Raw genomic sequence first — 288,358 nt, 5'->3', positions numbered from 1 at the left:
GGCAGGATGAAAACATCTACATCGACCATGATCCTTTGCTAGTTACGGCCCACTTTCACCATGATCCTTAGCGATTTTTGGTGCCATTCAGCCTCATTCAGCAATATGGCGTGTTTCAAATTCATATACCTCATGCGCCATTGGGAGTTTTCCATAGGAATACGTGGAGGGCGTCAGCTCTATCACTATATGGTTTTAATGTCTATGGATATGGGTCCAGCTCAAAATGTCATTTTTGACACAACATAGTGGCCCTCGATCAATTTCCATTAAGAACACTGCAGTCCCCTATTCCTTCCTGGTGAGTGAGCCAAAAGGAGTCCTAATCAGATGCATCAGTTCCTGTGCACATGCTCTCCTGTGTAGGCCTTTGTGGCTTGAATGATGATCAGCATTATTTTATTCAGGTATATAGACTATTAAATAATACTGTGATGAGCCATTGTTTAGGACCTGCAGGAACAGAAACATCATTACAGTATGTTAGATGGTGGTGATTGTCATGTGTCTATTTCTATATCTCAGTGAGCACATTATTTAATCACTCCTACAAAATACTGTCCCATTGTGCGAGATGTTAGATATTCGTCTTAATCCAACATAAACCTCATATCACAATGATGAGAGCATGCAGCCTCCCTGTGTTTTTCATTATAACAGCCTGTAATTGGCTTGTCAGCAGCGATGTTCACACCCAGAGGAAATACATCCTCAGAGAGAACAGAACAGTGTGTATCCTCCATGGTCAACCTTACTGGATGTGGTCCATTGTGTCCTGATGATTTTCGTCTGTGGGTTAGCACATGCCTCAAGACCCTGATGGATAAATAAAAAGCTCAATTGTGTTTTTCAATAGGATCATTAAAATGTGAATTATCCATATTATGCTTGATGTGTACGGTCAGTCAACAGGGTTTCCTAGCTTGTGTCTAAAACTGGGGATAACCATGTGACATAGTGATAATGACTCATACACACCAACTAAAACTATAGCTACTGCAACACAAATTACCCACAAAAGATACATAACACATTCTGCATCCATTTAGAGGATGTATGCCATTTAGCAGACACTTTTATCCAAAGCAACTTACCTACACATGCTATATGGGCGGGGACCAGGCATGCATACATTTTTTTTGGTGGTCCCGGGACTCGAACCCACTATCTTTTTGTTGCAAGCAAGCTCTACCAACTGAGCTACAGAGGACCACATTGTAAGCACTGTCTGAACTCTTCTCTTGGTTTGATAGATTTGTATTTTATTATTGTTAATTGATTGCTTCTATTGTGTTACTAATTGTGTGATTCTGTGATTATGGCTCAACTACATGAAATAACCGCTGCCTCACAGTGACACCATGTGCTGTTTTTTAACAAACCATCATTCTAATTAAGTGTTGATTTATGTTAATTTTATGCATCACTAAAACAATGTTGATGCATATACATATACCTCATTCATTTTAAATAAGGAAACAGCAACAGAAGGTGTATTCGGGTGATGGTGTGGTTCATCAACGACTTTGTTTCTAATTACCTTTCCTCGCATATTGTGTTTTAATTCTGCCTCCCAACTGAAGCCAAAGGTCTGTTTCTGAAATAGGCAGACAGAAAGAAGAAGTCAGGATCACTATCTGAGGGAAAAATCTCAGCACTACATTTTTCAGAGTACCATGGCAACCGGGCAGTCAAAAGAATTTTGATGAGAGCAGCAGGGAAGGAGATGCTGATGACAAGGGAGACAATTTGTTACCCCAATTGAAACAGCAACAGAGCCTGATTTCATACATAAGTATTTTGCCATAGTTCTTATCTGGACTAACAAAAACACTGATGTCTTCTCCTTTTATCCTATTGCAATAGTCCCTCTGTCAACGAAGTCTGCATCATCTTGATTTCCCTTAGATGAAGTACTCAGTTCAGGTTGCTGTTGCATCAAGTACACTGAGACAGCAACTGAAGCATTAGCATAGCGATGGAAGGTGGATACTGAGATGTGATTGGCATTGCTGCAGCATGAAAACCTGCACATGCTACTGTGAATGGGCGGGACCAGGCAGTGCTTTTTGAGAAACTCAATTTCACATCGCATTGGGGGGAAGTGGCAATCAGCATAATGGTCCAGCTGTCTATCTTGGGCAGCCCTTCTTTTACCCATCCAATCTCACTGCTCAGTGCTCGGCAAACAGGACGTTGTCTTGACAAAAATAATCACACACAACATTGAGATCCAGAGACCGTCTGTCAGCACAGAGCCGGCTGAACAAATATCACACACAACATTGAGATCCAGAGACCGTCTGTCAGCACAGAGCCGGCTGAACAAATATCACACACAACATTGAGATCCAGAGACCGTCTGTCAGCACAGAGCCGGCTGAACAAATATCACACACAACATTGAGATCCAGAGACCGTCTGTCAGCACAGAGCCGGCTGAACAAATATCACACACAACATTGAGATCCAGAGACCGTCTGTCAGCACAGAGCCGGCTGAACAAATATCACACACAACATTGAGATCCAGAGACCGTCTGTCAGCACAGAGCCGGCTGAACAAATATCACACACAACATTGAGATCCAGAGACCGTCTGTCAGCACAGAGCCGGCTGAACAAATATCACACACAACATTGAGATCCAGAGACCGTCTGTCAGCACAGAGCCGGCTGAACAAATATCACACACAACATTGAGATCCAGAGACCGTCTGTCAGCACAGAGCCGGCTGAACAAATATCACACACAACATTGAGATCCAGAGACCGTCTGTCAGCACAGAGCCGGCTGAACAAATATCACACACAACATTGAGATCCAGAGACCGTCTGTCAGCACAGAGCCGGCTGAACAAATATCACACACAACATTGAGATCCAGAGACCGTCTGTCAGCACAGAGCCGGCTGAACAAATATCACACACAACATTGAGATCCAGAGACCGTCTGTCAGCACAGAGCCGGCTGAACAAATATCACACACAACATTGAGATCCAGAGACCGTCTGTCAGCACAGAGCCGGCTGAACAAATATCACACACAACATTGAGATCCAGAGACCGTCTGTCAGCACAGAGCCGGCTGAACAAATATCACACACAACATTGAGATCCAGAGACCGTCTGTCAGCACAGAGCCGGCTGAACAAATATCACACACAACATTGAGATCCAGAGACCGTCTGTCAGCACAGAGCCGGCTGAACAAATATCACACACACCCACGGTTAATTTAAACATCTTTTACACAAGTCAGTAGTACACAACCCTCTGCTGAATATTATCAGTTGATGACTTCTTCAGTGGAAACACAAGCTTACTAAAAGTCCCCCTCCATAAAGATTTTGACAGGAAACAGCATTAGCATTTGTCAACATTGATGAACAGTTGTTTCATGTGTCATGTCTATAACAATTTAATTTGCATTGAAGTTAACATACTGATACCATATGGATTGAAGGTGGCATCAATATGTACGCCTGATGATACGTGAAGAGAGTGTAGGGCGCATACCTACTGTATTACCATGTCATCCCATCACTTTCATACCTGCAGTAACATTTCTTCAAGATCATCAAAATACAGCGCATTTCTGCATTTACTTGGCTGCACCACCCACAGTGAAAACAGGTCTTCTACGGTTGTATGTAATTGTAACAGTTGAAGCTAACAGTTCTAATATTTAAATTATGTTACACCCTCTAGTTAAGTGCTTATTATCTGCTAACTCAAAATTCTGAGAAAGCTAATTTAAGGTCAGAGCAGAAAAGCGAGAGGAAATCCACATCTTAATGAAATGTAATCTCATAAAAATTCCAAAATCCAAATGGCATTAAGGCTCAGAGAGGCGCTACTAATAAGTGAGCTACGTAACTTTCTTCCCTAAAATCTCAGATTGAGCTTGAGGGTGAGAGAAAGGTTACAGGTGTAGGATCTTAATTTGATGCAGGAAATGTAAAACTTGTAGTGCATTTGAGGTTTAAAAAGGCTTCTGAAGTTTGGAATTTTCACGTTTTAATTTCAGACTTAATTTTCCCTTACGAAAAATGTATCAACCCCTACAAAAATGTCCATTAATTATAATCCACATAATAATTCAAATTTCTTGCTACTGCAGGATTATTCTCCTGCTGTAGCAAACTGGCTCAAATGAAGATCCTATATCTGTAGTTGATTAGATAACTGCGGGGGATACCTATATACTGAGCTGGTGGAGGTGAGCTTTAAGGTTCCTGTTGCTGGTTTTATGGACCAGTAGAATAGATGATTGTTAGGGTTCAGTGGCTGAATGGAATAGAGGGGAGCAATGTGAAGGTACAGGAGGATGCTGGCTAACACAGGGGAATGCTACAGTGACAGAGGGCCCTACCTGGGAGCAGAGCAGCCCTGATCTCTTCCACCCCGGGACCCAGGCGGCCAGTCAGGGTCAGGGATGACTCTCTGATGGAGGAGTGTGTTATCAGTGCGGGCAGGCAGGCTAAATCACTGGTTGAGCAAAGGTTACAGCCACTAGTCTGTTCCTCTGCCTAGGAGGGCAAGTGGGTAAGTGACAAAGCAGACTGAATCACAGGGGAAAAGCTCAGGGGTGAAGGACGGGTGGAGGAGGGTGGGGGATGGTGACTTTATCCCCCCTGGGCCAAGGCTGTGGTTTATGCATTACTAACGCTCAATGATGCAATGCAAAATCAAATCAAGCAAGTGTATAATGAGACGAGTAATCTGTGAACAGCAACAAGCTTCCTGTGGTTGATTGTGGGAGTGTAAACAATTATGAAAGACATGAAATCTGTTGAAATCTAAATCCTGGCAAAAACAACTCCTTGTTTTTCAAGCTTGGTATTGGAGTCATAACTCAGTATATTCTTGTGCTCATCGTGTGTACAGAAATAGAGGTGCCAGTGAACCATTTTCACCTTCTCACAGTCATTTGTAAACATTACAAGAGTGGTAACCGAGCACATTTATTATTTTTACACTGAGCTTGTATGGAGAACTACAGGAGTACTACAGTATGGAGAACTACAGGAGTACTACAGATTTTGAAAGGACATTTGTCTTGTTTCAACTGGCTTATAGACAGCGCTCTCTTAAACTACTACTCTAGTAATTGCCTGGTAATACATTAGACTATGCATGGTTCCATTAGTTCAGCTGTTCAAATAGAGAGACAAGCTGTTTCAGAGGCCTTTACACCATCACTGCTATGGAAATACTAGTCAGTCATAAAACTTACCCTGCTTCACACACCCAGAAAATAGTGGTTTCTTGGGATCTTTCTGTCTTTTAACTGCCCGGCACAATCTCATACTCAATTCGCGCAAATATGTACAAAAGTATTTTATGCATGATGGACAATGGTGTTCTACATGGCCTTTTTTTGTGTCCCACATTTATTTAGATATTTAAAAAAACATGTTAACAACCCAATATTGTTAATCAACCAGGTTATCACAGAAAAAATGATAATAGTAACCGTACATTGTTGTTTTTTAAATTAACGCCAGTACTGTTTTCTATGCTTATTTTCACTTAATATTTCAGGATAATAGTGCACTGGTAGTCAGCAAAGCCTTTTTTCATGTAGGCAACAGCAGGCCAACACGATTTTCTTCATAAAGCATTTCATATTTCGTGGAGCCTACATTACACAATTTTCTTCATAATCTATTTAATACAAGACTCCACTTTTTAATTTACATTACACAATTTCTTTCATCATGCATTTTATACAAGTATGTGTCGAATTTTATGAGGGTTGCCAGATAGGAGAAAAAATATCGTTTTTTTTTGTGTGTGTTATCGATGAAGGTATTTGATTGGGAAATGGAGATACATTTTTAGGATGGGAAATTATAATACACACCATAATACACACACCCGTACACAAACACTTACACACATATACACGCACCCACTTTCTTTTATACTCATGTTATAGCCTACTCTTGACTTTTTTATGAATTATTTTTAACAAAATATTTGTATCTAGTTGTCATGTATTCATTATCTTTAACTGGTTAAATGTTTGTAGTTTGTATGTTTCAGTAATGAATACTATGGTTAAATAGTCGTAAAGCTCTGCTTGATTTGGCTTTTGGTATATTTTACATTTTTATACATATTCTGTATTTCCACTGAAGAAAGCAATAATTAACCAACACACTACTGTAATTAAATGAACACTACCTGTATTAAAACGGAAATTGCTCTTCGTAAATAAATGGTGAGAAATGCTCAGTCTGAAGCCATTCGACTATGGGTTTCACAGCCCTATAATAATTAAACAAGTTCTATCAGCTTAAAAATGGTTTATTTACAACCTCAGGGGTATAACATGTTGGGCAAAGTGGTACAGGAGAGTCTGACATATAACCCCTAACTTGAGTTCAGTTTTAGCCAATGAGAACCAAGAGGGGCCTAGCTTGATCCTTTATGACTGGGAAAGGACTTGATTCTAGGCCATATAAAATCCTACATCCATCTCATTAGATCAGAACAGGATGGATCAACATATTACTGGTTTACATCCTAAAAAAAGGCTAGTTGTGTTTTGCTGCGTAACACACTTACATTATCTGTCTACCCATATGATGTGGATCATTGAAAGGTTATTAGATGTATAAGCTTCAGTAACAAAATAACACCATGGTTGTAATAACACTTCATACAGATTGTTTGTAAATGTGTAGAATGTGTTTGTTTTGGGTCCACGCTGATATGTTAACTAATTAGAAAGTCAGAGGATTTTGTTCTGAATAACTGGTCAGGGTTCAGCACTTTCCATTCAGCTTCAGACAACTTTGATGTAAGGCTTGATCACACCTGTAGTGACTACTTCTATCCGTCATGTCCATTGTTGCTTATCCATTGTTCACTAGATATATTAATGTAATTACACCCAACACAATGTTGAAAAACAGAATGCTTCCAACCACTAGTTCACATAACTAGACATGAGCTAGGCATGATCCCAACACTTCTACCAATGTAGCGGAAGAAAGTGAAAGCTGCAACAGGGACTCTAACCAGAGCTCATACGTAGCAAAGTGAGCTCTAACGGCCGTTGACATGAAAGCCCAGTCGGCCTCTGGGCAGAGGCAGTAGGCCTACAATGCTGTCATATGCCTTGTTACAACAGCCTAAGTATATAACATGATTGATATGACCGTAATAATTATCATGAAATGGCCTTGGAAGTGCCATAAATGTAAGCCAACGTAATTCATTATTGTACATTAACCTGTTTAACTGCATTGATATGGCTTAATTGATCATAGTCCAGACTTGTTATAGTTGCAAATAACATGCAGTTGCTCCAGAGGAATTTAAACCAAACAGATTTCTTTTTCCACACATATATTAATGAATTAATTTCCCATCATGGAAATGTATTCCCATTCCCCAATCAAATACCTTCATGGATAAAACAAAAAAACAGACAAATATAGCTAATTACTCCAATCTGGCAACCCTTATAAAATCTGTCATAGCACCAGTATCCCAAAGTATTAAGGCAAAAACTACTATTATATTACGTTTTTTTTCTAAATTAAATTAGGCAAGTCAGTTAAGAACAAATTCTTATTTACAATGACGACCTAGGAACAGTGGGCTAACTGCCTTGTTCAGGGGCAGAAGGACAGATTTTTACCTCATCAGCTCGGGGATTCGATCTAGCAACTTTTCTAACCACTAGGCTACCTGCCCCTGTTGATCACCTATTTCGATGACAACCTGGTTGATTAACAGTATTGGGATGTTAACATGCTTGTTTTTTTATATAAATAAATGTGGGACTCAAAAAAAGGCAGTGTAGGACACCATTGCCCAAAATGCATTGCTCCAATAACTTTGAAAAGATTGTTCCCGATGTTGCCCCCCAAACATATTTTCCTATGAATTAAGTCTCACAAAAATGTGACTTTTCATACGAATGAAGTAGCAAGCCATTTGGGGTATTTTTACACTAATTAATCGACACACAATCTTATGAAATACGTTTTGTACATAATATGAACACGAATAATATTGCACGATTGTGTTGAAATGTCATATACGTTTATGAAACGTCATCTTATCCCGTCTGACAGGGATCATACTGCAGCGTTTTCTTGATGTTGCTAGTTATGCAAAATACAAAAGAGGAGTTGGTGCAGTTGTTAGCAGAAAGAGAGAAAGTGCTCCCTCTCTCGTTATACAGTAGAGCAGCGCGTGCAAAACGTTCCCTGACTGACAATGAAAATAGGCTTCACACTGTGCTGCTTTTGACAGTCCTTTGTCGAGGAATCCCGAGTTGGACAGCGGTGCTTCAGGTCACACAGCTGTTGTTGCTCTTTCCGCAGTGCAGCGGAGCGTGTACACAGGAAGAGGCAGTGCGCTAAATAGCTGGGAGAGGCGGAGCCACCCTGTGCCCTGTGGGCCTCCGCAGCAACTTCAGTAGATAACAGTCAGCCCAATCAGACATGTTTTGGCCCGTGGCACTTTTCCTTTCCACCACCGTGATTATTACCACAGCCGGGATCCAGCCCCTCCGCTTTAATACCCCATTAATTTCCCCTGGCGCCCATCATTCAATATTCAATAGCTACTGTTCTGCGGCTCCAACTGTGGATCAAGCTGTTGAGGTTGCCTCCCTCCGTTCCTCCGTCCAATATCATCATCAATGCTCAGACAGGCATCTCGACAAAGGTGGAACACAAGCTGCTCTTTCAGAACGGGAACATAACCTGCTGTAGTTGGGAATATAGATATAGAGAGTCACGATACTTCATGTTTTGAAAAAAGGGATTTCTTTATTTGATCAAGTTAATGAACATGTCCAATTTTGAAGAGATTTCTGAACTGTGGAGAGAAACACTGTGGGGATATACAATTAATCTTTGATTGTGTTGGTTTTATTCTATACACAATAATCTATTTCACACAGTGTGAGAGATTCTAACAATGCACTAAATGTTCTATTCAACCGCCTAACAGCATACGCTGAAAAATGGAAATTAGCACCAATGAATTAACTTTCAAATGGATTGAAAAGACAATCAAAATATGTTTTATTTATAATTCAGTAAACCAATATAACTGTAGTAAGAAAGTGTTAACAGTTTAGAAAATGACTTGATAGAAAGACTAAGTCATAGGAAGGCCAGATAAGAAATAAGATAACTAACTAGACTTTCAGGAAGAAGTGAGAACCAACTGACAGGCCAGGTCATCTTCTGATAATGCTTTCTCTCTCTGTGACTAATGTGAGGTCAGAGAGAAGACCAGAGTCACTGGAGCTTCATCCTAGAGTGGCAGTAACAATTTAAGGTGACACTTACTGTCTGACCAGCGGTAATGGCTGCCTGCCCTCCAATGCCAGCATTCAACTTGCCTGTTAGTGTGACTGGTTGTTCTCAAGGGTGACTGGGTGAACACACTATAGAGTAATGACGTTAGGAGATTATGCCAGAGACATTGTCTAAATTGCTTTAAGTGTCAATTCTTGACGTCACATGGCAGCAGAATGAGACTGTAATGGAAAATATATTGTATTAGCCGAAAGTACAATGTCACGTTTTAATGCATTCTCCTCACTGTACTGTAGACTGAGTCCCTGTACTGTAGACTGAGTCCATGTACTGTAGACTGAGTCCCTGTACTGTAGACTGAGTCCCTGTACTGTAGACGGAGTCCCTGTACTGTAGACTGAGTCCCTGTACTGTATACTGAGTCCCTGTACTGTATACTGTGTCCCTGTACTGTAGACTGAGTCCCTGTACTGTAGACTGAGTCCCTGTACTGTAGACTGAGTCCCTGTACTGTAGACTGAGTCCCTGTACTGTAGACTGAGTCCCTGTACTGTAGACTGAGTCCCTGTACTGTAGACTGTGAACAGAACAGGACATGTGTATATAAAAGGAGATTTGGGTCAGGATGAAAAGCCATTCTCAATATGACATACTAGGCTGTTTGTGTGAACCTCAACTGGTTTATTCAAGATGTTTGAAGTACAGATGAAGTGCAGCCTTGGTACCATCTCAGGTCTAAAACATGCGCTTTCTCATTGCCTTCTCAACGTATAAATTCACATAACGTCTTTGCATTTCCTTACCATTACTTATACATGTATTATGTGCAATGCTAAGATCAAAGTTTCGATTTTTGGAGATTAATGAATTCAAGTCTGGTTTTATTAGGACATACAGTAGATTCACACGCTGCAACTTTGTTCTCTTTATGGCATGACTCAGTTGATGTTCCTCCTCCCAGTCCATGGATACTTCTGCAGGGGAGAGCTGTTCCTCCTCCCAGTCCATGGATACTTCTGCAGGGGAGAGCTGTTCCTCCTCCCAGTCCATGGATACTTCTGCAGGGGAGAGCTGTTCCTCCTCCCAGTCCATGGATACTTCTGCAGGGGAGAGCTGTTCCTCCTCCCAGTCCATGGATACTTCTGCAGGGGAGAGCTGTTCCTCCTCCCAGTCCATGAATACTTCTGCAGGGGAGAGCTGTTCCTCCTCCCAGTCCATGGATACTTCTGCAGGGGAGAGCTGTTCCTCCTCCCAGTCCATGGATACTTCTGCAGGGGAGAGCTTCACATACTGTCAAGATTACAGGCTCAAGGTCTAGCTCCTGCTGTGAGTTCATGAATTCCACAACTCTTCTTGAAGAACTAAATCATTATTTCTGAACTCTCACCATGGGCAGAATATTAGAGGGGAACAAAATGTGTTTACTTCAAGCAACAATAGAGAGCCCATGCTCAGAGATAGAAAAAATGAGCCATGCTACTGGAGGTACTCTGTGAGTAGAAATAAACTGAATGAAAGAGTACAGCACAGTCTGACCACACATACAGGCAGGCTAATGCTACAATATAGATCCCTTGGTTAGGGTCCAGGAGCATAATACATGTGTCTTCAAATTTAATCTACACTCACTATGCCCATTCAACAACAATCTCCAGATATTCTCTGATATTACAAACAGGCATATCTACACAGACATACACTACTGTACATGAAATATTCTGCTTTTACAAAACGTGATGCTGTTTTCAAATGAAACACAATACCTTGCTCTTGTTAAAGCTTTTAGAATTGAAATATTCTGCTCGAACCAGCCACCCTCGAAGCATCGTTACCCATCGCTCCACAAAAGCCGCGGCCCTTGTAGAGCAAGGGGAACTACTACTTCAAGGTCTCAGAGCGAGTGACGTCACCGATTGAAACGCAATTAGCGCACACCCCGCTAACTAGCTAGCCATTTCACATCGGTTACAATAGAAATATGGCATTTTTTGCCATTCATTGTTATGGAAGTCTGTGGTAATAACGTTACTTCCACAGCAAATGGAACAATACAATTACATTTACAGGCTGGCATTGTTCTGTGAAAATAAACAATTCTTGGCCTTTATAGATGTACTGTGCACTCACAGGCTGGCTTCTTTGTGCCATTGTCAGGTTCACTCTCTTACCTTAAATGAAACACTTTGTCTAAAACACTCTCTCTAAATTGAAATTCTTATCAATGTTCCTGCTGCTCTACTGAAAGATGAATAGATATTGGAGATTCTCATTTCCATGATTACTTGTTAACCCTCAATGAATTTGGTGTTGCGTTTGATGTTGTCAGTTGCCACAGTGGAAATTGCCACAGAGAAAGTTCAAGAGAAAAGGTATTAAAGTCGCTCCGCATGTTTTTATGTGACAGTATAGAGAACTAGCATTTCCAGTAGTGTCCTCTCGCTACCCTTACTAACAGCTGATCTGTGAGTCAAAATGTGTTTTTGTCTTCTACTCGGGTGTAACTTTTGAAATCTGTCTAGTGATTATTCCGTTGATTTAATTGTCCTCCTTTAATGAAAATCTCTCCCAGCTCATTACCAGACTACACATTAGTTATACTTCAACAGAGACACAAAAACGTGCTAAGGCTGATGAAACAGTCAACATGGAAAAGAAAAGCCTTAGGGACTTGTGGGTTTATTTGTATTACTAATGTACTACAACTACAGCTACATATAGATCTGCTTTCTATTACCGTAAGCTGCCACCCACATTCAGAACCAAAACAAGATACTGTACCTGATCATAGGGACTTAACTCCAGATGCTTGCAAGTATAACTGACAAATATGAATTGATGTCAATGGAAGAATTACACAATGGCTCGAGTTAAGCATACAGTACATATTTCAATTTAGGATTCTGACCTAACGCAGATCTAGAGGTACTGTGTATGTCATGGCATGTGTCCCTACATGTCCAGTGTGCTCTTAGATAGAGAGCACTGTATGTGAATATTGCTCTGAAAGCTTTAGAATAGATAACCAGGCGATAGACATGGACTTAGAGGTGACATGGGATGATCCTCAGTATTTTATAGCAGCTTTAAAAACAAAGTGGCGGATGCAGAGATGTCGTCAAGATACTTTCGATAGAGCTGAAGGAATTATTTGTTTTTGACAGAAGAGTACTCATCAGAGAACAAACAGCTGGTGGTATGGATGCTTGTGCTTGGCAGGTAATGGATTCAACGCCTGGGAAATTAAATGGAGACACTCACTAAAATCACACGACAGTCTTAAAATACATTTCTACCCTACTTTAAAAAAGAGTTATATTGAGAATTGTTACCATGGTTTGAAAATAAAATCTGGTTGAAAGAACAGCTATGTAGAGAACAAAGGCATATTCCTGATTATGTTACTTCACACTCACAGTCAAGGACATCTGAGTGCATCCAGCGTCATGCTTCCTCTTATTGGCCGACTCAGACTCAACCTTGCACTCTGTTGCTACCCACCTTCTAGCAGCCATTATCAGGTGGGGTAATGACAGACATAAAAGTTGTGACATACACGGCTCCATGTGGCCATGCTTTGACAGACCTGTGATCCATGGAGCAAAAAGCCTGAATGTTGAAGTAGGAGGGAAGGACTGAAGTAGCGATGGAGCGATGCCGCTGGGCATCCCTGGTATTTCTTTATTCACCTATAGTGAGGCTACAGACAGATGCTTGTTCAGTCAGAGAGGAGGTAGAGAGGTGGTAGAGAGAGGAAGTGGAGGTACAGCCCTCTCAGAGTCTGACACAGCGCCTCCAGCTCCCTCCTTGATTGCCTGACATTCTTTATCAACAGTCAAGTATTTATGTTTCCTTGGCAACAGCTTCCCGCTGATACAAAGAATCAGACCTCACCTTGAAAGTTTAGAGAGGCTGGCAGTCTCTTCTGTTTTCTGACGCGTGCAACTGCAGCCTTCGCTTGCCTAGGGAAGTCTGAAGTTGTCATGTCCAATCTTATGTAAGTAAGGTGCTTCCCTTACTGTTCTTCCTCCTCGTTTAGATCATTAACTGCTCTGTTTCTTTTGCTTATTACTTCTGATGGCAGTTGTATGCCTCTGCTTGTATACGGATTAGGTTCACAGTCTGGGAGGCCTGAAACTACATCATGATAGACTTGGAAGAGGTCTGTATGTCTATAGTCTTGACTGTATCCTTGCCATCAGTATTGTTGGGCCTCTGATGTACTGTGAAGAATGTTTTGGGGACATGTACATTTTAGTAATTTGTCAGACTCTCTTATCCATAGCGACTCATGAGTGCATACATTTTCATAATGGTCCCCCGTGGGAATCAAACCAACAACCCTGACATTGCAAGCGCCATGCTCAACCAACTGAGCTACATGGGACTACAAAACAAGATACTGTACCTGATATCCACAGACCAGACTGTTCCAATACCCACAGGCCAGACTGTTCCAATACCCACAGGCCAGACTGTTCTAATACCCACAGGCCAGACTGTTCCAATACCCACAGGCCAGACTGTTCCAATACCCACAGGCAGACTGTTCCAATACCCACAGGCCAGACTGTTCCAATACCCACAGGCCAGACTGTTTCAATACCCACAGGCCAGACTGTTTCAATACCCACAGGCCAGACTGTTCCAATACCCACAGGCCAGACTGTTCCAATACCCACAGGCCAGACTGTTCCAATACCCACAGGCCAGACTGTTCCAATACCCACAGGCCAGACTGTTCCAATACCCACAGGCCAGACTGTTCCAATACCCACAGGCCAGACTGTTCCAATACCCACAGGCCAGACTGTTCCAATACCCACAGGCCAGACTGTTCCAATACCCACAGGCCAGACTGTTCTAATACCCACAGGCCAGACTGTTCCAATACCCACAGGCCAGACTGTTCCAATACCCACAGGCAGACTGTTCCAATACCCACAGGCCAGACTGTTCCAATACCCACAGGCCAGACTGTTTCAATACCCACAGGCCAGACTGTTTCAATACCCACAGGCCAGACTGTTCCAATACCCACAGGCCAGACTGTTCCAATACCCACAGGCCAGACTGTTCCAATACCCACAGGCCAGACTGTTCCAATACCCACAGGCCAGACTGTTCCAATACCCACAGGCCAGACTGTTCCAATACCCACAGGCCAGACTGTTCCAATACCCACAGGCCAGACTGTTCCAATACCCACAGGCCAGACTGTTCCAATACCCACAGGCCAGACTGTTCCAATACCCACAGGCCAGACTGGACTCATGCACTTCAGAGCTGCAAATGGAGCTACGCTACTTTAACCTGAGCTATGCATGTGCATAGCATCAACCAGATGTCTCCCATCCTGTCCTTCATTTCACACACATGTTCTCAAGGTGTAAATGTAACTACCAGTGTGAGTATAGATGGGTATAACCAAACCCACGCTCTATACAGCACAAATCAAATATGCTGTGCTAGAGTGATACTTGCCAGATTGTTAGGAATCAACCTCAATAATTTGAGTCATTGTATGGGTATAAATAACATATTATTGCAACAGATTTGACAAAAATAATTTGGACTTGTCCCACATTTATTTGACACAAGGCTTTTCAGTACATCCTGTACAATAAATGTAGACGTCATACTCTTGGATAAAGAATACAGCAATGTCTTATCCTTGTCCCAAAATAATTTGAGACATTACGCCTTTCAATACATATTATAGAATTACACTTCATACCCTTTGAAAAAGGATATCCTGCCTGATAGTACCATGGTAACGATTTGTAGAATATTCCTCCTCACATGTTCCTACTCATATGTTTGTAGTCCCTCACCATCTATTTCACCAGAGCACAGTTCATTTCAGTTTACTTCACCACTAGGTACATGTGACATGAACCCCATTCAGCAAACAGCAAGAGACAGTCTGTGCCTGCCTTAATATCACAAAAGTATTTTGAGATGTCCGAAAGATGACAGCAGTTTCATGGTATGAATAATTTACCTTTCCACAATCTAAAATATGTTTGATCATGGAAAGGTGTTAGAGGGGATACCTGTGTGTTACAATATGCAGTATTGATTAAAAAAATCATGAATGGTTTTCAGGGGACACAGGAAAATCATCTAAATGAGTGGTGTCGCCCTCTCTGTACTCAGGTTGCTCCATACTTCTGATGCTGCCACATGGCCTCTCAATTATTCACATTGGAAAGGTTAGCGCATGTCAAACATTATCAGGAGAAGCGACCTCACTATTGCCAAAAGAAGACTGAAACTCAGAGGTAGCTTAGAGGTCTAGCTGATTATCATGGGTCAGAAGCTTTTTAGTATTCACTTGAACAGACAGCCAAATGTGTTCATCCACATTTCAGCTGCACTCATGTTCATGGCATCACTCAAGAAAGATGATGGAGACTTTCCATAAATAAGCATTTGCATAAATGAGTTATGTTTTGTAACACTGGGTTAGGTTTACTAAGGAACTGCATGTTTGTTTGTAAAAAGGTTTAAATGCAGACACTCATCCCCATGTAAAACCAAGGCTTATTTGCCAACAAAGCGCATTTCTCAAATTAGCTACTGTCAGGAAAATAAAACGCTCTGTGTTCTCTGCAAATAATTCCCTCCAAAGCCAAGTCCAAAATGCCAAGGTCATTGTCCTGGTTATTTGCCATTCACCACCCCCAATTCAATGTGTAATTGCATAGATATAAGAGAGAGATAAACATAGGAATTTGGATCAGGGTCACATTGTAATTAGTGAATGTTCCTAATTATAATCGTTGCTTTGATTTGAACTAATAAGGGTTGGTAAGTATTACTACTCAGCATCTTTGGTTAGTCAATCTACCATGGTGTTAGACTGTAGGCCTATTTGTATAGATACTGTAACCCATCATTTCCTATGCACATGTAACGATTCTCGTTGGTGGAAGGAGAGGAGGACCAAAATGCAGCGTGGTAAGTGTTTGTCATAATTTAATAGGAAAACTGAACACTACACAAAATAACAAAGAGAAAACGAAACAGTTCTGCCAGGTGAACAGACACTAAACAGAAATTAAACACCCACAACCAAAATGGGGAAAACAGGCTACCTAAGTATGATTCTCAATCAGAGACAACGAACGACACCTGCCTCTGATTGAGAACCATACTAGGCCAAACACATAGAAATATAACATAGAAAAAAGGACATAGACTTCGCACCCCAACTCACGCCCTGACCAACCTAAAAGAAAGACAAAAAAAAAGGAACTAAGGTCAGAACGTGACAGTACCCCCCACCCCCCAAAGGTGCGGACTCCGGCCACAAAACCTGAATCTATAGGGGAGGGTCTGGGTGGGCGTCTGTCCACAGTGGCGGCTCTGGCGCGGGATGTGGACCCCACTCCACCATAGTCGTTGCCCGCTTAAGTGGCGCCTTTGGAGCGGCGACCCTCGCCGCCAACCTCGAACTGGGGACCCTTGCAACGGGCCCCGAATAGATGGAAGACTCCGGCAGCGCCGGAGTGAAGGGCGACTCCGGCAGCGCCGGAGTGAAGGGCGACTCCTGACTGACGGGCGGCTCTGGCAGCTCCGGACAGGAGGGAGACTCTGGCAGCTCCGGACAGGAGGGAGACTCTGGCAGCTGCGGACAGGAGGGAGACTCTGGCAGCTGCGGACAGGAGGGAGACTCTGGCAGCTCCGGACAGGAGGGAGACTCTGGCAGCTCCGGACAGGAGGGAGACTCTGGCAGCTCCGGACAGGAGGGAGACTCTGGCAGCTCCGGACAGGAGGGAGACTCTGGCAGCTCCGGACAGGAGAGAGACTCTGGCAGCTCCGGACAGGAGGGAGACTCTGGCAGCTCCGGACAGGAGGGAGACTCGGGCAGCTCCGGACAGGAGGGAGGCTCTGGCAGCTCCGGACAGGAGGGAGGCTCTGGCAGCTCCAGACAGGAGGGAGGCTCTGGCAGCTCCAGACAGGAGGGAGACTCTGGCATCTCCGGACAGGAGGGAGAACCTGGAGGGAGGAGACGGAGAGACAGCCTGGTGCGTGGGGCTGCCACAGGACCCACCAGGCTGGGGAGACCTACAGGAGGCCTGGTGCGTGGAGGAGGCACCGGATGGACCGGACTGTAGGGGAGCACTGGAGCTCTGGTGCGCAGCCTTGGCACCACTCCTCCAGGCTGAAAGACCACTTTAGCCCGGACCCTCCAGAGTGCAGGCACAGGTTGAACCGAGCTGTGGGTGAGCACTGGAGATCTGGTGCATAGTACTCGCACCTCTCCCTTAGGCCCAATGCCCACATTCACCCGGCACGGGCGGAGCGCAGGCATAGGACGCACTGCACCCTCCCAGCGCCCCGGAGACACAGCATGCAGAGCCGGCACAGGATACCCTGGGCCGAAACGGCGTACCGAAGACCAGACACGCTGAGCCGGCACAACACACCCTGGCTGGATGCCCACTCTCACATGGCACTTGCGGGGGGGCTGGCCTATAGCGCTCTGGGCTATGAGCGCGTACTGGCGACACCGTGCGCTCCACCGCATAACACAGTGCCTGACCAGTACAATGCTGCTTTCGCTAAGCAGGAGTGGGCTCAGGTCTCCAACCTGACTCTGCCACACTCTCCGTGTGCCTCCCCCCAAAACATTTTGGGGCTGTCTCTCGTGCCTGTCGCACTGCCGTGCTACCTCCTCATATCGCCGCCGCTCAGCTTTCACTGCCTCCAGTTCTTCTTTGGGGCGGCGTTATTCCCCAGCCTGTGCCCAGGGTCCCTTGCCGTCCAAAATCTCCTCCCAAGTCCAGGAGTCCAGAACCCTCTGCTCGAGGTTACCACGCTGCTTGGTCCTTTTTTGGTGGGTGTTTCTATAACGATTCTCGTTGGTGGAAGGAGAAGAGGACCAAAATGCAGCGTGGTAAATGTTCGTCATAATTTAATTGAAAGCTGAACACTACACAAAATAACAACGAAGAGAAAACGAAACAGTTTTGCCAGGTGAACAGACACTAAACAGAAATTAAACACCCACAACCAAAATGGGGAAAACAGGCTACCGAAGTATGATTCTCAATCAGAGACAACGAACGACACCTGCATCTGATTGAGAACCATACTAGGCCAAACACATAGAAATATAATAACATAGAAAAAGGACATAGACTACCCACCCCAACTCACGCCCTGACCAACCTAACAGAAAGACATAAAAAAGGAACTAAGGTCAGAACGTGACAGCACATTTACATACAATTGTTTGGATAAACTGGATAAGAGATATTTTTGTTTCACCTCATCTCGAAGGTGGTGGGGGTTGATATATCTATTATTAGAGATAGTACCCACTGAGCACAGATGTCAATTCAACATCTATTCCACATTGGTTCAACGCAATTTCATTAAAATGACGTGGAAACAACTTTGATTCAACCTCTGTGTGCCCAGTGGGTAGACTGGGGCTCTTTGAGGTTCCAGCTCTGCAGTGCCTGGCTGTTGAAAAGCTCTTTGTTTGAAAAGTGGTGGCGGAGGGATGGTGGTGAGAAGCTACAGGAGAAGAGTCACTGTCAGGGCCAGGGTAAGCCAACGCCCTTCTGTCACTAGTAGACGGGATTCCCATTCGAGGAGAGATTTGTCAAGGCGTCATTGATTTGGTGCTGTGGTTCAGAGGGTGACATGCAGAACATGCTGAAACAAGCATCTCTACAGCCCCACAGAGCAACACCAATATTTCACCCTGAACTCTTTCCAATAGCGATTTAACACCACAAAACATAAACACACTTGATTTAATACGGTTAAAAAATGCAATTACAATTATTGATAGTCAACATCCCTTATCTGTTTATGGTCCACCAATGTGTATTAATAAAGCTATCCCTTATTTGACACAGTGTGATTTACTAGCCAGTGATGATTGATGTTATGCTACATTTAGTTTCTGCCAAATAAAAATGCATTACTGAGGGAGTGTGCCAAGAACTTCAAGGTGCTCTTGATTTTTTAATTAGGTAAACAGCGTGAAATATGAAAGAACTCAAGTCTTTGTATACCAACAAAAAGTGGGATAAAACTGTATGTACTTGACAACATGAACAGTTTCTTCACCAAGCTGAAAAAAGAAAATGTATGAACAAAAAGCAAGCGTGAAACACAAACCTATTGACAGAATCCATTTCCTGTTGCAGTGCACTTCAGCTTATCAAATTGTTGGATCACAGTAGATTCAGAGTTTTCTCTCCTCATGCACCAAAACAGAAAATAACCATGACTCCAGTTCTAGTGTTTGTCCTCGCATTGTGTTCTATTTCCTGTGCGGGGGAAAGAATGCAGAGGTGTGTTCTGTCTCAGTTGAGGATTATTAAATGGCTTCAACTGAGAAGAAAAGGCATTTAGGAAGTCACAGAAGGAAATGTCTTCTTTTATTTCATCGCTCAGCAGATTATCATGTTCAAATTGAATGTATTTTCATTCCAATTGTAAACAAAGCACTTATGCATATAATTTCAAATGGGGAGCTTCTGGAGTGCTGATATTCAAAAGATTATCAACTAGATGATAGATGTGCCTGTAAACAGAGCATTAGTTGTTTTATTAGCAAACGCAGCTGCATGTATTATTACATACAGCATCTAGCTGGAACATTGTTCCATGTCTGCATTTCCCAAGAATGATTATGTTTCACAGCTAACAAACCTGTACATGAAAACAATACATCTAACAATGAAACAAGACGTTATGTTTTTCAGAGACATTCCTAGCCATTGTAAATGTATTGCAACAGCACTCCATCAATTTAGGAGAAGGCTCCCGGTGAAGTCCACAATTAGTATACATATGCAGTTTTTTAGACCCCAAGGACTGATATGCATGAGAAGGGCAATTAAATATGAATATGTGGACAATTAAAATAAATTGTACTAATTGCATCCATCAACAATCCTCTCTTAGCTCTTTATGAAGAGCTATATTAACAATGGATTTATATGCTCAGCTCAGTTGCAGGCCAATAGTGGTCTAATAATTTTTTTCATTGGCACTTGAGCGCTCTAATACACATTCCTTTATCATGTGAGAATTAGAATGACAATTTTGAACACTGATGACATGACTATTTCATTTCCTGCTGTGTGCAGGCAGAACTCCCTCCTCTATTGCCTATTAGTGGATCCATGCACCTGTACCATTCAGCCAAATTGACTGAGTATGACAAACCATATCTGCTAACCCAGAATTGATTCCTTTGAATGGCCCGCTGTTATCATAAACAAATGTTTACAGCAACACCATTATCTTCCTAAGGAAATGTAGTTGGATTTGTTGAGTCGTTATGTGAAAATCATCAAATCTAAATAATTGTTGAGGGCCTGCAGAGCTGCCAGCATGGAGGAGATCAGCTCTTCACTCCCCATCTTCTTATGCCGTAGCAGTTCAAACAGGCATGGTAATTTCAGCACCTCAGACAGCAACTGGGAGATTCAGCACCACGGACAGCAGCCAGTTAATGGCCAAGCAGGGCTTTGAGGATGAAAGAGGAGGAGCAGATTGTAGAGCTTAATGAAACACACCTGGAGCTCATCAAGGCTGACCTTTATCAACTGTCTTAGTGTCTCCGCCCTGAATGGGAATAATTTGGCTGAAATGAACATGTGTGTCCTGTGTGTTAATGTATCCTCATTGTGTTAATGTGTCCTTATTGTCTTAGATACTAACAGTCCAAACCAGTCAGACTATGGACAGGAAGGCTCCTTTAAAATATGTTGACCTATGAGCAACTCAATCTGCCCCTCACTTTTATGAGCTGATGATGTAGAACATTTTTCAACTTCTTTTTTAAATGTATTTCTAATTTATTTTTCTTAAATCAAAATGAATTACCCTGTGAGGGGTGCGTCATGCACCAGCAGCGCTGTGGATTTCATGCCTTAAGGCTGCAGGTCCAATACCACATCGGACCCTGTTATCACAGAGGACATTAATCCCCTGAACTTCACTGCCTCAACTCTCGCCTCCGACAAATGAGGGAATGGCTGATAAGGATGTGATGTCCTTAGAGAATCCTGTTTCCTTCCTTCACTGTGAGGTCTTGCTGCCATTTGCACACACCAATAGCTTGGCCCTGACCTTTCCTGTGAATGTGGTTGTCTGTGTCACTTCTCTTAAATGTCACTGAGTATCTGCTTCCATCCTGCATCCTGACAGCAGCCAGCCAAAGGGAGGTGTTTTCCATTAGCTCTAACTTTCAGACTGGTGGTGCAGCCAGAAAGACAAGTAGGTATCACAGCTGTCAGAAAAACTGTGGAACCTCTTCCTCCACACATACACTTTTCAGTTTCCACTTCCACTTTTAGTTAGAAGTCGTAAACTTCACACCATGTCTGAAATAAACCCCAGTTCACAAAATATATGTGGGGGGAAACATGAGGGAGCAAAACAGGGTACAAAAAACACATTTCTGTCAATTAAAAACCCATCTAAACCGAAGCCTAGTTTGTTGGTGTGTCTTTTTCTCTGATGTTAGTGTGATTGCAGTGTCCAGGAAGGACTGATGGAGTGGCTTTGTCCAGGAAGGTGAAATTGAATCTCTTGTGCCTTGACTCAGGAATTGCCTTGCAGCACTCCAGCTAGTAGTTACCACTTCACACTCCACAGGTCAGCCAAATTGCTCGGCACCCAGTGTAAGTTAGTATAGCCTATAAAAACAAATAACCATAAAGACGGGAAGCTATTGATACACAGCATTGTATTGCTTATGTAAAAGAAGAGTATATTCACTCAAATACTCTCCTGTGTTTTCTGTGCCTGTGGAAGCCCTGTGCCAATTGTTCTATCCAGATCTCTGCTATGATATGGGTTAATTTTCTACTCAGAGAGACCCGACTTACACAAAACACTACAGGTCCATTTTAGCCCTTAACCTATCAAGTGCCTGCTGCTGGGCCATCAAGTGGAGAACAATCTGCAGTCCCCAGTGTGAGTGTAGTAGCATAAATCAAATACAAGAAAATGTTCCTCAATATGAGTTGTCCCACTTCATTTTGGTTTGCGATATTGAACCTTATTTCCTATATCAGTAGGTGTCTCTGGTGGTACATTCCTGGAGAGGGATATATGGTCAGTTTCTTCAGCATCTCTGAGAGGTCTGAGCTGGGGAGTTCCTTGCCTTCTAATCCAGGGCCCAGAGGGAGAAAGACAGGAATGAACCAGACAGAGTGCGGCACACTGAATGGATACTAAAGTGGACTCAAATGTGGGGCACAAAAACTGTTAACAGCCCAGACACTTGGTTCAGTGCAGCATGTCATAGTTCTGTACCCACGGCTGCATTTTTATTTCCCAGTGGCCTCAATTTGTCAGAAGGGATTGTGTAAGTGTCAGGAGTGAGGTAGCCCAGCAGTGTGACAGAATCCCTGGATAAACAGCTGCAATGAAACTATTCTCATACCCACCCTCCTCTACTTAGAAGAGAATAATCAGTGTCAAATATTGCATAGTCTACCCCTTTCCCTCCCCGTCTCTGGCTACATCTGCTCCAGGGTGTTCGTGTGTCATGTCCAGCATGTAAATAGAAAACAACATTTCCATCTGTCTGGTAAACTAACAGGGTTAGTCATCCCCTCAGATCACAAATACAGGCGGGGGTTTTCCAGATGAGTTCAGATGGTATATTCTGATTTGTGTTTTGTATGCTGAATAGTCTGGAACTTTACCTCAGAATTCATTCATTTAAATTGAAATGTATTAATGTATCCCTGCTTAAAAATATCTGGGCATCTGGATAATTGGCGGTCTCTCTTTAAAAAGCATATTGATGAGTTAATGAAGAATAAAAATAGGCTTCTTATATACTAGAAATACAGTGCATTCGGAAAGGATTCAGACTCATTATAAAATGGATTAAATAAAAAGCAATCAACACACAATACCCCATTATCGAAAACAGGAATACCTTATTTACACAAGTATTCAGACCCTTTGCTATGAGATTCGAAATTGAGCTCAGCTCCATTGATCATGATCATGAGATGATTATACAACTTCATTTGAGTCTACCTGTGGTAAATGAAATTGATTGGACATGATTTAGAAAGGCACACACCTGTCTATATAAGGTACCACAGTTGACAGTGCATGTCAGAGCAAAAACCAAGCCATGAGGTCGAAGGAATTGTCTGTACAGTTCCGAGACAGGATTGTGTCGAGGCACAGATCTGGAGAAGGGTTCCAAAAAATGTCTGCAGCATTTAAGGCCCCCAAGAACACAGTGGCCTCCATCATTCTTAAATGGACGAAGTTTGGAACCATCATGACTCTACCTAGAGCACACTGAGCAATCGTGGGAGAAGGGCCTTGGTCATGGAAGTGACCAAGAAACTGATGGTCACTCTGACAGAGCTCCAGAGTTCCTCTGTGGAGATGGGAGAGCCTTCCAGAAGAACAACCATCTCTGCAGCACTCCACCAATCAGGCCTTTATGGTAGAGTGGCCAGACTGTCACGTTCTGACCTTTATTTCCGTTGTTTTGTATTTATTTATTATGGTCAGGGCGTGAGTTGGGGTGGGTAGTCTGTTTGTTTTTCTATGTTTTGGGGCATTTCTATGTTTTCGGCCTAGTATGGTTCTCAATCAGAGGCAGGTGTCATTAGTTGTCTCTGATTGAGAATCATACTTAGGTAGCCTGGGTTGCACTGTTTGTTTGTGGGTGATTGTCTATGTTGATGGCTTGTTTCAGCACAGTCCATATGATTAGCTTCACGGTTGTTATTTTGTTTACTGGTTTTGTATAGTGTTCAGTGTTCACTACTTTCTTTATTAAAGATTGACCATGGACACTTACCACGCCGCGTATTGGTCCTCAGATCCATCTCGCCTCTCCTCTTCAGATGAAGAGGAGGACGACCGTGACACAGACGGAAGCCACTCCTCAGTAAAAGGCACATAACATCCCTCTTGGAGTTTGCCAAAAGGCAACTAAAAGACTCTCAGACCATGAGAAACAAGATTCTCTGGTCTGGTGAAGCCAAGATTGACACTTTGGCCTGAATGTTAAGCGTCACATCTGGAGGAAACCTGGCACCATCACTACGGTGAAGCATGGTGGTGGCAGCATCATGCTGTGGGGATGTTTTTCAGCGGCAGGGACTCAGAGATTAGTCTGGATCGAGGGAAAGATGAACAGAGAAAAGTACAGAGAGATCCTTGATGAAAACCTGATCTAGAGCGCTCAGGACCTCAGACTGGGTTGAAGGTACACCTTCCAACAGGACAACGACCCAAAGCACACAGCCAAGATAAAGCAGGAGAGGCTTCAGGGCAAGTCTTTGAATGTCCTTTAGTGGCCCAGCCAGAGCCTGGACTTCAACCCGATCGAACATCTCTGGAGAGACCTGAAAATAGCTGTGCAGCAACCCTCCCCATCCAACCTGACAGAGCTTGAGAGAATCTGCAGAGAAGAATGGGAGAAACTCCCCAAATACATGTGTGCCAAACTTGTATCGTCATACCCAAAAATGCTCAAGGCTGTAATTGCTGCCAAAGGTGTTTCAATAAAGTTTGGAGTAAAGGTTCTGAATACTTATGTAAATGTGACATTTCAGTTTTTTATTGTTAATACATTTTCAAACATTTCAACCTGTTTTTGCTTTGTCATTATGGGGTATTGTGTGTAGATTGACGAGGGGGAAAAAAACAATTGAATCTATTTTAGAGTAAGGTGGTAACGTAAAAAATGTCAAGGGGTCTGAATACTTTCCGAATTAACTGTAGGTCCTACCTCTAACTTAATAGTAGAAAGCAGGTCATTCAATCAATGTTCCTACCGGTCCTAGACCATGGCGACATCATCTACATGAATTTAGCTGCCACTTCATTAAAGCCATTAGATGCAGTTCACCATACCTCACTTTATTTCATTACAGAAGAAAGGTTCAAAACACATCACTGCATCATCCTTTACCAGAAAAAACACAGGGCCTCTTTGAAGTCACATAGATGACAAATACAGGCCTTGCATATCAAATGGCAATTTCACAGAAAATGATTTCATTGGAATGTTTATAGAAAGCCACATTCTGAGTCCTTCTTGCATCCAACAATGTGCGTGTGTCTATATTCAGAGCTGCAACAATACATTTATATGCTGATAAGTAGTTTATTCTAAAAGGCTATGGAATGCTTTTGATGTTGCTTTGATCTTCAACGCGTTGCTATGAAATCAAGTAGGTGAGATAAATTGGTCAACAAAGTACAAGCTGCCAATAGAATCACACAATCAAATGCGAGAGAAAGCAAAGAATGAAAACAGATTGCACTGTTATATTTTATCACATAGTCATACTGTATGACATGACATCTCTAGATGGACAATTCTTCAGGAGATGGCTTTGCTGTGGTGACATGAGAATACCCAATGCACCCCATTACAACCCCATGTTAAATCTACTGAATGTCCTGTACAGTATATCGGTTGATCAGGAAATGTGTGAACAATAACTAAGAAGAGACAGCTATGTGGTGAGAGATGACTGCACTGCAAAGAGGCAGGGATGACTGCATTGCAGATATGACAGTAGCCCTCTTTATACAGAAGTTATTATTCAAAGTAATCAGCCACCCTGCTGCAGGTAATCAATGCAGACAGGAGCATATGGCCATCCCTCTGATTTGTTTTCTGTCGGGATACAACCTGCATTACAAACCCACCACCAGTCAATGCTTGGCAGATACCTCACACACAAGTGATTGCTTTTGGGAGTCTGACACTTGTAATGACAAGCAGGAATCCATTTGATTCTGCTCATTTGAGAAAAGTTTAGGAGGCAAATGGTCATTTTTTCTCATCAAGAGAGAGGTAATTTTCAGTGTTGTGGAATCAAATCTATTTCTGATTACCCAGGCTGTGTTTAAGAGGAGTATCATGTTTCCATGGGACACTGCCAATGGTGCAGGTTTCTTAGACAGATTTTTCAAAACCTACTGTCTCATTAAGTCAGGCTCCCTTTCCGAAAGTTGTTTAAACACCAATCTGGGTACACTTTGCACTCTATGCTTACATACAGTGGTGGGAAAAGGACCCAATTGTCATACTTGAGTTAAAGTAAAAATACTTTCATATACAAATTGGGTACTCGCTGAAAAAGGTTTGAATGCCTCTGGTCTAGGGGATATCTGTGTGGCATGCCATAAACTGCATTAACAGTTAGTAGTCTTGGTGGTCTTCCTGAACAGTAAGATGTATTATCATTAAGCAGCCTGACCCATGACGACCAACCCCGGTGGCAGCTGACGTATAAACACTAAGCAGATAAAAACAAGACCTGACCGCAGTTTGCAGCCATTCTTGCAGTGGTGGAAAAAGTACCCAATTGTCATACTTGAGTAAAAGCAAAGTTACTTTAATAGAAAATGACTCAAGTAAAAGTGAAAGTCACCCAGTAAAATACTACTTCAGTAAAAGTCTAAAAGTATTTGGTTTTAAATATACATAAGTATCAAAAGTAAAATTAATTACTCAAATATACTTAAGTATCAAAAGTAAAAGTGTAAATAATTTCACATTCCTTTTATTAAACAAACCAGACGACACAAATTGTAACATTACATTTTTTTACAGATAGCCTGTGGCACACTCCAAAACTCAGACATCATTTACAAACGAAGCTTGTTTAGAGTCCACCAGATCAGAGGATAGTGTTTACCAGGGATGACCAGGGGTGTAGGGATGACCAGGGGTGTTCTCTTGATAAGTGTTTGAATTCCTGCCCTACTAAGCATTCAAAATACTTTAAGATGTCAGGGAAAATGTATGGAGTAAAAAGTACATTATTTTCTTTAGGAATGCAGTGAAGTAAAAGGAAAAGTTGTCAAAAATAAGTAGTACTTGAAAGTATTTTTATATAAGTACTTTACACCACTGTTACACCCTGATCTGTTTCACCTGTCCTTGTGACTGTCTTGACCCCCCTCCAGGAGTTGCCCATCTTCCCCATTATCTCCTATGTATTTATACCTGTGTTCTCTGTTTGTCTGTTGCCAGTTCGTCTTGTATGTCAAGTCAACCAGCGTTTTTATGTCTCAGCTCCTGCTTTTCCCAGCCTCTCTTTTTCTCGCCCTCCTGGTTTTGACCCTTGCCTGTCCTGACTCTGAGCCCGCCTGCCTGGCCATCCTGCCTGCCCCTGAGCCTGCCTGCCGTCCGGTACCGTTGCCCCACCTCTGGTTTACTGACCCCTGCCTACCTTGACCTGTCTATTGCCTGCCCCTGTTGCATTATTAAACCATTGTTAATTCGACATTGTCTGCATCTGGGTCTTACCTTCATACCTGAAAACCACAGCTTACAGTGCCTTGCGAAAGTATTCGGCCCCCTTGAACTTTGCGACCTTTTGCCACATTTCAGGCTTCAAACATAAAGATATAAAACTGTATTTTTTTGTGAAGAATCAACAACAAGTGGGACACAATCATGAAGTGGAACGACATTTATTGGATATTTCAAACGTTTTAAACAAATCAAAAACTGAAAAATTGGGCGTGCAAAATTATTCAGCCCCTTTACTTTCAGTGCAGCAAACTCTCTCCAGAAGTTCAGTGAGGATCTCTGAATGATCCAATGTTGACCTAAATGACTAATGATGATAAATACAATCCACCTGTGTGTAATCAAGTCTCCGTATAAATGCACCTGCACTGTGATAGTCTCAGAGGAAAGCATCATCAAGAACAAGGAACACACCAGGCAGGTCCGAGATACTGTTGTGAAGAAGTTTAAAGCCGGATTTGGATACAAAAAGATTTCCCAAGCTTTAAACATCCCAAGGAGCACTGTGCAAGCGATAATATTGAAATGGAAGGAGTATCAGACCACTGCAAATCTACCAAGACCTGGCCGTCCCTCTAAACTTTCAGCTCATACAAGGAGAAGACTGATCAGAGATGCAGCCAAGAGGCCCATGATCACTCTGGATGAACTGCAGAGATCTACAGCTGAGGTGGGAGACTCTGTCCATAGGACAACAATCAGTCGTATATTGCACAAATCTGGCCTTTATGGAAGAGTGGCAAGAAGAAAGCCATTTCTTAAAGATAGCCATAAAAAGTGTCGTTTAAAGTTTGCCACAAGCCACCTGGGAGACACACCAAACATGTGGAAGAAGGTGCTCTGGTCAGATGAAACCAAAATTGAACTTTTTGACAACAATGCAAAACGTTATGTTTGGCGTAAAAGCAACACAGCTGAACACACCATCCCCACTGTCAAACATGGTGGTGGCAGCATCATGGTTTGGGCCTGCTTTTCTTCAGCAGGGACAGGGAAGATGGTTAAAATTGATGGGAAGATGGATGGAGCCAAATACAGGACCATTCTGGAAGAAAACCTGATGGAGTCTGCAAAAGACCTGAGACTGGGACGGAGATTTGTCTTCCAACAAGACAATGATCCAAAACATAAAGCAAAATCTACAATGGAATGGTTCAAAAATAAACATATCCAGGTGTTAGAATGGCCAAGTCAAAGTCCAGACCTGAATCCAATCGAGAATCTGTGGAAAGAACTGAAAACTGCTGTTCACAAATGCTCTCCATTCAACCTCACTGAGCTCGAGCTGTTTTGCAAGGAGGAATGGGAAAAAATGTCAGTCTCTCGATGTGCAAAACTGATAGAGACATACCCCAAGCGACTTACAGCTGTAATCGCAGCAAAAGGTGGCGCTACAAAGTATTAACTTTGAAATATCCAACAAATGTCGTTCCACTTCATGATTGTGTCCCACTTGTTGTTGATTCTTCACAAAAAAATACAGTGTTATATCTTTATGTTTGAAGCCTGAAATGTGGCAAAAGGTCGCAAAGTTCAAGGGGGCCGAATACTTTCGCAAGGCACTGTATATATTATTAAAATTGATGTTTATTTCCTCTGTTATTTCCCATATTTAAATATAAATCATTGGATGTTTCTTTACATTAACACCAGATTTGAGGTGAAACTACGCAAGAAAGAGGAGATAAAAGCTCCTTTTGAACCGTGGAGATATCTGCCATGATATGTTTCCTGTTTGATAACTTTTAAGCTCTCTCAGAATTTCTCCTCTGTTGGCACTGAGACAAGTTCTAATGAATTCAAAATAATTTAATGAGTTAGAGGAATATTGGTATTGTATTTTTTTATCAAGGACAGTATATTCTGTCTAGACAAGGACAGAAGGCACACACGCTCAATGTTTAATGTTTATACTGTGGAAAGAGCGAGAGAGCACAGAGAGACAGAAAGAGCGAGATGGTGAGAGAAAGAGAGAGAGAGAGAGGTTAAAGAAAGAGAGTGTGAGCAAGAGACGGTGAAAGAGAGGTAAAAGAGAGAGGGTGAGAGAGAGAGCTAGTGAGAGAAAGAGAGAGAAAGAGAGAGAGAGAGAGAGAGCGAGAGAGTGAGGAGAAGAGAGAGAGGGGGTTACGAGAGCAAGAGGGTGAGAGAGAGAGCTAGTGAGAGAAAGAGAGAGAACGAGAGAGAGAGAGAGAGAGAGAGAAGGAGAGGAGAGAGAGGGGGTTACGAGAGCAAGAGGGTGAGAGAGGGAGATTGTGTGAGAGAGAAAGAGAGAGAGAGGGTAAGAGAGTGATAGAGAGAAGAGATAGAGGGGGTATGAGAGCAAGTGTGAGAGAGATGGTGTGAGAGAGAGACAGAGAGAGGGATAGATGGAGAGAGGGTAAGAGAGAGAGAGAGAGAGAGAGAAAGAGAGAGAGAGAGACAGAGAGAGGGAAAGATGGAGAGAGGGTAAGAGAGAGAGAGAGAGAGAGAGGGAGGGTTAGAGAAAGAGAGAGAGAGAGAGACAGAGAGAGGGAAAGATGGAGAGAGGGTAAGAGAGAGAGAGAGAGAGGGAGGGAGGGTTAGAGAGAGAGAGAGAGAGACAGAGAGAGGGAAAGATGGAGAGAGGGTAAGAGAGAGAGAGAGAGAGGGAGGGAGGGTTAGAAAGAGAGAGAGAGAGAGAGAGAAAGAGGGAGGGTGAGAGAGAGAGAGAGAGAGGGTTAGAGAGAGAGAGAGAGAGAGAGAGAGAGAGAGAGAGAGAGAGAGAGAGAGAGAGAGAGAGAGAGGGTTAGAGAGAGAGAGAGGGAGGGATGGTTAGAGAGAGAGAGAGAGAGGGACGATTAGAGAGAGAGAGAGAGAGAGAGAGAGAGAGAGAGAGAGAGAGAGAGAGAGAGAGAGAGAGCAGGGGGGGTTAAATGAGAGCGAGAGGTATAACAGTGAATGTAGAAGCCTAATTTTCCTATTGAAATACTCAAATGAAGGTTCTTTCCACCGTAAGTAATTGTCAAATCTTTAACAACAGAGCACTTGATTTTATTTTCAGCTGTTGAGTCACTGAGTAAAACTGTCTGATTGAGGACTAGATAAACACACTTTGAGGGCGTTTTGATGTATTTATGACAATAATCCAATTTTATTAAGGTCAGAGCAGTCTCATGTTGTCTTGATGGCTTTCAGCCCTGTCAAAACACAAATACATCCCTGTGTGCCTGATTTTACACCAACCCACATAGAAATAGCTTTTGGGTCATCTTTCTATGAATACGATATGAGATGACAGCGTTTTAAGACTGTTTGTGTGCTTTGATCTTGGTGTGTTCAACTGGTTTTAATGAAAACACCTGCCCAAAAACACATATGGGGAGATTAAGAGTGAGCTTGTTATCTTTGCTTGCCACGTTTGCTTCTTTTTCAGCAGCAGAATGTCAATGCAGAAGCAGACAGTGTCAAAGTGTTCCCTCTGCCAGGAGAACAGAGGCATCATTCATTTGTCGTAGAAACGCTGCCAGTTTACCCACATTAAGGGCTCCCTTACGTAGCCTATATAAAGGAGTACTGTATATATAAACTAGGTAGCTTCTTCTGTAGTAATTCATGCAGGGGTATATACAGTGGAAACTATGTTGCGTCTTCTGTTGTGATTAAACAGGTTTTGAATATTCATCTCTGCAATAGGAGAAAAAAAATAGATGAGCAGGAAATTAAAAAAAAGGGAATGAAACTAGCCTAACAGATAAAACGGCATACTGATGTAATCATTGTCGACAGCAAAGAAATTGTTACCAGTCTGATGAAGAGAAATGGGGTCACACCATGCAGTCACAATATAAATCGAAAGACTTACAGGTTGTGGTGAAATATTTTTAAAGAATTGATGGTTTGTTGATCATGTGTTTTTAGGTCTGAAACCACTTCTAATAGTGAAAGGTAGGTCTGGTTTATAATCTCCCTTGACTAAAAGTATTCTACTGACCCTTGCTACCAGAGATGTCAAAGAAGACAATGGTTGATGAATGACACTACTTCTCTGCTAGCCACCTTTGACTATTCAGTATATTTCAAATAAACAATGTGGCAGTATTGATGTGTATGTCCAGCACACACACAGGTAGGCTGCAAATCCCAAATCAAATTTCAGTGTGACAAACAAAATATGATCTTATCATCAGAAAAAGGTAATACCAGTCTGCTACTACTGTGGATTCCACACAAGGGCTTAAGGAGGTTAGAATGACACCAAAGATAATTCGTTCTCTTGACAAGATACCCACATAATGGATTTCTTAATGAAAAATCACTGTCTGCTATGAAGAAAATAGGTGTGTATCTGTATACGTGCTCTGAGACTTTGCAAGAAAACATGAACTATTGAGTCGCCAGCGCAACATTATTTTGCTGCAGGAGACAGTGATTTATATGTAATTATAAACTGGGTGGTTTGAGCCCTGAATGTTGATTGGCTGACAGCCGTTGTATATCAGACCGTAAACCACGGGTATGACAAAACATAATTTCTTTACTGCTCTAATTCTGTTGGTTACCAGTTTCAAATAGCAAAAAAGGCACACTGGGGGTTTGTAGTATATGGCCAATATACCACGGCTAAGGGCTCTATCCTGTCACTTCGCATTGCATCGTGCTTAAGAACAGCCCTTAGCCGTGATATATTGGCCATATACCACACCCCCTCAGCCCTTATTGCTTAATTAGACTTGCTGGTTTGTTAAACAGTTAGGCTAATTTTGGTGTGTAGTTTTAGAAGTACCTGCCAAACACATTGGTATTGTCAAATCAAACCAAATCAAATTGTATTTATCACATGCACCGAATACAACAGGTGTTGTAGACCTTACTGTGAAATGCTTACTTACAAGCACTCAATGCAAATAGTCTGGGTAGCTATTTGATTAGCTGTTCAGGAGTCTTATGTCTTGGGGGTAGGAGCTGTTAAGAAGCCTTTTGGACCTAGACTTGGCGCTCCGGTAGCGCTTGCGGTGCGGTAGCAGAGAGAACAGTCTATGACTAGGGTGGCTGGAGTCTTTGGCAATTTTTAGGGCCTTCTTCTGACACCGCCTGGTATAGAAGCTCTGGAGGTCCTGGATGGCAGGAAGCTTGACCCCAGTGATGTACTGGGTTGTACGCAATACCCTCTGTAGTGCCATGCGGTCGGAAGCTGAGCAGTTGCCATACCAGGCGGTGATGCAACCAGTACAACTTTTTGAGGATCTGAGGACCAATGCCAAATCTTTTCAGTCTCCTGGGGGGGAATATGCGTTGTCGTGTCCTCTTCACGACTGTCTTAGTGTGTTTGGACCATGATAGTTTGTTGTTGATGTGGACACCAAGGAACTTGAAGATCTCAACCTGCTAAAGCTCCGTCGATGAGAATGGGGTGTGCTCGGCTCTCCTTTTTCCTGTAGTCCATAATAATTTCCTTTATCTTGATCACGTTGAGGGACAGGTTGTTTGCCTGGCACCACACTGCCAGGTCTCTGACCTCCTCCATATAGGCTGTCTCATCATTGTGGACGATCAGGCCTACCACTGTTGTGTTGTCGGCAAACTTAATGATGGTGTTGGGTCATGCTTGGCCACGCAGTCATGGGTGAACAGGGAGTACAGGAGGGGACTGAGCACCCACCCCTGTGGGGCCCCTGTGTTGAGGATCAGCAGGGCAGATGCGTTGTTACCTACCCTTACCACCTGGAGGCGGCCCATCAGGAAGGCCAGGATCGAGTTGCAGAAGGTGGTGTTTTGTCCCAGGGTCCTTAGATTAGTGATGAGTTTTGAGGGCAATATGGTGTTGAACGCTGAGCTGTAGTCAATGAATAGCATTCTCACGTAGGTGTTCCTTTTGTCCAGGGGGGAAAGTGCAGTATTGAGTGCAATATAGATTGTGTCATCTGTGGGTCTGTTGGGGCAGTATGGAAATTGTAGTGGGTCTAGGATTTCTTGGATAATGGTGTTGATATGAGCCATGACCAGCTTTTCAAAGCACTTCATGGCTACAGACGTGAGTGCTACGGGTCAGAAGTAATTTAGGGAGGTTACCTTGGTGTTCTTTGGCACAGGGACTATGGTGGTCTGCTTGAAACATGTTGGCATTACAGACATAGTCAGGGAAAGGTTGAAAATGTCAGTGACACTTGCCAGCTGGTCAGCGCATGCTCGGAGTACACGTCCCGGTAATCCATCTGGCCCTGAGGCCTTGTGAATGTTGACCTGTTTTAAGGTCTTACTCACATTGGCTACGGACAGCGTGATCAAACAGTCATCTGGAACAGCTGGCTCTCATGCATGCTTCAGTGTTGCTTGCCTCGAAGTGTGCATAGAAGTCATAGCTCATCTGCTATGCTTGTGTCACTGGGCAGCTCGCGACTGAGCTTCCCTTTGTAGTCCGTAATAGTTTGCAAGCCCTGCCACATCCAACGAGCGTCGGAGCCGGTGTAGTAGGATTCAATCTTAGTCCTGTATTGACGCTTTGCCTGTTTGGCTCATCGGAAGGCATAGCGGGATTTCTTATAAGCATCTGAGTTAGAGTACTGCTCCTTGAAGTGGCAGCTCTACCCTTTAGCTCAGTGCGGATGTTGCCTGTAATCCTGTAATGGCTTCTGGTTGGGGTATGTACGTAAGGTCACTGTGGGGATGACGTCATCAATGCACTTATTGATAAAGCCGGTGACTGATGTGGTGTACTCCTCAATGCCATTGTAAGAATCCAGTCAACTCTGTCAGCTGTATGTTATTAATTTGTTATTGTTATTAATGTTATTAAATGTCCCGTTGGTAGGATAGTCTTGATCGGAGCTCATCCAGTTTATTATCCAATGACTGCACATTGGCTAATAGGACTGATGGTAGAGGTGGGTTATTTACAAGGCACCTCAACCTACGTCCCCTCTGTCTCTGTCTCTTCTTTATGCGAATGACAGGGATTTGGGCCTTGTCCAGTGCCTGAAGTAAATACTTCGCATCTGACTTCTTGATGAAAAAATATTTGTCCAGTACGAGGTGAGTTCTGATATCCAGAAGCTCTTTTCGGTCATAAGAGACATTATGTAGAAAATAAGTTACAAATAACACACAAAAAATACACCCAATAGCACAATTGGTTAGGAGCCCATAAAGCGGCAGCCATCTCCTACCCACATTGCCATTGTCCTACCCACACTGAATTTACAGTAGTAAACAGTCAGCTATCTGGTGTGCGCAACCTGTCAATCTTTCTGTCTCTTCAAGCTACACTGATGCTAATACTATCTCAGTGACCCCTGCCAATACCTCACTATATGATCTTGTGATTTTCAGGGCTGATACTGAACGCGGTGGTTTATGCCAGCATTCATTTAAGGAGTATGAGATCAAAGAGGCTCTCTTCCTCACCCCTCATTCCCCTTAACTCCCTGTCACTACTTTCATCAAATCCTCAGCACCACTACTTGTACAAGCTTGTGTAAACTCCATTCCTACAGCGCGATGCGGGCGAAATTGTTAGCTCGCTTCAACAGCTGCACTTGATACATTTGCATTTGAATGTGCATGGTTTGAAAGGGTTTTAAAGAGATTTGGCAGCAAGACATCTCCCTCCAGCTCTGGTTGTTTTGAACGACTGAGAAAACAGCGGTGAGCAGTGTGTCTAACTGTGTGTCTAACAAGTGTGGTTACACTTTTATCTAATTTAGGAAAGGTCATAGAGGAGGTGAGTGGTTTTACAAGTCAAACAACTTTCAATCTGAACATCTTACCAGTAAACGTCCACATGCCCAACAGGTGTAGGCTACATTTGAAAAACCATGGACAACAAGGAATGTACTGTATTACTATAGATCAGGTTAACTTTTTGTCATGATCAAGTAAAAAAAACTCACTAAATATGTTATTTATTTAAGGCAGAGTGTTGTCCCAAAAAATTCCTTACCATGTAAACCAATAAAGCAATAGACTCTGTTATGTTTTAAAAGGGTCTGTACAACCTTTTATTCTCAACCCGTTTCGACACTGTGCTCTATCTAATGAACATTTACCCCTGAGAAACAGTAAACCAGTTTAAGTTGCGCTGCTTACTTGCTTGACTAGTTATGACAGGGGTATTACTACTATCTGCTGGCCAAAGTCCAATACACTGCAACAAAACAGTAGGAAAATGAGGACATCGCCACAAACCATGTTAGTTTATTGGTTGGGATCCTCTAAAATGACATATAGAGTTATTAATGTGATGCTGTAATGCCACATGCATACAGCTGTTTCTGCCATCTCACCACTTTATCTTATTAGCAGAACATGAGTAGTACATGTAGCCTACATGTGATTGGCATTTGTGAAGCGTTATTCAGAAACAAAATATGATACATGTTAATTTAGTGTAACATTTACTTGGACAAAATCTGGTGTCCAATTAAAATATTTAATGACATGACAAATTGCCCTGTAGCGCTGATTAGATATGAAACATCATTTAAATTGCATAACATAATGAAATGTCCTATTGACCAAAAAATATTCTAACCTCAAAGAGGTATACCCACATTTTGAATAGCAATTGGATTCAGCAGGATAGCCAAGAGTTTGTTTATGGTGAGACTATTTTGTAGACTCCCAATTTTGTAGCATATCATGTATCATATTTCTTACGGCTAAAATGATTGTTGACATTCATGTAGACAAATCTGAATTCAATTAGCGTATCTAAATTGCATTTATTTGTGTCCAATCCGGTGGCAGGCATCTACTTAGATTGGAAAAAGGTACAATACAAAATGCTATCCCTTAGCATTTGGGTGCCAAAATTGCAGTACTTATTGTCCACAAGTGTGATATGGAAGTATTCCCTCTGTCTAGGGGTCGCTGGGGAACTGCGGTGGTGTCCCCCCCCAGAAATGTATGATAATAATCAAATCAAATTTATTTATATAGCCCTTTGTACATCAGCTGATATCGCAAAGTGCTGTACAGAAACCCAGCCTAAAACCCCAAACAGCAAGCAATGCAGGTGTAGAAGCAATAAAAAAAATGTTTTGCCAAAAGGCACCTAAAGGACTCTCAGATCATGAGAAGTAAGATTCTCTGGTCTGCCAAGTGTCACGCATGGAGGAAACCTGTCACCATCCCTACTGTGAAGCATGGTGGTGGTAGCATCATGCTATGGGGTTGTTTTTCAGCCACAGGGAAGACTAGTCAGGATTGAGCGAAAGATTAACGGAGCAAAGTACAGAGAGATCCTTAATGAAAACCTGCTCCAGAGCACTCAGGATTTCAGACTGGGGCGAAGGTTCACCTTCCAACAGGACAACAACCTTAAGCACACAGCCAAGATAACTTCAGGCCAGAGCCTGGACTTGAACCAGATCGAACAAGCACGTAGCGTCATACCCAAGAAGACTTGAGGCTACAATCACTGCCAAAGGTGCTTCAACAAAGAACTGAGTAAAGGGTTTGAATACTTATGTAAATGTGACATTTCATTTTATTATTATATTTTTTATGTCTAAAAACCTGTTTTTGCTTTGTCATTCTGGGATATTGTGTGTAGATTGGTGAGAATACATTTTAAAAATCAATTTTAGAATAATGCTGTAATGTAAAGAAATGTGGAAAAAGTCAAGCGGTCTGAATACTTTCTGAATGAACTGTGTATATAATTACTAAGAGTAGATATTATTGTATGGGACAATATACAAAATTGTATTTATTGGTTTCTTTTCATTTTTAAAGAGAGGAAAATACAATTAATTGAAGGTTACTTGTTGATGTAAAAATCTACATTTACTGATATTAAGATTGTGTCATTGTATTTGGGTTGGAGGTTGGGGTCGCGAGAAATTCTTTGGGAAAAAATGGGGTCCCCAGAAATTCTGATGGAAATAAGATTGGGTCCCCACTGAAAAAGTTTGAATGCCTCTGGTCTAGGGGATATCTGTGTTTAACAGTTAGCATTCTTAGTGCTCTTCTTGAATAGTAAGATGTATTATCATTAAGCAGCCTGTCCCAGAGGCCATGCTGTGGTCTTCAAATGACGGCCAGCCCTGGCGGGAGCTGACGTATATCCACTAAGCAGATAAAAACAAGACCTGACATCTAATACACTATACATGAGCATATTGACCGCAGTTTGCAGCCGCTTGTGCAGTGGTGGAAAAAGTACCCAATTGTCATACTTGAGTAAAAGCAAAGCTACTTTAATAGAAAATGACTCAAGTAAAAGTGAAAGGCACCCAGTAAAATACTGCTTGAGTAAAAGTCTAAAAATATTTGGTTTTAAGTATACTTAAGTATCAAAAGTAAATGTAATTGCTAAACTATACTTAAGTGACTGTATTAAAAGTAAAATTATAAATCATTTCAAATAATCTATAAAAGCAAACCAGATGGCAGATGGTAACATTACATTTTCATGTTCTTTTTAATTTACGGGTAGACAGGAGCACACTACAACACTCAGACATCATTTACAAATTAAGCATGTGTGTTTAGTGAGCCGTCTGATCACAGGCAACAGGGATGACCAGGGATGTTCTCTTGATAAGTGTGTGAATTGTACCATTTTCCTGTCCCACTAAGTATTCAATATGTTAAGAGTACTTTTGAGTGTCCGGGAAAATGTATGGAGTAAAAAGTACATGATTTTATTCAGGAATATAGTGAAGTAAAAGTAAAAGTTGTCAAAAATATAAATAGTATTTTACAGAACTGTGTTTGTGTGTGAGCCCTAGTGAATTGAGAAAAGACGAACATCCTCCTTGTAACTGTTACATCTTGTTCGTATACAACAGAAGAACAGTATAGACGGTGGTTCTCAAATACTTGTGAAAACAATGTTATAAATTACAGTACCTGTGGCCATCTAACAATGGCATGGACACTGGAAAACAATTGTTTTCTATTAGCATATCTATACAGTACAAAACACTAGCGGCCAAGTACCGGGTCAGTATATTAACTTTTTTTTAAAATTATTATTATTTTTTTATTTGAATTTTACCCCTTGCTCCATGTCACGTCCTGGCCTTAGTATTCTGTGTTTTCTTTATTATGTTGGTTAGGCCAGGGTGTGACATGATTTATGTGTCTTGTTTTGTCTAGGGGTTTTGTAGTCTATGGGGTTGTGTTCAGTTGAGTGTTCTAGGCAAGTCTATGGTTGCCTGGAGTGGTTCTCAATCAGAGGCAGGTGTTATTCGTTGTCTCTGATTGGGAACCATATTTAGGCAGCCATATTCTTTAGGTATCTTATGGGTGATTGTTCCTGTCTCTGTGTTTTGCACCAGTTAGGACTGGTTCGGTTTTTCCATGTTTTCTTGTTTTGTATAGTGTTCAGGTTTTCATATTTTATTAAAGATGATTAACAATAACCACGCTGCATTTTGGTCCTCCTCTCCTTCCCAGGAAGAAACCTGTTCCACTCCAACAGTCCAGTAATATCTAACAAGTAATATCTAATAAGTAATATCTAATAATTTCACAACATATACCCAATACACACAAATCTAAGTAAAGGAATGGAATTAAGAATATATAAATATATGGATGAGAAATGTCAGAGCAGCATAAACTAAGATACAGTAGATAGTATAGAATACAGTATATACATATGAGATGAGTAATACAATATATGTAAACATTATTAAAGTGTAAAGTAGGGTTCCTTATTAAGCAGATGGTGCACATTGTACACTTTTTGATCTCCCTGAAGACAGCCATTATGGAAGATAATATAGCCATTTATTGTGTTTTGGGGTGAAGGCTAAATGCAGTAACTGACTATTCTGCATGGCATTGAGCAAAACGCAGATGTACTTTTACATTTGATGAAGTGTAATTGGGGTGTGCATTAGGTCTAGACCTACTATGAATGAAATGAATGGTAGAACACTTTGTTGTTGTCTTCACCTTCAGTGTGTTTGATACCTTGCACAATATATATGTGTTCCTTTTAATGCTCCAAGCTACGTATCTTTTCCGCGGATCGTCTACAACCAAGTACTGTAGATATCAGCATACTGGCACAATATACAAATGGTCAGAAGCAGTAAAATAATAACAGCCAAACTAAAACATGAACTGGGATTGGTTATTTAGAATCAACAAAAATGGCCCAAGTTTGACTTTCATAGGCCTTACTTTCCCCACCCTGAACTCACTTATTATTGGGTGTCCTGTAAACCTCAACCTTTAGAAATGTCAGATGTGTCCTGCAGGCCACTGTAAAATAAGATTTTAGTGGCCATGGTTGGCGGTCAGTGCCGTTTATGATAAGGGAGGACGATTATGTTTTTCATGGGCATGGCCTTATTTCTATTACAGCATGTTGGATGACTGTGGTTCATATTCCATTCACCCAGTTCAAAGTAACAGCTATAGGTTTAGGCTACTACTTGATACTAAAAATGTTCCCTATACCCATCATGAGTTTGCTACAACCTAGCCTATTAATGAAAGTTTACAATGTAGGTGCACACAGGTCGAGAGATCAATTTGAGGTGACAGACAGTGACACATTCAATACCGCCTTTCAAACTCTTGCCTGCAACTAGCTTATCTAGGGTGTAATCATTAGTCCAACATTTGCAAACAAGAGTTTATATTGGACAAATTCAGGTATTTATATTCCTGTTTAGTTTGCTTCCGTTTAAGAAACGTTTTTAAACAGAATCGGCGGAATGAATACACCCCTGATCATAGCAGCCATGTTGTATTCATTCTAGTCTCTATGCACTCTCCTCCTCTCACCTTTTCCCTTCGCCTGTGGACTTCAATGAAGAACACATCAGCTGTATGTGATCAGGCCAAAATAACTTTCCAAGCCAAACGATGTCATAACCGCTACACACAGCCTACATCGTTGTTCCCATATTAGCTAAAGTAACGTCATAGTCAACATAGCTAATAGAACTAATGCAATAGTAAACATGCTACAATCATGCAGTAACGTTACAGTGTATAGTCAGTAAGCAGTTACACTGACGGGCCCAGGTGGCAACAAATTAATAAAACTAAAAGCTTACCTTAACTTGGAAGAGTTCCAGTGTTGTGTTGGATAGTCATAGCCAGCTAGCTAACATGTTTGAGCCGGGTGTTTGAGTAACTAAGCTAGCTAGCTGCATTTTTTAGCTAAGTAAGCAAAACTGAAAGTGAAAAGAATGACAGAATCTCTCTCTCTTGCTTCCCCTTCATTTTTGAAGAAATTAATTTGTTGAAAACTTTCAGTACTAGATAAATCCTCTGATCCTTTGATTGGGTGGACAACATGTCAGTTCATGCTGCAAGAGCTCTGATAGTTTGGAGGACGTCCTCCGGAAGTTGTCATAATTACTGTGTAAGTCTATGGAAGGGGGTGAGAACCAAGAGCCTCCTAGGTGTTGTATTAAAGTCAATGTACCAAGAGGAAGATGGAAGATAACTGCCCTCCGGCTACACCATGGTGCTACCCTACAGAGTGCTGCTGAGGCTACTTTAGACCATCATTTCAAAACAGTGTGTTTTAATAAATTATTTGGTGACGTGAATATATTTAGAATAGTTTTATCTACAAAGGATCACTTTTCAATGTTTTACCATTTCTATTTTTAGGAAATTCACTGAGGAGGATGGTCCTCCCTTTCCTCCTCTGAGGAGCCTCCATATGGTTGCAGCTGTAGCCTACCAAACACATGCAGCCAAATATTTTCCCGCAATTTGGGTCATCTTAACAAATGAGCACAGGGAATATACGTATTTTTCTAGTGTTCCGGTTGCCATCCAAGTAATATCTATTGTTGTTAGCACAGCAGTCTCTCTTCATATGCATAGAAGCATCATTACATTTAACAAGTGCCTTTCTTCCAAAAACACCCCCTTCTTTAAGTCTTAATGAACATTTGTCATTGATGATTTGTATGTGTAATATACTTAGCTAGCTGTTGTACTAGCGCAGTAACTCAACATCTAGTCAATTTTAAATTATGCAGTGGTTCCAAAGATGTCAGTCCATTACAAACCACCCTACCATGTCTCCTTGAATGTCTATTTTCAATAAGTTTCTCATCGCTGAGGCTTTTGTGCCTCCTTAATGTTGCTTCCTTAGGTGTCGTGATTCACAGTCAACTGCAAACAGAAATGTGTCCGCCCAGGGCTGTGGTTGTTAGAGCCACACAGTCTTTTCCAGACCATTGTGATATGGTCACTGTTTGAGGTCTTTGAGACTCCCTTATGCTGCTGTCCTATCATCACCAAACCTGAAGGCATGTTGCTGCCTACAAATTGATGATTGTTGGTCACATTTGGAAACAGGAAACAATAGCGGTAGGGACAAGAGGATGGTTCGTGGTACAACTAGGGTGTAATGACCCGCAGAACATGTATCATCCTTGACTTTATTTATTCCCTTGGCCTTCCTCCCTGGACTGTGGTAATGGTGTATGGACCATGGCTTATCTAGTCTGAGAAATAGGAGCAGGTCACTGCAGCAGGGGTTAAAGATAGCTGGGTTAGTGAGGCTGGATTCTCTGCTATGGTGGGGCAGGATGCTTGTGCTAACCAAGGGAGAATGACTGCCCCCTCTCATTGAAGCCACGAAGTTCAAGGATGATCGCACACATTGTTTTCAGCAAACAGGATCCCCCATTATAGTGAAGGGGAAAGAGGCAATATTTATGGTTAATCTTTTATGGTTAATCTTTGTGTAAAGACAATCGTGGTAATTGCTTTAATTGAACAAGATGTAGAGTACCAGTCAAAAGTTTGGACACACTTACTCATTCAAGGGTTTTTCTTTTTTTTACTATTTTTTACATTATACAATAATAGTGAAGACATCAAAACTATGAAATAACACATATGGAATCATGTAGTAACCAAAAACGTGTTAAACAAATCAATTTGATTTTCTTTGAGATTCTTCAAAGTAGCAACCCTTTGCCTTGAAGACAGCTTTGCACACTCTTGGCATTCTCTCAACCAGCTTCATGAGGTAGTCATCTGGAATGCGTTTCAATTAACAGGTGTGCCTTGTTAAAAGTTCATTTGTGGAATTTCTTTCCTTCTTAATGCGTTTGAGCCAATCAGCTGTGTTGTGACAAGGTAGGGGTGGTATACAGAAAAAGAACATCTCAAATAAGCAAAGAGAAACAGTAGATCATTACTTTAAGACAGATATTGTATATTGTGAACTTCGAAAGTTTCTTCAGGTGCAGTCACAAAAAAACATCAAGCGCTATGATGAAACTGTCTCTCATGAGGACCACCACAGAAAGGAAGACCCAGAGTTACATCTGCTGCAGAGGATAAGTTCATTAGAGTTACCAGCCTCAGAAAGTAACAGACACATCTCAACATCAACTGTTCAGAGGAGACTGTGTGAATCAGGCCTTCATGGTCGAATTGCTGCAAAGAAACCACTACTAAAGAACACCAATAAGAAGAAGAGAATTGCTTTCGCCAAGAAATACGAGCAATGGACATTAGACTGGTGGAAATCTGTCATTTGGTCTGATTTTTGGTTCCAACGTCATGTCTTTGTGAGATGTTGAGTGTGTGAAGGATGATCTCCGCATGTGTAGTTCCTACCGTGAAGCAAGGAGGAGGATGTGTGATGGTGTGGGGGGGTGATTTGCTGGTGACACGGTCTGTGATCTATTTAGAATTCAAGGCACACTTAACCAGCATGGCTACCACATCATTCTACAGCAATACACCATCCCATCTGGTTTGCATTTAGTGGGAGTTTCATTTGTTTTTCAACAGGACAATGACCCAACACACCTCCAGGCGGTGTAAGGACTATTTTACAAAGAAGGAGAGTAATGGAGTGCTTCATCAGATGACCTGGCCTCCACAATCACCCGACCTCAACCCAATTGAGATGATTTGGGATGAGTTGGACTGCAGACAACAGGAAAAGTAGCCAACAAGTGCTCAGCACATGTGGGAAATCTCTGAAGACTTTTGGAAAAGCATTCCAGGTAAAGCTGGTTGAGAGAATGCCAAGAGTGTGCAAAGCTGTCATCAAGTCAAGTGTGGCTACTTTGAAGAATCTATAATATAAAATATAAATATATTTTGATTTGTTTAACACTTTTTTGGTTACTACAGTACATGATTCCATATGTGTTATTTCATAGTGTTGATGTCTTCACTATTATTCTATAATGTAGAAAATAGTATAAAAAATAAAAACCCTTGAATGAGTAGGTGTGTCCAAACTTTTGACTGGTACTCTATGCCTATCAGTTAATTAGGTCAGATAGGAGCGTTGTGCTGTGAGTTCTTGTGATACTTGTTTTTTAAAGCTGATTTAGCTTTTTGCATGAGTGATTTCAGATGGAAGGGAGTTCCATTTGAGATATCACTCTTGTAGACCGAAGAAGCACCCATAAAAATAGGATATTCAAAGTCCAGTGTATGGGCTTAGAGCAAGTTATTGAATAGCTAATGAATATTTATAATTGTATTTATTTATAACTACCTTGTAAATAATGTATCAGTAGTAATTGTAATGACATTTATTTAAACTTATAACATTTCAATCCAGTAACGAGCCTATCATTGCATTTATGTAGAATAATTGATAATAGTTCAAAGTTGGACATTTTCAAAGCTAATTGGTACAAATGACTATAAAAAAGGATTTACATTTCAGCATTTTTCAAATGATAAAGCTGATGGATCTTAATATATTTTTGATTGGAGCGAGAGAATATTCTATATCATTAATGTAATTATCTTCCATTGTCTTCCAACCAGACATCCCTTTCTTTGCACTTTGCCATCGAGTTGTCTGCTTGCTTTATTTGTATTTTTTAAATGGGCTCTTTGTTTCTATAAAATCCTCTGGTGATGCAGGACAGAGGGAATGAGGCTTTGAATTAGTGGCTATAAATCTGCTTGAAAGTAATACCTGTAGAACAGACATTGCAACAGCTGCAACTTGTTTACCTATGATTGACATTAAAGCAGTGAGGCGGGGCAGCTTTGACAGACTGTAAAGAGTCACTTGAGATGTTGCATTTGGTGATGCACATTTCTGATTGAAGACCTCAGTAATCCCAGTGGCAGAGAGGAGCCACCAGTGCAGCCCTGTTATTTCTATCTAAATCATTGATCTCACGCTCTCAATGCACCTCCTCTGGAAGATCACCAGATTAGTGGGTTCAAGCGTATTGTCCAAGGGAATTTGGTTTCTGTTGCATCAAAGTGGGGCTACATAAATAATGCATGCTTTAAGCAGGACTCTTTAATGAGTCCCATTGCTAAGGACACCCTAATTGTAAAAAAAGACCCAAACTAGATGTGCTTATGAAAGATAAATGATGTGGGCTTAATCTCATTTTAGGGTATCAATGGTGAAAACAAACAAAGAAATAGCTAAACAATATTCCCATAACACACAAATAAGTTCCACAGTCATGGGAATATAACTAGCATGTAAATCTACAACAAAGTTAATATAACTAGTCTCATACAAAGCTACAACAAGGTTATTATAACTAGTCTCATACAAAACTAGAACAAGGTTATTGTAACTAGTCTATTACAAAGCTAAAATAAGGTTAATATAACTAGTCTCATACAAAGCTAAAACAAGGTTAATATATCTAGTGTCATACCAAACTAAAACAAGGTTAATATAACTAGTGTCATACAAAGTCAGAACAAGGTTAATATAACTAGTATATTACAAAGCTAATACAAGGTTAATATAACTAGTCTCATACAAAGTTAATATAACTAGTCTCATACAAGGTTAATATAACTAGTGTCATACAAAACTAGAACAAGGCTGAAAATACCAGTGTAGCCAGCTTCATAAAACTTTTTATCCATTCAGATTTGAAGAATGAAGTGTCATGACCTATTCTGTAATGATGTCACCAATTTGTGTTGTCCTAGAATAGAAGAAACAATGTGTGCACGGCAGGTTGTCACCGCCACTGTCCCTATTGTCATGTCTCCTAGAGGAAGCCACAGAGGAAAAATGTTACATACAGCACACAGTTTAAAGGAATATTGCCAGGAAGTCATTTCCAGCCATAATAAACTTTTCCAATGAAGTGGAGAGGACGGTGCTGATGCTGCATCATTGTAAAACTAATGTTCAGAATGCATAACATCTTCGAAACCAGCAATCGGGATCTGACTGATCATATAGCCGCTGTACGAAAGTGCCTTGGAAGTTCTCTACTAACTAAATCAGGCTGGTGCTTTTGATCCCTCAGCCGGAGACATGCCTTCTGCCCTAGCAGCAGGCCATGCTGTGTGAGTGAACAGAATACAGAGGAAAGCCCTGAAGTACCACATACTAAAGAGATAGACTATTTTAGTAGCACTCAAGACCTCTTCACTATTTCAGTATGATGATGAGGGGCCTTTAGGGCATGCTGACTAAGTATCCCAGAAGTCAGAGGATTTGTCTTTGTCACCCCACAGGTTAACGCCAGCCAATTAATTTCCTTGGTGCAGGAAGTTATATTTGCCACAACAATGACAAGAGCTGAAACAAAAGAGTTATGTATAATCACTTTAATGAAAGTATTAAGGAGGAGTGACAAGAGCTCTGGAGCTGCGGACTGAGTGTTGCCTCTCTGACTCACCAATGCAAACCAATGGATGTTGGGTGGTAAAGGGCTGTGACTCCCTGCAGCCAGTGATGGGCTAAAATGACATAATAAAAATACAATGACAAAATACAAATACCATAAAGACCAATGTATCAAAATATATATAGATATTTAATTCAAATACATGTATTTTGTATTTTAAAATACAGAAATACATTTGCGAGTAGCTGACCCGAACAGCAACAACATTCTCAGAAACAATTAAAGAAATGTTTTACTTGCTATGAGTGTGATATGTTGTTGTTTATCTACCTTAGTTAAATAAGTCACTCTGGATAAGAATGTCTGCTAAATGACCCAAAATGTATACTGATCAAAGATATGAACGCAACAAAATTGTTGGCACCCATTTTTCATGAGTTGAAACAAAAGATCCCAGAAATGTTCCATACGCACAAAAAGCTTATTTCTCTCAAATTTTGTGCTAAAATGTGTTTACTTCCCTGTTAGTGAGCATTTCTCCTTTTCCAAGATAATCCATCCACCTGACAGGGGTGGCATATCAAGAAGCTGATTAAACAGCATGATCATTAAATAATTGGGGCGACAGGTAGCCTAGTGGTTAGAGTGTTGGGCCAGTAACCGAAAGACTGCTAGATCAAATCCCTGAACTGACAAGTCTGTTGTTCTGCCCCTGAACAAGGCAGTTAACCTGATGTCATTGTAAATAAGAATTTGTTCTTAACTGACTTGCCTAGTTAAATAGAACATTTTAAAAAAACAGGTGCACCTTGTGCTGGGGAAAATATAAGGCCACTCCTGAAATGTACAGTTTTGTCACACAACACAATGCCACAGATGGCTCAAGTTTTAAAGGGGGAAGTGCAATTGGCATGCTGACTGCAGGAATGTCCAACAGAGCTGTTGCCAGATAAATGGATGTTAATTTCTCTACCATAAGCCGCCTCCAGCGTCGCTTTAGAGAATTTGGCAGTACATCCAACCGGCCATGTGTAACCACACCAGCTCAGGACCTTCACATCCAGCTTATTTACCTGCGGGATCTTCTGAGGAGGGATTCTGTATTTAATAAAGCCCTTCTGGGGAAGAAATATAATGTTCTAATTAGCTGGGCCTGGCTGCCCAGTGGGTGGACCTGGCTCCCAAGCGGGTGGGCCTATACCCTCCCAGGCTCACCAATGGCTGCACCCCTGCCCAGTCATATGAAATCCATAATTTAGGGCCTAATGAATTTATTTCAATTGAATGATTTCCTTATGAACTGTAACTCAGTAAAATCTTTTAAATTGTTGCATGTTACGTTTATATTTTTGTTCAGTATATATGTGAAAATCAACATGCCAAAATGGACTGCAAAGCACACTGTGTAATATCATTAGCCTTATTTCTGGGCAGAGTAAATTATAATAATACTTAGCATGCTTTGAAATTGTTCATTTGTACATTTTTAACAACAAAAAATGTATAAAAATATGGAAATGCTCTTTTACCAAATAGGGCTATATTCTGTATACCAACCGTACCTTGTCACAACACAACTGATTGGCTCAAACACATTAAAGAAAGACATTCCACAAATATTTTTTTTTACAAGGCACACCTGTTAATTGAAACGCATTCCAGGTGACTACCTCATGAAGCTGGTTGAGAGAATGCCTAGAGTGTGCAAAGCTGTCATCAAAGCAAAGGTTGGCAACTTTGAAGAATGTAAAATCTAAAACACACACAACAACTCAACAAAAAAGAAACGTCCCTTTTTCAGGACCCTGTCTTTCAAAGATAATTCGTAAAAATCTAAATAACTTCACAGATCTTCATTGAAAAGGGTTTAAACACTGTTTCCCATGCTTGTTCAATGAACCATAAACCATTCATGAACATGCACCTGTGGATCGGTCCTTAAGTCGCACATTTGTTTTGTTTTATTTCACCTTTATTTAACCAGGTAGGCCAGTTGAGAACAAGTTCTCATTTACAACTGTGACCTGGCCAAGATAAAGCAAAGCAGTTCGACACATACAACAACACAGAGTTACACATGGAGTAAAACAAACATACAGTCAATAATACAGTAGAAACAAGTCTATATACGATGTGAGCAAATGAGGTGAGATAAGGGAGGTAAAGGCCAAAAAAGGCCATGGTGGCAAGGTAAATACAATATAGCAAGTAAAACACTGGAATGGTAGTTTTGCAGTGGAAGAATGTGCAAAGTAGAAATAAAAATAATGGGGTGCAAAGGAGCAAAATAAATATGCCATGTCTACTGCTGTCTTGACTAGTTCTTATTGTTTTATTTCACTTGTGACGACCCTCCCACTCTGTCTGCCGTATTCTGTCTTTGTTCTTGTTTCCTTATTAGGATGCCGGTGGGCGGAGTTGGGAGGGTCGTCAGCTTCATGGGAAACACCTGGGCCAGGTGTCTCCCAGGATAAATAGACCTCTTCCACATTCATGGAGGAGACTCTCTCCATGCAGACACCTTTGTAGATTGTGTTGTGGTTCTTGGTGGCCGTTTGTTTGTTTGCTTTGGAACCTTTCAACACCCTGCATTATCACATTCATGCATGCAAAACACTCACTTACACTACTGATTACACACACCATTGTATATTTTCCTTAGTTGCTTTAGTTAATAAAGATATATTTTGTTACTCCTTATCTCCAAGTTGTCTCCCTTTGTTACGGGCTTGGAGCCGGTTCGTGACACACTGTAAAGCCCTCAATCCCGCTAAAAATGCCTTAGCCCTTTTGTTCCACCCCACACACATGCAGAGACCTCACCTGGCTTAACTGGTGCCTCCAGAGACGAAACCTCTCATCACTCAACTCCCTGGTTTACCTCTACTGTACTCACATCCTACCATACCATTGTCTGTACATTATGCCCTGAATCTATTCTACAACACCCAGAAATCTGCTCCTTTTAATCTCTGTCCCAACGCACTAGACGACCAGTTCTTATGGCCTTTAGCCGTACCCTTATCCTACTCCTCCTCTGCTGCACTGGTGATGTAGAGGTTAACCCAGGCCCTGTAGCCCCCAGCTCCACTCCTATTCCCCAGGCGCTATCATTTGTTGACTTCTGTAACTGTTTTATTCACTGCTTTAGCATACTGCGCCAACCCTGATGTCCTAGCCATGTCTAAATCCTGGCTTAGGAAGGCCACCAACAATTCTGAAATTTCCATTCCCAACTACAACATTTTCAGCCAAGATAGAACTGCCAAAAGGGGTTGGAGTTAGCCTGCAGAGTTCTGTCATGCTATCCAGGTCTGTGCCCAAACAGTTCCAGCTTCTACTTTTAAAAATCCACCTTTCCAAAAAGTCTCTCACTGTTGCCGCTTGTTATAGAACCCCCAGCTGTGCCCTGGTCACCATATGTGAATTAATTGCCCCCCATTTATCTTCAGAGTTTGTACTGTTAGGTGACCTAAACTGGGATATGCTTCACACCCCGACCGTCCTACAATCTAAGCTAGATGCCCTCAATCTCTCACAAATTATCAAGGAACCTACCAGGTACAACCCTAAATCTATAAACAATTGCACCCTCATAGATATCATCCTGACCAATCTGCCCTCTAAATACATCTCTGCTGTCTTCAACCAGGATCGCAGTGATCACTGCCTCATTGCCTGCATCTGTAATGGGTCCGTGGTCAAAAAAAACTCCTGTCAAATGTTCCCTAAAACACTTCAGCAAACAGGCCTTTCTAATCGACCTGGCCTGGGTATCCTGGAAGGATATTGACCACATTCCATCAGAGGATGCCTGGTTATTCTTTAAAAGTGCTTTCCTCACCAACTTAAATAAGTATGCCCCATTCAAAAAAATGTAGAACTAAGAGCAGCTATAGCCCTTGGTTCACTCCAGACTTGACTGCCCTTGACCAGCACAAAAACATCTTGTGGCGTACTGCATTAACATCGAATAGCCCCCACAATATGCAACTTGTCAGGGAAGTTAGGAACCAATATACACAGGCAGTTAGGAGAGCAAAGGCTAGCTTTTTCAAACAGAAATTTGCATCCTGTAGCACAAACTCCAAAATGTTCTGGGACACTAAAGTTCATGGAGAAGGAGAGCACCTCCTCCCAGCTGCCCACTGCATTGAGGCTAGAAAACACTTTCACCACTGATAAATCTATCATAATCGAGAATTTCAATAATTATTTTTCTACAGCTGGCCATGCTTTTCATCTGGCTACCCCTACCCCGGTCAACAGCTCTGCACCCCGTACAGCAATTTGCCCAAGCCCCCCCATTTCTCCATCACCCAAATCCAGATAGCTGATGTTCTGAAAGAGCTGCAAAATCTGGACCCCTACGAATCAGCTGGGCAAGACAATCTGGACCCTCTCTTTCTAAAATTATCCACCGCAATTATTGCAACCCCTATTTACTAGCCTGTTCAACCTCTCGTATCGTCTGAGATTCCTAAAGATTGGAAAGCTGCCGCGGTCATCCCAACTCTTCAAAGGGGGAGACACTCTAGACCCAAACTGTTACAGACCTATATCTATCCTACCCTGCCTTTCTAAAGTCTTCGAAAGCCAAAATTAGCTCAGACAATTTCGACACCCACATACCTTCTACGCTATACAAACTGGTTTCCGAGCTGGTCATGACTGCACCTCAGCCACATTCAAGGTCATAAGCGATATCATGACCTCCATCGATAAAAGACAATACTGTGCAGCCATCTTCATCAACCTGGCCAAGGCTTCCTACTCTGTCAATCACCGCATTCTTATCGGCAGACTCAACAGCCTTGGTTTCTCAAATGGCTGCCTCGCCTGGTTCACCAACTACTTCTCAGATTGAGTTTAGTGTGTCAAATTGGAGGGCCTGTTGTCCGGATCTCTGGCACTGTCTATGAGGATACCACAGGGTTCAATTCTTGGGCCGACTATTTTCTCTGTATACATCAATGATGTCGCTCTTGCTGCTGGTGATTCTCTGATCCACCTCTACGCAGACAACACCATTCTGTATACGTCTGGCCCTTCGTTGGATCCTGTGTTAACAAACGGCCCAGACGAGCTTCAATGCCATTCAACTCTCCTTCCGTGGCCTCCAACTGCTCTTAAATGCTAGTAAAACTAAATGCATGCTCTTCAACCGATCGCTGCCCGCACCTGCCCGACCGTCTAGCATCACTACTCTGGACGGTTCTGACCTAGAATATGTGGACAACTACAAATACCTAGGTGTCTGGTTAGACTGTAAACTCTCCTTCCAGACTCACATTAAGCATCTACAATCAAAAATTAAATATAGAGTCGGCTTCCTATTTCGCAACAAAGCATCCTTCACACATGCTGCCAAACATACCCTTGTAAAACTGACTATCCTACCGATCCTTGACTTCGGCGATGTCATTTACAAAATAGCCTCTAACACTCTACTCGGCAAATTGGATGTAGTCTATTACAGTGCCATCCGTTTTGTCACCAAAGCCCCATATACTTACCACCTGTCACGGCAGATTTCCTCCTCTTCGTCTGAAGAGGAGTAAGGATCGGACCAAGATGCGGCGTGGTAAGTGTTCGTCATTTTAATGGAAAAACTGAACACTACAAAACAACAACGTGACAACCGTGACGCCAATGCACTGTGCTAACGTGCAACATAACATAGACAATCACCCACAACCCACAATGACAAAACAGGCTTCCTAAATATGGTTCCCAATCAGAGACAATGACTAACACCTGCCTCTGATTGAGAACCATATCAGGCCAAACACAGAAACAGACAAACTAGACATACAACATAGAATGACCACTCAGATCACACCCTGACAAAACAAAACATATAACCATACAAAACAAACTATGGTCAGGGCGTGACACCACCACCTGTATGCTTCGTTGGCTGGCCCTCGCTTCATATTCGTCGCCAAACCCACTGGCTCCAGGTCATCTATAAGTTTTTGCTAGGTAAAGCCCAGCCTTATGTCAGCTCACTGGTCACCATAACAGCACCCACCCGTTACATGCGCTCCAGCAGGTATATTTCACTGGTCATCCCCAAAGCCAACTCCTCCTTTGGCTGCCTTTCCTTCCAGTTCTCTGCTGCCAATGACTGGAACAAATTGTAAAAATCACTGAAGCTGGAGTCTTATATCTCCCTCACAAACTTTAAGCATCAGTTGTTAGAGCAGCTTACCAATCATTGCACCTGTACACAGCCCATCTGTAAATAGCCCACCCAACTACCTCATCCCCATATTGTTTTTTTCTCCTTTGCACTCCAGTATCTCTACTTGCACATTCATCTTCTGCACATATATCACTCCAGTGTTTAATTGCTAAATTGTAATAATTTTGCAGCTATGGCCTATTTATTGCCTTACCTCCCTAATCTTACTACATTTGCACACACTGTATATAGATTTTTCTATTGTGTTATTGACTGTACATTTTGTTTATCCCATGTGTAACTCTGTGTTGTTTGTGTCGCACTGCTTTTCTTTATCTTGGCCAGGTCGGAGTTGTAAATGAGAACTTGATCTCAACTGGCCTACCTGGTTAAATAAAGGTGAGAAAAAAATAAAAAATAATAAATAAATGTAAAAAAATATATATATATATATTGACATTAGAGAGAGGCATAAAGCAATCACAGATGTTGATCAGGAGACCAAAGACAACAACGGGTAAATGGCGATGAAAGGGCAGAGCAGGTCAGTTAGATACATACAGGACCTGAGTACGAGGCTGGGGCCGACAGGTAAACAAAATGAGGTACCGTGTTATTGAAACAGTCCAGGGGGCATCAGCTGTGTAGCCGAGTGATCATAGGGTCAAAAGAGCAGCAATAGGTGAGTCAGGGTGCCGTTGGTAGGCACTACTACGCTAGGCGAGCAGGGGACACAGCGTTCAGAAAAGCTAGCAGACTGGGGCTAGTAGATGGTTGTTCAGCGAACAGAATAGCATGTTGAAACCACATCGGGCGATCACATCTTCAGTCCAGTCATAATGGATCGGCTGGGTCTCCGTGTCGACAAGAAAGGGTCCAGGCCAATTGGCAAAGGAGGTATTGTAGCTCTAGAATTAGCTGATATATGGGCCTAGCTCGAGGCTAGCTGGTGCTTGCTTCATACGGTAGGCAATTAAGGTCACAGTTCTGAAAACCTAGGACACTAAAGAGGCCTTTCTACTGACAAATACCAAAAGAAAGAAATGCTGCAAGGAGGCATGTGGACTGCAGATGTGACCAGGGCAATAAATTGCAATGTCCGTATTGTGAGACGCCTAAGACAGCACTACAGGGAGACTGAACGGATATCGTCCTCGAGTGGCAGACCACGTATAACAACACCTGCACAGGATTGGTACATCTGAACATCACAGCTGCGGGACAGGTACAGGATGGCAACAACCACTGCCCGAGTTACACCAGGAACGCACAACCCCTCCATCAGTGCTCAGGCTGTCCGCAATAGGCTGAGAGAGGCTGGACTGAGGGCTTGAAAGCCAGCATCCTGGAGTCGCCTCTTCACTGTTGACTTTGAGACTGCTGTTGTGCGGGTACTATTTAATTAAGCTGCCAGCTGAGGACTTGTGAGGAGTATGTTTCTCAAACTAGACACTCTAATGTACTCTTGCTCAGTTGTGCACCGGGGCCTACCACTCCTCTTTCTTTTCTGGTTAGAGACAGTTTGCGCTGTTCTGTGAAGGGAGTAGTACACAGCGTTGTATGAGATCCTCAGTTTTATGCAATTTCTCGCATGAAATAGCCTTCATTTCTCAGAACAAGAATAGACTGACGAGTTTCAGAAGGAAGTCCTTTGTTTCTGTCCATTTTGAGCCTGTATTCGAACCCACAAATGATGATGCTCCAGATACTCAACTAGTCTAAAGAAGGCCAGTTTTATTGCTTATTTAATCAGAACAACAGTTTGAGCTGTGCTAACATAAAAACATAATTGCAAAAGGGTTTTGTAATGATCAATTAGCCGTTTAAAATTATACATTCGATTAGCTAACACAACATGCCATTGGAACACAGGAGTGATGGTTGCTGATAATGCTGCTAATGTAGATATTCCATTAAAACCAGCCGTTTCCAGCTACAATAGTCAATTACAACATTAACAATGTCTACCCTGTATTTCTGATCAATTTGGTGTTATTTTAATGGACAAAAAATGTGCTTTTCTTTCAGAAACAAGGACATTTCTAAGTGACCCCAAACTTTTGAACGGTAGTGTATATTATTTGTTGTTGTAGCTAAACAGGTGTGGCTCAATGCTGTTTGATGTTCAATGAACAGCAGAGCAGAACCTCTGAAAAATGCAAGTGCATTTTCAAAAATAAAGTTATTTACTAACTATATGCTTTGAGGAAAGGATGTAATTAAATAAGAATAATTCATGGTTGTTAATTTACTACTTATTAAGCCTTTATAAAGCCAGACAGACAATTCCATTGTCATGCATTAGACCGGCCATTAAATCTCCTAAATGTATCTCAAAGCAAACCAAATGTACCTCAAAGTAAATCAAATTTACCCCAAAGCTCATGTCTTCTACGTGAAACTAATGAACAGTGACCTCATGTAATTGTGCAGGTGAAAATGAATGGCTGGCCTCCCGGGTGGCGCAGTGGTTAAGGGCGCTGTACTGCAGCGCCCTCAGAGTCCTGGGTTCGCGCCCAGGCTCTGTCGTAACCGGCCGCGACCGGGAGGTCCGTGGGGCGACGCACAATTGGCCTAGCGTCGCCCGGGTTAGGGAGGGCTTGGTCGGTAGGGGTGTCCTTGTCTCATCGCGCACCAGCGACTCCTGTGGCGGGCTGGGCGCAGTGTACGCTAGCCAAGGTGGCCAGGTGCACAGTGTTTCCTCCGGTGCATTGGTGCCCCACATTTCTAGCAAAACATTTTTTTAAATAAATTGTTTTGGGGGGCTCCCCTGTCTTGCATGTTATTTTTGGCAGTACGTGTCACATATCAGTGTCAAAACAATGCAAAAAAACAATATATACAATTGAGTTAATAAAGCCACATACAAACAGTAAAAGTTAGGCAGCTCCAAAATGCAGGTGTTTCAGCCTAGTTCAGTGCTTTCTGTGGTGTTGGGGCAAGCCAGCAGAAAATATGGAGCGTAGCGCTGTGATTGGCTCAGTGTTCTTTCACTCATGGGGACACTATTTCACCGCCAAGTGAAAATTTAAGCCCTTTGGGTGCTGCCAAAGAGTTACATTAGAAGCACCCATCCAAGAAGGCTCAAGGTCACTGGCCACAGATATAATGACGTCAAATCTATGACCTGAAGATCACTGACATCATGATGATTCAAACTTTTTTGAATCAGTTCCCAGTTGTCTTGAAAGCACCATAAATCCAGAGAATGCCAGACTTTGATGACAAAATTTGCCCACGAAGGACCGCCGTGCCACCTTCCTGTCCAAGTGAGCACAGAGTCCAACAATGTCTGGTATCCAACAATGTCTGGTATGAATTTTAAAGCTCTACCCTTAGACTTTGTGGTGAAATAGTATCCCTATGAGTGACAGAACACTGAGCCAATCACAGCGCTGCGCTCCATATTTTCTGCTGCCTGATGAGCCGGCTGAGGCATGACGTGGGATCAGAGCCTGCCGAGCCAACTGAGGCAAGGAAACCTCTCTAGCCAGCTAAGACGTGGAAGCCCGACGAGCCAGCTGAGGAAACCTCTCTAGCCAGCTAAGACGTGGAAGCCCGACGAGCCAGCTGAGGCACCCCCGGTTCCTCCGGCAGTGGCACCTAGACCCGTCATCACCAACAAAAACTAAAACTCCCTGATGGTTCAAATTGTGGTGTCAGCATTCTATAAGGACAGATGCTGGGAGACGAGAAGCAAGTACAGGGAGTGAACATTTCATAAATACGGACATGAAACAGAACACAGACAGTGTCTGGAGAGGCGAAACAAAAACAACATTAGTGCTGACACGGGGAACAAACTGAGGAACACACAGATATAGAAGGGGCAATCAACAAAGTGAAGGATTCCAGGTGAGTCCAATATTGCGCTGATGCTCATAATGAGGGTGACAGGTGTGCGTAATGATGGGCAGTCTGGCGCCCTTGAGCATCAGGGAGGGAGAGAAAGAGCAGGCGTGACAGTTATAGTGTAATTAATGTATTATTTAGTGTTGTGCTGTGGCTTAGCTGACATGCATTCCACACATTTTTTTTGGGCCCGCAAGATTTACATGCTAAAATCACCACTGATTGTGGAGTAACTACAATGTTGTTGATCCATCCTCAATTTCCTCCTATCACAGCCATAAAGTCCCCATGGTAAAATCCTTAAGCCATTTCCTTCCTCTCCGGCAAATGAGTTAGGAAGGGGGCCTGTACCTTTGCAGTGACTGGGTATATTGATACACCATCCAAAGTGTAATTAATAACTTCACCATGCTCAAAAGGATATTCAATGTCTGTTTTTCCCCCCATCTACCAATAGGTGCCCTTTTTTGCAAGACATTGGAAAACCTCACTGGTCTTTGTGGTTGAATCTGTGTTTAAAATGCACTGCTCGACTGAGGGACCCTACAGATAATTGTATGTGTGGCGTACATAAATTAAAATCATTCAAAAATCATGTTAAACACTAGTATTGTACACAGAGTGAGTCCATGCAACTTATTATGTGACTTGTTAAGCAAATGTTTACTCCGGAACTTATTTAGGCTTGCCATTACAAAGGGGTTGATTACTTATTGACTCAAGACATTTCAGCTTTTCATTATGTATTAATTTGTAAAAATTGTACTCCAATTCAATCCATTTTAAATTCAGGTGGAAAAAGTCAAGGGGTGTGAATACTTCTCTGAAGGCACTGTAATTACACCGAATCATTCAATTTGGCATGAACGCCATCATTTATACCTGCAATTGGGGCTCATTTGTTACATTTCTGCCCGTGAGCATAAATTTGTGCTCTAATGCTGATTGTTTATTTAATTTAGAGCTATTGTAAGACAGGCAAATAAGAACCGAGCAGCATTCACTCTCCCCTGCTGACCCAATCAACCATCAGTGGGGTCCCCCACCGTTCTCTAATTCCCCCTGCCACGACTACACATCTCTCAAATCGTCAGAGGGCAACTATTGTCAGGATTACAACGTCACAGCTACTGTATGTGAAACCAGTGGGTGGTGCGACGGACGTCGCTGTGGTCTCCAAGCTCCCAGGAGATATGATGATGTTGCGACAACATATTCATCATCAAGTCTGTGTGTGGGAGAAGTAGTGACCTTTAAAAACACAATGTTGTCTACAATGTTGTCTGGCAAACTCTGCCAAGCTACAACAGAACAAGCGGGAGTCCATCTCTTATCAACTCATAGAGTAAGTCCTTTGCGTTAGTGAATGCTCTCTCTCTCACACTCTGAGCTGCATAATGGGACTAAGGGATTAATGCCACAATGCAGTACCAATAAATCCATCTAGGTCTTCACTAATGTAACCGCTCCATCCCCAGCAGCACAATGATCTGCCCTAAACATTCATATTCATAAGCCTTTAATAACTGATCTAAAAGGTTCATCACATTATAATTAATCCCAAGAGTAAATACAAGAGTAAATACATCCCAACTGCAGTATATGCATTTGAAGTTACCGAGATGTCCAGTGAACCTACAAACATTGGATTCAAACAGCTGAATCTAATGTGTATGACAAAATGGACAAAGCCAAACATATGACGTTTTAGCACAAATCGACAATACATGTTTTAGTTCCACAGTGATATTTTTCCCAGTTTGCTCTGAACTATAAACATGAATAAATTGAATCACTCCACCTGCCTGCCCTGGAAACTGCATGGAGCCCATTTCATTTGCAATGGCCTCCCACGATTTCCCATTTAATTGAAAATAATTAATGAACAATTGAGTTCCCTGCTGACAGGATATACTGTACACTTTGAAAGGGCAACCCAAGAATGAATTTTAGACCAGGAACTTGACTTGGGTTGCCTGAGCTTTCACTGGTAATAAGAGGGAAATCAACCAGTGTTGGGATGCACTGCATTTAATCAGTGGACTTGAAGAGGTGGTTGTTTTGAGTCGCAGTTGAAAGGCCGAGAGTTAATTTGAATAGACACACATAGGCCAAACTAATGGCTTTCCTGCTTCATTACCTTAGTCTGCTCTTGCAGTGCTGAAGGAGTATAATTCAATAAATCTCTCTCACACACATCTATTCTCAATCACTCTCACTATCCAAAAGGAACTGTTTTTTTAATCTGGTGTTGGTGCATTACAGAAATGGTATTTCTAAAAGCCATTCCAATTTGATTCCCAGATTTAAACTGTGGGCTGGCTATCATTGTGGTGTGAATAATCTCCTGCACCGTTCATTTACCCAGTCATGACTGGAATCTGATATGTTAAAATGAGAGTTCCTCTTGGGGAAGTGCTGAAGATAACAGGATGATTCATAGCCTTTCAAAGGAGGTCACAGCTTCCTGTGCTTTTCTGACAGGAATTTGGGATCGCCTCTACTCTGGCAGTCAGGGGCTGAAAGCCAAGCTTCCTGGTTGGAATGCAAAATGAGCTATGGATGCAGAGCAAAGCATGTCCTCACAACTCCTAATCCTACACTCATTTTGCAATTCACCATTTCAGAATGTTGTCTATTTTTTGAATAAGAATGGAAAAGCACCTTTTTGAGAAATAAGATCCCAAATCCCTACCTGTGAAAGGTTTCTCCTTCTACCCTCCTAAGCAGAGAAAGCAATTTACAAAAGGTAAAAATAGCTTGCCTGCAGGACGCCAAGGTGTCTTTGTGCATGAAATGTCAAGATAACGAGCACTGAAATGTCACAATCAGAGCCAAAGTTTATACCATTATACATTTAAAATGAAATAAAAACCATTGCAGTTACAACATTTACTGCACTGGTCATCTGAAACACACGTGACAACAGAAAGGGGACTACAAATATATTCATAAACATCTGGATTACTGTGGTTCGCACCAAAAACAGGATGCTAACAGAAAACAGGAAGGAACATTGGAAGATGTAGCAAATTCACTGAGAAGAAAACAACGATACATAAAGGTTAAATACATTCTCTTCCCTCCATTCACCCTGTTTCTAATTATTGAGCAAGAGCGTGAAAGAGCAGTGCTCCTGATTGCAGCTGCTTGGTGCTGCAGCGAGAAGCACATCTTCTGTTGTTAATAATATTGAAAGTGACCAAAGCTACAAGGTCCTCAACTGTGTTTCTGTGGAGACAATGGCTTCCACTGTTGAGAACTGATTCTAAGTTCAACATGTCCATTTTACAGACACGCTCCCTTTCTGTCTAAATTAAACTGTATCTTAATTCCAGCATCATTGCACAAGACAGTTGGCAGGCAGTGAAATGGCATATTGTCAGTGTGCATGTTTATGAACTGATCTGTGAGTCACATCATCATGATATTGTTCATTAAAGCTACACTTAATGAGAACAAGTGTTTGATATACACCTAGTGTAGAAAACATTAGGAACACCCTCCTAATATTGAGTTGCACCCCATTTTGCCCTCAGAACAGCCAAATGTTCGTCGGGGCATGGACTCTACAAGGTTTTTAAAGTGTTCCACAGGGATGCTGGCCCATGTTGACTCCAATGCTTCCCCACAGTTGTGTCAAGTTGGCTGGATGTCCTTTGGGTGGTGTACCATTCTTGATACACAGGAAACTGTTGAGCATAAAGTACCTAGCAGCGTTGCAGTTCTTGACACACCGAAACCGGTGTGCCATGCACCTACTACCATACCCTGTTGAAAAGCACTTAAATATTTTGTCTTGCCCATTCAACCTATGAATGGAACACATACACAATCCGTCTCAATTGTCTCAAGGCTTAAAAATCCTTCTTTAACCTGTCTCCTACCCTTCATATACACTGATTGGTTGATTTAACAAGTGACATAAGGGATCATAGCATTTCAGCTGGATTCACCTGGTCATTAGGTCTATGAGGTGGTCCTAATGTTGTTCACTCAGTGTACAGTACTGTAGTGTGGGGATACTGTATATGCATTAAACATTTTCAACCACAAACAATGGGTCACAGGAAGATGTCACAGGAAGGTCAAAAAGATCATCAAGGGGCCTCCCGGGTGGCGCAGTGGTTAAGGGCGCTGTACTGGGTTCGCGCCCAGGCTCTGTCGTAACCGGCCGCGACCGGGAGGTCCGTGGGGCGACGCACAATTGGCCTAGCGTCGCCCGGGTCATCGCGCACCAGCGACTCCTGTGGCGGGCTGGGCGCAGTGTACGCTAGCCAAGGTGGCCAGGTGCACGGTGTTTCCTCCGGCGCATTAGTGCGGCTGGCTTCCGGGTTGGATGTGCGCTGTGTTAAAGAAGCAGCGGCTTGGTTGGTTGTGTATCGGAGGACGCATGACTTTCAACCTTTGTTTCTCCCGAGCCCGTACGGGAGTTGTAGCGATGAGACAAGATAGTAGCTACTACAACAATTGGATACTACGAAAAAGGGGTAAAATTATATGTTGTGAAATTATTAGATATTACTTGTTAGATATTACTGCAATGTGGGAGCTTAAAACACAAGCATTTCGCTACACCCGTAATCTGCTAAACACGTGAGTGTGACCAATATGTTTGATTTGATTTTGATGGGGGTTTTTTGGACCATAAAGATATTTTGGATTTGTTATAAGAGGAAAGATTGTAGAAGAGAGATTTATATTTACGTGGCTCATACTTTTCACTTTTATAATGGAAGAAGACAAACAAAGTATATTGTTTACTTTGAGTCTGGTTTGTTTTCTATTTCCAGGTGAATCAAGGAGAGCTTTAACAGTTCTACATAGTGGATTATAGCCTATTCATCAAGGAGAGCTTTAACAGTTCTACATAGTGGATTATAGCCTATTCATCAAGGAGAGCTTTAACAGTTCTACATAGTGGATTATAGCCTATTTATCAAGGAGAGCGATGTTACTAATTAGTTCTGGAGATTGAGCTGCACTTTCTCTGAAGTACCATATCACAGCATCATTAATTAGCACATTCAAATCACTTCCTTAAGATACTGTCATAATCCACACGTTACATGCTAGATGTTATATGAATTGATAAAGTCATACAAAAACCCAACAGTCAAAGTAAAATAATAACACTGCTAGGAGTCCTTGGCTCTAACATAAATATGTCATTTGTGGCAAATGCATTTCTGGGCTATGTCTGGCGTTCTTTGCTATGCCTTTCCATCAAAAGTGTGCGCCATCCGCTGGCTCTTACACGCCTCCCATTGTGGCAACAAGGATTTGCCACTGCAGGAGAGAGGGAGGGGTTATGAGACAGGCAGGAAACTCTCTGCCATGAAGATACAGTATGCCACAGGGAAAACAGAAGTACAAAGAATAAGTAATGCACTGGAAATATACTGTAAATACAACATACTGTTTCTTTGTGGTGTAAGGACATACAAAAGCCCTAAGCAAACAAGAAAATATTGGATGACAAAAAATAAGCTGTGTGCATGTACTAAGTTAAAGCTTGTATACAGGGAAATATCTACAGTAGGATACTGTGGGCTTATCACTGATAGTGGTATCCAATATATTCACCAAATGCTTTTCTCAGGGAACACAAGTTACCCAATTCAGCAATATTTCAAAACTGTTATGAGTACTGCTTTAACAACACAAGTAAGTGTATTTATTTGGTGAAAGGAAAAAAAATATTTGAAAAAGTCCTGTAGTTTTGATGATTCATAATGCAATCCATACTCAAGGCTGAATTTCAGTGGGATTCATTCACAGGAGGCAGCAGAGGGGAGGACGGCTCATAATAACAGCTGGATTGAAGTCAATGGAATGGTATCAAACACATAGAAACCATGTGTTTAAGGTGTTCAATGCCATTCCATTTATTCCATTCCAGCCATTACTATGAGCCCATTCTCCCCAATTCAGGTGCCACCGGCCTCCTGTGGCATTAATTTAGTAACAGTGAAAGAACTTGTCAGCTGCAGAGTTTCCTCTGCCAGCACAACTCCTGCTTGCTCGCTGAAATGTATTCCTACTCCCTGGGTGGACAAGAGGAATCTCTCGTCAAGCCTTATCCATCCGGCATGAATCTGGAATCAGTTGGATACACCCTCCTCTGAATTCATGTCCTAGATACAGAGTGGATGATTCTCATGATTATATTCCTGCTCAGGACCCAACACATACAGACACAGACAACATTACCACCCCTGAAAGACTCATACCCCATTTCACAGATTTTTATGATTCTGAACCACATATTATTTGGGAACATATTGTCTTCAGGTGTTGTGAACATTCCAAGCGTGTTCTCCACCCCCGATTTCTTATTCTACAGATTAGGCTGAGAGGGAAAATGTTCTCCCTCAAAGGAAGAAGGGAAAGACCCAAACAGACTAAGTATGTGTGGCCAATCAACTTTGTGCCTTGCTGTGCCTTGTGTCCCTCTGGGCACGTTGATCCAGGTGCAGTGAAGTCCTCCTTCTCCCCCGGCGCCTGTAATACCTGCATGATGAGAGCCAGGGCGCTGGCAGCTGCAGCAGTCACACTCCCCCCACAGCACCCCACCTCCAACCACCGTCCAATCTACTGCGCACACACACAGTCTGCTGAAGCTCTTTAGAGCCACCTACTGCATTCCTGACTGTACAGCAGTGTTACTACTGCTTCTCTGCTCTGTGGGTTGTACTGAGAGTGATGTTTAGAACAACATGAGAGATTGCAATCGTAGGAGTTGATTGAGGCATCTAATAAACACTATGGCAGATGGGATGATTCTAATTAGACTGAAGCTAAACATAGTATGGTGACTAATTTTAGACCCAGTCATAAACCAAAAAGTGTTACTTTCCTTACTCATTTGAAAGTCCAATTTTGTGTATTTTGGGTACAAAGGCAATTGTTACCGTGTCTGGGAGGATTGCTGATTCTGGGAAACTCAATGAAAGTATTCCCAGTTTCCCACAACAACATCTAAACCTAATCAACCAGAACAGCACTCTTTGTTCAGCACTCTAAATCCAATTAAGGTTGTTTGGACAGATATCTGAATAAAAAAATGTACCATGCAAAAACATAGTTGGTACTCAGCCAAACAAGATTGCTTTCCATTGGGATAACTATGCTCTTCTTCACAGCAGCACAGTGAGCAATCATCCCTCCCTAATAGCATGATGTGATACTGTAGTTCCCACTGTGGAAACTGATTATATCAATCACACATCATAAAAACACTTGGTGGAAAATGTAACAAGTCAGAGGAAGGGCAAAGACAGTAAGACATACAGGACTTGGAGATCAACTCATGGGCCAGTTCTAAGATTATGCCTTAGTGGGCAGTCAGAAATGTTTTGGCTGTTTCAAAGCTTGCTTACTGCAATTGTATATGTTTAACATTAACTCAGGCATAATCCATTGGGTGGGCAACATGACATTTTTGGTGGGCATTGCCCAACCCTGCAGCCCCCTATAGCCAACGGTTATCACCTCTAGAGGAGAGCTACAGAGAGAGTACTCAAGAAAGAAAATCTAAAGTTGAATGTTGAATGAGTTTACTGTACGCATATGAAGCTGGAGGAATCTCTAGCCAGGCAAAGGCATTCATGTTCACATCCACTGTTACATTCCAACACTACACTTTAATAGTTATATGTGCCCAAGAATGGTTTTGTGGGTTAAATGTGTCCTCCAACATAGAAAACATTTTAACATTAGACTTATGGAAATATACAAGGCCATCCCACTGAGCAAAAACTGGTTGAATCAACATAGTTTCCACGTCATGTCTACAAAAAAAAATCTGTGATGTTGAATCAATGTGGAAAACTGACTGGATTTGAAAAAAGCCATAAACATGAGGGAATTTTGTCATTTTTTTCACCCAACTTTTAACCTAAATCCAATTACATTATATATTTTTTGTGGTTTTAACATTAGTTGACAACAACCAAATATACAATCAAAACTAGTCGTTGAAATGAAGTCTGTGCCCAGTGGGATGGCTCCCTAACACTGTGCATTTTGAGTGCTGCCATGGAACTTTTCCTAAAGTATGGTGACATCCTCCTTAGTGGATAAAAGGTTCAATACAAACAGTAGCATAAAAAATAAACACTCTAGATTAAATCAAAGCTTCCATCTGAAGACATACCACAGTGATGATTCCTAAGATGACTGCTGACAGAAGTGATCCATTCTCCATGCTCACTCAATATCAGGACAGCTGTCCACTGTACGGCTGTCCACTGTACTCTCCACTGTATTATTGCACACTGCACACATCAATTAGCACAGAGGCCTCTCTTTGTGTGTTTCCATTAATACCAAATTGTGTTCACACAAAGTGGTCAATCACTTCACTGCATAGGTAAATTATGCAATTAATCCATGAATGGGTCCCCAAAATAACCGTCAAATGAAAATCCTTGCATTACATGCTTTTTGTTCTCCGTGTCTTGTTTGGGAACATTTACAAAGGCATTCATTTCTTTAATTTGCCTAGTTAAAAAAGGTTAAATAAATACAAAAATGTATTTCTTTAATTAATCCATGAATGGGTCCTCCATTCAATTAATTTACTAAAGGGATAGTTTCTATTTATATATGCAAATACAATTTCCTGTCTGTCACATTAGAGGTCTGCTTTATTGAATTCTTCCAGATCTGCTTTTAGTCCCAGCAGAAGGGATGTGTAAATGTACAAATAACTGTATCATTTCATCAGCCTTCCAGGCGCAAGCATCATCGACAGAGAGATGGCATAAATTCAACAGCTTGGTAAGGTTTTCAGGTCATGTGAGGACAAGGCACTAAAAAGGGAGTTTTATTTTCTGATAATACAATGCTCCCTTTGATATAGCCACTACTGAAACATGATATTGAGATTACTTCGCAATACAAAATGGAGGCCTTCTGAAAATCACCATCATGCTGGAATGTGTATATTGGACCAGGCTACAGCAATAGCCTCAAAGCACAAGGCACAATGACTCAATAATCAAAACGTAAGGGTAGCCTAAATGTGCTTCCATCATCATTACTCTGATTCCAACACAGGCTCAGTGGTAGGCTGAGAAGATCAATAGACCAAAGCTAGACAGAGATAGAGCTCTTCTCAGTAGGTGCTGCTTCATGTTCTGTTCTCAGCACTGTTCTCAGCTCTTCTCAGTAGGTGCTGCTTCATGTTCTGTTCTCAGCACTGTTTTCAGCTCTTCAGTAGGTGCTGCTTCATGTTCTGCTCTATTATCGTCACTCACTGTCTGTTTGCTCTAACACTGACAAACGGCTTCAACTCGCATGCAATTGGATTCATTTTGTGTTAGGCATTCAGCAATGGCTTCAATTGTTCTCTAATTTGATAGGAAGTAACACAACGGTAAAATCTCACATGGATAGAAGCTTGAGACATTTACCTGCCTTACACCCCATAGTTTTAGTTTACCTCTGAAAACTATAGGCTATACAGGAAAGTATTGGATTATTCAAGTAATTAGGACGAGTCAAAAATTCCCTTTCAAGTACCTTTCTTTCGCCTTCAAAGGAATGACACAAAATATATAAAAAATTAATTTGCAAATGGTTTATACCACCAGCTAGGTCCTCAGCAGCTTGCCAGCAGGTTGCCATCCACATTATCTACTAGAAGTCACATCTGTTCGTCTCCAGTACCCTACATTTGGCAATGGTAATTCATTGACCCATTATTAGACCTGTATGTGTTCCATATTGTCACCAAACCAGCCTTGATTCTGTTCACTTCAACCCAAAGAATTGATACACCTCTACACACATGGTGTATCATTACCATGAATCCGAAGTTTATTGTGAGCAGAGAAAAATGGGTGAATGTGCATCAGAATTGAAATAACATAGTATCCACAGAGTTTAAGACATTGGTCTTATATTGTAAATTATAAATAGATAAAACAGGTAGCTAGGTATACAGTGAATGCAGTAGGTAGGTATATGTTAATAGAGCGAAATGGAAGAAAATGGAGTGAGTCAACTGGTTGTCCACTGAGTGAGGCCTGCCTCCATAGTGTTTAGTTAGTAGCCTAGTTGTGGTTCACTTCCACCAGAAGGTCTTTGTTATTCCCACCAGGTGTCCATCCTCCGTACCCTCACCCTCTGCTTGTAATGGTACTCCTTCAGGTGTTTCTTCAGGGTGTTGGGGATGGGCAGCACGTTGATGCCGTCGTAGGTGGTGCAGCTGCTGATCACCGCCCTGCACACGTGCTGCAGGCTGAAGGGCAGGGTGCGGTGGATGGGGTTGGACAGCAGAGGCTCGAAGAACATGCAAGAGTTGGGGTCCTTGTAGTGCTCCAGCAGCCCCGTGACGGTGGGCGCATGGAAAACACTGGGGTCGTGCACGTCGAAGCTGAAGTTGTGGTTCCACTGCTCGATGCGGGCGTGCAGCGAGCGGCCATAGCGGCGGAAGCTGACGGAGAAGAGGTAGTCTTCCTGGGCTGAGTCGCGGAGCAGGAAGGCGCCCTCTGGCTTACCCTCCAGCAGTGTCTCGGCCTCATAGCGGTCCATCACACCCCAGTAGCAGGGTAAGTTAGTGATCTGCAGCAGGTCAGGCACCAGACAGTGGATGTAGTCGATCTGGGTGTGGATGCGATAGCCGTCCTGAGTAGGGGGACCCTCAGCCTGGGGCACAACAATTTTGGTTGGCTGGAGGCTGGCTGTGACCTCAGGGTCAACCATGGGGTCAGGCACAGAAGCAACTTCACAGACAGGGACCAAGGCAGATGCTGAGGCAGAAGAGGAGGAGGCCACGGCCACCACCTCATCCAGAGTGTCCAGACAGCTCTGCAGCAAGAGCTGGTGCTGCTGTTGCCTCTGGAGAAGCAGCTGCTGTTGCTGGTGAATGGTAGCTCTGTCATCCCCTGCAAGCTCATTCATACCATGGGCCAGTTTGGGCCCCAGCTTGTACAGAGGGTTGATCTGGGCCGTCACCTCAAACGTGTGGATCTCTGCGTTGGGCGGCGGCTCCACGCCTTGCTCGATGCTGATGCGCCTGCGCTCTCGTAACCGGTCATCCACATCCTCCACCACGGCGGCCAAGTTTGAGGCCGAGGCACTAGCGCTGACCACCAAGGTGTCCACTACGGGAGGTGTGGAGATGGGGGCTGTGTGCTGCTTGATAAGGTACCACTTCTGAGCCAGCTCGGTGCCTGCAGCGAAGGGACAGTCATCCAGCATGAGTTCAGTAAGGTGGATCTTGCGGCGCGAGGAGGACCCAGCCCCGGCAGCAGCAGCTTGTGGCATAAAGACATGCTGAGTGGAACTGGACGACGGAGTGTTGGTCTTTATGGGGAAACACTGCCCCATGGCATCCTGGATCTTTTGGCGGAGTGTGCGACTGCCACCTGCCCCCCTGCCCTCAGCCTCACTGGTTGGTGGCTCAGCTGTCCCCAGTGCCAGCCTGGCTGTCCCCCTGTCCTGGCTGAGTGAAGTGACCCCCTCCAGGCCCTGCCATCTCCTGCCCTCCTTCAGTGGAGAGGAGGAACAGCGGTCCCTGGGCTCCAGACCAGTCAGCAGGTCCCCATACTCAAACCCATCGCTGACAGGCCGCTCCCCAGCTTGCTCATGGGACGTCTGGCCTTTCTTTTTTCCTCTTCCTCCCTTTTGCCCCCCGCCGGCATCTCTTCTCTCCTCAGACCGGCTCTGTCTCACCTTGGGACGGGCGCCCCGCTCCCTGTCTTTCCCACGATCACCCGACTCCTTTGGTTCAGACATGACAGGTTAATTATGGGCTGGAATAATGGTAGTTGCAGTCGGGGTCAGCTGCAGGGAAAAGGTGATTTGTGGCTGTAGTCAGTTCTCAGCAGCAAGCCCTCCCATTCAGAATCTTCCCAAAGGCTGTCAATAACATGTCCCATGAATCACTGTCACAGTCACTTGGGGCTACAAGAGAAACAAAAAACAGAATTTCTCTTAGCTGCAGCAATTAGGGGTAAACGATCATATGTACATTAAAAATAACTAAGGCCTATAAGCAAGATTTTTTAAAAGCAATCCTAGAAAAAAATTTGATCACACTAGACTTGTCAACTGATTTTTACAAGAAATGTATTTTTTTTTTAAAACTAGGATAAAACTCATAAAATGTCTTTAAATTAACAAAACATGATGTCAAACAGTGAAAAGGTATTTTTGCTGCACCCTGACAGCAAAGACTATCGGTTGGTACAGTCAATAAACTATATTCATTGTCAATAACCCATCTAGTAGATCAGGGGTTCTCAAAGTGGGGTCCGGGACCAGATCTGAAATGAATATTACTCACAGATTAAATTCATTTTGGCCAAGGATCAGTGGAATAAGTTGAGGGTGTAATATTTTTTGCTTTGTAATTTCACTCCACTATTACTGTAGATAAAGTACAAGGTCATTTCCTGGAATTACAGTACAGCTCCTTTAATCTATAATTTACGCTGGGCAACATGGGCCTGGAAGGCTCACAGGGATATTGGTATCCACAGTACTCCACCATTTAAAAAAAAATCAACTTAACACTTCTTGTATTCCCCTTACAATGTTTTTGAAAAATGTTTTTGAACATAAACGCACTAGAATACCTCACAATCAAATGCCGACCGTCCCAAGAGAATTCTCTTCGGTTATAGCCACAGCTGTGTATATTCCCCCTCAAGCCAATACCGTGACAGCCTTCAAGGAACTACACTGGACTTTGTGCTAACAAGAAACCACAAATCCTGAGGCCGCATATATTGTAGCTGGGGATTTTAACAAATCAAATTGAAGGAAAACGCTACCGATGTTCTATCAACACATTGTCTGTAGTAATCGCACTTCAAAAGCTACAGACCATTGTTACTCTACCTTCCAGGATGGCTACAAGGCCCTCCCCCGCCCTCCTGTCGGCAAATCAGATGAGGACTTGTGGGAGAAAGATGTACATATAGGAAGAAACATAATACTGTACCACAAGAGAAAGATAGAGTGCATTTGCCATTCTGGTAAAATGCATTGTCTATTGTATAGGACAGGAAGCCAAAGTAAGGCCATAAGAGCATAGGACAGCTGGACATACCAAGGTCAGAGGGACATACAAATGAGGGGGTCAGCCAAATGACCAACTGATGGACTATAGACATAGGACATATATTTTTAGGACATGAAGAGAAGAGACACATAGTCTACTAGTCCTAATAAGGACAGACATACCAAAGACCACACCAAGCTGAACTTAAGGGGCCCATAGGATAAGATGGGCATGTATTATTTTTGGGACATGAAGAGGTCCTGTCACCATTATAACTTGACTGAAAGCAGATATGGGCGTTGTTGGGCATGAACAAGCAGGAAGCACAGATTGAAAGATAATGGTGGCAGATGGACTGAGGGAAGTAACTTAATTTGCATGTGGGATGGACTCATATGTTGTATGTGTATAAATCAGAGCCAGTGCTCTGGAAAAGTGTGTGTTCCGTGGACCATCTAGGCTTCTGATATGTTTGTATTAAAAGCCTATATTGAATTCACAAGTTCTTGTAAGTGTTCAATTTTGTTACGATTCTCCACGACAGACTCCATTCTGCTCCTCCCTTCCTAAAGGCAGAAACTCCAACAGGAAGTACCCGTGCTAAGGTCTATCACAGCTCATCTGACCAATCGAAATCCACACTTCAATATTGTTTTGATCACACGGCTGGGATACGTTCCGGGTTGCCTCTGAGAATTACATTGACACTGAGTTCATCAGGAAGTGTATAGGGGATGTTGTTCCCACTGTGACTATTAAAACCTACCCAAACCAAAAACCGTATATAGATGGCAGCATTCACGCAAATGCGAACCGCTGCATTTAACCACGGCAAGGTGCTGGGAATATGGTTGAATACAAACAGTGTAGTTATCCCCTCTGTAAGGCAATCACGCGGATAACACAGTGCCACCGACGCAACCCACTCCCAAGGACTGTGGGCTTTCGTTCTACGTGGCCGACATGAGTAAGACATTTAAGCGTTAACCCTTGCAAGGCTCACGGCCCAGACGGCATCCCTAGCCACGTCCTCAGAGCATGCGCAGACCAGCTGGCTGGTGTGTTTACGGACATATTCAATCTCTCCCTATCGCAGTCTGCTGTCCCCACTTGCTTTAAGATGTCCACCATTGTTCCTGTTCCCAAGAAAGCAAAGGTAACTGAACTAAATGACTATCGCATTGTGGCACTCACATCTGTCATCATGAAGTGCTTTGAGAGACTAGCTAAGGATAATTTGACCTCCACTTTACCTGACACCCTAGACCCACTGCAATTTGCACCCCAATAGAGCCACAGATGATGCAATCACCATCGTACTGCACACTGCCCTATCCCATCTGGACAAGACAAATACCTATGTAAAAATGCTGTTCTTTGACTATAGCTCAGCCTTCAACACCAATGTACCCTCCAAGCTCATCATTAAGCTCGGGCCCTGGGTCTGACCCCCGCCCTGTGCAACTGGGTCCTGGACTTCCTGCTCCCAGGTGGTAAAGGTAGGATACAACACCTCCACTATGCTGATCCTGATCAAGTTTGCAGACGACAACAGCAGTAGCCCGATTATCAACAATGATGAGACAGCCTACAGGGAGGAGGTAAGGGCCCTGACGGAGTGGAGCCAGGAAAACAACCTCTCCCTCAACAAAACAAAGGAGCTGATCGTGGGAGCGAGCAGAGGGAGCACACCCCTATCCAGATCGATACGACCGCAGTGGAGAAGTTGAAACGCTTCAAGCTCCTTTGTGTACACATCACTGACAACCTGAAATGGTCCACCCACACAGAGAGTGTGATGAAGAAGGTACAATAGTGCTTCGTCAACCTTAGGAGGCTGAAGAAATTCAGCTTGGCTCCTAAGACCCTCACAAACTTTAATAGATGCAGAATTGAGAGCATCCTGTCGGGCTGTATCACCGCCTGGTACGGCAACTGCATCGCCCTGCAACCACAGGGCTCTCCAGAGGGTGGTGTGGTCTGCCCAACGCATCCCCGGGGGCACACTCCCTGCCCTCTAGGACACCTACAGCACCCGGTATCACAGGAAGGCCACAAAGATCATCAAGGACATCAACCACCGAGCCACGGCCTGTTCACCCCGCTACCATCCAAAGACGAGGTCCATATAGGTGCATCAAAGCTGAGACAGAAGCTGTTTTTCAGTCTCTCCGTCTCAAGGCCATCAGACTGTTAAATAGCCATCACTAGCCAGCTGCCTCCCGATTACTCAACACTGCACCTTAGAGGCTGCTGCCCTATGTACATAGACATGGAATCACTTATCACTTTAATAAGGTTTACATACTGTTTAACTAATTTCATATGTCTATACTGTATTTTAGTCAATGCCACTCTGACATTGCTCATCCTAATATTTATATATTTCTTAATTCTATTATTTAACTTTTAGATGTATGTGTATTGTTAGATACTACTACACTGCTGGAGCTAGGAGCAGAAGCATTTCGCTACACCTGCAATAACATCTGCTAAATATGTGTATGTGACCAATAAAATGTTCATTGTAAATTTTGCCATGAGACTTCCTCCTGGCAAAATGTGTAGAATTGCTGTATTTGAGGTTTAAAGCTGCAACAACAAAAAGTCGCTCCGCTGCGTGACAAAATATGTAGAATTGCAGAAAATGTGCTTTAAGCCTAGAAAATGTGTTTAATTTAAAAAAAATACAACTGCTAAAAAAGTTCCTTCCAGGGGGGGGAGACTTGGTTCATCCGAACATGCAATGCCAAAGTCAAAGTAAATCTCATTGTATGCTATTTTTTCTCACTCCAATTGTGTTCTGATTATGTGGCGGTTCCTGATGAATTTGCTATGACAAATGGGATTCCTGGCTCCAAAATGCTTGAGAACCCAGGTAGATAACGGACTTACTCCCTTCCTTCCTTCCTTCCTTGATAACGGAGATGACGCAAGAGTTATTTTATAGCTGGATGCGATTGAAGCGGTGCCCCTGGCTAGCCAGTTAACGTTAGCTAGCTAAATGGCTATGTAGCATTAGCCTAGCATCTTCTGAAACGTCTCAGGAATCACTATTTTCTTTAGCAAGATGCGTTAGCTTACTTAAACCTTAGACAAAAACAATATATATTTGTTTCATAACAAAAACCCTTTGTCAATGTGCTAAAAACGAACTAAAATAGTTCATGATAACGGAAGCAAGTTTGCTAGTTGAGCTAACAGAAGGCAACATCAAGGGGAAAAAAAGGTTCACTCAAAAGTATTACAAAGGAATGTTCGTGAAGTCTACTTATTTGACCGTACTGTTATACTGCAATGAAAATGTTATGTCATTTTGATCAGATCAATTTACTTACCATAAAAACTTCGTTGTTGTTCTCTCCAAAAGCTAGTGAATAAAACCAGGAAAAGTTCACAACCCGGAAGTAAAAACAAAAATCAAAGTAACTATGTAATCTATAACACAGGACATTTCAAAGCAAACGTATTGAAAATGGATTGGTGTATTATCCAGACGAAATGTATGAATGTACATGCAGTTCATTTATTGTAGTTTGTAAATATTGACTTACTGAGTCTCCTGAAAGTGTTGACTAACTGACTAGGCATGTAGTGTACTGGAATGGAATGTACTGATGGCACCATTACATGCAAAACATACACACTTGTAATCCATACTCATAGGTATGATAAATCAGAATGACCTATGATAAGGCTGTATGTAACTGTTGCAAAGTTTCTTATATAATACAGTTGAAGTCAGAAGTTTACATACACCTTAGCCAAATACATTTTAAACTCAGTTTTCACAATTAATGACATTTAATCCTAGTAAAAATTCAGTTTTAGGTCAGCTAGGATCACCACTTTATTTTAAGAATGTGAAATGTCAGAATAATAGAGAGAATTATTTATTTCAGCTTTTGTTTCTTTCATCACATTCCCAGTGGGTCAGAAGTTTACATACACTCAATTCGTATTTGGTAGCAGTGATCATTGATCAAATGTTTCGGGTAGCATTCCACAAGCTTCCACACGCTTTTCTATAGGATTGAGGTCAGAGCTTTGTGATAGCCACCCCAATACCTTGACTTTGTTGTCCTTAAGTCATTTTGCCACAACTTTGAAAGTATGCTCGAGGTCATTGTCCATTTGGAAGACCCGTTGGCGACCAAGCTTTAACTTCCTGACCAATGTCTTGAGATGTTGCTTCAATATATCCACATACTTTTCTTTCCACATGATGCCATCTATTTTGTGAAGTGCACCCACAACATGCTGCCATCCCCATGCTTCACGGTTGGGAGGGTGTTCTTCAGCTTGCAAGCCTCCCCCTTTTTCCTCCAAACATAACGATGGTCATTATGACCAAACAGTTTTATTTTTGTTTCATCAGACCGGAGGACATTTCTCCAAAAAGTACAATCTTCGTCCCCGTGTACAGTTTCAAACCGTAGTCTGGCTTTTTTATGGCGGTTTTGGAGCAGTGGCTTCTTCCTTGCTGAGCGGCCTCTCAGGTTGTCAATATAGGACTCGTTTTACTGTGGATATAGATACTTTTGTATCTGCTTCCTCCAGCATCTTCACAAGATCCTCTGCTGTTGTTCTGTGATTTATTTGCACTTTTCGCACCGAAGTACATTCATCTCTAGGACAGAACGCATTTCCTTCCTGAGCGGTATGATGGCTGCGTGGTCCCATGGTGTTTATACTTGCAAACTATTGTTTGTACAGATGAATATGGTACCTTCAAGCGTTTGGAAATTGCTCCCAAGGATGAACCAGACTTGTGGTCTCCTTTTTTTTCCTGAGGTCTTGGCTGATTTCCATTGATATAGTTTAAGAAATTTGTGGAGTGGTTGAAAATTGAATTTTAATGACTCTGACCTAAGTGTATGTAAACTTCCGACTTCAACTGTGTATGTAATAAATAAATACACACAATACTGTGAATAAAAGAAAACACTGATGATACCACAAACATGAGTCACGTAGCAAAAAAATGTAACTCCTTTATTTGGACTGTCTATCTGATCAATGCTCTATTTCAGATTATTCAAACAATGTGTGACAGTAAAAAAGTAGAGTGTGTAAGCATGGGATGCAAAATGTTCATTCATAAAACATTAGAAAAATGTTTGGGGAGTCCGAATTAAATATAAATTGTACAAGACAGAGATGCAAAAAAAAAAGCCTACAACGTACTGCTTATTTATTATGCCAGGCAGGGACATTGACCACGTCTGACAGACCACTGGAGAGAAGGAGTCTCATGTATGACAGGCTGGCTATGTACCTCATAATTCTGCGTGGCATGTGAAAATAAAGCCAGACTCATGAAGTGCACTTTCTAACCCATTTCACTGGAATGTAAACATGGGGGTAAACAAATTTCATGGCCAGTTGTTAGTGTTAGGCTAGACTCAAACTCACATATTATGGCTCAGATTGGCCATTTCATCCCTCTCTGCATCCTAAACCCCTGGCATGAACAGACTCAATTTAGCCTGGCCTAAAGAACTAAGCCTTTTCTACAAGTGGACTGGCTACCTCCTAAATGGAGGACTTACTTCGGGTGCCATTGTATGCATTGAGAGAAATTACAACCTGAGCCATATTACATGTAATGCTAGTATGAATGTATTATCAGTTTAATAGCTTAGATTGAGATCATTGGTTGCCTATCTGAATCTGAAATTTGTGAACATTTTTTTAAACCATTCGACTCTCTTAATGAGCATGAATCTATTCATAAAGTCAGATCTATCCAAGAGCCAGCTTAGAGGAAAACCATGACAACTAGGACACTACTCTGGCTCAATAGCCAATCAGAGAGAGAGAGGAAGCTGTCACTGCAATTCAGGTGATATCAACGGTCTATCAGCCTGCTGCATCTGACAGTTCAAACACAAGGCCAGGCAATATCAGTCTTCTCGTCATTCAAAAACTTCAGGAGCACAGAGCAGAGGGTACAACAACATACCCTCATACAGGTCTCACTCACTAGACACTAGTATCTAGTCTAGTGAGAATGATGATTACAGCAAGTAGATAAGCAGCTGAGGGGGTAAAAGGCATCTGTCATTCTCTACCCAGCTAGCTCACGTGTTAGAAGGCTTAGCTACGCGCTTTAGGCCTTACATATTGAGGAGACAGTATATTAATGAGCACTGAAGTGCCAACAGTCATTTTCAGACCCATCATTACACATCACAGAACATGAAATGGGCACTCCCAGAGGGAGGTAAACAGTGCTATTAGGAGGTATCAACATTGAACAGTCCCATCATCTCTGCTCTCTGGAGGATTTGTAGACATTGAGCACTACTGTGACTGTGCAACACTGCCCTCTCTCAATATCTACAACAATCGTTCAATTAGTGTGGGGGAAAACATGCAATTATAGGAAAAAAGGACAAGATATAAATATTAAGGGAGGGTAGTAAAAAAAAAAAGTGGAAAAGTCAAGCTTGTAAATAACCATGTTTACTAAACAAATAGACCAGCCATGGCTCTGCAGAAATAAAATGTGAATGGATATCCCTGCCTCGTGATGCAACCAAAAGGTGATCCAAACTTTAAGACCATATACATACATGCACCTCCGCTCTGCCACATTCAAAGACAGAGGTTGTATAGGAGTTTCTGATTCAACACTGATACCACAAAATAAATGTTAGGGTTTTACAATTGGAACACAAAGAGATCCAAACAGGACATATTTCAAGCACCTTAAAAAGTTAGCCAGAATAGATTCCCACCCTACGCTTTCTTACAGTTGCACCGGGGTCGGACAGGCTTCCTGTTTAGATTAAGACACCGCGGAGCCGGTGTGAGATGTTGCTTGGAAAACGTACCTCAATCCAGGGATGAGAAATGCGTTGTACACCGAATTGTCCCATTATCCCAACTGTTACACCGAGAATATTGAACAACTGCTAGTTTCATCCTCGTGGTAGGTAGCAGAAGCCACAGCAGCCAGTTTGGAATGGCAGTGTCAGCCAATCAGCTCCATTGTTGTTCAACGCGACATGCCAGTCCATAATGGCTGTTGTGGCTACGGAGGGCGAAAACGGCAGTTTACTTAAAAACTAGCAGTCGTTCAATATTCTAGATGTAACATTTGAGATAATGAGCCAATTCGGAGTACAAACGCATTTCTCATCCCTGGATTGAGGTACGTTTTCCGAGCCATAGATGTCTTAATCTGTCATCTTAAACTATAAGTAAGCGTAGGGTCAAATCTATTCTGGCTACTTAAAAATTATGATTCATCAAATCTCTACACTGGCCATGTTGAGGAGAGGGCAGGGTGAGGGGGTGGGTACTGGTTCATTCTGAGAGGCAGAGACAGCGCTTCCTTTGCATTTTTCAGAGCCAATCATAAATGGGACCTCAGGGTAGAAACGGAATTCATTAAGGTTCCTCACACAGCATAACATAGTGAGGTAACTACTTGAAAACAGATGTACCAACAGCTCCCCTCTTGGAATTGTTTTTTTTCTCCATTTTCTTTACCAATGCAATTTCTCACTCAGGCCCCACATAGAACAAACCTCATCAGCCCTTATTCAACCCTGTGGGGTTTGCCTCGGCGCTTAACTTGCAAATGAGATGCATCATCATTTTTGTAGTAGGGAACAAAATATCAATGCAGACAAGTTCCAGCCGACACGTTACCTTCAAACAATTACCATGTATACTGTCGCATTGGCCACTCCAAAAATCATTCTAACATAGGGATTCACACAGAGCCCTTCTCTTTGGCCTAGTAGAGGTGGAGAGGTGTCAGAGCCAGTAATACCCATGTTGGGGGTAAACCCATGCTGGGTACGTGAGGGGAATGAGCCAGGGTGTTGGGTGTTTCTACGTATAGGGCCTAACTAGCTCTGGCTGTAGCTGAGTAAGGTGGTTGTGTAGACTGCTGTAGATGTGTTTTAGGATCAGAACAGCGCTACAGGCTGGTCGTGTGTGATTAATCACTGTTCTAGTTCCCAATTCCACAGAGTGTGTGGGAGGCCAAGTGCCTTACTCCTGGTCGGGAGACCCTGGCGGTACAGTTACAGTATCTGGGGGTGAGAGGCGTGGCTCTGCGTGTTTCTGGGAGGAAAAGGGGAGAAACCTGTAATATAGAACACCCTTAAGACAGCACCAATCCTCCATTTTCCTCTCAAAGCTCAACAATCTGAGCCTCATTCTGCTCGTTTTAATGTCACAGTCCTGCAGAAGGCATTGAGCATGTTGCACAAGTAACCTCTTCTCCCTCCTGTAATATAATAGTCATCTGTATTCCATTTATAATAAACTTACTTAAGTATAATAAAGTAGAAAAATATCAGAGAACATTTACAGTTGTCGTTTTGTAGTGACCATTTTGCTTTGTTTTTTAAGCATATATTTTTGTGCTGGGCAAGAGAAACTGAACAGGCCTCAGTTGAAGTGAAGTGTCGGTTTGGTTTCTTCTTTTCACTGCTTTTATTTTCAAATTGTTGATGTTCGGTCAATTCCATCTACAGGAAGGAGGATTGGGAAGAAATGTATAATAGATACAAAATGTATTATTTTTTCATTTTGATTTCATATCGTAACTTTATTTCACTCTCTGCCAAATACAAACTATTCAACAAGATCAGAAAATTCCAATGAACCTAAATGTGGTTTTAAATATCAGTGTCATAACACTTCCAAGAAGTTGGATGTGGGAGTGTAAGACGTGTGTTTCGACTCACCTCCTAAGGCATGCTCTGTCATACTGAGGCACAGTGACTCCAGCGTGGGGTTGATCTCCAGGTCTGCACCTGGAACTTGGCATTCTGGGAGACGAGACACAGGTCACTCAGTTACCCCGCTTGTGTGTGTACTATATCTGGACCATAAATCACTTTTTTTTTTTTACTGACAGATGCATTAGATATGGAGCCGTGTGAATGCGGTTTGTAGGGCGATGTGTGTGGGATGTGTAAGCTGCCGTAAAATTGGGTTTAGAAGGCTGTGTGGGTGAAATGCATAAAGACCATGTATGATTGGGTTTGGAAGGAGATATCGCTGGGATATAAAAGGAAATGTGAATGAAGGTTGTAGTGACACATGCATGTGTATGTGTAAAAAGACAATGGGAATAGAGATTGAAGCAAGGTGTGACTAGTATGTGTAAAAGACAGTAGGAATAGAGATTGAAGCAAGGTGTGACTAGTATGTGTAAAAGACAGTAGGAATAGAGATTGAAGCAAGGTTTGACTAGTATGTGTAAAAGACAGTAGGAATAGAGATTGAAGCAAGGTGTGACTAGTATGTGTAAAAGACAGTAGGAATAGAGATTGAAGCAAGGTGTGACTAGTATGTGTAAAAGACAGTAGGAATAGAGATTGAAGCAAGGTGTGACTAGTATGTGTAAAAGACAGTAGGAATAGAGATTGAAGCAAGGTGTGACTAGTATGTGTAAAAGACAGTAGGAATAGAGATTGAAGCAAGGTGTGACTAGTATGTGTAAAAAGACAGTAGGAATAGAGATTGAAGCAAGGTGTGGATGGTATGTGTAAAAAGACAGTAGGAATAGAGATTGAAGCAAGGTGTGGATGGTATGTGTAAGACATTGTATATGATGTTTAGAAGAGGTTGTGGTAATGTTTGGGAAGGGGGTGCTATAGGATCCTACCGTGCTGCTGGAACAGGAGCATGGTTTGCGGGGAGGTGTGGACAGGGAGTGAGTGGGTTCGTTGCACGGAGCTGCGACTCTGGCTTGGCATGCTGTTGCTGCCCCCAGGGTTGGCAAACCACAGGTTCTACAGGGACAACAGAACGTCTCTTTTTATTTTTTTTTATTTTACCTTTATTTAACCAGGTAGGCTAGTTGAGAACAAGTTCTCATTTGCAACTGCGACCTGGCCAAGATAAGGCATAGCAGTGTGAACAGACAACACAGAGTTACACATGGAGTAAACAATTAACAAGTCAATAACACAGTAGAAAAAAGGGGAGTCTATATATACATTGTGTGCAAAAGGCATGAGAAGGTAGGCAAATAATTACAATTATGCAGATTAACACTGGAGTGATAAATGATCAGATGGTTATGTACAGGTAGAGATATTGGTGTGCAAAAGAGCAGAAAAATAAATAAAAACAGTATGGGGATGAGGTAGGTGAAAATGGGTGGGCTATTTACCAATAGACTATGTACAGCTGCAGCGATCGGTTAGCTGCTCAGATAGCAGATGTTTGAAGTTGGTGAGGGAGATAAAAGTCTCCAACTTCAGCGATTTTTGCAATTCGTTCCAGTCACAGGCAGCAGAGAACTGGAACGAAAGGCGGCCAAACGAGGTGTTGGCTTTAGGGATGATCAGTGAGATACACCTGCTGGAGCGCGTGCTACGGATGGGTGTTGCCATCGTAACCAGTGAACTGAGATAAGGCGGAGCTTTACCTAGCATGGACTTGTAGATGACCTGGAGCCAGTGGGTCTGGCGACGAATATGTAGCGAGGGCCAGCCGACTAGAGCATACAAGTCGCAGTGGTGGGTGGTATAAGGTGCTTTAGTGACAAAACGGATGGCACTGTGATAAACTGCATCCAGTTTGCTGAGTAGAGTGTTGGAAGCAATTTTGTAGATGACATCGCCGAAGTCGAGGATCGGTAGGATAGTCAGTTTTACTAGGGTAAGTTTGGCGGCGTGAGTGAAGGAGGCTTTGTTGCGGAATAGAAAGCCGACTCTTGATTTGATTTTCGATTGGAGATGTTTGATATGGGTCTGGAAGGAGAGTTTAGAGTCTAGCCAGACACCTAGGTACTTATAGATGTCCACATATTCAAGGTCGGAACCATCCAGGGTGGTGATGCTGGTCAGGCGTGCGGGTGCAGGCAGCAAACGGTTGAAAAGTATGCATTTGGTTTTACTAGCGTTTAAGAGCAGTTGGAGGCCACGGAAGGAGTGCTGTATGGCATTGAAGCTCGTTTGGAGGTTAGATAGCACAGTGTCCAAGGACGGGCCGGAAGTATATAGAATGGTGTCGTCTGCGTAGAGGTGGATCAGGGAATCGCCCGCAGCATGAGAAACATCATTGATATATACAGAGAAAAGAGTCGGCCCGAGAATTGAACCCTGTGGCACCCCCATAGAGACTGCCAGAGGACCGGACAGCATGCCCTCCGATTTGACACACTGAACTCTGTCTGCAAAGTAATTGGTGAACCAGGCAAGGCAGTCATCCGAAAAACCGAGGCTACTGAGTCTGCCGATAAGAATACGGTGATTGACAGAGTCGAAAGCCTTGGCAAGGTCTATGAAGACGGCTGCACAGTACTGTCTTTTATCGATGGCGGTTATGATATCGTTTAGTACCTTGAGCGTGGCTGAGGTACACCCGTGACCGGCTCGGAAACCAGATTGCACAGCGGAGAAGGTACGGTGGGATTCAAGATGGTCAGTGACCTGTTTGTTGACTTGGCTTTCGAAGACCTTAGATAGGCAGGGCAGGATGGATATAGGTCTGTAACAGTTTGGGTCCAGGGTGTCGCCCCCTTTGAAGAGGGGGATGACTGCGGCAGCTTTCCAATCCTTGGGGATCTCAGACGATATGAAAGAGAGGTTGAACAGGCTGGTAATAGGGGTTGCGACAATGGCGGCGGATAGTTTCAGGAATAGAGGGTCCAGATTGTCAAGCCCAGCTGATTTGTACGGGTCCAGGTTTTGCAGCTCTTTCAGAACATCTGCTATCTGGATTTGGGTAAAGGAGAACCTGGAGAGGCTTGGGCGAGTAGCTGCGGGGGGGGGGGGGGAGCTGTTGGCCGAGGTTGGAGTAGCCAGGCGGAAGGCATGGCCAGCCGTTGAGAAATGCTTGTTGAAGTTTTCGATAATCATGGATTTATCGGTGGTGACCGTGTTACCTAGCCTCAGTGCAGTGGGCAGCTGGGAGGAGGTGCTCTTGTTCTCCATGGACTTCAGTGTCCCAGAACTTTTTGGAGTTGGAGCTACAGGATGCAAACTTCTGCCTGAAGAAGTTGGCTTTAGCTTTCCTGACTGACTGTGTGTATTGGTTCCTGACTTCCCTGAACAGTTGCATATCGCGGGGACTATTCGATGTTAGTGCAGTCCGCCACAGGATGTTTTTGTGCTGGTCGAGGGCAGTCAGGTCTGGAGTGAACCAGGGGCTATATCTGTTCTTAGTTCTGCATTTTTTGAACGGAGCATGCTTATCTAAAATGGTGAGGAAGTTACTTTTAAAGAAAGACCAGGCATCCTCAACTGACGGGATGAGGTCAATGTCCTTCCAGGATACCCGGGCCAGGTCGATTAGAAAGGCCTGCTCACAGAAGTGTTTTAGGGAGCGTTTGACAGTGATGAGGGGTGGTCGTTTGACTGCGGCTCCGTAGCGGATACAGGCAATGAGGCAGTGATCGCTGAGATCCTGGTTGAAGACAGCGGAGGTGTATTTGGAGGGCCAGTTGGTCAGGATGACGTCAATGAGGGTGCCCTTGTTTACAGAGTTAGGGTTGTACCTGGTGGGTTCCTTGATGATTTGAGTGAGATTGAGGGCATCTAGCTTAGATTGTAGGACTGCCGGGGTGTTAAGCATATCCCAGTTTAGGTCACCTAACAGAACAAACTCTGAAGCTAGATGGGGGGCGATCAATTCACAAATGGTGTCCAGGGCACAGCTGGGAGCTGAGGGGGGTCGGTAGCAGGCGGCAACAGTGAGAGACTTATTTCTGGAGAGAGTAATTTTCAAAATTAGTAGTTCAAACTGTTTGGGTATGGACCTGGAAAGTATGACATTACTTTGCAGGCTATCTCTGCAGTAGACTGCAACTCCTCCCCCTTTGGCAGTTCTATCTTGACGGAAGATGTTATAGTTGGGTATGGAAATCTCAGAATTTTTGGTGGCCTTCCTGAGCCAGGATTCAGACACGGCAAGGACATCAGGGTTAGCAGAGTGTGCTAGAGCAGTGAGTAAGACAAACTTAGGGAGGAGGCTTCTGATGTTGACATGCATGAAACCAAGGCTTTTTCGATCACACAAACATTCGATCTCTCAACACAAACATGCCACTCATCCTATATGTTCTACACCGTGTTAGTCTTCCCAGCACGATGACTACAAAGAGACTCTTCCAGCTATGATAATGAACCAATGCATATCAAAATGCAGTGCCTAACCCAAGTGTTTCCCTGGGTATTGCATTGATTAAACTGTCAGCACTTTCTGTGGTTGCACTTGTTAATCTGTCAAAACAAATGTTGTCTAAGGAAAGTTCATCACCCTGTGGGTATAATAACGTGTAGATCAATAGAATAATGTTACATCTAATGTTGGCTAACTAGCTATAGCCCTCAATGAAAAAGACTTCTTAGAAAATAATTTATCTTGTGAATGAATCTGACTTTCCTATAAATGAAGATCAGTGGGTGTATCCCATGCCAACAGGCTATATGACATATGATCCCATCCTATGACTGACCTGTCTGCCCTGGCCTGGCAGTGTGGGGCTGGTGAGGGTGTGGCGTGGGGAGGCAACCCCAATGCCAACTGGACTCAGGAGCCCCATGCGCCCGGCAGGGAGGCCACGAGGGGGCATCTGGAATGCCCTCTGCCCCCTACGTGCCAGACCCCCAGCACTCACAGAGCCTGCTGTGGGGAGGGAGTTGGAACCATATGCCCAGCTAGAGGAGGCAGAGAGAAAAGTCATAAGACAGAGCCCTGGGGGAAATCCAGCTAGAGGAGGCAGAGAGAAAAGTCATAAGACAGAGCCCTGGGGGAAATCCAGCTAGAGGAGGCAGAGAGAGAGAACCTGGACAAACTGCATACTAAAGTAGCAGAGAGAGAGAGAACCTGGACAAACTGCATACTAAAGTAGCAGAGAGAGCATGGCACAAAAACTCAGCTGCCATGACAGGAGAGTGATAGATTAAAAGGAGAAAAGAAGTTCAGTGGTCTTACCCTTTCTGTCGGTACACAGGCATGTCCAGCATGGCTTTCCTTGGGAACAAGCGGAGCAGCTTGAGAACCTGCTGCTTCCAGGAGACCAGCCTCTTCCTCTGAGTCTCTGTGAAAGCCTGAGAGACGGAGACAAGAGAAAACGGTAAGAGACAGACAGAGATAGTGATAGAGAGAGGGTGAGCGAGAGAGAGGTAAAAGAGGGAGAGGTAAGAGAGTGAGCGGTAGAGAGAGCACATAGCAGCAAAAAACACAAAACAAAAAACCCATTCCATTACCTTCTTAGTGCAGTGAAAGTTATCTTTACAACATACCGTTGAGAGTAGCATTACGTGTTGTTACACGTTGTTTGCCGCCTTGTCACATTTTAAACTACCAGCTGGCTGAATGTGACAAAGTTTAAATGTATTTATTTTCTAGATGTGGTTTTGCGCAGTCTCACCTCATGTGTCAGACATTTCTCAATGAGCTGCAGGTAACAGCTGATATTCTCCTCGTCCGGCCTGGACACCAGTAGCTGAGTGCACACTGCAACACATGGACAGGAGGTTCACACAATGCAACACAACACCCACACACACAAACCCTCCAACACTAATTCCAAACAAAACACACATCTCACACCCACAACAACCAAGAGCAACATTTGTCCAAATGGAAAGTATTCAGACTCCTTGACTTTTTCCACATTTTGTTACGTTACAGCCTTATTCTAAAATGTTTTTTCCCCCTCAATCTAAACAAAATACCCCATAATGACAAAGCAAAAACAGGTTTAGAAATCTTAGCAAAATTATGAAGACACACACCCTCCCACAAAAAAATATTACCTTTACATACAGTTGAAGTAGGAAGTTTTTCCAACCACTCCACAAATGTATTGTTAACGAACTATAGTTTCGATTAGGACATCTACTTTATGCATGACACAAGTCATTTTTCAAACAATTGTTTACAGACAGATTATTTCACTATCACAATTCCAGTGGGTCAGAAGTTTACATACACTAAGTTGACTGTGCCTTTAAAAGCTTCTGATAGGCTAATCGACATCATTTGAGACAATTGGAGGTGAACTTGTGGATGCATTTCAAGGCCTACCATCAAACTCAGTGCCTCTTTGCTTGACATCATGGGAAAATCAAAAGAAATCAGCCAAGACCTCAGAAAAAACATTGTAGACCTCCACAAGTCTGGTTCATCCTTGGGAGCAATTTCCAAACGCCTGAAGGTACCATGTTCATCTGTACAAACAATAGTACGCAAGTATAAACACCATGGGATCACGCAGCCGTCACACCGCTCAGGAAGGAGATGCGTTCTGTCTCCTAGAGATGAACGTACGTTGGTGCGAAAAATGCACATCAATCCCAGAACAACAGCAAAGGACCTTGTGACGATGCTGGAGGGAACCGGTACAAAAGTATCTATATCTGACAGAACCTGAAAGGCCGCTCAGCAAGGAAGAAGCCACTGCTCCAAAACCGCCATAAAAAAGCCAGACTACGGTTTGAAACTGCACATGGGGACGAAGATTGTACTTTTTGGAGAAATGTCCTCTGGTCTGATGAAACAAAAATGGAACTGTTTGGTATTAATGACCATTGTTATGTTTGGAGGAAAAGGGGGAGACTTGCAAGCCGAGGAACACCCTCCCAACCGTGAAGCACAGGGGTGACAGCATCATGTTGTGGGGGTGCTTTGCTCCAGGAGGGACTGGTACACATCACAAAATAGATGGCATCATGAGGAAAGAAAATATGTGGATTTGTTGAAGAAACACCTCAAGACATGACTCAGGAAGTTAAAGATTGGTCGCAAATAGGTCTTCCAAATGGACAATGATCCCAAGCATACTCACAAAGTTATGGCAAAATGGCTTAAGGACAACAAAGTCAAGGTATTGGGGTGGCCATCACAAAGCCCTGACCTCAATCCTATAGAAGATTTGTGGGCAGAACTGAAAAAGCATGTGCGAGCAAGGAGCCCTACAAACCTGACTCTGTTACACCAGCTCTTGTCAGGAGGAATGGGCCAAAATTCACCCAACTTATTGTGGGAAGCTTGTGGAATGCTACCCGAAACATTTGATCAAAGTTAAACTATTTAAAGGCAATGCTACCAAATACTAATTGAGCGTATGTAAACTTCTGACCGACTGGGAATGTGATGAAAGAAATAAAAACTGAAATAAATAATTCTCTCTACTATTATTCTGACATTTCACATTCTTAAAATAAAGTGGTGTTCCTAGCTGACCTAAGACAAGGAATTTTTACTAGGATTAAATGTCAGGAATTCTGAAAAACTGAGTTTAAATGTATTTGGCCAAGGTGTATGTAAACTTCCGACTTCAACTGTAAGTAGTCAGACCCTTTCCTCAGTACTTTGTTGAAGCACCTTTGGCAGCGATTACAGCCTCGAGTCTTCTTGGGTATGACTCTACAAGCTTGGCACACCTGTATTTGGGGAGTTTCTTCCATTCTTCTCTGCAGATGCTCTCAAGCTCTGTCAGGTTGGATGGGAAGCGTCGCTGCAAAGCTATTTTCTCCAGAGATGTTCGAGTCCGGGCTCTGGCTGGGCCACTCAACGACATTCAGAGACTTGTCCCGAAGCCACTCCTGCGTTGTCTTGGCTGTGTGCTTAGGGTTGTTGTCCTGTTGGAAGGTGAACCTTCGCCCCAAGTATGAGGTCTTGAGCGCTCTGGAGCAAGTTTTCATCAAGGATCTCTGTACTTTGCACCGTTCCTTTTCCCCCCTCAATCCTGACTAGACTCCCAGTCGTTGCCGCTGAAAAACATCCCCACAGCATGATGCTGCCACCACCATGCTTCACCATAGGGATTGTGCCTGGTTTCCTCCAGATGTGACACGTGGCATTCAGGACAAAGAGTTCAATCTTGGTTTCATCAGACCAGAGAATCTTGTTTGTCATGGTCAGAGTCTTTTAGGTGCCTTTTGGCAAACTCAAAGCAGGCTGTCATGTGCCTTTTACTGAGGAGTGTCTTCCGTATGGCCACTCTACCATAAAGGCCTGATTGGTGGAGTGGTGCAGAGATGGTTGTCCTTTTGGAAATTTCTCCCATCTCCACAGAGGAGCTCTGTCAGACTGACCATCAGGTTCTTGGTCACCTCCCTGACCAAGGCCCTTCTCTCCCAATTGCTCAGTTTGGCCAGGCTGCCAGCTCTAGGAAGAGTCTTGGTTGTTCTATACTTCTTCCATTTAAGAATGATGGAAGCCAATGTGTTCTTGGGGACCGTTAATGCTGCAGACATTTTTTGGAACCCTTCTCCAGATCTGTCCCTCAAAACAATCCTGTCTCAGAGCTCTACGGACAATTCCTCCAACTTCATGGCTTAGTTTTTGCTCTGACATGCACTCTCAACTGTGGGACCTTATATAGACAGGTGTGTGCCTTTCCAAATCATGTTCAATCAATTCAATTTACCATAGGTCGACTCCAATCAAGCTGTAGAAACATCTCAAGGAAGATCAATGGCAACAGGATGCACCTGAGCTCAACTTCGAGTCTCATAACAAAGGGTCTGAATACTTATGTAAATAAGGTGTATGTTTCTTTATTTTTAATATAGTTGCTAAAACGTATAAAACCTATTTTCGCTTTGGGCTATTGTGTGTAGATTGATGAGGAACATTTTTATTTAATCAATTTTAGAATAAGGATGTAACGTAACAAAATGTGGAACAGTCAAGGGGTCTGAATACTTTCTGAATGCACTGTACAGTCGTGGGAAAAGATTTGAGAATGACACAAATATTAATTTTCACAAAGTCTGCTGCCTCAGTTTGTATGATGGCAATTTGCATATACTCCAGAATGTTATGAGTGATCAGATTAATTGCAATTCATTATAAAGTCCCTCTTTGCCATGCAAATTAACTGAATCCCCAAAAAACATTTCCACTGCATTTCAGCCCTGCCACACATCATGTCAGTGATTCTCTCGTTAACACAGGTGTGAGTGTTGACGAGGCCAAGGCTGGAGATCACTCTGTCATGCTGATTGAGTTCGAATAACAGAATGGAAGCTTCAAAAGGAGGGTGGTGCTTGGAATCATTATTATTCCTCTGTCAACCATGGTTATCTGCAAGGAAACACATGTTGTCATCATTTCTTTGAACAAAAAGGGCTTCACAGGCAAGGATATTGCTGCCAGTAAGATTGCACCTAAATCAACCATTTATCAGATCATCAACAACTTCAAGGAGAGCGGTTCAATTGTTGTGAAGGCTTCAGGGCACCCAAGAAAGTCCAGCAAGCGCCAGGACCGTCTCCTAAATTTGATTCAGCTGCGGGATCGGGGCACCACCATCACCACCAGAGCATGCTCAGGAGTGGCAGCAGGCAGATGTGAGTGCATCTGCAGGCACAGTGAGGCGAAGACTTTTGGAGGATGGCCTAGTGTCAAAAATGGCAGCAAAGAATCCACTTCTCTCCAGGAAAAACATCAGGGACAGACTGATATTCTGCAAAAGGTACAGGGATTGGACTGCTGAGGACTGGGGTAAAGTAATTTTCTCTGATGAATCCCCTTTCCGATTGTTTGGGGCAGCCGGAAAAATGCTTGTCCGGAGAAGACAAGGTGAACACTACCATCAGTCCTGTGTCATGCCAACAGTATCCTGAGCATCCGGAGATCATTCATGTGTGAGGTTGCTTCTCAGCCAAGGGAGTGGGCTCACTCACAATTTTGCCTAAGAACACAGCCATGAATAAAGAATGGTAACAACACATACTCCGAGAGCAACTTCTCCCAACCATCCAGGAAGTTTGGTGACGAACAATGCCTTTTCCAGCATGATGGAGCACCTTGCCATAAGGCATAAGTGATAACTAAGTGGCTCGGGGAACAAAACATCGATATTTTGGGTCCATGGCCAGGAAACTCCCCAGACCATAATCCCATTGAGAACTTGTGGTCAATCTTCAAGAGGCGGGTGGAAAAACAAAAACCCACAAATTCTGACAAACTCCAAGCATCGATTATGCAAGAATGGGCTGCCATCAGTCAGGATGTGGCCCAGAAGTTCATTGACAGCATGCCAGGGCGGATTGCAGAGGTCTTGAAAAAGAAGGGTCAACACTGCAAATATTGACTCTTTGCATCATCTTCATGTAATTGTCAATAAAAGCCTTTGACACTTATGAAATGCTTGTAATTATACTTCAGTATTCCATAGTAACATCTGACAAAAGACACTGAAGCAGCAAACTTTGTGGAAATGAATATGTGTCATTCTCAAAACTTTTGGCCATGACTGTCCACGTACTCAGCCCTGTAAAAGCCTTTTTCCTCTCTTACCTTTACCCATGACACGCGTGAACTGCCCAGCAATGTCGCCGTCTGAGATGGGTGTGGCTGAGGACTCTCCGTCACAGGGAGGGGGGTTGTGGGGCTGGAAGCCCTCCTGGGCCAGGTCCTTGTCCTCCCCAGGGTTGGTGTGGTCTGAGGGGGATCCACTCCCCTCCATATCTCTGTGGGAAACATTGGGAGGGCTGTAGCTGTAGACCTTGATAGGGGTGGTGATAATCTGCTGTAGTTCCTGTAGGGCGTTACGCAGGTTGCCCCCCTCCAATATATCCTGTTGGATCAATCATAGCATTATCTTATTAGCAAAGCGGTCTTGAAGTGTGACAGGAAATTTTCACGGAACTTGCTGGTTAACTTTTAATTGAAAGAAAATGTGAGTCGTATCATATCTAAAATATTGGTGATAATTCTCCATATAAGCCACAGGGATCCAAATGGAAACTAACAGTTAAGTTGTTCAGAACAGCATGCCTATCATGAGATAAAAGTGAATCTGAACTGCTTTTAAAATAATAGTGATGACAGTATGTGATTTACCTTCTCTAAAGACTTGAGAACGCTTGGCCTCTCCCGTAGCTTCTGGACACTCAGGGCTATCTTGTGCCGCGCACCTTTGGTCACATTCTGGAAGACGACGAAGAGTTAACAAAAGGAGGAATCATTGCTCACAGAAACATGGACATCCAGATATCCAGTTACTAAATAACACTTCTGATCACCATCTGTTTCATTAAAGCTATGGAGCAGAGCCAAGACGTTTATCTGTGCTGGGGAGGCTGTGTATAACTGTATAACTCTATGCAGCGATGATTAATTTCATGGCTCATTGAGGTATCACTATGCTGGACAAAAAGTGGGCCGTATCTATTCAACACTGATGAGGAGGGCAGGGGAAAGAGAGGACTAACGAGAGAAGCTGACCAACCTGTGACAAACGATGACAAACCTGTGACTCCAGGTGGTGCTCTGTCAGAATCATCATCTCCTCATAAGTCATCTGGGAGAAAAGTGCTGCGTACTTATGAAGACGGAGGCTCTTCAGCCACATGGGCACATCTGAAACAGAAAGTACAAAAACAACATGCTCAGAAGTTATTCTTCTCCTGCTGAGTCCTTGTAACTCTAGTCCATGAACAATGAGAAAGATAGAACTCTAACGAATATTATTCAACAGGTGGGTCTAATCCTGAATGCTGATTGGTTAAAACAGCATTCCAGGCAGTGTCTATTCCACAAGTCACCACCGGCTAAAATCTATGACATCAAAATGCCGATTTACTCTGTTCCACCTGACTAATCCAATGTGTCATCAGCCCAGCCAGGCAACTTAGAAACTTGATCTCCACTATAAAAAGTATCAAGACCTTATCTCACATTTCTTTAAGACTAACGTAGTTTTCCACAGCGGAGATTTGTAGAAACATTGCTGTCTGTCTCTCCGACATTTACGACATTGTTTCAATATTCAAATTGAATCTCCTGTTGTCCCATAGTAATGAACGAGTCGGGAGTCGACGAGACAGACAGGCAGAGTTTCTCAGCCAGTCGAAATGATGAATTAGCTGGCATCATTTTTATGGATATATACAAAAGAATGTCAATTGAAAAAAGGTAAAACAAAACACAGCTAATTTGCAGTCTTTTCAGCTTCAGCTTGAAGTGATGGTGTTACTGTAGCTGTGTTGTTAGCTAGCTCCTCTGAACAGTGTCCTGACGAGTAAGCACATTTTCTATGCCAGGTGAAATTGTGCCTCATTAGCTCATTGTTATGGATACAGTGCATTGCGAAAGTATTCGGCCCCCTTGAACTTTGCGACCTTTTGCCACATTTCAGGCTTCAAACATAAAGATATAAAACATAAAGATATAAAAATCAACAACAAGTGGGACACAATCATGAAGTGGAACGACATTTATTGGATATTTCAAACTTTTTTAACAAATCAAAAACTGCAAAATTGGGCGTGCAAAATTATTCAGCCCCTTTACTTTCAGTGCAGCAAACTCTCTCCAGAAGTTCAGTGAGGATCTCTGAATGATCCAATGTTGACCTAAATGACTAATGATGATAAATACAATCCACCTGTGTGTAATCAAGTCTCCGTATAAATGCACCTGCACTGTGATAGTCTCAGTGGTCCGTTAAAAGCGCAGAGAGCATCATGAAGAACAAGGAACACACCAGACAGGTCCGAGATACTGTTGTGAAGAAGTTTAAAGCCGGATTTGGATACAAAAAGATTTCCCAAGCTTTAAACATCCCAAGGAGCACTGTGCAAGCGATAATATTGAAATGGAAGGAGTATCAGACCACTGCAAATCTACCAAGACCTGGCCGTCCCTCTAAACTTTCAGCTCATACAAGGAGAAGACTGATCAGAGATGCAGCCAAGAGGCCCATGATCACTCTGGATGAACTGCAGAGATCTACAGCTGAGGTGGGAGACTCTGTCCATAGGACAACAATCAGTCGTATATTGCACAAATCTGGCCTTTATGGAAGAGTGGCAAGAAGAAAGCCATTTCTTAAAGATATCCATAAAAAGTGTTGTTTAAAGTTTGCCACAAGCCACCTGGGAGACACACCAAACATGTGGAAGAAGGTGCTCTGGTCAGATGAAACCAAAATTGAACTTTTTGGCAACAATGCAAAACGTTATGTTTGGCGTAAAAGCAACACAGCTCATCACCCTGAACACACCATCCCCACTGTCAAACATGGTGGTGGCAACATCATGGTTTGGGCCTGCTTTTCTTCAGCAGGGACAGGGAAGATGGTTAAAATTGATGGGAAGATGGATGGAGCCAAATACAGGACCATTCTGGAAGAAAACCTGATGGAGTCTGCAAAAGACCTGAGACTGGGACGGAGATCCAAAACATAAAGCAAAATCTACAATGGAATGGTTCAAAAATAAACATATCCAGGTGTTAGAATGGCCAAGTCAAAGTCCAGACCTGAATCCAATCGAGAATCTGTGGAAAGAACTGAAAACTGCTGTTCACAAATGCTCTCCATCCAACCTCACTGAGCTCGAGCTGTTTTGCAAGGAGGAATGGGAAAAAATGTCAGTCTCTCGATGTGCAAAACTGATAGAGACATACCGCAAGCGACTTACAGCTGTAATCGCAGCAAAAGGTGGCGCTACAAAGTATTAACTTAAGGGGGCTGAATAATTTTGCACGCCCAATTTTGCAGTTTTTGATTTGTTAAAAAAAGTTTGAAATATCCAATAAATGTCGTTCCACTTCATGATTGTGTCCCACTTGTTGTTGATTCTTCACAAAAAAAATACAGTTTTATATCTTTATGTTTGAAGCCTGAAATGTGGCAAAAGTTTGCAAAGGCACTGTATATCCAAATAAATGGCACTATTAAACAGCTTAAACAAATGCAAATACTTTGCTGTTATTCTGGCTGACTATGTTAGCCGTAGTTGGCTAGCTAGCAAGCAAGGGATAAATACGTTGCCAGCCAGTATGGCAATGGAACATTTAGAACGAACGACTGGGTCGCGTCCATTGATACAGAACAAAAAGACTGAATGACTGGGTCGCGTCTTCAGCAACCATAGATTTGTGTCGGGACTATATATTGTGGAAGGATGAAATAGTATGAATAAATTAATCAAAATAATGTTTTTCATGAAAATATGTCACTCATTATTTGAATCAACTTGAGACACTCATTATTTGAATATGTTGGTAACACGTTGTATAAAAGTGATAATGCCCTCAAAGCCGGTGTTTGGAGACTAACAACACCTGTGCCAATATATCCTCCAAACACCGGCTTCTCAGGTATTATCACTTAAATAGATACTGCTCTGGAATGCTTGACGTATCCGTGCAGTGCATGTCAACATAAACACTTTAGATGTATTAGTTGGAGAACGCTGTCCTACTTCATTTTCATGGACATCTGGAGCACACGCAAACAAAAAAAACTGAAACATGAGAGGAGACCAAAAAAATAACATCCCACTGACTGGGCAATTCAACCATCGCTAAGTGCAGTAGCCATTGGCATGTCATGGCTTTTGTTGTTGGTATTTCACTCTGGCAATGTGACCGACCCTGGCCTGTTGTTGGCTTTGAACCCCTGGCGTATTATGGTTGACCTGACCTTTCATGCCACTGCCATCCTCCTGGAAGGTGTTTCTGGAGCCCTGGTCCTCAGTCTGCTCGCTGCCTGAGGATGCCACACTACTCTGGGGGGACAGGGGGGCATGGTCAAAGGCCTGTCGCCCCCCCAGGTCATCCTGGCTCAGCCAATCTGCGCCACAGACCTGGGAATTGGAGGGGATTAGGGACGAGGACCTCTTCAGAGGACTGGGCTGGCCCATCTGACCCATGCCTGGCAGGGGACACAGTAGGGTCAGGATGTTAGAGACAATCACAGTAAACCATCCCTTTAATGAAGGCTAGGCCTAAACAGAGAGATTCTTTAGATGTGACAATCATTACAAAGATCACAGACTAAATAGTTGATTAATAGCATGATTACATAACCACATGAAGAAAAAGTTGTATTGTATCTCGGTTATGTTTAGCATATTCCTATTCACCCCAACAACACGTCCTTGCTCTCCCTCAGTCTGTCTTGGTAAGAGATGTGAACCACTGACCTGCGTTGTTGCTATTTATGGGTGAGGGCATCCCACCCTGGAAAGACATGTGTCCGTTCTGCCCTGCAGGGGAGGAGCTAGAGGAGGGGGGCTTGTCCAGCCAGCCATGGCCAGGGTCCAGGACCTCTGCTGAGCCCGGCCACTCATCTGAGCCCTGGCGGGGGTGGTAGGGGCCAGAGGGGGGCCGGGAGGGTGCAGGGTAGCCGCTGGAGAGGTGCTCCTCCAGGTGGTTGAGCCACATGGCCAACGAGGTGCGGTCGTCCAGGGTGGTGGCCGGGTGGATGAGGGCGTAGGACAGCAGCTGTCTACTCTCTTCCACAAACAGACTGCTCTCGATGGTGTGGCTCAGCACCTTCTGCAGCAGCTTCATGTACTCACACTTGGCCTCGCTGTTGCGGGGCTGCAGCAGGGGCAGGTGGGACAGCAGCAGGGACACCGCCTTTTCCATGGGTTCCAGGTGCCACTGGCTCACAATGTCTGGAGAGGTGAAGGACAGAGGGGCAATTGTTTACAAGTAAAATACATTTTTACAGGTTGTAGGTCTTTTTGTTACATGGTTTTTACACCATAAGATAGGGTATACCGGTAATACAATATGACTAATCCAATAGGGTTTCAAATGTGTTCTTCAGAAATCTGCAGTTATTAGCTACCTGCATTGTTGGCCTCAGCCTCCAGGATGTGGATCTCAGTGCAGTCTGCCAGCCAGTGCTCCAGGCAGATGTGCAGGAAGCGGGCCTGGGTACGAGATGCTCTCTTCAGCAGGGACAACAGCGCCACCGTCTGCTCACACTCGTTCCAGCCCTTGAACCAGTCCGTCAGGATGCCCACCTGGTCTCGGAACATCATGGCGCGTTGCCAACAGGAAGGGGGGCAGGAATATGTGGGTGGAGGTTAGGGGGAAGACTGCTTGCTCACACACAGGTTCACTCTGGCCCCGCTCAGTGGCTGCTTTTACACAACAGTCCTGGGATCCCCTCAAAGTGGAGAGAGGGGCCCTCACATGGTTCAGATGCAGGAGATGGGGGTGCTGAGGGGAGGGCTGGGAGAGGGTGTGTTAAATCCAGCTGGCTGTGTCTTAGACAGGAGGGTTCTCTCTCAGGTGCATCAGTATCAGCATCATCCAAATCCTAACAAATCAACGGAAAGGAAAACTACATAAGATACACTGAACAAAAATATAAACATGTAAAATGTTGGTCCCATGTTTCATGAGCTTTAATAAAGATCCCAGAAATTGTTCATACTCACAAAAAGAGTATTTCTCTCAGATTGTGCACACATTTGTTTACATTCCTGTTAATGAGCATTTGTCCTTTGCCAAGATAATCCACCCACCTGACCGGTGTGGCATATAAAGAATCTGATTAAACAGCATGATCATTACACTGGTGCACCTTGTGCTGGGGACAATGAAAGGCCACTAAAAATGTGCAGTTGTCACAACACAATGCCACAGATGTCTCAAGTTGATTGACATGCAGACTGCAGGAATGTCTACCAGAGCTGTTGGTGCCAGAGAATTTAATGTTCATTTCTCTATCATAAGCCACCTCCAACGTTGTTTTAGAGAATTTGGCAGTACGTCCAACCAGCCTCACAACTGCAGCCCACATGTATGGTGTCTTGTGGGCAAGCGGTTTGCTGTCAACATTGTGAACAGAGTGCCTCATGGTGGCGGTGGGGTTATGGTATAGGCTGGCATTAGCTACGGACAACGAACACAATGCTAAAAAAAAAAATACAGTAATGAGATCCTGAGGCCCATTTTTTAAAAGGTATCTGTGACCAACAGATGCCCATCTAAATTCAGTCATGTGAAATCCATATATTAGAGCCTAGTAATTGTATTTCAATTGACTGATTTCCTCATATGAACTGTAACTCAGTAAAATCTTAGAAATTGCATGTTGCGTTTCTATTTTTGTTCAGTATAATTTAACTAGGAATTTGATGCTAGTACTGAACCCTGATCATGACGATGAAATCCCAATACCAGAAATGCTGTTCATGCAATAAATTGAACTAACCAATATTAACATGGTGGCATGACTACTATAGACCACAGGCTTATGCAGGACAGTCTGGGCAGTCTACAGTTGTGGACAGGTGTCTTTTATACTGATAACAAGTTCAAACAGGTGCCATTAATACAGTTAACGGGTGGAGGACAGAGGAGCCTCTTAAAGAAGAAGTTACAGATCTGTGAGAGCCAGAAATCTTGCTTGTTTGTAGGTGACCAAATACTTATTTTCCACCATAATTTGCAAATACATTTATTAAAAATCCTACAATGTGATTTTCTGGATTTTTTTCTTCTCATTTTGTCTGTCATAGTTGAAGTGTACCTATGATGAACATTACAGGCCTCTCATCTTTTTAAGTGGGAGAACTTGCACAATTGGTGGCTGACTAAATACTTTTTTGCCCCACTATGTTTTTTTTATTATTCAGTACATGAGAATTTTTGCGCAAATGTGAGTGCACTAATGTGAGTGCACTCATGTGCACTAAGTCATCACGCACAGCCTTTCATCCACAAGTCAGTTTTGATGGAAACAAACTGGTGGGAAAAAGTGCATATTTTTTATGCATAATTTATAATATTCACATGAAAATCTGTCACAAATTGGATGGAAGCCTAGCTACTGTTCACTTTAAAATGTATGTCAAACAAAAAACAATGATTGCAAAGTAAAACAAAACATACACAATGACTACTTTAACAATTTCAACAGAAAATGTTACTAAAACACAATTACTTGACGAATAGAATGACGGCACAAACAGTCATTATGTTAACAAATGTTGCATATGCACTATTCTTCATCAAAAGAAACTGCGGCCCTCTCGTGACAGCGAAGATTAAAAAAAAAAAGAAAGAAGTTGAAAAGTACATTTCCTGCAATTCTGTACATTTTTCCATGGGGCATAGAGAAAAAGATGCCATTTCAAAGCAAGTTTGTTGCAATCCTACACATTTTGCCATGCGGCACAAAGAAGGTTTAGCAATTTTATAACTTGTGTCATGCAATTCTACTTATTATGCCCTAGGGCAGAGAGAAAAATGAGCAGTTTTACAACTAACTCACTGCAATTCTAAACATGTTGCCATAGGGTGGAGGCAAATGTTTGCTGTTTTTAATATGATAACTAATGGGCCCTACCCCGGTCGGTATTTCGACAACGCTTACTACAAGTTTAGATAGCTAGCCACTAGACTAATTTACCAATCTAAAAACATTTTGTTGACATGGGCGGGCTAATTGAGTGACTGCTGATGCACAACCAAATTTCAAAATTGCACCTTGTGAATTATATTATTCTTCCAACAGTAAGTTGAGACCCCGACTGAGTAACTAATTGTATTTTATTATTTTAATTGGTCTGCAGGCCTACAAACAGGGGGGGCCATGCGCACCAGTTGCCCATCCCTGATCTAGGCTACACGTGAGCCAACAGCTCGCAGAAGGCGCTATTAGCTAGAGTGCACGTGCCAATACCAGAGTGGGCACATGCTATATAAAGCATAACAAATTTGTGAGGAAAATAATCAGTAAAGTTGAAAATATGATGGAAACACATTTATCTTGTATTTTTTATTCCTTACATGAAAAAAAATAACTTTTGTGGTAAAATTATGTGCACTACCTCATCACGTACTGCTTTCAAATTGACAACAAGTCAATTTGATGGAAACATCTGGTAAAATGTGCATAGTTTTTAATGCTCATTTTAGAATATTCACATGAAACTTTTGCCAATTGGATGGAAACCTAGCTAGTGTCACTCTGTTACCGTGGAATTGCCAGAGTAAAGATGGTCTCTGTACAACATGCTAATATTTAGGCCAGCTAATCATAATGCAGGATAATCAGCTTCATGGTGCAGTGAAAGTAGAGCACATTATTGCCAGCATCATCACTTCAGCATCAACACAGAGAACTTCCATGCAGTATGCATGCACATTTCTATTGACCATTCAGCCAACATATGTGAATGTTTGATAAAGCCAACATCTAGGCCTAACTGCCCAGTCAATGCATGAGTTTGTTTGACTTGAAGCAAAAAACAAAGACTACATTATCTCCTTGCAATCTACATGACTGTTATATAGTCTTAGAACAATAAATACTAAGTGATGACTTGCAATAGAGCTTGTTACAGGGTAAAGTAATGGTGTCACAGGTTGCCAATAGGCCATGGCATGATCAATCAAATCTGAAACAGTCATCCAACCATCCCAGTATTGCAATACCACCTTAAATTGTGGGTATAGAACTTGCAATGCCTAGTTGTTATGTTTCATTTACATAAATAGAACTAGCCTGGTCTAATAGGCTAGACTTAACATAGTAAACTTAAATCCGGGCACTCAAACTACCATAATATGTTATGTTTGGTATGGTTACACCATACAGATGTTAACGTATGGTAAAAACGAAAGTAGGGTGGTTGTCGTGGGGTGGGCGTATAACGAGAACGTCTAGCAACCCAAAGGTTACAAGTTGGAATCTCTTCTCTGACAACTTTTTAGCTACTTTGTAACTACTTAGCTAACCCTTCCCCTAACCTTAACCCTTTAACTAACTCCTAAACCCTAGCTAACGTTAGCCACCTAACCAGAATTCATAAGATATTGTACGTTTTTGCAAATTCGTAAAATATATACGAATTGTAATTCGTAACGTATCATACGAAATGGATGTTAGACATCCACAAATTAATACATACCATACGAAACGTGACATATCATACTAAATGGAGTGTCTCGGATTTACGTACAGAATAATACGTACGAATAAGCGTTGAGACCAGCCAGCATCCTATAGATATTTGTCCGTTTTAAAAAACAGAACGTAACGTTAGTAGCTAAATTCTGGCCAGGATGGTCTGTATTAGTAGTAACTTGCTAACAAATATAAGGGGTATGTTATTCTAACTAGGCTAACGTTCGCGTAAGACAGTCCAGAAACAAGGGCCTGTCTACAGAGCTAACGTTACTCATCTACGTTAGCTAGTTTGTTGGTAGACGTAGCAAGTTTGCCAGTAACTATGTCAAACGTAGCTAGCTAACGTCAACTAGCAGCCTTACCTATGCAAGTTAGCTTGCTAGCTACGTTTGACCAGGTCATACGTGTAGCTAGCTAAGCTAGTTGGTCAGAAAACGTAAAAACAAACCTGTGTGACAACGGTGACGTTTCCAGGGTACGGCTTTTGCCAGGGTGTATTTGATGGGCTGGGGGGCAGTCAGCTAGCTAAAAAACTAGCACCAGGCCTTCACCGTGTAAATTGATGGGGGATTCAGGAATGGTAACGTTACTGTTTTTCAGTAGCGACGTTGCTGTTGGAATGTCTCTCTATTTTTCATCTCGTAAAACGACATTTGAGTCCTCGCGTTGCAAAGGTCCTCCATGGTCCATTTAGAAAAAAACACGTCAGATTACTTACATTATATCCACATCCCATTCTCCAACCTCTAGCGGTTGGTTTGTTTACCTTCTTTGTAAATTGTCACTTGTTAGCTAAAGTAGCAGGCAGCTATTGCTTCATTTATAAACGCTGGATGAGACGAAGATTTCGATCCAACAGTTGTCGTTGGTTGCTTTGAAAATAATGATTTTCTGATTATTTCAAAGATAACATTTAAAACAGTCTAGCTATGTACAACATGTTTATTTGAACACAGATAAATAGGGAAAGTACGCTTGGCTCAATCTAGCTAGCCAACTTCGATTCAGATTTGACGCAACGTCGGAGACCAACGTAATGGCGTTTGGGCGGGGTAAACACAGAGAAAAGTCCTCCATCTAGTGGATTAAACGCAAACACCCACACCACTACTAAACTGAAGTTGATCAATATGATCACATAGTATACATTATATTGACCAGATACTCAAGTGGCCACTCTAACAATGGAAATAAATAAAATGGAAGGCAGTCGGGAGGAGGCAAGATCAGGTGGGACGATTCTAGCCAATGAGAGTGCAGACGCGTGTGAACAACAGGCACAACTCCGATATAAAGTGTTTTTTCTCTAAATTGCCGGCATATTACGTGTCCTACTTATTTCAGTACAGTTGTAACAACCTAAGCATTACGAAACTTCTATTCGATCAAATAAGCCACACGTAGCAAATAATCCATGCAATGTTTGTTGCCCAAATTCAACATCCTCATGACCTCCATACAAAAACACCACCTGCGGGAGAAGAGAGATTTTGGGCCCATTATCCCTCTCGCTTCTTCTCTTCCTCTTTGATATGCTGCATAGCTGCTGTCAAACCAAGCACCCCGCACATTCAAAAAGAGAATATCACTTTGTTATTTTATCTTGTTGCAACACTAAATATTTTGGTTATTTTTGTATTTAACTAGGCAAGTCAGTTAAGAACACATTTTTGTTCAGAGGTAGAACGGCAGACTTTTACCTTGTCAGCTAAGGATATAGAAACCTTCTGATTACAAGCCCAATGCTCTAACCACTAGGCTACCTGCCGCCCTGTATACAACATTGTATTATTAAAAAGGCACAATTTGCTGTCGGGTACAGCGACAAAGGATTGCAGATAGAACTAACGATATCCCTAACAAGAAGGCTAGATCTGACACAGTGCGGTGAGGGGGTACTGGGGATGCTCATATGTGTACATGTCTGCCCTCCCCTACTGTATGTGCTATTATATAAAAGGAGGATCTTGAGAGTAAGACAGCATCCTGTCACAAGCAGTTGGCAGAGAAGTAACAACCTCAACAAGAAGACAATACTTTTGCAGACAAGAAACCAAAACAAGACCTCTTCTAGAATGGTATGGGAGACCGTTTATTTTTTACAATATTGCACTTTACCTGGAAAATGTATTTTGGCATGGGCGGTGATGTCCTAGTTTATGTTGTAAAGGTTTTTAGGCTGGCGTAAATGTATTTTTGCTACTTCCCTCCCTTACCCCATACCATCTTGACACAGGAAGCTGTGTCGTTCCATGATGCAACAAAAGCACTTCCTGGTCTCAATATGTCACTTTAAGATTTTGTTATGAGCTATGCGTTCATGGAATCTTGCACTTAAGATATCAAAACAAGTTGCTCTAAAACCTCTTTCTCTGGTTCCCTCCCTCCCTTCCTCTTTCTCTCTCCCCTGTCCCCATTCTCTCTCTCTCTCACTGAGTGAAATATGACAGAACTTTCAATGATGTAGCCTGACAGTAGCAATATGACCAACATATACAATTACAATGTGTCAAAACTTCCCACGGTTGATGAACTTGTTTCACATTTACATTCTAGTCAAGCTCTTTGGTTGTGTGCGAGGTGGATGAGAGTCTGAAAGAAAAACTGAAGAAGTTCAGATTTCGAAAAGAGACCAACAATGCAGCCATCTTGAGTGAGTAAGACTTAATCGAAAGCGTGTTCCAATTGTCCTGTTTCACCTAATTAAAAAAAACAAACATAATAAACCCAGAAACAGAAAAACATATGTTAAAGACTCAATATAGAATGATGATCCTATTCCCTCAGTGAAAATTGACATGGCAAAACAGCTTGTGATCCTGGAGGAAGAGTATGAGGCAAGTCACAATGTCTACCTGAGATGTTGAATATCCCATACTGAGTTAATAATTACTCAAATCCATCCACGCCTTTATCAATACCAGTTCAACTCAAAACATGCTCTCACATTTTAGGACATCTCCCTGGATGAACTGAGGAATGAACTTCCAGAGCGGCAGCCAAGATATCCTTTTGTAACATGTCAGAGTGATACAGCAGAAATCTATTAACCTCATATTCACCAGCACTGCCAGTGTTGAGTTGTATCATTGACCAGTGATTGGATCTCCTTGACAATATAGTGTACATTCATTGTTTACAGCTACAAATACATCCATACAGATGGCAGGGTGTCCTACCCGCTGTGTTTCATATTCTCAAGTCCAGTGGGTGAGTAAACCACCCTAATTCAGTGAACAGCCAATTAAGTGAAGAATTAGCATTACTGTACTGCAACATCCCTTTGAACAATAACTTTTTAAAGGTAGTAAAGGTTGATAATTGAAAGTAGAAATGAGATTCAGTGTTTATATGGAGATGAAAAAGGTTCAGTGGACAGACATCTGTAGCTTTATGCACCCTTATGCACCCTCCTCATCTCGACAGGGTGCAAGCCTGAGCAGCAAATGATGTACGCAGGAAGCAAGAACCAACTAGTCTCCGCAGCAGAGCTCACAAAGGTCAGGACTATTGTCCGTTTCGAGTATTGACTGATAATAATGATCTGAACATAAGTCCAACACTAAACTCACAAAATGGAGAAGTTATAATAGAACATGTTCAGAAAATAAGCATGTTAAGCCTGATCCTCCTACCCCTTTTTTCTCAATAGGTTTTTGAGACGCGAAACATAGATGACTTGTCTGAAGAGTGGCTGATAAACAAACTGTCTTTCTTTCGCTGAACAGTGTTCATGTTGGCAAAAGTGCAACATGAACTTCATTACCAGTTTGCAATAAATTGCTTTTATTGTCACTTGTGTTATTGCATTCTTATTCCTTAGCTATACTCAAACCATTACTACTAGTAGCCTGGTTGCCAGTTTCTGCTCTCTTAACAACTCCTCGTGGAATGGTCATGCCAATGAGTGAGAAGGAGTTGCTGATAGGCCAAACAGATCTAGGACCAGGCTACATTATTACTACATCAGAAGGAAAATGTTTCAAGGAATACAAGTTAATCTAAAAACAGGGGACTTTGGAGAGGGTAACTGTTAGCAGTATAAGAAGCATACAGGCATAAATGTTGTGAAGTCAGCTACTACCATTTATTTACAATGTCTAAATGTTAAGAAGTTTCCATCACAACTGAACTTATTCAGGTTCATTGTAATAGTTTGAGGGGGAAACAAGAAATGGGCAGAAAAATAAATGTTCTTTTGAAAACATTTTAAAAAACAACAACTTTTCCTTACAAAACTAGCTCACATTTTATTGGCTGCTCCAATTACATTTATAATGCATTGAATGCTCAAATGCTGAGGACAAAAAAAAACATTTAATAGATTTATGCACAAGAAAAGTCTACAGAATGATGTATTTTTTTTAGTTCTGCTTCACACCACTAAGTGCCTCATATTGAGTGAGACAAAAAAAATAAAAGAAACCCAGGCTTAAAAGAACAAACTAAATATGTTGTTGGTAGGAAATAATTGTATTCAATGAAGCATGTCCTGTACACAAAACTACTAAGATAGTGGCTCCAACTATATCTATGAGCAAAAGTCTGACATTTGAGTAACTGGCACTTACAAGTACCCAAAAGCCTTGTAGTAGTCTTTTAGAGATTGTGTCTCTCCTAAAAAAAAAGTAGCAGACCAACTCTCAACAGGAATGAGATGCTGGCCTCTGTAAAGACAGGGCTGTTCTGCGGGTGGGACTCGTGAGACTGGGCTGGCTGGAGCTCGGGGGTAAGGCATGGAGTGCCAGCGTTGTCACAGTAAGAAGGCCTCTTATTCACTGTCACTGCCATCGCTGGAATCTGAGGCCTGCTCACTGCCACTCCCGCTCTGGGCACGGCCACCCTCTGAGTGGTCACTACCGCTACTGTGGGCCGGAGACACGCTCCTACTCCTCTCCCTATGGCTCTCCTTCTCCTCCTCGCTCCCACTGCCCTCCTCCCCACTGCTCCGGGCTGCTCCATTCTTGGGCTCGTTATCATCGTTATCACTGTCGTCATCACTACCGAAGATCTCCACCTCATCCGCCAGCTTGACCTCCTCCTCGCCACTCTCACTGCCGCTACCACTGGCCTTCCTCCTCCGTTTCGCTCCCTCCTCGTCATCATTCTCAGCTCCACTCCGCTTCCCATCCTCATCCTCCCTGTCAGAGTCACTGTCAGAGTTGTCTGCCTCACTCTCGCTGCCTTTCTCCTTCTCATCACCTGGGGTGGAGACAAACAGATACAGACAATTAGTTCATATGGATCTAAGAAGCAGTCGTAAACAGAGACTCTTCAGACACAGTAGTAATCATTGGGGAGGACAGAGACTGACCAGAGTCCTGCAGTTTACCCAAGTCCATGTCCTCTTCTTCATCCTCTGGTTCATGGTTCTCCAGCTGAGCCTTACGCGCATCCTAATGGACAAAGACAGATGTTGTTATTACTCTAATTATTTCGATGTTTGCAAATGTACACTTTTCTGCTGATGTCCAGCACTACCTGTTCATCTCTATCAGCGTTGAGGTCCACGTATTAAGTAAACACAGTAGTTTCCACAGATTTAAAGTAATGCTCAGTGTAGAAAACAGAAGTAAAAACAGAAGTAAACCCCCCCAAAGGAGGGCCTGACTAGCAGTTTCACCTGTGCTTCCAGCTCCTTGTCGTTCATGTCTCTGTGCTTACACACCAGCACAGCGTTTGTAGTAGACTGGGCTCCAGCCTTAGCTCTCCTCTTACTCAGCCTCACTCTGCAATCCAGGACAACACAGTCAGAACAACAACCTTCACAGGTGGTGTCCTCAGGCCAAAACAAACTAACTAAACCCACCCTAGAAAATACAAATCTACCAGAATGCGATTCTCTCTTCCAAGAGAAACCCATGTCACCTCTTGTTACAGTAAACCCAACAGACCCCCACTTTGAGAACCCCCATTCCAGCCAGTGGTTACCTGGTCTCCAGCTCATTGTAGTAGACTCCATCTCCGTCTCTGAAGATAAAGAAGTAGTTCTCCTCATAGCCCTTGCTGGCTTTGTTCTTCACGTTCCAATTGTACTCCCTGGCTATCTTATAGTCATACCTAGAACACACAAAGAAACCATCCTCATCACATCTAGTTCAATGTTACAGTAAGTGTGTTTCAGAGATTCCAACACCATAAAGGTTCTGTACTTGGACAAGGTGAACCAAGTAGGTGTGAGGGAGTAGACAATGACAACGTGAAAACTATACCAATAATATTCAGTTAACATATCAGTAGAATTGTTGGTGTCCCGTCTACTCAAGTGTGTAAATGCTTGTTGGATGACTCACAGATCATCAGGCATGTAGTCCAGCTCCTCATCCACGTCTCTCTTGCGCTTGCGAATTGTTTCCTCATTGGGCAGGAAGTAGGCCACAAACTGGTTTCCTTCCTCATCCATCATACCTCTGCAGGTCACAACAATAAACAATTCAGAACATTATGTAAATTGTCATAGCGCAGGATGGTCACAGAAAATCACAGACACACACACACAATGTGGCAATGTTTTCTCCTCACCTAATCATGGCCTGTGACATCATCTCCACACCCTGGGGTGCTGACATGTCTTTAGGCGCAGGATCAGAGTCGAAGATTACCTGAGCACACGGGTTGATCCACATCTGGGGAGCAGAGAACAGAACATACAAATGCTTACTCTTTACCACAACACACTAGGGCAAGACAACAACAGTTAAACACATCCAGCTCGAAACAGATACAGGAACCAATGACTCCCCAGGAACAAAGACAATGGGCATAATCCAGATAGGTAGCCAAGACCAGTACAATGATACTGTGTGTCCGGATGAGTGCTATGGATGCTCACCTTGAAGTCAGGGAACACAGGCATCACCTCCACAGGAGTGACTCTGGGTTTACTGTAGTGCTGGGCAATCTGGGGGAAGAGGAGGAACACAGCGTGTGATGTACAGATACTAGGATCTTAATTTGATCACTTTTGTTGCTGAGAATTTTCCTGTTATATTATACAGCTACATTAACAGTGTACCACTTTTCATGTAGCCACATTTTGACCAGCTAATAGCCTATCCACCAATCAAGCAACATTATGGACTAAACATTAAAATCCTGTTGCTGCACAATTATTTTGCTGTGACAATTTAGGTACAAATAAGATCCGACATTAACTTTGTTTGTGATGGAATTAATCATATTAGAAGGAGCATACAATGAACTGTGTCATCTCTGTGTAGCTGGACATTGACTTTGAAGTTGTTACTGAAAGACCTATTTGGACTGAATATCGCACAGTAAATTGTGCAGAGCCAAACACGGGGCACTCTCACCGGTTTCTGTGCATCCTCAAAGGTCTTTTCAATAGCAGCAATCTGGCTGTCCCTATCCTTGTATATCTCCTCCTCTGTGAACTGCTGTTTGACAGACACACCGATCCTAAGGACAGAACACATAGGTCATAGAAGGGGTGGGACAAACAGAAAACATTACAAGATGGGAAGTGTGAATGCTGAATGTGGTGGTTAGCTAGCCTGTTAGGTCACACTTACTTGACTTCCACTTTCTCATTGGAGACACCATATCTGTTGAACTCTGTAGAGATGTACTCAGTTTTCCTCATCCACGGGACCACCTTGGCGTGCTGCTGAGATCTACAGGAAAACAAACAAAGAGCTCATAACACAGATTCCAAGTCATTCTTAACATTTTAGTTGAATTTTGTCACACAGATACTGTATTGACTGGTACACAGTCTGTATCCAAACCTTTTCGAGCTGGATGGAGCTGTGATGTCTTCCTCCAATAACTTCTCATCAGCTGGATCAAGAAGAACTAGAAAAATAAGGATGGGACGATTCCAATTCAGTACTACACAAGCTTCAAGTAACCACCACAAAAATATACTGACTGTGTGGTATAACTGTGTATGTCGTTCAGAAACGTACTGCTGGGGTCGACACGGTAGGTGTCTGGGTTAATGAGGTCGATGGTGACACCAAGGTCAGGCTCAGTCAGCAGCTCATGTTTGTGTTGCTTCTCTAACGATGTAGCCTTGTACTGCACAAACCTGTCAACACCAGACAGAGCAACATCCAGTCACATCAGAGTCAGCGGCAGATCGGTATTTATGTGAGAAGGCTTAGAAAAGAAAAGCTGCACACTGTGGTTCCAACAACAATACATTTAATATACATAGCAACATCGGGACTGACCTTTATAGCAGAAGGAACTTGGTAGGAACAAGGGTGTTTACCTGTGCTGGTCAAATGGATATGTGATGAATTTGGGATCAAATGGGATGTCAGGCAGGCTATTGCAGTACTTTACCCGACAGACCACGCCAGACCTGGGAGAATGGTTGGGACAAACATGGAAGCACAAATTTAAAAAAAATGTACAGAGAAGAAGTAGTCATCATCATGTTCTATCAACCACTGATGCCACATATCCTCATAACCACCTAATGGTCATATGGGTTTTGATCTGTCAATGACGGGGCAGGTGGCAGGCAGGCAGCCTAGAGGTTAGAGCAGTAACCGAAAGGTTGCTGGATCGAATCCCCAAGCTGACAAGGTAAAAATCTGTCGTTCTGCCCCTGAACAAGGCAGTTAACCCACTGTTCCCCGGTAGGCAGTCATTGCAAATAAGAATTTGTTCTTAACTGACTTGCCTAGTTAAATAAAGGTTAAAAGAATAGAGATCTCCAACCCTATTTGCATTTTTTAAAAACACTTATTGAATTGTAACTGATTCTGTTTTGTTGAAACATCAAACTGCAAGCATACCTCTCTGGAACAGTTCTGTGTGATGAACTCCTAGACATGTTGATAGAAAAAGCAAGTGTTGTTAGCTACACACTGAGCTGAGACTGAATAAATAGGAAGTAACACAGCCCCCATTTCAATAGTAACAGTCAGAACATATGTAAATTATGATGTTCGCTAACTAGCCATGCCGTCAGTAGCTAGTTTGCGGCAAAGCAAATACATCGGAGAAAATATTTACCTGTGACCGTCTGAGTCTCGCTGGGCTTGTGTCTGTATAGTTGGAGCCATTCTCTTAAAATAATGATCACGACTGGAAACACAGCTTCACGTAAATTCAAACAACCGATCAAGTAACTCCTTACTAAAACACTTTACCTGAAAGAATAAGAACCTCCGTTGACTACCTAGCTATTTACTCCAAAGTAGTCAGAGCTTGCGCTCTTTTTGCTTTTCTGTCTTGGCTGGCGGCATCTTACTACTAGTAGGACCCCTAATATTTTCATGGGTAGCTTCGGAGCGGCCTGAATGTAATTGCGTAGCAAATCTACCGTCATGTATTTGCTATATATCGTATGTGGATTTGTGGTAGGCAGTTGTACCTTAAACCGGTCAGTATCAATTTAAACGATTCTACGTCGGAAAGCAAGCTACAAAAATAAAATATCATCGCCCTCTACTGTATTGGAATATAAAATGGAGAAATTACATACTGACAACCAATCTGTAGCATAAAACTGTTTGAAATAGAAGTGCAACAAGCTTGGAAAATGCTAGAATTTATTCTGTCTTCGGATGCAAAGAAATAAAAACAAACGTACCATTGATGTCACTTTCCTAAACAAGAAGTCGACATTAAAGACAATACTTGTTTTAGGCTATGCCTGACATTACAGAAGGACAATCGTTCAATTAAGACAATTGACATGTTATGAACAGGTACAAATCGAAATGTGGAATTAATCTATGGATTCTAATAATTTTCCTCATTTGCTATTAGAGCATTCATTACATTTTTATTGAGGTGTGAGCTTTACAACAGCAACAAAAAACAAGGAAACCCAGATCTATGGTCTTCATCAAAAAAGCTACATTCAACATTTTAGTTTGAGCGCAAATTTCAAAACTTGCAAAATACTGATGAGTGCAAATTATATTTTCATAATGTTGTAACAGTTCCAAGAGTAAAGCTTTTCATTAAATGTGTGTGTCATGTCAATAATGTTAGTGTTCTACATCACAAAACAATCCAGTGACACTGTCATGTAAGTGCCCAGACTGAAGCGGATTATGTATATAGACAGATTTGTGAAAACAAACAAACGTGTACAACCATGATAATGTGCAAGTCTGCCGAAATCCACAAAAATGACATTGACTAAGGACTAAATCACAGTTAAAAAACTTTTTTCAAAGCATCTGCCAAGTGTTGTTCACATTTTTTGACCTATATCACATATTAACACAGACAATAGAAATAGAACATGTGTATGATGGTTCATGCTTTGGTGGGGAACACTTAGCAGCCTTACTATGCATCATTTCCAGTTACTGCAGGACCCCCTCCCTGGTTCTTCCTGCCAAGCTGCAGGAAGCTAGCTCTACCCATATCCAACAACAATCCAACTGCATTCAATGCAGTTTGTTCATGTTGACAAAGACCATGCGCTATATCTAAGAGGGAACCAGTAGCAGGGAGGTAGAAAACGACTACTTGTTCTCATTATTTTATAGGAGTGGCTCAAACATACAGCTCCCAACATTTTATATCTGGAGAGATCCATCCAACAATCCATGATGTGCTGTTCCTCATATTCTTTCCCTATCTCAGGTCTGCATCTGTCCAGAGGGATCCACTCTGTGGAAAGAGAACAATGGAGACTTTATTCATGAAAGTGTCAAAAAACTTGACCAGATCATGCCTATTCACTTGTCAGTATCTGTAAACACATTCTTGTGACATGCTACATGGTAATAACTATTAACAACGGTATAGTTTCCCATTTTAGATACAAGTTATAGTACTGCATTTAATCTGATCACATCTAAGAACAGATAGAAATCAAAATTAGGACTCACCTGCTCAACATGTACAGCATTTGGCCAGGGTCATCTGCAAATACCCTGAAGTAACACAATGAGAAAGGAAGGTCTGTTTGATACTTCATCTGGATATTTGTAAGACGATTGAAAATCAGCAAGTTGCCTGTGTGTAAAATATGATTAGATACTCATACCCATCTCCCCAGTGATAAAATGCCTGGTCCTGGTAGAAAATACATAGGAATAGCCACACGCTTATGGTCTCCACCCAAAATATTACAAAAAGGAACCATAGTGAGGAGACAAGCAGCTCACACACCATCCTGGGGCTTCTACATTGAGACAGAGCAGAGAGGAGAGTTAAACCATAGGGGAACATACCAACACTACAGTCCTATGCAGACAAATAGGTAAGGTACTGGTGGCAGCAACATGAGAACTGCTAGTCCTGAAGAAAGATAACAATATTAAGCAATGCCAATTTTAGATCTGGATTGCAAACACGGTTTGTTTTTTGGTTGAAAGCAAGGACATTTCAGGGATTATCAACACTAGCACATTAACTCAAGCCCATACCAAACAAGCAGTACGTTGGTCTTTGCAAACTAGCAGATGTCCTAGCTAAGTAGGGAGGAACGTTGATCAGCTGTGTTCAGTGAGAGGGTAGCTAGCTGCTAGCTAACTCAATCTTGGTGACATGCATCATTGCCAGCTAACAAAAAATATTGGAAATAAAGTATCTTACCTTTAATCGTGATGGGAGCAGAGTTAATGGTATCCAAGTCCGTGAATATCAATAACATTCATGGAGGCAAGATGTTTAGCTAAACTTGGTTGGTCTAGCTAGCTAACGTTAGCTATACGCAATGCTACATACAGCTAGATAGCAATTAGCACCAGCTAACTGAGGTTTTGTATTGTTGGCAAGCTAGAACACTTAGCTAGCTTGCTTAATAACTTATTTGGGAAGTTAATATCATTTTACTTGATCAAATATAACATTGCATCGCTATTTAGCCAGCTAACATGCATGTTTTCAATGTTCACGGGCAGCTTTGCCTGCATGCACCAGCAAAGTTACTGCGTTACCAGTGAGTTATTTCCGGTGTTGTGCCGAAAAGCCCCCCCTCGCGTTTTAGGCAGCGTTTCATGTATTTTTTTTTATGACGGTTTGATCGCGGGGAGGCACTAGTAATGTCTGCAGTTTTCGGTTTGGCTATTTGTTTCAAGTGTATTAGTCTATAAATAAATCTCTTTGCCAAAATTCGTCTTATTCGACGAGTAGTTCTGAAATGTTTATTGCTTGCCTACAAACTGATTTGTTGGAAAGGTGGCATCCTATGATGGTGCTACGTTTAAAGTTACGGCGTTATTCAATAAGGCCATTCTACTGCCAATGTTTGTCTATGGAGATTGCATGGCGGTGTGGTCAATTTTATACACCTGTCAGCAACGGGTGTGGCTGAAATAACCAAATCCACTCATTTGAAGGTGTCCACATACCTTTGTATATATAGTGTATATATATATATAATATATAAATTCAAAAATTATGGAATTAAAATGCAATGTCTGTTGGCACTGAAATTGTGCCATACATATTCCAAATTTGGCAAATGACAGTACAGGTAGTGGAATGTAATAACTGAACAAAGAATGGCAACCAGGCTCAATGATTCTGTACAAAGTGAACATTTTCTAACACAATGTTCAAATTTCTTCTGCTCCAAATTGAAAAGACAGGACACAAATTATATACTAAAATTACTTTATTACAGCTGATTTCTGTTCAATATCCCTCTGCCAGCACAATAGTCATTATAATACAAACAAAATAGTAGATTTGATCCTAGTTTTATTCTTCTGTTTCATGAATCTTTTTACACATTTCAATTAACTTTTTTGTATATTGTTTTGGTGAAAATGTATGTATAATCTTCATAATCTTTCAGACATTCAATAACAGGTTTCACAATTTATACATTTTAATACAGGTTATATATGAGTTGTAGTGGTAATGCTGTGCCAAGGAAGAATACTGATATCCTCATAGAAATGGATCCTCTGTTTTCATAAGTAGCCTATCACCACTCAATCTTTTCAAGCCTCTACATTGACCATCTGACCAGAACCAAATAGCTCACATCATGCTATTTTTAAAATGTCATGCCATCAGGCCAAGCCAAAGGGAACTCTGGAGATGAAACAATGCAGTGGTGGGCTTGGCAGCTCTGGGATGGCACAGTGTTTGACCAGAGGGAGGACCTCCATTTTTATTTAGCTGACACCATCAATGCTAAATTATAATTAAAAGCATTATCCAGGTTGGTGGAGAAGCCTTGTACATCATTAAAACAAATATGAATACAAATATCTAAGTAGTCTCCCTCACAAAAATAAAATACAAAATAAAACATGAACAAAAATGTGTGATGGGTTGGCAATCGATCTCATATGAGATGAGGTTTCATTGGCGGTTAGTGCTATCCGGGGTCCTTGGGACATCCCTACCCTGAACCCTAAGTATTTGAAAATGTCAACTCCAATGGGGTAGGGACATCCCAAGGACCATGGATAGCAAGGACCTTTCATTGGCCTGACATGTGAATTAACCATTGACCTAAGAAACTGTTGACCTGAACATGGGCTAGGTCCCAATAATCAGAAATACCTTTTTTCCCCTGACCACTGATCATAGAAGACTTGGTCGGTATAAGCATTATAGTGGTAAATTAACCTATTGAGGCGTTTCAACTCTCTGTGGTTACAAATGAAAGGAAACATGAGGTGGAAGGTTTTGGAGAGTATTGGGACACACTCACAGCCCTATGTACTGTAACATAATGAAACCCATGCCTGCTTTTTGGAAAGGACAGTTGGATATGATTCTGAGGCAGATATTGGAGAATTGTATTGGGGGATTAGAGTCTGCAACCATTTAAAACAAACTTCTCCTGCATCTCTTTGTGCCCGTAAAATCAAACAAGTTTTTGCCGCACAATTGAAGCATCACATTCAACAAGAACAAACATCAGAATAGGTACTAATCTGGTGGATGTGAATGTAGAGAGGGTGGAGTAGAAGGAAACACAGGAAGTACAGACTTACTGCAATGACAGGCGTCATGAAGGGTGCAATGACTAACAAAGTGTGTGACAGTAAAGGAAAATGACAGTGTAGGCTATGCATGCACAGGAAGCAGTAAGAGTCAGTGTACACACAACCAAGCTCACTTTTCATCAGTTACTTTTACAGACCCTCATACCAATCTCAACGTTGTTTAATATTTGGTTAGTGTCTGTCAAGTTAAATAATGTTAGTCTTATAGATTTTAAAAAAAAAAATGTTCTTCGTCACAAAGCAAGTTTAGTTAAAACATTTAATCTCTTAAATTGTAGATATACACAATATGAACATTTCACCCCACTTTAATTTCCTAAGATATCTGCAACATTAGGTATTTTAGAGCCTTGTGGCATCCTCAATATATATGTTTTTAAAGTGTTTTAGATTTCCATAGAGATAGTTACCCTCATAGTAATTGCAGACTTGGTGATTGAGGGAATGGAGGGTGAGAAAATAAAGAGGGGAACCACAATGGCATAAACTCACCCATGAAAGAAGCAGTTTCATGGGTGAGAGAATGAGCTTACAGATAGAACCCACTGTGGGTGTCCAAGGAAATAACTACATAAGTGCTTTGCCACCTTTAAAAGATGGAATCCGCATTAGGGGAAACAGTGCCACTGTCTGCCCCAGCACCTTGGTTATTAATTTGTGGACGAAACTGAGAGGTGCGTTGAGCAGTGTGGTAAAAAAATATAGAGCGTGCATTGATGTCCGATAGGAAAAAAAATAGTGTTCGTTGTTTGCAGTAACTTCGGTTGTTGTAACATCCCAAATGGAAGTGGCAGTTTTACCATTAAGGATTCCAGCTTTAACCACTTTTTAACCACTCACCAACATAAGTGTAGAATGATCATTTAGTGTGAGTGTTATATTTACATGCAGAACACCAGTAACTAACAAGTATATGCGCTTCATTTACCTGCCATTGTTACTTTTAGGGTGATGAGATGGTCTCTTTTTTCCTGATTGCAGAGTTTTTAGTGTTGCTCAAGTTGTGGACCATTATCATTTTAAACACTGACAACATTACATTAACCAGCTCCCACAACATGTTCTCCTTGCCAAGCCTGCTGTCATGGTCAAAAACAGCCATTACATTGAGATTAAATCTTTCCCTTTCAAACACATTCTGAAATCATATATATTTGTCCTACTTATGGAAGCTATGCTCTACTGTGCCCACTTACGTCGTTAAACCTGGCCTGCAACATTTAGTGCAAAAGGTGTTTTTTAAACAAGCATACAATAGAAGTCCTTTAACTATCCCTGTCACCATACACCATAATCTGGTTCGTTCTTGTCCAACATGAATCCTCCATAGCGCCATAGAAATAGGTCTATATACTGGTATGACTCTGCTAACTCACTTGTAATTAACCCCAGGTATTCAAATCCTCACTACGTATCTGACTTTAAGGTAAACTATTAGCTAAACTTTTCAACTTCCCCACCTCAACCACATAATACAGACACAAAATATTCATCCCTCATGTTGCTGTGCCTAAAATAAAGTCAAACTACCATGTGTTTTACTGTATACATTGTATGTACTGTATAAAGTGCTTTGACAAGGCAGCAGTATTTAAAGGCACTAAAATAAAATCAACTGATAAATGTCAGGGTTCTTAAAGGTATTACAGAGTCTTGGCTCTTGTATCAGACAATCATGTAGCCCATCATTAATTATACTGATCCCCTCCTCGATCATTCAGCCAACTAAGATGGAACTCACAATCTGTCATCCTCCGCACAGCAGACACCCAGAACCAGCCCTCAAGTACCTGTATGCATGATATTATCACCTTTAGAACTTCTGTTCAATTGATCACTTCACAAAACTCCTGATATCGACATCCTTTTCAGAGGTACATGAGGATAGATGTTAGGATCCTCTCTTCCTGAATTACATAATTTTTATTGAATGATGCGAAATGTAATACAAACTTGGTTAACTATTTAATCAATCTGAGCTGAACTAAAACATAAAAAAATATGCCAGTTTTACACTGAGAATAAATGATCAGTATCAGGGCATACAAAGGCACCATCTTACTGAGTATTAACATTCATATACACTTTTAGCTATTAGCTAAGCCTATAGTTTATTATGGATCTGCCATGTCCCTCTGGTTTTGGCTGATGTAGTAATGCTATGAGAGACACCGACCCACTTGGAAACTCTAAACAACAGTGAAGATTTGGATCTACTGTAGGTGTGCTATTATGGCCTAAGGAGCGGTTGAAGACTGCAACCTAGTGGCCAATGCCACACACTACAGTAGTACAGAACAGCTGAATGTGGCCATAGTTGAAGCTATGGTTAGCCTGGACCCCTAGCATTGCATTCGAAACAGACAAATACAAAGAATAGCATCTAAAAACATTCATATTCTGCTTTAGTGTTCTTATTGGCAAATGGATTAATTAGCAGCTTAAACTCCCACAGGGAGGCATAAAATAAAATGCAGATCACTAAATGTTGGCAAAATGCTCATTGATATAAAAAGGTTCACTGTCTGTTACTGCTTCTTCAATATATTAAATGTAAACATTTAAATCTTTCAAACTGCAAGTCTAAGTGTGAAATTCACAACAAAAATCCTACCTCGATGATATGACATTGCTAAAAACACAAACTTCTCTTGCTCTTACCAGCTGCAATTACAAAAAAACTATTATCTTCCTTTCTTAATAAAAAAAAGGACAAATAATAACAGCCAAAATATAATTGATCTAATTCTACAAAATCCTCAGATTCTTGTATGTAAAAACGTTTAAAAAATCCTATTCACAAAATTTCACCACATTCCTGCAACAGGGGTTGATAGTAAATAAGTTGTGAGATGTTTAATAACAACTGCCTGGATTAAAAGTAGGCTTGGATACAACAACAAAAGCGAGTTTCATGGAAGCTGGCCAAAATACAAGCCAACAACATTGTGTCCCAGTGTCCCTCACAATCTCAAACCTAAAAGATAATGTAAAACCAACTTTCATTTGTTTCAGGTATTGTCAAGCAGCTCTATACGGTATCTGAGCAGTTTATTAAACCTCTCCCTGTTAAAACATTTTAGAATCTTCAGATTTGGAAAAAGAAACAATCTCTGCGATTTAAAATGACCATAAAAGCAGGCTAGCATAAGGAGAGTAAACAAATAAATAATAATAAAGTAACTGGATAGATAGATGGGCCAATATATTATCAAATTTGGAGCAGGGGCATTTCCTGGGCTGTCTTAGTTTGCTGTGATTGGTAGACACTAAGCAACTTTTAAATTAAAAGCAGTTGGCAGATGTCAATAGGCTTTTTGACAGTGGTCTCAGTGGTGCAAAAGGAGAGCAGTGGCTATGGATAACACATATATGTACATGAAAATGATTTCTAAGAGAGAGAACACTAAATAATAAGTATTTAGTGTTGACACTGAATGGTTTCTATAGAAACAGAAGAACTGATCTGTATGTGTGCTAATAAACTGATGTGTAGAGGGGGTGTGCCTCTTTCAGCCCTTTTGACCTGAGCAACATTTATTTCCACACGCATTCACATCTGTACACAGGACAGGAGAGGAATAGGAGAGAGGGGATGAGAAATGTGTGAAAGAGAGGTGGAGGTGTAGTAGAGCTCAGCCCATACTGTCCCACTCTGCTCTGTGGACTTGGCAGCATCCTACTCTGACTCTGGGACTGGGAGTCTATGTGTAGGACAGGTGCGACCCGTTGGATATCTGAGAGTTGACGCTGGTGCTCCTGCTCATAGCCTGCTCACTGCGCCCCCCTGAGGCTGTCCTGCTCAGTGCCTGGGGGCTGTTCTGCACACCTCCACTGCCTCTGGCCCCCAGGGGCACTGCCGAGGGGTGGCCCCACGGCTGAGGACCCCCACCCCCCTGCATGCCTTGGCCCCAGGCTTGCTGCATGGGGGACCCTCCTTGACCAGAGTGATAGTGGTGTTGGTGATGGCTGCCTTGGTGCCCTGACCCTCCACTGCCCCAGTGTGGCCCTTGAGAGCCCCCAGAATGGTGCTGTGTCTGGGGGTGGGCCCAGCTGCCTGGGGCCCCTGGGAAGCTGTGGCTAAAGGCCTCTGGGGAGAGGTTGGACAGCACCATGTTGTTGAAGCCTAGACGCATGCTCTCTGAGTCGAACGCTTCGATCTCCCTGGCCTGGCGCTCCAGCAGGCTACGGATCCTCTCCGAACGCTCGTTCTGAAGGGCCAGCATCTCCTCCTCAATCTGAAGATACACACGTACACACAGCTGCTCAGTATCATAATATTTTCATGTAAAAATAGCACTGGTTTAGCAATGATAAGAGCGCAAACTGGAGCTTGACATTAAATAAAGCCTAAATTTCAATTGAAGCTTTTTGCCACTAATACACCATTACTACATCCCAAATGGCACCCTATCCACTTAAAATGCACTACTTTTGACCACAGTGCACTATACAGGGAATAGAGTGCCATTTGTGACGCACCCATGTAAAAAAAAAATCCCAGTATGGAAGATCAGACCTTCTGCTCCAGTAGGGCCCTCCGGAGCGACACTCTCTGCTCAAGGTCCTTCCGCTCACGGTCGTGCTGGGCATCCGTCTGCATCTTGATCTTGCTCTGGTAGGCGTTGAGTAGCTCCAGCTCCTGCTGCAGCTGCATCCTCAGCACCTGGCACTGAGCCTCCTGAGCCTCATCCAGACGCAGCTAGAGACGAGGGGTGCCAGACAGGGGGTCAGCACAATGTTAAAGTGATACTTCGGGATTTTGGCAATGAGGCCCTTATCTACTTCCCCAGAGTCAGATGAACTTGTGGATACCATTTTTATGCCTCTGTGTCCAGTATGAAGGAAGATAGAGGTAGTTTCGCTAACGAGGATTAGCACAATGACTGGAAGCCTATGGTATCTGCTAGTGTGCTAGTTAGCAACTTCCTTCAAACTACAAGCAGAGACATAAAAATGTTATCCATGAGTTCATATGACTCTGGGGAAGTAGATAAAGGACCTCATTGCCAAAAGGCCCATCATCAGTAGTCAGATTTTTAAAAACATATCCCTCTCCTGCCTCCCTCCCTGCAGTGTTTTCAAGGTCTCTGTGTGACTCACAGCCTGTGTGGAGAGCATCTCGTTGATAGAGTGGTCGTACTGCTCAGCCAGGATGGCCAGCTTGCGGGTCTGCTCCTCCTTTAGACGCTTCAGGACAGCCTTGTGGTCAGACTTTGGTGTGCTCTCCAGTAGGTGGTTTCTCAAGGCCTTGTACTGTCTGGTCTGGATCTTACATGTGTCTTGGAACTGTTTCTTAATCTGGAGCTCTTTGGACTGGGACAGAGGAAGAGAGGACAAACAGAACAGTGAGGGTCAGGTCTGGAGCTCTTTGGACTGGGACAGAGGGAGGAGGAAGAGAGGACAAACAGAACAGAGAGGGGTCAGGTCTGGAGCTCTTTGGACTGGGACAGAGGGAGGAGGAAGAGAGGACAAACAGAACAGTGAGGGTCAGGTCTGGAACTCTTTGGACTGGGACAGAGGGAGGAGGAAGAGAGGACAAACAGAACAGTGAGGGGTCAGGTCTGGAGCTCTTTGGACTGGGACAGAGGAGGGAGGAAGAGAGGACAAACAGAACAGTGAGGGGTCAGGTCTGGAGCTCTTTGGACTGGGACAGAGGAGGGAGGAAGAGAGGACAAACAGAACAGTGAGGGGTCAGGTCTGGAGCTCTTTGGACTGGGACAGAGGGAGGAAGAGAGGACAAACAGAACAGTGAGGGGTCAGGTCTGGAACTCTTTGGACTGGGACAGAGGGAGGAGGAAGAGAGGACAAACAGAACAGTGAGGGGTCAGGTCTGGAGCTCTTTGGACTGGGACAGAGGGAGGAGGAAGAGAGGACAAACAGAACAGTGAGGGGTCAGGTCTGGAACTCTTTGGACTGGGACAGAGGGAGGAGGAAGAGAGGACAGACTGGGACAGACAAACAGAACAGAGAGGTCAGGTCTGGAGCTCTTTGGACTGGGACAGAGGGAGGAGGAAGAGAGGACAAACAGAACAGTGAGGGGTCAGGTCTGGAGCTCTTTGGACTGGGACAGAGGGAGGAGGAAGAGAGGACAAACAGAACAGTGAGGGGTCAGGTCTGGAGCTCTTTGGACTGGGACAGAGGGAGGAGGAAGAGAGGACAAACAGAACAGTGAGGGGTCAGGTCTGGAGCTCTTTGGACTGGGACAGAGGGAGGAGGAAGAGAGGACAAACAGAACAGTGAGGGTCAGGTCTGGAACTCTTTGGACTGGTACAGAGGGAGGACAAACAGAACAGAGAGGGGTCAGGTCTGGAGCTCTTTGGACTGGGACAGAGGAGGGAGGACAAACAGAACATTGAGGGGTCAGGTCTGGAGCTCTTTGGACGGGGACAGAGGAGGGAGGACAAACAGAACATTGAGGGGTCAGGTCTGGAGCTCTTTGGACTGGGACAGAGGAGGGAGGACAAACAGAACATTGAGGGGTCAGGTCTGGAGCTCTTTGGACTGGGACAGAGGAGGGAGGACAAACAGAACATTGAGGGGTCAGGTCTGGAGCTCTTTGGACGGGGACAGAGGAGGGAGGACAAACAGAACATTGAGGGGTCAGGTCTGGAGCTCTTTGGACTGGGACAGAGGAGGGAGGACAAACAGAACATTGAGGGGTCAGGTCTGGAGCTCTTTGGACAGGGACAGAGGAGGGAGGACACAACAGAACATTGAGGGGTCAGGTCTGGAGCTCTTTGGACTGGGACACATGAGTGAGGACAAACAGAACATTGAGGGGTCAGGTCTGGAGCTCTTTGGACTGGGACAGAGGAGGGAGGACAAACAGAACATTGAGGGGTCAGGTCTGGAGCTCTTTGGACGGGGACAGAGGAGGGAGGACAAACAGAACATTGAGGGGTCAGGTCTGGAGCTCTTTGGACTGGGACAGAGGAGGGAGGACAAACAGAACATTGAGGGGTCAGGTCTGGAGCTCTTTGGACTGGGACACAGGAGTGAGGACAAACAGAACAGTGAGGGGTCAGGTTCCTACATAACGGTTGTTAACAGTAACAGAAAACAACAATTTGTCTGTTAGTATACAATGTGTGCTCACCTTGAGGCTCTTGGGCTGCTGTCGGACCTCCATGACGTGTTTGCGTCGGAGCTCTCTCTCCCTCCTCTTGTTGTATTCCTGCTGGTTGGTGAGTTCTGTCTGGTGCTGCAGGCGGATCAGCTCAGCCCTCATCTTCTGGATGGTGTTGACCTGGCGGAACTCCAGCTCCTGCATGGACTCATGGTGCCGCAGCAGCATGGCATGCTCCAGGTCCTTCTGCGTCTGACGCTTATTCAGCTCCTACACACAGACGGACAGGCAGGGAGGAGAAACCATACGTTAGGAGAAAACTGCATTCTATAAGACAAAGGGCAGTATTCGAAAGGAATGTTTGAACTATGTATAGAAGTAGGAAAATGAGCAGAACACACAGCTGAGCCATGGTTACAAAACAGGCAATGGGACCCTCTTTTGAGGAGAGAGAGAGAAACAAGGGACTGTATGAATGAGGAGAGCTGAGTGATTACAGCTGACCTCTCTCACTAGGTCCTGCTCCACGTTGTGGCGAGCGATGAGGATCCTCCTCTTGAAGCGTCGACACTCCAGCTCTAGGTATTGTCTCTGTCTCCTCAGCAGGTTGGCCTCCTCCTCAGCCTGGAAGTGCTGGAAGTTCTCCTTCTGCTTGGAGAGCCACTCCTGCTTCTCCTTCTTAGGGGTCGACTGGTTCTCATTCAACTCCTGGGGGAAGAACAAGGGCGGACATTAGTTTAGTTCAACTGTCGTACCCCATCAGTAGCCAAAATAGAAGCTTGTTTTTCCAATGTTTGCAAACAACGTAAATGTAAACAACACTGTATAGCCTCAAAACATGGTTAAAACTATCATTTAGATATCATGGATGGTCAATCTATTTTTCTACGGCTGGCCATGCTTTCCACCTGGCTACCCCTACCCCGGTCAACAGCACTGCACCCCCCCCAGCAACTCGCCCAAGCCTTCCCCATTTTCCTTCTCCCAAATCCAGTCAGCTGATGTTCTGAAAGAGCTGCAAAATCTGGACCCCTACAAATCAGCCGGGCTAGACAATCTTTTCTTTCTAAAATTATCTGCCGAAATTGTTGCGATCCCTATTACTAGCCTGTTAAACCTCTCTTTCGCGTTGTCTGAGATTCCCAAAGATTGGAAAGCAACTGCGGTCATCCCCCTCTTCAAAGGGGGGGACACTCTTGATCCAAACTGCTACAAACCTATATCTATCCTACCCTGCCTTTCTAAGGTCTTCGAAAGCCAAGTCAACAAACAGATTACAGACCATTTCGAATCTCACCATACCCTCTCTGCTATGCAATCTGGTTTCAGAGCTGGTCATGGGTGCACCTCAGCCACGCTCAAGGTCCTAAACGATATCTTAACCGACATCGATAAGAAACATTACTGTGCAGTCGTATTCATTGATCTGGCCAAGGCTTTCGACTCTGTCAATCACCACATCCTCATCGGCAGACTCGACAGCCTTGGTTTCTCAAATGATTTCCTCGCCTGGTTCACCAACTACTTCTCAGATTGAGTTCAGTGTGTCAAATCGGAGGGTCTGTTGTCCGGACCTCTGGTAGTCTCTATGGGGGTGCCACAGGGTTCAATTCTTGGACCGACTCTCTTCTCTATATACATCAATGATGTCGCTCTTGCTGCTGGTGAGTCTCTGATCCACCTTTACGCAGACGACACCATTCTGTATACTTCTGGCCCTTCTTTGGACACTGTGTTAACTAACCTCCAGACAAGCTTCAATACCATACAACTCTCCTTCCGTGGCCTCCAATTGCTCTTAAATACAAGTAAAACTAAATGCATGCTCTTCAACCGATCGCTGCTTGCACCTGCCCGCCTGTCCAACATCACTACTCTGGACAGCTCTGACTTAGAATACAAATACCTAGGTGTCTGGTTAGACTGTAAACTCTCCTTCCAGACCCACATCAAACATCTCCAATACAAAGTTAAATCTAGAATTGGCTTCCTATTTCGCAACAAAGCATCCTTCACTCATGCTGCCAAACATACCCTTGTAAAACTGACCATCCTACCAATCCTCGACTTCAGCGATGTCATTTACAAAATAGCCTCCAATACCCTACTCAACAAATTGGATAGTCTATCACAGTGCCATCCGTTTTGTCACCAAAGCCCCATATACTACCCACCATTGCGACCTGTACGCTCTCGTTGGCTGGCCCTCGCTTCATACTCGTCGACCAAACCCACTGGCTCCATGTCATCTACAAGACCCTGCCAGGTAAAGTCCCCCCTTATCTCAGCTCGCTGGTCACCATAGAATCACCCACCTGTAGCACGCGCTCCAGCAGGTATATCTCTCTGGTCACCCCCAAAACCAATTCTTTCTTTGGCCGCATCTACTTCCAGGTCTCTGATGCCAATGACTGGAACGAACTACAAAAATATCTGAAACTGGAAACACTTATCTCCCTCACTAGCTTTAAACACCAGCTGTCAGAGCAGCTCACAGATTACTGCACCTGTACATAGCCCATCTATAATTTAGCCCAAACAACTACCTCTTCCCCTACTGTATTTATTTTATTTTGCAACCCATTATTTTTATTTCTACTTTGCACATTCTTCCACTGCAAATCTACAATTCCAGTGTTTTACTTGCTATATTGTAATTACTTCGCGACCATGGCCTATTTATTGCCTTTACCTCCCTTATCTCACCTCATTTGCTCACATTGTATATAGACTTGTTTCTACTGTATTATTGACTGTATGTTTGTTTTACTCCATGTGTAACTCTGTGTTGTTGTATGTGTCGAACTGCTTTGCTTTATCTTGGCCAGGTCGCAATTGTAAATGAGAACTTGTTTTCAACTTGCCTACCTGGTTAAATAAAGGTGAAATAAATAAAAAATAAAATAAAGTCCTTGTATCCATAACTCTGTCTATGAACTTAAGTGTGGTTACAATTTTTCCAGCCACATCCCTCATCCTCAGTGGGAGTATGCTTTGTTATCGTTTCAACTGCGGATTGCCGCTTTAAGCAAGTCGACATGGGAGCTTGCTGTCCATATTTGCACATTTTCTGTAGAGGTTTGTCATTCATTGAGTCTGTCTGACATACTGAGAGGAGTATCTAGGCAAGCAATGGTGCATATCGTGTTTTTTCTTGAAATGATATATCAATGATTGAAGCCTTTGTATAATGTGTGTTCATCTGTATGACCGCGTGTGATTCTCTACCTCTTTGAGCTGCTCCTTGCGGAGTTTGTACTCTCGTTTCTGGGACTCTAGGAAGCTGTTGAGCTCTTTCTTCTGCTGGCTCTGGATGTGCTGCTGGAACTTCTTCTCATCATTGGAAAAGGTCTTCGCCTGCAGAGACACAAAAATTAAACACTTGAACATTTCAAACAAGAATATTTAACAGAGACCTAGGGAACAGTAGTAGAATCTAGACAGAGTATGAATTATGAAGTAAGTATGGCGTAAGTGAGCAAACGACCGTACATCTTTCTCCATGGCGGCCTGGTGCTTCTTAATGAGTTTCTCCATCTCCTGGGCAAAGCTGTTCCTCTGGTTCTCCAGCTCTTTGTCCAGACGGAGCCGGTGTTCGTCCATCTCAGCCTTCAGCTTGTTCTCCAGGGCCATCAGGTGCTTCTGGTGCTGCCTCCTCATCCTCTTATAGCCTGACATCTGCTCTCTCAGCTCACTGTCCTGCTCGTGCTCCTTCATCTGACGGGTCACCTGGGGGAAACATAGGGCTTATCATAGAACTCTAGGTTCAGCTTATTATCTCCTACAGGAGCAGACACTTAAAAAAACAGCTGAATTGGGCCTTTATCTCAATATCAAATTATTTCTGGGTAACAATTAAGTACCTTACCGTGATTGTTTTCAATTAAAATACTCAAAAAGAAAAAGAAACAGTTTCTTAGCAAAGATCAATTTCTCAAGCAAGAATTTTGCTAGGACTGTCTGGGAGGGGTCTGAGTGGGGAGAGGAAAAATAAAAACTAGCTGTTATTGGCAGAGGGGTTTGGAACTCTTTCTTATTGGTCTATTAATCAATTTACCACCTGGTGATGTCACCAGGCATGCCAAAACTCCATCCCACCAAAACAGGCAGAAATTTCAGGCAGTCTTTTCAAACAGCTCTTACACTAAAAGGGCATTATAATAATTATTACAATTCTACAGTATTATTCCATCTTCATAGGAAAAATCATGCTTTTGACTGCACTTGGCCTTTAAGGGTCCATTTTAAAATCATGTTATCTACAGTATCATTGTATTTCTAGGGCTCTTACCAGGGAGGCTGTGCGTATTGTGGCAAAGTGCTCGCGGTTGCGGTGGTGTTTTGGCCGTGGAGTGTGTGCAGGGGGAGACTGGGGCTCAGTGGGCGGCCGGCTGTTAGGTTCCGACTCTTCGCGATAAGTCGTCTCCTCCTCCTGAAGAAACAAATACAACACACCACATTAACAGCATAAAAATACTGCTTACAAATAATCTGTGAAAGGTACCAGCAAACACTATGTCTTGTATATCACTGAATCATCTCACTATTATTAACGCAGTGTCCAGTTATCCTGCGAGCAATGTTCCCTCTAAGATCCCCTGGGACTGCAGTGCAGAAAAAATATCAGCCTGCACCGAGAAGCACAAGAGTGAACTTCACTCAACTTTCTGGTGTTTCCCTTTAGTTAACACTATCAACGTTTCCCTCTATTGTGCGAAATGTGATCAAATCAACGCAACATTAGCCACTTTCAACGCAACATTCCCGAAACAAAACAAACTATGCAAGAGATACTCTACACAGACCGGTGCACCATAACCAATCAGAGCTACAGTATCCCTATTTGCAAATAATTTGTATTTAACCTTTATTTAACTAGGCAAGTCAGTTAAGAACAAATTCTTATTTACAATGATGGCCTACCCCGGCCAAACCCTCCCCTAACCCGGATGACGCTGGGCCAATTGTGCGCCGCCCTATGGGACTACCGATCACGGCCGGTTGTGATGCCAGGGTCTGTATTGACGCCTCTAGCACTGAGCCACTTGGGAGTTAAAGTGGCAGTGTTGTATTTTGAGACCGGCTTGAATAAGATAAGCAGCCAATAGACAGAGGGTAGCATAATTTGTCTGAATCTCTAATAATAGTATGAGAATAATAATGCATTTTATTTTAAAAAGTGATTCTTGCATCAAACAACATTTTCAGTTACCTCCTTGTGTGAAGGACAAGTGGATAAACAGGTTGTCAATCCCTACCTGTTTTTTTCATAAATCTCATGGAATGTAGGCCTACATTGAACACCACACATCGGCTGCTACTGTAGGCTGAATGATGGAACAGCTATTTCCATGTTAAAATGTTATAAGATGCATTTTCTCGACTGTTTTTTAATGGCAGGCCACTCTGATAGGCCTACATTATGATAAACAGCCACAGTAGCCTAATTGGTCACTATCATGACTGTAACTTAATGCGGGTACAGCCTCAGTGTTCACAGTAAACGTGTACCAGAAGTTGCACAGAATTTTCACAACGTTCAAGTTTGCGTTCAGCAGACCAGAAATGTGTTTAGTACCCCAGATAAATTGAGGGAACATTGCCTGCGGCTCTAAGATCATCTCTACCCACCGGTTTGAGGTGAATGACGGAGCTGTTGGACATGACCGTGTGGTCTCCCTCCATCATGTCCAGTTCACTCTTGTCATCTCCGGCGTCGGTCAAGCTGTTGACAGAGCTGCTCTGAGAGCTGGCGCTGATCGACATACTGGGGATAGACTGGTTACTGCCAACGCTGCTCACTGTGCCTGTCCTGCCACTGTTCTCCGGTTCCTGGGGACAACACCATAACAACAGCAAGACACAGGTGAGTGAAATACTTTCTGAATGACAGTGCGTCAACTACAGCAGGTTATGAGCAGAAGATAAACAAACTGAATATTGAGAAAATCTTTAAGACCCACCAGGTCTACCTTAATATAATAATTAACTGTAATATTATAAGGTTAAGAGTGCATTTAGAGAAACTTCTATTGAACAATTTACTTGTTTTAAACACAACTGAAGAGTTACCTATTCAAGCAGATTTTTAATGTTTGATCGCTTAAAGTGGTTTGATGTTTTGTGACTGTTTTTTCCTGTTTTTTCTTCTTTTTGTTGATGAATTTTGTTTGTCTCTTGTTTTCTACCTTATTGAGTGTGGGAAATACACTTTTACAAATTAAATCTAATTATTATTAATATTATTATTATCCTACCTAGGCTTTTTTCAAAAGAGTACGATGGTTCTGGTATAAACCATGCTCTCAAACTAAGCTCCACAGGAGAGCAGAGCCAGATTGGGCGACTGACCTCCTCGTCTCCGTCCTGTGCCTCGGCTGCAGGGCCGTTGTGAGCCTCCTGGAAGAGGATCTTCTTCATCTTGCGGTACTGCAGGTTGTCCAACTCCCGCACCGCAACCTTGGTCCTCAGGATCAGGTCCATCAGGACAGAGTCGGGCCGCTCGCGCTGCACAAACGCATGCTAAAAAAGAGGGAGGCAGAGGGACAATCATTTTCTTTTGAGTTGAGGGTGGGTATGATTCATGTTAATTTAAGGTAAACTCAAAATCAAGTGAACAGAGCTCTGTATCTGTCTTGACATTGGTAGATCATGATAATCATAAATAAGATAGACACACTATACAATGAATTCGGGAAGTATTTAGACCGCTTTCCCACATTGTGTTACATTACAGCCTTATTCTAAAATTGATTAAATATATATTTTTCTCATCAATCTACACACAAAGCCCCATAATGACAAAGAAAAAACAGGGTAAGATATTGTTGCAAATGTATTACAAATAAAAAATAAAACATTGCATTTACATAAGAATTCAGACCCTTTATGCAGTGCTTTGGTGAAGCAGCTTTGGAAGCTATTACAGCCTTGAGTCTGCTTGGGTATTACACGACAAGCTTGGCACACCTGTATTTTGGGAGTTTCTCTCATTCTTCTCTGCAGAGCCTCTCAAGCTCTACCAGGTTGGATGGATGGCGTTGATGCACAGCTATTTTCAGGTCTCTCCAGAGATGTTCAATCGGGTTCAAGTCCAGGCTCTGGCTGGACCACTCAAGGACATTCAGAGACGTGTCCCGAAGTCACTCCTGCGTTGTCTTGGCTGTGTGCTTAGGGTCGTTGTCCTGGCTGTGTGCTTAGGGTCGTTGTCCTGTTGGAAGGTGAACCTTCGCCCCCAGTCTGAGGTCCTGAGCGCTCTGGAGCAGGTTTTCACCAAAAATCTCTCTGTACTTTGCTCCGTTCATCTTTCCAAACATCCCCACAGCATGATGCTGCCACCACCATGCTTCACCGTAGGGATGGTGCCAGGTTTCCTCCAGAAGTAACGCTTGGAATTCAGGCCAAAGTTCCATTTTGGTTTCATCAGAACAGAGAATCTTGTTTCTCATGGTCAGCGGGCTGTCATGTGCCTGAGGAGTGTCATTTTACTGAGGAGTGGTTTCCATCTGGGCACTCTAACATAAAGGCCTGATTGGTGGAGTGATGCAGAGATGGTTGTACTTCTGGAATGTTGTTCTATCTCCAAAGAAGAATTCTGGAGCTCTGTTATAGTGACCATTCAGTTCTTGGGGACAAATCAAGTTGTAGTAACATCAAGGATAAAACATTTTAAACCTATATTTAACTAGGCAAGTCAGTTAAGAACAATTTCTTATTTACAATGACGGCCTAGGAACAGTGGGTTAACTGCCTTGTTCAGGGGCAGAACGACAGAATCTTACCTTGTCAGCTCGGGGATTCGATCTCGGGGATTCAATCTAGTAACCTTTTGGTTACTGGTCCGATGCTCTAACCACTAGGCTACCTGCCGCCCCAAATGATCAATGGAAATGCACCGGAGTTCAGTTTCTAGACTCAATGGGTCGAAATATACACATTCATGTACATACTTCCTCAATTGGGCCGACCAACCAGTGCTCCCGCACAGTGGCAAACCGGGCTATCTGCATTGTGTCCCACCCACCAACCCCTCTTTTACGCAACTGCTACTCTCTGTTCATCAAATATGCATAGTCCCTTTAACCATATCTACATGTACATACTACCTCAATCAGCCTGACTAACCGGTGTCTGTATGTAGCCTCGCTACTTTTATAGCCTCACTACTGTATAGAGCCTGTCTTTTTACTGTTGTTTTATTTCTTTACCTACCTATTGTTCACTGAATACTTTTTTTTGCACGAATGGTTAAAGCCTGTAAGTAAGCATTTCCCTGTAAGGTCTATTCAGCGCACGTGACAAAAAAACTTTGATTTGATATGATAAACTGATTTGATTTCTGTTTTTAATTTTGTATAAGTTAGTAAAAATGGCGAAAAAAAAAACAGTTTTCACTTCGTCATTGTGGGGTATTGTATATAGACTGATGAGGGAAAAAAACAATTGAATCTATTTCAGAATAAGGCTGTAACGTAACAAAATTTGGAAAACGTCATGGGGTCTGAATAGTTTCCGAATGCACTGTATAAACAAAAGTATGCGGACACCCCTTCAAATTAGTGGATTTTGCCATTTCAGACACTCGTTGCTGGTGTATAAAATCGAGCACACAGCCATGCAATATTCATAGACAAACATTGGCAATAGAATGGCCTCACTGAAGAGCTCAGTGACTTTCAACATGGCACCAACATAGGATGCAACCTTTCCAACAAGTCAGTTCGTAAAATGTCTGCCCTGCTAGAGCAGCTCCGGTCAACTATAAGTGCAGGTATTGTGAAGTGGAAACGTCTAGAAGCAACAACAACTCAACCGCGAAGTGGTAAGCCACACAAGCTCACACAACGGGACTGCCAGGACTAGCGAGTAAAAATTGTCTGTCATTGGTTGCAACACTCAATACCGAGTTCTAAACTGCCTCTGGAAGCAACGTCAGCACGATAACTGTTCATTGGTAGCTTCATGAAATGTGTTTCCATGACGAAACAGCTGCACACAAGCCCAACATCCCCCATATGCAATGCCAAGCGTCGGCTGAAGTGGCGTAAAGCTCACCGCCATTGGACTCTGGAGCAGTGGAAACGCTTTCTTTGTCAGTCCGACTGACAAATCTGGGTTTGGCAGATGCCAGGAGAACGCTACCAGCCCCAATGCATAGTGCCAACTGTAAAGTCTGGTGGAGGAGGAATAATTGTTTCGGCTATGTTCCTTAGTTCCAACGAAGGAAAATCTTAACGCTACAGCATACAATGACATTCTAGACCATTCTGTGCTTCCAACTTTGTGGAAACAGTTTGGGTAAGGCCGTTACCTGTTTCAGCATGACAATGCCCCTGTGCACAATGCGAGGTCCATACAGAAATGGTTTGTCGAGATCGGTGTGGAAGTACTTGACTGGCCTGCACAGAGCCCTAACTTCAACCCCATCAAACACCTTTGGGATGAATTGGAATACCGACTGCAAGCCAGGCCTAATCGCCCAACATCAGTGCCCAACCTCACTAATGCTCTTGTGGCTGAATAGAAGCAAGTCCCTGCAGCAATGTTCCAACATCTTGTTGAAAGCCTTCCCAGAAGAGTGGAGGCTGTTAAAGCAGCAAAGGGGGGACCAACTCCATATTAATGTCCATGATTTTTAGAATGACGAGCATTCGGAGGTCTTACATTTAAAAGTTCCTCAGAGTTGGGCCTGTCTTGGGGGAATTTCTGAAGGCAAGAATCTACAAAGTTTCGGAAGTAATCCGTCCTGAAGTGAGAGATGGGGGAAAAGAGGGAAGAGTTAGTTTCGTTCTCACCATGACACACTTTAAAAGCGGACAAATTCCTTCTCCTAAAAGAATCAACTCTGATGAAGCTACATGACGTACCATTCACTTGACTGCAGTGTGGGGCTTTCATTCTGCGCTATGTGATACAAGGCACTCATCGCATTCATATTGAACAGTGGAGGTTTTCTCTCAGCTAGAAAAAAAGATCAGAGAAAACAATAGGTTACCAGGATCCACTAACAGCCAAACATAACAAGGAGGACAGTGGGGAGGAGAAGAACTAGGAAGACAGACAACCTAGCACAGGTATTATTTCAACCAGTATGAAAAAATGAAAAATAGGTATACTTTCTTTACTGGCCAGATATTGGTTTGAGATATGGAATGAACAAAGGAGAACATTAAAACAACAGGAGAGCTAGAGTTGAACCAGAGCAGAGTACAGACTAAGGAGTTTACCTAATTCAATGCAAGTTATCCCCAAAGACCAGATGTCAATCTTCCCATCATATTGACCCTCGTCCATAGCCAGGATTACCTCTGGGGCCATCCTGAGGAAACATACCCATTTTAATGACCGTTACACCGCTTTTGATTTGATGGAAAATATTGAATGAGACTATAGAGGGTGCCCCATTTCGAAATTCTTCCCCATGTTTCAAACACCATCCATTTCTCTTGTACATTGGAATTCTGCCACTCACCAATATGGCGTCCCCACAAAAGAGTTGGCTGGAGAGACAATGGAGGCAGAACCAAAATCTGCAAGTTTTACCTGGCCAGGCTCTGTCAGCAAGACGTTCCCTGCCTTAATATCTCTGTCAGACAGACAAACAGAGGAGAGCGATTATGGCATTAGAGCTTTGTTCCACTGGCACAGGCACACTCCCCCCTAAGGGCACAAAGAGGTCAGTCTAGCACATCCACATATACAGCTACTAGCACTACTCACCGGTGAATCATGTTGTGGGAATGAAGGTAAGCCAACCCCTGTAGAGCACCGTGGGTAATCGCTGCTATTTCCATTTCTTGTAGAGGTTTCTTGTGAACTACAGAAGATGTAGAGATAGAGGGGATGAGAGTGCTGCAAATCATGGCGAAAACCACAAAGAAGAACTCATCTTATAAATCATCACTGTGTCATAAAAACTCCCATCTTACCTTCCAGGACATCAGAGGCAGAGCCTAGACAGTATTCCATCACCAGCTACAGAGACAGAAAGAGAGAGTGTTATACAGGGTTAACTAATGTACCTGTTTCAGAGTATTCACCATAGCATTTTGACCTATTGTTTATATTTTCCATTCAGATAACACTCTTACCCAGGCAGTGTGCTCTCGCAGATAGCATCCCTTATACTCTATGCTGTTTGGGTGCTGTATTCTCTGCAGAAACTTCACCTCCTTGATTATGTCTTGCCATTTCTGTAAGGTAAAACAGTGGAACGATTACATCATGCTTGCGTAACAAGCTCTAAAAGGGCCAATCTGCAGTTGAAGCAATTAGCATTCACCCATCCTCTTGTTTTGGTAAAAAGCTGAGGGATGCGCCTGGAGAAATGTACTGACCATCCAAGATATCACATTTATAGTTTTAAGAATGTTTTGACGCTATACAGTTTGTTTACAATTACGATGCTTACAAATACTGGAGTAAAACAAGGTTATATTTGGGGTTCTGATGGGGTACGACAGTTAAACTAAGCTCATTAAGTATTTATAAAAGTTATATTCTTCAAGAATCAATAGGTATATCATTTATAAGTCCAAAAATGGATCTAGCAACTGCAGATTGCCCCTTTAAACAATAAGGACAGAGATGCAGGCTGGAACTATGTGTTCTACATGGAACTTTAGTTACTTCCCTTTGAGTTCCAGTCTACTTCTTTGGGTTAATGAATTACCCAATCCAGTCATTTTGCCAGATTCAAATCTGATTATCAACTGTTTTTAGACTGCGCTTCAAGGAACAGGCCACTGATTTGCAATTCCACTACTTTAAGCATATAAGCTAGATGCTTTAACTGCTGAGAAACACAACAAATCCCCTTGAAGACCAAAATGTAGAGAAACTATAGGCCTAAAGCTCCAACCTCAATGAGGAAAGGATCTTGAAGGAATAGGCCTTGTTAGATTAGATGCTATTGAGCCTTTTCACTGTAAACCAATATTGAGACAACAAACAAAACATCTGTAACAGCCCTACACTGTCTCAACTCATTGAAGTTGGGTAACCTTTAAAACGAGTCAACCGTTTCCTGAGAACACGTTGTGTCATCACACCACTGATTAAATCAAATGTCATGGGATTAATAGATCATATTGTTTGTACTCCATGCCTACATTGTCACACAATTATCTGATTTACATATTTTTGAGCTAACTGTGTATTTTTTTGAAAAAATAATGCTATTTGCAAGTAAGTGAGAGATGCTAACTAACAAAACTAGAATTATGAAAGGTGCTGTAACAAAGTAAGCTTAACCTGGTAACTGATAACAAGTGTGACATTTTTGGCTGAATCTGTTGTGTTATAACTAGTGTTGTGACGATACCATGTGGAGAAAAAAATCTGTGGCCTAGCATCCCGTTTCCCCCTGTACCCCAGCCCCTTGTTCACGTTTTCACTGAAATGCACACTTCTACTCAATACAACACATATTGAATTTAATGTCACACTTTCAGTGTATAATAGAATACTGCATAGACTGGCTGATTTGCTCATATTTGCAAAGGCCTACCTGTGATTTGTCTGGAGGAAGGAATACAAATGCATAATGATCTGCATGTAACTGTGTCAGTAAGGGGAAAACACTGCATAATGATCTGCATGTCACTGTGTCAGTAAGGGGAAAACACTGCATAATGATCTGCATGTCACTGTGTCAGTAAGGGGAAAACACTGCATAATGATCTGCATGTCACTGTGTCAGTAAGGGGAAAACACTGCATAATGATCTGCATGTCACTGTGTCAGTAAGGGGAAAACACTGCATAATGATCTGCATGTCACTTTGTAAGTAAGGGGAAAACACTGCATAATGATCTGCTTGTTATTGTGTCAGTAAGGGGAAAACACTGCATAATGATCTGCTTGTCACTGTGTCAGTAAGGGGAAAACACTGCATAATGATCTGCTTGTTATTGTGTCAGTAAGGGGAAACCCTGCATAATGATCTGTTTGTTATTGTGTCAGTAAGGGGAAAACACTGTATAATGATCTGCTTGTTATTGTGTCAGTAAGGGGAAAACACTGCATAATGATCTGCATGTCACTGTGTCAGTAAGGGGAAAACACTGCATAATGATCTGCATGTCACTGTGTAAGTAAGGGGAAAACACTGCATAATGATCTGCTTGTTATTGTGTCAGTAAGGGGAAAACACTGCATAATGATCTGCTTGTTATTGTGTCAGTAAGGGGAAAACACTGCATAATGATCTGCTTGTCACTGTGTCAGTAAGGGGAAAACACTGCATAATGATCTGCATGTCACTGTGTCAGTAAGGGGAAAACACTGCATAATGATCTGCTTGTCACTGTGTCAGTAAGGGGAAAACACTGCATAATGATCTGCTTGTCACTGTGTCAGTAAGGGGAAAACACTGCATAATGATCTGCTTGTTATTGTGTCAGTAAGGGGAAAACACTGCATAATGATCTGCTTGTCACTGTGTCAGTAAGGGGAAAACACTGCATAATGATCTGCTTGTCACTGTGTCAGTAAGGGGAAAACACTGCATAATGATCTGCTTGTTATTGTGTCAGTAAGGGGAAAACACTGCATAATGATCTGCTTGTTATTGTGTCAGTAAGGGGAAAACACTGCATAATGATCTGCTTGTCACTGTGTCAGTAAGGGGAAAACACTGCATAATGATCTGCTTGTCACTGTGTCAGTAAGGGGAAAACACTGCATAATGATCTGCATGTCACTGTGTCAGTAAGGGGAAAACACTGCATAATGATCTGCTTGTCACTGTGTCAGTAAGGGGAAAACACTGCATAATGATCTGCTTGTCACTGTGTCAGTAAGGGGAAAACACTGCATAATGATCTGCTTGTTATTGTGTCAGTAAGGGGAAAACACTGCATAATGATCTGCTTGTTATTGTGTCAGTAAGGGGAAAACACTGCATAATGATCTGCTTGTCACTGTGTCAGTAAGGGGAAAACACTGCATAATGATCTGCTTGTCACTGTGTCAGTAAGGGGAAAACCCTGCATAATGATCTGCTTGTTATTGTGTCAGTAAGGGGAAACCCTGCATAATGATCTGCTTGTTATTGTGTCAGTAAGGGGAAAACACTGCATAATGATCTGCTTGTTATTATGTCAGTAAGGGGAAACCACTGCATAATGATCTGCATGTCACTGTGTCAGTAAGGGGAAAACACTGCATAATGATCTGCATGTCACTTTGTAAGTAAGGGGAAAACACTGCATAATGATCTGCTTGTTATTGTGTCAGTAAGGGGAAAACACTGCATAATGATCTGCTTGTTATTGTGTCAGTAAGGGGAAAACACTGCATAATGATCTGCTTGTCACTGTGTCAGTAAGGGGAAAACACTGCATAATGATCTGCTTGTCACTGTGTCAGTAAGGGGAAAACACTGCATAATGATCTGCATGTCACTGTGTCAGTAAGGGGAAAACACTGCATAATGATCTGCTTGTCACTGTGTCAGTAAGGGGAAAACACTGCATAATGATCTGCATGTCACTGTGTCAATAAGGGGAAATCCTGCATAATGATCTGCTCGTCACTGTGTAAGTAAGGGGAAAACACTGCATAATGATCTGCTCGTCACTGTAAGTAAGGGGGAAACACTGCATAATGATCTGCATGTCACTTTGTAAGTAAGGGGAAAACACTGCATAATGATCTGCTTGTTATTGTGTCAGTAAGGGGAAAACACTGCATAATGATCTGCTTGTCACTGTGTCAGTAAGGGGAAAACACTGCATAATGATCTGCTTGTCACTGTGTCAGTAAGGGGAAAACACTGCATAATGATCTGCATGTCACTGTGTCAGTAAGGGGAAAACACTGCATAATGATCTGCTTGTCACTGTGTCAGTAAGGGGAAAACACTGCATAATGATCTGCATGTCACTGTGTCAATAAGGGGAAATCCTGCATAATGATCTGCTCGTCACTGTGTAAGTAAGGGGAAAACACTGCATAATGATCTGCATGTCACTGTGTAAGTAAGGGGAAAACACTGCATAATGATCTGCTTGTTATTGTGTCAGTAAGGGGAAAACACTGCATAATGATCTGCTTGTTATTGTGTCAGTAAGGGGAAAACACTGCATAATGATCTGCTTGTCACTGTGTCAATAAGGGGAAATCCTGCATAATGATCTGCTTGTTATTGTGTCAGTAAGGGGAAAACACTGCATAATGATCTGCTTGTTATTGTGTCAGTAAGGGGAAAACACTGCATAATGATCTGCTTGTCACTGTGTCAGTAAGGGGAAAACACTGCATAATGATCTGCTTGTCACTGTGTCAGTAAGGGGAAAACACTGCATAATGATCTGCTTGTCACTGTGTCAGTAAGGGGAAAACACTGCATAATGATCTGCTTGTTATTGTGTCAGTAAGGGGAAAACACTGCATAATGATCTGCTTGTTATTGTGTCAGTAAGGGGAAAACACTGCATAATGATCTGCTTGTCACTGTGTCAGTAAGGGGAAAACACTGCATAATGATCTGCTTGTCACTGTGTCAGTAAGGGGAAAACACTGCATAATGATCTGCTTGTTATTGTGTCAGTAAGGGGAAAACACTGCATAATGATCTGCTTGTTATTGTGTCAGTAAGGGGAAAACACTGCATAATGATCTGCTTGTCACTGTGTCAGTAAGGGGAAAACACTGCATAATGATCTGCTTGTCACTGTGTCAGTAAGGGGAAAACACTGCATAATGATCTGCATGTCACTGTGTCAGTAAGGGGAAAACACTGCATAATGATCTGCTTGTCACTGTGTCAGTAAGGGGAAAACACTGCATAATGATCTGCTTGTCACTGTGTCAGTAAGGGGAAAACACTGCATAATGATCTGCTTGTTATTGTGTCAGTAAGGGGAAAACACTGCATAATGATCTGCTTGTTATTGTGTCAGTAAGGGGAAAACACTGCATAATGATCTGCTTGTCACTGTGTCAGTAAGGGGAAAACACTGCATAATGATCTGCTTGTTATTGTGTCAGTAAGGGGAAACCCTGCATAATGATCTGCTTGTTATTGTGTCAGTAAGGGGAAAACACTGCATAATGATCTGCTTGTTATTGTGTCAGTAGGGGGAAAACACTGCATAATGATCTGCTTGTCACTGTGTCAGTAAGGGGAAAACACTGCATAATGATCTGCTTGTCACTGTGTCAGTAAGGGGAAAACACTGCATAATGATCTGCATGTCACTGTGTCAGTAAGGGGAAAACACTGCATAATGATCTGCTTGTCACTGTGTCAGTAAGGGGAAAACACTGCATAATGATCTGCATGTCACTGTGTCAATAAGGGGAAATCCTGCATAATGATCTGCTCGTCACTGTGTAAGTAAGGGGAAAACACTGCATAATGATCTGCTCGTCACTGTAAGTAAGGGGGAAACACTGCATAATGATCTGCATGTCACTGTGTAAGTAAGGGGAAAACACTGCATAATGATCTGCTTGTTATTGTGTCAGTAAGGGAAAGCACTGCATCGGTTAACACAGACACACACACACTCTCTCTCCCTTCCTCACAGTCTCCCTCGCTCTCATAAACACACACACACACTCTCTCTCCCTTACTCTTGTAATTGTTTTATTGTATTATTTAACCTTTATTTTAACTAGGCAAGTCAGTTAAGAACAAATTCTTATTTACAATGACGGCCTACACAGCCAAACCCGGACGACGCTGGGCCAATTGTGCGGGACTCCAAATCACGCCCGGTTGTGATACAGCCTGGATTCGAACCAGGGTGTCTGTAGTGATGCCTCTAGCACTGAGATACAGTGCCATAGACCACTGCGCCACTTGGAGCCCAAACAAAACACACACCACTCTCTCCCTCTCCCAAACACACTGCTCCCAACTTTTAAAGCATTAGGCACCAAACAGAATTTAAGGAGCACCAGAAAGAAAGATTGTTGATATAGTTTATTCTTACACTAGGCCTATATGAATCCTACCTTTGAAGCACACCTCATGAGTAGCAGACCCTTTCCCTTTCTTCCTGTGCCAATCAAATTTGCTTAAACCTAGTCAAGTTACCAGGTTGTTAGCTAGCTAGGTAACATGACTGAACAACGTTGTTCGTTATCAAACCAATAATTAGAAACCAAGGATTAGTTAACAACAGCCCGCGACAGGGTTTATTTAATCATTTAAAATGCACGCTAATCCTGAAAGAAAGAAAAACTGGAAATATGGGTGATATTTTTTAACTGTTTAGGCTAGAAACAAGCCGTATTCGTTGCTGTAAAGCTGCAACCATTCCTGGGGCGAAGCGCTGCTCCATTCCCCTCTCTGACACTCAGAGGCTGCATGACAGTGAACTTGCAAAGACTACTCAGACTGGTCTGTGTGCTCTTGGTCAAAACATGCAATGAAATTATATAATGTGCCAAAATTGCTCGCTTAGCACACTGCTCCAATGTAACAAATGTACAAATCTAACAAGAGGAGACTCATCAGGGTCTGGGTCTGCATCCCCGCTCGCCATCACGGCTAAATTCTATTTGAAAATCCTGACGGAGGAATAGATGTACATGGAGGGCGGACGGAGAGAAGCAGGTGACAGGGCTGGTAGGGGATGTGGATGGCTGACTACAGCTGCCACATGTGATATGCGCTTGAAAGTGAAGTGAATATCATTGGACTAGTAGTATCACATGAAACAGCACTACGGTATTCTAAATTGAGGTATCATAACGTTTTGGTGCAGTGATATTACAATAGTACCGGTATACCGTACAACACTGGTTATAACTGTTTGATGTAACACCAACAGCATTTGATGCACAGTCAGTCTCTTACCTCGTTGGATTGTTTTCCACTGTACGACATCTTCTTGATGGCCACCACCTCAGTGGTCCGCACATCTCGTGCCTGAAGAAAAATACAGTCAACACCTTGCCCTATATCTTAAACAGTTCTGAATGTAAGTCCAGCTCTGTTACTGAGCACAGAGTGGCGGGTCCAAGTACTCACAAAGTAGACTGCACCGAAGCTGCCATGTCCGATCTCTCGCAGGTCTGAGAACAGTTTCTCAGGGTCCTCCTTGAAGAAGAGCTCAGCAACATCGGGGTCCTTCAGGCTCCCCGCCCGACTAGTGTTGGGCATGCTGAGGGGGGGACGTGCCAGTGCCGCCACCGCCGCGGCCAGGGATTATCTGGATATGCGACAGCGACGTGACAGCCCCCACCGACGGTTCATCTGCAGGACAGTGGCCTCATACGTGTACACACCTGGGGGGATGGAGAGGACAGAGAGCGAGAACTAGCACATCAATATCATACTCCCCCCCCATTTTAGTTATTTAGCAGATTTTTCATTATTTTTCCCTGTGGGAATCAAACCCACAACCATGGCATTGAAACATGCTCTACCAACTGGGACCCAAAATCAATCAAGTTATGATATTGAGAGGGGGTGAATGGTGAAATTGATTATCCGGGACATAGAAGAATAACCGCCTAAACAGAGAGAGTGAATAGGACTTTTAATACTGATTAACTAATGCTGAAAAGCCTACATGGGGGACGGGGCAGCCCTAAGCTCAGAATCAGCCTCCTTTCAAACATTTTCCTGCACAGTCAGCATCGGGCCATGTAACCATGATAACTAAAGAGGCACTATTCTGGAAAAAAAACACTGTCTCTAGCTAGGCTTCCATCCAATTGGCGACAGATTTTCATGCGAATATTCTAAAATCGGCATAAAGAAAATATATGCATTTTCCCACCAGTGGTGTCTCCATCAAACTGACTTATTGAGGATAAAAATCAGTGCGTGATGACATAGTGCACACAAAATGTACTTTTTTGCTTATGTTTTCGTCTACCGAATAAAAATCTAAAGTTGAATGTGTTTCCATCGCATTTTCAACTCTACCAATAGTTTTGGTACTCTGGTCTTGTCACTTGTGTTTAAACCAACAGCTCGCAGATACAGCGCGGTAGGCTAGTCTACATGAGATTATTGGGGATACGAACAAAAATATTTATTAGTCAAACTGCAGTCATGCATCGATCCTCGTGTCACCAGAATCAGACCCTCGATACTTATTGGAAAGGAGCATCAAGATCATTGTGCACTTTCACGACCCTGTGAAGTTCATAAATTTTTTTCATCTGTAGCCTAATAAAAACTACGACTCGATATCATATCATCGCTCAACTCCAAGATTACTTCGATATGATGGTTAATATTGCCCTTAAACGGTGTTTCCACCATCATCTCTCACTTAATATATTTTAGACACTAAAAGATCCCACCATGTCAAACAAACAAATTATGTCTGCATTTATAAAATTGTACCGAAACTTCCTGTTTCCATCACAGCTGTCGTAAAAATAATATATAATTATATATATGGTATGCCTTTACTCGCATAAAAACTGTATATGGAAACATGGTTCATGTCATTATTATTTTTGCATGAGGGAGAAGAAGTGCCAAGGAGACTAGAGGTCGACCGATTAATTGGAATGGCCGATTAATTGGGGCCGATTTCAAGTTTTCATAACAATTGGAAATCTGTATTTTTGGACACCATTTTGGCCTATTTTTTTTTTGTTATACCCTTATTTAATCTTTATTTAACTAGGCAAGTCAGTTAAGAACACATTCTTATTTTCAATGGTGGCCTAGAAACGGTGGGTTAACTGCCTTGTTCAGGGGCAGAACGACAGATTTTTACCTTGTCAGCTCGGGGGATTCAATCTTGCAACCTTACAGTTAACTAGTCCAACGAGGAGACTGCCTGTTACGCGAATGCAGTAAGCCAAGGTAAGTTGCTAGCGAGCATTAAACTTATCTTATAAAAACAATCAATCAATCCATCCATCATAATCACTACACATGGTTGATGATATTACTAGTTTATCTAGCGTGTCCTGCGTTGCATATAGTTGCTCCAATGTGTACCTAACCATAAACATCAATGCCTTTCTTAAAATCAATACACAGAAGTAAATATTTTTAAACCTGCATATTTAGCTAAAAGATATCCAGGTTAGCAGGCAATATTAACCAGGTGAAATTGTGTCACTATGCAACAGTTTGGGCCACCTAATTTGCCAGAATTTTACGTAATTATGACATAACATTGAAGGTTGTGCAATGTAACAAGAATATTTTGACTTATGGATGCCACCCCTTAGATAAAATACAGAACGGTTCCGTATTTCACTGAAAGAATAAACGTCTTGTTTTCGAGATGATAGTTTCCGGATTTGACCATATTAATGACCTAAGGCTCGTATTTCTGTGTGTTATCATGTTATAACTAAGTCTATGATTTGATAGAGCAGTCTGTCTGAGCGATGGTAGGCACCAGCAGGCTCATAAGCATTCATTCAAACACCACTTTCGTGCGTTTTCCAGCAGCTGTTTATGACTTCAAGCCTATCAACTCCCAAGATTAGGCTCGTGTAACCGATGTGAAATGGCTAGCTAGTTAGAGGGGTGAGCGCTAATAACTTATTATATTAAGTTAAAATAAGTGTTCATTCAGTATTGTTGTAATTGTCATTATTACAAATACATTTTTAAAAAATTGGCCGATTAATCAGTATCGGCTTTTTTATTCCTCCAATGATCGGTATCGGCATTGAAAAATCATAATAGGTCGACCTCTAAAGGAGACACCCTCGAGTGGCAGAGTTGTGTGCAGTCTTCGGTCTCAAAGGTTTCCTCAGGTGTAAAAATTCAGTTGTGTCATCAATGGTTTGAGAGAAAAAAAAACACCAGTGCTGTGCTTTCAACTTTTTTGGCTCAGTCCAGTGTTCTCTCCCTCGGATATGACGCACGCCATGGGCTGCTTTAGGCAGACGATGAGAAAGAAACTAGTGTGCCTGCCATGTCCAGCCCATTACTGTAGGATCATGGCCCTCTGAGCATCCCTGGCTGCCACAGGAGAGCCTAATAATAGGAGCAAGGGATGGGCACACTGGCCAGTGACGTAAGGCTGGAGAGTGGCCAGTTATAGCTCTCGGTCCATTCCGGCAAACGAAGTAGGAAGAGACCACAGTCTCCTGTTTCCATAGAAACAGCAACTACTGTAAGAAAGCCAGTGGGCTGTGTCCTGGCTGATAGACAGAGGGATGCAGACAGACAGATGTAAGGGGGAAACAAAGAAAATAGCCCTGCAACTGATAACCTCACACAAAGAAAACCCAACATTACAACACAGTAGGTGACTAAGGAATGGATGATATGAGCTATGCACCATACCATCCATAACATAAAACTGGCTAGTTGTTAGACCTGTATGGTCAAGACAGATATTTCCTCAGTCAATTGATTCAAATATATATTTAGGGGGTATTTTCCATCCTCAAAAAAAAAAAAATGTTTTTACTAGGCCTATTCCAACATTGCCAGAGGAAGACCAACAAGTGTGGTGGTAACATGTTGCTCCTATGGTTCATAACTGCCTGTGTAACATAGCCACTCCTCGACAACACCAGAAAATTGACTAGGCTACAGCGCCAATTTGTTTTTGAAATTCAAAAACATTTCTGGCAGTAACACAATATGTCACTGTCTGTATGCCTCAATAAACATGTAACTTATCTCTGGCTCTTAAACATGATGTAATTGTTGATAGCTAACTAGTTATCTAGGAAGGTTGACTGTGCCCAGCCAGCTCAGATGATCAGCTGCACACAGACACACTGAGCAACACTCTCCCTCTGACGCCAGAGTCACAAGACTGTTCCTTTCCTTCTCGGCCTGGGAGGAACAGCACAGCCGGACTCCAGTCCCTCAGGCACACATCCTTTGTCCCACTGGACGACTCACTCACTACCCTGCTGTACAGATGCAGCCACAGCCCTGAAATAAAGTCTCATTAACGGCATGGGACTGTGGCTTTATTGCCATTGTTGTTTACTACATTGTTGTTCATGAATGAGCCTTGTTGTTGTAGCCTATCTCTCATGATGATTACGTTTTGAACGGCAGGGTGCATGTGAGAGTAGTGACAGCGATGGTAACTGATACATTTAATGAAACACTTCGACGTGCCACACAGACAGACAGACACAGAGAGAGACAGAGACAGAGAGAGAGGGAGAAAGAGAGAGACTGTAAGAATACAACCGGACAGGACAACAAAGCTGGAGGGATGGAATTCCCTCTGCATGCTGTCACTGCACTGCATTTCTCAGCATTTCCTGTTCGCTCAGCTATAGGCCCTGCTGGGAATTGTTTCAGGCAGTAAGACTATTCTATCGTAGCTTATACAGCCCTAGCAATGGTGTTGCTTTGGAGCTCTTAGAGGGGAAAACTATTGTATTATCTGTGTAAGTGTAATGTGGTCTGTGATAGGCTAATCAATCATCTCATGTATTCACAATGCAAGGCTGTGGATACAAACATGGCCATCCTTATTGCCCATCCCTGGGACCTATTTGTGTGTCTCTCTGGAGTATCCAGTACATTGTTTTTGAAGTGAATTGAAACGCAATTCATGAATTGATAAATCCTCATAGTAGAAAACAATTAGCAATATTCAATTAACTTCCTGATTTGAAAACTGAATTGTCCCAACCCCTTTGTTTTCATGATTATGTAAGAGCCCCATAAACAAATGAAATGAGTATGAACACATAGCCAACTAATTTCAGTTCACATGGTGAAGTGGCACCCACTTAATTGACCAACCCCCCCACACACACACAAACTGAACCAGGGAAATAACAATTATTAATCAATATGCAAGGAGGACATCATATTTAATGTGCCTTCCAGCATTCATGTAGCCTTTTAGGCCAACGTTAACGGATTGGGACATATGAATGTCACAGCTAACAAATCCAATCATAGAGGGGTCTAAACTAGGGTAATAGCAGCTAGATGGGAATGCAAGCTGTTGCCAAGTGCTGTCTCATTCTTAAAAATAATAATAGCCAGGCTTGTGCACTTGTAGGTTTATTCAAATGCATGTAGTAGTTTTCTGTTCTTATTGATGTGTACCTATTGCACAAGGACCGGAACACCCAGCATTTGTAAACCAATTTTGTGTGGATCAAAGAAACAGATGACATAACAAAACACACTATTGTTTACCTTCTGATCTTTGCAATAGATGCAACATACACCTAATATGTACCCTAGTTAATGTGACAGTACAGTAGCAAGATTGTAAATTGACGAATGACGTTCAAGGCAAACTCATCATTGAGAAACGTCCCTAGACTCCCATTTGCTTGCTCACTGGCAAGCTGCCCAGCAAATGCTAGTAGTGGCATAGCTAACACATACCTAGCTAGCTATAGCCAGGACATTGCTCGAAGTTCTGTCAGAACTCCCCAAAACATTTAACATTACTACGAGACAATGCTGCCAACTTCAGTAGCAAGCTATGTAATTGCTTTACTAATGTCAACAAACTGGAAAGTTACCGGTAGCTAGTTACCTACACCCCATTCGAGTAGTTCGGTCGATGCAGCCAAGAAAACGTGAAGCAGCTAACTAGTACTACTGTTAGCTAACGATGTTACTAGTAACGTCAGCTAGCCATAGAAGCCAACTTAGTTTCTTACGTGGTGTGCAAGCAATACATGGTGATATGACAAGTGTTGTAGGTATACGTGTATTTTAGGGCTACGTTGCAAGTACTGTTTACCACCGTATCATTCACATTTTAACCCGTTAAAAAATGTGAGGCTAGCTATCATTAGCTGCTGCTAGCCAGTTTAAACTCACCCTTCCGATGGGCCTGGCTGGTTTGAGCCGAGCAGAGAATGTCGTTTGGTTCAACCAATTGTGGACAGGAAGAGTACTGGACGTGTGTTTTTTCCTGTTATTATATTTTCCTTACACTGATTTCTGATGTTTTTCAAAGTTGTCAACCGATTTGTTGATTTAGATTGGCTGTGTAGAGTTGGCAAAGAATCTCCACCCTTGCCTTGGACTAACGGGGGCCCAGATTGTCGAATCCCGTACTACAGGCAGATCCCAAAGATGGCGGCCGTGCTTTCCACCGCCTCCCTCCGTGACAAATACGGTGGGGAAAAATGTGAGGGAAGCTCAAGGAGCACCACGAAAACAACTACACTGAAAGCGACCGCACCCTTGATATCGTCGGAAAATTGGAGAGGCCTTTTCTTTGAATGAGAGTAGGAATATGTTCAATATTTCACAGTGTTTATGCTGGGATTCTCTCCCGTCCTCTTTCAATTCAGTCTGTTTCTGGAACGCCAGTTCCGCCCTATCGCTGTAAACACCCTCTGACCCATTCATAATTATACAGTCATTGCTCTGACCCAATACTCTGACCTAAACGCATGGAACAGCTACCAAAACCCCTATGAGCGGTGACAATGCAGTTACTGGTCTGCAGACTAAATAGTTTCTCTAATTACTATGGACAAAATAAAATGGCATGCCCATATAGCATAACAAGTTATTGAAGCTATGGACATTGTTTTTACAACGTTTCCCCGGCATTGCTTAGCATGATGTAGCTCTTTTAAATTTTTATTTTATTTAATCTTTATTTAACAAATTCGTATTTACAATGACGGCTTACCAAAAGGCAAAAGACTTCCTGCGGGGACGGGGGCTGGGATTAAAAATAAAAATGACAAGAGAGACTGCCTTTTGGTAGGCCGTCATAGTAAATAAGAATTTGTTCTTAAATGACTTGCCTAGTTAAATAAAGGTTAAATCAAATTAAAAAAGAGACACCACAACACTACATAAAGAGACCTAAAACAACAACATAGCATAGCTCTCGAGAACCCAAGCAGACCAAAGGTGGTTTACAGCCAGTCCCAAATGTGATGCAGTTGGAGTCATGTTAAGGGCAAGGCATTTCCATGAACATCACTGAAGTTGGGTTCAATTAGTGCAATTTAGTTTCAGACAGATACATTTTTGGAATATCTAACAAATTATGCCGATGGTCATAACTAGGCTATTACAGATTGACCAATTGTGAGTCCTACTATTCTATTTCGACAACCCAAAGAAAAGGAAAACAGACAATGTATTGTATCAGTGATATTAGTAGGCCTAATATGAAGTGCTTTGATATCACCTCCACCCTACCTGACACCCTAGACCCACTCCAATTTCCTTACCACCCCAATAGGTCCACAGACGACGCCATTGCAGTTACACTGCACACTGCCCTAACCCATCTGGACAAGAGGAATACCTATGTAAGAATGCTGTTCATCTATTACAGCTCAGCATTTAACACAATAGTACCCTCCAAAACTCGTCATTAAGCTCGAGACCCTGGGTCAGGACACCGCCCTATGCAACTGGGTCCTGGACTTTCTGACGGGCCACACCCAGGTAAGACTTTTTCTTGGTTTGCTGCTCTTGGAGCATTTTTTTTCATGTGTAGCGCATATCATGTTTATACATGTCTACAACAACTTATAATGAGTTATGATCATATGACCATATTATAACACATTATTCAATCCTTGAACATCAGCCTTCACAAATTAGATTTGTAAAGTGAAGTCAATGTCTGTAACATTTTACAAGAAAACACCCTAATGGAATATTAGGGACTTGTGTAATAACACTGTAATCACACTAGTTATAACATAGCACATTAGAATTAATTGCATTACAGGCTAATCCAGTTGATCCTACATTAAGAAAACCTTTGACTAATTCATGATTATACGGAATGTGAAGCAGTAAAAAAAAGCTGGTGACAACTTTCTCTTCTAAACTACAGTGAACCAATCGGTGCTCCAAATAAGCAGTTTATACTCTTGTTTGGCTCCCATCCAAATGGCCAGCCCTACCAGTAAGGCTGCAGCCTCTCTTTATCCAAATGAACAGGAAGCCTTTCAGGCCATGTCATGAATGGGAGATACAAAAGTGCCAAAGAAAAAAAGGTGATCATGAAGAATACAATGCTGTATATGAAAGGTGCATCCAGATTAAAATAAAGAGGATTTTGAAAGATAATCCTATTAAAAGTACCCTTTTACAAGAGGACACAATTTAGAAAGAGGCTGGATGACAGGGCACTAGATGTAGCCTATCCCAAAGCTGTTCAAGTGTTTGCTAAGAAGAAGAAAACTGTGAGCTCAGTAGTGCTATCCTGCCTAGAACTTCCTTCATCCTATCTCTGCCTCTAGGCATTTCCTGAGATAGGTCTGAGTGGGCTGCCTCTGCCCTATTTAAGGGCTTTATTGGCATGGGAAACATATGTTAACATTTCCAAAGCAAGTGAGTAGATAATAAATGAAAGTGAAATAAACAATAACAATTTCAAGTAAACATTACACAGTTCAAAAGTCATATTATGTCTATATGCAGTGTTGTAACGATGTGCAAATAGTTAAAGTGCAAAAGGGAAAATAAATAAACATAAATATGGGTTGTATTTACAATGGTGTTTGTTCACTTCACTGGTTGCCCTTTTATTGTGGCAACAGGTCACACATCTTGCTGCTGTGATTGTACACTGTGGTATTTCACCCAGTAGATATGGGAGTTTATCAAAATTGGGTTTGTTTTCGAATTCTTTGTGGATCTGTGTAATCTGGGGGAAATATGTGTCTCTAATATGGTCATACATTTGGCAGGAGGTAAGGAAGTACAGCTCAATTTCCACCTCATTTTGTGGACAGTGTGCACATAGCCTGTCTTCTCTTGAGAGCCATGTCTGCCTACGGCGGCCTTTCTCAATAGCAAGTGAACTACGTCATCAAAGTTGTCATTCCGTCACACGAGCGTGGCGAAAATGGTGTCTGGTGGAGAACAACAACAGGGCCACAGAGCCAGTGTTTTTAAACAGAAAAACAAAGAACATAAACGTGGCAAGCATCGGACGAAAGGAGAAATCGAACGGGAGAACAAGGGTACGTTTGTGACGGAGGAATGTGTCCTTTTCTGCCGCTGGTTGTAGCCATGGACGTGCTGCTGCTGTGCTGCCGAACACGTGCTTCTAATTCTGTTTCGAACAGCTGTGACAAATTAATATCATCAGATGTGGGCACTCCATACTTTCAGTGGTCGATTTTAGCATGTACAGCTTGGTGGGGCAAACACAAAAAAAACGTTTTGGGGATACATGACAGCAAAGGCACAACACTAAATAATACATTAATTGTACATCTATCCCTCCAGTTTTAATGCTAAATTGTAATTATTTAGCCTCTATGGCATAGAGGTACATAGATTGTACAGATTGTTTCTATTGTGTTTTTGACTGTACGTTTGTTTCTGTGTAACTCTGTGTTGTTGTTTTTGTCGCACTGCTTTATCTTGGCCAGGTCACAGTTGTAAATGAGAACTTGTCCTCAACTGGCCTACCTGGTTAAAGAAAGGTGAAATAATAACAATAATAATTGCGCTATGACGGTGACAAACGGTGCCCACATACTGTTATGGCGTACTGTCCCAACACCTTACCACTGCCGCACCAGGCTAACAACAGAGCCTTGTCTGGCAGCAAAACAGTTCATTTAGCCGAATTTACTTCCTTTAAAAAAACGGCTGAAATGTCTGACTTGCTTAACCCTTGTTGTGTTCTGGTCTGTGGGACCCATTTTCAATGTTTACAAAAATTGGAGAAGAAAAATGATACAATGAATAATGTTTTCAATCTGAGACTCGTTGGCCTTTGGTCATTTTCTGGGAAGAACATGTAAAATAACACATTTTCATTGAGTGCTGTGCACTCCCTCCTAATGTATGTATATGTGGACCTGAGGGTAATAAAAGTGGGTGAAAAACAGTAAGTAAGGTTTGCTGTGTGCCTTCACTCTGTCTTCCTCCTCCCTGGGCCTGCTGTTTCAACATATCACCAATAACCTGTCTCCTGCTTTTCTCACACACTTTACCCTTTGTAATGTGTGAAACTACACAATGTCTTGTGGGAACCTGCACAATGTTATTACAGTACATTATTTTGATACATTGTACAAAATTATTTTCCCACACTCTACACCAGCCAGGTGCAAATTGGGGGAGGGACGCAACAAATATATAGCTTTGCATGTGTGGCTCCTTACCACAATCAATCAGTATGGCAAAAGTTATCTCTCCTCATAGGGCCTAACAAATAATTTTTGCAGAGAGAGCTGGTGTGAGCTAGTGTGGAAGGAGCATCTTCCACTTTGGAAGATTAAGAATTTTCTGAATATGAGGATCATGTCTCTGTCAATTCGGAGTCTGACAGTGAGTTGGAAGAAGAGGATGAGATTGACCCTCAGTCAGCCCGTCAGCAGCCAGCCCAGGACCAACCCGTTGGCAACCAGCTCATCAACAGCCTGCAGGAGAAGAAATGTGAACATCAAATAATTCTGAAATTAAATGGTCTTCTTGCCCAAGGAATGAGCCACCCCGTATGGCTGCCAATGTGATAAGGATGCAACCAGGGCAGATGCGGATGGCGGTTCCTCATGTCTTCTTTTGAACTGCTCATCCCAGACACCATCCAGAAAATCATTCTGGACTTCACTAATTTGGAGGGAAGGTGTGTTTTTGGAGAGAGAGATGGAAGGAGATGGACCAAACTCATTTACATGCATACTTTGGAGTTCTTATCCTTGCTGGTGTTCAGATCCAATGGGGAATCAACAGAATCCCTGTGGGATGAAGAAACTGGCAGAGAACTTTTCCGTCCAACAATGTCTCTGGAAAACTTCCACATTATTTCCAGGATTATCTACTTTGATAACTGAGACACCAGACCAGCTTGGCTGCAGAGAGACAAGCTAGCTGCAATCAGGTCAGTGTGGGACAAGTGAGTGGTCCGCCTTCCCCTGTTCTGTTTTACAACCCTGGTGTAACGGTTCTCCTCGTCATCTGAGGAAGAGTAGTCAAGATCGGACCAATGCGCAGCGTGGTATGTGTCCAAGTTAATATTTAATAAATCAACTGAACACTGAATAACAAAACAACAAAGAGAGTGAACGAAACACACAAAACACTAAACAGGAAATAACTACCCACAACTCAAGTGGGAAAAACAGGCTGCCTAAGTATGGTTCTCAATCAGAGACAACGATTGCCAGCTGCCTCTGATTGGGAACCATACCAGGCCAAATACATAGAAATGGAAAACATAGAACACAAAACATAGAATGTCCACCCCAACTCACGCCCTGACCAAACTAAAACAGAGACCTAAAAAAGGAACTAAGGACAGGACGTGACACCTGGGCCCAACGTTACTGTTGATGAACAGCTTATGCCATTTAGGGGCTGCTGCCCCTTCAGGCAGTACATACCGTCTAAACCCGCAGAATATGGAATCAAGATCTGGGCTGCTTTGATGCTGCTTCATCATATGGGTGGAACTTGCAAGTGTATACAGAGAAGCCATATAGAGGAGGCCCTGAGAAAAACCAAGGGATGTGGGTTGTCCTGGACTTGACACAGGGACTCTGAAGCCACAACATCACATGGGATAATTTTTTTACTTCGCACAAGCTGGGACAGGAGCTCCTCAAGAGGAAGCTGATGATAGGAACAGTACGAAAACCAAGCCAGAGCTCCCACCTTAGCTGTTGAATACACGTAACAGGCCTATCAATTCCTCTAAGTTTGTGTTCACGGCCGACACATCCCTAGTGTTCTACGTGCCAAAGAAAGGCAAAAATGTGGTACTCATGAGTACGCTGCATAGGGATGGGAGAATCTGTGGCCAGGAACATCAAAAACCAGAAATCATAATGGATTACAATGCCACAAAAGAAGGAGTGGACAATTTAGACAAGTTGGTGACTATTCTACTGTCACACTGTACGCTACTGGTGGAGAAGTCAGGTGCAGAAGAGCAGAGAGTTGTGAACAGGAGCACACTTTATTAAGGCAGAGGCAATAAAACAGACAGACGACACTGCGTCAAAACCTCCAGCCAAAGGTAAAAGTGCTATGCGCGAAACAGTCACAAAAATTGAGCAAATGTTGTACAATAAACATCCCTTGTGAAAAGCCACGGAATAACGGGGAAAAACCCAGCCTGGCCCATACACACGAACATGTAACAAAAACAATTTCACACAAAGACATGGAGGGGAACAGAGGAATAAATACATGCAGTGTGATTAGGGAATGAAAACCAGGTGTGCAGGGAACAAGACAAAACAAATGGAAAAATGGAGCGGCAATGGCTAGAAAGCCGGCGACGTCGACCGCCGAATGCTGCCCTAACAAGGAGAGGAGCCGACTTCGGCGGAAGTCGTGACATCTACAATGTAGAAATAGTAAAAATTAAGAAAAACTACAACTACAGAGGACGAACATGGGTACATGGTAGGCGTTTCATAATTTACATTTTTGAAGTATTGACCTTGGGCAAGTCCATGTAGTAGGAGCTAGATTCCAAAAAAAGCCTGGTCTCTGCTCCACACCTTTGGTGGATCATCAGAAACCTCCTTCACCATGGAGAGGCGTTTAGTCCATTACCTTACATCAACTGTAATTGTCTATCTGCTAGTGCACATGTTGGTAGCCATGCCCTTTCATTTGTTTCCATCCTGATCTGTCATTCACCTTTGAATGATGTCATCCCCAACAGTCGATGACGTCGATGACTGCTCTTACCAAAAAACAGAAGAAAGAGGCGAGAAAGCTGGACAAACGACACAAAGCCAACCAGCTGCGGCAAAATAAGAAGGACCTGGTAAGATGCTCTTGCATTTGACACAATGTCACTTTGGAACCACAGCGGTATAAATCAGGCAAGTTAAAAGTAGAGTCAGCTTTATGACATTGCAACGAGCAGGACCGCACATATTGAGATGAACACGATGCAAGACTTTGCAGTCACACAGAGTATATGCTAGAATGTAGTAGCTATGGGACCATAACAGAGGAGAAGTTCAGCATCAATACACTCTCTAGTTGTTGTGGAAATCAGCACGATATTGCTATTACTTCGTACATTGCTGAGTCTATCTTAAATGCTACGTGTCTGTCCTGTCCAGGTCCTGGCAGAGAAATGTCATCTGGGCAGCAGGGATGGTCCCCCCCACCTGGTGGCTGTGGTGGCCCTCCATGCAGGTGTAGATGCTGAGGCTGTGACCAGGCTGCTGTGGTGTGAGGAGGCTGGCTGGCTGGTGCGTGAGGATAACAGTGTGTATGAGGTCAGTGACAGCTTTAGCCTGGTCATGGCCCGCTTCAAACAGAGGTTCACCTTCCTCCACCCAGACCCAGGTAGCTCACCGACTTGGCTACAACAATGTGTTTATGTTGTCGAAACTAAAGTTATATAGATACTGACTATAGTTTACGTAAATGAAAGTGTAATCCATGTCTGGATGTACTCAACAATTATAAGGGGCATTCTGAGTCATTCATTTACATTTTATATTTTATTCATTTAGGGGACGCTCTTATACAGAGCGACTTAAGGCGTCCGCATGCTTCCCACCCGAAACAGTTTAGAAGTGTTTGGGCATATATTATGATGACGTTTATGTTCGTTTTGGACTTGGGGGGGGCGGGTGCATTTTCTGGGGGCAAGCTGAAGTTCGGAGCCGAAGTCTACGCTCCTTTGTTGGTGATTGGTCAACAGTAGAGATTATTCTATAAACTCTGTCATTCACTGAGAGACAACTCACTTTGATGTACATTTTTTTCATTGAGAAATACTGCACCAAACATCTTAGTTAGATGTTAAATTAGATCTCTGCAAAAACATCATTTAATTATAGATTTCTTGAGATATCTTAGATCAATTCTGACTATTTTGAGGAAGTGTATACTTGCTATGGCGTCTCAAAATGGACAAACAGTACTATTGTCGTTATATTTACATTTTTTAAGCATAGGTTTTCTAAGGGAGTATGCAAGCGCACTCATTCGGTTCGGCTAGCCGAGTTTGGCTAGGCACCAGCCGAACTGAAGCATGCTGACTCCTTTACAGGAGCAATTAGGGTTAAGTGCCTTGCTCTGCTCGGGCATTCGAACCAGCTACCTTTCGGTTGCTGGCCTAACGCTCTTAACCGCTAGACTACCTGCCTTCATTCGATGCTGACGCTAGTACTAATCCGATAACATAATCTCTGACTCTATTCTCTCCCTTCTCTCTCTAGTTGACATGCACTCTCTACTGGATGTGGTGAAGGTAGCAGATAGTCTGGTGTTTGTGCTGGACTCTACAGAAGGCTGGGACAGTTATGGAGACTACTGCCTCGGTCTCTTTGCACAGGGGCTACCAGCCCATTGTAAGCTTCCATACAAGCTATCCAAAAAAGATGCTCACAGTGCGCTTGATTTTTTTCAACTTGTTCTCTCTCCTTGCAGATTAGATAAATGTTTAGCAGATGACATACTGTAGATATTATACTGATTCCTTTACTCCAAATCTCAACTACCCCATCGATTTTTTCTCTGCATCCACTGTCATCTTTATCCTATATAACCTCCATTTCTCTCTCCCCCAGCTCTGGTGTGTCAGGGTGTTTCAGACCTGGCAGTGAAGAAGCGTGTGGACTCATGGCGGGCGCTAGCCAAGATATCCAAAATCCGCTTCCCTGGGGCGCGCCTCTTCCCTCTGGACTCAGACCAGGACGCCACACTGACTTCAGACACCTGGGAGCACAGAGGCAGAGGAGGTTGGGCTTCTGCTCCCGTCGGCCTCACCTCCTGGGCCAGCAGGCCCTACACCCCCAACAGCTCTGAGAAAGGGAGAGGCGAAGCCCCCACGGGCCTGGGGACCCTGCATGTGTCTGGGTATGTCCGAGGCTGCCCTCTGCAGGTGGACAGGCTGGTGCACATCTCTGGGTTTGGAGACTTCCAGCTCAGTCAGATCGAATCGCCCATAGACCCCCTTCCCCTCAACTATGACCGCCCGTCCTGCCAAGCCTGGGAAGGAAGGAGACGTAGGCATGCAGGTGGGTCAGTTTCTCCCCCTCTATCTCTCTTAGGGCTCAGTTCCCCTGGGAGGGGAGAGAAATGGGAGGATTAGAGGGAACGTATTTAAGTTCACACAGGACAAAAGATAGGATAGACTGACCCTAGCTCCCCGGCACATACAGGTGAAGTCGGAAGTTTACATACACCCAGGTTGGAGTCATTAAAACTAGATTTTCAACCACTTTACAAATTTCTTGTTAACAAACTATAGCTTTGGCAAGTAGATTAGGACATCTACTTTGTGCATGACACAAGTCATTTTTCCAACAATTGTTTACAGACAGATTATTTAACTTGTAACTTCACTGTATCACAATTCCAATGGGTCAGAAGTTTACATACACTTAGTTGACTGTGCCTTTAAACAGTTTGGAAAATTCTAGTAAAGGATGTCATGGCTTTAGAATCTTCTGATAGGTTAATTGACATCATTTGAGTCAATTGGAGGCCTACCTTCAAACTCAGTGCCTCTTTGCTTGACATCATGGGAAAATCAAAAGAAATCAGCCAAGACCTCAGAAAACAAAGTTTAGACCTCCACAAATCTGGTTCATCCTTGGGAGCAATTTCCAAACGCCTGAAGGTACCACGTTCATCTGTACAAACAATAGTACGCTAGTATAAACACCATGGGACCACGCAGCCGTCATACCGCAAAGATCGTACTTTTTGGAGAAATGTCCTCTGGTCTGATGAAACAAAAATAAAACTGTTTGGCCATAATGACCATCGTTATTTTGGAGGAAAACGGGGGATGCTTGCAAGCCGAAGATCCCCATCCCAACCGTGAAGCACAGGGGTGGCAGCATCATGTTGTGGGGGTACTTTGCTGCAGGAGTGACCGGTGCACTTCACAAAATAGATGGCATCATGAGGGAGGGAAATTATGTGGATATATTGAAGCAACATCTCAAGACATCAATCAGGAAGTTAAAGCTTGGTCGCAAATGGGTCTTCCAAATGGGCAATGACCCCAAGCATACTTCCAAAGTTGTGGCAAAATGGCTTAAGGATAACAAAGGACAAAGCCCTGACCTCAATCCATAGAAAATTTGTGGCAAACTCAAAAAGTGTGCGAGCAAGGAGGCCTACAAATCTGACTCCGTTACACCAGCTCTGTCAGGAGGAATGGGCCAAAATTCACCCAATTTATTGTGGGAAGCTTGTGGAAGGCTGTCAAGTTCGTCATAAGGAGTAGACCAAGATGCAGCGTGGTATGTTTCCATCCTTTATTTTGGAATAGAAAACTTCAAAACAACAAAGCGAACAAAGGAAACGTGAAGCTATAATAATGCTCACAGGCAACTATACATAGACAAGATCCCACCAAGCACAATGGGGAAATGGCTACCTAAATATAATCCCCAATCAGAGACAACGATAAACAGATGCCTCTGATTGGGAACCATACGAGGCAAACATAGATATACAATTCCCCTAGATAACCCAACCTTAATCACACCTCGACCTAACCAACATAGAGAATAAACAGCTCTTTATGTTCAGAGCGTGACAGTACCCCCCTCTCCTCCCCCAAAGGTGCGGACTCCGACCGCAAAACCTGACTCAATAGGGGAGGGCCCGGGTGGGCATCTACCGTCGGGGGCAGCTCCGGTGCGGGGCAAAGTCCCCACTCCGCTCGTGGATACGTCATCGGAGGAACTGGGCCATAGATCGTCGCCGGGGACTCTGGACCGTGGATCGTCGCCGGTGGCACCGGACCTTGGATTGTCACCGGAGGCTCTGGACCGTGGATCGTCGCCAGAGGCTCCAGACCGTGGATCGTCGTCGGGGACTCCGGACCGTAGATCGTCGCCGGGGACTCCGGACCGCGGTTCGTCGCCGGGGACTCTGGACCGTAGATCGTCGCCGGGGACTCCGGACCGTAGATCGTCGCCGGGGACTCTGGACCGCAGACTGTCGCTGGAGGCTCTGGATGGCGGACCGTCGCTGGATGTTCCGGACCGCGGACGGTCTCAGGAGGTTCCGGACCGTGGACCGTCTCAGGAGGTTCCGGACCGTGGACCGTCGTTGGAGGTTCCGGACTGTGAAACGTCGCCGGAAACTCTGGACTGGGAACTGTTGCCGGAAGCTCTGGACTGGGAACTGTCGCTGGAAGCTCTGGACTGGGAACTGTCGCCGGAAGCTCTGGACTGTGGAGGTGCACTGGAGGCCTGATGCGTGGGACCTGTACAGGTGGCACCGGGCTGATGACACGCACCTCAGGGCGAGTGTGGAGAGGAGGCACAGGACGTACTGGACTGTGGAGGCGCACTGGAGGCCTGATGCGTGGGACCGGTACAGGTGGCACCGGGCTGATGACACGCACCTCAGTGCGAGGAGGAGGCACAGGACGTACTGGACTGTGGAGGCGCACTGGAGGCCTGATGCGTGGGACCGGTACAGGTGGCATCGGTCTGATGACACGCACCTCAGGGCGAGTGCGAGGAGGAGGCGTACTGGACGTACTGGACTGTGGAGGCACACTGGAGGTCTAGAGCGTTGAGCTGGCACAACCCATCCTGGATAGATGCTCACTTTAGCCCGGCAAGTTCGGGGCGCTAGCACAGGACGCACTGGGCTGTGGAGGCGCACTGGCAACACAGTGCGTAGAGCCGGCGCAGGATATCCTGGACCGAGGAGGGGTACTGGAGACCAGGAGCGCTGAGCCGGCACAACCCGTCCTGGCTAGAAGCTCACTTTCGCACGGCAAGTGCGAGGAGCTGGCACAGAACGCACCGGGCTGTGGATGCGTACTGGAGGCACATTGCGTATCTCCGCAAAGCATGGTGCCTGACTGGTCCCACGCTCCTCACGGCGACTGTCTCGCTCCAGACACCAAACCATCCACTCTACCTCATCCCTCCCCTCAACTATCTCACAATACTCCTCGCTCAGTCTATCCCAATATTCTTCTTCGCTCTCAGACTCGCCCCTCGGCTTCTCCGACCACTCCGTGTGCCTCCCCAATTTACTTTTTGAGGCTCCCTTCCGTCGTGGCCGCGAACCCCGGTGTCGTCGTTGTCTTTCCTTCACCTCTTGCGTCTGCTTCCATGGAAGGCTTTCGTCTCCTGCCATTATCTCCTCCCAGGCCCAGGATACCTGCTCCTCCTGGCCACGCTGCTTGGTCCGTTTGTGGTGGGATCTTCTGTCACGTTCGTCATAAGGAGTAGACCAAGATGCAGCGTGATATGTTTCCATCCTTTATTTTGGAATAGAAACCTACAAAGAACAAAACAAGAAAGCGAACAAACGAAACGTGAAGCTATAATAATGCTCACAGGCAACTATGCATAGACAAGATCCCACCAAGCACAATGGGGAAATGGCTACCTAAATATGATCCCCAATCAGAGACAACGATAAACAGATGCCTCTGATTGGGAACCATACCAGGCCAACATAGATATACAATTCCCCTAAATAACCCAGCCTTAGTCACACCCCGACCTAACCAACATAGAGAATAAACAGCTCTCTATGGTCAGGGCGTGACAAAGGCTACCCAAAACGTTTGATCCAAGTTAAACAATTTAAAGGCAAGGCTACCAAATACTAATTGAGTGTATGTAAACTTCTGACCCACTGGAATGTGATGAAAGAAAAAAAAGCTGTAATAAATCATTCTCTCTACTATTATTCTATAATTTCACATTCTTAAAATAAAGTGGTAATCCTAACTGACCTAAAACAGGGAATTTTTACTTGGATTACATGTTAGGAATTGTGAAAAACTGAGTTTAAATGTATTTGGCTAAGGTGTATGTAAACTTCCGACTTCAACTGTCGACTATTGCAGCATAGATACTGGAGGCTGAGACGCGGGGGTCGGGGGACACTGTGGCCCTGTCCAACGATACCCCTGGACAGGGTCAACCAGACAGGATATAACCCCACACACTTTGCCAAAGCACAGCCCCCACACCTCTAGAGGGATATCAACAGACCACCAACTTACTACCCTCAGACGAGGCTGAGTATAGCCCTCAAAGATCTATAGCCCTGCCTCCAGCTGTTTGCTCAGAAATTCTAGGGACAATAAGGATCTTATGACCGTAGCGTACGTGTAGGTATGTACCAAATCGGAGAGATGGGTAGGAGCAAGTCCATGTAATGCTTTGTAGGTTAACAGTAAAACCTTGAAATTAGCCTTAACAGGAAGTCAGTAATATTACTGGAGTAACATGATACAATTTTTTGGTTCAAGTCAAGATTCTAGCAGCCGTATTTAGCACTAACTGAAGTTTATTTATCAGTTTAGCAGGAGAGTATAGCATTGCACTAGTCTAATCTAGAATTGACAAAGGCATTGTTTAGCTATTCTGCATTTTTGTGCACAATATATATAATATCAGATTTTAGCAATGTTACGAAGATGGTCACAGCTTATCACGGGCTGATATCATTACATACAAAATTGACAGTGATTTAATTAATAATTTACAAACTAAAGTGAAGGCATTTATCAGTTCTGCTTCTGCTTGTTGGCAGTACGTGCTAACTGTGCTCTCTATGTGTTTCAGGATGGTGGTGTTGATGAAATGGAGTCAGTGCGGGTGCTGATGAAGGCAGACCCAGCTCACAGGGAGAGTCTGCAGGCCGAGGCAGAGGTAGGCCCCATGGATGGAGAGCAGACCTGGCCCACTGATACTGAACTGCTGGAGGCTGAAGGTAAAGGGAGAGAGAGGGCAGAGTTATAAAGGGTCGTTACGTTGAATTACATGTTAGATCTATGGTCGCAGTGCTGTTGTTGGCATCCATTGTATGGGTACTTTGAACTGGCTCATGTCAACACATTGAGTTTATTATTGTCTCTGGGTTTACAATGTAATGAACTTATTTAATAAATGTTCTCCTTCCCCCCTCGTCCTCCCCTCAGAGGTCAGAAAGAGCAAGCGTGCTATGAAGGGGCCTAAGGGCACATCAGACTACCAGGCCACGTGGATTGTGGATGAGGAGGATGAGAATGGTGAGGAGGCTGAAGTGAGCACGGACGATGAGGAGGATGATGACGCGATGATGGACGAATCCATAGATGAAGAGGACCTTGACTCTCAGGTGGTGTGTAGTGAATACAATCCACAGCCTGGGAAACTGAAAAGTCTGCACAGAAGAATAGTTATGCATGTATTTTTCCAGCACATACATTAGGTTCAAGTTTTATTGTTACGTGCCCAAGTACAGTGCTTTTCTTGCAAGCTCTAAACCCAATAATGCAGTATTCATAAACAATAACAAAAGGAAAAGCAAAGACACTAGAAATTGTGCATAAATTAATGTGAGGGTCAACTCAGTTGGTGTAGCCATTACTACAACTGACAACTGTTACACTGACCTCGTCCTGTCCCAGGGCATTGGGTGCACTGCTAAGGTGTTTGTTTACATGTTTGTTTACCCTCTGCCTGTTGCGATAGTGAAACCACTAAAGGAAAGCGTAAGCAGACAGAGTAGTGTAAGGAGAAGAGAGAGGGTGATCCTACAGTCTGAATTGATTGTTGAGACGTCTGAGCTGATGTGGGGTGATGCGGAAGACGTCAGGGGGAAGCAGCTCAGACAGGACAGTGATTGGTGGAGAAAAAAAGTTGCGGCGCCGGACGGTGTGTGGCTGGGGTTGGAACAAAACAGTGTATACGTAACCCGTGGTTGGTCTGCGGTGCAGCACCACTGTTTGTTTTCTCAGTGTCTGCCTCTGGGCTGTAGTGCCAGGCTGCTCACCGTGGCAACAATAGTGTTTGGAGCAAGGGTCCCAAGAGAAGCCACCTGATTTCCTGCTCCGCGGACACAACTTCCTGTCTGGACCAAGGGAGGGACGGCCATTTATTTATAACAGCCTTGCTTGAAAGAAAGGGGGAAATTCGTCTTTGGAGAAAAGGTTCAGCTCCATTTATTTTCTTTAATCGTTATTAGAATGTGTTTGATGTTGGGGTTAGACAGGATTTAGCATCTAGGAGATGTTAACAATGGAGGAAAGGGTGCTGGGGATGATCGTGATTATTATTATTATTACAGCTGGAGTTGTTCTGAAGGTTGTGAATCGACCCCATGCAGTGTGGATCCCCCCCCCATGTATCTCTTGCTTACTGTAATGCCACTTCTGTGAGAACCACTTTTACACTTCTTCTAACTTCCTTGGGCCAACACCATGATTTTTCAACGCCGATACCGATTATTGGAGGACCAAAAAAAGTTTGAAATGTATTTGTGATAATGACAATTACAACAATACTGAATGAACACTTATTTTAACTTAATGTAATACATCAATAAAATCAATTTAGCCTCAAGTAAATAATGAAACATGCTTCAATTTGGTTTAAATAATGCAAAAACAAAATGTTGGAGAAGAAAGTAAAAGTGCAATATGTGCCATGTAAGAAAGCTAACGTTTAAGTTCCTTGCTCAAAACATGAGAACATGGGCCTCCCGGGTGGCGCAGTGGTTAAGGGCGCTGTACTGCAGCGCCAGCTGTGCCATCAGAGTCCTGGGTTCGCGCCCAGGCTCTGTCGTAACCGGCCGCGACCGGGAGGTCCGTGGGGCGACGCACAATTGGCCTAGCGCCGCCCGGGTTAGGGAGGGCTTGGTCGGTAGGGGTGTCCTTGTCTCATCGCGCACCAGCGACTCCTGTGGCGGGCTGGGCGCAGTGTACGCTAGCCAAGGTGGCCAGGTGCACGGTGTTTCCTCCGGCGCATTGGTGCGGCTGGCTTCCGGGTTGGATGTGCGCTGTGTTAAAGAAGCAGCGGCTTGGTTGGTTGTGTATCGGAGGACGCATGACTTTCAACCTTCGTCTCTCCCGAGCCCGTACGGGAGTTGTAGCGATGAGACAAGATAGTAGCTACTACAACAATTGGATACTACGAAATTGGGGAGAAAAAGGGGTAAAATTCAAAAAAATAAAATATAAAACCTTGAGAACATATGAAAGCTGGTGGTTCCTTTTAACATGAGTCTTCAATATTCCCAGGTAAGAAGTTTTAGGTTGTAGTTATTATAGGAATTATAGGACTATTTCTCTCTATACCATTTGTATTTTCTTTGACTATTGGATGTTCTTATAGACACTTTAGTATTGCCAGTGTAACAGTATAGTTTCCGTCCCTCTCCTCGCTCCTCCCTGGGCTTGAACCAGGAACACAATGACAACAGCCACCCTCGAAGCAGCGTTACACATGCAGAACAAGATAGGCTTGATGCACAACAAAGAGCTGCTGGCAAAACGCATGAAAGTGCTGTTTGAATGAATGCTTACGAGCCTGCTGCTGCCCACCCCCGCTCAGTCAGACTGCTCTATCAAATCATAGACTTAGTTATAACATAATAACACACATAAATACGAGCCTTAGGTCATTAAAATGGTCAAATCCGGAAACTATCATCTCGAAAACAAGACGTTTATTCTTTCAGTGAAATACGGAACCGTTCTGGAACCGTTCTGCATCCATTAGTCTAAATATTCCTGTCACATTGCACAACCTTCAATGTTATGTCATAATTACGTAAAATTCTGGCAAATTAGGCGGCCCAAACTGTTGCATATATACTGACTCTGCGTGCAGTGAGGAGTGACACAATTTCACCTGGTTAATATTGCCTGCTAACCTGGATTTCTTTTAGCTAAATATGCAGGTTTAAAAATATATACTTCTGTGTATTGATTTTAAGAAAGGCATTGATGTTCATGGTTGGGTACACATTGGAGCAATGATACGCACCGCATCGATTATATCCAAAGCAGGACACGCTAGATAAACTAGTAATATCATCAACCATGTGTAGTTAACTAGTGATTATGATTGATTGATTGTTTTTTATAAGATAAGTTTAATGCTCGCTAGCAACTTACCTTGGCTTACTGCATTCGCGTAACAGGCAGTCTCCTCGTGGAGTGCAATGAGAGGCAGGTGGTTAGAGCGTTGGACTAGTTAACTGTAAGGTTGCAAGATTGAATCCCCCAAGCTGACAAAGTGAAAATCTGTCGTCCTGCCCCTGAACGAGGCAGTTAACACACTGTTCCTAGGCCGTCATTGAAAATAAGAATGTGTTCATAACTGACTTGCCTAGTTAAATAAAGATTAAATAAAGGTGTGTAAAAAAATAAAATATATATTTTTTAAATCGGCCAAATCGGTGTACAAAAATACCGATTTCCGATTGTTATGAAAACTTGAAATCGGCCCTAATTAATCTGCCATTCCAATTAATCGGTCGACCTCTAATAAATAGTATAATGCCCTTGGCTTGAACCTCATTAACACCAGTAGTTCACATTACATACGGTGCCTTCGAAAAGGATTCAGACCCCTTGACTTTTTCCACATTTTGTTACAGCCTTATTCTAAAATATATTAAATAAATACAAATACTCAGCAATCTACACACAATGCCCCATAATGACAAAGTGAAAAAACAGAAATGCCTTATTTACGTAAGTACTCAGGCCCTTTGCTATGAGACTTGAAATTGAGCTCAGGTGCCTCCTGTTTCCATTCATCATCCTTGATGTTTCTACAACTTGATTGGTGTTCACCTGTGGTAAATTCAATTGATTGGACATGATTTGGAAAGGCACACACCTGTCTATATAAGGTCCCACAGTTGACAGTGCATGTCAGAGCAAAAACCAAGCCATGAGGTCGAAGAAATTGTCCGTAGAGCTCCGAGACAGGATTGTGTCAAGGCACAGATCTGGGGAAGGGTACCAAAACATTTCTGCAGCATTGAAGGTCCCCAAGAACACAATGGCTTCCATCATTCTTAAATGGAAGAAGTTTGGAACCACCAAGACTCTTCCTAGAGCTGTCAGCCTGGCCAATCTGAGATTAAGGTAGCCCCCCGCACCTCTCTGAGGGGTTGGGTTAAATGCGGAAGACACATTTCATTTGAATGCATTCTGTTGTACAACTGGCTAGGTATCCCCTTTCCCTTCCCAAATGGGGGTCTTGGTGCAGGTCTTGGTGCATCTGTGCAGCACTCCACCAATCAGGCCTTTATGGTAGAGTGACCAAACTGAAGCCACTCCTCAGTAAAAGGCACATGACAGTCCGCTTGGAGTTTGCCAAAAGGCAACTAAAGACTTTCAGATCATGAGAAACAAGATTCTCCTATCTGATGAAACCAAGATTGAGCTCTTTGGCCTGAATGCTAAGTGTCACGTCTGGAGCAAACCTGGCACCATCCCTACAGTGAAGAATTGTGGTGGCAGCATCATGTTGTGGGGATATTTTTCAGCGGCAGGGACTGGGAGACTAGTCAGGATCGAGGCAAAGATGAACGAAGCAAAATACATAGAGATCCTTGATGAAAACCTGCTCCAGAGCGCGCAGAACCTCAGGCTGGGGCGAAGGTTCACCTTCCAACATGACAACGACCCTAAGCACACAGCCAAGACAACGCAGGAGTGGCTACGGGACAAGTCTGAATGTCCTTGAGTGGCCCAGCCAGAGCCCGGACTTGAACCCGACCAAACATCTCTGGAGAAACCTGAAAATAGCTGTGCAGCAACACTCCCATCCAACCTGACAGAGCTTGAGAGGCTCTGCAGAGAAGAATGGAAGAAACTCCCCAAATAAAGGTGTGCCAAGCTTGTAGCGTCACACCGAAGAAGATTCGAGGCTGTAATCGCTGTCAAAGGTGCTTCAACAAAGTACTGAGGAAAGGGTCTGACGACTTATATAAATGTGATATTTAAGTTTTTTTTATTTTTAATAAATTAACAAACATTTCTAAACCTATTTTTGCTCTGTCGTTATGGGATAATGTGTGTAGATTGAAGAAAAACAAATGTTATCAATTTTAGAATAAGGCTGTAACCAAACAAAATGTGGAAAAAGTCTGGTGTATATGATGTAGTATGTACAGTAGCTCTACAGTAGAAACTAGTGATGGGGGGGATCGATACAGTTGCATATCGTCGGGATATTATTTTTGACGATATATAGTATTGACAATATCGCAATATTATTTTTGCCCCAGATGGCTGTACTTTCACCAAAATTCCAGCATATTTCCTTCATAGCTTGTTTAATAGGGAGCGAATTTTGTTTTCAGCACTTTTATTTCAATGTCTGATCAAAACTCGTTTTCTCATGGCTGTCTCTTGTCCCTCTGCAGCAGACATATAGTGAGCAATATGTTTGGAACATCGAGTCATAATAAAATCACAGTATCTAATCGCAATACATATAGAATTGTGAGAATCGCAATACAATTCCCATCCCTAGTAGATGCTGCCTCAGGTGGTGGTTCGGAGGAGGAGCTGAATTCCACATCAAACAAGGGTGGATCAGACCAGCGCTATGATGAGTACATGGATGAGGCAGAGGAAGGGGAGGGGTTAAAACGCTACCGGGAGGCCATAGTCACCCATGGCTCACATACAGGTAACTGCCAAAATAAAGGAAACACCAACATAAAGTGTCTTAATAGGGCGTTGGGTCACCATGAGCCAGAACAGCTTCAGTGCCCCTTGGCATATATTCTGGAACTCTATTGGAGGAATGCGATACCATTCTCACACGAGAAATTCCATAATTTGATGTTTTGTTGATGGTGGTGGAAAACACTGTCTCAGGCGCTCCAGAATCTCCTATAAGTGTTTGATTGGGTTGAGATCTGGTGACTGAGACACACACACCGTTTAAACCCCTTATGCTCTTTTGAGACCCCTGAGATCTCTTCTAGCCATAGTAGCCAAAATAATGGCAATTTCTCCATTTTTATACATAACCTTAAGCATGATGGGATGTTAATTGCTTCATTAACTCAGGAACCAAACCTGTGTGGAAGTACCTGCTTTCAATATACTTTGTGTCCCTCAAGTGTTTCCTTTATTTTGGTGGTTACCTGTACGTTGCGTTTATATTTACATTTGGAAAAATGTTCAAGCAGAATGTGATAACCTTGATGAACAGCTCATTTCCAGCCAGTGACTTGATCCTGGCCTCTGGTCAAAGAGTCAAAGCACTCCAAGATGTAACATTTCCTTTAGCAACACTCAAGGGAAAGTCTGAGGAGGGAGGAATGTACCAAACTTGTCTGAAACATCTGGTCATATGTAGTAGACAATGCCTTCGAGCCGTTAACGCCCAAACTTTACTTTCCAGGACGTCCTGGCCCAGCGTAATTATTTAGCTATACGTTGACGTTGCTAATTTCCTGTGTGCTCAGGTTCCAGCGTTACAGGGGCCGGAAGAGTTTCCGCTCCTCCCCCTGGAACCCAGTGGAAAACCTGTCCGCAGACTACTCCCGCATCTTCCAGTTTCAGAGCTTTGAGCGCACAGGCCGCCGCATACTAGCTGAGGCTGCGCAGGAGGAAGAGGGACCATGGTAAGAGTCTGCCGTGTGTGTGTGACATCCTGTTTCAACCCTGTCCCCTATCTGTGCCCCCCCCCCATCCATTAACCCTGCTCTGCTCTCTAGGTGGGCTGGTATGTGACCCTCCATGTAGTGGATGTTCCCCCCACGATGATGGAGAGTGTCCAGGCAGGCAGGCCTCTAGTGCTGGTCTCCTTACTGCCACATGAACAGAAGGTATACAGTATTGGCTCCTGAATGAATGTCTTAAGTCTGAAAGTTAAGAATTGTAACTCATTTCTGCTGTAAAATATGTTGCTAAAAGTGTACACAAACTACAGAGTAATAGAAATTCTGAATATATATATATTTGTATATTATAAATATGCACTATATATACAAATGTATGTGGACACCCCTTCAAATTAGTGGCTATTTCAGTCACTACCCGTTGTTGACAGGTATATAATATCGAGTACACAGCCATGCTATCTCCATAGACAAACATTAGACATTAGGCAGTAGAATGGCCTTACTGAAGAGCTCAGTGACTTTCAACATGACACCGTCATAGACAATTCCAAAAAGTAAGTTTGTCTAATTTCTGCCCTGCTAGAGTTTCCCCGGTCAACTGTAAGTGCTGTTATTGTGGAGTGGAAACGTCTAGGAGCAACAACGGCTCAGCCGCAAAGTGGTAGGCCACACAAGCTCACAGAACAGGACCACCAAGTGCTGAAGGACGTAGTAAAAATCGGCTGTCTTCGGTTGCAACACTCACTACCGAGTTCCAAACGGCCTCTGGAAGCAACGTCAGTACAATAGCTGTTCGTCGGTAGCTTCATGAAATGGGTTTCCATGGCCAAGCAGCCGTACACAAGGCTAAGATCACCATGTGCAATACCAAGGGTCGGCTGGAGTGGTGTAAAGCTCGCCACCATTGGACTCTGAAGAGTGGAAGAGTTAAACTATCTGGAGAGTTCAACTATGTGGTAAAAGTTTGGGAAAGCCCTTTTCTGTTTCATCATGACAATGCCCACGTACACAAAGCGAGGTCCATACAGAAATGGTTTGTCGAGAGCGGTGTGGAAGAACTTGACTAGCCTGCACAGAGCACTGACCTCATTCCCATCAAACACCTTTGGGATGAATTGGAATGCCAACTGCGAGCCAGGCCTAATCTCCCAACATCAGTGCCCAACCTCACTAATGCTCTTGTGGCTGAATGGAAGCAAGACCCCAAAGAAATGTTCCAACATCTAGTGGAAAGCCTTCCCAGAAGAGTGGATGCTTTTATAGCAGCAAAGGGGGGACCAACTCTAAATGAATACCCATGATTTTAGAATGAGATGTTCGACGAGAACGTGTGTGTGTGTATTTGTGTGCGTGTGTACAGTGCCTTCGGAAAGTATTCAGACCCTTGGACTTTTTCCACATTTTGTTACGTTACAGCCTTATTCTAAAAAAATGTTTAAAAAAAAAATCCTCAGCATTCTACACACAATACCCCATAATGACAAAGAAAAAAACAGGTTTTTAGACATTTCTGCACATTTTTTAAAAGTAAAGAACAGAAATACATTATTTACATAAGTATTCAGACCCTTTGCTATGAGACTCAATTGAGCTCAGGTGCATCCTGTTTCCATTGATCATCCTTGTTGTTTCTACAACTTGATTGGAGTCCACCTGTGGTCAATTCAATTGATTGGAATGATTCAAAGAAATTGTCCGTAGAGCTCCTAGACAGGATTGTGTCGAGGCACAGATCTGGGGAAGATCTGTGACTCTTCCCAGAGCTGCAAGACTTTTCCCAGACTCTTCCCAGAGCTGCCCGCCTGCCCAAACTGAGAAATCGGGGGAGAAAGGCCTTGGTCAAGGAGGTGACTAAGAACCCAATGGTCACTTTGACAGTGCTCTAGAACTCCTCTGTGGAGATGGGAGAACCTTCCAGAAAGACAACCATCTCTGCAGCACTCCACCAATCAGGCCTTTATGGTAGAGTGGCCAGACTTAAGCAACTCCTCAGTAAAATGGTTACAGCCCGCTTGGAGTTTGCCAAAAGTCACCTAAAGACTGTCAGACCATGAGAAACAAGATTCTCTGGTCTGATGAGTCCAAGATTGAACTCTTTGGCCTGTAAAATGTTCTAACATTTCTAAAATCCAGTTTTTGTTTTGTCATTATGGGGTGTTGTGTGTAGACTGATGAGGGAAACATTTTAGAATAATGCTGACTTAATAACATGTGGAAAAAGTCAATGGGTCTGAATACTTTCCGAAGGCACTGTATATAGATAGACAACCCTAGCTTATGGTCTTATTAACACTATAGTTCATCAGAAACTATTCTTCCAGTTCCTTACCCCTTGGTTTCTTTCTATCCTCTGTGATCAGATCAGTGATGCACATGCTGTTGAGGAGACACCCCATCAACACAGACCCTATCAAGTCTAAAGAGGAGCTGGTGTTCCACTGTGGATTCAGGAGGTTCAGGGCCTGTGCCATCTTCTCCCAGCACACATCAGGTTAGGAGAGCTGGCTAAACTGCACCATTTATGTCTTGAACAAAATTATCTATTGAATAAAAAGTATGGCAAATATGCTGACACTGTGGGGACTGGAGTATTGTGTGTTGGCTAGCTTTCAGCACTTTAGCATTAACAAAGCAAGTGATGGAACCATGTCTACAGTCAGTGTTCGGCTCAGTGTTGTATCTAACCTGTGATTGGCTCTCTCTCCAGCCGACAAGCACAAGCTGGAGCGTTTCCTTTGAGCTGACGCCCCCACGGTGGTTTCGGTAAAAGCCCCCATTACATTCCCCACCGCTGGGGTACTGCTCTTCAGACAGAGGGAGGATGGTAAGGGCCTGGATAGAGTGATGTTTGGCTGAATTAGTATGTCTCTATCTGTTTGAAGATGGGGAAGGCCAGAGGAACACACTGCCATTCTTTGCTTCTGTGTTCATATAAATGTTTGTGTATCTGATGTGTAGCTGAATTAGTATCTCTGCCTGTGTTTGAGCCTGTATCTCTCCTGGGCTCCCGAGTGACGCAGTGGTCTAACACACTGCATCTCAGTGCAAGAGGTGTCACTGTAGTACCTGGTTCGAATCCAGGCTGTATCACATCCGGCTGTGATTGGGAGTCCCATAGGGCGGTGCGCAATTTGCCCAGCGTCGCCTGAGTTTGGCCGGGGTAGGCTGTCATTGTAAAAAAAATTGCTCTTAACTGACTTGCCTAATTAAATAAAAGTTATTAAATAATAATAAATACAGTTGTCTCCCCCAGGCATGCAGGACCTGGTGGGTACAGGTAGTCTACTGAGCTGTGACCCCCAGCGTGTGGTGCTGAAGAGGATCGTGTTGAGTGGACACCTTTTCAAGATCAACCACCGGTCCGATGTCTGCAGATACATGTTCTTCAACAGGGGTGAGGGGTCACTGAGCTGAGCACTACATGTTTCCCAATAATATCCCCATAACTTCTCACAGTCTGTTGCACATGGCACCCCATTCCTTTGATAGTGCACTACTTTTGACCAGGGCCCATAGGTAGTGCACTATATAGAGAATCTGTACCATTTGGCCCACAACTTCTGTCGTACTACCAATGTGGCGATGTAGGAAGTGGCTCTGACTCACCTGTGGTTTACATGATGTATCTTCATTTTAACTGACCTCTGCTCTTTTCTCTCTGGTAGATGACATCCTGTGGTTTAAGCCTGTTGAGCTGAGAACCAAGTGGGGTTGGAGAGGACACATCAAGGAGGCCCTAGGTACAGAGAAACATAAACCTTGTCAATACGTCGCTGGACATATGTACCTCTGCCCCTGCCCTGGGTCAAGGGAGAAGGGACTCATATGCTGGATGATTTTGACGTGGAGTAGGTCTGTTGCAAGAGGTGTACTATATGGGTTTTGGAGTCTGTTCTGATGGACTTGCATGGACTGTGGCGATGACATTTTCACTCCAAGAGATGGATTGTCATTTGTATTAAATAAAACCTATCAGACCAAATCACTTGTTTATTTTTATTTCATTAGAAAACGTCCTTGTGGTCCAGTTAGTTTGTTTCCTGGCCATTAGATGGCAGCAGTGTATAAGAGGAAACAGGCTCTTTGTTGCAGTGACTGATAACTGGGTGGAACTCACTGATTATCTGAGACTCATGCACTGTCATGTCCCTGTACTCAAACACTAAAAACTTGAAAAAACATGAATAAAATGTTGAGGCATAATCAGAGGGAGCATGTTCAGATCAATAATACTGTTGTACAGATTCCATTCTCAATTTCAACATGTTTGGCACATGAATTACACAGAAATAGATCATCTGAACAACAATGATCACAATTTTGGATGAACTAGCTTGCCTTTTCTATTTAGGTCCATTGCTCACTCTGTTTGGGGAAGTCTTCTCCAGCTCTTTCCACTGCCATTCCTTTAGGTCTTTACATTTTATTCCCATATTGTAATTGTTTTTTTGTTTATTTTAAGCAGATAGTGTACATTTCTGACGAAACAATTTGTGCCTGTTCAATTAATTGTATTGTTTGAAAAAGTTTATTCTAAACACTTGGTTGACTGCTTATATCCTCCACACTAGCTACGGTCTCAGACCTTTACACAGTGCATCGCCCCCATCTCCCCGGTTGTCTCTCCCCGACCTGAAGACTCCATTTCATCACCAGTCAGACTCAAGCAGAGAGCGCATGACCCCATGTTGGTCTCTCTGGATCCCCAGCGCTCAACAGTTTTACATCCCTCCCCATCCTCATCCCATGCTTTATGCTCCTCAGAGAAACAGTGATTTATGAATTGTAATATTTATCATAAAACTGTGCTCTTGCATGCTTGCAGCTCCATTATTCATCCGGGGTCTCTGTTGGGACTGCACCAAAGAGGCATGCCAATATGTCTGGGAAACTAGAAGGTGAAGACTTGGGGTTGGAGGAGCGGAACATGATCCAAGAAATGGAGGGGATCAAAAGTTCACTGTGTACATTTTTTCATACTGCGAATTTGATTACAGTGTGGAAAAAGTTGAAAAATAAAGATTAAACAATCGCACGAGTAATGCCTCTTTATTGCCTTGGGGGGCACGCCGGGAGCCCTGGACAGTTTTGCTGAAACACTCCATTTATTATCAGCTTTTTTTTATTTACTCGTGTGGATGGAGGCAAGGGCACTGAACAGTGATGTGTTGAACACATCTTGTTTAAAGCTGAAGGAAGGGGTGTGGTGTGGCTGTTCTAGCTAGCTGTTCATGATCAGGAGGGGGGGGGGGGCAATATCCCCACCCGCCATGGAGAATGTCCTTAAAGTAACACGTAAAAGAATGGGACTATGTCTATAGACAGCGTACACAAAATTTCCCGCCGACACTATCAATTTGAAACAGATAAAAATGCAGTTGTTTAGGGACCAACGGCGATGTGGTAACGCAGTGGAATCCAGCCTAAAAATAAGTGAAGTGTGTGCTTGGTACTGCTGGGTGCTGGCCATGGTCAGAAGGAGTTAACTAACGCGACTGACTGAGGCCTGCTCTGCTTGCTGCAGGAATGTCCTGTGGTTCCCAGTTCACTGCCACCACACTTAGCTGGCTCCCACTGAAGATATAATGGGTGAGATTTTTCCGTTGGATGTGTATAAAGAGAGAGGGGGCTAGTTAAGGAGTGAGAGATAAGGGAAAAACCCGTCTAGGGGCTGTTCAGATGGAGAGAGAGAATGCAAAAGGGATCTATAGAACTGGGAAATTAGAATAAGAGCTGAAGAGGGAGAGCTAGGTGGTGTGGGTGAGGGAGAAGGAAAGCGAGAGTGTCTGGCGTTTATGGATAGCAGATGTGGCGCTGTGGGGTTTTGGCAGGGGCCAAGCACGCCTGAATCCCGCACCGGCTGGGTGGCACCGGGGTGAGAGGGAGGTCACTGCACCGCAGCACACAGCCCATAAAACACAGAGAGGGAGAGAAGGGAGACTGCCTGGGCCTCACACACCAGCCTGGGACTCCAAGGCTGTGAGGGTGAGCCAATCACACTCACAAACACTATACATTTTTAGGTTGAGAAAAAACAATGATCTCTTAGACCTGGGATTTTAAAATTGGCCTGAGGTACTGCAAATGAGGTACAGCAAGGGGTCCACAATTGTGAAAAAAAAGATTTTATGAATATCGCTAGCTGCAACAGAATACATACCATCGTGGATACAATTTGTATTTGTCTGTGTCCAGTATGAAGGACGTAATAGGTATTTTTATGAGTCAATGCTAACTGGCGTTAGCGCAATGGCTACAAGTTTACAGGAAAAGTTAGCATGCTAGCTATTCCTTTGATCCAACTCTGAGGATGTAGATAAAGGGCTTCCTTGACAAATTCTTGAACTATCCCTTTAATATGGAGGAAATGGGAGTTATTGGTGCTAATTGCAGGGGTTTTTCTGTATAGACAATTCTTAGGCTGGCCGTCTAAGTGGTAATTTAGTTGACACTGAAAAACAGTTTGTGTCAACTTCAACAACCAAAACCAGATAGGAAGCATGCAGAAAAGATATTGAACTATATATATTTTTTATTAATACCATCTTTGAGAACAAACAATCAAAATAAAAGCTAGACAGTCAGGGATAATATATATTTTTTTAATTAAACAGGCATTCAGGCCACATACCCATTGATTTTATTATAATGTTTGAGCAGAAGAACATAGCCTTTCGAATGGCAAAATGCATAGAATTGCAGGAAATTTGCTTTAAAACTGCTAAATTTTCTCTCAGCTCCATGCCAAACTGTAGAATTGGCGAAAATGCTTTACAACATCAAAATGCTCTCTACGCCGACAAGATAACTTTCCCGTTCTAGTTAATAGACTACGTTAGAGTGAACTCTGGAGACGTCAAAATAATGAAACTATCTACCAAAAATGTTAATTTAAGGGTTACGGTATAGGCAGGCATAAGCTAAGGAAAACAAACACAATTTCATTTTATCGATGGCAATTTGAATGCAGAGATACCGTGACAAGATCCTGAGGCCTATTGTCGTGCCATTCATTCACTGCTATCACCTTGTGTTTCAGCATGATAATGGAAGCTGAAAATGTCCCAGTTCTTCCATGGCCTGCATACTCACCAGACATATCACCAATTGAGCATGTTTGGGATGCTCCGGATCGATGTGTATGACAGCGTGTTACAGTTCCCGCCAGTATCCAGCAACTTCACAAAGCCATTGAAGAGGAGTGGGACAACATTCCACAGGCCACAATCAACAGCCTGATCAACTCTATCAGAAGGAGATGTGTGGCGCTGCATGAGGCAAATGGTGGTCATACCAGATACTGAATGGTTTTCTGATCCACGCCCCTTCTTTTTTTAAGGTATTTGTGACCAACAGATGCATATCTGTATTCCCAGTCATGTGAAATCCATAGATTAGGGCCTAATGAATTTATTTAAATTGACTGATTTCCTTATGAACTGTAACTCAGTAAAATCTTTGAAATTGTTGCATGTTGCATTTATATTTTTGTTCAGTGTATTATTATTTTTTCATAACAGATGATGGGAGTCCCTGGGTCGCCGGTTTGCCTGGGCGGGGGTCCCTGGGTCGCCGGTTTGCCTGGGCGGGGGTCCCTGGGTCGCCGGTTTGCCTGGGCGGGGGTCCCTGGTTCGCCAGTTTGCCTGGGCGGGGGTCCCTGGGTCGCCGGTTTGCCTGGGCGGGGGTCCCTGGGAAAGAAAAGTTTGAAAACCCCATTCTTAGACCACTAGAAACCTAGTAAACTCGTAAATGATCAGTGCATCAAACAGTTAAGTAATGACACAGATTTCTTATGTCAAATGGATCAGTAATGTTCCCTCAGTGGTAGGTTCTCCATACAGTGAAACATATCATTTGATAATGTGGGTAGACTGGGAATGTTCAGCCACACTAAAGCTCTGTATTGAACTCATGGCAGGATTGTTACAGCGATGCTAGAAAGTAGGCCAACCACATGTGGTCTGACCCATTCTTACACTGTCTATTTTCTTATTATCAATCCATCCTCAACACTTTAACACTGCGAACATACCAGAGGGCTAGGGCTGATAGAGGATCACACCGGGCACATCTCTTACCTCACACTACCACTCTCACCATTAAGATATCACAATGTCTTATCATAAATCCTGTATTTCCCCCCGATTGAATATACTCTCCCAAACTTTTCTATCACCTCACACTTTATTTTGCTCTTTCCTTTACGATATCCCACCCTCTCTTTCTTGTTCCCCTTCTTTCTCCCCCTTAGCCTGGTCCTGACTCCCTGGTTCCTGGGGCCTGGCCAAGGCGTGTGTCCCTGGAGGAGCCAGCAAGGAGATGGAGAGAGGGGGCAGCGAGGGGGCGAAGAGACAGGCTCCAAAACCACAGCTGCAGCAGTCTTTCCTTCCCTTCCTCTCTCTCTCTCTCCTGTCCTCTTTCCCTTCCCTTCACGTTGTAAGGAACTGGCCTGGCACACTCCCCAGCTCTGCCATTAATCAGGGAGTGAGGGGTAGTTCAGCGTGTGTGTGTGTGTGTGTGTGTGTGTGTGTGTGTGTGTGTGTGTGTGTGTGTGTGTGTGTGTGTGTGTGTGGGTGGGTGGGTGTGTGTGTGTGTGTGTGTGTGTGTGTGTGTGTGTGTGTGTGTGGGGGGGGGGGGGGTGTGTGTGTGTGTGTGCGCACATGTGGCTGAATGTGTGTGTTTATGCGTATGTTTGTGTGTGCTGATAGAGAGCTGGATGGAATGGGGGTGATGGTACAGAGACCAGGACCTCCCAACAAAGCTGAAGAGTTCACCCAGCGAGCGAAAGGGAGGGAGGCTGACAGACAAAAAGCCTGGTGTACAGATTGTGACTGCCAGTGAGAGACAGAGGACGAGCTAGATGATCTACAGAGAGGCAGAGATGGTCCAGGCCTTTCCCTATGTACATGACCTACATTCTTCAGGCAGAGAAGTGATGGGACTGTCTGTTATCCCCAGAATGACTCTTCTGCCCAAGACCAACATAACATTTTAAATACCTTTCACGAACACTTTGAGAATGTTCATGTGTGTGCAGCAGAGTGCAAATCAGGGACAAGACGCAAGTGTGTACGACAGGTAAGAAAGTACAGACATCATTATACAGGGACAGTTCCCTGAAGGAAAGCAGTTCATACAAAGTCCATGAGACCCCCCCCCCTCCAGTCCATGCCCCTCCGCCCTCCCTGTTCCCTTCCCTCCCCTCCCTCCCCCTCCCTCTCCAGTCCATGCCCCCCGCCCTCCCTGTTCTATTCCCTCCCCTCCCTCCCCCTCCCTCTCCAGTCCATGCCCCTCCGCCCTCCCTGTTCTATTCCCTCCCCTCCCTCCCCCTCCCTCTCCAGTCCAAGCCCCTCCGCCCTCCTTGTTCTATTCCCTCCCCTCCATCCCCCTCCCTCTCCAGTCCATGCCCCTCCGCCCTCCCTGTTCAACTCCCCTCCCCTCCCTCACCCTCATGTCCATGCCCCTCTGCCCTCCCTCTTCAACTCCCCTCCCCTCCCTCCCCCTCCAGTCCATGCCCCTCCGCCCTCCCTGTTCAACTCCCTCACCTCCCTCCCCCTCCAGTCCATGCCCCTCCGCCCTCCCTGTTCAACTCCCTCACCTCCCTCCCCCTCCAGTCCATGCCCCTCCGCCCTCCCTCTTCAACTCCCCTCCCCTCCCCTCCCTCCAGTCCATGCCCCTCCGCCCTCCCTCTTCAACTCCCCTCCCCTCCCCTCATCCTCCAGTCCATGCCCCTCCGCCCTCCCTCTTCAACTCCCCTCCCTTCCCCCTCATCCTCCAGTCCATGCCCCTCCGCCCTCCCTCTTCAACTCCCCTCCCCTCCCCTCATCCTCCAGTCCATGCCCCTCCGCCCTCCCTCTTCAACTCCCCTCCCTCCTCCTCGTCCTCCAGTCCATGCCCCTCCGCCCTCCCTCTTCAACTCCCCTCCCTCCCCCCTCATCCTCCAGTCCATGCCCCTCCGCCCTCCCTCTTCAACTCCCCTCCCCTCCCCTCCCTCCAGTCCATGCCCCTCCGCCCTCCCTCTTCAACTCCCCTCCCCTCCCCTCCCTCCAGTCCATGCCCCTCCGCCCTCCCTCTTCAACTCCCCTCCCCTCCCCTCATCCTCCAGTCCATGCCCCTCCGCCCTCCCTCTTCAACTCCCCTCCCTTCCCCCTCATCCTCCAGTCCATGCCCCTCCGCCCTCCCTCTTCAACTCCCCTCCCCTCCCCTCATCCTCCAGTCCATGCCCCTCCGCCCTCCCTCTTCAACTCCCCTCCCCTCCCCTCCCTCCAGTCCATGCCCCTCCGCCCTCCCTCTTCAACTCCCCTCCCTCCCCCCTCATCCTCCAGTCCATGCCCCTCCGCCCTCCCTCTTCAACTCCCCTCCCTCCCCCCTCATCCTCCAGTCCATGCCCCTCCCCCCTCTCTTCCCTGATTATCCAGGTGGGAGTGAAATGTGAAGAAAAAAAAACACTTCCAACCTGCTCACCCCCCAACGGGCCTCCCAGAATGCCTATCTGCTGACATCACTAAGCAAAGACCTGGCAAGCCAATCTCTTTCCTGCTCTGTTCTGTTCTCCCCTTTCCTCTTGCTCTCGCTAGCGCTCCCTGCTTCCTGCCCTCATGATGTCACACACCATATGGTTTTCAGCGAGTATCAAGCCGGAAAAGAGATTTAGTCGGCCGAGAGGAGAGGAGAGAAAAGGAGGGGGGTGGAGCGGGTGTGTGGTGTACGTAGGACACTGAAAACAAAAGTTTGCTCTGTTAGTGGAAGGTAAAAGGAGAGGAGGAGGAGAAGAAGAGGGGGTGAGAAGGAGAGGGTGAGAGGTAGTGGGGGTTTGAACTAGAGGGGGTGAGAAGGAAGAGGAGGTGAGAAGGGAAGGGCTATGCTGTGTGAGGCTAATGAGGACCAGAGACCACTCAGCGGACAGCCATGTGCACCACAGACACCCAGCAGGCTGGCCTGCTCACACACACACACACACACACACACACACACACACACACACACACACACACACACACACACACACACACACACACACACACACACACACACACACACACACACACACACACACACACACACACACACTCATTGGGATTACCAATATACTCCCCCTGCATGATGATCCACAGGAACCAACAAACTGTAGGTGCTGGAGCAGCCCTGAGGGACAGGACTGGCAGCTGCACACCTCTGGAGCTACCCCAACCAACACTTCCACCTTGAGTGATAAACGTATCAAACGTATATGTTATGATAAACATACATTTTCACACATCTGCAGTATGATTTGCAGAGATATTTCAATGCCACCAATTTACTCTTACCATAGCCATTTCTCTGAGACGTGAATCCCTACTATGCCTGTATTATCATAACTCATCCATGAGTATTTCTAATCTGGATTTTTTTATGGCAAGATAATTGCTCACCACAGACAGAGGGTGAACTAGAATAGCGACCAAACAACACACAACAGCTTAGGACATTCAAATGACATGCCTTGCACGCCTATCCTCTAAAACTGTCGCAAAGCTGCTCATTACATTGACTTAAGAGAAGGGTGTGATTCAATGTTGAGCCTACCGTTCAATCTCTGGTGTAGGGTTGGTTCTCCAAGGGGGGTGCATTTGATAAGGACCGTGGAGAGAAAAATTGAGAAAGTGGGAGAGAAAGACCCTTGGAAGGTTGGACTGGGAGCAGAGTGACGATAGATTCATCTGGTCTTGGTGTCTGGTGTAGGGCGGTGGGGTGCTAACTGCTAAGATGGCTGCAGGCGAACCATTCTATCTCCTGGTCCCTCCCGCTCTGCTCTGCTCTGCTCTGTACTGTCTTGACTGCAGCAGGCCACCTGCCAGACAATAATGGAGCAATAATAACTTGATTGGAATGTTATTAGTCACTCTGAGCGCAAATTGAAACAAGGTGCTCTGAGCCTTGGAGGGCTGGCGCCCTCGTATCTCCTCCTCACAACTGTCTGCAAAAAATTCCTAACTCATGTTGGGTCTACATCCATCCAAGTTGATCCAACCCTGCTCTAAAAACACACACACACAAACACAAAATTGCAGCCCTGACACAGTCGTAAATACACTGAGTGCACAAACATTAGGAACACCTGCTCTTTCCATGACATAGATTGAAGTGCCTTTGAACGGGGTATGGTAGTAGGTGCCAGGCGCACCGGTTTGAGTATGTCAAGAACTGTAACACTGCTGGGTTTTTCACACTCAACATTTTCCCATGTGTATCAAGAAAGGTCCACCACCCAAAGGACATCCAGCCAACTTGACACAACTGTGGGAAGCATTGGCGTCAACATGGGCCAATATCCCTGTGGAAAGCTTTTGACACCTTGTAGAATCCACGCCCTGACAAATTGAATCTGTTCTGAGGGCAAAAGAGGTTGCAACTCAATATTAGGAAGGTGACCCTGGAGGAAGTGGCTATGTATTCTGCATACACTCTCTCTCTCTGTCGCTCTGTCGTTTTTTCTCTCTCTCTCTCTCCCGCTCTCTCTCTCTCTCTCTCTCGCTCTCTCTGTTTTGTGTTCCAGCTCAGCACTCCTCAAACACAGTCCTTAATTCAATCATTGCTTACACCAGCAATTTGGAAGCTTTCTCAGTTCATTATGAGTTCAATGTTTTAGATTTGTCGCACACCAGATTATGGTAAATTGTGTTTTAAAAAACTGAAGTTAAATGTCCAGTGCAGGCCTCTGGAGAGTGCTTGACATCTCAGATAAGGCCCTGTCTGGGAAGACCACTGTTATATCCAAACAGAGAGAGAAGAGAGGGGAGGGAAGAGAGAAGTGTACTTTAGGTCTACCTAACCAAATCAGCCAGAGTAGGAAGAGAAGTGAGAAACGTAATGTTGGCCTACCCAACAACCCACTTTTTCTGACAGTCTTGTTTTTTTCTTATGTTGTGATATTCAGTACAAATACTAATATGTGTTTTACAACCAAAACAAAACAACAACATTTGAATTAATAAAATGGTGTATTCCCATGTTATATTATTGTACTATACTATGAAAATGTATCGAAGCTCTCTCACAGATCCTTAGATGGCCCATATCCTTGTCTGGTTCCATTCTGCCCACCACTGTGACTGAGGTTATCAACAGTTCATCATGGGAACCTGGAAGTGAGAGACAATACCTCCTATCCTCTCTCTCCTCTCTCTCCTCTCCACCAAGCTAGGCCCGAGGCCTCGAGTGACTTTGACCACTCTAATGAAACAGCAGCCAGCAGCATCTTGAACTTGGATAATACCAAGAGGAAGACCCTGGATCAGAAGATTGTCAGCTGCTATTGTGATTGAAATACCACAACACACGTTGGCTGAGACACGAATAGGCTTCTGCCCGGTAAGTGCCCTACTAAATCAACATCTTTTGTCTAAAGCGCAGCAACAAAATAATGATGGTGAAATAATCAGGGATCCGTCCAGTGGTGTTCATAATAACCTGTAGCAGCTCTTATCATATTGACATGGTGTTGGTCAGACAATGGGAGGATTGGGTGTTGGAGGGAGCAGTCACAATCCACAGCAAGGCCTATAGAATCTTCTATAGGGAACGGTTGAGTCGTTGTGATCATAAAAGATAAGACTGATTGAAACTCACTTTCAGTGACTCACTGATTGACCAAAATAACTAAATCGACTTAATCAAATGTCTTATGGACCCCTTGTTGATTTCTGTCATGTACAGTGAATATGTATTTTAGACACCTGCTAAATATTTGGTAGTTAGCACTATCAAATGAGAAGTTTAGACTCATGCATTTACAAACAAGTTGACATATAATTTCCTGTTCAAAATAACAGATTGTCTAAAATAGACAGGATATGTTAATATGAACAAAATATTAACCTCAATGTATCTGATTTTAATAATCCACCTAATTTTGCAAAAAAAGGTAATGTTTTTGGTACAGTTTTAGATATTTTCTAAATTATGGATTATATAGATAGTTAAAAGTATTGTGCCCATGTTTGTGTCATTATTAAGGGGAATAAATGACATCACATTAGAACGTTTTGGAACAAATTATGACTGGTATCTGTATGGTTTTGTGTGCTTTACTGATGGGTTGATCTGTTCTATGCGAAATCCATTGAGGTTGCCCCATTACACTGGCATGTCTGGTAATACAGTGAATCTGACAGAAAATGTTCACATACAGCTTGGAGTATGGAGAAAGTATATACACTGAAAAAACAAAGCAATAGTGTAATATGGATTTTTCATAATTCCAAATATAATATAAGCACAAAATGCAAATTAACTGGTTTAGCAGTGAATAACAGTACCTTTACGCAACGAAGGCTGCTGCTGCTGCGCATTACATCCTAGAATGCCAACCATTGGGTGTCGCTGTGGGCGCATCCACCCGGCCATAAACCTTGGTCTGATCGGACCCCGACCAAATCTGAAGAGGTGTCTGATATAGTACTATAGCACGTGAGAAATTAAAGAGTGTGCGGGACAGAGAGAACGGGCGAGCAGTGATAGAGAACAGGAGAAAGCACGGAAGAGGTTGCTAATAGCACGGAATTTTGGGCGAGTGAGCGTGGAAGTCTGGATGGGGGAATCCCGAGGAGGAGAACTCACAAACGGCCACGACACCAGACATGAGTCCGAGGTGGGTAAATGACAGATGTGAGAGAGATAGAGAGAGCGCGATGTCCTCCACTAGCCTCATGCATATTGACATCCCATATTGACATACTTACTGCGACTTTAGGTGCATTTAGTCAGTGAAGGCAATAGGCTATAAAAGCTCTCCTACTTAAGTATATTTTTATAAACTTTTTTTAAAACATTTGTCTGACAGCTGGCAAGTATAGACTAAATTTACGCGTCCGGAACTGGCATGTTATATCGCATTTTTAAAACGTTATATTATCGTGAGGTTGCTTAAAACAAAATCTCTCGTGAGCATCTCTAGGCCTATCTGAAAAAATCTATTGAAGACAAGTTACTTTTTTTTCTTGGAATGAGAGAGGAAACATGCCTTAGTAATTCAAAATAATGTTGTTAACTTATTAAGATGTTCGCGATAAGGGCAAAAGGCCCATTCGCAGTGACAACTAACAGAAATATTGAATAATTAGTAGCCAAAGATTGTATACATATAGTCAATTGATATAAAAAAATAATTTGACATATGCTCAGCTTCTAAAAGTTGTACAACTGATGTAAATGACAAAAGCTGGTTGAGAGAGATTTCACGATTTTCAGACTGTCAGCCAATAGTGCAACTATAACTGTGTACTAAAAATAGCAACGCCTAGGCTAAAATAATTTGTTATTGTACAAACATGATCAATTTCAGAAGTGTGTACTACTGTGTGTGGAACACTGAATTACTATAGGTCTGAAAACAAAAGCAAACCTGCATAAAAGCTCTAAACAACCCTAACAGCTTCATTATGAAAATATTGTAATTATTTTGAGCTAATTTACAGTACAATTTATGTGTACACTTAATCACCTGTTACTGCGTATATATTTAGCCTACCAATAACATAGAGGTACCTTTTCCGTTCCAAAATAGGCCCACGTTTTACGCACGAAACAACGTTTACGCGCGAAAACAAATAAGGCCAATGACTACACCACTAGGTTACTATATAGTGCATGGTTGCAGGATTACCTTATAGTTATATTTGATGGATGGATACAAATATCAGGGGACAGAGTTCTGCTCCTCCCCGCCCACCTCTGTCAGTGCTTCGAGTCTCGCAGGATATGGGCTGTGGCAGTTTACTTACTGTAAGCTCTTGTCTGCTTGTCTTTACGTAAGCAGGTGAGACTCGTTAGGCCTTGGGCTACAAACACTTGACACCAAACTCTAATGATGAGGTGGCTCTAAATTAGCCAATGGGGGTTGGACTGTAGAATGTCACATCCGTATAGGATATCAAAGGTTCACTCACTAGGACTAGTACACAATTTTACTAGGACTAGTACACATTTTAAACACTATCATAAGATTAACCTTATGAAATAATTGAAATATCCATTAACTAAAAGGGTGTAGTGTTATAGATCAGTTTCAGTCAAATGGCATATGAATAAACCAGCCATCATCTATCGGTGTGTAGGCTATTTCCTCATAGTCTAATTGTTGACAATATGCATTTTTGTTACGGGTCTCATATGTCTCCAAACTTCAGTTCAGTGTAGGACTGCAGTGGGCCGTGTGATATACAATAAAGACCTGTCTCTTTAAGACGAAGCCGCGATGTGTTGTGAAGTTCAAGTGGGGGTCAGTTGAAGTTCCTGCCCTCGAGTTTACCTTTTAGTTTTATTAAAGACTGACATCACATGGGGCGCTAAAACACTTAGGGTGCATAGAGGCTCCATTATCATCCCCGCGCACGTTATTGCCTCGAAACAAAAAAATGCCGAGGAAATTACAAAATAAAATAGGAGGAAACTGATGCTGTACTAAGCACGTATTTTTTTATAGGAAGGGGTGAGAAAGAGAGGGAGTGGGGAGGGGCAGGGAGAGCGAGAGAGAGTGAGTACGAAGAGAGTAACAAGAAATTCATAGCAATTAATAATAAAAAGAGTTGGCAGTCGTGCTTGGAAAACTGGCATGGTTTTTGGAGGCTGGCAGTTCAAAGTTGAAACGTCAGAAATTACTCCAAAAGACTGTTGAGATGATCATTAAGGGAGACTTAGATCGGATGGCAGAAGAGATCGGGCATCCAGGTAACGTTTCAATACCAGCTTTTTAAAGTCCAGCACAGCTACAGATCAGGCAACATTATTGAGACCAATATTTAACTTTTTAGCGATCTTTATGTGAACATACGGGGTTTATCGCGCGTTTAGTGTTTGGTTAATTTGTGTGTCTTTTTTAAAGCAAAACATAATCGCGTTTTCCTCATTTTGCGATGGAACCTCTTAGTCTATATATTTTTGTTTGTAAAAAGAAATGTTTGCTTATGTGAGGTATCTTTTGTTTAATTCAAACATTCTCATTTCCACTTTACCAAACTACGAATATCCTACATAACTGTATCATGCTAATAAATGGATCACTGGACTAAATTCTGTAAAGCTACAACAAGGTAAGATTTCTGTTGGATTATTTGTTGTGAAGTAGGTTTAGCCTAAATGTCACCTATTGCCATCAGATGGTTGTGTAGTTATCTAGTTGTATACAGAAAACAGTGTAGTTAAGTCTCTGGGTGTTCAGCATGATGCCTCATCCTCAGTCAGAGGTAGGGTGATGCGGTGGGTCTCGGTGCAGAGTTCACACCCCACCACGGTGCAGCTATAGATCACAGCTCGCCCTAGCATCGGACTAATGAAGGGTTCATGGCGCTTCTCATGGAGTTGATTTCATTTTAAGGAGAGCGATGATTGCTTTATCTTCTGTACCTGTTCTGTTCCTCTCCCAACCCCTCTGTACCTTTATATGACAACATTTAAGTGCTGTCGTTTATTTAAACGTTCTGTTTAGATCAACGACAGCACTTAAATGTACAGAGAGTGTATGAAATACAATTAATCCATCAAAAAAAGATTGACAACACGTTAGGCATGTATAGGCCTATGTCATAGGCAATCACTAATCTACAGTTATTTCGATTAAATGTAGGGCTGCTTGAATTTCCCTTTCTACATTGTTTGTGGAGGGGATTTAGTGTAGACTCATGTGGTTATCTGACTGAGATAACGATGGTGATTTGTCTAATGCGAGGACAAGATTACAAGAGTAGGGATGAGAGAAGGCGAGATTTAGGATACCTAAATCATGTATATCATGTTAAAATGGTTTTGTTGTTGTGGAAAATGTACCCTATCTTTTAAAGAAATCCTATAAACCTGAATAACAAATTACTTCTCAAATGGTCAATTTCTTAATACTCTTAAAGTATTCTTAAAGTATTTATTAAGACATGTTGTAAAGGTCTATAGCCTAATGGACGTATTGAGTATACATATCATTACATTTTCTAAAAAAGTTGACAGGGCTCAGGAGTAGGCGAGTATATTTTGTTAAAAGGACTTTGAGTTTGTAGGCCTATAGGCCTACTTCTCCTCTTGGTGTGTATTCAATCAAATCTAATGATTTAGTTAAGACATGGTTGCATAAAACTAGACTTATCTTTTACAACTTTACAAACTACTGCAGGCAAAATATAGTTTTAAAAATGAGGCACATTTTTAAGTAAGTATTGTTGGCTTTTCTTATACAAGTTAGTAGTGACAAGGAAACTAACAGCAACAACCATTATAAAAAAAATACACAAATATTTTTTGAGAAACCATTTTTCTCTGTCCATCGATAGGCCTTGAGTACTTTGATTTGGTTTTTGAGACATCGCTATAACAATTATGGTAATAAGGGATCTTTTGTCAATTTGACAACTGCTATCACCGTGGCTCTGAGATAGAGGCACATTTAATAACGGGGGATCGTGAGAACATGTCTACGGCGGGATTATGAAAGGACATCTGGGGGTCTGTATTCTAGAGAGACGAGGCGCGCAACTCGGGAGTTTCAGCTGAGTGTCTCATTTGAAATGCCCCTTATAAGGAAGTCAACGACAGAGCGAATCAAATTCATATCCAAGATAAAGGCGTAGTTGCGTTGATAAGGTGACAGACTCATTTTGGCGGCTGTGTCTAAACATCTAAACTCACTTATCTAGCCTTCTGACTATAGAGGAAGTGTAAAATGCAAATGTCTCTGGCCTTGTCTAAAATCAAACAATGTCGATATAATTCGAGCCATCTCTCTGCACTGTTTAGGCTAAGCGCAGGACACCCAGCCCTTAGGCTACTTATAAAGCCTCAAGTGTGGTTTTCATTAAATAAGGTTTCATGCTCTACTGCTTTTATACAACCCATTCACAAAAATATCCTGCTACGTAAGGCCTTATAAGCTATAGAGCTCAGCGGCTCACAGATTTTCCTTGTGGTTTGACAGGGTTCATGCTATGCCAGTAAACAAAATGACAACTGCAATGATATATAGTATTTTACAGCATGAAAACAAACGGTTTAGCTATTTCCCCAAATTTCCGTTTTTTACTCGAAACATTAATTTGGAATAGACTAAATAAAGCATGCATTAAACACAATTAGCATTTAATTTGCTATCATTAAGTAGATATTTTTTTCTTTGCAACGTTAATTTATTATTATGTGCCTTAAATAGACCATTCTCAAACGAAAAAAGACTACACTGATGTCCCAGATCAATATTGTTGTGTAGGAAGTTGCTCTAATTAATACCAGAATCTGGAATTTTTGCATAAACATGGTAAACCTACATGCATACAAAGTCGTTCCCTGTAAATCAGACAGGCAGAAGGAGTGGATAGGAAGTGTGGAGTGTGTTCTTAACCTAGAGCAGACCCTCTCAGTCTAAACCCAGCCTCACCCCGATACCAGAGCAGTGACAACTCAGACACAACACAGGTATCATGGATTCCAAACTGTCCAAAAGATGACTATAAGGGTGACTTTCACGAAGTCACCCTTATACCAAATCTAGCATTCACCTATAACCAACCACTCGGGAAACAAATCATGGTACAGGAAAATATTCAGAATGTACATAACAGACACAAGAACCTTCAATATCCACTTACTGTTTAATCATATTCCAAAAGGTCACTCATTGTGACCTCTTTTTCAAATGATTTAAAAACATGTGTAATAATTGAGAATTAACAATTAACAAAAATATGAAAAATAAAGTAGCCTCATCCTATATCGTGCAGGTTAATGATATTTTAATAATGAATATAAACTTGCAATGAGATGCTTCTCTCACAGTTTTAAAACGTTTGATTGGCTCAGTGGATTTGAGGGCTGTCTTTGATAGGCCGACAGGAGGATACAATAGCCTAACTGTTAATGCTTGATGCTCAGACAAAGTTTTTAATACAATATTTATTTTGGTAACACTTCCTTCTCTTTCAACAAGAGAAAAAGCACAATGTGCATATTACACAAATTATACAGATATGACAGACAGTTTATTCGTGTATTCTAACTGAATGATCACGCTAATAATATTTCATTCTAATACATTTTTTCACCCCACAATTAATATTTTCTTCAAATAACGGATTTTAATGTGTTAACATTTAACATTTTATTTTTGCAATTGATATATCCAAACGATGCAGAAAATGACAACCCCGCCTTTATGCATGGGTTACAAGCGGATTCACGTTGATTTTTCATGCACCTGCAAGAGAAACAGGGATTTAGTGGTGGAGGCCGGTGCGCTGCCGCGTGCAAGGTTATTTTTTATCTAGCTGTTTAGACCATGGATCATTTGTGTGTCTGTGTGTGCGTGCGCGCGTGCGTGCCTGTCTGTAGCGTACATGTGTGATATGATAACGATTTCATAAAACATCCGAGTAAGATAGCAATCAAACAAACGGAAACGAACCTAAGCAAAGTAAAGCATAATTGTGCCATACATGCAAGCCCACTCTCGTGCGTTGGACAGATGCGCGTGTAAATTTGACAGTGTTTCCAGATTATTATTATTTTTTGTATATAAATATATGCCTGCTATTTTTTCTGCTCTACCTTTGAAACATTTAAGTAAAACCCTATTTAGTAATTGATGGCTGCCATCCCATAAGGTGGTGGTATGTTTGTCGAATCGCGTAAAGGGGACAGAGTAGCCTAGATCTCTGTTTCATGCTGCTTTTTATTCTCTCAGGCCATGTATAGCCTGCTGTGACAGAATAAAAGTGTATGGTGCACTCCCATTCACCCTGGGGAAACATCCGCGCCTGTCCCAACCTAATGCGTAAAAGCCTATGAGGGCTAAGCTTTACGCACAGCGCTCCAATCGAGTAGCGCAGTGCTCAGATATATGCCTGAAATTCTTTGCGCTGTTAATGTATAACTTATCAATCGCTCTGAATATCAATTTTCATATGAGCCATATTGAATTACCTGTTCCTTTTCTTTGATTTGCTCCTCTTACTGTGGAATGTCCAGTAAAATATGACCTGGGAGAAATTAAAGACCGCGGCGTTTAAGAGAGCAGCAGTGGAAACCTGTAAATGGTTAGGTTATGGGTTTTATTGCACCAAAACGAGACCATGTTTTAAATGGCTAAGTTACTTTTGGGTAATGCTAAACATATATCAACACAACTACACAGAAAACTCCTCAAGACTGAGGTGTGTCTTTAAATGATAGGAATGGAAGGCTATGAGACAGCCAGGGTATACAACTCTGTATAAGAACCACATACACTGCTTTTCTTTAGATGGATCTCTTGATATGTTTATGTGTGGTGTGCAGTGGGCTTGCAGGGCCTGGTTGTGGGTAGAATAGTGTCTTAAGGAGGGCTCAGTAGGTAATTAAATGTCCGCTTGAAATCTCATGCTTCCCTTTCCCTCTGACTGGGGGCTTATAGTCAATGAAATAAACAATAAGATGATGAACTTATGTCAGGAAGACCACGGTCGGACATATTTATTTAGTTGCTTGTTTCCCATCAGCGAGACCAAGCCCTTAGGGACAGTTACAAACTGTTTCATCTCACCAGTAAAGTATCCTCAGACACCAATGTTTGAACAATGCATCCTACTAAATTTGTTCAGTTAATAATGTTTACTTAAGCCTTAGTACAACAATACACAACTTTTGAGTGTGTGTTAGAGTGAGTGTGTGTGTGTGTACATTGGTATGCGAGAAACATGTGTGTGCACATTAGAATCCCAGAGTTCATCTCAAGTTAAACCATTGGACCTTCTCATTTTGCCTTGATTTACACCCTGTGTGATCAGAGTTCCTTATATGACTGGGCCGAATGGGAGCTCAAAGACACATCTTTTTTTGGACTCGTCTTCTGCCTCCACAGGTTTATACCTGCTGTTCATCATACTTGCAAAATGGTCACTCTCTGCTTTGTTTAAAACACTGCACACCCCACCGTTGGATTATCTGTATGGAAGCCGGCAACAAGAAAACATATCCATATCTGTATCTTTCTTTTTCACTCTCTCTCTCTCTCTCTCTCTCTCTCTCTCTCTCTCTCTCTCTCTCTCTCTCTCTCTCTCTCTCTCTCTCTCTCTCTCTCTCTCTGTCTCTGTCTCTCTCTCTCTCTCTCTTTCACTCTCTCTCTGTCTCTCTTTCACTCTCTCTCTCTCTCTCTCTTAGCATTTCAGTTTAGGAAGTGAATGTGTACACTTGAGTTTCTGATAATGACAAAACCTTCAACTGCTGCTCAGCTATAGCAATAGCTCACTTTTATAGAGCGACTCCTACGTGTGCTGCCTTTACTGTAAACTGAAGCCAATCTGTTCGCTTTTCCTTACATGGAATCAATACAATTAATCAAAACTAAGTTAAGTAAGGGGATACAGTGGCATAGTTCAGCTATTAGCAGGGCTGGGGTCAATTCTAAATGATGGCAGTCAATTCAGGAAGTGATTTTAATTTCAAAATCAAAAATTGATAATAAAAAAATGCTTCTACTCCTCAGTTTATTGGGAAGTCATTGAAAATGGATGCATTTATTTTTTAATTTTTTAAAAATTGTTATTTAACTTTACTTCCTGAATTGACTGCCCTAAATTCAAATTGAAGATTGAGATGTCTGGCGGTAGTAGATTTTAGTTCACTTTAATTCTTTTTTATATTCAGATGGCAAATTAGACCCTTGCCAGCAATGAGATTACATTTGATGTATGAAAAATACATTTGTTTTACATGTCTCACCTAAATAGATAAAAAGAAGACAAAAACTAATGGGAGAATGTACCACAATGTCATGCAGACATATTAGAACATATTAGAAAAATATGTATAGTAGATATTAACTGATTGTGGACTGATACTACTGGCACTGCATGACGTTTACAGATATCTGCTGTTTTAGGTGGCGGTCTGACGACGATGCTCCATGCCATGGAAGTCCCAAGTCATGCTAGGCACCTCCTCCTGCAACTCAACACCCAGCGCACCAAGGGCTTCCTGTGTGATGTCATCATCGTGGTGCAGAATGCATTGTTCCGAGCCCACAAGAACATTCTGGCCGCCAGCAGCCTCTACCTGAAGTCCCTGGTCGTCCATGACAACCTCATCAACCTAGACCATGAGATGGTGAGTCCTGGGGTGTTCCGGGTCATTCTAGACTACATCTACACGGGCCGCCTGACCGAAGGAGACCCCAGCTCCCCAACAGAGCCCAACCTGGGGGCCGTGCTGGCTGCAGCTAGCTATCTGCAGCTACTGGACTTAGTGGCGTTGTGTAAGAAGAAGCTGAGGAGAAATGAGAAGTACCCTCTCCGCCCCACTCCTGCCTTTTTGCGCTATGGGAAGATGGGCCCCAATAGTTTGGGTTTAGGGGGAGGGGGCAGGTATCGGGTGTCCACCCCTGTTATTCAGTCCTGCTACCCAGGTGGAGTTGGGAACACCCACACGCCCCGAGCCCCACCACTAGAGGAGCTGTCGATGCACCCCCATGCCACCCATGCAGGGGAGTTGTATGCCCCCATCTCTTCACAGGGCCCTCAGGTGTTCCCCTCCACACCCTCAGCCCTGCCTGCCCAGCCCAGCCTGCGCCCAGCTCACTCTGACAGGAACTGCTCCCCCATCTATGGCCTGGACCTCTCCAAGAAGAGTCCCAACTCCCAGTCCCAGAACACGCCCTCCCACCCCCACCTGGCTCATGCCCTGCCCCACAACGATGAGGATCGGGAGGGGGGGCTGAGCAGCCGCACTAGCCCCATGCTGGGGGCCAACGGCGGGGCCTACCCCACAGAAAAGATGGAAACGGCTGATCAGGCTGGGTCTCTCCCTCTTCACTCCTACCCCCACCTCAACCAGCCCCTTGGGCCCCACCTGCCCCACCTCCACCGCTCCAGCTCCCAAGGTCCAGACCACTACCCCTGCCCCCCCAGCCCTGACACCCCCACAGAGGCTGGAGAGCCCAGCAGGGAGGTGGGCAACATCTACCGCTGGGTGAAGCATGAGCCACTGTCATACACAGCTGAAGATGAAGAAGATGACGAGGATGAGGAGGAAGGGGGTCGAAACGGAGACCAAGACCACCAGCATCACAACCACCATCATAAGGCAGGGGAGGAAAGCGATGATCGCTACCGTAGGGTGGGCTGTGACGGGGAGGATGAGAAGAGTGGGTCAGGCAGTGAGGAGACAGGCAGTAGTGAGGGTCGACCATCACCCACAGGGGCCATGGGAAGGTTCCACCTACCCTACGAGCCTGAGAGCTTTGGGGACAACCTGTACGTGTGCATCCCCTGTGACAAGGGCTTCCCCAGCTCTGAGCAGCTCAACGCCCATGTGGAGACCCACACAGAGGAGGAGCTGTACTCTGGAGGGGAGATGGGTAGCAGCAACAGCAACCCCAAAAACAACAGCAGCAACAGCAACGGTAATGGCAGCCTGGGCAGCCTGTCCTACCTGGAGGGGAAGTCCAGCCAGAGCCTGACTCCTGGGGTCCTGGGGGAGATCATCAGACCCTATCGCTGTAACTCCTGTGAGAAGTCCTACAAGGACCCGGCCACGCTGCGCCAGCATGAGAAGACCCACTGGCTCACAAGGCCCTACCCCTGCAGCATCTGTGGCAAAAAGTTCACCCAGCGCGGCACCATGACCCGCCACATGCGCAGCCACCTGGGACTCAAGCCCTTTGCATGCGACCACTGTGGCATGCGCTTCACCCGCCAGTACCGCCTCACAGAGCACATGCGCATCCACTCCGGGGAGAAGCCCTACGAGTGTCAGGTGTGCGGGGGCAAGTTCGCCCAGCAGCGCAACCTCATCAGCCACATGAAGATGCACAGCAGTGGGGGGGCCGGAGGAGCTCTGACGGCCGATGGAAAGCTAAAGCTAGACTTTGCGGAAGGTATCTACCCCCTGAGTAAATACGCAGCAGAGCACCTGGGGCTGAAGCAGGAGAAGGCCTCAGAGCTACTGGCAGAGCATGCAATTGAGAGCCTGTTCCCGCTGTCCAAACTGGCAGCAGAACACCTGCGCCTCAACCACCATGACAAGATGGATGTCCTGGGGATCCAGGCCCTGCCCCCTCCCCCAGGGTCCCTCTCTGACTCCCACTCCCGTATCATTGACCGCTACTCCCCCAGCTAAGATGGCCTTGGCTACCAAACAGTCCTGTGGGCACACAACTTAACTTACAGTATTCTAACGTCATTCAACTCAACTTCATCAGTATACCTGTACCTGGCCTAAAGAATGCCCACAAACTGTGTAGACTCCTATAAGTGCCTTTCTTTCCAAAGTTTGCATTATATGCATTTCAAAAACCTTCCTAGAAGAACTGTGCTATTTCTATTATATTTTGACCAAGGAATACCCACTCAAAACAGTGTAGTATTTATCTATATGTAAACCAGGTTTTTTTTATTAAACCACCGAGCCAAAAACAAATTGAGAACCAAAAAGCAATTGTTTTTATTTATTTTTTTGTGCGTTATGAAAAACCAAAGAAACTGTTGCAAGAAAGTGTTGCAATCAGACCCTAAACCTGTGTACTAAATGTACTATTGTACTATTACTGTTGTAAATGTATATAACATGGAAAAAAGCACATATGGACATGATTCAGGGCTCCTGTCCAGAACTGAAAGGAACGCTGCACAAAAGAAAAAGCCAAACCTTTGGGATTTGCAAGTGATTGGAACACTTCATTTAGTTTTTGGGGTACTGGATGTCCTCTGTATCGTCCTATTCAGTTGTACCCCATGCTCCAGATGTTCTAGTCATGAGGGAGTGAATAACGGAAGACAGCATTCGCTCCGCCATTTAAGTCAAGTGATCTATGCTTTGTTTTTCCACCGTTTTTACGTACTTCATGATCATGATGTTGTGTACAGAGAGACTCATATTAAATAATAGTAGCTTACTGACTCTTACACCCAGTGCCATAACCCTTTGAACCCATAACCTCTCTTTTGACTTGCATCCCAGTGCCTTCAAATTGTTATTGAAAAGTAGCGAGGAGCACAACCCTGTGATCTCACAACTGGGACGCATCATGGTGCATACCCAACTGATGACACGCCAATCCTTCTCCATGGCTTTAACATCCAGTGGTGTGGAGTGTAGACTAAGAATGGGTGTTGCCTGTGACATTGTGTAATATTTACAACGGTGGGTGCAGCTGTACAACTCACCAGAGGAGAGCACAGAGAGGCCACCCAAGTCAGTGCCGAGAGGCTAGAGTCATTTACCACCAATCAGTCACTATCAATAGCAGCAATTCCCTCTGACACAGATGAAGAATCAGGACTGACAATTGTCCCATACTGCAGATAAATAACCACTTTAAAACCTTTTGACCACCCCCATGTAGTCTCTACTCTGTCTGAGAGACAGAGGGCCGTGCTATCATTGACAGGCCAAAGTGACTGCTCCGCTGCTGACTTAATACACACACGTTCACACACACACAGGGACTGGGAGCTGCTAATGTGACGACGTTGTGAACATGAGAGCTGGGCGCTAGCTGCCTCAGTGCTGTGACAGTGCTCTGCTCGTGGTGCGGCGGCAGGCCGGGCTGTCGGTGTGGGTGAACAGCACAGCCCAGCTGCTGGCCTCCCAGTCTTCCAATAATCCCTGTGAAATCTCACATTCTCCCTGACAATTCACACTGTCTGTCGGCCTGACGGCCCATTTCATGCCTGCCATCCAGCCCCTCTGATCCACACCATGACAAGACATCCGAGCACTGCCGAGCCGAGTCCTACCATCTGCCCTTCCATGCTTCCCTGCCTCTCTGCTAAACAGGCTATCAAACATGGCACAATACAGTACAGTAGCATGTCTCAATATCAACTACCCAGTTCCTTTAGAAAACAATGAGCACTTGGGGTTGAAGGCACTTATTGTTTTGCAATTTAAAAAATGTAGATATTCCAAGGAGCATGCTGGCTTTTTCTTTTTCTACGTTGTCGGACCTTGTGTCAGATTGGAGTTTGTTGACCACTATAGTGCCAATGCCAACCTCAGTAGGTTAATGTGAAGACTAAAGCCATGAATGCACTGTGATAGACTTAGTGAATCTTAAAACCTTAGCTTGGAGACTGAGACAGTAAGCCCTAGTATTGTGGGATTGTATTAATGTACAACATTCATTGAAGGGCTTTATTCTGTAGCATAATGAGCATATCAAGGTGTGTTTTTCTGTCCCATATTTTCTTTCTCTTTCTTTAGATTTTGAACCAAAGCAAAGTGAAACTGGTGCTTACCTCAGGACTGAACCCAGCATGGGGACGCAACACTTTAGCTACACAGCAATCAACCAACCAAACAACACATACGTACACACTTAGATTCAAGCAGATACAGACATCTACACACATTTGTATTTTATTTTGAGGGGACAATAGTCCTGTGTTAAACTTGTGGTTATTTCATGGTTATGAGATGTCTTACAATTTTGTTGATAACATGTGATATTAACATTTTCTGCTTTTATCTTAATATTTTGTGTAAATGTTCCTTTTTTACTGCCCTCAAAGAGGCTTTGTGTGGTTCAGACCAATGACATTATCTTAATAAGGAAAAGTCAAGCTGGTGATCTTCTTTAATTCAACAGAATATACAAATGTACATGTTGATAGGGCTTGTAAGACAAGACGTAAGGCAATACCTCTGGTTCCAAAGAAACATATAAACACTCTATGTGAGTTAGGTCTTTTATTTTTCACCCGAAGCCTTAATGTTTAGTGACGTGTTTGGTTGCACACCAGGAGTGATGTATTTCTCAGTGTTTCCCTAAACAGATAAACAGTGACTGGGCTCTGAGTGGGTGAAAGCTATAGCCTGAAGATGTTTTTCTCTGGACGGAGTTTGTGAGCTAATGATGATGATACTCAGACTAAAGCTGTGTGGGTATTCATACCACAAACACACTTTAAGCTAGCTTGTTTCCAGCCTACGTGGAACACAAAAATCCACACTTGTCTCCAAAGTTAATTTAGAAAATAGTCTCCAGCTGTTTTGTTATAACAAAATAAACTAGTTTAAATGACAGGGGCAGTGGACAATTTCAATCTTCTATTTATCATGACAGTATGAGGTTGGACCACAGACATGTGAAGTCCCATAGACAAGAGGTAACAGCCCATTTGAAGTGGATGTCAATGGTGGGAATATACATCTCTCCTGCTCATTCTCTCTCTCATTCATTAGTTCAATCTCACTGAAAGTCTATCTCCCACTTTCCTTTTTGTGCACCGTTAAAACACTCCGAATCTGTACAGGAAGAGAAAGCAGGATAATGTTCAGCGTTACTGTTCTGAAATGACCCTTTATATAAAGGGAAAGGGAAAGGGGGATACCTAGACAGTTGTACAACTGAATGCCTTCAACTGAAATGTGTCTTCCGCATTTAACCCTCTGAATCAGAGAGGTACGGGGCGCTGCCTTAATCGACATCCACGTCTTCGGCGCCCGGTAAAGATGGGTTAAGTGCCTTGCTCAGGGGCAGGGGGGCCGTGTGTGTGTGTGTGTGTGCGTGCGTGCGTGCGAGCGAGTTTAAAGGGAGAAGTGTTGGATTGTCTGTTTGTGTCCACATGTTATTTGAGTATATGAATGGCTGTTAATGTATGCTCTGGGAATAGTTGTGGTGTGAAGGAGAGGAGAGGTGTGGAGGAGCAGAAAGTGGCTGGGCTTTAGTGTTGAGCAGGATGTGCAGTGTGTTTCTGCTTGTGGACCGATAGAGACACAGATGGAGATAGGGAGGGAGAGGAGCATGGAGAGCTCAGCAGGGTGGACATGAGCCCATTGTTTAAATATGAAAGACTGATCTTACTTCTAAACCTCTCCATTCAGAAAACGTTAAGAGCCTCCCTATCTTCTTTTCCCCTCTTCCTTCCTTCCTTTTTTTTTTCCTTTTTTTTTAAAGGGGGGGGGAAACCCCTGTCCACTCTTATATTGTACAGTGCTGTTCTTACTGTGCTCTACTTCCAGAAAGGTCCAATGCAGCCGGTTTTATTTAAATATTACCTTTTTGGAGTAACAATTAAGTACCTAACTGTGATTGTTTTGAATCAAAATGGTAGAAAAAAAAGCTTCTTAGCGAAGAGCAATTTCTCAAACATGTCTGTCTGGGAGGGGTCTGAGTGGGGAGGGGAAAACTGAAAACTAGCTGTTATTGGCAGAGAGGTTTGGAACTCTCTTTCTTATTGGTCTGTTAACTAATTTAGGCTGGCCAAAACTCCACCCCATACAGCTCTTACACCAAAAGGGCATTCTCATCATTTTCACAATTTCACAGTATTATTCCAACCGGATAGTGTGAGAATATATATATATAAAACACAGGAAATCACGATTTTGACTGCACTGATCTTTTAACAACCACTTTCATAAGCTTATTACCAAAGAAAACATCACACTTTGTGGTGTACTTTTAGCACAACCAGTTCAGAAGAGGGCTCTCTATGACATAACTGGTTAGGAAAAAGAAGAGCAGCCTCCCTCCATATCACCACTATTACAGTTGACATTTACTATACAATGTGTGCCAAGAGAACGTTAGCATTTTGTTGACCGTGACTAGGGCTCAATACAAGACAGGAGAAAAATACAGCTCTGTCAGTTTTAATGCAGAGACAATCTTTTCATAATTATTTTATTGGGATATTCTGTGCCTCATTCGTGCCTTGCAGACCGACTTTGCCTTATTAGAAAAACAAGCAATGTTGATACAAACATTCAATGCAGACTTGTTGTAACTTTTCTGGTCAATGTTCATATTGAGGTTTTCATTTTGTTACTCCTGTGATTTTTTTGGGGGAATCTTATGAACTCATGAAACATGTATAGGTATTTGAACCCTAAGCCTGATCCATATGTCAACTATTATGAAATAACCCTGCAGTACATTAGATTATCTAAATTACTCTGATGTCTGGTGTGCGTGTGCATCTGCTGAGTGACCACAACGCACCTGTCCATCTGTGTTATTTCTCTGCTGTTCCCACAGTGGACCTGTTTGAATTAGAAGGGAGGGAGAGAATTGACACTTTCAACGGTCTTTATTACAAGCAGCTGCTTTCCTCCATTTATTCCCCCAAACTGCACTTTTCTGGAGAAATCATTGAATTATGATTTGTATTACCCTCGCGACCCCCTCGCGACCCCCCTCAATCGCCTTTCCTCTCCCACGTTGCTTCCTCCTTTTCCTCCTTTTTCTTCCTCCATCTCTCCCCGATCCAACCACTGGCCTCCCACTTATCCTTCCCTCCTTACTTCAAAGCACTGCTTTCCCTTCACCTCTCTGTCTGTCTCCCGCTCTCTTCTTGACACTCAGCACGAACCACTAGCCCACGCCGCCAACCCTCCTCTCTACTCCTCCTTCCCTACGCCTCCTCTCTCCCATGATCAAGTCATTTCCAGCTGTTTTTCCTGCTGAAGAAGACAGTTGTCTAAATGTTTACGCAAACAACTACTTTCTTTTTCTTAACACCCTGATCAAGTTCCAAAATTAACTTCAAGGCATGTGTTACAATACTGAGGATGACGGGCCAAATACAACATTTGATGACGTTATTATGTACTTGCTTTCAAGTCAGGAAGTGTATTACAAAGGCAGATAAAATAGCATTATTATTGAGGAAATGCAGGATACTATGAGAAGGAAATGTTCAGGGGGAAATATGCTAAGAAAGATGCCAGTAAAGTAAACATGAGTGGATGAAATTGCACAATTAAACCGCACCACAGCTCCACCAGCCAAGTCATCTGCTAAGATGGAGAGGGAGAGAAAGAAAGAGAGAGAGAGAAAGAAAGAGAGAGTTAAAGTACCAGTCATAGCTTAAGTAAACAACATAGAAAAAACTGAGTGTCGGTGAGCTGCTGTATCGTCAGGTTTTCATGTTGGCGTCTCACTCTGGGTGCCCTCAGCATTGGTTTCTTCTTACCAGGCCTTCAAATCATCAATCAGTCTCCCCATGATAGAGACAGACAGTCTTTGTTGAAGCAGAGGAGAGTGGTGTGGCTAGTGGCTGCCCCATGTCTTCTTCAGTATGTTTTGCTTGGAGCGTTCTGTCTCCACCAGGCAGTGAAATAGTCAGACCGCAGACCTGATCAACAGACAAGACAGATTTAAGTGGACACCATTTAATCTAGAATATCATATTGCCGTATCTCAAGGCTTGACTCTAATGATATTATTCATTTACGGTACTTCTCCTAAAGTACCCCGTTTCGGATCTAACCCGGGGTCTAATAGTCATGTATGAGTACACACGTACACACACACACACACACACACACACACACACACACACACACACACACACACACACACACACACACTTGGATGGCAGACTGCCCTGTCACTGTTCAGGACTGGCTGTTCCAGATTAGGTCAGATTTAATTAGGCTTTCCTGCTCCTTTTGGAGTGTCAGTTCTTGTAGAAAAAGTCATTACTAAAGAATAGGCAATGTTACTGACGGCCTGAACTGAACACACACTGAGACGCCTGCCAGAATGTCACAGAGGGTACACACACACTCCCCATTTATATACGCATGCACACACGCGCGCACACACACACACACACGCAACCAATTTGATCCCATATAGAAATGTGGATTTACTGAGGTGATTGAGGTGGAAATAGAATTTGAATTTGTGGTTACAGAGAAGGAAAGTTCAACAGGCCTGTAGACTGAGTAGGGAAAGGGGAAGACAGAGGCACTAAACTTAACAGTAAAACTTCACCAATTTACATCAGATATTATTCTAGTTTTTCCAGGAAGATAATGGAATTTAATTTACTAAACAAGCACACCAGTATTTTTGTATTTGATTCATTTAAAATATTTCCGTTTTTTCAAGCGCTTTCTTGAAAATAAAAACCAAGGGTTTGAATACAAAGCAATGAACAAAAAACCAAACAGTATTTTTCTATGTTACATTTTCAATATTGTTCTTATTTTGCATTAGTGAAATGAATGTATTTATTGCATGTCTAAATGTTTTATAGGTAATTGTTTTGTGTGTAAATTTCAATTGTGGGATATTATCATTATTTTTCTTTAATTCCAATGTCTAAATAAATCATTTTTGATAAGGCTTTTATTTGTTTTAAGCCATTGTGAAAATGTTATGTTTTTGTTTGTTTCTATACTCAAAATCAACTTGGCAATAAAAATGAATTGCGTAATGGTTTCACAAAGCGTCTGTCTTGTCACTTTATTTTTCTTGTAACTTTTAAGGAATGAATCCATCCACATCAATAAGATTGTCTTTCAGCTCCAGACTCCAGACTCCAGACCATAGTAAATAATATCTGAATTGTAGAGCAGTTCACATTTAAAGGTCACTTCCAATTGCGCCGACATATGCAGCGTTTACTGCGAATGCAGTCTCCGTAACCACGGAAATGTTGCCTTTAATCGTCAGTCTCCTCAGAGCTACAGATTGAATAGAGCCCCTAGTGTTGTGTTGAAGAGTTTCACCCCATTTTGCCAGACAGTGGCAGCTCACACAACGCGGTCTGTGATTCGGCTTCCATCAAATACCTGAGATGAGTGAGATAGCTATTTTACCTTCCGAAAGACAAATAAAGAAAAGTACAGCTTTTGTCACCTGCGATGGAAATATTTCATTGAGATTTCACTGAATGTCAATGATGATTACCATATATTTTCTAATGCATTCTGAAATAAAGACCCATGGAACAGAGACAAGAACCTCATGTGGAAGAAAGAATTTCAGCAGAATCCCATGCATCGTATTAGGTCCACATGCAACACTGAACAGATCAATTACCCTGTCAGCAAGAGCAAGAGCAGCCAGAGACACACACCATGTGTGCACGTTTCCTGATACACTATTCAACAGCATGTGAAATCATTGTATAATTTACATACATATCTGGATATGGATCCATAGCCAGCACCTTGCTGCGACTTGCTTCGTGACACGGAAAGAAATGTAAAAGAGAGAACGCTGTACCTGAAATCTATAGCTCTACTTGCGCCACCACCTTCACATTCAACAAAAAGGAACATTATGACACAGAACATAGACACCGTCAGTGCCACAAAATAATCTCTATTCAAATACATACATTCACTATAAAGTGTAATGCAAACTTCTCTTTGGTGTGATTTCATTGGGAAGCTTGTATACAAACATGATATACATGTCCCAGAGTTTCCCAGCTAGCTGTATTCCTGTCCTGAGCCTTGGAGCGGCAGGGGTGGTGGATCGGGGCCGGGGCAGAGATGCCTCTGCCCAGGGCACATTCTGATGGGGTGGTCTGAAAAGGCAGGGCCTTACTGGCAGTGTGCCAACTCTCACTCTGCCCCCCTGCAACACCCCAAATCAAATGGCAAAGGTCTGAGGTGTCTGGTATCGGGGCACTGGTGCCCTGACCCAGCATGGTAATGTCAGGGGGCACAGAAGGTGGGTGCCTCCACCATCGTCCCCCCCAGCCTGTCACACAAGCACTCCTATGGGCATTCCTTGCAAGGCACAGACTCGTGGGCATATACTTAATCACTGACATGCATAGGTATATGAGATCATGATCAACACAGATATGAGTGTAAAAAAATGCCAAGGATCACATTCAATCTACATCATTTAAACTCACTTTGGTTACATTGAGAACATGTTTATGCTCTTAGGGCATTGCCAAGATGGTTTCATATCAGCATGGCCCTAGGTACTGAGTGTACCATCATTCTGCATTCTGCATAGGCATACCAGTAGTCTTCCAGGAAAATGACATCTAGGGATGGGAGTGGTCTTATCTGTATGTGTGTGCGTGTGGGTGCGGACAGTATGCAGGCCTGGCTGTGTGTGGCGTCTGGAATTGGGTGATGAACCCTGGAGAAGTATGGGAGGGAGGCAGGGAACCGAAGTGAAGGGAAGGAGTCGGTGGACCGAGATGAGGGGAGGAATTCGGGGGTGAGGGGGGACTGGATGAGAAGGCCAAGGGTGCTGTCTGCTGTCTCATCCTTAGGGGCAGGGGCCTTGCCAGAGTCAGGACAGAATATATAGAAATACACACACTGTCTGTCTGCTCAGCATTTAGCTTCCCCTTCCCAAACCAACACACACCACTTTAGCCTATAGAGGGAGCTAGCATGTGTATGTGTGGGTGTCTGTTGAGGGGCAGAGCTGTTAAGAGGGTACTGCTCTTCTGATCTCTGTCATACCCAACCCTCATGTTCTTCACCACATGAGTCTCTCCCTGTATTTCTCTTCCCCTATTTTCCTCTCCCTGTCCACCCAACCCTTCTCTCCCTCTATCCCTCTCTCCCACTCCCTCTTCCACTCCTTGGACTTCCACAGAATGGAAAACAGCTGGGTCTGGGACTGCCCAGAGCACATTATGCCCAGCTATTCAATGATCCCCCACCTCTCCCCTCCTCTCGTCCTCCCCTCTTCTCCTCCACCCTGTCCAGTGCGTTCCCTTGCTCCCTCTCCTCATTTAAGGTGTGGTTGTGCAGCTGAACAAAAGGAAAACAGCTTGTATGAGAACATGGTTCTCACCCACATATGGTACTCTTCTCTCTGTGTTTCTGTGAATTCCTTTCCCAACCCAACTCCCTGCTGATCCTCTGCTGTTATGACTGCTCCTGCTTTTGACAAGTAGAAAATGGCTGAGATATAGTGCAGCCGAGTTCTCCAGCTAAGTATTTGTAACCTTAACTTGGGTAACGTGTTAAAGAAGTTACTACCCCACCTCCTACCCTCACCTAGTTCACCTGCTGTGGAAGGTAGAGGGGTTGCAGACTGCAGATTAGTACAACAACAGCAGCTGCACGTGCCACATAACAGAGAGAACAATGGCACATTGGTTGGACATGAGAGACTTTCTACTGAAAGATGATTGATTAAACATAATGCAGCATATTGGTAAAATGGCTACTCCACTATTCAGACATGTAGGGGAAAGTGGGGTAAGTTGAGCCAAAGGTTTAGTTGAGCCACCTCTTGTTTCTAGGAAACCATACACAAAAGTAATCACGTGACCAAAATATCTAAGAAGAGATCATGGAAAAAGTTGTACATTCAAATGAATTTATTGTGTTATAGGTGTCATGATGCTTGTATCTAACCCAAAGTAGATTGTTTTAAGATTGTTTTATACACCAGTTGGGGTCTCTGTAAGCTACAATATGAGGTCCTACCCTTAGCATCAAAGTAGCTTGTTGTTACTCCAATGTTAGCCTTGGGGTAACTTGAGCCAATGGCCACCATACCCCATACAAATGATAACATTTGGTCAGTTTTATGCATAATATGGGTAGTGTTTTTGCAGTGTGTCATGTGCATATGAACTCAAGATAGTGCGTTGTTACAGGGCAGATATCATCATATCGTATACACTCTTAGAAAAAGGGTTCCAAAAGGGTTATACGGCTGTCCCCATAGGAAAAAAACCTTTTGGTTCCAGGTAGAATCCTTTTTAGTTCCAGGTAGAACCATTTTTGGTTCCATGTAGAACCCTCTGAGGAAAGGGTTTTTACTTGGAACCAAAACAAGTTCTTCAAAGGGTTCTCCTATAGGAACAGCCTAAAAACACTTTTAGGTTCTAGATAGCACTTTTATTAAGAGTGTAGTATAGAGGAAAACAATCAGAGGTCTAGCCCCCCTTGAGGTTCTTGAGAGAGCAACCAGGAAATTAGAGAAGTGAGAGAAGGGAAGAAGTTCATTTGAAGATCAGCAAGGGAGGAAAAAATAGACTGAATGACACTGAAGAGGTACAACGACAATAAATAAAACTCACACGTACCTGTGTGAAAGACAGACTATGACAGAGTAGCAGATACACACAATATTTCAACTCATGACATGGAGTCTGAGCTTGATAAACATGTCAAGAATCTCACAGACTAGTTTCATGGGCTTAGTAGCCTCAAATGCAGAGAACTTGCCTACAAACTGGCACATTAGTAGCCTCAAATGCAGAGAACTTGCCTACAAACTGGCACATTAGTAGCATCAAATGCAGAGAACTTGCCTACAAACTGGCACATTAGTAGCCTCAAATGCAGAGAACTTGCCTACAAACTGGCACATTAGTAGCCTCAAATGCAGAGAACTTGCCTACAAACTGGCACATTAGTAGCCTCAAATGCAGAGAACTTGCCTACAAACTGGCACATTAGTAGCCTCAAATGCAGAGAACTTGCCCACAAACTGTCACATTAGTAGCCTCAAATGCAGAGAACTTGCCTACAAACTGGCACATTAGTAGCCTCAAATGCAGAGAACTTGCCTACAAACTGGCACATTATTAGCCTCAAATGCAGAGAACTTGCCCACAAACTGGCACATTAGTAGCCTCAAATGCAGAGAACTTGCCTACAAACTGGCACATTAGTAGCCTCAAATGCAGAAAACTTGCCTACAAACTGGCACATTAGTAGCCTCAAATGCAGAGAACTTGCCCACAAACTGTCACATTAGTAGCCTCAAATGCAGAGAACTTGCCTACAAACTGGCACATTAGTAGCCTCAAATGCAGAGAACTTGCCTACAAACTGGCACATTAGTAGCCTCAAATGCAGAGAACTTGCCGACAAACTGGCACATTAGTAGCCTCAAATGCAGAGAACTTACCTACAAACTGGCACATTAGTAGCCTCAAATGCAGAGAACTTGCCTACAAACTGGCACATTAGTAGCCTCAAATGCAGAGAACTTACCTACAAACTGGCACATTAGTAGCCTCAAATGCAGAGAACTTGCCTACAAACTGGCACATTAGTAGCCTCAAATGCAGAGAACTTGCCTACAAACTGGCACATTAGTAGCCTCAAATGCAGAGAACTTGCCTACAAACTGGCACATTAGTATCCTCAAATGCAGAGAACTTGCCTACAAACTGGCACATTAGTAGCCTCAAATGCAGAGAACTTGCCTACAAACTGGCACATTAGTAGCCTCAAATGCAGAGAACTTGCCTACAAACTGGCACAGTAGTAGCCTCAAATGCAAAGAACTTACCTACAAACTGGCACATTAGTAGCCTCAAATGCAGAGAACTTGCCTACAAACTGGCACAGTAGTAGCCTCAAATGCAGAGAACTTGCCTACAAACTGGCACATTAGTAGCCTCAAATGCAGAGAACTTGCCTACAAACTGGCACATTAGTAGCCTCAAATGCAGAGAACTTGCCTACAAACTGGCACAGTAGTAGCCTCAAATGCAGAGAACTTGCCTACAAACTGGCACATTAGTAGCCTCAAATGCAGAGAACTTGCCTACAAACTGGCACAGTAGTAGCCTCAAATGCAGAGAACTTGCCTACAAACTGGCACAGTAGTAGCCTAAAATGCAGAGAACTTGCCTACAAACTGGCACATTAGTAGCCTCAAATGCAAAGAACTTACCTACAAACTGGCACATTAGTAGCCTCAAATGCAGAGAACTTGCCTACAAACTGGCACATTATTAGCCTCAAATGCAGAGAACTTGCCCACAAACTGGCACATTAGTAGCCTCAAATGCAGAGAACTTACCTACAAACTGGCACATTAGTAGCCTCAAATGCAGAGAACTTGCCTACAAACTGGCACATTAGTAGCCTCAAATGCAGAGAACGTACCTACAAACTGGCACATTAGTAGCCTCAAATGCAGAGAACTTGCCTACAAACTGGCACATTAGTAGCCTCAAATGCAGAGAACTTGCCTACAAACTGGCACATTAGTAGCCTCAAATGCAGAAAACTTGCCTACAAACTGGCACATTAGTAGCCTCAAATGCAGAGAACTTGCCCACAAACTGTCACATTAGTAGCCTCAAATGCAGAGAACTTGCCTACAAACTGGCACATTAGTAGCCTCAAATGCAGAGAACTTGCCTACAAACTGGCACATTAGTAGCCTCAAATGCAGAGAACTTGCCGACAAACTGGCACATTAGTAGCCTCAAATGCAGAGAACTTACCTACAAACTGGCACATTAGTAGCCTCAAATGCAGAGAACTTGCCTACAAACTGGCACATTAGTAGCCTCAAATGCAGAGAACTTACCTACAAACTGGCACATTAGTAGCCTCAAATGCAGAGAACTTGCCTACAAACTGGCACATTAGTAGCCTCAAATGCAGAGAACTTGCCTACAAACTGGCACATTAGTAGCCTCAAATGCAGAGAACTTGCCTACAAACTGGCACATTAGTATCCTCAAATGCAGAGAACTTGCCTACAAACTGGCACATTAGTAGCCTCAAATGCAGAGAACTTGCCTACAAACTGGCACATTAGTAGCCTCAAATGCAGAGAACTTGCCTACAAACTGGCACAGTAGTAGCCTCAAATGCAAAGAACTTACCTACAAACTGGCACATTAGTAGCCTCAAATGCAGAGAACTTGCCTACAAACTGGCACAGTAGTAGCCTCAAATGCAGAGAACTTGCCTACAAACTGGCACATTAGTAGCCTCAAATGCAGAGAACTTGCCTACAAACTGGCACATTAGTAGCCTCAAATGCAGAGAACTTGCCTACAAACTGGCACAGTAGTAGCCTCAAATGCAGAGAACTTGCCTACAAACTGGCACATTAGTAGCCTCAAATGCAGAGAACTTGCCTACAAACTGGCACAGTAGTAGCCTCAAATGCAGAGAACTTGCCTACAAACTGGCACAGTAGTAGCCTAAAATGCAGAGAACTTGCCTACAAACTGGCACATTAGTAGCCTCAAATGCAAAGAACTTACCTACAAACTGGCACATTAGTAGCCTCAAATGCAGAGAACTTGCCTACAAACTGGCACATTAGTAGCCTCAAATGCAGAGAACTTGCCTACAAACTGGCACATTAGTAGCCTCAAATGCAGAGAACTTGCCTACAAACTGGCACATTAGTAGCCTCAAATGCAGAGAACTTGCCTACAAACTGGCACATTAGTAGCCTCAAATGCAGAGAACTTGCCTACAAACTGGCACATTAGTAGCCTCAAATGCAGAGAACTTGCCTACAAACTGGCACATTAGTAGCCTCAAATGCAGAGAACTTGCCGACAAACTGGCACATTAGTAGCCTCAAATGCAGAGAACTTACCTACAAACTGGCACATTAGTAGCCTCAAATGCAGAGAACGTACCTACAAACTGGCACATTAGTAGCCTCAAATGCAGAGAACTTACCTACAAACTGGCACATTAGTAGCCTCAAATGCGGAGAACTTGCCTACAAACTGGCACATTAGTAGCCTCAAATGCAGAGAACTTGCCTACAAACTGGCACATTAGTAGCCTCAAATGCAGAGAACTTGCCTACAAACTGGCTACAAACTTGCCTATAAACAAACTGGTCAAGAAATGAAAGGGTAAGTGATATCTATACCTGAATTTAGGCATACATGAATTAATCTTTGACCTACCAGCATGAATTAAACTTTGACCTACCAGCACCATCACCCTCCACTGACCAAAATAGGGGAGGTTTGTACCATTTTTTTGGGCTTTGGGGAGTGTTGTTTGGCTTTTTATTGGGCACAGAGGATGGTTTACATTCGCCCTTTTGCAGGTTTTACAATATAATTTCTTCCATATAGCCACATTTCCTCATCGGCTTTCATATGCCTACTTCCCTTATGCACTATGCTTTTCTGCACGCTTACTATACCCCAGGTCAATATAGACTACCAGTCTAACTGTCTATACTGCCATATATCAGGACCAACTGATCAAGTGAATCCAGGTGAAAGCTATGATCCCTTATTAAATCCCCTTCAATCAGTGTAGATGAAGGTGAGGAGACAGGTTGAAGAAGGATTATTAAGGGTATGGTAGTAAGTTCCAGGCACACTGGTTTGAGTGTGTCAAGAACTGCAATGCTGTTGGGTTTTTCAAGGGCAACAGTGTGTATCAAGAATGATCCACCACCCAAAGGACATCCAGCCAACTTGACACAACTGTGGGAAGCATTGGAGTCAACATGGGCCAGCATCCCTGTGGAACATTTTCGACACCTTGTATATTCCATGCCCCGACGAATTGAGACTGTTCTGAGGCAAAAAGGGTGTACAACCTAATCTTAAGAAGGTGTTCCTAATGCTTTGAATGGTGCATATCCACCATTCATAGTGACAACAGTGGTAGGTAGATCATTTGTCCCAATGTGCAATAGGTTAACCATTCAAAGCTGCTCCAAGTTTCTATATAAATGCACATGAACATAGAGTAATAGCTGATAGGCAGCGGAGAGGCCAGGCATGTCATTGCTCATGAAAGAACAGAAAATACATGAGACACACAGCTTAAAAAGCTCCCCTATTGATTATTGATCTTGTTTATGGACAACACAATTATCTAGACTAGCCTACAACACCACAATGCAATTAATAAATGCATTATTTTCAAGTGTGTGTGTGTGTGTGTGTGTGTGTGTGTGTGTGACAGAGTGCCATTTCAATTTCCTGCCCTATGATTGACTCAAATGTGGGCATCTGCCTTGACAGAACCACCCATCCTGTTCCTCTCAGCTTGCTGTAAGCACACATATACACACATGAACACACACACGCCCAAAACACATACACACAAAGAGATGAAGACGCACACAAATACGACCACAATGCCTCTTGTCCCGCACACCTACCCACCCTTACCCACACAGAACAACACCTTCACAACCCACCACCCACTACAATCTACAACTTAATTGAAGACAAAAATATGTTCTGTAATAACAAAGCATGTATACACGTGTACCAGCCTCCATGGAACTGCTAGTTGTACTACATTCTAAGCAGCTCAGGATAATGAATAAGTAATGTATGGATGCTGGAAGCTGTGGGGAAGCACAGGGTAAACAGGGTCCTTTACAGTCAGAATGGGAACATCCAGCACAGCGGAGGCCTGACAAGTCCAGACGGAGCCCCCGTGGCCTGGCTGACTGGCTGGCTGGGAGGCTGGCTGACTGTGTGGCTGGCTGGCTGGCTGAGCCAGCTCTGGAGCTCAGAACAGAACAGAGGCATGGCAGGCAGACAGGCAGGGTCAGAACAAACACATTCATTCACATGTGGATAATAAGGAGATGTCTATCTATCAGTGAAGAGGAGGAGAGGATGAGAGGTGGAGAGGAAGAGAGAGAGAGAACAAGAAAGAGGTAGAATTAAGGAGAGAGAGACTTTACATGCCTACAGGGGGACAGGATGATCTGAAAGCTAATGTGCTGGCATGCAAACCAATTACCATGCTGACAGAGGAGTGGTGTGTGTGTGTGTGTGTGTGTGAGTGTGTGTGTGTGTGTGTGTGTGTGTGTGTGTGTGTGTGTGTGTGTGTGTGTGTGTGTGTGTGTGTGTGTGTGTGTGTGTGTGTGTGTGTGTGTGTGTGTGTGTGTGTGTGTGTGTGTGTGTGTGTGTGCGTTTTCAAGCATACGTGTGTGTACAGTACATATCAAACGTTTGGACACACCTACTCATTCCAGGGTTTTTCTTTGTTTTCACTATTTTCTACATTGTAGAATAACTGTGAAGACATCAAAACTATGAAATAACTCATAAGGATTCATGTAGTAACCAAAAAAGTGTTAAAAGTGTCAAATATATTTTATATTTGAGATTCTTCAAAGTAGCCACCCTTTGCCTTGATGACAACTTTGCACACTCTTGGCATTCTCTCAACCAGCTTCGAGGTAGTCACCTCAAATGCATTTCAATTAACAGGTGTTCATTTGTGGAATTTTAATAAATGTCTTAATACATTTGAGCCAATCAGTTGTGTTGTGACAAGGTATGGTTGGTATACAGAACATAGCCCTATTTGGTAAAAGACCAAGTCCATATTATGGCAAGAACAGCTCAAATAAGCAAAGAGAAACAGCAGTATCATTACTTTGAGGCATGAAGGTTAGTCAATCTGTAAAATTTCATGAACTTTGAAAGTTTCTTCAAATGCAGTCATAAAAACCATCAAGAGCTATGATGAAACTGGCTCTCGTGAGGACTGCCACAGGAAAGGAAGACCCATGCTGCAGAGGATAAGTTCATTAGAGTTACCAGCCTCAGAAATCGCAGCCTAAATAAATGCTTCACAGAGTTCAAGTAACAGACACATCTCAACATCAACTGTTTAGAGGAGACTGCGTGAATCAGGCCTTCATGGTCAAATTACTGCAAAGAAACCACTACTAAAGGATACCAATAATAAGAAGAGACTTGCTTTGGCCAATAAACACGAGTAACGGACATTAGACCGGTGGAAATCTGTCATTTGGTCTGATGTGTCCAAATTTGTGATTTTTGGTTCCAACAGCCGTGTCTTTGTGAGACGTAAAGTAGGTGAACAAATGATCTTCCAAATGTGTGGTTCCCACCGTGAAGCATGGAGGAGGAGGTGTGATGGTGTGGGGGATGTTTGCTGGTGACACATTCTGTGATTTATTTAGAATTCAAGGCACACTTAACCAGCATGGCTACCACAGCATTCTACAGCGATACGCCACCTCATCTGGTTTTCGCTTAGTGGGACTATCATTTGTTTTTCAACAGGACAATGACCCAACACACCTCCAGGCTGTTTAAGGACTATTTGACCAAGAAGAAGAGTGATAGAGTGCTGCATCAGATGACCTGACCTCCCCAATCACCCGACCTCAACCCAATTGAGATGGTTTGGATGAGTTGGACTGCAGAGTGAAGGAAAAGCAGCCAACAAGTGCTCAGCATATATGGGAACTCCTTCAAGACTGTTGGAAAAGTATTTCAGGTGAAGCTGGTTGAGAGAATGCCAAGAGTGTGCAAAGTTGTCATCAAGGCAAAGAATCTTTGATACTTTCAACAATCTTTGATTTCTTTAACATCTTTTTGGTTACTACATGATTCCATATGTGTTATTTCATAGTTTTGATGTCTTCACTATTATTCTACAATGTAGAAAATAGTAAAAAATAAAGAAAAACCCTTGAATGAGTATGTGTGTCCAAACTTTGGTATGGTACTGTATGTGTGTGTGTGTGACTGTGTGTTTGTGTGAGTAAAAGTACATTATCATATGCAAAATGAGTATGTGTTTGCTTGTGCGACTGTTGATGAATATGAGAGTGCTAGTTGGTGTGATTGTTGGCATGTGTCAGTGAGAGGGAGTGGCTGTATCAGTTGGAGCAGTGGTTGATGCTTTGATGCTGTTGTTTGATGCGGTGATGTCAAGCGTGGGCTGGGTCTGGACTGGACAGGCAACAGGCACCTGTGTGAGTGTGTGTCTGTCTGTGTGTGTGTGTGTCTGTGTGTGTTTGTGCGTGCGTGTGTGTGAATGTGCTAGTGTGTGTTTGTGTGCCTATGTGTGTGTTTGAGGCGTGCATGCATGGGTGTGTGTGTGTGTTGGAAAGGGTTGGTGGTTGGTGGACTGAGTACAAAAAGGTAATGAAGCATTGAGAGCGGGGTGTTACCTCTGCAGCATATTAAGTTACATCCTTAAAAGCAGTCCATTAATATTCTGTACAGTTTGACAGGGTCCATAAATTACTCTCACTTTCATTCCACTAGACTTTGTTTTAGCAGTGGGTGCTGTAGATGTAGTGAGAAGCAAACCAAGGGTGTTGTTTCTTGCTTCTGTGTGTCTGTGTGCGTGTGTGTGTGTGTGTGTGTATGTGTGTGTGTAGTCATAGTGTCCTCAGTCTCCTCAGAGTTTGAGACTCAAGATTTTTGTTATTGAGAAAAATGAATTATCCCAAGTACTGTACTGTATGTGAATGCTGCATTGGATGGGTGAGTGTGTTGTACTTGAGCACGTGTCAGCGAGAGGAAAGTTCGAAAGACTAAGTGTGTCATACAGCCGTAGATTGGTACCCCCATTAGCATCAGTGGCTGGCCTGTGTTTGGACTGGCTATAAACACAGCCAGGTGATAGTCCCAGGTCCACTCCATCCCAGCCAGGTGATAGTCCCAGGTCCACTCCATCCCAGCCAGGTGATATTCCCAGGTCCACTCCATCCCAGCCAGGTGATAGTCCCAGGTCCACTCCATCACAGCCAGGTGATAGTCCCAGGTCCACTCCATCCCAGCCAGGTGATAGTCCCAGGTCCACTCCATCACAGCCAGGTGATAGTCTCAGGTCCACTCCATTCCAGCCAGGTGATAGTCCCAGGTCCACTCCATCACAGCCAGGTGATAGTCCCAGGTCCACTCCATCCCAGCCAGGTGATAGTCTCAGCCAGGTGATAGTCTCAGGTCCACTCCATCCCAGCCAGGTGATAGTCCCAGGTTCACACCATCCCAGCCAGGTGATAGTCTCAGGTCCACTCCATCCCAGCCAGGTGATAGTCCCAGCCAGGTGATAGTTCCAGGTCCACTCCATCACAGCCAGGTGATAGTCCCAGGTCCACTCCATCCCAGCCAGGTCACCCGTGATACAAGTCAGTATTCGACATCCATCCATGCCTGCAGACGTCGGGAGATGATGTGGTAACTGACCACAAGGGGCAACAGTGAGCCCTGTTACCATCAAGAAGGTTTCAGTTTTGCTAGGGCGTTGTGAACGGGGATGGAGGATGGGTGTAAGCATGTTCCTCTGGGAGCATGTTGCTCTATTCACCACTACCCTCTGATAACACACACACAAATGCACAAATTCCTGCACACAAACAAATACGCGCACCCACACACCGGAGTGGTATGACTCAGTGAGAACATCTCCTTGGCTTGGTGATGCCCCTCCATACTCCTTTCTGTCTGTCTTTGATAGGATGAAAAGCATTGCAGGTGAAGCTGGTTGAGAGAATGTCAAGAGTGTGCAAAGCTATCATCAAGGCAAAGGGTGGCTACTTTGAAGAATCTCATTTATAAAATGTGTTATTTCATAGTTTTGATGTCTTCACGATTATTCTACAATGTAGAAAATAGTTAAAATAAAGAAAAACCCTTGAATGAGTAGGTGTGTCCACACTTTTGACTGGTACTGTATGTCACGTTCTGACCTTAGTTCCTTTGTTTTGTCTTTTTTTTTAGTATGGTCAGGGCATGAGTTGGGGTGGGCAGTCTATGTTCCTTTTTCTATAATTTGGGATTCTGTGTTTGGCCTGGTATGGTTCTCAATCAGAGGCAGCTGTCAATCATTGTCCCTGATTGAGAACCATACTTAGATAGCCTGGTTTCACTTTTGAGTTGTGTGTGATTGTTTCCTGTGTCTGTGTGTTCCACACGGAACTGTTTCGGTTTGTTACTTCACTTTGTTATTTTTGTATTTTGTCGAGTTCAGTTTGTTCTATTAAATATGGACACTTACCACGCTGCGCATTGGTCCTCCTCTTCTCCTTCATACGACGACCGTTACACTGTATGTACTGTATGTATGTATGTATGTACGTACGTACGTACGTACGTATGTACAGTGGGGAGAACAAGTATTTGATACACTGCCGATTTTGTAAGTTTTCCTACTTACAAAGCATGTAGGTCTGTAATTCTTATCATAGGTACACTTCAACTGTGATAGACGGTATCTAAAAAAAAATCCAGAAAATCACATTGTATGATTTTTAAGTAATTTATTTTGCATTTTATTGCATGACATAAGTATTTGATACATCAGAAAAGCAGAACTTAATATTTGGTACAGAAACCTTTGTTTGCAATTACAGAGATCATACAGTGCCTTGCGAAAGTATTCGGCCCCCTTGAACTTTGCGACCTTTTGCCACATTTCAGGCTTCAAACATAAAGATATAAAACTGTATTTTTTTGTGAAGAATCAACAACAAGTGGGACACAATCATGAAGTGGAACGACGTTTATTGGATATTTCAAACTTTTTTAACAAATCAAAAACTGGAAAATTGGGCATGCAAAATTATTCAGCCCCCTTAAGTTAAATGTTTGTAGCGCCACCTTTTGCTGCGATTACAGCTGTAAGTCGCTTGGGGTATGTCTCTATCAGTTTTGCACATCGAGAGACTGAATTTTTTTCCCATTCCTCCTTGCAAAACAGCTCGAGCTCAGTGAGGTTGGATGGAGAGCATTTGTGAACAGCAGTTTTCAGTTCTTTCCACAGATTCTCGATTGGATTCAGGTCTGGACTTTGACTTGGCCATTCTAACACCTGGATATGTTTATTTTTGAACCATTCCATTGTAGATTTTGCTTTATGTTTTGGATCATTGTCTTGTTGGAAGACAAATCTCCGTCCCAGTCTCAGGTCTTTTGCAGACTCCATCAGGTTTTCTTCCAGAATGGTCCTGTATTTGGCTCCATCCATCTTCCCATCAATTTGAACCATCTTCCCTGTCCCTGCTGAAGAAAAGCAGGCCCAAACCATGATGCTGCCACCACCATGTTTGACAGTGGGGATGGTGTGTTCAGCTGTGTTGCTTTTACGCCAAACATAACGTTTTGCATTGTTGCGAAAAAGTTCAATTTTGGTTTCATCTGACCAGAGCACCTTCTTCCACATGTTTGGTGTGTCTCCCAGGTGGCTTGTGGCAAACTTTAAACGACACTTTTTATGGATATCTTTAAGAAATGGCTTTCTTCTTGCCACTCTTCCATAAAGGCCAGATTTGTGCAATATACGACTGATTGTTGTCCTATGGACAGAGTCTCCCACCTCAGCTGTAGATCTCTGCAGTTCATCCAGAGTGATCATGGGCCTCTTGGCTGCATCTCTGATCAGTCTTCTCCTTGTATGAGCTGAACGTTTAGCGGGACGGCCAGGTCTTGGTAGATTTGCAGTGGTCTGATACTCCTTCCATTTCAATATTATCGCTTGCACAGTGCTCCTTGGGATGTTTAAAGCTTGGGAAATCTTTTTGTATCCAAATCCGGCTTTAAACTTCTTCACAACAGTATCTCGGACCTGCCTGGTGTGTTCCTTGTTCTTCATGATGCTCTCTGCGCTTTTAACGGACCTCTGAGACTATCACAGTGCAGGTACATTTATACGGAGACTTGATTACACACAGGTGGATTGTATTTATCATCATTAGTCATTTAGATCAACATTGGATCATTCAGAGATCCTCACTGAACTTCTGGAGAGAGTTTGCTGCACTGAAAGTAAAGGGGCTGAATAATTTTGCACGCCCAATTTTTCAGTTTTTGATTTGTTAAAAAAGTTTGAAATATCCAATAAATGTCGTTCCACTTCATGATTGTGTCCCACTTGTTGTTGATTCTTCACAAAAAAGTATAGTTTTATATCTTTATGTTTGAAGCCTGAAATGTGGCAAAAGGTTGCAAAGTTCAAGGGGGCCGAAAACTTTTGCAAGGCACTGTACGTTTCCTGTAGTTCTTGACCAGGTTTGCACACAATGCAGGATGGATTTTGGCCCACTCCTCCATACAGACCTTCTCCAGATCCTTCAGGTTTTGGGGCTGTCGCTGGGCAATACGGACTTTCAGCTCCCTCCAAAGATTTTCTATTGGGTTCAGGTCTGGAGACTGGCTAGGCCACTCCATGACCTTGAGATGCTTCTTATGGAGCCACTCCTTAGTTGCCCTGGCTGTGTGTTTTGGGTCGTTGTCATGCTGGAAGACCCAGCCACGACCCATCTTCAATGCTCTTACTGAGGGAAGGAGGTTGTTGGCCAAGATCTCGCGATACATGGCCCCATCCAACCTCCCCTCAATACGGTGCAGTCATCCTGTCCCCTTTGCAGAAACGCATCCCCAACGAATGATGTTTCCACCTCCATGCTTCACGGTTGGGATGGTGTTCTTGGGGTTGTACTCATCCTTCTTCTTCCTCCAAACACGGCGAGTGGAGTTTAGACCAAAAAGCTCTATTTTTGTCTCATCAGACCACATGACCTTCTCCCATTCCTCCTTTGGATCATCCAGATGGTCATTGGCAAACTTCAGACGGGCCTGGACATGCGCTGGCTTGAGCAGGGGGACATTGCGTGCGCTGCAGGATTTTAATCCATGACGGCGAAGTGTGTTACTAGTGGTTTTCTTTGAGACTGTGGTCCCAGCTCTCTTCAGGTCATTGACCAGGTCCTGCCATGAAGTTCTGGGATAGTCCCTCACCTTCCTCATGATCATTGATGCCCCACGAGGTGAGATCTTGCATGGAGCCTCAGACCGAGGGTGATTGACCGTCATCTTGAACTTCATCCATTTTCTAATAATTGCACCAACAGTTGTTGCCTTCTCACCAAGTTGCTTGCTTATTGTCCTGTAGCCCATCCCAGCCTTGTGCAGGTCTACAATTTTATCCCTGATGTCCTTACACAGCTGTCTGGTCTTGGCCATTGTGGAGAGGTTGGAGTCTGTTTGATTGAGTGTGTGGACAGGTGTCTTTTATACAGGTAACAAGTTCAAACAGGTGCAGTTAATACAGGTAATGAGTGGAGAACAGGAGGGATTCTTAAAGACAAACTAGGTCTGCGAGAGCCGGAATTCTTACTGGTTGGTAGGTGATCAAATACTTATGTCATGCAATAAAATGCTAATTAATTACTTAAAAATCATACAATGTGATTTTCTGGATTTTTGTTTTAGATTCCGTCTCTCACAGTTGAAGTGTAACTATGATAAAAATTACAGACCTCTACATGCTTTGTAATTAGGAAAACCTGCAAAATCGGGAGTGTATCAAATACTTGTTCTCCCCACTGTCTGTATACACACATATATACATTCCCTCCTTCTCTCTATCGCGCTCTCACTTATTCCCTCTCTGTCTCTGGGCACACCAAGACTATCTCGTTCCCAGGATCACATGGCCCAGTCTTGCTCAACAGAGCTTTCAATTTGAACAACAGATAATCTCCAGCTACAGTACATAGCCAGGGTTCCAAAGCCCCTGATAGTGATGACTATTCAGCACACATACTTGGTCAACTGTTCTGACTAACCAGATAACCAGCCAAGAGTGGATGTTTGGCTGTTCTGCTGTGTGTTGAGAATGTAGATCAGGCTGAGAGTGGGACTGTCACATCTACTCCTGCCACGCCCTCTACTGCTCATCCTGTGTCTCCTTGACCTACCACCACTCCCCCAGTGCTCTCACCCTCTCCCTCTCCCTCTCTCTCTGTGTGTGTGACTGTGTGGGCAGAGATAGGTGTGCTAGAGTTTGAGCAGATCTCCACCAGCTGCAACCTGTTCCATAATCAAGACCTCTACAAATACTCAGTCCTGCCACTTCCACACTAGCAGATTGTAATCTCTGCTCATTCTGCCCGCTCTGACTGTGGTCCCTGTCTCCAGTCCCACATCTCCTCATCCCACTACTGTGCCCTGGATTCCCCACTCTACTGCTCCCTTGGATTCCCCTCCGGACCTGCTTACCCTGTCCCAACCCCTCTCCCTCCAGCCTCAGCCTCCACACATGGTTTCCGGCAACCCGCCCGAGCTTCCTCTGTCCAGCACTCCATCTCCCCCCTGTGTTTCAATAAATATCTTGGTTACTTCATCCCAGTCTCCTCATCTGAGTCTGCTCTTGGGTTTCCCTGTTCCAATCCACGTAACAGGGACAAGGCAAAAGTTGGTTCTTCGGTTATTAAAGAATAAAGATGGGAGTGAGTGTGAACTTGACTTCCTTTTCCCGTTAATGTCTATTGTGAGACTTGAAGTAGAATCTTCAGGGCCTAGTGAGGTGATCAGAGAAGTGCAGGACAACAAAGTTTTTAGTTTGTCATTTATTTTTAGCTCCAGGTGAAGGAATCCGTTTTCCCAAGAAAATTACAGTGAAAATCACAAACATTTAAAACATTTAAAACAGTAAAGTCAGGCTGAAAACGTTCATAGTTTACCCAGCATAAAGGAATCTAGCTCAAATCAACTTTGAGTTGGGACAGAGTTTCAACTGCATTGCTGTCACAGTGCGATGACGGCGCAGAGCCTCTTCATCACATATTATCATCACGTGGGGAAACGTAAATACTATGAACATTACTATATAATTACTGTATAATAGTAGATGTATATACTTATAACATCTTATATAATGTTACAACCCAAATAGTGAGCTCATAGGAAATCTGTAACCCCTGATGTGAAAGGAAATTTGCAAGGGACAAAGATAAAGTGTACTAGACATTGGTGTGAACCGAAGTTCCTTGTGTATTTCGGGGAGTGTGTGTATGTGTGTGTGTGTGTGTGTGTATGTGCATCTCAGCTCCAGCCTCCTGCCCCAGTTTGCTGGCAGTGGCCCCACTGTCTGTGCTAAAAGTCACGTCGCGAGAAGAGAGAGAGAGAGAGGGAGAAACGGGGGAGGAAGGAGGAAAGGGTGTAGGGGGCACAAGGAGCAGGACACAGGAAGTGGAGAAAGATGAAGAGCAGGGAGACAATGAGATGTACAAGAGGTTCTGAACTGGAGGGGGGAAATAGGAAAACACAGCAGAGAAAGGAGAGACAGAGAGAGGAGAGGAGGAACGTGGGAAGATAAGGAGTGGGCCTGGAGAGAGGAGAGAGAGAGAGAGGAGAGGAGGAACGTGGGAAGAAAAGGAGTGGGCCTGGAGAGGGGAGAGAGAGAGAGAGGAGAGGAGGAACGTGGGAAGATAGGGAGTGGGCCTGGAGAGGGGAGAGAGAGAGAGAGGAGAGGAGGAACGTGGGAAGAGGAGGGGGCCTGGAGAGGGGAGAGAGAGAGAGAGGAGAGGAGGAACGTGGGAAGATAAGGAGTGGGCCTGGAGAGAGGAGAGAGAGAGAGAGGAGAGGAGGAACGTGGGAAGAAAAGGAGTGGGCCTGGAGAGGGGAGAGAGAGAGAGAGGAGAGGAGGAACGTGGGAAGAGGAGTGGGCCTGGAGAGGGGAGAGAGAGAGAGAGGAGAGGAGGAACGTGCGAAGATAAGGAGTGGGCCTGGAGAGAGGGGAGACAGAGAGAGGAGAGGAGGAACGTGGGAAGATAAGGAGTGGGCCTGGAGAGGGGAGAGAGAGAGAGAGGAGAGGAGGAACGTGGGAAGAAGAGTGGGCCTGGAGAGAGGAGAGACAGAGAGAGGAGAGGAGGAACGTGGGAAGATAAGGAGTGGGTCTGGAGAGGGGAGAGACAGAGAGAGGAGAGGAGGAACGTGAAAAGAGGAGTGGGCATGGAGAGAAGAGAGAGAGAGAGGAGAGGAGGAACGTGGGAAGATAAGGAGTGGGCCTGGAGAGAGGAGAGACAGAGAGAGGAGAGGAGAAACGTGGTAAGATAGGGAGTGGGCCTGGAGAGGGGAGAGACAGAGAGAGGAGAGGAGGAACGTGGGAAGAGGAGTGGGCCTGGAGACAGGAGAGAGAGAGAGAGGAGAGGAGGAACGTGGGAAGATAAGCAGTGGGCCTGGAGAGGGGAGAGACAGAGAGAGGAGAGGAGGAACGTGCGAAGAGGAGTGGGCCTGGAGAGAGGAGAGAGAGAGAGAGGAGAGGAGGAACATGGGAAGATAAGGAGTGGGTCTGGAAAGGGGAGAGACAGAGAGAGGAGAGGAGGAACGTGGGAAGAGGAGTGGGCCTGGAGAGAGGAGAGAGAGAGAGGAGAGGAGGAACGTGGGAAGATAAGGAGTGGGCCTGGAGAGAGGAGAGAGAGAGAGGAGAGGAGGAACGTGGGAAGATAAGGAGTGGGCCTGGAGAGAGGAGAGACAGAGAGAGGAGAGGAGGAACGTGGGAAGATAAGGAGTGGGCCTGGAGAGAGGAGAGACAGAGAGAGGAGAGGAGGAACGTGGGAAGATAAGGAGTGGGCCTGGAGAGGGGAGAGACAGAGAGAGGAGAGGAGGAACGTGGGAAGAGGAGTGGGCCTGGAGAGAGGAGAGAGAGCGAGGAGAGGAGGAACGTGGGAAGATAAGGAGTGGGCCTGGAGAGAGGAGAGAGAGAGAGGAGGAACGTGGGAAGATAAGGAGTGGGCCTGGAGAGAGGAGAGACAGAGAGAGGAGAGGAGAAACGTGGTAAGATAGGGAGTGGGCCTGGAGAGGGGAGAGACAGAGAGAGGAGAGGAGGAACGTGGGAAGAGGAGTGGGCCTGGAGACAGGAGAGACAGAGAGAGGAGAGGAGGAACGTGGAAAGATAAGGAGTGGGCCTGGAGAGGGGAGAGACAGAGAGAGGAGAGGAGGAATGTGGGAAGAGGAGTGGGCTTGGCGAGAGGAGAGACAGAGAGAGGAGAGGAGGAACGTGGGAAGAGGAGTGGGCCTGGAGAGAGGAGAGAGAGAGAGGAGAGGAGGAACATGGGAAGAAAAGGAGTGGGCCTGGAGAGGGGAGAGAGAGAGAGAGAGAGGAGAGGAGGAACGTGGGAAGAGGAGTGGGCCTGGAGAGAGGAGAGAGAGAGAGAGGAGAGGAGGAACGTGGGAAGAGGAGTGGGCCTGGAGACAGGAGAGACAGAGAGAGGAGAGGAGGAACGTGGGAAGATAAGGAGTGGTTCTGGAGAGGGGAGAGACAGAGAGAGGAGAGGAGGAACGTGGGAAGAGGAGTGGTCCTGGAGAGAGGAGAGAGAGAGAGAGGAGAGGAGGAACGTGGGAAGAGGAGTGGGCCTGGAGACAGGAGAGACAGAGAGAGGAGAGGAGGAACATGGGAAGAAAAGGAGTGGGCCTGGAGAGAGGAGAGACAGAGAGAGGAGAGGAGGAACGTGGGAAGAGGAGTGGGCTTGGCGAGAGGAGAGACAGAGAGAGGAGAGGAGGAACGCGGGAAGAAAAGGAGTGGGCCTGGAGAGAGGAGAGAAAGGAGAGGAGAAATGTGGGAAGATAAGGAGTGGGCCTGGAGAGAGGAGAGACAGAGAGAGGAGAGAAAGGAGAGTAGAAATGTGGGAAGATAAGGAGTGGGCCTGGAGAGAGGAGAGACAGAGAGAGGAGAGGAGGAACGTGGGAAGAGGAGTGGGCCTGGAGAGAGGAGAGAGAGAGAGAGGGTGTGTGCCTCTGGCACTAGGAGGCAGTGAGAGATAGTGTGGGCCAGGCTGGCCGGACGTGTGTGTTTGTGTTTGACTGAAGAGGGATGTGAGACACAGAGACCCCTCACTGGTTTAGCTCTGATACTGGAACCCAGCCATACAGAGATGGACACGGACACACACAGACACACACATTCTGGACACAGATATACACACGCACACAAGACCCAGATACACATACGGACGCACACACACTCCACAACACACACAAAACTATCCCTCTATGCTCTCAAATGCAAATACCTTCATGCATGTACACAGACACACATACACACACTGTGCACAATCAACTCTGAGCTTTCTCAGAAACACAGGCCAAAGTATGCTTGTGCAAACCAAAAGATATATAGAGATATGAAGAAAGAGATGAGAGAGATGTGGGAGCAAAGAGCAATGTACCCGGACTCTGGAAAGCGGTCTGGACAGAGGACAGGAGAGGAGAGGGTGAACTAATGAGGGCTACCAGTGAAGCTTCCGCCACACAATCTTCAATGATAACAGATGTCTCCAGGAAAATGACACTGCTTAAGGTTACAGCAGCATCCCAAAACAGGATGAACCCACATCACCCCAAGACTCCTGTTTGTGTGCTACTGTACACAACAGTGCCCTGGGTAGGGCACCAGGAAAACGCCACAAGGTTAGACCTGATAGCTGATGCGTGAGGTGTTAGGTCATAGACAGGGCTAGCTTAAGTGCAGGTCATTCAGTATAGGTCAGATAGAGTTGGATGAGCCTGAAAAATATACGTTGACAGGCACTGATATCCTGTCCAGAAGGGTCGCATGCTTGGTCTCAATGGCGTATTTCTGCCCTCATAACGTCAGCCTCACCTCGCGGCCCCCGCCCGCCAGCCCGCCGTCTGAGAATTTATTTCCGCCGCTCCCAGAGTCACTTCCTGTACTGTGTAGCAGTGTCCCCATCGTTAAAGAAACAGTGGAGCGCAGCGTGGAGAAGAGCGGTCTAATTCTCCGCTCTTCCTTATGGGACTCCAGAGGACTAGGGAATACAGCTGAACGTGTACACACAAAGTCGCAGAAGAACATACACACACATACGTACACACACACACACACTACCTACGAGGGCGGAGGCAGCGTGTCCCATAATGGCACAGGGAGTGTGTGTCGAGGGAGGGGGAGGCCGGGGGAGGGACCTGGGGGGGTCCATTGTTTTCAGTCTGGAAGGCATGACTGCTGGGGGCGGGAGGGGAAGGTGAGGGGAGAGTCAAGGAAAGGCTAAATTTAGAACACCTTAGTCCATATTGGGAAAGTCACATGTACATTACCACATGCCTGTAACAGGACAAATAGGATCTCAGCAAAAGTAGATTACAACTTTTTCAAAACGTGACGTGGTCTGGCTCTGTTAAGTTAATGGGAAAAAAGTGAAACAAGTGAACGGGTAGTTCCTCCACATCTGGAGTAGACGGTCCTCATTGGACAGTAACAGTTGGACAGTAACAGTTATACAGTAACAGTTGGACACCATCAGTTATACAGTAACAGTTATACAGTAACAGTTGGACAGTAACAGTTATACAGTAACAGTTGGACAGTAACAGTTATACAGTAACAGTTGGACACCATCAGTTATACAGTAACAGTTGGACAGTAACAGTTACACAGTATCAGTTAGACAGTATCAGTTATACAGTAACAGTTATACAGTAACAGTTATACAGTAACAGTTGGACAGTAACATTTATACAGTAACAGTTATACAGTAACAGTTGGACAGTAACAGTTGGACAGTAACAGTTATACATTAACAGTTGGACAGTAACAGTTGGACAGTAACAGTTGGACAGTATCAGTTATACAGTAACAGCTGGACAGTAACAGTTATACAGTAACAGCTGGACAGAAACAGTTGGACAGTAACAGCTGGACAGTAACAGCTGGACAGTAACAGTTCTACAGTAACAGCTGGACAGTAACAGTTGGACAGTAACAGTTATACAGTAACGGTTGGACAGTATCAGTTATACAGTAACAGCTGGACAGTAACAGTTGGACAGTAACAGTTATACAGTAACGGTTGGACAGTATCAGTTATACAGTAACAGTTGGACAGTAACAGCTGGACAGTAACAGTTGGACAGTATAAGTTATACAGTAACAGCTGGACAGTAACAGTTGGACAGCAACAGTTGTACAGTAACAGTTGGACAGTATCAGTTATACAGTAACAGTTGTAGAGTAACAGTTGTACAGTAACAGTTATACAGTAACAACTATACAACTATATAACTGTACAGTAACATTTGGACAGTAACAGTTGGACAGTATCAGTTATACAGTCACAGTTATACAGTAACAGCTGGACAGTAAGAGTTGGACAGTAACAGCTGGACAGTAACAGTTGGACAGTAACAGTTATACAGTAACAGTTGGACAGTATCAGTTATACAGTAGCAGTTGTAGAGTAACAGTTGTACAGTAACAGTTATACAGTAACAACTATACAACTATATAACTCTACAGTAACATTTGGACTGTAACAGTTGGACAGTATCAGTTATACAGTAACAGTTGTACAGTAACAGTTGGACAGTAACAGTTATACAGTAACAACTATACAACTATATAACTGTACAGTAACATTTGGACAGTAACAGTTGGACAGTGTCAGTTATACAGTCACAGTTATACAGTAACAGCTGGACAGTAACAGGTGGACAGTATCAGTTATACAGTCAGAGTTATACAAGAACAGCTAGACAGTCACAGTTGGACAGTCTCAGTTATACAGTAACAGCTGGACAGAAACAGTTGGACAGTAACAACTGGACAGTAACAGCTGGACAGTAACAGTTCTACAGTAACAGCTGGACAGTAACAGTTGGACAGTAGCAGTTATACAGTAAGGTTGGACAGTATCAGTTATACAGTAACAGTTGGACAGTAACAGTTGGACAGTAACAGTTGGACAGCAACAGTTATACAGTCACAGTTATACAGTAACAGCTGGAAGGTAACAGTTGGACAGTATCAGGTATACAGTAACAGCTGGACAGTAACAGTTGGACGGTAACAGTTGGACAGTAACAGTTATACAGTAACAGCTGGACAGTAACAGTTGTACAGTAACCGTTGGAGAGTAACCGTTCGACAGTATCAGTTATACGGTAGCAGCTGGACAGTAACAGTTGGACAGTAACGGTTGTACAGTAACAGTTGGACAGTATCAGTTATACAGTAACAGTTGTAGAGTAACAGTTGTACAGTAACAGTTATACAGTAACAACTATACAACTATATAACTGTACAGTAACATTTGGACAGTAACAGTTGGACAGTATCAGTTATACAGTCACAGTTATACAGTAACAGCTGGACAGTAAGAGTTGGACAGTAACAGCTGGACAGTAACAGTTGGACAGTAACAGTTATACAGTAACAGTTGGACAGTATCAGTTATACAGTAGCAGTTGTAGAGTAACAGTTGTACAGTAACAGTTATACAGTAACAACTATACAACTATATAACTCTACAGTAACATTTGGACTGTAACAGTTGGACAGTATCAGTTATACAGTAACAGTTGTACAGTAACAGTTGGACAGTAACAGTTATACAGTAACAACTATACAACTATATAACTGTACAGTAACATTTGGACAGTAACAGTTGGACAGTATCAGTTATACAGTCACAGTTATACAGTAACAGCTGGACAGTAAGAGTTGGACAGTAACAGCTGGACAGTAACAGTTGGACAGTAACAGTTATACAGTAAAAGTTGGACAGTATCAGTTATACAGTAACAGTTGTAGAGTAACAGTTGTACATTAACAGTTATACAGCAACAACTATACAACTATATAACTCTACAGTAACATTTGGACTGTAACAGCTGGACAGTATCAGTTATACAGTAACAAATGTACAGTAACAGTTTGAGAGTAACAGTTATACAGCAACAACTACACAATTATATAACTGTACAGTAACATTTGGACAGTAACAGTTGGACAGTATCAGTTATATAGTCACAGTTATACAGTAACACCTGGACAGTAACAGGTGGACAGTATCAGTTATACAGTCACAGTTATACAATAACAGCTGGACAGTAACAGTTGGACAGTATCAGTTATACAGTAACAGCTGGACAGTAACAGTTGGACAGTAACAGCTGGACAGTAACAGTTCTACAGTAACAGCTGGACAGTAACAGTTGGACAGTAACAGTTATACAGTAACGGTTGAACAGTATCCGTTATAGAGTAACAGTTGGACAGTAACAGTTGGACAGCAACAGTTATACAGTCACAGTTATACAGTAACAGCTGGACAGTAACAGTTGGACAGTATCAGTTATACAGTAACAGCTGGAGAGTAACAGTTGGACGGTAAGAGTTGGACAGTAACAGTTATACAGTAACAGCTGGACAGTAACAGTTGGACAGTAACAGCTGGACAGTAACAGTTGGACAGTAACAGCTGGACAGTAACAGTTAGACAGTAACACTGGTACAGTAACAGCTATACATCTATATGACTGTACAGTAACATTTGGACAGTAACAGTTGGACAGTATCAGTTATACAGTCACAGTTATACAGTAACAGCTGGACAGTAACAGGTGGACAGTATCAGTTATACAGTCACAGTTATACAATAACAGCTGGACAGTAACAGTTGGAAAGTATCAGTTATACAGTAACAGCTGGACAGTAACACTTGGACAGTAACAGCTGGACAGTAACAGTTGGACACTAACAGTTATACAGTAACAGCTGGACAGTAACAGTTATACAGTAACAGCTGGACAGTAACAGTTGGACGGTAATAGTTGGACAGTAACAGTTATACAGTAACAGATGGACAGTAACAGTTGGACAGTAACAGTTGGACAGTATCAGTTATACAGTAACATCTGGACAGTAACAGCTGGACAGTAACAGTTGGACAATAACAGTTCGACAGTAACAGTTGGACAGTAACAGTTATACAGTAACAGCTGGACAGTAACAGTTGGACAGTATCAGTTATACAGTAACACCTGGACAGTAACTGCTGGATAGTAACAGTTGGACAGTAACAGTTGGACTTTCAGTTATATAGTAACAGTTGGACAGTATCAGTTATACAGTAACAGTTGGACAGTACCAGTTATATAGTAACAGTTGGACAGTATCAGTTATACAGTAACCGCTGGACAGTAACCGTTGGACAGTATCAGTTATACAGTAACAGTTGGACAGTAACAGTTATACAGTAACAACTATACAACTATATGACTGTACAGTAACATTTGGACAGTAACAGTTGGACAGTATCAGTTATACAGTCACAGTTATATAGTAACAGTTGGACAGGATCAGTTGTACAGTAACAGTTGGACAGTACCAGTTATATAGTAACAGTTGGACAGTGATTGTTATACAGTAACAGTTTGACAATAATGGTTGGGCAGTAACAGTTGGACAGTATCAGTTATACAGTAACCGCTGGACAGTAACAGTTGGACACTAACAGTTGGACAGTAACCGCTGGACAGTAACAGTTGGACAGTAACAGTTATACAGTAACAGCTGGGCAGTAACAGTTGGACAGTAACAGTTGGACAGTAACAGTTGGACAGTAACAGTTATACAGTAACAGCTGGACAGTAACAGTTGGACAGTATCAGTTATACAGTAACAGCTGGACAGTAACAACTGGAAAGTAACAGTTGGACAATAACAGTTCGACAGTACCAGTTGGACAGTATCAGTTATACAGTAACAGTTGGACAGTAACAGTTATACAGTAACAGCTGGACAGTAACAGTTGGACAGTATCAGTTATACAGTAATAGCTGGAAAGTAACAGCTGGACAGTAACAGTTGGACAGTAACAGTTGGACAGTACCAGTTATATAGTAACAGTTGGACAGTATCAGTTATACAGTAACAGTTGGACAGTACCAGTTATATAGTAACAGTTGGACAGTATCAGTTATACAGTAACTGCTGGACAGTAACCGTTGGACAGTATCAGTTATACAGTAACAGTTGGACAGTAACCGTTGGACAGTATCAGTTATACAGTAACAGTTGGACAGTAACAGTTGTACAGTAACAGATGGACAGTACAGCTGGACAGTAACAGTTGGAAAGTAACAGTTATACAGTAACAGTTGGACAGTATCAGTTATACAGTTACAGTTGTAGAGTAACAGTTGTACAGTAACAGTTGTACAGTAACAACTATACAACTATATAACTGTACAGGAACATTTGTACAGTAACAGTTGGACAGTATCAGTTATACAGTAACAGCTGGACAGTAACAGTTGGACAGTAACCGCTGGACAGTAACAGTTGGACAGTAACAGTTATACAGTAACAGCTGGACAGTAACAGTTATACAGTAACAGTTGGACAGTATCAGTTATACAGTAACAGTTGGACAGTATCAGTTATACAGTAACAGCTGGAGAGTAACAGTTGGACGGTAAGAGTTGGACAATAACAGTTATACAGTAACAGCTGGACAGTAACAGTTGGACAGTATCAGTTATACAGTAACAGTTGGACAGTAACAGTTATACAGTAACAACTATACAACTATATGACTGTACAGTAACATTTGGACAGTAACAGTTGGACAGTATCAGTTATACAGTCACAGTTATATAGTAACAGTTGGACAGGATCAGTTGTACAGTAACAGTTGGACAGTACCAGTTATATAGTAACAGTTGGACAGTGATTGTTATACAGTAACAGTTGGACAATAATGGTTGGGCAGTAACAGTTGGACAGTATCAGTTATACAGTAACCGCTGGACAGTAACAGTTGAACACTAACAGTTGGACAGTAACCGCTGGACAGTAACAGTTGGACAGTAACAGTTATACAGTAACCGCTGGACAGTAACAGTTGGACAGTATCAGTTATACAGTAACAGCTGGACAGTAACAGTTGGACAGTAACAGTTGGACAGTAACAGTTATACAGTAACAGCTGGACACTAACAGTTGGACAGTATCAGTTTTACAGTAACAGCTGGACATTAACAGCTGGAAAGTAACAGTTGGACAATAACAGTTCGACAGTACCAGTTGGACAGTATCAGGTATACAGTAACAGTTGGACAGTAACAGTTATACAGTAACAGCTGGACAGTAACAGTTGGACAGTATCAGTTATACAGTAATAGTTGGACAGTAACAGCTGGACAGTAACAGTTGGACAGTAACCGCTGGACAGTAACAGTTGGACAGTATCAGTTATACAGTAACAGCTGGACAGTAACAGTTGGAAAGTAACAGTTGGACAATAACAGTTCGACATTACCATTTGGACAGTATCAGTTATACAGTAACAGCTGGACAGTAACAGTTATACATTAACAGCTGGACAGTAACAGTTGGACAGTATCAGTTATACAGTAACAGTTGGACAGTAACAGTTATACAGTAACAACTATACAACTATATGACTGTACAGTAACATTTGGACTGTAACAGTTGGACAGTATCAGTTATACAGTCACAGTTATATAGTAACAGTTGGACAGGATCAGTTGTACAGTAACAGTTGGACAGTACCAGTTATATAGTAACAGTTGGACAGTGATTGTTATACAGTAACAGTTGGACAATAATGGTTGGGCAGTAACAGTTGGACAGTATCAGTTATATAGTAACCGCTGGACAGTAACAGTTGAACACTAACAGTTGGACAGTACCCGCTGGACAGTAACAGTTGGACAGTAACAGTTATACAGTAACAGCTGGACAGTAACAGTTGGACAGTATCAGTTATACAGTAACAGCTGGACAGTAACAGTTGGACAGTAACAGTTGGACAGTAACAGTTATACAGTAACAGCTGGACACTAACAGTTGGACAGTATCAGTTATACAGTAACAGCTGGACAGTAACAGCTGGAAAGTAACAGTTGGACAGTAACCGCTGGACAGTAACAGTTGGACAGTAACAGTTATACAGTAACAGCTGGACAGTAACAGTTATACAGTAACAGTTGGACAGTATCAGTTATACAGTAACAGTTGGACAGTATCAGTTATACAGTAACAGCTGGAGAGTAACAGTTGGACGGTAAGAGTTGGACAATAAAAGTTATACAGTAACAGCTGGACAGTAACAGTTGGACAGTATCAGTTATACAGTAACAGTTGGACAGTAACAGTTATACAGTAACAGCTATACAACTATATGACTGTACAGTAACATTTGGACAGTAACAGTTATACAGTCACAGTTATATAGTAACAGTTGGACAGGATCAGTTGTACAGTAACAGTTGGACAGTACCAGTTATATAGTAACAGTTGGACAGTGATTGTTATACAGTAACAGTTGGACAATAATGGTTGGGCAGTAACAGTTGGACAGTATCAGTTATACAGTAACCGCTGGACAGTAACAGTTGGACACTAACAGTTGGACAGTAACCGCTGGACAGTAACAGTTGGACAGTAACAGTTATACAGTAACAGCTGGACAGTAACAGTTGGACAGTATCAGTTATACAGTAACAGCTGGACAGTAACAGTTGGACAGTAACAGTTGGACAGTAACAGTTATACAGTAACAGCTGGACACTAACAGCTGGACAGTATCAGTTATACAGTAACAGCTGGACAGTAACAGCTGGAAAGTAACAGTTGGACAATAACAGTTGGACAGTACCAGTTGGACAGTATCAGTTATACAGTAACAGTTGGACAGTAACAGTTATACAGTAACAGCTGGACAGTAACAGTTGGACAGTATCAGTTATACAGTAATAGCTGGACAGTAACAGCTGGACAGTAACAGTTGGACAGTACCAGTTATATAGTAACAGTTGGACAGTATCAGTTATACAGTAACAGTTGGAAAGTACCAGTTATATTGTAACAGTTGGACAGTATCAGTTATACAGTAACCGCTGGACAGTAACCGTTGGACAGTATCAGTTATACAGTAACAGTTGGACAGTAACAGTTATCCAGTAACAACTATTCAACTATATGACTGTACAGTAACATTTGGACAGTAACAGTTGGACAGTATCAGTTATACAGTCACAGTTATACAGTAACAGCTGGACAGTAACAGTTGGACAGTAACAGCTGGACAGTAACAGTTGGACAGTAACAGTTATACAGTAACAGTTGGACAGTATCAGTTATACAGTTACAGTTGTAGAGTAACAGTTGTACAGTAACAGTTGTACAGTAACAACTATACAACTATATAACTGTACAGGAACATTTGTACAGTAACAGTTGGACAATATCAGTTATACAGTCACAGTATTACAGTAACAGATGGACAGTAACAGGTGGACAGTATCAGTTATACAGTCACAGTTATACAATAAGAGCTGGACAGTAACAGTTGGACAGTATCAGTTATACAGTAACAGCTGGACAGTAACAGTTGGACAGTAACCGCTGGACAGTAACAGTTATACAGTAACAGTTGGACAGTATCAGTTATACAGTAACAGCTGGAGAGTAACAGTTGGATGGTAAGAGTTGGACAATAACAGTTATACAGTAACAGCTGTACAGTAACAGTTGTACAGTAACAGTTGGAGAGTAACCGTTGGACAGTATCAGTTATACGGTAACAGCTGGACAGTAACAGTTGGACAGTAACAGTTGTACAGTAACAGTTGGACAGTATCAGTTATACAGTAACAGTTGTAGAGTAACAGTTGTACAGTAACAGTTATACAGTAACAACTATACAACTATATAACTCTACAGTAACATTTGGACTATAACAGTTGGACAGTATCAGTTATACAGTAACAGTTGTACAGTAACAGTTGGACAGTAAGAGTTATACAGTAACAACTATACAACTATATAACTGTACAGTAACATTTGTACAGTAACAGTTGGACAGTATCAGTTATACAGTCACAGTATTACAGTAACAGATGGACAGTAACAGGTGGACAGTATCAGTTATACAGTCACAGTTATACAATAACAGCTGGACAGTAACAGTTGGACAGTATCAGTTATACAGTAACAGCTGGACAGTAACAGTTGGACAGTAACCGCTGGACAGTAACAGTTATACAGTAACAGCTGGACAGTAACAGTTATACAGTAACAGTTGGACAGTATCAGTTATTCAGTAACAGTTGGACAGTATCAGTTATACAGTAACAGCTGGAGAGTAACAGTTGGACGGTAAGAGTTGGACAATAACAGTTATACAGTAACAGCTGGACAGTAACAGTTGTACAGTAACAGTTGGAGAGTAACCATTGGACAGTATCAGTTATACGGTAACAGCTGGACAGTAACAGTTGGACAGTAACAGTTGTACAGTAACAGTTGGACAGTATCAGTTATACAGTAACAGTTGTAGAGTAACAGTTGTACAGTAACAGTTATACAGTAACAACTATACAACTATATAACTCTACAGTAACATTTGGACTATAACAGTTGGACAGTATCAGTTATACAGTAACAGTTGTACAGTAACAGTTGGACAGTAACAGTTATACAGTAACAACTATACAACTATATAACTGTACAGTAACATTTGGACAGTAACAGTTTGACAGTATCAGTTAAACAGTCACAGTTATACAGTAACAGCTGGACAGTAAGAGTTGGACAGTAACAGCTGCACAGTAACAGTTGGACAGTAACAGTTATACAGTAAAAGTTGGACAGTATCAGTTATACAGTAACAGTTGTAGAGTAACAGTTGTACAGTAACAGTTATACAGCAACAACTATACAACTATATAACTCTACAGTAACATTTGGACTGTAACAGTTGGACAGTATCAGTTATACAGTAACAGTTGTACAGTAACAGTTGGAGAGTAACAGTTATACAGTAACAACTATACATTTATATAACTGTACAGTAACATTTGGACAGTAGCAGTTGGACAGTATCAGCTGGACAGTAACAGTTGGACAGTAACAGCTGGACAGTAACAGTTCTACAGTAACAGCTGGACAGTAACAGTTGGACAGTAACAGTTATACAGCAACAACTATACAACTATATAACTCTACAGTAACATTTGGACTGTAACAGTTGGACAGTCACAGTTATACAATATCTGCTGGACAGTAACAGTTGGACAGTATCAGTTATACAGTAACAGCTGGACAGTAACAGTTGGACAGTAACAGCTGGACAGTAACAGTTCTACAGTACAGCTGGACAGTAACAGTTGGACAGTAACAGTTATACAGTAACGGTTGTAGAGTAACAGTTGTACAGTAACAGTTATACAGCAACAACTATACAACTATATAACTCTACAGTAACATTTGGACTGTAACAGTTGGACAGTATCAGTTATACAGTAACAGTTGTACAGTAACAGTCGGAGAGTAACAGTTATACAGTAACAACTATACAACTATATAACTGTACAGTAACATTTGGACAGTAACAGCTGGACAGTATCAGCTGGACAGTAACAGTTGGACAGTAACAGCTGGACAGTAACAGTTCTACAGTAACAGCTGGACAGTAACAGTTGGACAGTAACAGTTATACAGCAACAACTATACAACCATATAACTCTACAGTAACATTTGGACTGTAACAGTTGGACAGTCACAGTTATACAATAACATCTGGACAGTAACAGTTGGACAGTATCAGTTATACAGTAACAGCTGGACAGTAACAGTTGGACAGTAACAGCTGGACAGTAACAGTTCTACAGTACAGCTGGACAGTAACAGTTGGAGAGTAACAGTTATACAGTAACGGTTGGACAGTATCAGTTATACAGTAACAGTTGGACAGTAACAGTTGGACAGCAACAGTTATACAGTCACAGTTATACAGTAACAGCTGGACAGTAACAGTTGGACAGTATCAGTTATACAGTAACAGCTGGACAGTAACAGTTGGACGGTAACAGTTGGACAGTAACAGTTACACAGTAACAGCTGGACAGTAACAGTTGGACAGTAACAGCTGGACAGTAACAGTTGGACAGTAACAGATTGACAGTAACAGTTAGACAGTAACAGTTATACAGTAACAGTTGGACAGTAACAGTTATACAGTAACAACTATACAACTATATGGCTGTACAGTAACATTTGGACAGTAACAGTTGGACAGTATCAGTTATACAGTCACAGTTATACAGTAACAGCTGGACAGTGACAGTTGTACAGTAACAGGTGGACAGTATCAGTTATACAGTATCAGTTATACAGTAACAGTTGGACAGTAACAGTTGGACAGTAACAGTTATACATTAACAGTTGGACAGTAACAGTTATATAGTAACAGTTGGACAGTAACAGTTATATAGTAACAGTTGGACAGTAACAGTTATACAGTAACAGTTGGACAGTAACAGTTATATAGTAACAGTTGGACAGTAACAGTTATACAGTAACAGTTGGACAGTATCAGTTATACAGTAACAGTTGGACACTATCAGTTATACAGTAACAGCTGGACAGTAACAGTTGGACACTATCAGTTATACAGTAACAGCTGGAGAGTAACAGTTGGACAGTAACAGTTGGACAGTAACAGCTGGACAGTAACAGTTCTACAGTAACAGCTGGACAGTAACAGTTGGACAGTAACAGTTATACAGCAACATCTATACAACCATATAACTCTACAGTAACATTTGGACTGTAACAGTTGGACAGTCACAGTTATACAATAACAGCTGGACAGTAACAGTTGGACAGTATCAGTTATACAGTAACAGCTGGACAGTAACAGTTGGACAGTAACAGCTGGACAGTAACAGTTCTACAGTACAGCTGGACAGTAACAGTTGGAGAGTAACAGTTATACAGTAACGGTTGGACAGTATCAGTTATACAGTAACAGTTGGACAGTAACAGTTGGACAGCAACAGTTATACAGTCACAGTTATACAGTAACAGCTGGACAGTAACAGTTGGACAGTATCAGTTATACAGTAACAGCTGGACAGTAACAGTTGGACGGTAACAGTTGGACAGTAACAGTTACACAGTAACAGCTGGACAGTAACAGTTGGACAGTAACAGCTGGACAGTAACAGTTGGACAGTAACAGATTGACAGTAACAGTTAGACAGTAACAGTTGGACAGTAACAGTTATACAGTAACAACTATACAACTATATGGCTGTACAGTAACATTTGGACAGTAACAGTTGGACAGTATCAGTTATACAGTCACAGTTATACAGTAACAGCTGGACAGTGACAGTTGTACAGTAACAGGTGGACAGTATCAGTTATACAGTATCAGTTATACAGTAACAGTTGGACAGTAACAGTTGGACAGTAACAGTTATACAGTAACAGTTGGACAGTAACAGTTATATAGTAACAGTTGGACAGTAACAGTTATATAGTAACAGTTGGACAGTAACAGTTATACAGTAACAGTTGGACAGTAACAGTTATATAGTAACAGTTGGACAGTAACAGTTATACAGTAACAGTTGGACAGTATCAGTTATACAGTAACAGTTGGACACTATCAGTTATACAGTAACAGCTGGACAGTAACAGTTGGACACTATCAGTTATACAGTAACAGCTGGAGAGTAACAGTTGGACAGTATCAGTTATATAGTAACAGCTGGACAGTAACAGTTATACAGTAATAGTTGGACAGAAACAGTTGGACAGTAACCGTAACAGTTGGACAGTATCAGTTATACAGTATCAGTTATACAGTAACAGTTCGACAGTAACAGTTGGACAGTATCAGTTATACAGTAACAGTTATACAGTACCAGTTGCACAGTAACAGTTGCTCTTGGGTAGACACGCGGCAGTGAAGGGGTTAAGTCTGCCCCTAAAGAGTCGGCATGTCTTTAGCTGCTTCCTGCAGGATGCCCAGCCAGCGGCCACACACACACACGTGCACCTGTATTTGTGTGTGTGTGTGGGTGTACACAGTCTTGTACAGCTAACCTTGTGGGGACACACAATTCAGTCCCATTCAAAATACAATTTTCCCTGACCCTTAACTCTAATCATAACCCTAACCCTAACCTTAACTCAAAAACCTAACCCTCAACCTAACTCTAGTTCCTAACCCTGAACCTAACCCTAGCTCTTAACCCTTTTTACTAACCCTAGCTCCTAACCTTTAACCCTACAACTAACCCTAGCTCCTAACCCTAAAACTAACCTAGCTCCTAACCCTAACCCTAAAACTAACCCTAGCTCCTAACCTTAAAACTAACCCTAGCTCCTAACCCTAAAACTAACCCTAGCTCCTAACCCTAAAAGTAACCCTAGCTCCTAACCCTAAAACTAACCCTAGCTCCTAACCCTAAAAGTAAACCTAGCTCCTAACCCTAACCCTAAAAGTAACCCTAGCTCCTAACCCTAAAAGTAACCCTAGCTCCTAACCCCATTAAAAGTAACCCTAGCTCCTAACCCTAAAAGTAACCCTAGCTCCTAACCCTAACCCTAAAACTAACCCTAGCTCCTAACCCTAAAAGTAACCCTAGCTCCTAACCCTAACCCTAAAACTAACCCTAGCTCCTAACCCTAAAAGTAAACCTAGCTCCTAACCCTAACCCTAAAACTAACCCTAGCTCCTAACCCTAAAAGTAACCCTAGCTCCTAACCCTAAAAGTAACCCTAGCTCCTAACCCTAAAAGTAACCCTAGCTCCTAACCCTAACCCTAAAACTAACCCTAGCTCCTAACCCTAAAACTAACCCTACCTCCTAACTCTAAATGTAATTTTAACCTTAATCCTAAACCCCCTAGAAATAGCATTTGACCTTGTGGGGACCAACAAAAGGTCCCCAGTTAGTCAAATTGGTCCCCACAAGAATAGTTAAACAGGTCCACACACACACACACACCCAGGTCCATATACACACACAATCAATTTTAGAAGGCTCTGTACACACAAGGCTCTGTGTACAGAGAAGGCTCTGTACACACACACACACACACACACACACACACACACACACACACACACACACACACACACACACACACACACACACACACACACACACACACACACACACACACACACACACACACACACACACACACACACAGCTGACCTTCACTTCCTGTCAGACAGCTACACCCCCTCGGCGACGGAGAGATCTGTCTCCACTACGTCCCCTGCAGTGCCCCCCCCCCCCACCACCCCCATCTCACACACACACACACACACACACACACACACACACACACACACACACACACACACACACACACACACACACACACACACACACACACACACACACACACACACACACACACACACACATTGCTAACACATGCTCAGTAGGGACCCAGCCAGGGAAGAGGACAGTCTCCTCAACAGGTGCTCTGCTGGGCTTATGTAATACATCATAGCCTGAAGTATACAAACATTATGACGCCACATTCTACTGATACTGTAGCTTACCTAAATTAGACTGTTCATTGATGTACTGTCTGTCCATAGCTGCATTGCCTCAGACAGGAGCCTTCTAAAATTGATTGTGTGTGTATATGGACCTGGGTGTGTGTGTGTGTGTGGACCTGTTTAACTGTGTTGTGTACATATATGTGTGCAAGATCCTAACTGGACAGAGTCAGTCAGAGGTGAGCCTGGAGTCAGTCAGGAGGTGAGCCTGGAGTCAGTCTGGAGGTGAGCCTGGAGTCAGTCAGTCAGGAGGTGAGCCTGGAGTCAGTCAGGAGGTGAGCCTGGAGTCAGTCAGGAGGTGAGCCTGGAGTCAGTCAGGAGGTGAGCCTGGAGTCAGCCAGGAGGTGAGCCTGGAGTCAGTCAGGAGGTGAGCCTGGAGTCAGTCAGGAGGTGAGCCTGGAGTCAGCCAGGAGGTGAGCCTGGAGTCAGCCAGGAGGTGAGCCTGGAGTCAGCCAGGAGGTGAGCCTGGAGTCAGTCAGGAGGTGAGCCTGGAGTCAGTCAGGAGGTGAGCCTGGAGTCAGCCAGGAGGTGAGCCTGGAGTCAGTCAGGAGGTGAGCCTGGAGTCAGCCAGGAGGTGAGCCTGGAGTCAGCCAGGAGGTGAGCCTGGAGTCAGCCACGAGGTGAGCCTGGAGTCAGCCAGGAGGTGAGCCTGGAGTCAGTCAGGAGGTGAGCCTGGAGTCAGCCAGGAGGTGAGCCTGGAGTCAGCCAGGAGGTGAGCCTGGAGTCAGCCAGGAGGTGAGCCTGGAGTCAGCCAGGAGGTGAGCCTGGAGTCAGTCAGGAGATGAGCCTGGAGTCAGTCAGGAGGTGAGCCTGGAGTCAGTCAGGAGGTGAGCCTGGAGTCAGCCAGGAGGTGAGCCTGGAGTCAGTCAGGAGGTGAGCCTGGAGTCAGCCAGGAGGTGAGCCTGGAGTCAGCCAGGATGTGAGCCTGGAGTCAGCCAAGAGGTGAGCCTGGAGTCAGCCAGGAGGTGAGCCTGGAGTCAGTCAGGAGGTGAGCCTGGAGTCAGCCAGGAGGTGAGCCTGGAGTCAGCCAGGAGGTGAGCCTGGAGTCAACCTTAACAATAAAGGTGAGCCAGTCTATTCTACTGTGTTCAGCTATATTATCATTTTCCTCCAGTCCTGTAATGGTGTGTACAGTGTGTGCGTGTGTGTGTGTGTGTCTGTTTTGTTCCATCATGGTTTTCCAGTGGCTTGTCCCCATGCTAGCCTGCAGCGTGCTGTGGTGTAGCGTAGCTACGTGTGGAGTGTGGGGCTGTGGCATGTGGCGGGGCCAGGCACGTTTCCCCTCATAGCTGGGGCCTGATGTCAGTCTCTATATAGGGCCTGGGGGAACCAGGGGGGCAGGGGGCCGGAACAGAGCTGGGGACACTCGGTGCCAAGGTGGAGGAAGGAGGAGGGGAAGGGAGAAGGAGCGGTGAGAGAGACCTCATCAGAGAGAGGCAGATCAGAAAGGGAATGAGGTCTGAGTGCATCAACCTGGCTGGGATAGCGTTCAATGGACGTCAACTGTTACAAACCGTTGTGCGAAACAGACAGCAATGGCACTGGATTTGCTGTAGTGGCATTTTCAATGGAAGCCTGGTTCCACCCCTCAGTAAACCACCCACTTTGTAATGACTGGTTGTAAAATGTAAAAGGCCCATAAATCAGTAATGAGAAGAAGCTGAGATATTCTACATTGGATACTGTATAGTCTGGAAGCTAGCACAATGTTATGCTCTGTTGTCATTTTGCCCTCACAGTACAGTACTGTTGCTACTCCAAGTCAATTATCAGCCTCTGATCTGTAATTATCAGCAATTATCTTCCTAACACCACAATTTTTCCCACTTCTACCTCTCCTGCCCTCATACTAGCATCCCCTTTCTGTGTTGAGGCCTACCCCACTCGCTCTCCTGTGATTCCGCTAAGAGTGTTTACAGTCCTGACATATTATTAACACTCATATTAAACAGCGAGGGGTACTACCCTGTACTGACAGAGGAAAGCATGGAAAGCACTTCACTCACTTCACTAACGGAAGTGAAATCACAGCTGTCTCTGCCAACCAAGTGGCACACTTCTAAACATAACATACAGTTGAAGTCGGAAGTTTACATACACTTAGGTTGGAGTCATAAAAACTTGTTATTCAACATCTCCACAATTTTCTTGTTAACAAACTATAGTTTTGGCTAGGTTAGGACATCTACTTAGTGCATGACACAAGTCATTTTCCCAACAATTGTTTACAGACAGATTATTTCACTTATAATTAATTCACTGTATCACAATTCCAGGGAGTCAGAAGTTTACATACACTAAGTTGACTGTGCCTTAAAATAGCTTGGACAATTCCAGAAAGTGATGTCAAGGCTTTAGAAGCTTATGATAGGCTAATTGACATAATTTGAGTCAATTGGAGGTGTACCTGTGAATGTATTTCAAGGCTTACCTTCAAACTCAGTGCCTCTTTGCTTGACATGGGAAAATCAAAAGAAACCAGCCGAGACCTCAGAAAAAAATTCTAGACCTCCACAAGTCTGGTTCATCCTTGGGAGCAATTTCCAAACACCTGAAGGTACAACGTTAATTTGTACAAACAATAGTACGCTAGTATAAACACCATGGGACCACGCAGCCGTCATACCGCTCAGGAAGGAGACGCGTTCTGTCTCCTAGAGATGAACGTACTTTGGTGCAAAAAGTGCAAATCAATCCCAGAACAACAGCAAAGGACCTTGTGAAGATGCTGGAGGAAACAGGTACAAAAATATCTAAAAACAAGATAAAAAAAATAATAAAACAAGTCCTAATTCGACATACCCTGAAAGGCCGCTCAGCAAGGAAGAAGACACTGGTCAAAAACAGCCATAAAAAAGCCAGACCACGGTTTGCAACAGCACATGGGGCCAAAGATCGTACTTTTTGGAGAAATGTCCTCTGGTCTGATGAAACAAAAATAGAACTGTTTGGCCACAATGACCATCGTTATGTTTGGAGGAAAAAGGGGGACGCTTGAAAGCCGAAGAACACCATCCCAACCGTGAAGCACGGGTTGGCAGCATCATGTTGTGGGGGTGCTTTGCTGCAGGAGGGACTGGTGCACTTCACAAAATAGATGGCATCATGAGGAAAGAAAAGTATGTGGATATATTGAAGCAACATCTCAAGACATCAGTCAGGAAGTTAAAGCTTGGTCGCAAATGGGTCTTCCAAATGGACAATGACCCCAAGCATACTTCCAAAGTTGTGGCAAAATGGCTTAAGGACAACAAAGTCAAGTTATTGGAGTGGCCATCACAAAGCCCTGACCTCAATCCTATAGAAAATGTGTGGGCAGAACTGAAAAAGCGTGTGCGAGCAAGAAGGCCTACAAACCTGACTCAGTTACACCAGCTCTGTAAGGAGGAATGGGCCAAAATTGTGGGAAGCTTGTGGAAGGCTACCTGAAATGGCAAACAATTTAAAGGCAATGCTACCAAATACTAATTGAGTGTATGTAAACTTCTGACCCACTGGGGATGTGATGAAAGAAATAAAAGCTTCTTAACAAGAGTCTGATTCCTCTCAGGTTTTATTTCAGTGTGTGATCTCTGCTACACTGTATATACACAAGTGTGTGGAAACCCCTTGAAATTAGTGGATCCGGCTATTTCAGCCACACCCGTTACTGACAGGTGTATAAAATCGAGCACACAGCTATGCAATCTCCATAGACAAACATTGACATTAGAATGACCTTACTGAAGAGCTCAATGACATTCAACGTGGCACAGTCATAGAATGCCACCTTTTCAACAAGTCAGTTCGTCAAATTTCTGCCCTGCTAGAGCTGCCCCGGTCAACTGTCCCGGTCAACTGTTATTGTGAAGTGGAAACCTCTAGGAGCGCGTAGTTCGTAAAAATCATCTGTCCTAAGTTGCAACACTCACTACTGAGTTCCAAACTGCCCCTAGAAGCAACGTTAGCACAATAACCTTTTCGTCTGGACTTTCACGAAATGGGTTTCCATGACCACACAAGCCTTAAATCACCATGCACAATGCCAAGCGTCGGCTTGAGTGGTGTAAAGCTCCCCGCCATTGGACTCTGGAGAAGTGGAAACATGTTCTCTGGAGTGATGAATCACGCTTCACCATCTGGTAGTCCATTGGACAAATCTGGGTTTGGTGGATGGCAGGGGAACGCTACCTGCCTGAATGTATACTGGTGGAGGAGGGATAAGGTACTGGGGCTGTTTTTCATGGTTCAGGCCCCTTAGTTCCAGTGAAGGGAAATCTTAACGCTACAGCATACAATGACATTCTAGACGATTCTGTGCTTCCAACTTTGTGGCAACAGTTTGGGGAAGGCCCTTTCCTGTTTCAGCATAACAATGCCCCCGTGCACAAAGTGAGGTCCATACAAAAATGGTTTATTGAGATTGGTGTTGAAGTACTTTACTGTACTGCACCTGAGCCCTTACCTCAATCCCATTGAACACCCTTGGGATGAATTGGAACACCCACTGCGAGCCAGGCCTAATCGCCCAACGTCAGTGCCCGACCATATTAATGCCCCTGATTTTGGAATGAGATGTTTGACAAGCAGGTGTCCACATACTTTTGGTAATGTAGTGTATCTTCTTGACTCATTTTTTCCTCTCAAACACTCATTCTCTGTAACAACTTGGCTCCACTTGATGTATTGGGCCCCACTGTTTTCATAATAATATTGTTCTATTGTCTAGTCCTCCCATTCTGCTGTCTATTTTTACCACCGCTCAAATGAATCAGCCAAACATAACACCAGCAACCACAGGTAGAGTGTGAATGGGACTCCATGTTAACAATGACACATGGTCCTCGCCTCCCTGTGTGTGTACAGCTAGAACCAAATGGCGGATAGTGTGTGTGTGTGTGTGTGTGTGTGCGTGCGTGCGTGTGTGTGTGTGTGTCATGCATCTCTAATCAGACAGTCCCCAGGAGTATGATGTGAGAGGGGTCTAACTGCATTGAGCCACCTGCCACATCATAAATCAGCTCTGCCCTTGGAAACGCCTGCAGACGCAACACAAGCTAGGCTAAAATGCTAATGTCCCATAGCTACTGAGTATGTAACTGTAACATTGCTTAGTTCTGTTGACATACTGTAGGGCAGAGGTGTCAAACTTATTTCACCACTGTTTTTGGAATATTTTATGCTCGCTGACTGTTTTTGTGTCTGTGATGGTCAGAGTGAAGAGACTGTATAAATGTAGGTCCATTATCATTTATACACAGTCCAACAAAAAAATATCAACTACTAGAACCAAGACTTAAAAATAACTGATGTTGGCACAAGATGGAGGGAACAGGATGAAGTTGGAACATAACTAGCGAAATTACAGTTAACAAAAATGTACTCTTAATCAAGTATAAACTAATGTATATTGTTTAAAAAATATATGAGTAATTTTTATATAGATTGAGATCAAGTATAAACTAATGTATAGAATGTATTACACAAGAGACAAAATTAACAAATTCTACAGCACAATGGCAGTCATGTCTTAAGTGTAAAACGAACAATGACTCAATAATCCAGGCCTTCTGGGAATGCTATTAAATCCAAAGGTTATGAGCGGAGTTAGAAAGTTGGCTGTCAGAAGTATTACAATGTAAATGTACTTTTAATCTGTCTGTCTGCCTATTTCAAGACATCTCATATGAGGGTGCAGTGAGATACCCGTTGGGTTGGACCATAATATTCTCGTCAATAATCTGCTGGAAATGGAAATCAACAAATCCTCCATCACTAACACAATGGAAATGTCAAATGGTTTATTATCTAAATGTTGAAAGTACGTGAGTGACGGAGAAAAACTAAATGGTGTAGTTTGAAGCCATGTGGCAGAGAGTGATACGGTGCTGGAGATGGGGGTGTGAGCAGGTGGGTCTGAGAAGGGGTTATGGAGAAGGGGGTGTGAGCAGGTGGGTCTGAGAAGGGGTTATGGAGAAGGGGGTGTGAGCAGGTGGGTCTGAGAAGGAGTTATGGAGAAGGGGGTGTGAGCAGGTGGGTCTGAGAAGGGGTTATGGAGAAGGGGGTGTGAGCAGGTGGGTCTGAGAAGGGGTTATGGAGAAGGGGGTGTGAGCAGGTGGGTCTGAGAAGGAGTTATGGAGAAGGGGGTGTGAGCAGGTGGGTCTGAGAAGGGGTTATGGAGAAGGGGGTGTGAGCAGGTGGGTCTGAGAAGGGGTTATGGAGAAGGGGGTGTGAGTAGGTGGGTCTGAGAAGGGGTTATGGAGAAGGTGGTGTGAGCAGGTGGGTCTGAGAAGGGGAGTTGGTGATGTCGGTGTAAGCAGGTGGGTCTGAGAAGGGGTTATGGAGAAGGGGGTGTGAGTAGGTGGGTCTGGGCAGGGGAGTTGGTGATGGCGGTGTGAGCAGTTGGGTCTGAGAAGGGGTTATGGAGTAGGGGGTGTGAGTAGGTGGGTCTGGGCAGGGGAGATGGAGATGGGAGTGTGAGCAGGTGGGTCTGGGAAGGGGTTATGGAGAAGGGGGTGTGAGTAGGTGGGTCTGAGCAGGGGAGTTGGTGATGGCGGTGTGAGCAGGTGGGTCTGAGAAGGGGTTATGGAGAAGGGGGTGTGAGTAGGTGGGTCTGGGCAGGGGAGTTGGTGATGGCGGTGTGAGCAGGTGGGTCTGAGAAGGGGTTATGGAGAAGGGGGTGTGAGTAGGTGGGTCTGGGCAGGGGAGATGGAGATGGGGGTGTGAGCAGGTGGGTCTGAGAAGGGGTTATGGAGAAGGGGGTGTGAGCAGGTGGGTCTGAGAAGGGGTTATGGAGAAGGGGGTGTGAGTAGGTGGGTCTGGGCAGGGGAGTTGGTGATGGCGGTGTGAGCAGTTGGGTCTGAGAAGGGGTTATGGAGAAGGGGGTGTGAGTAGGTGGGTCTGGGCAGGGGAGATGGAGATGGGGGTGTGAGCAGGTGGGTCTGGGAAGGGATTATGGAAAAGGGGGTGTGAGTAGGTGGGTCTGAGCAGGGGAGTTGGTGATGGCGGTGTGAGCAGGTGGGTCTGAGAAGGGGTTATGGAGAAGGGGGTGTGAGCAGGTGGGTCTGAGAAGGGGTTATGGAGAAGGGGGTGTGAGTAAGTGGGTCTGGGCAGGGGAGTTGGTGATGGCGGTGTGAGCAGGTGGGTCTGAGAAGGGGTTATGGAGAAGGGGGTGTGAGTAGGTGGGTCTGGGCAGGGGTTATGGAGAAGGGGGTGTGAGTAGGTGGGTCTGGGCAGGGGAGATGGAGATTGGGGTGTGAGCAGGTGGGTCTGGGAAGGGGTTATGGAGAAGGGCGTGTGAGTAGGTGGGTCTGAGCAGGGGAGTTGGTGATGGCGGTGTGAGCAGGTGGGTCTGAGAAGGGGTTATGGAGAAGGGGGTGTGAGTAGGTGGGTCTGGGCAGGGGTTATGGAGAAGGGGGTGTGAGCAGGTGGGTCTGAGAAGGGGTTATGGAGAAGGGGGTGTGAGTAGGTGGGTCTGGGCAGGGGAGTTGGTGATGGCGGTGTGATCAGGTGGGTCTGAGAAGGGGTTATGGAGAAGGGGGTGTGAGTAGGTGGGTCTGAGAAGGGGTTATGGAGAAGGGGGTGTGAGTAGGTGGGTCTGAGCAGGGGAGTTGGTGATGGCAGTGTGAGCAGGTGGGTCTGAGAAGGGGTTATGGAGAAGGGGGTGTGAGTAGGTGGGTCTGGGCAGGGGTTATGGAGAAGGGGGTGTGAGCAGGTGGGTCTGGGAAGGGGTTATGGAGAAGGGGGTGTGAGTAGGTGGGTCTGAGCAGGGGAGTTGGTGATGGCGGTGTGAGCAGGTGGGTCTGAGAAGGGGTTATGGAGAAGGGGGTGTGAGTAGGTGGGTCTGGGCAGGGGTTATGGAGAAGGGGGTGTGAGTAGGTGGGTCTGGGCAGGGGTTATGGAGAAGGGGGTGTGAGTAGGTGGGTCTGGGCAGGGGAGTTGGTGATGTCGGTGTGAGCAGGTGGGTCTGAGAAGGGGTTATGGAGAAGGGGTGTGAGTAGGTGGGTCTGGGCAGGGGTTATGGAGAAGGCGGTGTGAGTAGGTGGGTCTGGGCAAGGGAGATGGAAGTGGGGGTGTGAGCAGGTGGGTCTGGGAAGGGGTTATGGAGAAGGGGGTGTGAGTAGGTGGGTCTGAGCAGGGGAGTTGGAAGTGGGGGTGTGAGCAGGTGGGTCTGGGAAGGGGTTATGGAGAAGGGGGTGTGAGTAGGTGGGTCTGGGCAGGGAAGTTGGTGATGTCGGTGTGAGCAGGTGAGTCTGAGAAGGGGTTATGGAGAAGGGGGTGTGAGTAGGTGGGTCTGGGCAGGGGTTATGGAGAAGGGGGTGTGAGTAGGTGGGTCTGGGCAGGGGAGATGGAAGTGGGGGTGTGAGCAGGTGGGTCTGGGAAGGGGTTATGGAGAAGGGGGTGTGAGTAGGTGGGTCTGAGCAGGGGAGTTGGTGATGGCGGTGTGAGCAGGTGGGTCTGAGAAGGGGTTATGGAGAAGGGGGTGTGAGTAGGTGGGTCTGGGCAGGGGTTATGGAGAAGGGGGTGTGAGTAGATGGGTCTGAGCAAGGGAGTTGGTGATGGCGGTGTGAGCAGGTGGGTCTGAGAAGGGGTTATGGAGAAGGGGGTGTGAGTAGGTGGGTCTGGGCAGGGGTTTTGGAGAAGGGGGTGTGAGTAGGTGGGTCTGGGAAGGGGTTATTGAAAAGGGGGTGTGAGTAGGTGGGTCTGAGCAGGGGAGTTGGTGATGGCGGTGTGAGCAGGTGGGTCTGAGAAGGGGTTATGGAGAAGGGGGTGTGAGTAGGTGGGTCTGGGCAGGGGAGTTGGTGATGGCGGTGTGAGCAGGTGGGTCTGAGAAGGGGTTATGGAGAAGGGGGTGTGAGTAGGTGGGTCTGGGCAGGGGAGATGGAGATGGGGGTGTGAGCAGGTGGGTCTGAGAAGGGGTTATGGAGAAGGGGGTGTGAGCAGATGGGTCTGAGAAGGGGTTATGGAGAAGGGGGTGTGAGTAGGTGGGTCTGAGAAGGGGTTATGGAGAAGGGGGTGTGAGTAGGTGGGTCTGGGAAGGGTAGTTGGTGATGGCGGTGTGAGCAGTTGGGTCTGAGAAGGGGTTATGGAGAAGGGGGTGTGAGTAGGTGGGTCTGGGCAGGGGAGATGGAGATGGGGGAGTGAGCAGGTGGGTCTGGGAAGGGGTTATGGAAAAGGGGGTGTGAGTAGGTGGGTCTGAGCAGGGGAGTTGGTGATGGCGGTGTGAGCAGGTGGGTCTGAGAAGGGGTTATGGAGAAGGGGGTGTGAGTAGGTGGGTCTGGGCAGGGGTTATGGAGAAGGGGGTGTGAGCAGGTGGGTCTGAGAAGGGGTTATGGAGAAGGTGGTGTGAGTAGGTGGGTTTGGGCAGGGGAGATGGAGATGGGGGTGTGAGCAGGTGGGTCTGGGAAGGGGTTATGGAAAAGGGGGTGTGAGTAGGTGGGTCTGAGCAGGGGAGTTGGTGATGGCGGTGTGAGCAGGTGGGTCTGAGAAGGGGTTATGGAGAAGGGGGTGTGAGCAGGTGGGTCTGAGAAGGGGTTATGGAGAAGGGAGTGTGAGTAAGTGGGTCTGGGCAGGGGAGTTGGTGATGGCGGTGTGAGCAGGTGGGTCTGAGAAGGGGTTATGGAGAAGGGGGTGTGAGTAGGTGGGTCTGGGCAGGGGTTATGGAGAAGGGGGTGTGAGTAGGTGGGTCTGGGCAGGGGAGATGGAGATGGGGGTGTGAGCAGGTGGGTCTGGGAAGGGGTTATGGAGAAGGGCGTGTGAGTAGGTGGGTCTGAGCAGGGGAGTTGGTGATGGCGGTGTGAGCAGGTGGGTCTGAGAAGGGGTTATGGAGAAGGGGGTGTGAGTAGGTGGGTCTGGGCAGGGGTTATGGAGAAGGGGGTGTGAGCAGGTGGGTCTGAGAAGGGGTTATGGAGAAGGGGGTGTGAGTAGGTGGGTCTGGGCAGGGGAGTTGGTGATGGCGGTGTGAGCAGGTGGGTCTGAGAAGGGGTTATGGAGAAGGGGGTGTGAGTAGGTGGGTCTGGGCAGGGGTTATGGAGAAGGGGGTGTGAGTAGGTGGGTCTGGGCAGGGGAGTTGGTGATGTCGGTGTGAGCAGGTGGGTCTGAGAAGGGGTTATGGAGAAGGGGGTGTGAGTAGGTGGGTCTGAGCAGGGGAGTTGGTGATGGCAGTGTGAGCAGGTGGGTCTGAGAAGGGGTTATGGAGAAGGGGGTGTGAGTAGGTGGGTCTGGGCAGGGGTTATGGAGAAGGGGGTGTGAGCAGGTGGGTCTGGGAAGGGGTTATGGAGAAGGGGGTGTGAGTAGGTGGGTCTGAGCAGGGGAGTTGGTGATGGCGGTGTGAGCAGGTGGGTCTGAGAAGGGGTTATGGAGAAGGGGGTGTGAGTAGGTGGGTCTGGGCAGGGGTTATGGAGAAGGGGGTGTGAGTAGGTGGGTCTGGGCAGGGGTTATGGAGAAGGGGGTTATGGAGAACGGGGTGTGTGTAGGTGGGTCTGAGAAGGGGTTATGGAGAAGGGGGTGTGAGTAGGTGGGTCTGGGCAGGGTAGTTGGTGATGGCGGTGTGAGCAGTTGGGTCTGAGAAGGGGTTATGGAGAAGGGGGTGTGAGTAGGTGGGTCTGGGCAGGGGAGATGGAGATGGGGGTGTGAGCAGGTGGGTCTGGGAAGGGGTTATGGAAAAGGGGGTGTGAGTAGGTGGGTCTGAGCAGGGGAGTTGGTGATGGCGGTGTGAGCAGGTGGGTCTGAGAAGGGGTTATGGAGAAGGGGGTTTTGAGTAGGTGGGTCTGGGCAGGGGTTATGGAGAAGGGGGTGTGAGTAGGTGGGTCTGGGCAGGGGAGATGGAGATGGGGGTGTGAGCAGGTGGGTCTGGGAAGGGGTTATGGAGAAGGGCGTGTGAGTAGGTGGGTCTGAGCAGGGGAGTTGGTGATGGCGGTGTGAGCAGGTGGGTCTGAGAAGGGGTTATGGAGAAGGGGGTGTGAGTAGGTGGGTCTGGGCAGGGGTTATGGAGAAGGGGGTGTGAGTAGGTGGGTCTGGGCAGGGTAGTTGGTGATGGCGGTGTGAGCAGTTGGGTCTGAGAAGGGGTTATGGAGAAGGGGGTGTGAGTAGGTGGGTTTGGGCAGGGGAGATGGAGACGGGGGTGTGAGCAGGTGGGTCTGGGAAGGGGTTATGGAAAAGGGGGTGTGAGTAGGTGGGTCTGAGAAGGGGTTATGGAGAAGGGGGTGTGAGTAAGTGGGTCTGGGCAGGGGAGTTGGTGATGGCGGTGTGAGCAGGTGGGTCTGAGAAGGGGTTATGGAGAAGGGGGTGTGAGTAGGTGGGTCTGGGCAGGGGTTATGGAGAAGGGGGTGTGAGTAGGTGGGTCTGGGCAGGGGAGATGGAGATGGGGGTGTGAGCAGGTGGGTCTGGGAAGGGGTTATGGAGAAGGGCGTGTGAGTAGGTGGGTCTGAGCAGGGGAGTTGGTGATGGCGGTGTGAGCAGGTGGGTCTGAGAAGGGGTTATGGAGAAGGGGGTGTGAGTAGGTGGGTCTGGGCAGGGGTGATGGAGAAGGGGGTGTGAGCAGGTGGGTCTGTGAAGGGGTTATGGAGAAGGGGGTGTGAGTAGGTGGGTCTGGGCAGGGGAGTTGGTGATGGCGGTGTGAGCAGGTAAGTCTGAGAAGGGGTTATGGAGAAGGGGGTGTGAGTAGGTGGGTCTGGGCAGGGGTTATGGAGAAGGGGGTGTGAGTAGGTGGGTCTGGGCAGGGGAGTTGGTGATGTCGGTGTGAGCAGGTGGGTCTGAGAAGGGGTTATGGAGAAGGGGGTGTGAGTAGGTGGGTCTGAGCAGGGGAGTTGGTGATGGCAGTGTGAGCAGGTGGGTCTGAGAAGGGGTTATGGAGAAGGGGGTGTGAGTAGGTGGGTCTGGGCAGGGGTTATGGAGAAGGGGGTGTGAGCAGGTGGGTCTGGGAAGGGGTTATGGAGAAGGGGGTGTGAGTAGGTGGGTCTGAGCAGGGGAGTTGGTGATGGCGGTGTGAGCAGGTGGGTCTGAGAAGGGGTTATGGAGAAGGGGTGTGAGTAGGTAGGTCTGGGCAGGGGTTATGGAGAAGGCGGTGTGAGTAGGTGGGTCTGGGCAAGGGAGATGGAAGTGGGGGTGTGAGCAGGTGGGTCTGGGAAGGGGTTATGGAGAAGGGGGTGTGAGTAGGTGGGTCTGAGCAGGGGAGTTGGAAGTGGGGGTGTGAGCAGGTGGGTCTGGGAAGGGGTTATGGAGAAGGGGGTGTGAGTAGGTGGGTCTGGGCAGGGAAGTTGGTGATGTCGGTGTGAGCAGGTGGGTCTGAGAAGGGGTTATGGAGAAGGGGGTGTGAGTAGGTGGGTCTGGGCAGGGGTTATGGAGAAGGGGGTGTGAGTAGGTGGGTCTGGGCAGGGGAGATGGAAGTGGGGGTGTGAGCAGGTGGGTCTGGGAAGGGGTTATGGAGAAGGGGGTGTGAGTAGGTGGGTCTGAGCAGGGGAGTTGGTGATGGTGGTGTGAGCAGGTGGGTCTGAGAAGGGGTTATGGAGAAGGGGGTGTGAGTAGGTGGGTCTGGGCAGGGGTTTTGGAGAAGGGGGTGTGAGCAGGTGGGTCTGAGAAGGGGTTATGGAGAAGGGGGTGTGAGTAGGTGGGTCTGGGCAGGGGTTATGGAGAAGGGGGTGTGAGCAGGTGGGTCTGAGAAGGGGTTATGGAGAAGGGGGTGTGAGTAGGTGGGTCTGGGCAGGGGTTATGGAGAATGGCGTGTGAGTAGGTGGGTCTGAGAAGGGGTTATGGAGAAGGGGGTGTGAGTAGGTGGGTCTGGGCAGGGGTTATGGAGAAGGGGGTGTGAGTAGGTGGGTCTGGGCAGGGGAGTTGGTGATGTCGGTGTGAGCAGGTGGGTCTGAGAAGGGGTTATGGAGAAGGGGTGTGAGTAGGTGGGTCTGGGCAGGGGTTATGGTTAAGGCGGTGTGAGTAGGTGGGTCTGGGCAAGGGAGATGGAAGTGGGGGTGTGAGCAGGTGGGTCTGGGAAGGGGTTATGGAGAAGGGGGTGTGAGTAGGTGGGTCTGAGCAGGGGAGTTGGAAGTGGGGGTGTGAGCAGGTGGGTCTGGGAAGGGGTTATGGAGAAGGGGGTGTGAGTAGGTGGGTCTGGGCAGGGGAGTAGGTGATGTCGGTGTGAGCAGGTGGGTCTGAGAAGGGGTTATGGAGAAGGGGGTGTGAGTAGGTGGGTCTGGGCAGGGGTTATGGAGAAGGGGGTGTGAGTAGGTGGGTCTGGGCAGGGGAGATGGAAGTGGGGGTGTGAGCAGGTGGGTCTGGGAAGGGGTTATGGAGAAGGGGGTGTGAGTAGGTGGGTCTGAGCAGGGGAGTTGGTGATGGCGGTGTGAGCAGGTGGGTCTGAGAAGGGGTTATGGAGAAGGGGGTGTGAGTAGGTGGGTCTGGGCAGGGGTTATGGAGAAGGGGGTGTGAGTAGATGGGTCTGAGCAGGGGAGTTGGTGATGGCGGTGTGAGCAGGTGGGTCTGAGAAGGGGTTATGGAGAAGGGGGTGTGAGTAGGTGGGTCTGGGCAGGGGTTTTGGAGAAGGGGGTGTGAGTAGGTGGGTCTGGGCAGGGGAGATGGAGATGGGGGTGTGAGCAGGTGGGTCTGGGAAGGGGAGATGGAGATGGGGGTGTGAGCAGGTGGGTCTGGGAAGGGGAGATGGAGGGAGGATAGAATACAATGGGTTATAATAGATGAGGCTGGGTGAAATCTGCACAGTACAGTAGTCTGGACTGGTCTGGACTGGGTGGTCCTTGATGCTACTTCTACCAAGATGGCATAGTAGTGCAGGCGTGTTTATCATTGTCCCATGTACATTTTGTATTTTTTGGTATTTTTTCTGTACATATTTCAATATATTTCAATCTCTTTTTCCATTTTTAAATTAAATATATCTTCCAGCAACCCGCCTCACCCAATGTGATACGGACCTGCTATTTTTAGACCTTATAGCCAGAACCTCCATCAGAAGCTAGCCATCAGATGCTAACCAACTAATTAGCAACTAGCTATTTAGTCATTGTTAGCCACTGCTACCTCTAGCTCAGACACCAGCCGCTTTTACTCTGGATAATACCCGCCAGTCTGCACAGCGCGATATCAACCCTGAGAATATCGGACTGCTTTTCTCCACCATTACTCCAGATTACTCCATTACTGGACCATTACTCCAGATCACCACAGCTATCTAGCTGCTACCGAGTGGCCCAGCCCCGAAGCTAGCATTTGAGCCAGGCCCATCTCCCAGCCTGCTCAGTGGACTCTATGATCACACTGCTACACAGCTGATGCCTCACGGACTCTTCACTAACACAACTAGAATCCACTACATTGCCAGATTCCTGCCGTAAACGCTGGCCCTTTGCATTGGATCATAGCAACCAGCTAGCTGCTACCGAGTGGCTATAGTGGTTAACGCCCATGTCCCGAAGCTAGCACCAGTTAGCCTCGAGCCTGGTTCATCTCCCAGCTAGCAAACAAAATTACTCCAGCTACAATACCTCTTTTGCCAATTGGCCTGGACCCTTTGTCAACACGGAGCACATCACAACTTATCTGCCAATGTAATTCCGTCCGATGTGCCCTCAACTGGCCTTTGTCGGACATCGGTAAAGACGCTTCTGCTAGTCCCAGCCTGCTAACATTATGAACGCCGTGTCTCCCGCTTGCTAACATAGTAACGACTTCCCTGTTTCATCTATTGCTGTTTACTGGACCCTATGATCACCTGGCAGCTGATGTCTGCTGGACTGTTGATTAATCACGGTACTCCATTTTGTTTATCTGTCAGCCCCAGCCTCGAACTCAGGCCCTGTGTGTAGTTAACTGACCCTCTCTGCCCATTCATTGCCATTTTACCTGTTGTTGTTGTCTTAGCTGATTAGCTGTTGCTGTCCTACCCGTTGTTGTCTTAGCTAGCTCTCCCAATCAACACCTGTGATTGCTTTATGCCTCGCTTTATGTCTCTCTCTAATGTCAATATGCCGTTTATACTGTTGTTTAGGGTAGTTATCTTTGTTTTCTTTTACTGTGGAGCCCCTAGCCCCACTCAATATGCCTCAGATACCTCTTTTGTCCCACCTCCCACACATGGGGTGACCTCACCTAGCATAACTAGTGCCTCCAGAGATGCAACCTCTCTTATCATCACTCAATGCCTAGGTTTACCTCCACTCTACCTGCACTCTACCATACCCCTGTCTGTACATCATGCCCTGAATCTATTCTACCATGACCACTGTCCCCAATGCACTAGACGACCAGCTTTGATACCCTTTAGCCGTACCCTCGTCCTACTCCTCCTCTTCTCCACAGGTGATATAAAGGTTAACCCAGGCCCTGTGTGTCCCCAGGCACTCTCATTTGTTGACTTCTGTAACCGTAAAAGCCTTGGTTTCATGCATGTTAACATCAGAAGCCTCCTCCCCAATTTTGTTTTACTCACTGCTTTAGCACACTCCGCCAACCCTGATGTCCTAGCCGTGTCTGAATCCTGGCTTAGGAAGGCCACCAAAAATTCTGAGATTTCCATCCCCAACTACAACATTTTCCTTTGAGATAGAACTACCAAAGGGGGAGGAGTTGCAATCTACTGCAGAGATAGCCTGCAAAGTTCTGTCATACTTTTCAGGTCTATGCCCAAACAGTTTGAGCTTCTAATTAAAATAAATTATCTCTCCAGAAATAAGTCTCTCACTGTTGCCACCTGCTATAGACCTCCCTCAGCTCTCAGCTGTGCCCTGGACACTATATTTGAATTGATTGCCTCCCATCTATCTTCAGAGTTCGTTCTGTTAGGTGACCTAAACTGGGATATGCTTAACACCCCGGACGTCCTACAATCTAAGCTAGATGCCCTAAATCTCACACAAATTATCAAGGAACCCACCAGGTACAACCCCAAATCCGTAAACATGGGCACCCTCATAGATATTATCCTGAACAACTTGCCCTCCAAATACACCTCTGCTGTTTTCAATCAGGATCTCAGCTGTCACTGCCTCATTGCCTGCGTCCTATATGGGTCCACTGTCAAACGACCACCCTTCATCACTTTCAAACGCTCCCTAAAACACTTCTGCGAGCAGGCCTTTCTACTTGACCTGGCCTGGGTATCCTGGAAGGAAATTGACCTCATCCCGACAGTAGAGGATGCCTGGTTGTTCTTTAAAAGTAATTTCTTCACCATTTTAAATAAGCATTCCCCTTTCAAAAAATGTACAACTAAGAACAGATATAGCCCTTGGTTCACTCCAGACCTGACTGCCCTCGACTAGCACAAAAACATCCTGTGGCGTACTGCACTAGCATCGAATAGTCAGTTAGGATAGCAAAGGCTATCTTTTTCAAAAAGATATTTGCATCCTGTAGCTCTACCTCCAAAAAGTTCTGAGACACTGTAAAGTCCATGGAGAATAAGAGCACCTCCTTCCAGTTGCCCACTGCACTGAGGCTAGGAAACACTGTCACAACCGATACATTTCAATAAGCATTTCTCTACGGCTGGCCATGCTTTCCTTCTGGCTACCCCAACCACGGCCAACAGCTCCACAACCCCCGCAGCTACTTGCCCAAGCCTCCCCAGATTTTCCTTCACCCTTATCCAGATAGCAGATGTTCTGAAAGAGCTGAAAAAACTGGACCAGTACAAATCAGCTGGGCTAGACAATCTGGACCCTCTCTTCCTAAAATGATTTTCCGCCATTGTTGCAACCCCTACTACTAGTCTGTTCAACCTCTCTTTCGTATCGTCCGAGATTCCTAAAGATTGGAAAGCTGCTGTGGTCATCCCCCTCTTCAAAGGGGGTGACATTCAAACTGTTACAGACCTATCTATATCCATCCTGCCCTGCCTTTCTAAAGTCTTCGAAAACCAAGTTAACAAACAGATCACTGCAGCTGAACATAGCCCATCTGTAAATAGCCCATCCAACTATCTACCTCAGCCCCATGTTGTTTTTATTTACTTTTTTTCTCTTTTGCACACCTGTACTTCTACTTGCACATCATCACTCCAGTGTTAATTTGCTAAATTGTAATTACTTCGCTACTTTGGCCTATTATTGCCTTACCTCCTTACTCCATTTGCACACACTGTAGATGTTTATATTGTGTTATTGACTGTACCTTTGTTTATCCCATGTATAACTCTTTTTATTTTAATAAAAATGTTACCCCGTTTTCTCCCCAATTTCGTGGTATCCAATTGTTTTTAGTAGCTACTAGCTTGTCTCATCGCTACAACTCCCGTACGGGCTCGGGAGAGACGAAGGTTGAAAGTCATGCGTCCTCCGATACACAACCCAACCAAGCCGCACTGCTTCTTTAACACAGCGCGCATCCAACCCGGAAGCCAGCCGCACCAATGTGTCAGAGGAAACACCGTGCACCTGGCGACGCTAGGCCAATTGTGCGTCGCCCCACGAACCTCCCGGTCGGTTACGACAGAGCCTGGGCACGAACCCAGAGTCTCTGATGGCACAGCTGGCGCTGCAGTACAGCGCCCTTAACCACTGCGCCACCCGGGAGACCTGTGTTGTTGCTTTTTTGTCGCACTGCTTTGCTTTATCTTGGCCAGGTCGCAGTTGTAAATGAGAACTTATCAACTGACCTACCTGGTTACATAAAGGGGGGAAAAAATAATAAAATGACAAGGCCAGGTCCTGTCAATAAAAGACATGTCATATGCTTCCATTCCTGGTCTGACCATGAGCCATCTCTCGTCTTGTCTCCATTCTCTCCATCTCTCTCCACTGTTTGGTCCATCCCTCCCTTTCTCCATCCCTTTCCAGACCTCCTCCCTGTTTCAATGCTCAGTCCTCATAGGAGGCTGCCTCACCCTCTCCTCTCTCTCTCCTCCCTTTCTCCCACATCTGGCTAGGCAGCTGTGTCTGGCTAGGGTTTAGTGAGGGAGGGGCGGGGCTGAGGGGGAGTAGGGTTGAGGGGTTGGGGGGGGGGCTATTCATTGCGAAGCCCAGTGTAAAAAAAATGGGTTTCTTGAAAAAAAAGTGAACTGCACAAAAAGTTCAAACCAAATCCACTCAGTCTCCCTCAGCCTATCTATCAAAGTGTCTCCCTGTGCACTATTAAACTATTTTAAACAGCCCAGCCCAGCAGGGAGAGAGGGAGACGGAGAAAGGGAGAGAGGGAGAATGGGGGACAGGGGAGAAGCCGGGGAAGGAGAGGGGAGAGTGTTAAGGTCAATGTTCTCAATATCTGATTTCTACATCTTAAATACATGAATCAATCTAACCCAGGGGCTCTTTCAATTAAAGCTGAGCAGACCAGAGAGTGAGGGAGGGGGAGGAGGGAGATAGGAAAAGGGGAGAGGGTTGGTATGACGTTGTTGCCAGTATCATGCCGAAGCTCTTCCTTCTGAGTTCAGTGTGATGCCCATACATTCCACATCATGGCTACTCTGTGGCTATGTCCCCAATTGCATCCTATTCCCTATATAGTGCACAAGTGGTCTTAAGAAGTGTACTACACAGGGAATAGGGTGCCATTAGGGATGCTGCTTGTGTGGCCACAGATGATGGTATCCACATCAACTCTGCTCGTGCAAGAGTCCTGTCTGTTTCCATGCCAGGGCTGTAGTCAGAGGCTGCTTCCCAAATGGCACCCTATTCCCTATATAGTGCACTACTTTTGACCATAACTCTATGGGCCGTGATCAAAAGTAGTACACTGTGTAAGGAATAAAGTGTGATTTGTGACGCACTCAGTGACTCACTTCTACAAGTGCGTCATTGTGTACGACATTCCAGGATGTCATCTGTGTTACCTTTATGCCAATCCCCTACCCCCTACCCCCTACCCCCTATCCCCTCCCTCCCTGCCGTCTTTTGTTTCTCCTGACCCTGTGTGCCAGTTCCTCTGTACTCCAACTGTGTGCATGACCCCTCAGGGTTCATATGGGGACAGAGGCCTCTCTAAGGGAGAGGGCACTCTCTCTATGCTTGCCGACAAAACTATCTCAAGTGAGCTTCAGAATATGGGAAGTTACCGTGACTATGGGAAAAGCTCCCCTTTCAGGTTCTTGCAATTCCTTCCAACTCATTTGATGGCCGTTTTCACTGTCTGATGAGCTAAACAAACACTCAACACAAACACTGAGTTGGGAAGGTGAGGGAGCAGTGAGAGAGATGGGAGGAGAGAGAGAGAGAGAGAGAGCGAGAGCGAGAGAGAAAGAGAGTGAGAGAGAGAGTGTGTGAGAGCGATTGTGTGTGAGAGAGAGAGAGAGAGAAAGACAGAGAGTAAGAGAGAGAGAGAGACAGGCCAATACGGTGAGAGAGTAGGAAGTGAGAGCGGGGAAAGAGCCAAAGAGCCAGAAGGATGGAGTGTGTGTGTGTGTGTGTGTGTGTGTGTGTGTGTGTGTGTGTGTGTGTGTGTGTGTGTGTGTGTGTGTGTGTGTGTGTGTGTGTGTGTGTGTCTGTGTGTGTCTGTGTGTGTCTGTGTGTGTGTGTGTTGGCTGTGGGGGAAGGTGAACCCGGGCTACTCTCAGTACAGGAAGCCCCTGATTAGTGCTAACGAGAATTGCAGGCCATATTAATGCAGCCACACACCTCTCTCTCCCTCCCTCCTGCCATCTGCAGCCCCAGCACTCTCTGGCAGACATCATAAACCCACTGCAAAGCCCCGAGACACACCAGAGCACTGACGGGGGGACGGGGTGGGGGGGCTGCCACGCAATCACTGCTCCTCTCTGTAGGACCCTGGCCAATAGAGTAACACACAGGGACATACACACCAGAACCTATACAAGGACACACACACACACCAGCAAAATAGCACAGCATCAAGTACACAGAGCAAACATTTACACACCTACACAAACAGATTACGGATGAATACACATGCACAATTATGCACACCAGCGCATAGACTCCCATACGCTTCTAATTGTCATATTAACTCAACAGACTGAATTTGCATATCAAAGGATAGAGAAAGTGAGAGGGATGGAGAGACGGAGGGAGGGAGTTATAGAGGGATGGAGAGATGGAGGGAGGGACATAGAGGGATGGAGAGATGGAGGGAGGGACTTATAGAGGGATGGAGAGATGGGGGAGGGACATAGAGGGATGGAGAGATGGAGGGATGGAGTTATAGAGGGATGGAGAGACGGAGGGAGGGAGTTATAGAGGGATGGAGAGATGGAGGGAGGGACTTATAGAGGGATGAAGAGATGGAGGGAGGGACGTATAGAGGGATGGAGAGATGGAGGGAAGGAGTTATAGAGGGATGGAGAGATGGAGGGAGGATGTTATAGAGGGATGGAGAGATGGAGGGAGGGAGTTATAGAGGGATGGAGAGATGGAGGGAGGGACTTGTAGCGGGATGGAGAGATGGAGGGAGGGACTTATAGAGGGATGGAGGGAGGGACTTATAGAGGGATGGAGAGATGGAGGGAGGGATTTATAGAGGGATGGTGAGATGGAGGGAGGGACTTATAGAGGGATGGAGAGATGGAGGGAGGGAGTTATAGAGGGATGGAGAGATGGAGGGAGGATGTTATTGGGGGATGAAGAGATGGAGGGAGGATGTTATAGAGGAATGGAGAGATGGAGGGAGGGAGTCATAGAGGGATGGAGAGATGGAGGGAGGGACATAGAGGGATGGAGAGATGGAGGGAGGGACATAGAGGGATGGAGAGATGGAGGGAGGGACTTATAGAGAAAGGGATGGAGAGATGGAGGGAGGGACTTATAGAGAGGGATGGAGAGATGGAGGGAGGGACTTATAGAGGGATGGAGAGATGGAGGGAGGATGTTATAGGGGGATGAAGAGATGGAGGGAGGATGTTATAGAGGGATGGAGAGATGGAGGGGGGATGTTATAGAGGGATGGAGAGGTGGAGGGAGGGACTTATAGAGAGAGGGATGGAGAGATGGAGGGAGGGAGTTATAGAGGGATGGAGAGATGGAGGGAAGATGTTATAGAGGGATGGAGAGATGGAGGGAGGGAGTTATAGAGGGATGGAGAGATGGAGGGAGGATGTTATAGAGGGATGGAGAGATGGAGGGAGGATGTTATAGAGGGATGGAGAGATGGAGGGAGGATGTTATAGAGGGATGGAGAGATGGAGGGAGGGAGTTATAGAGGGATGGCGAGATGGAGGGAGGGACTTATAGAGGGATGGAGAGATGGAGGGAGTGAGTTATAGAGGGATGAAGAGATGGAGGGAGGGACATATAGAGGGATGGAGAGATGGAGGGAGGGAGTTATAGAGAGAAGGATGGAGAGATGGAGGGAGGGACTTATAGAGGGATGGAGAGATGGAGGGAGGATGTTATAGAGGGATGGAGAGATGGATGGAGGATGTTATAGAGGGATGGAGAGATGGATGGAGGGAGTTATAGAGGGATGGAGAGATGGAGGGAGGGACTTATAGAGGGATGGAGAGATGGAGGGAGGGACTTATAGAGGGATGGAGAGATGGGGGAGGGACATAGAGGGATGGAGAGATGGAGGGATGGACTTATAGAGGGATGGAGAGATGGAGGGAGGATGTTATAGAGGGATGGAGGGAGAGATGGAGGGAGGATGTTATAGAGGGATGGAGAGATGGAGGGAGGGACTTATAGAGGGATGGAGAGATGGAGGAGGGAGTTATAGAGGGATGGCGAGATGGAGGGAGGGACTTAAAGAGGGATGGAGAGATGGAGGGAGGATGTTATAGAGGGATGGAGAGATGGAGGGAGGATGTTTTAGAGGGATGGAGAGATGGAGGGAGGGACTTATTGAGGGGTGGAGAGATGGAGGGAGGGACTTATAGAGGGATGGAGAGATGGAGAGAGGATGTTATAGAGGGATGGAGAGATGGAGGGAGGATGTTATAGAGGGATGGAGAGATGGAGGGAGGATGTTTTAGGGGAATGAAGAGATGGAGGGAGGATGTTTTAGGGCGATGGAGAGATGGAGCGAGGATGTTTTAGGGGGATGGAGAGATGGAGGGAGGATGTTTTAGGGGGATGGAGAGATGGAGGGAGGATGTTTTAGGGTGATGAAGAGATAGAGGGAGGATGTTTTAGGGGGATGAAGAGATGGAGGGAGGATGTTATAGAGGGATGGAGAGATGGAGGGAGGGACTTATAGAGGGATGAAGAGATGGAGGGAGGATGTTTTAGGGGGATGAAGAGATGGAAAAAAGGTTATTAACTGTTCTTCCAGATGGACAGGCAGGGCATTCTCACATTGAGACATGGATACCCTCTCTCCCATTCTCATGCCTTTTCCCTCTCTCTCTCTCTCTCTCTCTCTCTCTCTCTCTCTCTCTCTTTCTCTCTCTAACCCCCCCCCCCCCGTTAACATGTGTTTCACATTCAAAGCGGAGATGTGCAAACCAACGGCCAACTGTGTTCCAAGACTGGCAGGCCTCTTTCTGCGGTCTCAAGGATATGAACTTATGGAACACTATTGTGAGAAAGAGAGAGAAAGTGCGTGTGTGTGTGTGTGCGTATGTGTGTGTGTGTGTGTGTGTGTGTGTCACCGTGGGTCAGTGCCATTTGATCACACACTGTCAAGGACAGACGAGGAGTAGACAGAACACACACACAAAGAGAGAGACTGGGAGTAACAAAAAAATGCACTGTAAAACGGAAAGAGACTGAGAGTAACAGAATAATGTACTGTAAAACGGAGAGAGACTGAGAGTAACAGAATAATGTACTGTAAAACGGAGAGAGACTGAGAGTAACAGAATAATGTACTGTAAAACGGAGAGAGACTGAGAGTAACAGAATAATGTACTGTAAAACGGAGAGAGACAGAGTACAGAATAATGTACTGTAAAACAGAGAGACTGAGAGTAACAGAATAATGCACTGTAAAACGGAGAGAGACTGAGAGTAACAGAATAATGTACTGTAAAACGGAGAGAGACTGAGAGTAACAGAATAATGTACTGTAAAACGGAGAGACTGAGAGTAACAGAATAATGTACTGTAAAACGGAGAGAGACTGAGAGTACAGAATAATGTACTGTAAAACAGAGAGAGACTGAGAGTAACAGAATAATGCACTGTAAAACGGAGAGAGACTGAGAGTAACAGAATAATGTACTGTAAAACGGAGAGAGACTGAGAGTAACAGAATAATGTACTGTAAAACGGAGAGAGACTGAGAGTAACAGAATAATGTACTTACTGTAAAACGGAGAGAGACTGAGAGTACAGAAGAATGTACTGTAAAACAGAGAGAATGGGAGTAACAGAAGAATGTACTGTAAAACAGAGAGAATGTACTGTTTAACAGAATAATGTACTGTAAAACGGAGAGAGGCTGAGATCAACAGATTAATGTACTGTAAAACGGAGAGAGACTGAGAGTAACAGAATAATGTACTGTTAAACGGAGAGAGACTGAGAGTAACAGAATAATGTACTGTAAAATGGAAAGAGACTGAGAGTAACAGAATAATGTACTGTAAAACGGAGAGAGACTGAGAGTAACAGAATAATGCACTGTAAAACGGAAAGAGACTGAGAGTAACAGAATAATGAACTGTAAAACGGAGAGAGACTGAGAGTAACATAATAATGTACTGTAAAACGGAGAGAGACTGAGAGTAACAGAATAATGTACTGTAAAACAGAGAGAGACTGAGAGTAACAGAATAATGTATTGTAAAACGGAGAGAGACTGAGAGTAACAGATTAATGTACTGTAAAACGGAGAGAGACTGAGAGTAACAGAATAATGTACTGTAAAACAGAGAGAATGTACTGTTTAACAGAATAATGTACTGTAAAACAGAGGCTGGGAGCAACAGAATAATGTACTGTAAAACGGAGAGAGACTGAGAGTAACAGAATAATGTACTGTAAAGCAGAGATAATGTACTGTTTAACAGAATAATGTACTGTAAAACGGAGAGAGACTGAGAGTAACAGAATAATGTACTGTAGAACGGAGAGAGACTGAGAGTAACAGAATAATGCACTGTAAAACAGAAAGAGACTGAGAGTAACAGAATAATGTACTGTAAAACGGAGAGAGACTGAGAGTAACAGATTAATGTACTGTAAAACGGAGAGAGACTGAGAGTAGCAGAAGAATGTACTGTAAAACAGAGAGAATGTACTGTTTAACAGAATAATGTACTGTAAAACAGAGAGAGACTGAGAGTAACAGAATAATGTACTGTAAAACGGAGAGAGACTGAGAGTAACAGAATAATGTACTGTAAAACGGAGAGAGACTGAGAGTAACAGAATAATGTACTGTAAAACGGAGAGAGACTGAGAGTAACAGAATAATGTACTGTAAAACGGAGAGAGACTGAGAGTAACAGAATAATGTACTGTAAAACGGAGAGAGACTGAGAGTACAGAAGAATGTACTGTAAAACAGAGAGACTTGGAGTAACAGAATAATGTACTGTAAAACAGAGAGAATGAACTGTTTAACAGAATAATGTACTGTAAAACAGAGGCTGGGAGCAACAGAAGAATGTACTGTAAAACAGAGAGAATGTACTGTTAAACAGAATAATGTACTGTAAAACAGAGAAAGGGTGTTATAAGGCAATGAGTCACAGAGGTGGTAGTACCTTGATTGTGATTGAGATGATTGGGCCTTAAAAATGATCAATTGTCAATTGTCTGCTACCGCACGGCAAGCGGTACCGGAGCGCCAAGTCTAGGTCCAAGAGGCTTCTAAACAGCTTCTACCCCCAAGCCATAAGACTCCTGAACATCTAATCAAATGGCTACCCAGACTGTTTGCATTGCTTCCCCATTGTTATCATCTATGCACAGTCACTTTAATAACTCTACTTACATGTACATTTTACCTCAACTAACCGGTGCCCCCGCACATTGACTCTGTACCGGTACCCCCCTGTAATTAGCCTCGCTATTGTTATTTTATTGCTGCTCTTTAATTACTTGTTACTTTTATTTATTATTCTTATCCGTACTTTTTTAAACTGCATTATTGTTTCGTAAGTAAGCATTTCACGTGTTGTATTCGGCACATCTTTAATTGTTTTATTTAACTAGGCAAGTCATTAAATCTTGCCTATGCCACTCTGTACCATCACTCATTCATATATCTTTATGTACATATTATTTATCCCCTTACACTTGTGTCTATAAGGCAGTAGTTTTGGAATTGTTTGCTAGATTACTTGTTGGTTATTACTGCATTGTCGGAACTAGAAGCACAAGCATTTCGCTACACTCGCATTAACATCTGCTAACCATGTGTATGTGACAAATAACATTTGATTTGATTTGAAAAATATATATATATTTACAATGACGGCCTACCCCGGCCAAACCTGGACGACGCTGGGCCAATTGTGTGCCGCCATATGAAGCTCCCAATCACGGCCAGATGTGATAAATATGACTAATACAATTTGATTTGATTTGATTCATTACATAAACTCAAACAGTGGGAGTGTACAGTGGGAGTGTACAGTGGGAGTGTGTCTCCACATGTACATTATGTTATTATTTACATTTATTTCATCTTTATTTAACCAGGTAGGACAGTTGAGAACCAGTTCTCATTTACAACTGCAGCCTGGCCAAGATAAAGCAAAGCAGTGCGACACAAACAACACCACAGAGTTATACATGGGATAAACAAACGTACAGTCAATAACACAATAGAAAAATCTATATATAGTGTGTGCAAATGTAGTAAGATTAGGGAGGTAAGGCAATAAATAGGCCATAGCGGCAAAATAATTACAATTTAGCAATTAAACACTGGAGTGATAGGTGTGCAGAGGATGAATGTACAAGTAGAGATACTGGGGTGCAAAGGAGCAAAAATAAATAAATAAGAATATGGGGATGAGGTAGTTGGGTGGGCTATACAGATGGGCTGTGTACAGGTGCAATAATTGGTAAGCTGCTCTGACAGCTGACGCTTAAAGTTGGTGAGGGAGATATAAGTCTCCAGCTTCAGTGATTTTTGCAATTCGTTCCAGTCATTGGCAGCAGAGAACTGAAAGGAAAGGCGGCCAAATGAGGAGTTGGCTTTGGGGATGACCAGTGAGATATACCTGCTGGAGCGCGTGCTACGGGTGGGTGCTGCTATGGTGACCAGTGAACTGAGATCAGGCAGGGCTTTACCTAGCATAGACTTATAGATGACCTGGAGCCAGTGGGTTTGGCGACGAATATGAAGTGAGGGACAGCCAATGAGAGCATACAGGTCGTAGTGGTGGGTAGTATATGGGGCTTTGGTGACAAAACGGATGGCACTGTGATAGACAGCAAATTGGATGCAGTCTGAGTAGAGTGTTGGAGGCTATTATTTTTTATTTTGAAATAGGAAGCCGATTCTCAATTTAATTTTGGATTGGAGATACTTAATGTGAGTCTTGAAGGAGAGTTTACAGTCTAACCAGACACCTAGGTTTTGTAGTTGTCCACATATTCTAAGTCAGAACCGTCCAGAGTAGTGATGCTAGTTGGGTGGGCGGGTGCGGCAGCGATCGGTTGAAGAGCATGCATTTAGTTTTACTTGCATTTAAAAGCAGTTGGAGCCCACGGAAGGAGTGTTGTATGACATTGACGCTCGTCTGGAGGTTAGTTAACACAGTGTCCAAAGAAGGGCCAGAAGTATACAGAATGGTGTCGTCTGCATAGAGGTGGATCAGAGAATCACCAGCAGCAAGAGCGACATCATTGATGTATACAGAGAAAAGAGTCGACCCGAGAATTGAACCCTGTGGCACCCCCATAGAGACTGCCAGAGGTCCGGACAACAGGCCCTCCAATTTGACATGTGTGTGTCTTTGCGTCTGTGCGGTGTGTGTGTGTGTTAGAAAGACATAGAGAGAAGGGGTCTCTAGTTTACCCAGCTGGAAGACTGTAGCAAGCCCCACACAGAGTTGTGATGTCACCCCGGCTCTCGCACTCTCTCCTACCCTATCATAACCCACCAACTCCCCTGCTTCCTGTCCCTGGTGCGTCCCTGAGTGATGTCACAGGCCAGCTGGGGATGTCACGTCCACTCCCCCACGTCCCCTCTCTCCCCATTCTCTCAACCCGACTTCAATCACTGACGTCCCACTTGGGACCATCAATGAAGCACGTACCACACACAGCCAGACAGAGAGACAGAGGGACAGATGGAAGCAGAGACAGACAGACAGACGACACAGGCACTTAACACACACAGATGTTTGCAAGAACACACACAAACACACAACCGTATAACTTCCCAAATATTAATAGTATAAATAAAGTACTTACTTATTTATCCTAACATTATATAACCATAAAATTGAGGTTGTAAATAAAAGCTCTATATGAAACATCTGTGGTGTCATAATACCGTAACACAATATAATCACTTTATTGGTTCATGTAATTCAGTAGTGTCTGTGCAGTTTACAGGAGAGGAAAAAGAAAACCTGTCCTGGGAGAACAGCTAGCAAACAAAGTCACATGATGACTGTGGACATGAAGCACTTTTTGATACAGTCTTTAAAATGGCCTGGGTATTGGGAGGAAGTGACTGACAGATTTCTAAGTGGACGGGCCATAAAGAGCACTGAAGTGCACTCAACCCCCCTCTGACCGCTGTTGACTAATGAGATATTTGTTAACTCTTGTTGGTTGGGCAGGAACGGTAAAAAGTCAGTCAGAAATCCCTTATATGTATAATACCAGTATACATGTATACCCAACAGTTTTCCTTTGAGGGGAGCGTTATTGGGGCTGACACATTATTTAAACTCATTAAGGTTGAGTGGCGGTGAACTCCCCACAGCTGTAACACTGCTACTCTCTCTGGGCAGGCGCTTGACCTATGAACATATACTTAACATTTTACACAACTGCATTCTCGACTTCAGTCATTAACACAATCACTGTTGAATATTTACTCTCACTCACTTACTCACCCACTCACTCTTTCACTCACTCAATAAGAAAACATTCACCCATACACTATATTAATACAATGCACTCATTCATCTTATTTCATTTACAGGACCCATTCACAACAGTCATTCTCTTCAGTTTACATCATTCTCTTGTAATAGCTCACTGTACTATTCCATACAATCATTTTTAGTTAAGAGAGAGAGAGAGAGAGAGACAGAGAGAGAGACAGACAGAGAGAGAGAGTCAGTAAGAGGAAGAGAGGCGAGAGAGAAAGCGAGAGAGAAAGAAAGACAGAGAGAGAGCGAGAGAGAGAGAGATAAAGAGAGAGACAGACGGACAGAGAGAGAGAGAGAGGGACAGAGAGAGATACAGAGAGAGAGATAGAGAGCGGGAGAGCGAGACAGAAAGAAAGAGAGAGGGAGGGAGAAAGAGAGCAAGAGGCAGAGAAGCAGAGAGTCCGAGCAAGACAGAGTGAGGAGAGAGAGAGAGGTCTTTGCCCCCCACCCACACACTGTGTTACGTGCAGGACACCAGGACCCCCCTGGTGGAAACTGAACACCATGATCTCTCTCCCCATAGGCATCTCCTCTACCCTCTACCCTGTCCCCTGAACCCACCCTGTCCCCTGCTGGCCACTGTCCTTACCTAAACATACACAGGAACACACACACTGCAACACTTTCTCACACACCCACGGCCACCCACCCACGCACACTGTACAAACATTCTGGGAACTCTTACATTGGATTATGTTTCACCAACACACACATGCATTCGTGCACACACACACTCAGAGCACTAGTCCTTTCAACAACAGACACATCCTTTCACTTTCTTTGATGAAGGAGGAAATGCACACACTAAACACACTAAACACACAAACCTACTAGATCCCAAATCCCTGTTACTTTAGGATTTTCCTTTAGCCATAATTGAGACTTTAAGAACCTGACGTATCAAGTGGCTCCTCCTTTCTCTCTCTCTCATTTCGAAGGGCTTTATTGGGAAACATATGTTAACATTCCCAAAGCAAGGGAAATAGATCATAAACAATAAAGTTCCAAAATAATAAAGACATTTCAAATGTCCTATTATGTGCAAATACTTAAAGTACAAAAGGGAAAATAAATAAAACATACAGCAGCTTGTGAAAGTATTCACCCCCTTGGCATTTTTCCTATTTTGTTGACTTACAACCTGGTATTAAAATGGATTTTGGGGGGTTTGTATCATTTGATTTACACAACATGCCTACCACGTTGAAGATCCACATTTTTTTTTGTGAAACAAACAAGAAATAAGATTTAAAAAACTGAAAACTTGAGCGCTGATTAACTATTCACCCCCCCAAAGTCAACACTTTGTAGAGCCAGTCTATTGGGGTATGTCTCTATAAGCTTGGCACATCTAGCCACTGGGATTTTTGCCCCTCATACCACAGATTCTCAATTGGATTGAGGTCTGGGCTTTGACTAGGCCATTCCAACACATTTAAATGTTTCCCCTAATACCATTCGAGTGTTGCTTTAGCAGTATGCTAAAGGGTCATTGTCCTGCTGGAAGGTGAACCTCCATCCCAGTCTCAAATCTCTGGAAGATTGAAACAGGTTTCCCTCAAGAATCTCCCTGTATTTAGCGCCATCCATCATTCCTTCAATTCTGACCAGTTTGTGAGTTTTGGTGGGCGGCCCTCTCTTGGCAGGTTTGTTTGTGGTGCCATATTTTTTACATTTTTTAATAATGGATTTAATGGTGCTCCATGGGATGTTATTTTTTTTTATAACCCAACCCTGATCTGTACTTCTCCACAACTTTGTCCCTGACCTGTTTGGAGAGTTCCTTGGTCTTCATGGTGCTGCTTGCTTGGTGGTGCCCCTTGCATAGTGGTGTTGCAGACTCTGGGGCCTTTCAGAACAAGTGTATATATACTGAGATATATATACACTGAACAGGTGTATATATACTCAGTATATATACTGAGATGTGACAGATCATGTGACACTTAAATAAAGTCCACCTGTGTGAAATCTAACTAATTGTGTGACCTCTGAAGGTAATTGGTTGCACCAGATCTTATTTAGGGGCTTCATGGTGAAGGGGGTGAATACATATGCACGCACCACTTTTCAGTTTTTTCGTTTATTTTTTCCATTTCACTTCACAAATGTAAACTGTTTTGTGTATGGCCATTACATTAAATCCAAATAAAAAATTACAGGTTGTAATGCAACAAAATAGGAAAAACGCCAAGGGGGATGAATACTTGTGCAAGGCACTGTAAATATGAGTTGTATTTACAATGTCTCTCTCTCTCTTTCTCTTTCTCTCTCTCAGCTCAGGCCCTACCTGATTGTCTGCTTGTTTTCCCTGGCGGCACTCTGCTTCCGTTCCCAGGCCGGGAGGTGGGAGGAGGTGGGAGAGAGGAGGGAGGTTGGAAGAGAAGAGGAGGTGGGGGTGCGGCCCACCACACATACTTTCCACCCCTGGGCTGGTGCGGTGGAGGGCTGGGGACTAGCAGCAAAGCAGAGGCTCCTCCTGTGCACTCAGGCCCTGCAGGAAACACTTCAACTCTGTTACCATCCGCTCAGACCACAGCACACCACTGGGCTGGGGAGAGGGGAGAGAGGGAGAGTGCAGGGGAGGGGGGGTTGGGCAGAAGAGAGAGGGGGGTTAGGGCAGAGGAGAGGAGAGGACAGGAGAGGAGAGGAGAGGAGAGGAGAGGAGAGGAGAGGGAGTAGGGCAGAAAGGAGAGGAGAGGAGAGAGGAGAGGAGAGGAGAGGAGAGGAGAGGAGAGGAGAGGAGAGGAGAGGAGAGGAGAGGAGAGGAGAGAGTAGGGCAGAGGAGAGAGAGGAGAAGTGTAAGGGGAGAGAGTCTGGTGTATGCCATCACAAGTTGATGACATCTTCAAATAGTGGAATTAAGGCCAGTAGGTTCTTAAGCCCAAACGTTATTCACTTCAGTTTACATAATTATCTTGTATTAGCTCACTGCAGTAAATGAAACCTTGCTATCAAATTCAACTAGAATTTTGTCGCAATCAATGCAGTTAAATTCAATGGGGATTTATTGGTATGGCATTAAGAAGTAGGCCTGTATCTCAATGATATGTGCTGACATGGCAAATTATGCAACAAACAAGTGCCTTTCCACATACTTTACTCCACAGGTGATTCCTCAATCCATACAATAAACTACTTCTCTTCATGTAGTGCACCTGATGTGTTGCTGTACTACATGAAATGCCTCGTCATCAGATATAGCTGAGAAGGGGTTTCTAGTTGTTTCAGTGTAAGCATCTTTCTGGGTAAATATTGCTGCAGTAATTAGAATAAATGACCCTCATTAAGTGGTAATGGTTGTAATGACTGTACCCCTAGTCCTGCCCCCAGTGTAGTACGGCACACTTCAATCACACAGTGACGGTACACACACGGTCTTCTTCAGCACTCTGCCATCTACCCACCGCTCACAGCAAGCCTGTGAAACTAGTCTTGTAGTCATTTGTAAACAGAATAAGACTGTTTTTTTCTACATTGAATTGCCTCTGGGGGTCTCTAACAGAGTTTTGGTTTCCTTCTGCCTTGGCAATGGATCATACTGTCATCCTGCTAAGCTACATCCACTGCCTTGGCAATGGATCATACTGTCATCCTGCTAAGCTACATCCACTGCCTTGGCAATGGATCATACTGTCATCCTGCTAAGCTACATCCACTGCCTTGGCAATGGATCATACTGTCATCCTGCTAAGCTACATCCACTGCCTTGGCAATGGATCATACTGTCATCCTGCTAAGCTACATCCACTGCCTTGGCAATGGATCATACTGTCATCCTGCTAAGCTACATCCACTGCCTTGGCAATGGATCATACTGTCATCCTGCTAAGCTACATCCACTGCCTTGGCAATGGATCATACTGTCATCCTGCTAAGCTACATCCACTGCCTTGGCAATGGATCATACTGTCATCCTGCTAAGCTACATCCACTGCCTTGGCAATGGATCATACTGTCATCCTGCTAAGCTACATCCACTGCCTTGGCAATGGATCATACTGTCATCCTGCTAAGCTACATCCAAAATGTCAACGTATTCCCTACATAGTGCACTACTTTTGACCAGGGCCCATAGTTATGGTCAAAAGTAATGTACCAAAAAGGAAATAGGGTGCCATTTGTGACTCAGGCCTAGAGTCTGGTGTAGACACGGAGCTGAACCCAGGCAATGGTGGTATGTATGATGTATGGGGCTGATGTTAGGTCAGTGATGTTTTATATGAACTAAGTGCTATAGTAATCCACCCAGATCACATAATGGTAGCCATGGTAATCATCTGCAGAGAGCTTGAGCTGTACTCCTTATACCACCACCAAGCTCTAAACCATCTGTGCAGGTCAATAAAAAGACATGGAAGGATCCGTGTTATTAGCCATTAGGAATTCTTTGACTTAGCCATGCTCTGGGTACAACCGAACAAACGGCATCGAAAAAGCAGATTTGGACAACTGTGCTTGGAATCATGTTTAGTGGTTTAGTTTGGAAGACAGCTCAGACACAGTGCATTTAGCAGACATGGTTAAAAGCATGAGTGATATGGGTCAATTACAACAAACATCACTCAGGAAGGATCTCATGTTTCTTTGACTTCAGATCAACCAAAAGGAACAAAACAATGTCTGTAATTCATGGCAATGCCAACACATATCACTGAGAGACAGGCCTACTTCTTAATGCCATACCAAAAAATCCCCATTGAATTGATTTGACTGTGACTAAATACTATTTGAATTTGATAGCAAGGTTTCATTTATTGCAGTGGGCTAAATCAAGGTCACACAGAGTGTTTATTTGAAAACAAAAGTATACACCTCACACACATGGTTAGGGACTTGAAAAAAGAAGACACCTGTACCATGTCAGATAAACTCAGCAAAAAAAGAAACGTCCTGTCACTGTCAACTGCGTTTATTTTCAGCAAACTTAACATGTGTAAATATTTGTATGAACATAACAAGATTCAACAACTGAGACATAAACTGAACAAGTTCCACAGACATGTGACTAACAGAAATTGAATAATGTGTCCCTGAACAAAGGGGGGTCAAAATCAAAAGTAACAATCAGTATCTGGTGTGGCCACCAGCTGCATTAAGTACTGCAGTGCATCTCCTCCTCATGGACTGCACCAGATTTGCCAGTTCTTGCTGTGAGATGTTACCCCACTCTTCCACCAAGGCACCTGCAAGTTCCCAGACATTTCTGGGGGGAATGGCCCTAGCCCTCACCCTCTGGTCCAACAGGTCCCAGACGTGCTCAATGGGATTGAGATCCGGGCTCTTCGCTGGCCATTTCAGAACACTGACATTCCTGTCTTGCAGGAAATCACGCATTAAACGAGCAGTATGGCTGGTGGCATTGTCATGCTGGAGGGTCATGTCAGGATAAGCCTGCAGGAAAGGTACCACATGAGGGAGGAGGATGTCTTCCCTGTAACGCACAGTGTTGAGATTGCCTGCAATGACAACAAGCTCAGTCCGATGATGCTGTGACACACCGCCCCAGACCATGACGGACCCTCCACCTCCAAATCCATCCCGCTCCAGAATACAGGCCTCGGTATAACACTCATTCCTTCGACAATAAACGAGAATCCAACCAACATCCCTGGTGAGGCAAAACCGCGACTAGTCAGTGAAGAGCACTTTTTGCCGGTCCTGTCTGGTCCAGCAGCGACGGTGGGTTTGTGCCCAAAGGCGACGTTGTTGCCGGTGATGTCTGGTGAGGACCTGCTTTACAACAGGCCTACAAGCCCTCAGTCCAGCCTCTCTCAGCCTTTTGCAGACAGTCTGAGCACTGATGGAGGGATTGTGCGTTCCTGGTGTAACTGGCATGTGTGATGTTCGGATGTACCAATCATGTGCAGGTGTTGTTAAACATGGTTTGCCACTGCGAGGATGATCAGCTGTCCGCCCTGTCTCCCTGTAGCGCCGTCTTAGGCGTCTCACAGTATGGACATTTCAATTTATTGTCCTGGCCACATCTGCAGTCCTTGCCTCCTTGCAGCATGCCTAAGGCATGTTCACGGAGATGAGCATTGACCCTGGGCATCTTTCTTTTGGTATTGTAGAAGTCTGTAGAAAGGCCTCTTTAGTGTCCTAAGTTTTCATAACTGTGACCTTAATTACCTACTGTCTGTAAGCTGTTAGTGTCTTAACGACCGTTCCACAGGTGCATGTTCATTAATTGTTTATGGTTCTTTGAAGCATGGAAAATAGTCTTTAAACCCTTTACAATGAAGATCTGTGAAGTTATTTGAATTTTACGAATTATCTTTGAAAGACAGGGTCCTGTTTCTTTTTTTGCTGAGTTTATATCGCAGAGTTGAAATGTATTCAATTTTGAGCTTGCATCTCAATATTACAATTTACATCCATCATAGAAGACTGAAATATAACAAGACTGTATGACATAGAAACAACGGATATTTGGCGTAAAAATACATAAATTGTGAAAAATATGAATAACATTCCACCCATGAGGTCACTAGGTCATTTGACTGCAGGAAATTATTGTCAGTTAGCTTCAGATGAAGTTGACTCTGAGGTGAAATGACACTATAGTATGAGGTCATTTCAAGATGATCTGAGAACGATCACTACCATTGGCCCATTGAGAGTAGTGCTGAGCATGAGTGAAATGGCAGAGAGATGCTGGTATGAGTAATTCAATTATTAGTAGTGAGTGTCTGATACCGAGAATACAACAATATTCCATCCACCCTTCACCCTTTGAACATACATTGGGGCAAAAAAGTATTTAGTCAGACACCAATTGTGCAAGTTCTCCCACTTAAAAAGATGAGAGAGGCCTGTAATTTTCATCATAGGTACACTTCAACTGTGACAGACAAAATGAGCAGGAAAAAAATCCAGAAAATCACATTGTAGGATTTTTTATTTATTTATTTGCAAATTATTGTGGAAAATAAGTATTTGGTCAATAACAAAAGTTTCTCACAATACTTTGTTATATACCCATTGTTGGCAATGACAGAGGTCAAACGTTTTCTGTAAGTCTTCACTAGGTTTTCACACACTTATATTAACTCATTTACCATCTGGTAAATGAGTCTATTCACTCATTTACCATCCGGTATTTTGGCCCATTCTTCCATGCAGATCTCCTCTAGAGCAGTGATGTTTTGGGGCTGTTGCTGGGCAACACGGACTTTCAACTCCCTCCAAAGATTTTCTATGGGGTTGAGATCTGGAGACTGGCTAGGCCACTCCAGGACCTTGAAATGCTTCTTACGAAGCCACTCCTTCGTTGCCCGGGTGGTGTGTTTGGGATCATTGTCATGCTGAAAGACCCAGCCATGTTTCATCTTCAATGCCCTTGCTGATGGAAGGAGGTTTTCACTCAAAATCTCACGATACATGGCCCCATTCTTTCCTTTACACGGATCAGTCGTCCTGGTCCCTTTGCAGAAAAACAGCCCAAAAGCATGATGTTTCCACCTCCATGCTTCAAAGTAGGTATGGTGTTCTTTGGATGCAACTCAGCATTCTTTGTCCTCCAAACACAACAAGTTGAGTTTTTACCAAAAAGTTCTATTTTGGTTTCATCTGACCATATGACATTCTCCCAATCTTCTTCTGGATCATCCAAATGCTCTCTAGCAAACTTCAGACGGGCCTGGACATGTACTGGCTTAAGCAGGGGGACACGTCTGGCACTGCAGGATTTGAGTCCCTGGCGGCATAGTGTGTTACTGATGGTAGGCTTTGTTACTTTGGTCCCAGCTCTCTGCAGGTCATTCACTAGGTCCCCCCGTGTGGTTCTGGGATTTTTGCTCACCGTTCTTGTGATCATTTTGACCCCACGGGGTGAGATCTTGCGTAGAGCCCCAGATCGAGGGAGATTATCAGTGGTCTTGTATGTCTTCCATTTCCTAATAATTGCTCCCACAGTTGCTTTCTTCAAACCAAGCTGCTTACCTATTGCAGATTCAGTCTTCCCAGCCTGGTGCAGGTCTACAATTTTGCTTCTGGTGTCCTTTGACAGCTCTTTAGTCTTGGCCATAGTGAAGTTTGGAGTGTGACTGTTTGAGGTTGTGGACAGGTGTCTTTTATACTGATAACAAGTTCAAACAGGTGCCATTAATACATGTAACGAGTGGAGGACAGAGGAGCCTCTTAAAGAAGAAGTTACAGGTCTGTGAGAGCCAGAAATCTTGCTTGTTTGCAGGTGACCAAATGCTTATTTTCCACCATAATTTGCAAATAAATTCATTAAAAATCCTACAATGTGATTTTCTGGATTTTATTCCCTCATTTTGTCTGTCATAGTTGAAGTGTACCTATGATGAAAATTACAGGCCTCTCTCATCTTTTTAAGTGGGAGAACTTGCACAATTGGTGGCAACATTTCTTGGAAAAACTCCCATTATGGGTTTAGGGGGTATATCTGCTGGCCAGAAATGGCACTAATACAAGGAATGTTGATGTAGTTTCTGTGTGATGATCCAGTAAAGTGGAGTTTCCCCATACTACAGATCCTTCCATTTACTTTTGGCCATGACTTTCTCCTGAACACATTACCAGACCAGGAAAATCTCTAGGCAACCCAGAGCCCAGAGGTTTTCCTAGTCAGGTCACAAGGTTTGGAAACACTCCTGTCCCTAATTACTGCCAGTATGAGTGGGTTAATCCTGATTGAATTACAGTGTAAACAGAGTGTAGGCGGTCTCCTCCTCAGTAAGACAGAATCTTCTCTGTACCAGGCATTCAGAACAGGAAGTTGCCAGCCTCTCTGAGATTAAGTCTGTTTCCTCTCTATGCAGTGACCTCCCAGCGACTCGCTGACCCTGTGACCTTCCTCCAGATACGCAATGCATGGCACACCACCAGCAGATGCAGGCAGGCGTATGACAAACACACACATTAACACACAGTACCCACAAACACACACACACCACACCACTTAACCACTAAACCACACTATACATTCTCCTTGTGCCTTTCTCAAAATGACACTTAAATTCAATTCAAAAACAATATGGGCTTTTCTGGCTCTGCGTTGGAATGCTGAAGCATTCAACAGACACAACATGGCCATGAATTAATATGTCAATATAGTGTATCCATACACAGTGCTGCTCCAAGCTCCCCATGCCTCTCAAACAAATTGTAGCAGTCATTTTCCTCTCTCGCTGGGTTTTACGAGCAGTAATGTGAAGCACCTGTAGTCACACAGGGGCCAGACGAGTGCTGCAGGAGTCTGTCTGTGACCCTACTCCAGCCTGCCAGGACACACACACACACACACACACACACACACACACACACACACACACACACACACACACACACACACACACACACACACACACACACACACATAGGCCCATGTTGTGGCAGGTTGGATGGATGTCTTTTGGATGGTGGACCATTCTTGATACACACAGGAAACTGTTGAACCTGAAAAACCCAGCAGCGTTGCAGTTCTTGACACACTCAAACGGGTGCGCCTGGCACCTACTACCATACCCCATTCAAATATTTTGTTTTGCCCATTCACCCTGTGAATGGCACACATACACAATTCATGTCTTAATTAAAAATGCTTATTTAACCTGTCTCCTCCCCTTCATCTATGCCGATTGAAGTGGATTTGACAGATGACATCAATAAGGGATCATAGCTTTCACCAGGATTCACCTGGTCAGTCTATGCCATGGAAAAAGCAGGTGTATCTAATGTTTTGTACACTCAGTGTAGTTACCCACCCCACACAGTCACAGCCAAATACTGCACACACAAAGAGTTAAATCCTCATGTCCCCAGAGTGCACACAAAGACAGGTTGAAGTCTCCTATGTTGTTATTCTACAAACACGCAAACAACAACAAACAAACAAAACGATTACAGGACCTTTATGTTGCTAGAAAAGTGTTGGTGCTGATTTACCAAACAGCAGCCATTACAGATGTAGGATCTTCATAAATGCAATGCAGGACATATTCAACTTTTACTTGAGGTTTAAAAAGGCTTCTGAAGTTTGTAATTTCCCATTCCGAAAAATGAATCAACCCTTACAAATATTTCCATGAATTATATTCCACATAATAATTCACATGTTGCTGAATGACTATTTTTCTGCTGCAGCAAACTGGCTCAAATTAAAATCCCTACATCTGTAAATGTGATTGGTCTGGTTTACACACTGTGCTGGTGTGAACAGCAGTTTGGAGGTGTTGCAGAATGTTGTAAACAACTGGCAGTGAACTCTAAATACTGAGGAACGTGAGGCAGACACACAAATACACAGGACACAGATGACTTAGTGGGGGCAATACAATTTCAATTGATTAGATTCTATTTATATGGCGTGGGCCATTGAAGTTATCTAGCATGTCTCACTCTCAATGCTCAGTTCTGCAAATACTAGAACACATAAACGGAATTCCTTTCGGATTGGAACATATCTACAAGAACTCCATAGAATAGAGAGAAAGAGAGATAGATAGACAGAGAGAGATATAGAGAGAGAGACAGAGAGAGATAGAGAGATAGACAGAGACAGAGAGAGAGATAGACAGAGAGAGATATAGAGAGAGAGACAGAGAGAGACAGAGAGAGAGATAGACAGAGAGAGATAGAAGAGAGATAAAGAGAGCGATAGAGAGAGAGATAGAGAGAGAGAGTAAGGAAGTGATGATATGAGGCTTCATCTGAGTGTACAAAAAATTAAGAACACCTTCCTAATATTGAGTTGTCACTGACAATTCTAACCTGCTGAATCCTCCAACCGACCCTTCTTGACTGTAAATATAGATAGTCCAATAGCTGATGAATAAACAGTATGTATACTTCACAAATCTCCACGCCACCTGCAGGAAATACATGGCACGGTTTCTCAAACTGTCACAGCGTTTGTGTTCAAATGATCTCTATTGAGGCCACATGTAACACCTAGTGCTAGGCTTGCTATGGAACCAATACTTTACTAAGCCAGAGCACACGGCTGTAACCCAGAGTTAGCTAGGGTTTCAGGTCATGTGGTTTCCATTAGCTAAGGGGTTAACTGGTGTTGGGTTAAGGACAGACCGCCTGTTATCCCAAACCTAGTCTAACTGCATGAAGGCACAAACACTGACACACTTAACTGTTGGTTGGGAGTCGCTCTTGGAGAAAATTGCCGACCTGACGTCATTTGTGCGCGCGATGTGTGTGTGTATGTGTGAGCACACTGATGCAATGCTATTCCATCTTCATAACCTCGTAATTGATGTTACACACACTGCTCTTATTTGCCCCAACTATATTCAACTACATTTAAATTAATCCGTCTTAATCAAAACCTTTCATACTAGCCTCCAGTAAAGTAAAATCATGTTTAGTATTATTTATTTAGAGTCAACCATGTAGAAATGATAGGCATTCGGTTTTGTGAGCCGTCGCCTCTAATTATACTTAACGACTTGTGAGCTAAGTGAGCATATAAACTCCAATTTAATTTGACTAATTAAAGTGTGCCTGTCAATTGAGTGGATATTGCAGCAAGGGTATAATTGTCATAAGAAGCCTCTCACCGCAGTTATGCTGCTCTGAACGTTAACACAAAACAGACAGGGACAATTACAGCACGGTATGACACTACCGCTAGAGAGGAGAGGGGAATCTATTGGGCACATTTAGTATGTGTGTGGTTGAGTGTGTGTGTGGTTGAGTGTGTGTGTGTGTGCAGAAGCGCCTCTGCCAATAAGCAGGCAACACGCTGCACATAGGGCCCCACGGCCACTAGGGGGCCCACGACCAAACAAACTCAGGTGGGGTCTCAACTTACTGTAGAGTTTGAATAGTAGTCTAGCCAGCTATCTAAATCATCAACAAATGACAGACCGGGCACACAGGTGCCCAGGGGCCCTGACCTCCAGGGAGCCCCCATTAATTGTGTTAGTCACTCTCAATCAAATAGTATCTGAACACAAGTCATAGAGAAATGTGTAGAATTGAAGGATATTACCTTTGAAACTGCAACACTTTCATTCTGCCCCATCGCAAAATGAATAGAACTGCATGAAATTAGTTTTAAAACTCCAAAATAATATTAAAAATAAAATTCCCTGAGGTGGGGGGCCTACCCAACTAAATCTCGCTTAGGGCCACCAAAAGGATACAGGCACTTTGTGTGTGTTAAAAGTTATTTGTGTGTTACATTTATTTTTGTGTTTAATTTATGCTTGATCAATGTATGCTAAAATAACTTTCAGTTTTGAGCGGGAGCCCCCATAAGGCCCTTTGGTGCCAGTCTGTGTGTGTGTGGAAATCACCAGTCTAAATACATTCAACACTGTATCGCTGTTATAGAGAGAAATGGAAGGTGGGGGAGAGACTTAGGATAGAGAGAGGGGACAGGAAGGATGAGAGAGAGAGATTAAAGAGAGATAGGACTGACAGATGTAAGCTCCAAGTGCTTGAAAGAAGAGGAACTGAGGGCTACAATTACATTGATACACAGTAAGGCATCATATTATCTATCTTCTTTAGTGTTACTATAGTCCTACTGAAGGGATTCGACCAGCCAGCCACACACCTTGATATTCCTTCCACTCATTAGTGCCTCTTCCCCTGCTTTCAACTGTCTTCTTTATTCCATTTCTGTCTCTTGTGCACGCACGCACACACACACACACACACACACACACACACACACACACACACACACACACACACACACACACACACACACACACACACACACACACACACACACACACACACACCTCCTTGCTCCTCCACACTCTTTCTCTCTCTCATTCTCACACCTGCACCCCACCCCGTGGAGGGAGGGAGTGTGTGAGCTGAATAACCCCCCAGTTGTTCAGCGCCTGGGCTTTGGATAAGTTAATCAAAGATGTCTTTTGATCCAGGTCCAGTTCACTGAGTGATGAACAAGTTCAGTCAATGGAGCAACGGCTGGGGGGCAACATAGTCTGTTTGAAATGGAAATGAGCGATGCAGCTCCCTTATACCACCACCAAAACACACTAAAATCCCCCCTTTCCTCCCAATTCGACACTGTGAAATCTGATATGCCGCTGTCTCAAATGAATTACTGATTAATTTGTAATGAAAGGATCCCTTTTCCAATGGATCACAGAGTATTTAAAAAGACCTGTTCTGTCCCAATTAGATTTTGGACACTTCCAAGTGTGCAATGGTACCCTTGGATGTATAGTACTTCAAGGATGTGTGCATGGGTGGAAATCACAATACACAGTCGGGGTCAGTAAAACTCTCTTTCTTATTGGTCTATTAACTCATTTACCATCTGGTGATGTCACCAGGCAGTCACAATTTCAAAATATTATTCCAACCTCATAGTGTGGAGATGAATTTAAAACACAGGAAAATCCCGTTTTTGATTGCACTGGGTCTTTTAAGCTGCTTTGATAAACATTCCTGTGTCTTTGAGGTGAGGTGGTGAGACATGATCCTCTAAGACAGAGCACAGATCCAACGCCTTAGGTGTGTGTGTGTGTGTGTGTGTGTGTGTGTGTGTGTGTGTGTGTGTGTGTGTGTGTGTGTGTGTGTGTGTGTGTGTGTGTGTGTGTGTGTGTCTGTGTGTGTGTGTGTGTGTGTGTGTGTGTGTGTGTGTGTGTTTGAGAAAAAGAGAGAGAGAGAGAAAATGTGTGTGTGTATGTATGCATACGTGCATACAGTATGCGTGTGTGTTTGTGTGTGCACATGCACCTGCATTTGTTGTGTGTATGCTGGCTGGGGTAGGGTAATGTCCCCACTTTGTCCCTCTCTCTCCCTTCATGTGCAGCACTGAGACTTCAGTCCCTCTCTGTTTAATCAGCTACCCTGCTGGAGACGACAGTAATGGGTGCCCACCCATGTAGTGTAGGAGTGTATGTGCCAGGCAGCCTCATTCAGTGACGGGCCCAGCCGCCTGGCTAGGCTGAAAACATCCCCTGTGATTTATACAGCCTCATAAGGGTTTACAGAGATCCCCTTCATGACTAAACACCAGGAGGGGTTTGGACAAGGAGAGCAGGGAAGACTGATGGCTCACCCAAGGCTAATGACACACTTAGTGCCAACACAGAACTCTACACACTCTCATGTACACACTCTGAACACCTACACACACTGCTAAATTACTACACACACACTGCTAAATTACTACACACACACTGCTAAATTACTACACACACACTGCTAAATTACTACACACACATTGCTAAATTACTACACACATACTGCTAAATTACTACACACACACTGCTAAAAAAAACACATACACACAATTCTCAATAATCACACACTCTCAAGTTAAAAAGATGCCAATAGCTCACACATACAGTACTACTTATTCAAGGGGTTTTCTTTATCTTTAGTTTTTAAATAGTCAAAATAAAGAAAACCCCTGAATGAGTAGGTGTGTCCAAACTTTTGACTGGTACTGCACCAAGATCACCCAGATGCACAGCTCACACACACACACACACACACACACTCACACACACACACACACACACACACTCACACACTCACACACTCACACACTCACACACACACACACACACACACACACACACACACACACACTCACACACTCACACACTCACACACTCACACACACACACACACACACACACACACACACACACACACACACACACTCACACACACACACACACACACACACACACACACACACACACACACACACACACACACACACACACACACACACACACACACACACACACACACACACACACACACACTCACACACACACACACACACACACACACACACACACACACACACACACACACACACACACACACACACACACACTCACACACACACACACACACACACACACACACTCACACACTCACACACACACACACACACACACACACACACACACACACACACACACACACACACACACACACACACACACACACACACACACACACACTCACACACACACACACACACACACACACACACACACACACACACACACACACAGATAATATATTATTGGTTCCCCCTACCAAGGGATTCTTATCAGATCATCCCATGGCTTTTAATTGGTCATGTTCATACACGCCTGCCTGTTAAATCATTTACCCTGATGTCATGATGATTTATAGCATGATTCACAAACAGGGGTGCTTGCTATTGAAGCAAGGTCATGATCCAGATAATCCTTCTCATAACCCCAGCAGTATGTTTAAGGTGGTTTGGTTTATGGCCAATATACCACGGCAAACCCCAGATGTATTTTTACATTTTAAATTTTACCTTTATTTAACTAGGCAAGTCAGTTAAGGACAAATTCATATTTTGATTCTTATTCTTATTTAGGCCAATGATGGCCTAGGAACAGTGGGTTAACTGCCTTGTTCAGGGACAGAACGACCTTGTCAGCTCGGGGATTAGATATTGCAACCTTTCGGTTACTAGTCCAATGCTCTAACTACTTGGCACACACATACACACACACTAGATGTGCCTTATTGCTATTATAGCCTGGCTACCAATGTAATTAGACCACTAAAAATACATGTTTTGTCATACCCGTGGTTTGCGGTCTGATATACCACGGCTGTCAGCCAATCAGCATTCAGGGCTCGAACCACCCAGTTTATAATGTGTTTTATAACAGCCCTATGCAGCAGTTCACCATAAGGTTGTGGAGCAGAGCTTGTTCTAGGAGGAGGGTCTGAGTCTCAGGGAAGTCTAGCAGGGCTCTGATACCAGAGAAACATGACCAGGACATAGGGGGAAGGATGGGGTGAGGGAGGGGGTTTGAGAGTGGAAAGACATCCTAGATCCATTTTATAGCTTTCTCTTGTGCCCTTCTGCAAGGGAAAATAACAGGTTTTTTCTTTCTAAATCACATAAAGTTTGAGATATTAGAGGATTTATAGAGAGAGGAAGAGAGAGAGAGAGAGATGGGGCGAGAGGGAGGGGTGGTGGCAAGGGGGTTTAAACATGATGCAAACCATTTGGAGAGGGGAGTGGAGGCTGCCAGCACAGCCTGCTCTGTTTAAACTGGAGAGGAAGTGACCGTATATACAGCATGCCAGCAAACTCCTCGCTCTCCCTCACAATATCACACACACTCACACACACACACGTGTGGGTGCACACACACACACACACACACACACACACACACACACACACACACACACACAGACACACACACACACACACACACACACACACAGACACACACAGACACACACACACACACACACACACACACACACACTATCAGTGCTGAGGTCAGTCTATGGCCATTGGCGGGAGAGTGTTTGTTATTCTAATATTATGTTTCTTTACATCACCGTCACTATTCCCATCACTGCTATTATCATTATTACTATGATTACAATCTATGAGGCTGGAGGGCAGACGGAGAGCAAGAAGAAAGGAGTGGAGAAAGAGGAGGCATAAAAGACAGAGCTAAAGGGATGATAAGAGGTCAACGTTTTCCCTCAACACCCATACATGACTTAATCTGATTCTGCTCTGAGAGAACTGGCTTACTGCAGGAGGACAAGATGGAGGGTCTGGCTTACTGCAGGAGGACAGGATGGAGGGAAGGAGGAAAAGGAAGAGAAGACAACAGAGACAAAGAAGAAGACAGGAAGGTGAAAATGATGGGGAGACAGAAAACAGGCCCTAAACAGGCTTCACCTAAGGATAAAGGGTTTAATACCCTGGGTTTGAGCAGTAGAGCGCCTCCCCATGGTGTGTGTATGCCAGTGCAGTCTTAGTATCCAGGTAGCAGTAGAGTGATGGAATCCACAGACAGATAAGATCTGGGAACTTATGAAATAGAATAATACAAAATGTAAGTAAGCCTGAATTAGAAAGAAAAATGAAAACCAGCCGGGCTGGTTTCTGGATCCAAATAGCCCTGCTGTACGATATCTACCTCTGGTAATATATATCCTCCTATACATTGACATTGTAGGTGTGTGTGCACCTGGTCTATGTAAGTAAATGCTGTGGTGTGTGTGTGTGAGAGAGAGAGAGAGACAGAGAGCGAGAGAAAGAGAGAGAGAGAGAGAGAGAGAGAGAGAGAGAGAGACAGAGAGTGAGAGCGAGAGTGAGAGAGAGAGAGAGAGAGAGAGAGAGAGAGAGAGAGAGAGAGAAAGAGAGAGAGAGAGAGAGAGAGAGAGAGAGAGAGAGAGAGAGAGAGCTGGTGGCTCAGCTTCAGGATTGTGCCCAGACGAGACGGTCTGAACATATAGAATACACAGGCGGGACAGAAGAGAGTGAGCAGGGAGAGGACACTGGGGAGGAGAGAGGAAGGGGAAAAGAGGGGGAGCAGGGAGAGGACACTGGGGAGGAGAGAGGAAGGGGAAAAGAGGGGGAGCGGGAGAGGACACTGGGGAGGAGAGAGGAGGGGGAAAAGAGGGGGAGCAGGGAGAGGACACTGGGGAGGAGAGAGGAAGTGGAGAAGAGGTGGAGCAGGGAGAGGACACTGGGGAGGAGAGAGGAAGTGGAGAAGAGGAGGAGCAGGGAGAGGACACTGGGGAGGAGAGAGGAAGGGGAAAAGAGGGGGAGCAGGGAGAGGACACTGGGGAGGAGAGAGGAAGGGGAAAAGAGGGGGAGCAGGGAGAGGACACTGGGGAGGAGAGAGGAAGGGGAAAATAGGGGGAGCAGGGAGAGGACACTGGGGAGAAGAGAGGAGGGGGAGCAGGGAGAGGACACTGGGGAGGAGAGAGGAAGGAGAAAAGAGGGGGAGCAGGGAGAGGACACTGGGGAGGAGAGAGGAGGTGGAGAAGAGGGGGAGCAGGAAGAGAACACTGGGGAGGAGAGAGGAAGGGGAAAAGAGGGGGAGCAGGGAGAGGACACTGGGGAGGAGAGAGGAAGGGGAAAAGAGGGGGAGCAGGGAGAGGACACTGGGGAGGAGAAAGGAAGGGGGAAGGAGGGGGAGCAGTGAGAGGACACTGGGGAAGAGAGAGGAGGGGAAGAAGAGGGGGAGCAGGGAGAAGACACTGGGGAGGAGAGAGGAGGGGGGGAAGAGGGGGAGCAGGAAGAGGACACTGGGGAGGAGAGAGGAAGGGGAAAAGAGGGGGAGCAGGGAGAGGACACTGGGGAGGAGAGAGGAAAGGGAAAAGAGGGGGAGCAGGGAGAGGACACTGGGGAGGAGAGAGGAAGGGGAAAAGAGGGGGAGCAGGGAGAGGACACTGGGGAGGAGAGAGGAAGTGGAGAAGAGGGGGAGCAGGGAGAGGACACTGGGGAAGAGAGAGGAAGTGGAGAAGAGGAAGAGCAGGGAGAGGACACTGGGGAGGAGAGAGGAAGGGGAAAAGAGGGGGAGCAGGGAGAGGACACTGGGGAGGAGAGAGGAAGGGGAAAAGAGGGGGAGCAGGGAGAGGACACTGGGGAGGAGAGAGGAGGTGGAGAAGAGGGGGAGCAGGGAGAGGACACTGGGGAGGAGAGAGGAAGTGGAGAAGAAGTGGCAGGGAAAGAAAGAAGCGAGGAGGGAGTAGAAGGAAGAGAGATGAAGAGTGGATGAGAGGGGATAGACAGAGAGATGGGGAGCAGAAAGAGGGGAGAAGGAAGAGAGATGAAGAGTGGATGAGAGGGGAGAGACGTAGAGAGATGGGGAGCAGAAAGAGGGGAGAAGGAAGATAGATGAAGAGTGGATGAGAGGGGAGAGACATAGAGAGATGGGGAGCAGAAAGAGGGGAGAAGGAAGAGAGATGAAGAGTGGATGAGAGGGGAGAGAGAGAGAGATGGGGAGCAGAAAGAGGGGAGAAGGAAGAGAGATGAAGAGTGGATGAGAGGGGAGAGACATAGAGAGATGGGGAGCAGAAAGAGGGGAGAAGGAAGAGAGATGAAGAGTGGATGAGAGGGGAGAGACATAGAGAGATGGGGAGCAGAAAGAGGGGAGAAGGGAGAGAGGAGGATAGATTGGTAAAGGAAAAAAGGCAAAAAGAGGGGGGGCTGCTTTCTCCTGGGTCCTGCTATGTTTCCCATTATGTAAGCCCTGGTCACCGGCAGCATGCCAGCAGGCAAAATAAAAGAGTCTCTCTGGCTTGGCACAGCTCGTATTTTCCTATCCTCGGCGTGGGGTCAGGAAGGGGTCAGGCAGCTGGATGGGGCGCTGGGGGGATTGTGGGGTCTGGGCCAGCCTCCAAAACCCAAAAGGCCCTGGGTTCAAGTACCAGCTGAAAGCAATCAGGGTGAAATTTGGGAGTGCCACAGCTGCTCTCAGCAGCGCTGTTCTGTAGCTCACTCTCCATCTCTCTCTTTTCCTTCTCTCTCTCTCCATCTCCATCTCCCTGTTGCCTGCTTTTTACCCCCCTTTCTCTTTTTCGGCCAACGCACAAAAAAAAATTGGCATACTTTTAACATGAAGCCAGAAGTACGAGTGTGTGTACGTGTGTCTGTGTGTGCGTGAGCGCGTGTAAGCGGGGTCAGATGAAAGACAAAGGGAAAAAACAATTCTAGCACTCCAGTCTGGCCAGACCACAGTGAATGGTACATAGTGTCTGTAGGACCACAGTGAATGGTACATAGTGTCTGTAGGACCACAGTGAATGGTACACAGTGTCTGTAGGACCACAGTGAATGGTACACCGTGTCTGTAGGACCACAGTGAATGGTACATCGTGTCTGTAGGACCACAGTGAATGGTACATCGTGTCTGTAGGACCACAGTGAATGGTACATAGTGTCTGTAGGACCACAGTGAATGGTACATCGTGTCTGTAGGACCACAGTGAATGGTACACCGTGTCTGTAGGACCACAGTGAATGGTACATCGTGTCTGTAGGACCACAGTGAATGGTACATCGTGTCTGTAGGACCACAGTGAATGGTACATAGTGTCTGTAGGACCACAGTGAATGGTACATCGTGTCTGTAGGACCACAGTGAATGGTACATAGTGTCTGTAGGATCACAGTGAATGGTACATAGTGTCTGTAGGACCACAGTGAATGGTACATAGTGTCTGTAGGACCACAGTGAATGGTACACAGTGTCTGTAGGACCACAGTGAATGGTACATCGTGTCTGTAGGACCACAGTGAATGGTACACCGTGTCTGTAGGACCACAGTGAATGGTACACCGTGTCTGTAGGACCACAGTGAATGGTACATTGTGTCTGTAGGACCACAGTGAATGGTACACCGTGTCTGTAGGACCACAGTGAATGGTACATCGTGTCTGTAGGACCACAGTGAATGGTACACCGTGTCTGTAGGACCACAGTGAATGGTACATCGTGTCTGTAGGACCACAGTGAATGGTACATAGTGTCTGTAGGACCACAGTGAATGGTACATAGTGTCTGTAGGACCACAGTGAATGGTACATAGTGTCTGTAGGACCACAGTGAATGGTACATAGTGTCTGTAGGACCACAGTGAATGGTACATCGTGTCTGTAGGACCACAGTGAATGGTACACCGTGTCTGTAGGACCACATTGAATGGTACATCGTGTCTGTAGGACCACAGTGAATGGTACATAGTATCTGTAGGACCACAGTGAATGGTACATAGTGTCTGTAGGACCACAGTGAATGGTACATAGTGTCTGTAGGACCACAGTGAATGGTACATAGTGTCTGTAGGACCACAGTGAATGGTACACGTGTCTGTAGGACCACAGTGAATGGTACATCGTGTCTGTAGGACCACAGTGAATGGTACATCGTGTCTGTAGGACCACAGTGAATGGTACATAGTGTCTGTAGGACCACAGATGATACATCTGAGCATCTTTGTGAATGTGCATGTATGATGCTGTTGGCAATTTGCATTAATGTGTGTATGTGTTTGTGTGTGGATGTGGTTGCAAGTGTGTGTGTGCGCCACAGGAGGTTGGTGGCACCTTCATTGGGGAGGATGGTAGCGGCTGGAGCGGAGTAAGTGGAAGGGTATCAAACACATTTCATTTGATCGGTCTGGCCATTATTATAAGCCGTCCTCCCCTCAGCAGCCTCACTGGTGAGCGCGCATGTGTGTGAGTGTTGGTTTGTCAGTGTGGGGTTTGTGTGTGTGTGTGTGTGTGTTGGTTTGTCAGTGTGGGGTTTGTGTGTGTGTGTGTGTGTGTGTTGGTTTGTCAGTGTGGGGTTTGTGTGTGTGTGTGTGTGTGTGTTGGTTTGTCAGTGTGGGGTTTGTGTGTGTGTTTGAGTGGGGTGTGCAGAAGTGTTGAGTGTGGATGTGTTTGGCAAAAGATGTGTGCATGATGTAGATCCATCAAAATTGTACACTGAACAAAAATATAAACACAACATGTAAAGTGTTGGTCCCGTGTTTCATGAGATGAAATAAAATATAAAATGTGCCGTTTTGTCACACAGCAAAATGCCACAGATGTCTAATTTCTCTACCATAAACCTCCTCGAATGTCATTTTAGAGAATTTGTCAGTACAGTCACAACTGCAGTACAGTCACAACTGCAGACCATGTGTAACCACGTCAGCCCAGGACCTCCACATCCAGCTTCTTCACCTGCGGGATTGTCTGAGACCAGCCACCCAGACAGCTGATGAAACTGAGGAAACAGACATTTTGTTCAAAATATTTTTTTTTCTGATTGTCTGGACCTGGCTCCCCAGTGGGTGGGCCTATACCCTCCCAGGCCCACCCATGGCTGCACCCCTGCCCAGTCATGTGAAATCTATAGATTAGGGCCTAATTAAATTATTTAAATTGACTGATTTCCTTATATGAACTGTAACTCTGTAAAAACGTTGAAATTGTTGCATGCTGCGTTTATATTTTTGTTCAGTAAACAATTTGTAGTTCGATGATTACAGGTGTATGTATGGATGCTATGCTTCACCTACAATAATACAAACACAATCAAACTGAGAGACTGTTTTCTGGCTCAATCAACATTAAACGATGTATAAGTGGGATCCAGTACCTCACATGAAATAAACCCAATATCTCAGATCTGTGTAACAGGTTCAAACTCAATGGAGATGGATGGCTCCAGCACTGTGTGAGTGGGACTACATCTCTCCATACTGGATTCACTGTGGCATACTGACTGTAGAGGGGTTACTGCCTTCAGTGTCTTCTATTGCAGGGCTATTCAATAACAGGGACCGCTCATCACTCTTTCCTTCTAATCAGGAACTGAGTTATTAACTCTCTGGCCAGTCAGAGAAATGAATCAATTAACTACACAAAAATCTAAATATGCACCACTGTGGACCCCAGGACCCCAGATTGCAGAACACTGTGGCATCAATGCCAGAGAGAGGCTGTCTTGTCACTACAGCGATTAGCCCTCTATGGTACTTTCATCTTCTAATGGGGCAGACAGACATACAGCAGAACCTCTTAGCAGGGCAGAAAGCTTGATATAATATTTATAATGTGACATGTATCTTACTTCTTCTGTCTGTGCTAACGTCCAGTCTGTGAACTGTATACAGTGGTGTGGGTTGGCGCTGGGTTGGGAATGCCAGAGAGAGTCTGTCTAGGGCTGAGTGGGTCTCATCCAGGACTGTTTACAGAATCTCTTATCATCTGTATTGGCTGTTCTGGGATCTGGAGAGACTCAACACATGCCCCCATTAAACACCTGGGGAGGACAGCCCTCTTCTGCACAGAGTAATGCTGAAGATAAAGAGAGAGAGGGCGAGTGAAAGAGAGGTAGAAAGATGGAGAGAGAGGGGGGGGAGAAGGAGAGAGAACGAGAGAGAAAGAGAGAGAGAGAACGAGGGAGAAAAAGAGAGAGAATGAGGGAGAAAGAGGATGCAGGGTGGAGGGTAGGCAGACAGACAGAGCAGGAGGATGATTGAGTGTGGCAAAACAGAGGAAGTGATAGAGACAGAGAGCCAGCCAGAATAATTGGGCCTCAGACACAAAGGGCTGAAACGACACACAGGCACACACACACACACACACACACACACACACACGCACACACACACACACACACGCACACACACACGCACACACACACGCACACACACACACACACATACACACACACACACACGCACACATATACACACACACACACACACATGGACGGATCACAGAGAGTGTGTGTCGGGTAGAGCCACAGATAAAGCTGTTGGCCGGGGCATGTGTGTGCCGGAGGCTGGAGGGCGGGGACACACCCACACTGGTTCTCAGATTGGCTGCGTGGCTCAGAGTGACGGTGTGAGTCGGGCTGGCTGTTGTCAGCCTGGCCCAGAGCAGGAAGTGTGCTGGGGATAAGGCGGCCATGTGGCAGGATGTTATGGATTTCTAATTAGAGCAATTCATCTGTCAGCGAGGACCCGCTTTCACTGAGGGGAGCTTTCACTGGCTCACACTCATTACATACACTCTATACACACACGGAACACGGGCCCTGCTCTCGCCCCTCACACATACTCCATACACACACTGGCAAGATAAGACCATATCTCACACTGACCATTGAAGCTTTCATCAACCCTATTCACCATTCCCTAGAGATCCACACTTTACAATGCTATCCTCTGGCCAGTGCATGGCACAAGACTATTATGATGCAGGAGAAGCCTCATTTCCAGGGCATGGGCTAGAGAGAGCCCCCTCTCTGCCCAAAGGCTATAGTACTGTACAGAGCTGGCCTTTCCCTCATCACACTGATACCACAGATAGCCTTCACTCATGATATCATCTGGAGATCTGCCCCAGAGAGACAAAGAGGAAGGGGGGGGGGGGGGAGAGAGAGAAACAGCTAAATTCATGAGGGACTAGAGCCTGCTATTGTGTTCCACAAGATATCCTGCTGCACTTTTGGTCAGCAGCTGATAATCAAACTAGTAAACAAACAAAGGAGAGGTGAGGCAGTGTGTGCTGTGTGTAACTATTTTTGTGTATATAGGGTGGGGGTGCAGTATGAGTGTGTGTGTGTGTGTGTGTGTGTGTGTGTGTGTGTGTGTGTGTGTGTGTGTGTGTGTGTGTGTGTGTGTGTGTGTGTGTGTGTGTGTGTGTGTGTGTGTGTGTGTGTGTGTGTGTGTATGTGTAGAGAGAGCGTGTCTGGGATGTGTGCCTGACTCTTGAAGCAGCAGAGGAACTCTCCATTCACAAGCAGAGGGACGGAACATGAAATGGAAGAGGGCGACTGGAATGTCTCCATGTGAAAGAATTCTGCAGCCAGTTTCCCTCTTTTCCCCTCCTCTTACTGCATTCCATCTCAGTGCACAGCGAGGGAGAGGGAAGAGACAGAGGGAAAGAGAGAGAAAGCGTAAAATGAGAGCAAGAAAGAAGAGAATGAGAGGAGGACGAAGAGCAAGAGAGAGAAGAAATCGATAGACAGTGACAGGAGAGAGAGAATGGAATTAGATTGAGGAGTGGACGAGAGGCAGTGAGAAAGAGAGAGAGAGGGAGAGAAGAGAAGGAGAGCAAGTAGAGAGTGAGATAAAGAGAAAGAGGAGATGGAGAAAGAAATACAAATTTAAGAAAAGGAGAGAAAGAGCGAGGAGAGAGTGAAAAAGAGGAGAGAGAAAAAGTGGAGATAGGGGAGTGTTTGCGAGGCCGGGAACATAGAGCAGCGGCCGGGGGGATGTTTAGATAGGTGCAGGCTGCCACTAGGAAGTCCGGGCTCCAACATAAACACTCCGTCACACAGCCCAGCGCTCCCAACTGTGGGAGAAATCTGCCCTGAGACGGACGGATGGACGGAGAGAGGGAACAAGGGAGTGGGAGGAGGGAGGTAGGGAGGATGGGTACACGGCCACTTTCAGATCCCTGCAGAATATATACACAGCTGAGCTGAACCCCTGGACCCATTTCCTCTCTGCTTCTCAGTGACCAGGGCTCCTGAGGCCACATTGAATGGGCTTATCTACATGTAATCTCCACCTCATACTGCACTGTGCCCTCCTCCTTCTCTCTCCAACCAAAAACCAACCTAAATACACACACACAGGTAGACAAACACACGCACACACATATACGTGTCAGTCTCCGCTGGCTTGTATTACCCAGGTTTTCCAGGGAAATTCATTTGAAAATGAAACCTAGAGAAATTATATAGCCTACTTGTAAAGAAACATTTCATTTCCATGAGCAAAAACATTACACCAGTAAACCCAGACTCCATCAAATCAGACACACTGGTTTCAAAGTCACTGTGACATCATGGCCTATATGTTGTCCATTCCCACATCACCTATTGGAGCCATTATAACTACACACACTCAAATGTCACCCTATTCCCTATACAGTAATGCACTATATAAAGAAATGGGTGCCATTTGCGTGCACACTCAACCCAGCCAGGTCTGGTTCAAACACCTCAGAGCTGAGAGACAGAGAGTAAAAATGGCAGACCTGTCATGTTTAGTTTGCCCTTCTGACTTCTCAGTGTGTGAAAAGTCCCATGAGCGGCTGAGAGAGAGGAGAGGAGTATCGTGACTAAGTGAGAGGACATAAACTTTCATGATAGATTCTAACCTCTCCCTCCTCTTCATCTCCCTCCTCTCCTCCAGACAGTACCCCCGAGGTTCAGATAGAAGAGAGACGATGTTCTTCAGTCTCTGGTCTCTGAGCTATCAGACTAAAGTTATGAAGGATGCTACATTTAAACCCTCAGTCCCACTTTACTTCAAGTGGCACTTGAAAATGTATTCATGTATTAACATGGTAGGAACATAGGCATGTACTGCTACACGGTTTTAGCCACTTAATTTAAAGTGGCAGCAAACCCTCAAATATAAGGCCCTCTTCACACTATCTCAAGCATGAGAAACCGGATGTCATATAGTCTAGGCTACTGGAGTAGTCATAACAACTTGTGTAGAACTGTAGATTTATAAACACTGGGTTATAGACAGGGGGTTGAAGGTCATTGTGAGCGGGGACATCAGTAACCACCATTACCCAGCTCTAGTGCCCCAGGGCACAGCTATACGCATGGCACAGTATGTGTTTATAATGTAGTTGAGTTATGAGTGTGAGGGGTGTAGTATTAGTACAACTATGAGGAGGAATGGACAGACTAAGGGCAGATTGAGGGAGAGAGAGAGAGCGAGAGAGAGTGGCCTGACAGGGGTGGACCAACACCCAGGACACACACACACAGTCTCACTGGCTGCCAGTAAACACTCACAAGTCCAGGTCTTCCATGAAACAGATGAGTCCCAGCAGAGCCTGGATCTCCCACACAGCAGGCCTCTCTCTCTCTCTCTCTCTCTCTCTCTCTCTCTCTCTCTCTCTCTCTCTCTCTCTCTCTCTCTCTCTCTCTCTCTCTCTCTCTCTCTCTCTCTCTCTCTCTCTCTCTCTCTCTCTCTCTCTCTCTCTCTCTCTCTCTCTCTCTCAACACATGAAAAGTGGGATGTATACTGAGGGTACGGGGCAACGGAAGACAAACAGCAGAGGGGCTAATGACCTTGGAGATGAGGAAAGGGATGATAAACCGGGGGGAAAGTTTGCAGGACTCCACCCAGAGAGGCAGATCCCGGGTGGACAGCCATACCTTCCCAACTGCCCGAGACGATACCAGGGAGCTGGGGTTTGGTGGAGGTCCGCTTGTCGTCAATACCTGGAGGTGGTCTTGAGAAGGGCCAACCGGGCTCTCTTCCAGGTGCGACGAGAGCGGCGGACAAACATCTGGTCCGAAGGTATAACGACCTCTTCCTCTTGCTCAGGGAAGAGCGGGGGTTGATAACCCAGAAAACACTCGAAGGGCGAGAGACCCGTGGCAGAGCAAGGAAGGGTGTTGCAGGCGTATTCAACCCACACTAGTTGCTGGCTCAAGGTGGTGGGGTTGGCAAGGACCAGGCAGCGAAGAGTCGTTTCCAAGTCTTGGTTGGCTTGCTCCGACTGGCCTTTGGACTGGGGGTGGAACCCGGACCACTCAATGAGCGTGCAGAATGCCTTCCAGAACCGGAATGAGAACTGAGGACCCCGGTCAGAGACCATGTCCACCGGGAGTGTTTGAGATCCTGTGTTTGAGATCCTGGAACACCCGGTCAGCAGCTGGGGACCATGTGAACGGAACCTTGGGAGAGATGAGTGCAGACAGGGGGGAAGCCAGGGTTCTGTAACCCCGGATAAAGTGGTGATAAAAGCTGGTAAATCACAGGTCTAAGGTTGCAGCTGCACCCTAGACCTAAGCTGGGGCCAATCCACCTCCACTCTCACCTTCCCAAGATCCATCTGTACACTCCCTGCAACCCAGGAAGGGGACTTCTCCGCTTTTACAAAAAGCTGGTCCTCCAGAAGGCGTTGGAGAACCTGTCGTACATGCAGCACGTGTTCTTGGGCGGAGCGGGAGAAGACGAGGATGTCATCGAGGTAGACGTTGACGAACCGGTTCAATATGTCGCAGAGAAAATCATTAACCAGAGCCTGGAACACAGCTGGGGTGTTGGTAAGGCCAAATGGCATGACCAGATACTCGTAGTGGCCACTGGCCGTGTTGAAGGCAGTCTTCCACTCATCTCCTTCCCATATCCGCACCAGGTGGTAGGCATTCCGTAGGTCCAGCTTGGAGAACACGTTTGCCCCCTGAAGTGGCTCAAAGGCCGAGGAGAGTGGTTGCGGGTAGCGGTTCTTCACTGTGATGTCGTTGAGGCCCCGGTAGTCGATGCACGAGCGCAGTGTTTTGTCCTTCTTCTCCATAAAAAAGAACCCTGCACCCGCGGGGGAGGCAGAAGGAAGGATGAACTCCGCAGCTAGGGAGTCCTTAATGTAGGTCTCCATAACCTTGGTCTCCGGGCCCAACAGAGAGTACAGTCGTCCCCAGGGAGGAGTAGTGGGAGAAGGTCAATAGGATCGATGCGGCAGAAGCGAAGTGTCCCGGGCCTTACTGAACACCTCCTGGAGGTCCTTGTACTCTGCGGGAATGGAGGAGAGGTCCGAGGCAACTTCCAAGCACAAAGGAAGACGTCCCGGGTCAGGCTGCGCTGATTTAAGACAATGGCCGTGTCAGAACGAGCTCCAGCCCATAATGGCACCAAAAGTCCAGTCTATGATGGGATTGTGTCACTGGAGCCAAGAGAATCCCAATATCATGGGAACCTGAGGAGACTTAATCAGCATAAATTGGATTGCCTCCCTGTGGTTCCCTGACACTCGTAGGTTGATGGGAGTGGTATTGTGAGTGACCCAGCCTAAAGAGCTCCGTCCAGCTCTCTAACGTCCATGGGAATGGAGAGGGGCTGAGTGGGGATGCCCAGCTCGGACACTAGGGTAGTGTCCAAGTAACTCTCATCAGCCCCAGAGTTGATGAGAACCAGGAGCGATTTTGACTGGTTCTCCCACAGCAGGATGCCATGGAAAGGGGTGCAAGTAAGGGGAGAAGAACAGTTCTCCATAAGGCACACCAGAGTACTCACCCCTTCTAAATGAGCCTGGTTCTTTAATGGGCAGGTAGCTCCACAATATAGACAGCACTGGGTGTGGAGTCGGCATAAGCGCACAGCCGTAGTTAATGTAGCCCTGCCCAGGTGCCTAAACTCTGAAGGAGGCGAGTCGGCAAACCCTTGGTGATTCCCAAGAGAACTCTGGTGACGTTAGGTTCACTTGGACATGTAGACTTTGGGGGTCTCTGGGATTCTTCGGGGGCGAGGTGGGAATCGAGGATGAACGAGGGCAACAGGGCACAGATTCCCTCTCCCTCCTACATTCTCGAAGCTGCCCATCGATCCGGATGGTCAAGGCTATGAGGGAGTCAAGGTCTATGGGCAGCTCCACCTCCGATAATTCGTGAAGGAACATGTCGAACAATGCTTCCGGGTTCCAGGCACTCAGCCGCCGACGTGCAAAAATCCAATGCGTAGTCTGCTACACTACAAGAGTCTTGATGTAGCTGAAGCAGCATACGAGCAGCCTCTCTCCCAAACAACGGAGAATCAAACACCTTCCAAACTTCCGCCAATAACTCCTCTAGACTGAGGCAGACGGCAGACTGTTGCTCCCAAACCGCCATAGCCCAGGAGAGTGCCCTCCAGGATGTCAGCGTTCTGATGTATGCTGTTCTCGAGCGGTCCGAGGGGAACGAATAAGGCTGCAGCTCGAAATTGAGGGAGCACTGGGAGAGAAAATGGAATCTCCAGCGTAACAGACTGTTGCTCCCAAACCGCCATAGCCCAGGAGAGTGCCCTCCAGGATGTCAGCGTTCTGATGTATGCTGTTCTCGAGCGGTCCGAGGGGAACGAATAAGGCTGCAGCTCGAAATTGAGGGAGCACTGGGAGAGAAAATGGAATCTCCAGCGTAACGCACCAGAGGAGGTAAGCAGGGTTCTCGGGACACTGGGGTAGTCTGGGAGATTACGGGTGTGACCCACTGCCCAGTGGGGAATCCGCGGAAATGCTCCAGCAAAGTCTCAAACGCCTGGTCATGGCGTTCTGCCAGGGTATGATCCCTCCATAAGACATTACAGTAACTTCTCATATCATCCAATGGTGGCTCCTTACAGGGAGACAGCGTTGTGGAGCTGGTCTGAGTCTGCAGGGTTGGTCATGGCCAGTTTGTACTATCATGATTTAGGGAAGTCACAGAT

General features: G+C 44.2%; 6 protein-coding genes, 1 long non-coding RNA gene and 1 pseudogene across 14 annotated transcripts; 3 read left to right on the top strand and 5 right to left on the bottom strand.

The window, feature by feature from the left end:
• Positions 1-64,756: 64,756 nt before the first annotated feature.
• Positions 64,757-72,719, bottom strand: LOC139386172 (suppressor of cytokine signaling 5-like). Its single transcript, XM_071131642.1, has 3 exons — positions 72,694-72,719; positions 72,478-72,509; positions 64,757-68,037 (listed from the first exon to the last, which is right to left on the bottom strand). Exon 3 carries the CDS (start codon positions 67,867-67,869, stop codon positions 66,217-66,219), a length of 1,653 nt encoding a protein of 550 aa, XP_070987743.1. The 5' UTR covers positions 67,870-68,037; positions 72,478-72,509; positions 72,694-72,719; the 3' UTR covers positions 64,757-66,216.
• Positions 72,720-74,102: 1,383 nt separating this feature from the next.
• Positions 74,103-98,754, bottom strand: LOC139386171 (protein Smaug homolog 2-like). Of its 2 annotated transcripts, none has more exons than XM_071131640.1 (13): positions 98,197-98,754; positions 93,669-94,145; positions 93,016-93,492; positions 92,514-92,744; positions 89,313-89,443; positions 88,925-89,011; positions 88,379-88,658; positions 83,496-83,581; positions 83,057-83,172; positions 82,578-82,779; positions 78,777-78,903; positions 77,851-77,934; positions 74,103-77,631 (listed from the first exon to the last, which is right to left on the bottom strand). In XM_071131640.1, the coding sequence occupies exons 2-13, from the start codon at positions 93,862-93,864 to the stop codon at positions 77,603-77,605; spliced, it is 2,046 nt and encodes a 681-aa protein (XP_070987741.1). In that variant the 5' UTR covers positions 93,865-94,145; positions 98,197-98,754; the 3' UTR covers positions 74,103-77,602. The 2 variants fall into 2 exon arrangements, with proteins under 2 accessions (XP_070987741.1, XP_070987742.1); XM_071131641.1 differs by having other exon boundaries at positions 89,334-89,443.
• Positions 98,755-99,652: 898 nt separating this feature from the next.
• LOC139386031 (glia maturation factor gamma-like) lies at positions 99,653-101,543 on the top strand. Its single transcript, XM_071131427.1, has 7 exons — positions 99,653-99,826; positions 100,305-100,401; positions 100,536-100,585; positions 100,703-100,752; positions 100,876-100,958; positions 101,175-101,248; positions 101,401-101,543. The coding sequence occupies exons 1-7, from the start codon at positions 99,653-99,655 to the stop codon at positions 101,470-101,472; spliced, it is 600 nt and encodes a 199-aa protein (XP_070987528.1). The 3' UTR covers positions 101,473-101,543.
• Positions 101,544-101,811: 268 nt separating this feature from the next.
• Positions 101,812-107,074, bottom strand: LOC139386030 (RNA polymerase II-associated factor 1 homolog). 2 transcript variants are annotated; one of them, XM_071131425.1, is made up of 14 exons: positions 106,737-107,074; positions 106,517-106,546; positions 105,985-106,077; positions 105,677-105,798; positions 105,497-105,563; positions 105,281-105,382; positions 105,062-105,167; positions 104,581-104,649; positions 104,271-104,374; positions 104,042-104,158; positions 103,680-103,808; positions 103,372-103,477; positions 103,063-103,144; positions 101,812-102,950 (listed from the first exon to the last, which is right to left on the bottom strand). In XM_071131425.1, exons 1-14 carry the CDS (start codon positions 106,784-106,786, stop codon positions 102,520-102,522), a joined length of 1,608 nt encoding a protein of 535 aa, XP_070987526.1. In that variant the 5' UTR covers positions 106,787-107,074; the 3' UTR covers positions 101,812-102,519. The 2 variants fall into 2 exon arrangements, with proteins under 2 accessions (XP_070987526.1, XP_070987527.1); XM_071131426.1 differs by having other exon boundaries at positions 102,276-102,950; positions 103,081-103,144; positions 106,737-106,975.
• Positions 107,075-107,258: 184 nt separating this feature from the next.
• Positions 107,259-109,650, bottom strand: LOC139386245 (uncharacterized). Its single transcript, XR_011629020.1, has 4 exons — positions 109,284-109,650; positions 108,733-108,870; positions 108,575-108,619; positions 107,259-108,353 (listed from the first exon to the last, which is right to left on the bottom strand). It is a non-coding gene; the product is annotated as an uncharacterized lncRNA (long non-coding RNA).
• A 639-nt stretch (positions 109,651-110,289) lies between these two features.
• Positions 110,290-142,929, bottom strand: LOC139385467 (serine/threonine-protein kinase TAO1). Of its 2 annotated transcripts, none has more exons than XM_071130524.1 (20): positions 142,438-142,929; positions 136,714-136,970; positions 136,540-136,611; positions 129,818-129,919; positions 129,656-129,701; positions 129,447-129,543; positions 129,199-129,312; positions 128,954-129,045; positions 128,594-128,687; positions 128,391-128,472; positions 125,079-125,249; positions 124,359-124,559; positions 123,019-123,159; positions 122,220-122,456; positions 121,956-122,084; positions 119,232-119,435; positions 118,758-118,997; positions 116,762-116,974; positions 116,178-116,360; positions 110,290-115,896 (listed from the first exon to the last, which is right to left on the bottom strand). In XM_071130524.1, the coding sequence occupies exons 2-20, from the start codon at positions 136,843-136,845 to the stop codon at positions 115,363-115,365; spliced, it is 3,084 nt and encodes a 1,027-aa protein (XP_070986625.1). In that variant the 5' UTR covers positions 136,846-136,970; positions 142,438-142,929; the 3' UTR covers positions 110,290-115,362. The 2 variants fall into 2 exon arrangements, with proteins under 2 accessions (XP_070986625.1, XP_070986626.1); XM_071130525.1 differs by having other exon boundaries at positions 142,553-142,631.
• A 6,319-nt stretch (positions 142,930-149,248) lies between these two features.
• On the top strand, positions 149,249-166,882 carry LOC139385732 (pre-rRNA-processing protein TSR1 homolog; annotated as a pseudogene).
• Positions 166,883-177,195: 10,313 nt separating this feature from the next.
• On the top strand, positions 177,196-193,668 carry LOC139385535 (hypermethylated in cancer 1 protein-like). Of its 5 annotated transcripts, none has more exons than XM_071130675.1 (2): positions 177,196-177,532; positions 185,774-193,668. In XM_071130675.1, exon 2 carries the CDS (start codon positions 185,791-185,793, stop codon positions 188,005-188,007), a length of 2,217 nt encoding a protein of 738 aa, XP_070986776.1. In that variant the 5' UTR covers positions 177,196-177,532; positions 185,774-185,790; the 3' UTR covers positions 188,008-193,668. The 5 variants fall into 5 exon arrangements, with proteins under 5 accessions (XP_070986776.1, XP_070986774.1, XP_070986775.1 ...); XM_071130673.1 differs by having other exon boundaries at positions 177,337-177,532; positions 185,758-193,668; XM_071130674.1 differs by lacking the exon at positions 177,196-177,532 and adding an exon at positions 179,446-179,610.
• The last annotated feature ends 94,690 nt before the right edge of the window (positions 193,669-288,358 follow it).

The sequence above is a fragment of the Oncorhynchus clarkii genome, chromosome 27, assembly GCF_045791955.1.
Source record: "Oncorhynchus clarkii lewisi isolate Uvic-CL-2024 chromosome 27, UVic_Ocla_1.0, whole genome shotgun sequence".
Taxonomy (NCBI): Eukaryota; Metazoa; Chordata; class Actinopteri; order Salmoniformes; family Salmonidae; genus Oncorhynchus; species Oncorhynchus clarkii.
The sequence above is the reverse complement of the archived record's forward strand: the minus strand, read 5'-3'. Positions and strand labels throughout refer to the sequence as shown.

Coding starts and splice junctions, on each gene's coding strand:
- LOC139385535 (XM_071130673.1), top strand. CDS start 177,473: ATGGGGGAATCCCGAGGAGGAGAACTCACAAACGGCCACGACACCAGA. Junction 177,533..185,757: donor ACACCAGACATGAGTCCGAG/GTGGGTAAATGA, acceptor TGACGTTTACAG/ATATCTGCTGTTTTAGGTGG.
- LOC139386171 (XM_071131640.1), bottom strand. CDS start 93,864: ATGATGTTCCGAGACCAGGTGGGCATCCTGACGGACTGGTTCAAGGGC. Junction 89,012..89,312: donor TTTGTCATCGTTTGTCACAG/GTTGGTCAGCTT, acceptor GTCGTCTTCCAG/AATGTGACCAAAGGTGCGCG. Junction 77,935..78,776: donor GCTCCTGTTCCAGCAGCACG/GTAGGATCCTAT, acceptor CTCGTCTCCCAG/AATGCCAAGTTCCAGGTGCA.
- LOC139386031 (XM_071131427.1), top strand. CDS start 99,653: ATGCTCATATGTGTACATGTCTGCCCTCCCCTACTGTATGTGCTATTA. Junction 99,827..100,304: donor ACAAGACCTCTTCTAGAATG/GTATGGGAGACC, acceptor TTTACATTCTAG/TCAAGCTCTTTGGTTGTGTG. Junction 101,249..101,400: donor CCGCAGCAGAGCTCACAAAG/GTCAGGACTATT, acceptor TTTTCTCAATAG/GTTTTTGAGACGCGAAACAT.
- LOC139386030 (XM_071131425.1), bottom strand. CDS start 106,786: ATGGCTCCAACTATACAGACACAAGCCCAGCGAGACTCAGACGGTCAC. Junction 105,168..105,280: donor AATGAGAAAGTGGAAGTCAA/GTAAGTGTGACC, acceptor TTCTGTCCTTAG/GATCGGTGTGTCTGTCAAAC. Junction 103,809..104,041: donor GACTACATGCCTGATGATCT/GTGAGTCATCCA, acceptor TGTGTGTTCTAG/GTATGACTATAAGATAGCCA.
- LOC139385467 (XM_071130524.1), bottom strand. CDS start 136,845: ATGCCCAACACTAGTCGGGCGGGGAGCCTGAAGGACCCCGATGTTGCT. Junction 122,457..123,018: donor CAATACGCACAGCCTCCCTG/GTAAGAGCCCTA, acceptor TGTTTCCCCCAG/GTGACCCGTCAGATGAAGGA. Junction 118,998..119,231: donor AGCAGGACCTAGTGAGAGAG/GTCAGCTGTAAT, acceptor GTCTGTGTGTAG/GAGCTGAATAAGCGTCAGAC.
- LOC139386172 (XM_071131642.1), bottom strand. CDS start 67,869: ATGTCTGAACCAAAGGAGTCGGGTGATCGTGGGAAAGACAGGGAGCGG.